A 237639-nucleotide genomic window follows, 5' to 3' on the forward strand; every position below is an offset into this window, starting at 1 on the left:
TCAGCAAACATTTGTCATTTGTCATCTGTAGATATGATACACTACCAAGCAATAAACCCACCAAGTTAAGTGAAAATCCATCGATGTGTTGTTGAGTTCCTTTGGAAACACACACACACACACACTCTGCAGGGTAATACGACAAATTTTTTGTTCCTCAGACTGTGCGACTTTCACATTGAATTTGAAATAAAACAATTGATTCTTCATTAAAATGCCAGGTCTCATATAGTTCAGAAGTAATTTGAAAGTACACAGACACACATGCATGTGTTACAACATTGACTACAACACAATTGTTTCTATAAACCTGATCAAGTTAGAATTGGATCATAAATGTAATTTCCATCACAAATTGAATGCACTGGAGCACAGACCCTGAGGAAGAACGTGCGACCGTCCGGAGCACTTACAGTGTCGACTCTATGATGTTGTCATAGCAACATGAATCATTTCACAGGTAAAAGAATAAATAAATAATTAAAGAGAGAAATACTTGTTACCTGCAGTCTTAAAAAAAGCCTCTCACCATCATCGGGATCAAAGATTTCACAGTTGACATTTGAAGAAATTACATTCAAACACAAATGTCCCATTACGAACACAGAGGGAAACATGTCTTAAGATCATCTGAAGTTGGCAGACGCAAAACCGACAGAGACAAGAAGAGTCGGCTCAATAATTCATGTTCATATTAAAAACAGGAAAAACTTTACTGGACCCAAACTGGAAATTAAAAATCTAGACCGCTCTTGTCCACTCAGTGTCTCTCACAGTCTCAAAATAAACATGACAGGACAAAAAAGCACCATAAAGCGCTGAGCCATCAGTGCGCCGTCATTAAAGAAAGCTCCAGGCTCAAAGATCCGTCCGGGAGAAAGGACCCGTCCACCGCAGTAAAAATATAACATCAGGCCATTAGGCTTTACTTAAGACCTTTGTTATTCTACGGATTGAGGTTGTTAATATTTATGGGGCTGTCGATGGAGAGGCCCGAGACGAAGGATATGGAGGAAGGAGAAGTGAAAGGTTGTGTGTGTGTGTGTGTGTGTGTGTGTGTGTGTGTGTGTGTGTGTGTGTGTGTGTGTGTGTGTTGAAGTTTGGGGTTAGAGGTGAATGGCGCTCTGGAGGTCACGAGGAGGCTGCAAATGTGCTGCGACGCCTCTGATTGATAAGCAAAATGAGGCTTAGGACAGATGGAGAAGTGGAGGACGAGGAAGTGTGAGTGTGTGTGTGTGTGTGTGTGTCTCGTTAGTCTTTAATGGCTGCGAGCTGAGGTGCTCTTTAAGAGGAGGCCTTTCATGAATAATGCATTCTAATTCAGTCGTACTCAGACGCAGCCCGGCGCTCAGTGGGAACGCCGAGGCCCCGGATCACTGATCAGCACATTCATTCCGTGTGTGTGTGTGTGTGTGTGTGTGTGTGTCAGTCACTTCCACCTCTTCCTCCTGGATCAGCTGTTAAACAGACCCGAGAGTGCTTCCCATCAGCCCACGCTTGTCTCTTTACCATCATGACTTATGTAAAAGTACAGGGAGACCATTGTCGTATTAAAAATCCAATAGAAGGAATAAAAACTCCATATTTGTGACTTCCCCCTCCTGGCTACAGCTTCAAGCACCAATCAGCTTCATTCTCACTGAAGATATAAAGCTTTAAATATGGATTATCACTTAAACAGTGGCGACCGGTGCAGGGCGCAGTCTGCCTCTGCTGGGACTGGCCTCCTGCGACCCTCAGAGGAACAGGGAGGAGAGTAATGGATGGATGTTTACTTAAATATTTCAAAAAGACTAAGTAATCTAGTAAAAAAAACCAGGCACTTTAGTTTCTGGAGTGAATATTGCATTTACTGAGTCTATTTCCAGCTGCAGATTAATACGCATTAAAAAAAAGTTGCTTTATGTGGTGAGTATTTCCAGCAAAAGAACGGTGTAAATGGGATTAGAGTCCGTATTCTTCACGAAGAAACATGTTCTCCAGAACAATGAGGCTCATTGGTGAGTTTCTAGAAGCTTTTTAGAGCAAAAGAGGTAAAAGAAGAAAGAAAAAAGAGGATGTATGAAGAAACATCAACACAAAATATATGCAATATCTGTTAAAGTGTGAATTAATCCAGTTCCCAAGATTGACCACAAGATAAATGTAGAATATCGTGAATCGCGAGACGTATCCTGAAATGAAATGATCTTGATACAGTTGTTCTACAGCTCTAAACTAATTAAGTTTAAGACTTTTTAAGACCCACAACCTTTTGGAACCAGCACTCAGTAGAGAGGGTACCTCTGCCAAGGCCCAGCAGTGCCTGAATGAAACCACCTACTTTTTATTTGGCTCTGCACCAAATTTCACACACTCCTAAATGGCAGCCCCCCCCCAATCAAGATCCGTGAATTTGTTTTCTGAGAAATCAGTGAAATTATAAAAACACCTCACAATGTTTAAGGGAGTGAAACAAATTCCTGTACCTGCACCAAATTTAACAGGTTCTTCTTCCCTGACTCAAACCACATCCTTCCACCAAGTTCCGTGATAATCCATTGAGTAGTTTTTGTGTAGTACTGCTAACTAACAGACAAACAAACAGAAGAACAAACGCACAACATCACCTCCTCGGTGGAAGTAATGAAATTTAAGACCAAACCTGCGATGGGAAATACAAAAAGTGAAAATCTACTTGTTCCAAACACATTTGTGTCTGTTTGACTTCACCAACTTGATCCCCACTGTCCCCAGTTTGAAAGACTTAAACAGAAACAGATCAACTCCTCGGCTCATACATCAAACGTTCTGTCAGAGTAGAGACATTTTCACTGTGACCTTTTTCAGTGACGTGCCCAAAAAATAAATTAGGACCCATCCAACATGAATTAAAGACTGTTTAAGAATTGTGTCATGTGCAAACTGTGAACCCAATAGAAAAGATATGAGAGGACACATTACTGCATAGTCTTTATTTTGAATAGATCTGAAAGAGAGAAGCAAGCAGGTGAACATGCACATTTATCTTGGACATTAGTATCACAGACAGTCACCACTGATGAACCACTGCTGCAGCGATCATCTATCAGAAGAGGAGAGATGATCTGTGAACAGCAGGTTAACAGTAACAAGGTGGATTCAAGACATTAAACTGTACTTATCAATTAATCAATAATATTAGTCTCTTACGTAGAGAAAATCTGAACTGGAATGAAAACAAAAAAACTATTCCACCACTATCACCTCTTAAAGTAACCACCTCTTCCACCATAACCATCATAGACAAATCATAAAAGTCCCCATTTAAACACAAAGTCTAAAGTTATATGTTTCACCTTAAATCTTCATATCAACCAACATCTGTCTGATTCTGTTTTATTTTAATCACTATAGAGATTATATGTGTGTGAATGTATGAACAGTGGAGTCACTGTACTGTAGTGTGTCACACATCGATGGTGATTCTGTTATATAATGATAATACAGCTCTTAAACAACTATTTCTTTAATGATTATATTCCCTATTTATTCTAAATTCCAGTATAACTCAGAAATCAACCCATCAAGGCCCCAGTACTGCGCGGCCCCTTTGGTAATTAAATCTTAACTTCATTAAACTTCTGCAACGACAGCACATTAACGACTAGTGATTGGCTTTCAGCATCATGTCGATCTAAGATGCTTCAGTTACAGTTTTCTAATAAGTCAACCAATCAAAGGTCAAGAAGCTGGAAATGAAAAAGAAAAATCTCTGTTGGAATCAATCAACCCTTTGATGAACAGTTTACAGCCCTCAGCTGCCCCCTGGTGGAGATGTGAGCTTCAGTTTCCATCATTAAGTAAACTGCTGCTGAATGTTGGAGCAGCCTCATCTCACAGGGACGAGAAGACGTCACCGTGGCTCCGCTTACAGGTTCTGGTCGTTCTCGTGGAAACGGTGGATGTGGTCAGCGTACCTTGGAGAACACAGAAAATTAGGAATGTTATTCCACTTGTAAGGATTTAAACGACACATTGAGTTCACACATGATATAAAACCCGGACGATTCCAGGGTCATTTCCAGCTGCCGGGTGCACACTCACTTTTTGGCGCAGAAAGCGGAGCAGTCTCTGCCGATGCTCTCGCTCCAGGCGGTCTTGTACAGAACCTGAAGGATCACAGGGGACGATTCAGTTCAGTTTCTCTAAAGCTGAACACACAGAATGATTCGTGGTGTTTAAAGAAGCTCCTCGTATTTAGAGATTAGAGACTCACCAAGAAGACCAAGCAGTGCAGGAACAGGGTGTAGAAGAAAGCAATGGTCCGGGCCACTTTGTTGGAGAGAATCATTCGTCCCTAAAGAGACAAAAATAAACGATCAGATAAGGAGTGTGGACAACAAACCAGATTTCAGACAAATTTTTGAAAATTATATTTGGGTCGGGTTCAGTCAAGTTTCTATCCTGCATGTGTCTGAGTCAGGTCGGGTTCGGACACAAAAAACAATATTCCTGTTGGTTTCGGTTAATTTTCACAGGCTCAGTCCAGCTCGAACAGAAAAGTGCAGCCCGAGATGCACTCTAGTACGTGTTTGAGTGTGTGTGTGTGTGTGTGTGTGTGTGTGTGTGTGTGTGTGTGTGAGTGTGTGTGTGTGTGTGCGTGTGTGCGTGTGTGAGTGAGTGTTACCAGGCTCAGAGTTGCCTTATCCCAGGGGCTGAGGCTCAGGTATCGGCGCTGACGCTCCTGAAAACACACAGAAGTTAACCTCCACTAAAGTTCATCATCTTTGGAAATTGTGAACAACACATTTAACATTATGTAAAAATAGTCAAATAAATAAACACATTTAGATGATTTTACATTTCCCAGAACTACTTTCAGTAAAGCACAAAACTCCTCCTCAACCAGCATAAACTACGTATCTGGATAAATGCTTCACGTCAGAACAAAATGTTTTTATTATGTTGATCTGACACTTAGTAGGAAATATCCCGTCATTCAGAATATGAGTAAAGATTTGGCGGTAAACTACAAAATAAAGCAGGAAATTGGCAGGTTGATGAATCGTGTGTTGTCTTGCACCTTCTTGCTGAAGGAGGCAAATGGATCCAGTCTCTCCTCGTACTGGGAGGAGTAACGCATGACGGTGTCGTCACTGCCTCCAGCCTGCGACACACAGAAAACACACAGAGCTAAATATCACTCCCAAGTATTTCAGGGTGGTAGATTCCATACGATCATGATATTTAAACCATGAATGTCACACATGTAGATTTCAGTCACACAAACACTCACGATACGCACCTTGCTGGGGTAGCTCTGCAGGAACTTGATTTTCTCATAGAGTTTGATGTTGTCGGCTCTCAGGCTGTCCAGTTCGTTCTGCAGGGCCTGCATGGTCTGCTGCAGGGAGCGGTTCTCCTGCAGGGGACACAGGAAGCACATGGAGGAGAAATGAGCTCTCCCAGAATACAACAGTGTGTGTATGTGTGTGTGTGCATGTGTGTGTGTGTGTGTGTGAGAGGGATCGTGACTCACAACTTCCAGCTCCTGGTTGCGGGAACGGAACCTCTCCCTCTGGCTGGAGATGATGGAGAGCAGCGAGTCCATCTGGCCCTGAGGAAGCTCGGGATGTGGGCTCACACCTGAGCCTGGAGCAGGAAAAGAACAGATAACACAACACTTAGAGCCAATAAATCACTTTCCTCTATTTATATGCAGATATAGTCACAGTATGATCAATGATGTCTGGAAAATGGGTCAATTGTTGTTAATCTGTTTCACTATCAGACAGATGGTGAGAGTCTAACTAATGAAAACTGGACACACTCCCTCTAATCTGACGGCTGACATATGTTAACTCCCTCAAATACAGAGTCTGAATCAGAAGGTTACCTCATTACATCAAACTTCAGTATTTTCATTTTTATGCTCATGAGGACTGAAACGGCATCAATGAGCTTTAATCTCTTTTGGCATTAACACTGTTCAATGTGGAAATTTACCAAAGCTGGAATATTTATTAAAACAGTTTGTCTTAACCCTTTTAATTTACAGACAAGTAAAGAAATGTGACAGTTATGATGCATCAAAAGTTTATTCTGAATATTTAACTTTGAGATTCAGATCATCTTTTTTGGTCTTCCCATGATATTTTGTATTTAGCCAAACAGGAAAATAATTCTAATGAGCAGACAATTAAAACACCCCTGATGATTTTCACCTGAACAGTACATTTACTGATAAAGGCTCCGAAAGCTATTTTCTCCTTTAGCTTCTCACTATGATTAATGGTGTTTTACATGAACATGGTGCATTCTAACAAAAAATACGTAGATTTCTCTGCTGTGAAAACATGTAACTGGTTTTTACAAACGTGTACGAGGGATGACGAACGACTGAAGACAGGGAAAGAATCAGTGGAGACCATTATAGAAAGCCAGATGGATCCTCATCCGCCAAGGAGGTTGTGTTTTCATCAGCGTTTGTTTGTTTGCAGGATTGAGCAAAAAAACTTCTCAAATGATTTCCGTGTAATTTTGTGGAGGGGTGGGCCATTCACCCAAGAAAGAACCAATTAAATTCTCCCGAGATCAGAGGAATAATCAGAAAATAATTCATGTGTTTGCGATTTTGGCGCAGATCTAAATAAAAATGTGGATCTAGTGAAGTTAAATGTGGTTTCATGAGAGGACTGTCCAGCCGTGGCAGAGGAATGAGCTCTCCAGGTGCCATTCTAACATTTTAATCCTTCTAACAAAGCCAACTTGAGGTTTCTGTCACTGAACATTTCAAATTTCCTCCTTGTACTTAAACTTTTCTTTAACTCTGCGTACCAGAAAACATGGCGCTGGCCTCTTTGATCGGATCAGGAATGTCCCCCATGTTGGTGACCTCCGACCCGTCGGCGTCGGGGCGTGGCAGGGAGGACATGGCCTGGATGGTGCTCAGGTCGTGCTCCAGCTTCAGAATCAGCTCCTTCTGCTCGGCGCTGGTACGCACAGCAGAGGAGAACTCCACCTGCAGCTCTGCATAGCGGCCTGTAGAGGGCGGAGAAAAGATGAAGAGAGTTTAAAATTTATATTTTTTCATTAGATGATTTGTTTTTATTTTTATTTTATTTTAAGTTTCCAAAACATCTCACCTGTGGCAGCAGCAAAATGCAGAAGAAATCCAATATCATTGAAAACCTATGTAGACCCCACTTTCCTACTCATCTCTTTCTCTGAGAATACTTATTTTACAGAACCATCCACATGTGAGAACAAAAAAAACTACAACAGTACACTTTTAGTATTTGTATAAAAGAGATTTACTTCAATTATCACACCTAGGGTGCATGTGAATAATAATGATGATGAATCAAATGTCAATCATAACAAATACATTGTGAACGTTTCATACAGTGATATTGCTTTTCAATGTTGTAGAAGGGACTGTTTTACAGTGCTGAGAACAGACAACATGATACGTTTAGTAAATAGAAAGATAAAGAAAACGATGATACATGAGGGGGAAACAAAAGGGAGGGAGACCCCGAAGGACAAAAAAAGAAGCATCTCAGGAGTGACAGAAGTGCTCGGGAAACAACATTTAAAATAAAAAAAACAACATCTTTAACCATCCCTTTACAGTCATGCAGCCTTTTGTACTACAACACACACGTACGCGCACACACTCACAAAAATAAGCAGTGGGACAGGTTATTACGAGAATTATTACTTCCACATTGTTGATGATAAGCTGTGAAATATCATCGTCAAACACTCTGAACTTGATAAAGCCTCAACAAGCATCTTAAAGCTTTCCAAACAGGGGGTGTGGGGGGGGGGGTGAAGATCTCCCCGGGTCATTTGGTTGTCAGACTACACTGTGGTTTAAGCTATGGGGTGAACTGAAGCGACGACACTAGGTAGCAGCAAACAGAGAGAAAAACTGTCAGCAACCTTTCGACAGAGGTGGAGAACTATTTCACCATTTGGCTTTTTGCTTCCTCTTTTTTTTTTTCTTCTTTTTTTTAAAGTCTTGTGAGTTTTTCGCTGCAATGTTTTATCGTTCCAGAGTCGAACGTTGTACAGTCGATGGGGGAGAAAAAACCGAGAGGAGATAAAGAGGAAATGGTTTAAGACTTAAAAAAATCAGCCGGAGACAATGTAAGAGGTGAGCGGGGGAAAAAAACAAAAGCACGTGAGTAAAGTGGAGAAGGGGGTTAGAGGATGAGTGTATTGTGCTGTGTTGTGTGTGTATGTATTACTGAGTGTGCTATGCATACAGCACCACTGATTTGGAAAGTGTTTCCTTACAAAACCCACTTCATAAGATATATTCTAAAAGTATTACAAAAAACATCTGAGGTTTTTTTTTCTTTTCTTTCATTTTTTTTTTTCCTGAATATGGTGACCAGTGCTGCTGTTCGGGCTTCCATTACAACTAATATGTCAAATGAATAACCACTACTTCAACAGATCATACAGTAAAGCTTTACGACTTCAGAAAACATGATATGATATACAGCATCTGTTACACCTTTACAATGTTATTCAACAGTGTATAGAATCATCTGATTTAAATTTGTAGAAAAATATCTGTGGATCATGGAAAAGTCCTGAATCGTCCCTTCTCTCCTCCTGCCTTCGAACAAAAAGCATACTGTGACAATAGTGAATCAATAGCTACTTGATCGACCGTATTTACACGTCTCTTTTCCAAATAACCATTAGAATTGGCACACGTCATTATCAATACCTGTAGTGCCGTTATTAATGTCACAGCAAACCTGACACAAACAGAAAAATACAAAATGCCCTATGAAATAAATTCAGTGTTATTACAGTGTACGCTGTTTCTGCATGCTTCCTCCTTCATTCGATGCTCTGGCCTTTTCTCGCCGCTAGTTAGGTTATGTACAACGTAAGAAATGCATTGTGGGAAAACAACTGTCTGAAATAAGACCCGGACCGGAACGCGTCTGCAGGTCAGTCATAAGAATACACGAGCTTGTTTTTTCTCTTTTTTTTTTTATCGGTTTCACTGCACTCCAGCAATTATATACAACCCTCTGCGGAGGGCTGAGGAAAAGTTGACTTTTAAGTACCACTACGAAGTGTGCGAGAAATGAATTTCGGATCAAGACGAGTTATGAAGAAATCAGGCGAAGTCGTCCACATCTAATGACATCACAAGTTTGGTGCCCTGCTTGGCAGTTAAAGGCACAAATCTGATGATCTCACGTGGTTTAGGTGAGTTGATGGATCTGGCTATAAAATGGCTGATGGGTTAAGTGCTTTTACTTTACAGTAGCTATTCATCACCATAAAACATACTGTGGTTGTCCAGTCCGAGCTCGTCCAACAGAAGGCAGCGAGCTTTCGTTATTCTGCAGGAGACCTGATGTGTTTTACATCCGTCGTCCTCAGGAAGAGCCAATGTTTGAGGAGTTATTAGGAATTATTAGATGCATCACAAAATCCAATTTTAACAAATGCATCTTAATGCAGTGCAATGAGATTATCAGTAACTTTTGAATATATCTGGATATAGATTCAGGGAAAGCGGAGGTTTGAGGATGGACCGAGATAAAAACTCATAATATCTACAAGTGTACAGGACAATGTTTCTGTCTATAGTTTGAAATGAGGGGGCAGCTGTATTCAGTTCATCGTGTAGAAAACAGGGGGACAGCGATCTTATGCTTGAATATTTCTTTTTTTTAGTGTTCGGATGCGGATAAGAGTCTGTGCTTGGTTCACAACCACTTTTTTAAAAAAGGCAAACATTTCCCAGGATCCCGGGACCGCGCTCTGCTGTAGTGTTTACAGACCCTGTCCACGGTTAAGTCTTCAAAAAAGATCCTAATAAGTGCTTTGTTACGGACTGCAATAGAAATTCTGCATAATCATAGGCTGGCTATCTCGCTTCAATCTGGCGTAGCACACCTGCCAGCTGGTACACTTCTCTAATCTCAATTTGGCAGATATGACCTCTTTCAAGTTTAACACGCGTTCTCAAGTTTAGGTTAATTTCATTTGACCTATTGGACAAAGTGTATACACTTGGACCTGTTCGTTACGTCGATGTGATTAACGCGCGGTCGAACTCTTAAAGAAAGCTGCATGCCCTGCCGAGCGTTAGTGTCGGGCTTGCCCAAGAAACAGCCAAATAAAAAGTAAAGAAAACGTGATCGGAGAATAGAAAACAGGAAAAGAGATATGCTATCATATATCCACTGATCTTGATATGTCCTTTGATTCTCTAGCTAGCGATTTAAGAGCATAACTGTCGTGGTAAAAGCTTAATGCTTACGGGAGCATGGACTGTAGCAAACACATTTTTTCAAAGCTATTGAAATGACACTAAACTTTAGGATTCATGAATATACAAACAAATGAGAACTAGTACATCTTTGTAAATATTAACCAATACTGCCGGCAGTCTATACGTCTAATAAAAATGTTACTTGCCCTCAGGAACAGTATAATCCCTTAAAAAATAGACAACTCAAATGATAAGACATTAAATGAAAAATACAGCACCTATAAATAAGCAGAATAAAAACCAAACTATAAATGCAAAATAGCAATAAAACCAAGCTACAGTAAATCATAGTATTACACTACTTTGTGATAAGATTAATGTAATGGTAACGCATCAAACAGCTTAAAGAAGGGTGTCAGTTGTGCACTAGTAGTGTGTGCAAGTAGATACGAAATATGACCCCACTCATTGGAAACACGAGACACTCCGCAGTCGCACACACTTGTGCACACGCGACGAGCATGCGTGTACATGCACCCTCACAGACGCACATTCACACACACACACACACACACACACACACACACACACACACACACACACACACACACACACACACACACACACACACACACACACACACACACACACACACACACACACACACACACACACACACACACAAAGGGGAGGCAGTGGGCTGACAGGCACTGAGGGCTTGTGTGGGGCAGGGAGGAGGTGATATGCCTTAGAATTTGTAGTGTATACAGTAGAATTCAATGCAAAAAGACTTAACATCCCTGGATACAGGATCAGACTGGAGGAGAGTGGAAACTGCTCGCACCAGGATTGTGGTGAATTCACTTTGACGGCGATCGACAGAAACTACAGATTCATCAAGTTCTGTACATTGCAATTCATTTCCATAAAACTGTGTCTGGTCTTTTTTTTTTTTCAGTCATGAATTTCATTATTATTAATCTACTTCTCAAATTTTACTTTGAGTGAATTGACCTCGACCCTGACTTTCATGCAGGCAAATACAAATACTAACACACAGACAGATGCGCACACACTCTTCCTGATTTGGCCTATAAAAAGATGTGTGTTTGTGAACAGAGAAAATTTGTCGGTGGTGCACATACACACATACACATGAACGCTCACACACACACATACACTCTCACACGCACCCAGCAGGTCCAGTGCTGGGCAAAGCTGTGACGTGCACAACCTAAAACAACGAGAGACACGCAAAGTATCACCATGTCAGACAGCTACAGTACTACGTGAAATTCATTGTATCGTATTTCAACAATGCAACATTAATCCATTCTAATTTGTATTTTTTTTCTCTTTTAAAAACAGTAACTTGTTATTCTCTTATTTTCTGTTCTCATTTTGTACTAATTAAAAATGCTTCCTAAAATTCCCTATTTTGTACTCTTTAGAGTCAATAGACTTTGCAATCTCTTATTGGCAACCAAATTGCAATATTTAAAAAAAAAGAGATCATCCTTCATCCTTGAAAGAAGGGTTTGAGGAGGCAAAAAGAGGGTTCCTTCCTTCCTTCTTTCCTTCCGTCCTTCCTCTTCAGATGAGTGCGTGTGTTTGTGAGGAATTATAGATCCTTCTGGCCATCACATGGCTGTCAGCAGGATAGGATATGGGACACAACAGGTCAAAGTTCATCTTTCTTACATCAGTAACCATGGCAGCTCAGCCGGCAGGCCTTCCACTACCCTCTTAAGAGTGTAGGAGTGAGATAAAAAAGAAAACATGCTGCCATTGAGAAGAGACACACACACACACACACACACACACACACACACACCATTTTAGGGTGTGGACACACACAACCCCGCACACACACACAGGTGCACACTGACACAACCCCTAACATACAAACACGCACACACACACGCAGTGAGTGAAAAAGGCAAAGGGTTTGTAACAGTCACTCTACAGTGTGAAAAATGAGGCGTCTCACTGAGTGAGGGGAGGTTTGTGGACACTTGGGAGGTGAGAAGAAGAGCGGAAAAAATCTCCTTTAAGAAAGTGAGAGTTCTTGTAAGAGAGTTCCTGTCTCTATCTATCATCTATCAGTGTCTATCACTGTGACAGCTGCTGTGTCAGGCCTTGCCTGTGTTACTGAGTCCAGGTTTCAACCCCAGCTGTGGGTCAGACCCCAGCTCAGGACTAACCAGTCTGGTGCACCAGTGGCTGGTGATAGGGGGAGGTACAGCAGGGCCGGAGGCCAGCAGGACGGCTAAGTGCTTTTCTCAGTACAAAAACAAAACTCAGTTTAAAAAAAAGGAGAGACACTTAAGTTCTCTTATTTTGTTCTTCTAGGTATTCAGTAAATCTTCTTTTTAAGGGTTTTGCCAACCACTCTTTGTTTCTTTCCTCTTTTGGGAAAGCTTCTATTTAATAAAAATGGCTGCTGAGCTTGACTTTGGCTGTGTCCACTCTCCAACTGGAACAGAGCAGGAGGGGTCCAAGGTTAGAGGTCGTGAGGTTATGAAACAAGAGGGATGAAGGATGGTCAGGGGGAGCTAGAACTCCCACTCTGAGGGATCCTCTTTGCTGGCAGCCTTCTCCAGCCTGTGGATGATGTTATTGAGATTGGCTGCTTTCTTCTTGCGCAGATTGTTGTCCCTGGGGTTTCTGGCAGGGCCAGAGGCTGGGATGTTTGTACTAGAGGCATGGCTACTGGAGGACGCTTCTGTGAGGCTGAAGAGCCCCAGTCCACAGCTGGAGCCCGGCCCGACTAAGCCTGAGGTGGTGCAGTCTAGCTGAGCAGGGGAGTTATTAGAGCCCCCTGCCTCAGACTCAGCCTCCATATCATGGTCTTTGCATGCTCCTCTGTGATCCTCCAGGCCAATCCCCAGTCCCTGGCGTATCTCCACCGTGCCCTCAGATTCTGTCCCATCACAGCTGTCCCCTTCTCCTGATTTGGACCCACGGAGGGAAGGAGATCCCCCCTCGCTGCCAGGCCCTCCTACTACCCCTCCAGCTGCCTGGATCTCCTCTATGAAAAGTTCTCGCCGGATACGTGACCTAGAGAAGACACATGGGTTTAGTCAAGCCGGTTAAAGTATAAAAACCTTTGTCAAACAGAAGACAAACTACACAGAGGGACAGACAAAAACTTGTCTAGAGAATTCATGTACAGGGTATTAACCTCCAAACATATCAGTATTCTCTCAACAACAAAGTACTGTTTTATAACTTTTTTAGAAATAAATCATCTTACTGTTAAATTAAATCAATCTAATTACTATAAAATCCCTTAAAAAACTGTTAATAAATGAAAACCCTGGACAGTTACAGCTCAATGTCAAGGTGCCTCTTTCTTCCACATGCTGACCTGTAATTATGGAACCAGTTGATGACTGTACTGGTCTTCAGGTTGAGCTGGGAGGCCAGCTCCTCAATGGTTTTGGGGGAGGGGTAGGGTTTCTGCTGGTACGCCCTTTTTAGGGCCTCCTTCTCCTCAGGGCCCAACACCACCCTGGCCTTCTTCAAATGCTGATGCCCTGGGCTCTGGGCGCCCTGCAGGTAATCTGTCCCCACCAAGACCCCTTCCACAGAATGGCTGTCACTCAGGGAGCTCAGCCGCCTCTTCATGTAGGCTGAAAAGTCACACAGAGACAGGAGGGGGGAAGTCAGAACAACAGAAATAACACAATTATTTATTGAATTAATGTGCAGACTGTCAATTATAAAATATCTGCCGCAGGTTGGTAGTCAGGTCTAAAATCTCTAATTTAGAGAGAGGTGTCTCTTGAAAAGCAACATTCATGTGAAGTAGAATGAGATTAGTCCAAACAGCTATTATGTATTAGCTTTGGATTTAAGATGAAATAGTTAATTGACTAGTCATTTAGTGGATTTAAAGAAAATCAATATGCACCAATTTTGCAATCAATTCATGATTTGAGCATTTTTTTGGGTGAAAAAATTGCAAATAATAATAATGATGAATTAAAACTGACACCAGCTTCCTCAACATTTACTTGTTGATTTGATCTTCTTGGGGCTTTTGCTTTCAATGTAAAAATAATGAAGTGTATTTTATATTTCTAGTACTTTGCTTTCTGTTTTTAAACGTAACCTGTCTTAAAGCTGTGTTAAAAGCACTATAAAATGTATCAATATCATTATATATGCTTAACTTATTATTGTTATAATGGCTTTAAATTTCTGGTCGGAGAAAAAGTCAGATGTCATCTTGGACTGGATTTTATAGACAAAACTATTTATAATTTAAATGTGACAGTAATGAAATATTTTTCAGGTTGTTTTGGAATATTTGGTATTTTTATGTCCCTGTGGACATTCCATGTTTGACGAATGCATTCAACCCGGAAATATTTTACCTTTTGTGCATTGTTACTACCTAGCTGAACAGTATTCTCATTAGCACCATCAACAGCCACTAGATGGTGCTGTCGCCTAACTCATGAATCCTAACAATGAAATTATCTCTTCCATTTTACAGCAAACAGGCAGCACCATTCCCTCCAGGTAACAGCGGCTGAAAATGAACAGCTCATGGCAGCTTTGCATGAGGTTGACATTTTCTCAACCCCAATAACACGCAGTGAGATATATTAGCATTGCAGGGAAAACCCCTCAGAGCAAGGTTAGAACAACTCTGGAACTTGTGTGCTGCCTCACAGGCTTTTACCACAAGGGTGAGAGGTCAAATACGGTTACTCTAGACTAGGTCCGTGTCTTTCCTCTGGGCTCAGCTGCTAGCCAGGTCTACTTGCCATTGCTATTTGGATGCATTACTTTGGGGTCAATAATCTAAAAAGAAGTTGAATGGACAGTAACCCCCCCCTGCACATGCAGCCCTGAAACACACTGGTGTAAGGTCAGTTTTGTTTTTTGCCCTTGTGTGTAGTAGTTCAAGATATCAGGAGCGTAAGCTGATCCTGGATGCTCGTGCCTACTGGCATGTTCAAATATGCATCTCCACAGAGAGAGAGCTTCAAGTGGACAGTAAGGGGTCACTCCGAGGCAGCAGGCAGGGTGAGGCCTCTTGGCTGAGCTGATTCCTAAACACTTTGTGCAAAGAGAAAGGGAATAAAGAATGATGGAGTGATAGAGCCGGCTGTGGGCTAGCAAATTATAAAAATACAAGAATATAGACACTGATGATTATGATGATGATGACGATGATGAAGAGGAATGCTGATGACTGTGAGTAAGCAGGCCCCCGGCAGTCCCCTAGCTGTCACATCTAATACAGTACGTGATGTCTGCAGTCCTGATTGGTACTGACATCACACCAAGATGACTGTGATCTGCACAACATGCTCTGCTGTCCTGCACAAAGGATATTGTCTGTGCAGATGTGCATGTGTAATTCAAGGGCCGCTGCTTGTGTTTTATTGTTAATGTATTTCTAAAATAAGGGCGTTCTTAAAACAGCTTTTTTGACGCCATGCTATAGAGTGTGCGCTTGTTTCTCCCCAGTGCTCTTCCACAACACACCTTTCTTCTCCAGGCGCTTCATGTCCATGAGTTTCTCCACACTGTGCGGGTCCTGGAGCCAGAGCTGCATGCGGACAAAGGGCTCCCTGCCCTTCAGGCTGAGCTTGTGCCAAGGTTTGGGCCTGGCCAGCAGGTCTGAGACAGAACCCTGAGTCAGACCCAGGATAGTCTCCCCAAACAGACGCTGGCCTGGTTAGGAGAGAGAGGAAATGGAATGGTTATTTCTGAGAACTGCTTCAATGGCTAAATTCATCAATGGGAAGGGAAGGGGAAAGGGAAGGACCAAATAAACTGCACAGACAGCAAAACGACACACAGCATGAAAGAGCAGCTATAACCCCAATGTTTCTTACCAAGGTTATTATCAGTCAACACCTCCTTAACCTTCTTGGTGATGGCGTAAGTATCAAGCTCAGGAGACATTGCCACCATCTCTTGGATGCTGAGACCTGAGTGACCAGGTACAGGCAGTGGGGTGCCGGGCTGAGACTCCCCACCGGAGGGATCCTCAGACAGAGGTTTGAGACTGGAGGACTGTGAAGCGAGTGGATCCCCGGCGAGACCGTTGACAGACTCTTCAGTTGAACTGAGGGGCGACTCTGGAGCGGGGCTGCAGCTCGCTGATGTCTTGGGAGTACCCTCTGCTTGAGCGGAACAGACAGGGCGAGAAATATCACACAGGTTAGCAAGTGTGTTACTGTGTAAGAAAGCAGAGTTTCATCTTCTCCTCCTGCTGGGTTTGGGCGGGACTTCAGTCATACTACATCAACGAATTTAATTCCTGTTAAACAAACAGCAGAGGTGCTTAAGTTTTCATTTTGAAGCTTTTTTGGCTTCCTCCTCCTCTTTCTTCATCTCCCTGCCTCTGTCTGTGTAGTACTGCTGTGCAGCTCAGCAGGCTGGAAGAGAGCAGTCACGAGGAGCTGTCAGTGTACATTAGCTGCTGTTTACACCCCCAGAGAGAAAGAGACACACACACGTACGCACGCACACACACAAACACACAGACACACACACACACACACACAGAGCTGCCATCTGGCGCTGCAATACTAACTTGTCTATGACATGACAAACCAGCAGCTTGCTGGCTGACACTGCCACAGCACTGGGGATGGGGGGGATGGTGGGAGGAGAGAGGACGGGGGGGAGGAGGGAGGGAGATGAGATGGAGGAGGGAGGGAGGTGGGGGGTGGCTGGAGTGAGTGACAGACTGACAGTAACAACTAGCCACTAGCTCTAATCAGGCTTTCAGGGTAATGCTCTAGCCCAAGGAACCTGATTGTTCGAATCCTAATACTCTGTGCTTGTGAGTGTGCATGTGTGTGTGTGTTATTTGTTTACCTTGGTTCTGAGCAGGCTGGATGTGTGTGTTTTGCCCCTGATCTCCATTGAGCCATGGCTGCATGCGGAGGTATGGCTCTCTGCTCCTCTGGTTCAACTTGTTCCAGGGTTTGTGCCGAGACAGGCTGTCACTCAATATTCCCTAAAACACACACCGGGAGAAAGGCTCAGACATGGAACCACTGTAGAGTGAAAACAGAGTCGTAAAAACAGACCACAGGCAGATGAAGCTCACACACAAGCTCTTGCTCTCCTTCCATCTCACCTCTTTGGAGTCCTCCAGGTTGTGGTTCTCCTCTCCTGTCTGGCTCGATATGGTCCTGCGGGGGTCTGTGTGCATGTTGCTCCACCACTGCTCCCTCCAGTAACCCACTCCCCCGGAGCTTCCAGAGCGGGCCGAGCTCTCATTGCTACGACTCAGCCTGAGAGCGCCGTCAGCAGAAAAGTCGAACCCTGAAGAGCCCCTGCCCTCTCTCTTCACGCTGGAGCTGAAGTCGAGGATTGGAGACGGGGATGAGGGCGAGGACAAGAGGGAGCAGGGGGTCTTCTTGAGGGAAAGTGCCAGGGGGTTGTAAGGGGGCAGGGGGGCCGTGAGGTGAGAGTTCAGGAGGTCCCTCTGAGATAGCGATGCTAAGGAGGAGGAAGACGAGGCTTTGAGGAGGGGCTCCAGTGACGCCTGCTGGGCCTCCATCTCTCGGCGAGCTTGCTCTAGGATGGAGCGGATGGCTTCGTCTGAACCGCTTCCCCCTACACTACCTACTCTGCCCCCTCCTTTCAGTCCTGTATATGATGGCGGAACATGGGACAAGTCTGTTGAGGGAGAAGAAGAGGGCCGTCATGAGAGACTCAGACAAATACACACAGTCACAATGTATCATCCTCATCCTCCTTGACTCCTCTGGAGATGAGGCGGGGGGGGGGGACTACGACTCACCAGCTTTCTGCACCTGCAGCTCTCTTTTCGCCTGCTCCAGAATGGACTTGATAGCCTCATCTGAACCTGCCTCTGGGGTGCGGACGCGGGCAGTAATGTTACCTGGAAGGAAAGGAAGAGGGAATGGGAGGACATGAAAAAAGAAACATGAAAAAAGAACAATAACGGGGCCGATAAGGACATCAAATAATTACACCATAGCACAGCACAAAGACCAACATTCCCACCACTTAGCTACAAGGCGACTACACTGGAGGGATTGTCATAATTTCTCTAGTCCCTTTGGAGCTCACGCATGCACACGTGCTGCAGAGTAAACGCTCCCCACAGAATAACAACTACCAATAAAATCCCTAAATACACATGCTGGCTTTTCCTTTGACGCAAGTCACTGGAGCTGTGCGGTTACCTTCAAGGCACATTTGAATCTGTATGCCAGCCCGCAAATTAATAAACGCCAACACACACACACACAAGCACACACACACACACACACACACACACACACACACCATAGATAGAGTTCATCCCAACACAAACATGCCACACAGACAGAACGTGCTAGAATCTCTGCGTGTGAAGGGGACAGACCTGTGTGTGAAGCTGTATTGGAGAGGGCTCTCCGCTTCGGAACATCCTGAAACATTCGGCTAAGCTGGGGCTGGCCTGAGCCCTCTGTTAAGGACAATATACCACACACTATGTTACAGCACTTGTGTGTTTTTCTCTTCTTTTATAGCTAGACTATATGGTGCCCTGTAATGCTCTGCAAACATATGGAACGTGTAGATGCTTCCATCCAATACACATCTTAGTGCCATAAATGCATTGATGTTTACCATCTGTGGCCCCAGTAGGAATCAAACCTACCTCTGACAGGAATATTAAACTACTACGAAGACAGACTAGTGAGGGATAAATTATTTAACAGTACGTCTTAAACAGGGACACAGTAACTCCAGCCTTATTTTTAACTTGGACTGTGCCTTGGTGGTAGACTCTGCTGTATTTCTTTGTACCACTGAGACCACCTTCGATCACAAATGTCCTGATGCGTTAACAAAAGCAGGCCCAGGCTAATCGAATCTACCTGTAGTTAACAGTACCCCTGCCTTCCTCCTTGTTCCCACCGATCAATACTATTGATGTGTGAAAGGTTTCTGTATTGACCGCAATAGCTTGGAGAGGCTCTGGGGATAAGTGCGTGACTAGGAACTCACTCAAAACACACAGGTGTGGCGAAGGATGGGAGTTAGGAAAGAGAAATAAAAAAGCTGGTCCATATTGACAAGCCAATCAATGGCTCTGTGCAGGGCTTCACACACACACACACACACACACAGACATGCAAGACACGCACGCACACACCCACACACAATGGCACACACCCGCGCACACGCACACATACACACTAAAGATACATGGACTCACCTCTCTGCCGTCCCTGGATGCTGCGCAGTGCGAGGATGTTCTGCTCATCGGCGAGGAACTGCCTCATCTTGTGGAATGGCTCCTTCCCCCGGATGGTTAGCTTGTTCCACGGCTTTGGTCTGGCCAGAATCTCACTGACCGAACCCTGGGACAGTCCCAGCACATAGTGGCCAAACACGCGCTGGCCGATGTTGTGCTTGATCAGTTGCTCTTTCACCTGTCGGGCAATCTCTGCCGTGTCCATGTCCTCCCCGTCCAAAACACTCCCCGTGGTAGCGTCTGAGTGGCTGGGTGATGGGGACGGGGCGCTGCCAGCGGTGCTGCTCCCATTAACGGGAGCCATATCTGGGCTGGCTGGAGGTGGCTGGGGGCTGCTGGCTGCCAGAGGGATGGAAGCAGACCCAGAGCCAGGGGTGGAGGTAGGGATGGAGCTGAGGGTTGGTGTAAAGGGGGTGAACAGTAGAGCCCCACTGGGGATTCCAGACGACTCCTGCAAGGCTTTGGAGTAGAAGGTCTGGAGGAGCTGCCGCTGGATCAGGGAGTTCAAAGCCATCTTACCACCCACCAGAGGGAACACAGGGGAGTAGAAGTCCTGTCCAATGCCCGTAGGAGTGAAAGGGTGTGTTTCGCCACTGCTGGTGGTGGTGGCAGTGTTGAGGGGGTCCGTGTGAGTGCGAGACAGTGGGAGCTGGGAGGAGGAAGGAAGAGAGGGAGGGGGCGAGGAAGAGGGATCGCTGGGCATGGTCTCCTCCTTCGTTGAGGACTCTTCTGTCCTTTTTCGCCCGGCTGACCCTACAAGAAAGGTCAAACACACCATGCATTATGGGGGAGTCAACAAAAAAGGGGTTCCAAAAGAAAGAGAAAAAAAAATAACAAAAGTTGAATGTTATCTTAATCCAAGTCTTTTACAAATGAGTGAACTTTGTTTTCCTTTTTTGCCAACCCCCCCAGACAAAGTGCCCATGCATTTGTGATTTCAACCTTTCTTGTAAGCCACAGCCTGGAAGAAAAAAAGGACAAACAAAACAATTGACACTGTGCCACTTAGGCAGATTAGCTTGGCCCAGGGCTCAGTCTCTCTCTCTCTCGTTCGCAGGCAAAGTGGAAGTAATTGGACAGAGTAAAATTATGTCCTTAGATAGCCGATACACCATGTGAGTCCTCTTCCATGCTGCTGAGGTGTGTTCCTAAACACTGAATTATTCCATTGATGTGCAGTATTATAGTCTTCAGTTCATAAAAATACATCCAGGAAAGAAATCAGAGCAATAAAACTATTGAAAAACAATTTCTTATGGCTCAACAGAAAACAGATGCATGCACCAGAGCAGAGACTCTGCTGAGTAAAGATGCAAAAGCCTTATTATACTGAATAGCCAGACTGATTAAATTCATACATTTGCCAAAACAAATATAGACATTAGCTATATTTTCTAAGTTATGTAAATACCAGAACCCATCTTGATGATAAATGCTGGGAGAAATACTATTTTAATGCATAACCATTGAAACTTAACATGATTAAGTTGGACAGTAAGCTCCCCTTACTGTGAATGTTAATCAATTCAAAGCTATTCAACTATTCAAGCCTAAAGCCATGACATTTCAAAACCATAAACACTGCTGCAGAGGGCAAGGTATCCTCATTTTGTGTACTGCAACTTTGTTACTGTTCAGGTTGACCTCCTGCTGTGGTATTCACAGGCACCAGAGATGGACCACAAAGCGACAACGTTTCTATACCACGATTCATTTCTGCATATTGGAGAACCAATAGTGCAAATCATCCCAAAAACATGAATAAATGGTTAAGTATTCTCAGAGAAAAAGAATCTATATGCATACATGTTGTGTGTATGCATACCCTGACGAATCTCTTCCCTGCACGGCCTTACCTGCAGCTCAGGGTTCATCTAAGCTCCCGTAAATGTTGGACTCAGCTTCTGTGAGCTTTCATTTTTGTTGTAATGACTGAAGGTTATGTGAAGATCATGTTCATGAACCCAGGCCTCAAGATTAACTTAGATTTTGGAAGACTTACCGCTGAGCTCAGTGTTTGCAATGCGCAGAGCGGCGCTCTCAGATTGAAGACTACGGTTCCTCTCCAGCAACAGCACCTCCAGAGGTTTGGATGAGTCCTGGAGGAAGAAAATTTGAAATTATATTGTTCAAAATATAATGCGGACTCCACTTTTAAATGGTAATTTTAAAAATGTAGTTGCTACTAGTGCTGCAACAATATGTATTAACTGCTAAATGTCATTCGTGTCTGTACAGATCGTCACTTTTACCTGAACAGAGTCAGATGTTCCAAACTCCATAGACTTGAGGATACTGAAAAGGGAGAAAAATAAAAATTTCATATGAAACAAAGATAAGTGTACACACACACATGAACTGTGTAGCATGCTAGCTTTTCTACTTCTTTCTTTAAGGACACAAAGGATAGTGGAAAGACACAATACAAAGCTACAGACAGACCAGCTTCACCTTCAGAAGGGCGCTCTATTAAGTTACAGATCTTAAATGAAGACGCACATCTTGTTTAATATTATTAAAGACATCAAACGCATGCACTAAAGAGATCTGTGCTGCACGCAGACATACACACAGACACACACACAAAACTGTGTGCTCTCCTTACCTCAGCTCCTTCTTCACCTCTTCATAGTCAGCTTGCTTCAGCAGTTTCTCTTCCAGTTCCTGTAGATTACAAAGAGATGAAATAACATGGAAATTAATGAAAAGAATAATAGTTATAACTAAAATGGCATTCAGTAGACTGCATACTTCCACCAAGACTGAACACTCATTAGTTCTTCTGAAGAAATTCAGAAATGTTGAAAAACGCCCTATCTCAAAATGTTAAAGAAATCCCCCTGTTTGTCCAGATCAGCTCCAAAATTGAATGGGTTCTTTCTTTGCCCATCACTCATCATTCCACAAAGTTTCAATTAAATGAGATCAGTAGTTTTTGCATAATCCTGCTAACAGCCAAACGGCAATGAAAGCAACGCTCTTGGCGGAGGTATTAATTATAACAACACAAACAATGTTGTTTCTGTGACTAAGTCTAGATATCAGAACAGAGATATGTGTTAATATAGTTACAGATGTGATCAGAATATACAACAAAGCAGGAAAAAGACAAATACAGGAATAGTCTTGTTTGAAATTAGAGGCTAAAACTGTATATAATAAATGAATATAAACTGCAGCAGTGCGATCTGTTGGTACCTTGAGAATGGCAGTCTTGCTGTTGAGCTGCTGCTCTAGCTGTGTGATCTGGGAGCTGGTGGTCTCTCGGAGTTTGGTCAGGCTGGCCTGCAGTCTCTGGACGTCCTCCACCAGCTGGGCGGTCTCCCTTTCTTTGGCTCTGAGCTCCGCCTCCAGACTTGAGTGGGATGCCACCTCCGCCACCTGTTCCTGAAGGCCAAACAGAGACAGGTTAAACCGACGAGCAAAAGAAAACTTGACAGCTATAAAATACCCATGAAAAGTTCACTACAAGTAGGATTTCTAAGCCAAGCAGAAGCTGATCAACACACTGGTTATCGTTTCAAAGGACTTGCTCCTTTAGATCGATAGTGAGAAGTAATCCATTCACTATGCACCACTATAGGTTCAGAGAAATTGATACTTTAGCGTAAAGGTCCAATAAAATCAGTTATTCAATACACAATCAACTATTTCCTCCGTGTCAACATTTTCTTGGAAAAACAATAACTAATCAATGTGTTATAGGTGAATCCAACGCCTGATGTCTAAACCCAGTGACTACAATGATCTATAAATTGAAACTTTAATCAGCTATTCACCCCATGCATCGAAAAGGCCAAGCTGATCTTTAGCCTATCAATACCTCTCTGTCGACCATCCAGTGAATCAGTGAGGCAGTGAGATGTGTTACCGTGTCGGGGTCGGCCTTGGCCGGGCTGCCGAGCTGCTGGGATTGGTTACTCAAGGACAACTGCTCTCTGAGTGACTCCGCCTCCCTCTGAGATGCCTCTGCCCGCTGTCAGGAAAAAGGAAAAAACGTTAAAGGAAAATCAGCTTGTGGAGATTCTTATACTGTCAAACATCATCAATCTAATGGACAATTCAGAGCTTCTGTGTAAGGTTTTTTTTCTGGTATACACACATTACTTTAACATGTCTCAATTTTCCGCTTGCCCCAGAGGAAAATTGAAAACGCACGTAATGGATGCAGACGGTGAGAGAGAATACAGAGTAGTGAGACCAAGACAGCAAAACTTCTTCCTGTTTAAGGCCTTGTCTCCACTACTGCAGATGTTTTTTGGAACTAATACTTTCCCCTCCCTTTTACAAAAAAAAAAAATCTACGTCCACACGACCTTCATTTTACAAAATATCTTCGGCCAGACAAGAACACAATAATGACTATAAATGGTCAAACAAGCCCGACCAGTAGCTGGCGATAAAGTCTACATCAACGATCCGTCAAACACGAACGATGTGATCCAACTAATATTGTGCGAAGCGGAAGCCTGTGAAAGTGGTGCAGGGATGCTAAATTTAGCTACTAACCTGTAATGAGACATAGCTATGCTAATCAAACGTCTAGAAACCGGTATATAGCAGCCATTTTTGTTGTTTCTGGTGTGTGCTCAAGCAACTGTGGGCAGGCACAAAGTAAGTCCCTTTTTCCTAACGCTCCGTTGTACACGTACACACAGATTCACAGACACTGGAGTTTTTGAAAATGTGCACTTTAAAAGGCGTTTGTAAAATTCTCAGTTTGAGGAAATTAAAAGGCTGCGTGTGGACAAGAGGCCCAAACACAGGGGAAAACTTTTGTTTTGCATTATACATTATTGTGGCTGGGGTGTAAAGTGCCATCATGTCTCTTATTCTGTCTGGTGGCAGAAAATGAATGGTCTCTGGAGGATGTTATAGAGTTTTTGGTGATGAAACAATAATAATTATCTTTAATTTAAGTATACAGCTGAATTCATTTCACTCTACACGCACTGGGCAAGTGGCATCGCAAAAATGCAATAAAACTGAAGGAATTAGGTTTTCCAGTGCATCATCTTCTACCAGCCAGCTGTGCGTCTGTCTGAAAAGGAAGCTCACCCCCTTCCAGCATAAACAAATATATTATACATGGTGGAAGAGGGCTGGGAGAGTGCAAGAACACAAAGTAAAAGAGTGGGACGATGGCCAAGAGTGGATATTTCCCTAATTGCAGATATTCAATTAGTCCTGAGCATTGAGATGATACCCGCTGCCTTGTGTTTATGACCAAACTGCTACACTTCAGTTGGGATTCATCTGCAGCGCTGGCCAACTTGCCATCATTAAGAGTTACAGGGAGCCGATTCCACAGCATTCCTAATTGCAAACATATTGAGAGCTGTTATTGACTGGGTGGGAGTTGGACGGCTCGTAACAAAAAACAGAAAAATCATGTTTTCCATTTTCTCCTTATAAAAGCGTATAAAAAGTCTGCGACTGAGCTGGAGGCCATGCTGTCATCCTGCGTAAATCTCAAATCAAAAGTGTGAATAGTGTGCGTGAGTGTGCGTGTGTGCGTGTGTGCGTGTGTGCCTGTGTGTGTGTGTGTGTAGCATTATAGTTGGAGTGCTAACCTTTAGGCTAATATTAACATTACATGCCTATGCTACCCCTTTAACCACAAATCATACTCTTGGGCTAATAATGAAAGTTAACAACAATGACATTAACAGATACCACAGGAATATTTACAACACAGGGGCAGAGGGCGCGCCATGGGGCTTATTTCAGCTGGACGGGTTTAGTAGGTGTGTAATAAACATGTAAAACAACCACCGGCCCTCACAGTGAGAATCATTTGTTAATATAAGCCACATTTTACAGATTCTGAACGAATAAATATATTTGTATTTATAAGTATAAAGGTTGGAATCTTTTTTTTTTTCTCATTGTCAAAGTTGAAAGTCTGTCAAAACTTTTCCAGCCTCAATCAATCCTAAGCTTGTTTGTTCCTACTGATGTCAATCATAAAAGAAAGAGGGTCAGAAATATACAGTTTGATTTTTAGAAAAAGATAAATAACATCTGAGCCCTGTCAACACGGATAAATGGTTGATTTGTTGGGGACTATTTTCAGCAGCAGATTCATTTAACACATTTGGTGCTGGTGTGAATATTTACAGCAGCGGGGCTCAGACAGCGGGGCGTGTTCGACCTAATGAAGAAACATGTCAGCGAGTCAAACAACATGACTCATGATGTTGTGATTTTGGACAACAGCTGATCTCTATGACAAGAGAATGACGTATTAGAAGAATAAACTCAGTATTTGTTAGTTTAAGTTCCTTTAAGAATGATATTATTTTAATAGGGTGAAAAAAATGAAAACCACTACACATGATCCTTTACATCAAATTTGCTTCATACACGCACATTTTTAACGCTGTCATGAAGGATTAAGAAAAAACGACTTATCCAATTTCAAAGAGACGATATACTCTGGGTGCAGATCCGGATAAAAAGGCCGATCTATCACTTTCTTTAACATGGAGAGATAGGGTGTTAGCCTTGGCAGAGGGATGCGCTCTTGATGTGATCTTATATTTTTCTGGAGAACACTTTCACCATTTCAAAAAAACGAACGTTTAAAAGAAAATCTATAATAAAACAATAAAGATGGGGGGCTTGGTGTGATGAACGATGCTGTGTTATAATCTACACCGAAAAACGCTAAGCATATTTACCTGATTGGCTCTTTCCAGGTCTGTCATCACCATCTCAATCTCATCGGCCCTGAAAGAGACATTAACTATTACTGTGGAGAAACACACGGCAGAGCATGTGACAGTGCTTAAAAGAGACCCGCTGAAATACAGCTCACAAAGTGAAAGTAAGGAATGGTTGAGTGGAAAGATGATGCACACATCACATGTGTGCGCAATTGTTCTGAGAGCACGTCAATTTAGAGAACGTCAGTGCCGTGTCCATTAAGCTACTGTCTAAATTTCACCTTAATCCATTGATTGTGAACTCCATAACCCAAACAGCTTGTATGTGTGCGTGCATACATGTATATAAGTGTGCGTGTGTGTCTATGTGTGTGGGTGTGCACATGTAAGCCCCTAAACCCAGGCCACACTAAAACAGAGGGATTACATTAATAGAGCTCTAAGTCCTAATACAGCAGACTAATCTGCTATGAAGCTGTGTGATTGTGTCTGACTAATGGTCTGGATGGAGGCCATGGTTCACCTCTCACTTGCTAGAGGTCAGACAGCAGGAATACATCCCCATAATACCACCTCTCATTGGACTTCGGAGAAATAGTTTAATAACCCTGTTTCATGAGGGAGGTGAACACCTATCACTTTCCGGCGGACAAAGTGAGATGTGGAAGAAACTTTGGGGAGAAACCAAACCACACTAAACTCACAATACACATTTATATTTTTGTTATTTTTCAGGTTATAAACCATGAACAATATGATTGTTGCCAGGGTGTGTGTTTGCGTACGCCTTTCAAGATCACTTTTGAATATACGTCTCTGTATGAGGACGTTACAATTAACAAATGCATTGGAAACTTTATGTATATAGTGTTCAGTGCAGTGTAAAAAATGCTGCATGTGTGCGTGCGTGTATATTTAAGACACTACTCACTGATAAGAATACACGGTTGATAGACGTTGAGTGCAAAGACGTGAGCGCATATGTGCGCCACTGCGTCCATTAAGACCTTTTGATTTCACTGCAATCTTTTGATAGTGAACCCAATAACCCACGCAGCTTTTGTGTTTGTGTGTCACAGTATGAGAAACAGTGTTATGTCCCATAGGCTTGAGTACTACTGATTTGAATGTGTTTAACAAAACAGACACAGTTGATATTAGGTCAACGTTGTGCCACAGGCAATGCAGCAAAAAGAGTCAGATGTGGGTGGGAGAGCTTTTCACTCTCCGCTTTTATTCTTTCCCCAACAGTTAAAAGGATCTAGTATGCATTTAAGCAACATAATAGTACGCTACCTCACCAGCTTTTATCCTGTCTTAAGCTATAGTGTGCCGGACCCACGTGCACGCTCAATTGTGCCTCCGCACACACATGCGAGGTCAGAGAGCCAACAAGCCAGAAAAGCTTGTAATGGAGAGTGTTTATGGGTAGTAATGCAACCCAAATACATCACCATTCCTGCCCTAAATGTGATCATTTAATCAAAGTACAGATGCACAAAGTCTTCTTAAATAACCTTTGGATTTGGCTGTATTTGGGAATTATAAAGGCAAAGCTAGAGGCAGAGGGCCAAAGCAGATCACAGGGAAGGGATTTTCTGCATATCCTGATACAGTCAGTCAGTCGCTGGGCAGGGCAGGAACTGTCCACGGCCAGCCAATGCACCCAGTGGAATTACTTCATCAAACACTGAACTGTAAAGGGAGGGTCCTTCATAATGATAAAGCCTGATTTTACACCACCAAAACTTAGCTGCGAAGCTCCATACAGCAGCCACAGGGAGGAGCTATGGAGTAGATGCACAGCTCCACTGGAGAAACGCACACTTGCACACACTCTTTTGTACCATGAAAGCCAATGGGTGCACCCAGTGACATCAGTGAGTACTGTAGGACTTCTGAAACAAGCCCAGAGCCTCTAAGCCCCTACTGTACTTCCTCCATCTCAGACAGGCCCTTTTCATCTCTTATCATCTTCTCTCTCTTGCTCCTCACTCAACTGCTTTTCTCTTCCACCCTCTGCCTGCCTCTATCCTTTCCCCCCCAACCCGTACCCTTCCTATTGCCCTGCACTTTCTCTCCTTTCATCTTTTTTTTCCTCCTTCCACCTCCGTTCTCTCATCTTCTGCCCTCTCTTCCTCGGCCTCTGTCCTCGGTGCCAGCAGGATATTCCCCTGATTTAGATTTTCATTTCCCTCCTCTATCACGCTCTTATCCCCTCTTCCTCGGTGTAGCCTGCAGCCGCTGGCTCACTTTTTGCCCTCTAGCTTTCATCACTCCATTCCTTTTCTTTCCTTGGCTTTCTCCACATTGCGTTTTCACAGCGTGTTACCTTGGGGATTTCAAGGAGGCTTAAAAAGAAGCTAGCTGAGAGAGTGTGTATATCTGTGCATGTATGTGTGTGTGTTGAACCATTTTTGTGTTTGTGTATACTTGAGATGGACAGCAGAGAGAAAAGCCTATTGACTGTTGCCTAATTATCAGCAATTACATTTTTCCCAAAATGGTATCAAGTGTTTATACACAGATAAAGCTGCACACAAACATACAGAGGAGCACACACACACACACACACACACACACACACGTTCACACACAGACAGCATCCTGTGGGGCAAGGGATCAATATATCATTAATCTTTAACAGGGACTAAACGGGTAAAGCGCGGCCAGCTAGACCCTCACAGCGCCAGCACAGAGAGGGGGCTATGCTACATCTGCAAGCCCGCCTCCCGCTGACGCTCACACACTCTGGGCACTGCAACATCGACCAAATTCTCAGGCAGTGTGTGTATGTCCCTGTGTGTGTGTGTGTGTATTTTAAAAGGCAGATTACCCAAATGCAGCAAGAGGATGGGGGATTTGTCACGCAATGTCCTCCTTAGTGGAAAGTTTAGAGCAAGTGAGAGTGTGTGAGAGTGTGTGAGAGTGTGTTCGTGCGTGTGTGTGTGTGTGTGCATGCGTCTGTGTTTGTGTGAAAAAGTGCATGATATGGATGCCGTTTGTGTTTTGAAGAGCCCAAATATATGCAGTCAAAGGGTTAAAAGTTGTGTTCAGCCAAACACTGGCGATTTGCTCAGCCAAGCAGTAAACGGGGGAAGGACTCCAAGGACTGGGAGGGTGCAGGGTTAGAGAGGGTTTGTGTGTGCTTTAAAGCGTTGCATTAAAATTTCAGATCACAGCACGCCACATAGTCAAGGACCCTGACTGCCTCAGGCTCACAAGTGAGCGAATGAGTGTGTGTGTGTGTGTGTGTGAATGTGGGCGGGCATGTGTTTATTAGCTTCTGTAAGCAAATGGGGCCTCCTATATCTTTTCAAAATGTGTTTTCTTCTGACATAAAAGGAAGAGACAAGGATGGAAAAAGGAAGAAAGAAGTGCAAAGAAATGAGAGAAAAGTAGAGGAGCGGGGCAATGGAGTCACAAGGAAGGAAAATAAAGAGTCGTGGGGGGGGCTCTGAAAGACTATGAAACCTATTGATTACAGCCATTACACTGCATGTAATATCTTCCTGTGGCCTATCCTCTTACACACACAAACGCACAATGCAGGAGATAAAGGATAAAGGGTGGGAGTGAGGAAGGTGGAAGAGGGGGGGAAAAGTGTTTTGTGAAGATGAGAGAAAAGGGATCAATCTGTTTTTAACAGCCAATCAATTTAACAACTCTGTTAATGGAGACACAGTGAGTTTGGGGCATGGTAAATGGGGATAGGGGAAAACCTTAAAAGCCAAGTTGATTCTCTGTCGTACTCCGTGTGTGGGGTGCGTCAGGATGCCCTTGACATCCTTGGATTTAAAAAAAAGAGTGATTTTCTCTTGAAGTAGAAACTACCAGTGAAACGACAAGAAAGGCTCCATTTTTCTTCTTAGAATTTGAAACCTTAGCTGCATTCAGACTTGCAACAAACTATTCATAATCTCCTGACATTCTCTGGAGAGGCTGTATGTGAGAGTGCAAATGTCCGAATGAGAGGCTACAGACATTGACCAGAGTTTTTCCTACCAGGCCCCCTAGTAAAAGCTCCGGATAATGAGAAAAGAGCAGGAGATCCTCTGGAGCATTCACCACAAGCGAGTGGGGTGTTGTTGATGTTTCTAACACATGATGCTATCTCAGGTGCCACACACGTAGAAGACACCGACAAACATGTCGAGAGAGATTTTGTGGATTAGGGTCGACGCTCGTGATGATGCGCTGTAAATAAAAACACGTGATTTCTGCAACAGTCTTTATACGTCCTGCCTCCTGTATGTCCTCGCCTGAACGCTCCAGAGAATTCTGTGTTGTTGTGAACACTTCTAACCGGAGAATCTCCTGCTGTGTCGTTCATGTGTGAAAAGCGAAATCCAGAGAAAGTCTAGACCCAACTGTGTGAACATCCTCCAGAATACATGTCGGAAAACGGCTTTAGTGAATGTGGTCCGGATGCTTGAGTGGTTCACGTTACGAACTCTGAGGGAACGACGAGTGTGAATGTCATAAAGTGCCACTTCCCAGTGTGGAGTGGTGACATGGAAAAGCTTCTGTTCTTATCCTCGCCACTGCTATAAGATCAATAATGATAGATGCCCACAGCTCAAGTAATTGAAGCAACCTTATCTCACAGGTCCTGTCAGAAGCCTTTGTGGCTTAAAGTCTGAGATCTCACAGCGACCCTCTGTGGCCTCCCCTTTCTGGCCCGACCCGGATGAATCAGAGACATCACTTTAAAACTACAGCATCAGAATGAAATAAATAAAAAACAAAAATCTCTATTTTGGTGCTTTGCTGTAGCTGCAGAATGCATTACAATCCCTGTCAGTATTTACAGTGCGTGGGTAATGCTGGGATTTGGAGGCTGCTGAGCGTTGTGGGAGATGATCCAGCTGTTGGGGTGAGAAGGGGGGAGTTTCCAGGCAAGGATATTCACTAAACAGGATGATTATGTCAGGAACAGACTATGGAGGAGCCAGAGGGGAAAAGTCACCCGCAAACACACACATAGATCAGCGAGACACGTACTTTGCTGTGGATTCCTCGTCATACTTTGTCTTCAAATCAAAGAGCTCGGCCTGAGTTGTTTCAAGTGCTGTAAGAGACGAGAGAGGAGTTGGTTGTGAATTTCCCCGCCACACGACAGAATTTAGATGAAAAACTTTGACTGCTGTGTAATTTTAACTTTTAACGCTGTCAAAAACATTCTTAAATCAGCTTCTTACTACGAGCTGCACGCCCACACGAAGACATGATTTTCCAAAGTAGTTTTGATTATTTCAAATTAAAGGTTCCTGTTTCTAGTTTCTGAGATGTGCCGCTGTCAATCTGATCAAACCACACCCATGTAATCCAGATGAAGCAGATTAAATTTTCAAATGTAAAATTTAATTAATAATGACTGGGGATTTTTTCCCCCTACTTTAGCAATCAATGAACATTTAATGAGGAATACTTGAGATCTGAAACAGGTTTTCAGAGGCTTTAAAGCCAGTGCGACTTCCTTTTCATTGATTAAAGCTGCCTTTTTATTTGAGCTGGTTAGATCACTACCCAGTTCTGTAAAAAGACTGAGCAAGCTTGGTACCTGTCTGTAGGGACTGGGCCTTGTGTTCAGCCTCTTCCAACCTCGAGGACATGGAGTCCTGGCTCTCCTGGAGTTTCCTACAGAGGCAGACAAGAAGACGAGGAAAAAAAAAGAGAGGGAGCAGAAAGTCACAGTTAAGAGATACTGAGTCAGTAAATCCTGGTTTCACACTTTGTGGCAACTGCAACTATTCTCTGTTTTCCCACCATTTCTGAAGTGTTTTCCCCACTAAAAACCTCCCAACACAACCCACTCCTCATTAAGCAGCCCTATTAGGCAGGAATGTCTGGCCACTGGGGCACAGTGCACCCAGGGGGTGGGGGAGAGGGAGAGAGAGAGAGGGAGAGGGAGAGGAAGAGAGAGCAAGGGTTGAGTATGAGAAGGGGGAGGCAGTGACAGAAACCACAAGGATAAAATAGATTCATTCTTAGCTTATAAAAAGTTGGGCTCTGCTGAGAAATTACCACTGTGTGTAAAAACATCAATAATATAGCACAAAGACGCTCTTTATGGCGCTCTTTGATGCCCCCCTTCCCCACCAATCTGTCTCTCCTGTCATCTCTATTTTTCTGCCCCCTACTTCATCCTTTCATCTCGCTCTCCCTCTCCTTCCCTCGCTCCTTGCGGGATAAACTGCATCAAAGGTGCCATCCATTTACTGCCCCTCTCAGACACAGGAAGTCAGCTCTCTGCAGACAGGAAGGGGCCTATAAAACACTGACGTACAGGAAATACAGTTGGACAATTGATCCTCTGCTGTATGTCTGAAAGGAGCGACAAGCTTTAACGCCGCTCCGCGCAGCGAACGAGATGACTGACATGAAGGAAAACATGAAGACTGTGATGTGCGTTTAATGTACACACACACACACGTCATTTATCAACTTGAAGTGTGTCAGAGACTTTTCAAAATCAAGATCCTCTCAAGTGTCGTAATGACTATTAGCACTTTGTCACTTGTGAAACGCTTTGAAACTTTGAAAATACGCAAAGAGTGTTGAACTCTTTAACGTATCCTGTCTAAACTCGTAAAGTTGCAACAAAGAGATTGAATGCAGCATTAAAAACACTTCACACTGATTAAAAGAGGTTGTGTTTTTGTTTAGTTTGTCTGTTATTTAGCAGGATTACGCAAAAACTACAGGTCGGATTACCACCAAACGTCCTGGAAGGATGCGGTATGGGTCAGGGAAGAAACCATTACATTTTGGTGCAGATCTCAATCAGAAGGCTTCCTGGTTTTCTCAGAGAATAATTCATTGATCTTGATGAAAAGAATTTGGCATGTTCAGGAGAGTGATATTTGTGTGTGTGCTATTTGGTGCAGATTCAAATACAACTGCAGATGTAGTGAATTTAAAAGTGGTTTCATGAGGGGACCTTTGGGCCTGATGTTCTTTTAAATAAACTGGTAAAATAAACGAACTGGTCCAATAGAAACATTTATATTTTCAACTAGTCTTTCTTTTAACATTCTCCCTTTGACAGGACATGAAGCTTGCCACCTTTTCCTGAGAAGTTTCACCAGGATTTAAACTTTAACAGTTTTGAGTTAATATATAATTGTTATATCTGTATGGGGATGAGTGGTGTAACACTGAAGTATGCTCATTAACGTGGCCTTGGACACCCTCTCCAGTATCTATACTGCACCCTATGTATTGAATTTAATCAGCTTCTTCTAAATCTATTGGTTGAAAGGTTTCAGTTGTGTTTCCTCTTCCCGGTAGTTTTTGAGTTATTACATGTCCATCATCACCTTTAACTCCTGCTCACCTGCAGTAAAAAAAAATAGTCTGGCCCTAAGGCTGCAGCAGCTAATCATATGAGTTCTCACCATTTTGACTCTGTTTATTTATCCCTTTAAATCCAAAAGGGAGCAGGTAGTTATCCACGATGATTACATTTAAGACTGACAGGTTGATTCTCCAGCTGCACTTCACAAATTTAACTGATTGTGGCTTCACATGATAATTTAACAAGGTCAACTTCATTTTAGTCAGGATGAACTGAACAACGTAGGAAAGTCTGTTGTAAAGCGAAACAACGTTATGGCTGCCTGCATCTTAGGCAATTAGTTTAATCGTTTCTATGTTGAATGGGTTTCTTCCTTGGAACGGACAGCATCAGAGTGACTCTGCAGGAATTCTAGCCTTCGCAAGAGTTAATTCGTTAGAATAGATTTTATCATGTTCCTGAAATATCTAGCAACAATTATAAGCTTATTTATAACTGGCAGAGGCTTCCTGTGTATTTGAAAATCACACACTTCAAAATACCTAAGAGAGAGGGTTGAAAGGGAAGTAACGTACTAAATCAAAGTGAATTTCTTTCATTGCATAAAAATAAAAAGACACCTACGCATGATTTTTATCATTATATTCAGTCGGTGGGTTTTGTTCTGTTATGTGCTGCTACAGCAGCAATTATTCTGAACAAAATGGCTGAAATATACTGTGGCACAGACAGAAACTAAAAGCCTGTTGATTCCCATCAAAGAACGAATTGCAAGCACCCACATGAGAAAGAAAATGCTGGCATTGTCTTATATGTTATTTTTCATTCATGCATTCATCTGCAAAAGCAAAGCAATGTCAGAGAATGGGCTTCAATTATCTGATTTAACAGATAACTATGAGAAACAGTCAAACGATTATTATCTAAGAAGAAATGAAGTTGTAAATAGCTCCTGCTAAATAAAGTCTGAAAATCTTAAACTTGTGGTTCAAAGATTAAAATCAAAGCAGCACAATGACCCAAAGCTTTAAAATGGCAAAATAATGCAGAGGTTATTAGTTGAAACACAGCAACAGTAGTTCTGACACAAACACACAGGGGGCGGACAGTTATACCTCTCCTTCTCTGCATAGTCGTTGTGTAGCTGGAGCTGCTTTTCTTGGGCCAGGTCCTCGGCTTGATTCTTCAGAGACTGCTCGTACTCTCGGATCTTCTCCTTCAGGGCCTTGATGGTGACCTCTGGAGGAGCGGTACGGGTATTGAGAGAGAAGGAAGGAAGAGTCAAAATACAGCCAATATGACAAATACAGAAAGAACGGATATATAGGGGTTTCATATGTGTGATAAATGGCAGTGATGACGGTGATGCTTTTAACCTTTGCTTTTAGGAAAAGGGTTTCATATCCCACATTCTTCCTCTGTCAGCACAGACGAAGGCCTCAGCCTGTATGGCTCCTGCCTAATCTGTACATCTACAGGCCGGTGTAGAATATTCAACGTTGACCAACTTTAGATTATGCTGTATTCATTAGGACTGCATTAGTGCTGAAACCCCATAACCTGCTGACGGCTGAGCTCTGTATGGGGCAGCCTGAAATAAATCTAACACATAACTGGGGTAATAAATAGACCCGTGTGTACGTGCGTGCGTGTGTGTGTGTTTGTATGTGTCTCAGAGAAAGATATAAGTGAGTGAGACAATGATGAAGAGCATTGCTGCTCGCTGCCTTTGACTGAGGGCTCTTAGCACTTTGTGTGTGTGTGTGTGAGCGTGTGTGTGTGTGATTTAAACTCCAGTCTCACTGCTCTGACACATAATCAATAGAGGAGAGTCCCCTCAGAGCCCTCTTACCCCTTAACTGCTTAACTGAACTTTAAACATTTAGGTTGCGGGGATCAATGGCCCCTGCACTCTTTGTATGTGTGTGTGCAAGTGTGCGGGCGGATCGGTGTGTGTGTGTGTTTAACAGGAGTGGGAGTTCCACGGTGTGTTTTGGGGTTTAAATATCCCCCATCTATTGAGGCTGGAAGGAGGGATAAAGGATGAGGGAACAGGAAAATCAATGGCAGAATGGAACCCTGCCGCTATCGAGCTGTTCCAATTAACTCTCACTGAGGAAAGGGGGGATTCCAAAACATTCCCCACTCGCTCACTCACTCCTCCTTTTCGACTGAAATTACACCACTTTTATTACCGCTTCTCACTCGTCTCTCTGCCTTTGTCAGTTTTTCCATCTTTCTTTACCCTGAGGTAGCCTGTCGTTTTTTATTCATGAAACTGTGCTCCGTGTTTTTTTTTCCCTGAAAACCTATTTGAAAATGTAAAACCGTGTACATTTTTTTGTGTTTTTGAAAAATTTATAAGGCATTAAAATATGTTCAAATATGGGCTCTTTCTTTGAAAAAGACTTAAGATGTGTTTCTTTGACCTTATTACATATTTGCACTGAGAAGTTGTCTGTACACCATGAGCATAAAGATCAAATGGTGAAATGAATCTTGAAGTACAGAAGCAAAGATGTGTCTCAGTTTTACATCAAGAGATTTTGCTGCCATTTTTCTGATGAATGTTTTAAGTGAAGTCGTGTTACCGTCCGCCCATAACTACCTCGGGTGTAGCTACGACACAAACTGGAAATATGTTTCGAATCTTTTTAAGTTTTGTTCATGTGAGTAACTGGTCTTAATGGTAAGAGAGAGGCCATTTACGAGACTGAAATATTGTGTGATTATCTGTGACTAACTAAGCGGCCTACATCCATGCCTTTGTCAAAGTCCCACAGTATAAACCCCAAAATGTCTGTGTGTGTGTGTGTCTGCACGTGTCCCCTCTCTAACCTTGGTTTTTGACCTCTGCAAACTCTTTGTTGTAGTCCTCCAGTGTCTCTCGAAGTTTGGTGTTCTCAGTCTCAATGTCGTGCATCCTCTGGAGCTTCAGCTGCAGCTGCTGAGCCAGCTCCAGCACAGGTACAGGATCTGGCAGAGACAGCACACACTACGTTAGCACACTGTAGCAGATTACACAAACAAGGGCTGCGAGGTGGCGTGGTGAGCTCGGAATAACTACATTCCAAGGCCCTGCGAGAGCGAGCGTTTGCCCTGGTAAAGTGTCCTTGAGCAAGGCAATGAATCTCTAACCGCTCCAGGAGAAGTGTTCTGGAGCTCACCCTGACCTCTGACCTCCCTTTGGAGGAATACTGGTTAGTGCGAGGAACAAAAAAAATATATATCACAGTTTCTAGCACTGTTGTGATAAGGTGAGTTATATACAGAGCTGAGGCAGAGAACATGATACAGAGCTAATAACATCTGACAGTGTCAGACACAGATTAATGAACTATCAAAGGGTTCTGTGGGTAGTTTAACATATGTGCAAAAGGAAACAGCTGTGCAGTAAATTCAGCCATAAACATTTCAAGATACATCTTCTCAAATATTTTACAAATTTAAAAAAAAGTTCAGCGTAGTGTTTGTTGTATGTGTGTCTTTATCCATCGCTTATGTGTATGTTTTTTACAGTTAGGTCTACAGTTTAAAAATGGCTGCAATCTTGTATTAGTGTCATCATTGTTTGTGACGTTTTTCATTTAACAAGAAAACATGGACATGTCTTTATCACAAGCCAAATTAATAAAGGTCAATATGTTCTTACTGGTTTTTTTAAATTGTTTTCAAAGAATGAACAGTATCGGTCAGGCTCTACTGATACTCTACTGATACTACTGCAAAAACTTCCCAGATTAGAAAGAGAAGAACAGAACAGAGATTTGATTTGCCCCAACAGTTTAAAACACACATCTGTGAAAGGTCATAGTTTGCTTTCACATTCTGTATCAACTTCACTGTATCCATAAAGGCAACTGAATGACACACTATCAGCCTTTGTATCAACAAAGACTATTGTTGGTTTACCAGATAAACTTTGGTTTTGTAGAGGGGGAAAATGAATGTGTCACATGCTGAGAATTGGATAAACGATAGCAAGAGAGTAGTGAGTAACATAGATGAGACACATTAACAACAGAGATTACTGGGCTATGATCAGTTTAAGTGTTTTCTATGATTCCGCTTAAAAGCGAGAAAAAAGGGAAAGATGGGAGCAGACAGATGGACAAAGTGGAGCCGTAAAAACAGGCAAGGCAAGAGGTAAATAAGAGATTAAAGAAACAGAGGGAGAAGGAAGAAAGACAAGTTTCTGGAGGCATTTTACCAACATCTCTGTGAACACACAGCAGGGTTAACTGTCAGTGTGATGAAGAGAGCCCTGTCAGTCAGGCCAATCACATCTGATTGGTGCTCATGGGTGGCAGACTGGTGACAGGCAGCCAAGAGACGCAGGCGATGCTCATCAGCATGCCAGCTAAAAGAGCAGTTTTTGTGTGTGTGTGTGTGTGTGTTTGTCTGTGTGTGTGCGTTGTACAGATAAGAGGAACTGACAGCTTACAGCTGGGGGTAAGGGCTGCGTGTGTGTGAATGTGTGTGCTTGTGCACGCATGTGTGTCTCATGTCTGACGCAGTTAGATATCTTAACTATGCTAATGAGAGATCAGCAGAGAACGATTGGGGAATTTCATGCTGATTTTGTGCTGTCAAGGTGACACACCATGCAGGGCTAAGCTCTGACACACACACACACACACACACACACACACACACACACACACACAGAGAGACACACAAACACCTTGTCACAAACACAAGGGCGCCCTCGCATAGATTCTCATATAAATACACACAAGTACAAACAAACACTAAGGAACAATACGCGTATACTCTGAATTTGGACTCCTATCTGCCTCTGTGCCCTTGAAAATCACATTTCTCTCCGTCTTATCAAAGCTTTGCCCTTCACATAGGCCCCTCTCCGAATCAACTGTACAGCTTGTTAAAAGCAGTTTGACTTGTGGGCAACTGGTGCTGAACGCTCTTGCCAGACACCTTTAATCTAAAGCAGAGCACACACTGGGCTGACTAACCAGGCCTTCAGCTGATAGAAAACAGAACAAAACACACTGTTTCCTCTTTCAAGACTGCTGCATTAGTCAGGCTGGTCTGTGTCTGTGTGCGTGTGTGCATCAGGCATTACATCATTGTCTCGCTGCAAGTTAAGAATAGCCCCGTCAGAGCTGGCGCTGACTTATTGGGAGCAGTACAATCCAAAGATATTACTGTAGGTCTATCCATGTGGGACTATGATGACCTCCTTACGCTATAGATGAACTCAACTCCTCTCCTGTTCCTACACGGCCCCTCCACGGCTCCCATACAGCCGAAAAAACCTCCAACTAGTAGCACTGTGACTGTGTGTGTTCTGTAACACCCTGTGCTGCGTGTCCCTCCTCGGCCTCAGTGTGCTGAACGTGACTGCTCATGTGTGCACTTTGCAGCAGCCAATCGTGGGCGGACTTGTCATCCATATCAGGATGCACCTTCTGTTAAGACGCTCTAAAGGCTACACCAGTGGGGATGATCTCTTGGGGAACACATTAAGGCGTTGAACATGCCTGGATGCACAGTGAAGGAGCACCAGAGGGACAGTGTCATGCTTATTCTCTTCCCTTTTGGTGCTGTCTGCATGGATAAAGGGGCCTCTTGATCACGTTTTCGGACTCGGGAGGTGTGTCGAGACAAACACATGGGCAAACAGAACTTTTATAGAACACAGACTTACCTGGGACATCGATTATTTTCTTGTAGACGTTCAAGAAGGCGGCCTCTGCTTCTTTACTTCTCTTACTCAAGGCATCGATCTGGGTAGCGGGGGGCAAAAAAAGTAATGGTTAATTGTCATGCGCACCAACCTCAGATCAGTGTCACATCCATAGATTCCAAAGGCAGACGCATTAATTTTACAGCAAGGGTAGTCTACATATCTGTCTATCCTCACTATGCATCGGTATGTTGCATGCGATCATGCCTGTCTTGACAGTGGCTGCGTTGGTGTTTCCTTCCCGTGAAGTCAGTTCAGCTGTTCAGCCGATGACGGATGCGTTTCGTTTGCTGCATGCCCGAGTCTGTCTGTCCTCGAGTGAGTGTTCCTTAGTCTGTTGGTCTGTGTGTGATTGTGTGTGTGATTGTGTGCGCGCCTGTGTGCGAATGCGTGTTCGTTTCCCCTCCAGCACGCTGACATCATTAAACAGCTGGCTCAGTCTTTCCAGCCACAGCAGGGGTAGATTATTCAGTCAGCTCTTAGCAGCAATACAGTGTGGATCCATTACTGATGCAGCCATTAACACAAGAGGGCACGGCATGCATTCCATCACCGATATTATTGAAATGGACAGCATTAGAACTGATCCATAAGAGATTAATTCTAAAATGGTACTGGAAGAACTTTTACACTGTTTTCAGTGCTGCAGCATGAGGCAGCGCACTCGGCTGCAGTCCCTGTGTCACACTTCAATATGAGAAGCAGACAGAGTAGGCGAAACGCATCTGAAATCACATCTAAATCGAAGGAAGCAGATGCCAAATAAAGACATTCAGATGGTGCTACTGTACTGGGCAGAGCTACAGCTGACTACTCTGGCTCACGCACTCAGACTAAACAGCCTTGTGTTTCTCTTCCAACTCCTCCAGCACATTCGCTGAGAGAAAAGGAATAAAGACAAAAGCCTATATAAGTCCAAATATAAAGTCTTCACATTCCCAGCCAAGCCAGTAGTGTAGTTGATGGGTGGTTTAGGGGTTCTTGCCACTGTAAACAGAGCGGGCTACATGTAATACTGCCTGGGCTCCTATGGGAACCTAATAAATCTCTTCACATGGCTTTGATTCATCTCTAGTTTTTTAGCCGCAAAACATCTGGCCCCGAGTAGGCTGGTGCCAGCAACCCCCCCTCCCCTCTTTGCTCCTTCTGTTGCTCTACGTCTTTCTCCTATTCTCTCTCTCTCTCTCTCTCTCTCTCGAATTCTGCTTCTTGTCACTTTCATGTTCTCTGACTCATATTTTTTTTTCTTTCCCTCAATCATTTTCAGTGTCAGTCTTTCTCACATGTTTCTCTGCCATACACTCTCTGGCATGCTTAGGGCTCCCGTCTTGCTCTTCCTCTCCCTCTCACACACATACACAGGCTCGCGCACACAAACGCACACGACCACATCTCTTTCTCACATCATGCTGCATCATGTACCTTATCCTTTTCATGTGCTGTGTGACATTGAGTGATCGGATCCTCAAATGCAACGCCACTAATGGGAGATTACTGATGCTGAGTACTAATACCTCTCACACACCAACACCGAACCTGTTCATCTGTGTCCAAATGTGAATGTGTGCGCGCACATGTATATATCAGCATATGTGAATTTTGTAGTACCACAGCATTATAAAGAATAAAGGATAAAACACAAATGCACTCACAAACTGACGCAAAAAATGATGGGTCGATGGCAGCGAAGGAAGCCAGCTGCGTGACTGTACAATGACTGGGCCAAGGTCAGTGGTACAGCAGCTTTATATAGCCCAACATGGGAGGCAGGAAATAGACATTTAATGTAGGACACACCCTACAGTTAGAGGCAGGTTAACTGCAGGACCAGAGCCATTAGAAGACCACCCAGGATTTGCAAATACAACCCTGCTGTTCCAAACTTCAGCTCTTTCAACCAGTCCCAATGACATCTGCTATTACATGCTCCCCTGCCCCCATCCCACACACACCCAAACAAATGAAGGGACACAAATGATACCTCACCAGTATCAGTAGGTTACCGATGAGAAGTGCTTGCAATTGCAAAAGGTATCCCTGATACATCCACACACACAAACACATATGTACATACGTCAGCACCCTGTGCCACCATCACTCAGCACTGCCTCGCTCCCCTATCTAACCCATAGTGTGTGAAGGGCATCAGGCTGACCTGCGTGTGTGCATGTGCGTATGAGAGTGTGTGTGTGTGTGTGTGTGTGGCCCCAGTGGAGTCTGATAAGGCGAGGCTATGGGAAGCAGAGACTGAAGCCTTGGATAATGGAAAAGCTTATCAGATCGATGGACCAACAAGGAACACTGCATACATGCAATACACACACACACACACACACACACACATACACAGACACACAAATAACCGGTTTACCAAACTGAGGCCTCGTGGAAACAGTACTGTTATTGGTAATAATTATGACCCGAGGGCATCCACCTTTCAATTCCCAAGATTAAACAGAGTATAAAGACCTTCAAGTTCCTAGGCTAAAACTTTATTGTTCTTTCTAGGTTTCGCATTCACTCAGTAAAGATTCAAGCTCCTGGCTAAAACGTTTATGGATGAATTACTGTGGGACCTCAACAGGAAGACCCTCTGATTTCTGGTGCTGTCTTGTCCTTGATCAAAGCATCGAGGGGTAAGCAAACAAAGCCAGGCTAAAATTACACATTCTCAGAGCTACTCATGTTGTGGCATGCAAGCGTGCAGAATAGTCGACTGATTGATGGGCTGCTCTGAGACTGGCGCGGGTGTACAGTATTATCTCAATAATCATAAGATAATGTCTTTCTCAGTTCCGCGACCACCCACCAAGCGCCTCAGCGTGTTCTGGTGTGCACGCCGTCGAGGTGTGTCAACACAAGGATGGTGGAAACAGCTGACAAAGCCCCAATTATACTGCTGCCGTTTCTATTCTCTAAATAGACTGTGGATCATCAGCAGAACATGGTGGAACCACTATAAATTACAGCATTTTTACATAACCACTGGCTGTGGTTGCTGCTCTAACACAAGAATATGGAAACTAACCCAGTGTTAAACTGTAATAGTCTATGGCCAGTAGCAAAGCAGCCCTGTCACTATCTATTGAGATGATTTTGTTTGTGCACATTTGTGTGCTTCCATGTGTGTGTGTTAGGGAAAGGATATTATGAGGCTGAATGTCCACCCACTCCCAACCCCAAATAATGCCCCCGTCTAAACCGGTCGCCTCCACTCCTACCCTCTGACTTTCACATATGGGAGTGAACTGGAAATGCATGGCTGCCAGTAAGGAGGAGTCATGATGGAAATAGGCCAAAATGATGGAGGAGGAGATAGAGAGGAACAGTGGGAGTATGATATAGCACACACACACGAAAGTCACCTCTTATAAGTTAAGGTACATAAAAACTTAGGGTGTGACATTAAAGTGAAAGTGAATAAATGTGCCACATTGAACAAAAATGGCTCATGATTCACGAAAAAACAAAACTAACCCTACCGAATCATGCAGACAAAGTCTGAGGAAATAGCATTTGGTGAGTTGTGACTGGCTAGAGCCGGGGTTTTGTGGTGCCTTTTTTTGCAGGATGCAATTTAAACACACCCTCGGGCTGCAAGACTTCATGAATAGGACAGAAAATCAAGAGCAGAGCCGAGCGAAGAAAAGATGGAGAGGAAAGAGGGGAAATGAGATAGTGGCGAGAGAACAGGGGATGGCGAAGAAAACAGAGGAGGGAGAGAGAGAGAGAGAGAGAGAGAGAGAGAGAGAAGATGACAATTCAAGAGGAAAGATGAAAGTGTAAAAAGGAGAGAAGGGCACTGAGCGAGGCAGCACAGTGAGTCAATGAATGTCAAATGGGCTTTACAAAATGCATTGTCTCAATGCTGGGCTGGGGCATGTATAGTATGTTGATCACTATTTCAATAGAAATTCATCATAACACACTCACCTCTCCTTGGAAGCTCTTGAGCAAGGGGGCGACCTGTTTCCGTAAATCCTACAAAATAAAGAGAAGAACAGGTTAGTCAGTCTCGTGAGATAATCAACTAATCAATTCTAATCCCATTTCAATCCTAACTAGACAGGAACATGTGGAAGTGATGTTTACTAGCATTGACAACTTAATGAGTTTTATGCGAGTAGACAAATACTGTAAGAGACTCATTATTTTCTACTAGAGACCATTCTTGCCAGTGCCAATGAATTAAGAGTAGTGCGTGAGTGAGTGATGAACACGAGGGTACGGAGGAGGCCAGGTTTGTACCCTGAGGTTCTCAGGCGGACTGCGTTTCTCATTAGAACAGGTGCAGCACCACCTGGGCCACCCAGAGGCACCATTAGTGCGTGTGAGACAGAGAGTAGATGAGCCAAAGCGTCGGCCTACGGTTGATGCAAATTGTCCTGTCGCACTTTTTTTTTTACTGTAAAACAAATGCTTTTCATCCTGCAAGTCCCATTGCATGACTTTCCAGTACGAGTCAACGGATTCCGATTAGATAGCCAGTTGACTATGTATCAAGGGAACATGCAAATCACCGTGCTGTTAGCCGAGCCTACATCCTGACAAACTGAACTGGAGCGTACGGTGAAAAGCACAGCAGAATAGGACATTCTGTACAGGAACATCTGATTTGCACAGTTTGTGGACACACACATATACTCACAAAACTGCCTAATGAAGATGTGAAGTGGGGCAAGTACAGATGTGTGCTTGGGAGACTCTGCGCCTTTTTAGAAATCTGTCTAAAAGCATAAGTGATGCAGGAGGGAGTGTGCGTCCCAAGCTGATCTGGGACCAGTGTCTGGGCTTGGCCTAATCCCAGGTTGGTCCAGACAGGCCGCTTGTCTGGGGCTGGGGACAGGTCATGACCTCGGTGACCCTGCTCCATTGTTACCTCATCAGGGGTCGTTGTGGCTGTTTGTCTGGGCCAATTCAATATTCCCCTGCCACGGATAATGACCTCCACCCTGCCCCCTCCCCTTTCTCTCTCTCTCTCTTTCTCTCACTCAATGTGTTGTGTTGTGTTGCATTGGGTTTAGATTATATCCTTATTTACCATTTAAATTTTCAGTTTCTTTTCGGTTAGATCACCTGCATTACTTCCTGTTCTGATGAATAAAAGTATTTTCAGCTTGTACTTTCATATTATTTCGCTTCAGTTCAGGTTCCATTGTCTTGTCCGAACCAAGCAAAACGGTGCTCACACACACGCATTAGTCCACATTAACGTACACGACCACTTTCATTTCACTCTTTCCTACCTAGTGTGTTATTATCACTGTGGCTTTAAATTCGTGTAAATATTTATGTATATACTGTGACCAGAAAAAAAGGAGAAACCTCTGTATAATGTAATGCAGTCTAGTCTAGAAGTGCTCCAATAATTACAACCTTTGTTCACATCATAATCCTCTACTTTTGTTGAAGCTGTGTCTGCACGAGGAGCCAACTCAACACTACCATCGGTTTGAAGTTGCTGTATTAATCTTGTTGAATCTCTTTAGCTGAGTTAATTTAATTCCTGCCGTTATTTGAGATTAGATGTTGATCTGTGCAACTTACATTGTTGTGCTAAGTTTTGGCAGTAACTAAACAAGAACACACACCGGACACACAAAAACAATCACATTCAAATAACATGTAGAGGAAAGCTACTGCTTTTGCTGAATACCCAAGCACTGAACCCCTTTGGTCCACTTTCCAGTGCTCCACCCCTTTACCCCCTCCACTTCCAAAGATTTATGACCATATAACATAACAATGCACACAGACACCATGGTCAGTGTGTGTGTGTGTGCGTGTGCGTGTGTGTGTGTGTGTGTGTGTGTGTGTGTGTGTGTGTGTGTGTGTGTGTGTGTGTGCAGTTGGGGGAGCGGAGGGGCCAGGCAGCAGGAGATGGATGGCTGGTGTGTGAGCTGCCGGCAGACAGCAGACAGGCCAGCCTAAGGAATCCTCCGGGGAGTATGGAACTCACATTTGCTGTCTGTCTACCCTGCAGCTAAACACAAACGTGTGTATGTGCATGCGTGTGCACACACACATGAGCACACACACAAAGTTGTTTTACTACCACTGCCGCTGGCTAGCAATCTTTGGGACATTTTACCACCATTCCCACCCATGCCTTTATAACATTGTAGTAGAGGAGTCTTGACTAACTAAAAGGAAATTAAGAAGTGGATGAATAATTGAGGCAGCTTAGGAGGCATAGTGAGAGGTAGTCTTGAAAAAAAATCAACAGTGTGTCAGTACTAATGAATTATGAAAACTTTGTTTTCACGCTGCATTTCTTTGCACTACTTTCAAAATGCTACAAAAGCCTCTGTGTGTGTGTGTGTGTGTGTGTGCGCGTGCATGTGTGTTATTATGCAGACCATGAGTGCAGTTCACGCCGAGTACAGCTCAGCAGACTAGACACAGTCAACGTGGGCTGGTCTCCTGGTTGTTGAATAATGGATCAGAGACGGACTCCCGCTCAGCCTAATGCAGTCTGATCTGATGTGACTGTGATCTCCGCTGACTGGTGCGGACCACAGAGAACTGACAGCCCGCTGTATAGGCTGGTCAACCACACACACGCAGCCACGCACGACATGGCAAACGTCGCTCCGCAAATGCACAAGAGACGATCGGGGCATTATTAATCAAGCGCGGAACATCACACGTTATGAATCAGTCTATTTGGTAGGCAGCCTTGATGCGCATCCACTTCCAAAACGCAAGAGTTTTTAGTGCCGATTCCTATTGAGCCTGTTACAGCCCTGTAATGAATCCTGTCGCTCATCTGGCCTGGCTCGGATTCCTCCTCCACATACCAGGGAGATGCCAGGGGCCACACAGACGCCAGAGGAGCCTTCCTAAATCACAGCCTTGTTACACTGATGAATGTGTGTGTCCCGTTCTGTGATCTAGGCTATCTGCCTCTGTGTGTTTGTGTGTGCGCCTCTGCGTCTGCATGTTTTCTTTGTGTGCATGTTCCCTCTCCTTCTCTCTGCCTCTGTGTGCTTCCCCACCTCAGTGTCTGTCTTGCCTCCCCGTGTGTGTTGCTAGTTATGTGGTTACACTTGAAAATGAGATTACAGATGAATGCGCAGGGTAAAGTGAAATTAGCGTCTTTTGTATGCAGGTACAGTTTCCTCGGGTGTATATTCCTCTGCACCGGGTGGGCTACATGATGGAGTCAATAGTCACAATGCTCGTCCTGTGGTAACTATAATAGGCCTACTGTCAACTCCACAGAGAGATGACAATTTTCTATCCACTGTCTACTACACTCATACATAATTCATACTACCATCAATAATTCACCATGGTGACATTACCAATAATAACACAACAATACTTTGTTTTCACTGTGTGGTTTGAAACACGTTGCCTTGGTAACAGAGATGAAACAAATATTCCCAGGAGGAGTGATGGGAACACAGGAAGAGGACAGAATTCCCTCCTGATCCCTCTTAGTAGTGTTGTCACACTCTCTCTCCCTCCTTTTCTCTCTCTCTCTCGCTCATACTCGCATACAAACTCACGGACCACACTTTCTGCACGCATAAAAAACTAGGTCAGATAATACAAACTCCTGAGGGGTTTTCTGTTTTGTCTCTTTAGGATTTCAGGGAAACTAATGGAGAGACTATTTTTGGGAGCCAAGCCCGCATCTCTGCGCAGTGTACTCCTCCCCTGCTTTCTCAGTAAATAATCATGGCTGCAGTTATAAGGAGGAGAACAGACACAAGAGAAACACTGAGGCAAATGTGATTATCAAAAGAACTGCAGGATATATATGCGTGTTTGTGTGTCGGTGCGCGTCTGTGAACATCAGATTTTCTCACCTCTGGTGTGTTCTTCTTGAACTCGCGGCTCAGGTCGATCAGCTTCTTCCTGGACTGTTCGCTCTCGTCCTGTCTGTTGGCAAGCTGTGTGGCAGTGGCGTCTAGTTCTTTCTGCAACACAAACGCAACTTTCTTTTAGTTTGCTAAGAAGAGAACTGCTCATTTTTATCATTGCTGTCATTATAATCAGCATTACTGTCATCACTTAGCATAAAAAATAAAGACAGCAGACTCCTTGACCCATCTGGCGTGCTGCAGACTACCCAGCTTGCCTCAGCTGAACTCGGCCAGTATGTTGCAGCAGCAGAGGCAGAGAACAGAACCACAACACGAATATCCCGCCAAGGAAAACCTGTCTACACCAGTAGTTGGATCTGCTACCAGCGCAGGCAATATGTGAGCGATTCAGCCTGTCAGTCAATCAGTTGCCACAGTATCGGACATGACAACGTCTGTAGCAATAGACGGTTACACGCACAGCTCACAACAATTATTGACTGTCTGAACCCGATGACCCGACATAGCAACAACAGCGCAATTATCAAAAACAGCAAGGTTGTCAAGGTTGACGGAGGGCCCGCCTTAATCCACATCCATTTTGCATTGTTATTAACAGCTATTTATGAGACTAGTTCCAGATGATGAGCCAAGTGCTGACATTAACAAGATATTTAGGCCATGTAAAGATGGTATCTCGTTCTGCTGAGTGTGTGAACACTGCTGGATTATGTTTATGTTGGATTCTTCTCCTCTGTCACTACTGCTGGCTCCAGTTCCAGTTTTGCCGCTGTAGTCCCATGCAGGAGCTTTAACCAGTTTGATTTTATGCAAACCAGGCAAAAGTAGCATACATCAGCAACCTGTGCCGATAGCATCACAATGTTAAATTCAACTTGGCATCAGTGATAAGTTATATGACAATGTGATTAACATAATATGTTTGTTTATAAAACAGAGAAATGGAGCCAAGTGCTTGTGTCGCTGCACTAATTTAATGCTGAGTCGAGGTCAGCCAGATGAAGGAGATCAGATTTCATGGTAAGGGTTTGGGAAAATGCAAACTGCTCATATTGTGTCCGTTCATTAGAAAGTGTGTGTGTTTTGGGGGTGACGATGAGAGGACACATGGCAGAGTTCATCTCAACTTAAGCAACTTAAACAGTGCCAATATGTAAAGTATTTTATCTTACTGTTGCTGCTTACTCTCTGCTGCACCTTCTTATTACCTTCGCTAAGGAGGTTATGTCTTTGAGTTAGCAGGATTATGCAAAAAAACTACAGGGCAGATTACCAGGAAACTTGGTAGAAATATGTGGTATGCGTCATAGAAGTACCCATTCATATGTTTCTGTGGATACAGATTAGGGGGAGGATGCAGGTTTTTTTTCTCCATTTTCTATAAAATTGCAATATAGGGCATTTAAAAAATATATATAATTCATGAATCTTGATAAAAAAGATGTTATAGGGACTAATGAATTATTACTGCCACCTTTCGGACTGTATTCAACAAGTTTTAATTCATGGGCTCATGAAAGATGTCATTATATACCTCTTGGAGGTGTCAACTGAGTCAACACCTAGTGGTAAATTTCAGTATACCCTTATGTTCCAGTGTAGGTTTGGAGTATTTTTATTTTTTTTAAAACCGGCCAAACCCAATCTGCCACGCTTACTTCTTTTTCTATACTCTCCACAGATCAGCCACTCACTTACTCAGCCAGCGTTTTCTTCTCCTCCAGTTAAAATCGCTCTCTTCTCCCTTTACTCCACCTCCCCCTCTTCCTCTTCCTCTCCTCCCTCCCATCCACCTCCTGTGAGGCCGCCCACCCCTGAGAGTGATTAAACGCTGCTGAAGGGCCGTTATGCTAACTAACACACTAATCATTTAATACACACATTACCACAGGGGCCCTTGTGGCTCAGTCTGCTGACAAGGTCCCAAAACACACGCACGCACACATGCCCCCCTCCCCCTTTAACTCCCCCCACACCCCTCAACACACACAAGAAAATACAACCCTCTAAAGAAATAGTGTGATCAAGAACTAATTAGGAGATTTCTCCCCCCCATCAGCATTAAGTTGAATTCCCTGACCAGCCGTGATCTCGTTTTATCCACAAACCATAAAAAAATATAACAAATGGACTTGGTCGACTGTCCTCTGCAATAGATTTTATGCAGCAGTACAGGATGTTTGAAAAAAAAAAATAAAAATAGAGGCTCACTTGCTTACATGCCATCTTGCTCTCGCTGCCCACAGAGCAGTTGATGTAGCAGCCTGTCTGCCCATGGCCATGGAGCAGCTGCACTATCTGTTAGTGAATTCGAGCGTGCGCAGAAGCTTGTGCAGCGCTTGATGAAAGGAGGGACCTAATAAATTTTAATCATGTTAAATTAATTGTCAAAAGAATGAATGCTCTAGTTCATGAATAGAGGTGTAATTATTATATTGGTAAAGATTAGCTACAGAACAAGACGCAGTTGGTTCCAAATATTAACATCAAATTGGCAGCTATTCACAATATGATGCATTGGGCCTTGAGCCTTTGGAACGCTTCAGTTAAATGCATGATCTGAATTCAGATGCATCAACAGCAAACCAGGGTTAATTTCGGTATATCCCAAAAGTAAAGAGATGATGTCGTTAATCATTCGAGCTGGGCCATTAAACACGGGGAATAAAATCTGAAAATACAGAAACTCCTTTCCTCTGAGAGAACATGATCTAATTCACTATAAAAGTAAAATACCACGGATGACCCATACAGTGCATGTTTTTGATTACGAAATGCATATGTTACACACCTCAGGACACAATTAAGTGCATTAACTTCAAGAAGAAATGTTTGAGCAAGTACATTAATAATAAATACACCGAAATTAAGCATGGTTTGCATTACTGTGCCTGCACCATCTTAAGCCACCAGAGCCACTAAAACACTGTAATTTCTAGAATTATATTTTTTACGATTTTCTCAGCTGTGGATTTTATAGAAAATACTACATCAGAGCACTATTACATTACACACACCTTCATGTTCTTGTGTTTTTTTATGATAGTAGTAAATGTAAAGCTAATAGTACTGCTTATTAAATTGAAATAAATTGACTTGGAAAACGTTCTATCTTTATTAAATTTACTGGAATATAGAAATTAGCCCATGCAAACTTCAGGTAAACAGTCAACTTTATTGATAAAAATTATCAATAAGACATTTTTTGAGCAAAACTGAGCTCACAACAGCCTCCAGCTAGGGTTGTGCATTAGGAGGTCATGTGCCAATCCCTGACGCCCTTGATTCTATCCAATCCCTTTCCAATACCCTGCTCATATCCCAATGTGTTACCAAATCCCCATTCTGGAAAAAAAATAAAAAATCTGCTAAGCTAAATAAACACATCACACATGAAAGAGGATTTATTCAATGCCAAGTGGGCAAGTAATTATGGGCATGGTCTCAGTAAAAAAATAAAAAAATTAAAAAAAAAAGGACCCTCAGACCCAGTCAGGTTTTGACTATGCAGCAAACTCTCTTCCCACATCAGCAGACACAGGCAGACTTTACACTCATCTTGCTGATGGAGCGTAACATCCCAAAGTGCACAAGCCCTGCCGCCTGCCCTTTGTTCACACACACATCAAATCTAACTGACCATTCAGAGACAACTGCTATTCTGATTTAACCACAATATATTATAACACATGATTAAGTTGTCATATTTTAGCGGCGTGAGTAGAATACTGAACAAATAAAAAAAATAGACGTTTGGGTGTTTGCTCTGCTGAATGCCGTTTTTGTAGATTGTGGGTTTTTAGCTAAATAAAAAACTGCGGTGAGCTAACATGGCTACGAAGTTGCCGTCAGCTAAAAAACACACTGAAGGTGTCCTTTTTCTCCCTGTGCTTTCGTTCTTTGTTTCCACAAACTAAAACACACTGATGCAGAAAATGTGTTTGTTTAATGACAAATTAAAGTTTTTTTCTACAGTTGAGGTTTTTTTCCAGCTTATAAAAACAAAGTTGGGCTGAAAGGGTTTTTCACACAGGCTATTTTCTACGCAACCATTTTTTCAATACAGTGGACAAAATGTCCACTGTATTGTGTGGCATTTCACTTCTTTGATTCTAAATGATCATTTGTTGTCCTTGATTTTGATTGTGATTTTTGGGGGGGTTTTCTTAATATATCCTCCTTTGTAATGACCAATATTAAAAGGGGGAATGGATATAATCAGCATTCACTCCCGGGTCAAATGACTACGCAATGGAATGGGTTTTTATCAGCTCCAATCTGCAGTGATGGCAACATCACACCCAAGTGAACGCACTAATTTCTTCTTCTTTATTTAGGCAGTCTAGATGCTGACACTGCACCTTTCCTGGTGCAACGTTATGATGTGCATTGAACTTCTGGAAAATGGCGGATAAATAGCTACGAGTGTTAGTTTTTTTTTCATCTTGGGGGAAAACATCCAACAGCAATTTTTTCTCTGTATCTTGCAAAATACAACAATGGCAATACAGGGGAGTTTTCTGATGCGTTGGTTTTAGGTGCATTTGTGATGTCGAAACGTCGACTCAGCGGAGGGGGAAAAAAACAGAAAGGCAAACTCGTCTACTGGCAAGGGGAACGGAGTCAAGCACCTTTGTTTATCAAGTTTACCCATGTATAACCACTAATTTTGTAGTAAAGGAGGCAGAACATTGCCCTTTTCCTCCCAAGTTGATATTCTCAAATTCATTATACTTAAAACAAGTTGATTATTACTCTAATATGAGACTCTACGACCTCAATATTAATTTCTAAACTCTGATAAGGATAACCATTGGAACTGATCGAATTTGCAATGCGGACTGTCGGAGCCCTAGCACCACCATACCGCTGATATTTCTGTGGTGACTAAATATTGCAGGTAGCTAGAGTAATAGACGGCAATGGTAACATCTTTCACTATCCATCTAAGTCATGACAGGGAAGACAAACGGCAAGACGATGTGTGGATTGGGCAGCTAAAAGGATTGGTCAAGTCAGCATTGCAAATATGGCTACAGAATACTAGATTAGATGATAGAACTGAATTTCTTATTGGGAGTGACTTATCCCAGTGCCTCTTTGGATATTAGCAAAAAAATAAATAAATAAGCACCCACTAGAAGCTTGTCAGTTTTACTCTTTTGTTGGCTTCATCAATCTCCAAGCTTTTGGAGTTGAACACTGTTAACATTAGACAAAAGTGCTCCACAGCGGTTGAAGCCATCTGGCATACCGCTGGGATTTTCTTTCTATCATGTCCCATCATTAATGATTGACATCATGCTAGTCTGATAAATCATACAAATTAACATGTTTGACAAGCAGCCAAAACAAGTGAGAAACTCTAATTAAAAAACATACACATGCTGCTAGAGGGAGTCTATGTTTTACACTGTATGACTAATGTAATGACAAGAAACTTGTGTCCACTGTGTTTGGGCCTTAGGGCACACTCTGTGAGGTGGACACACACCGACTCTCGTTGGCCAGATTTTGAGATGTTTTACTCTTCTGATCTGAAAGCTGTTTAATTTACTGGCAAATTAATCAATTTAATCGCTTACATTAACTCCAGCACTATTTTTACATCTGTCTAGGGCTGGTTATGACTGCACTGTCTAGTTAAACAGAGGATGGAATATGGTGTGTGCAGGGGAGCATTAAGTGGGCTGTAATGTCTGTGTGATTGCTGTAACAGCTCTGCTTAGCTTGGCTGGACTGGCCCACAGCAGCAGTCCCTGTCCTGGTTCATTTGGTCGTCTGGTCAGCTGTAAAGACGATTGGAACAGATTGCCAACAGTCCCTAGAGAGACTTCAACACCGACTTGGCCAAGAAGCCTCCCGCACACTGCTCCACACGCGTGTGCTCTCACATGAATGCACTCACAGGCCGCGGCAGTAACTGGGGGAGCCCAGTCTTTCCACATTCTTTTGAACTCAGTTTCAAAAGAGGAAGTCTGCTAACATGTTCGCCCAGTGAAATTTGGCATGGGGAGCGATGTTTGCAGCTACGAGGGGAGGCCGGGCCAAGCGGAGACGAGTATCTCTCCGTCCCGACACTGTGGTAATAATACTAATCACCGATAACAGTCACGGGTAAACAAATCTTATTACCACTGGCCGTCAGACCCAAGGTGTACGGCGCGTTGGTGTGTGTTCGTCTCTCCTAATGAAATTCCTTCCACTCGTCTGCCGGCGGAGAGAGGGGCCTTCTATCTGACTAATTCTCTCTAATTACTCTAATGAGCCACAGGTGATGATACAGTGAGACTGATTAATTAAATGGGAGGCACCAATCAGGCATGTCTGATTATGCCAATCATATCGACTACAGACTAAATGAGATAACAGGAGACAGACGCACGTTAATTGAGGTATCAAAACTTCATGGAATTCTTTATGCCCTCACGCTCCGCCGATGCCGAGACAGATAGGCTGGTGGAATGACAACAAAGTTATTGTTATGTACACAGTATGATGTCAATCTGCAGCTGCCGTCTGCACTGCCACGGTGACCAGGAGTGCACACCGAGCACAGAACACCACACAAGGGATTCGCTTCAGATCTCATTCCCCGCAGAATAATTGGGACTGTAACTGCTAGAAACACTTTGTTTACTCCTAGTCTGCAGGCACACATGCCAAGTAGTCTGCCACTACTCCTTCAGTCCAAACACAGCCCAGGTTAACTGCTCTGCATTTGGTCTATGTTTTACACATTAATCTAATGGGAGTACCGCTCCTGAGCACAGGCCAGGCATAGAAAGAGAAGTACAAAAATACATTCACTGCTTCTCTGTAACACTAACCGTGTGTTAGTCACACTACGGAAGAGGCTAATATTTTAAAACAAAACTTCTCTGTGTTCATTACAAGGTGAGAATCCGTTTACAGACAGTGTATCTGGCAGAGATGTGTAAGAAATGAGGATTTATGTCCTGCCAGTGCAGTCGGTAATCTTTTCTTTTATCTCTGACATGTCTGAGGCTGTTATGTGGTTACGATAGTAAACAGTAAAGGCGTCTGGAAAGATGTCTTATCTGAAATCTACGAGTTCTATCTTTCAAACTCCCCCTCCATATTCCCTCGCAGCGTTCCAACCCCCTATGTGGTCGACTCTTCTGTACGCCAAACCAACTGTGTGGAGGTGGAGTCATGGTGTGGCGGCTCAGTCAGGAGCAACAGCTACGCTTGCTACAGCGACACGGTACATGATCACAGATCACAGGCACGCCCCCTCAAAACACAGCACAACAGCAGCACAGATAAGAGACTACAATTCAAGCTGCTTGTCTGCCTTCCTACCTCCGACAAAGCGGGGTGCAGAACTTTTACATGTGCCAGCAAACAAGCTTTTACAAACCACACAGGGTTTGAAGAAGCAAGTCACATCCTCCTGAATCTCCACTTTTACTTTTCCTCTCACCCACTGGAGTCGAAGCCACAAAGTTTTCTTTACCACAAGCTAACACAATAGGTTCACTGTGACAACTGAGGTTTGAGCACTTTTTTGTGTGCACACCATTTGTGCAACTGTGTGTGCATCTGTGTTTGTGTGCAGAGCAGTTGGGGGCGGGGGTCAGCCTACCACTCTCCACAGTCTAACAAGATGCTTGTGGTCCCTGAGCGTTTTGCTCCTTTTTTTTTAACACAGATCCATATCTACCAACAGCACAGGAGCTGTCAGGACTCACCTCACTGACGCTGACGCAAGCCTGGATCAAAAACAGCCTTTTTACACCACAGCCTCGTTCGTATTGATCCATGTTTCTCTGCCGAGAGACTGGTTGTTGTTTTATCTCCCCAACATCCAAGCCTTAACTCTCCTGAAGCTTACTGAGAGCTAGTCATTATTTTGCCTGACCTATTGTCTGACAAAGGGTTTCAGAGGCCTGGCCTGAGCCTAAATACAAATATAATGAGACTAAGACTGTTGCAGCATTGAGGAAGTGCAGCTCACTTGGTCTCATTTTGTTGAGTTTGAATTTAGCTAGAGGCCTGTGTCACAAAGGGTGAGTGGTGTGGAGTGTGCAATGGGAGGAGAGGGGTATAGCGATATGCTAGGGTGTAATGCATTGGTGAAAGGGCAAGATTTTTCATCCCTGCGTTTACAGGGTGGAACGGCTAGGATATTGAGATCTGAGATAGGATCAGAGGGTAGTGAGCTGTTTCAGCTACGATAAAGGCCACGCATTACAAACAGAGCACAGATACAGAGAGAGGGAGACAGAGAGAGAGACCCAGAGATACAGGGAGAGAGAGCGAGAGAGAGAGGGGAGAGACTATCACACCTCTCATCCCTGAATTAATGCCTCCATTCTGCCAGGAAGCTATTCTGTGCCAGTGAGAGGAGATTGGGGAGGGGATGAGTGCACAGATACGGACTAAAAAATGGAAACTGCGATCATGGAGAGGGGCGATAGGGATTAATCAAGTCTGGAAGACGAGTGAGACTCTCCAGGCCCAAAGCGCATACACAAGGCTGTGGCCCAAGGACTCCTACAAGCAATTGTACAATGCAACATTGCCACTATTAAGTTTATGACATCAGATGCACATATAAGTAACCATAGGTGGATAATGGCAGGGTCACAGACAGGCTGGCAATTTTGTAATGTTGAAGACAACACACTCACATTAAGCTTTCCAATGTACGACCTCTTTGACCCCTTAATAGAGCAAGTTGTACTGAGATTTGATCGGCTCTCAATTTGTTGCCCTATTTGATTTGCTGTTCTTTACGCAGACATGCATTTAAGCTGCATGCTCTTGGCACAGTGACAGGACACACAAAAAAGTGTGCATCACTCTCATGTGCCTCTGGTACATTAAATCCCAGCTCTGCATGATGCCCCTTTTTCCACATTTTAATTTAGCTCTGTCTATCTGTTTTGTTCCAGTAATTTTCTAGACGCCTGATGATGACACATCAGCATGAGTCGTGCCATAGCCTATAAAAGCAGCGAACTGACATCCCCACATAAATTAACAACGTAAATCAAAATGCCCCATTAGGTTAGATATATCCAGACTATTTAATGTGTCCAGGACATGCTGTCACTATTTTCTAGCATGGCCTTGCCTTCTGACTGAGTTTGACACCCACGGTCTATATGATCAACGTCAACAGTGCATGGCCCGGGGCTAAGTCTTACTCAGCCTTTATGAGTAAGACTTTTCTGCTCTGCTTGCACGATTTCTGAGAGGAAAGGCAGAGAAACACAGTGAGAAGGGGAGAATGAGCATAGCTAATCCTTACAGTAATGACAGAATAATTAGCTTGCGTTAGGCTAAGTAATGGGTTGTAATTATATCATTTATTCTGTGTTGAGAGAATGTGATATAAAGCCTGCACAATGAAGGAAGAGGAATTGAGCTTGGTGGGAAGTAGGATGGCGCATGTGTAAGAGCTCAGGCTCTTTCTATTGATTGATCCAAACATCAAACGAACCACTAGAGTAATGGGGGGAGTGAAGGACAGCTAAAAGCTATTTGGAGCCTTCAATGCATAAAAGACTTGACCTGTTCCACACAGCCTACATATCAAAACCATCAAACAGCAATCAATAGACCAAAGCGGTCAACTCAACAAACCGTCACCCTACTAAAACATCAAACCCCCTGCCCAAGCGTCAGATGATAGGCTACACTCAGCTTATCCATTACCATCAGATAAAGAGGAGATAAAACACAGAGCCTAATCCTTTCATGTGTCGTGACAGCCACAGCAGCCTCCAAGGCATTCCTTCAGTCTGGCTCTCAAATAGTTTTATGGCGGAAGGCAGCCATTCAGTCAGCCAGCCAGCCAGCCAGTCAGGGCTGTTCTGGTCTGTTTGTCTTATTTCACAGTTTACACGCTGTTTTATAGGTAGTTATTATGGTCACCATGGTGATGCCATACGTTTTTATGGTCTTTTGGTCTAAGGGCAGAGTGTAATAAACGAAAAAAACATACACACATGAAAACAAAGACTCACTAAACACACTCCTGCTGTGGAAAGGTCTCCTCTCCCTCCCTTCCTCCCTCCCTCACACTTTATCAGTCTCGCCAAATGCCTATCTCCCCACTTTCTGCTTCATGTGAAACATGGACAGGCTAATGTAGAATTGTCCTTTCTCATTCCACATCTGGAGCTGATCAGAGGGCCTCCTGGAAGTTGAGGCCTCTGGGCCTATTAATAACCATACCGCTGAACTCAGGGTCAGACAGCAGTCAGCGGATGAGCCTGTGTCTACTAAACACACAGTCCCCTCCCCCTTTCTCAAGAGGACAACTCTCACTTTTAAAAACGGAGAGGGCAAGTAACAGACCATAGCAAGGTACATCCAGTTTATTCTTTTAAACTGGGCCAAACAAAAAGTCGGCAGGAGCTCACAATAAGTAAACATACACTTTTAAGTTTGAAACTTTTTAATTCACATTTGGTCATCCTTTAAAAATAAAACAAATACATAACCAGAGATAAACTCCCTCGTCTAATTGTGAGAGAATTTGCTTTCTTAAGTTGTTGTTTTTCCCTTCTTTCCAAAACAAGTTCAAGTTCAAGGAGGCTAGACCTGTTAAAGGCAAGACAGATGGTGAAGTCATCATCTGTTAGCTCTAAAGGTTAGACCAGTCAGACAGCCCGGGTCATACAGGGGTCTGCAGTGTCAGACCACCTCTGAACCCTGGCTCCAGTCAGACAGCTGCTCAGGTCAAAGATCAGGGAGAGGTTAAGATGCCGTCTGAGGACGCTCAATGAATTTAACAGATACAGGTCTGCGTCATTTGTATACAATGTCCTGTGTTTCTCAGGACAAAGCCATGGAGCTGCGATTAGTATTTCACTTTTACATTAGGCAAAGCTTGTGCAGCTATTACAGCAGGACACTCATAGTCAAAACCATTTAATCTGATTTCCAGTAGAATTTAAATGAGTGTGGTAAGTGCTGCAGAGACTTTGGCTTCAAGTTTGACTGACTGAGCAAAGTTTTACCAACCTATGACATAAAGCTAAATCAGTGAATACCGTACTGAAGGGAGAACAATTTGTTAAGCATAACCCACCCCCATCTAACACGCACATGCACGCACCTGTGAATACAGGGTAGTTGAATCATCATAATCGGCGGTAGTTTTCTGCTGAGCCCAGCCGGCAGTCTGTGTTATTTTTAGAGGGCTGACACAGAAGCAGGCCGTCCATTTACTCTGTGAGCTGGCAGCAGGACCATCACAGCTCTGGTTGCTTTTAAACTACCAAAATGGGAACGAGCTCAACATAAACACTATGAAGGTGTGGGCACTTATAGAAATGAAGTTAGCTGCTATTCAGAGCCATTACAATTCCATTACTTTAACATTAGGCTCCTTATAACACAAGGCGGTGTATTAAAATGCCAAATCCACGAGAGTTACTGACTGGCCAATGAACAAAGGCTAGAAAATCAATAAAATTCTTTGGCTAATCTAACATCTGTAAACCGGTGGTGGCTTATTATTAAAACATCCAGCATTTATTGCTCTTATAGCTGCGAGGGTACATGCAAGTATTTAGGAGAAGAGAAAAATACCAGCTACTACCTTAATACAATGAGTCAATAGAACTAGTGCAAGAGAGTGATTTTAATCAAAGTACTGACTTACAAGGTAAAAGTTAATTCTATTCCTTATTTTAAAAAGCTGAATGAGAGGAGATTCAAGGTGATGTAAAGCTATAGATAATTATCCTTGCATTCCTTTAGCCCAGGCCTTATTTTTTAAATAATAAAATACATACAAAAGAAAAATCTCAAACTCCTGGACAGACTCAATACAACACAAAAGCAGGTGAAATGGGAGAGAGCAACAACTGAAATTAGAGTGAGAAGTAAGGCTAAAGGTTGAAGGCTATTCCCATCTTTGTGACTGATGTGTTGAGCCTGAAGGCCGACGATGGATCTAGCAACTGAACCCATGATTGACATTGAAAATTACACAGAGTGAGCTATTAGCAGATAGCAAGCCATATCATAATTCAGTCCCTACACTATCAAAGTGCACCAATATCATAATTCAATACCAAGAACCATTAGCTTGCAGCACACCAATATCATAATTCAATCCTGAGGCCATCAGCCTTTGCCAATATCATAATTCAATACATGGGCCATTAGGACACACCAATAGGCCTATTAGAATTCAATACCTATGGTCAATGATCTAACAGGACACTGATACTGGAGTCATGAGTTGAGGTGGGGTAGGGCCTGCACAGAAGCATCCTCAGGCCTTATTTAGCCCAGACTCCTTGATAACAGTGAGATAAACAACACTAAAATAGGTAGGGCAAGTGGCTCACCAAAAGCTTGTCTACACCAGACGCTGGAGGGCGTGGAGTATTTGCTGCTGAAACAAATTTCAGCGGGCAGAGGGTGGCGTTTGTGGAACAAAATGAAGCATGGCATTAGCTCCAAGCTCAGCGGTGCACTCGAGCCAAACTTGTCAAAAAAAGTTTCGAACACTGGCCCCCAGTGTGTGACCGTCTGGTCTGCAGTGGGTCTAAATTATCACATATATGTGGTACCTTGTGGAAATGGGACTCCGTTTCATTTTCTGGTCCATTGCCTTTGTTTATATTTCCATGTTAACGTCTTGTTTAACTCTTCAAAATACTGGAAGTCTCATCCAGGCTGTGCTTGTTGGTTCATCACAAATCTGCAGCTTAACAGGCAATCAAACGGTTTCTAACAGCTCAGATTTCCCCGGCTGCTTTACGCCAGTTTTTAACCCAAGTTGTCATTACTCAAAGTTTCACCACATATTTCTTAGGTTTCCCCCACTTCTCTCCAATCCTCATGTACTGCGTGTTTAAAAAGACTCTGGAGAGTGGAAAATATGGTTAAGAATGATGGATTATATTATTATCTGAAATATAAAATAAATTACTCAAATGACCAACAATCAGCAACAATTTTGACATGTAATTAAACGTTTTAATAATTACTTCATGTAAAACTGCCAAACAGTCGTTGGTTCCAGCTTCTCAACCAAAGCTTTTCTGCTTTTCTGCAGAATTGTGAACTGAAGATGTTTCTTAGATTTGAGGCCATGGGTTTGAAGATTTTTACAATTTTTTGACATTTATAGATACAAATTATTGATAAATTGATTGAGAAAATAAATGCTAGTTATCAAAAACCATCTGCAGTCATGAAAACATGTTGGGTCTGAAGTAATATCTCTGAAAATAGCAAATTTAACAGAGAGTTGTAATGTTAAATAAACCTTGACAAAAGGTAAGATGGATAAAGTCATGAAAGTGGAAAGGTAAAAAAAGGAAGCACTGGTGTGTGTGATTTGATTGTTCTGATGAATATATGAGGATGTTCTGCACCTCACAGTGTGTGTGCATTCTTACATTAACAGTCATCTCTGAACAGGAACAGACATCTATGTTCCCTTGGGAATGCAAGATTTTTGTTTACTGAAAACCCGGGGCTTAATATCACAATACAAGATTACATCGGCCTTTGAGGCACTGTTTCAAGTGTACGCTTGATTTTCAAATAAAGTGGGCAGCCTCCTGAAACTTACAAGTGGAAACAGCCTGTATATTCCCAGAGGAGCCTAAAGAGAAGTGTCCAGTCACTGAAGCCCATGCTCTCTCTGCTGGAATACAGAGCAGCGGAATAATGGATGCTTCTGTCATGAGATACGGTGAAACTCTATGATGCTGTAGGTGAGAGACTCCAAGTGGGTCTGTAAATAATGCCTGCCACTTGAAAATAGGTCTCTGGAAACTGCCCCCTGTGTTCTTGCTTCTGGTCGTAGGGTGGGGGTTCTGTCTGTGTAGTAACATTGTAGTGTTTTACTATTCAGCGGTGGGGAGCATGAAGACAATACATCAAGATTTGGGGGTGATTATGAGGCACATTAAATATTTATTTCTATTACATTTTGATGCACAATAAAAAAGGGGGGTGAGTTACCGATTTCCAGCTGTAAAAATGCAGTTCACCCTGCAGCCTGCAGAGAGATCGAACAGCACAGATGGCCCAAATTAATAAAATGTTATTTAGGTATTGACTCTGTAAGCCAAGACATAAAATACCTAAAAATATTGGCTAAAGACATTTTTATTTGTATGATTTATTTAAAGCGATAAACTTGTGTAGTTGGAAAGGTTCACGGTGTGAGCAAAACGCACGTATTTTGGAAATTTGACTTTAATGGAAATAAATGTCCTAATAACACAAAATATATATATTTTTGGGGGGCGTCATACAAACCAAAATGAGTCAATTGTTTATAAAACAATATCACAAGTTCGATATCCTACACGCTGTATATAAACTAAGACTATAAATTCTTCCATGGCTGTTTTTGCCCAAAGCTCTAACTTCTGCAAGTGAAAAATGAGGAGAGAGTGTACAGGCTAAAACTGATGCTTTTGTGGCAAAATTCATAGCTTTGGGAATAGATCTTAATAGAAATAGAAGCAATAATGATACTTATAAAAGCCTCTTTACATTACAGCCTGCTTGCTCTCCACCCTGAAAATGCAACCTCTCGGTCTCAGTATGTTTCAGGAATATTAAAAAGTCAAAAAGTTATTAAATTAAGTGAAAGCAGTAAATACGCTTTGACAGAAGCCAGTTACAGACTTTTTCACATAGGCAGTAGGCCGCTCTGTTATGCTGTGGTGTACACAACTGGCCTGTGGAGGAATACTGTAAATTAAATTTTTAACTCCTCATAATAACTCTTGTTGTAGTTGTGACAATACATTTTAAAGTGGTGGATGACACGACAGTCACTGTACTGGTTGTCTTTGTGGTGTAATTTTACCAGAAATGTCTCAATAACCTGCAACAAAATATTATCAACTTTATAAAAGGAAATAAAAACACATTGTGATCAGGAAAATTATCAAAGAGTTATATCATTTCATATTAGAATATTCCCAGTGTTTATTCTAACCTGGAGCATCTTGAGGCCGAGCAGTTGTGAAATATGCTGAAACCTGTCTCGTGTTTTATTCTTATTTAAACTAATAGTACAAACTGGAAGGAAGCCTGTCACACACTTCTGAATAAAGCCTGAATTAAGAGCCACTGTCTCCATCTGTTTGGGTAACACTATTTTTAGACATCTCTTAAGTGCTTTTTTATCTTTTGTTCAAACATCAAATGACATTGGTCAAAATTTCTTTTAAACACACAAATAAAAAATAAAAAAGTTCTATTAAGTATTCAGAATCTGTCTGTTGTGAAATGTATTTACTTATTGTATCAAATCAGATAAACTGGTGTAGACACTCAGACACTCAAAGCAGAGGGAGGGTTAAGACTGAGCTGAGAGTGACGTGCACTAAACCGCTGAGGAGTTGGGGGAGTATGGGCCTCTGCTGAGAATTAGTCACTGATAAGGTATATGAAAACTTTTTTTCGGTTTTATGAATGCCGCACATTCTTCTCAGGGGTACGGAGGTTATCCTTCGTAAGGATACACTGTAACCTCTTACAAAGTAGGATGACAAGAGTCCCGACCAAGGAAGACCGAGGGCAGACCAAAAGACCTGACATGCACTCATCCCTCTTTCTGACTCACGCTTAGCCGCTCACCACCCACCGACACACAGTGAAACCTTAGTCCCAATGCCAGGTTTTGTCACTGGGCAGAGAACTGGTTGGCTACAGTAAAAGCATGACGTGATGCCCCTTCCTCCATGCTCCCCCCAGCCTGTGCAGCAACAGAGGGGTAAAAATATCCCACCACTGAGTTCAGACAACCAGCTCATAAATTAACACTAAAACTCCTGCAGACAACAGCGGGCCAGTCGCTGAGAGATTTAAACCACTCAGGTTGCCACTGACCACAGCTCTGGGATCAGCTTACAAAAGCCTTTTCCTAAATTTACCCATTAGGAGGTGGTGAACAAGAACAAGATCTAGATCCGCTTTCCTCCAAGTCACTATTTAGCTGTCCACTAGTGAACTATTTTTCAAAATGGCTCTGGGGTGCTTTCTTCCAAGAAATGTTATGAGGTGAGATGCAGGCTATTAGGGCCTAAATTGGAAATTGTGTAGAGCAGCGAGGTCTGGTCTTAATTTCCCAAGCTTACATAAAAAGTATAGGTTTAGGCTCAGCTACACACTCATATCTTGTTATGGCTCTCCCGTAATGAAGCGCAATTTCTCATCGCTCTCAAGTAGAAACACGATGTTCCAGAAAACTGCTCGACTGGGTCAAAAAAAGAAAAAAGAGAAAAAAAACGAGAGAGAGAGAAAAAACAACAGGAGAGAAGAGTGATGATCCCCTCTAAAGAAACTCAACTCTGTAATGGACGAACAGGGATTACAGACGTTAAAACCTCCTCCATCTGTAATTCACTGTCACCCTGCCATCATCTCTGAATCACTGATCCATTTTGCAAGTGTACGAGACCTTGCTAAAAGCATCACTGTTGCACCCATTTGTGTTTGTAGTGGTGGGGAGAGAGGAGGAAAGAAGAAAAAAAAAAATCACGCAGAGAAGACAAGTTAACAGCTCACTGTGCTGTTTCAAAGCACTCTCTGTCCTGTAACAACCACCTAGCTAGTTTCTCACACAGGGAATAGGACACACTGATCAAATAAGATTTTAATGAACATCAGCAGTTGGAGCCTGAGGAATAGACGTTACGATGGCTTAAAGCTACTGACAACTAGGTTGGGTTGGATTTTCATCATCAAAAGAAACAAAAAAAAAAAGAACCCATTCCTTTGCTGGTGCCTCTCGCGTACACAAAACAGACTGTGATTTTTAAGTGCACGCTGTCCGTTCGATCGCAAAGGAAGACGGAAATTAGAACACAATTGGCTGACAGGGCCACGGGCAGACGGTGATCATATCATGCTAACCTCACATTATCCTCAAAAAACGGATTAAAAAAAAGGTTCTCCTCTGAAGGCTTTCCTCTAGGAGCCTCTCAGTGGGAGGGAGAGTAAATAAGATGTCATCAATAATAGACAGTGAATGTTCTGAGCAGTTCCGCACACACACACGCACGCACACACACACACACACACACACCACACACCAGCTCCGACTGATTCCTATCCTGCAGACAGGCCTGCCAACCGCCAGCCTTTTTGCACACGCTCAGATTCACTGTCCTGACTAATCGCTTGTGATAGGGGCCTTTGCCATAATTACCCAGGGCCTTATCACAAACTTATGCGATGCATTTTTCATGTCCTGGCTGCTGGCAGTGCCTTCACTGTCCGAGCTGGCAGTCAATCTACGAACACACACACACACACACACACACAAAAAAGGGACTGATCTCAGACAAATTCACACACTCACTCGCACCAGTTCAAACAGGGCGAAATGGGTGAAAGCAGGGTGAAGGGCCAGAGAGGAGGAAGAAAAAAATGAAAAAGGATGGGAGGGGGGGGAGAGCAAGATTGGGGAGGGGGTGGAGGTGGTGGTGGTGGTGGTGGTGGCAGGAAGGGGGTGGGAGATAGATAGTGCAGGAAAAGAAAAAGAGAAAGCAGTCTGAAATGTTTTACATAATGCATGAACAAGGGGGCACGAGTAGGAGGACCAAACAGGATCAAATAAATAGGAGAAGTGGAGCCTTGGTGATGTGGCATAAGTGCAACACAAAGCACGCCGGGAAGACTTGCTCACTGTCCTTTTGTCTCCACAGTCATAGGGGCATCATGACCTAAATAAAAGTTTAAATCCCAAGCCCCCCGTGCGAGCCACAAAATAATGTATGAACAATTGTGGGTAGGGGTAGGGGTAGGGGTAAGGGGGGGGGGGGAGGGGGGGGTCCAGCCTGCATAATGCAATCTTATGTTAATGACGACGGATGCTAATATTCATAAATTGTGATTTGAAATTCAGCAATGCACGTTAAATGCCACGGCAGAGGGGGGGGAAAAAAACACAACAACACAACAGTGCCATTGTCTGCGCGTCTTGTGATGGGTCATACAGGCTCTATAATGTACACGGGCTATATTCACACAGGCCCCAATATTTCCCCCACTCGTGTCCCTTCGCCGTGCCGTGGATCTTCCTGCCGTGCACGCCGAGATTAGTGGCGTGCGTGCGGCTGGGGACGTTGCCGGAGTTCATCATAAAAACCAACAAGGTCACGATCGCTCGCGTTTCTACTATTTATATTCATGTGATTGCATCAACAAACACTGTCCCGTCCACTTCCACAGACGTGGCAATGTCTGTACCAAAAAAAAAACCTGTGTGTGTATAATTGCCGTCAGACGAGAGGAAACCGACAAAAAAAAAAAACCGGCCGAGTTGATGAACCACGATCACGGACACCACTTCAATATAACTGCTCCGAAAAAGCCGCTAGCCGATAAGGTTGCTAATGTTTTCATTGTCGCCGGAGTAAACTTCACATTTGTGTGTCGGAATAAAAGCCGAAAACAAGCTGTCGTGTGTCTGCGCTGGTGTCTGGTGTCACCACAGCGCCACCGTATAATGAGTCGCACTTCTTTTTTTCCTCTCCCCTAAATGATCCAACCTCACAGCGGCTACAGCGTCGGGCTAACTACGGCTACTCGCTCCGGTAAAAGTTGAAGAACACGCAATAAAAGGCAGCGAGACGAGCAGCTCCGCGGCTACAAATACTAAATTAAAAAAAAGAAGCGCCGCCGTTTTGTTTTTATCGCGGCGCATCCCCGCGGCGTCGCCCCGGCGTTGCCCAGTCGCAGTGTCCGATCGATGTTGAATTGAACAAAGAGGATCAATTTCTGATCAGCGAGAGAGCCACTTTCATCAATGCGAGGAAGAGGTCTTGGGTTCTCCTTCCGAAACACGGAACGAGGCGGCCGCCGGAGAAAAAGGCACCGCGAAACGCGGCCGGAGAGGCGGACGAGGAGAGCGAGGCGAGCGGGAGGGAGACGGTGTAAAGAGAGGCGGAACTGACCTGTAGTTGTTGTAAGTCAAAGCGCTTCCAATATTGAAACATCGATCCTGCATTGGCCGCCATCTTGAGACATATTGAGACAGGAATGAGATGCTGATAGAGAGCGCGGGGGTTGGAGTTCAGTGGAGAGGACCGGGCGGCCGGAACACCCGGGCCGGACCACTCCCACCGCTCACCCCGGCAACAGCTGGCGTGCGGAACGGAGTCGACGCGCGAGAGTGTTACCTTAATAACGCCATTATAATTGCTTAAATAGCATTTTATCAACACTGTGATATTACAGGTAAATAACCGAGCTGGTTTTTAAATAACTCTAGATTTTATCACGTTGGAATACTCGAGTTCCCGAGCGCCACGTTTTCTGTGTCTCAGCTCGGTTTGTCATGTGTTGTGCAGGAGAGCAAAGATCACACAGAATTAATGCCAGCAGGCTACTTGGAAGCCCTATGTAAAAAAATTAAAAAAAATCCCACCAAGGAAGCATTGAATTCAGGACCAGTTTCCTATGACGTGTGTGCAAGAACAGGATTTAATATCTAATGATTTGTTTCTATCAATATTCAATGTTCGTTCAAATTAAACAAACGTCAGAAGTAGAAATAAGAATGGACTTGTTTTTCTTTTCAGGTTAACCACATGGATTTTTGTCAAAACATCAAACTAACGCTGACTGTTATGTTACGCTCCAACAAAAAACAACACATGAATCTATGAAAATCACATCCCTGGAGTTTGTTTTTCGTTTTTCTGTATTTTTACAAGTAAAGTTCAGACCAGAGTAAAGACCTTTAGAAGAATATGAGGGACAATTTCCCAAAATAAAATATAATATAATATAAATTAGACAAATTGATATTAGATAGATAGATAGATACTTTATTGATCAGAAGGGAAATTGCATCATTTGGAATAAATTATCCAAACTAGAAATATAACAAACCAATAAGACAAAATATTCAACACAAATTATTGATAAAAAATACATCTGTTATTTGCATATGCAACAAAGCTTTGCTGGAGAGGACCTGCTGAACTTGGCCATCTAAAGAATTGGTAAAAGCTGGAGTGGACTTCAATTTGACACAGGGTATTTTCCCCGGTTCATGATTTTCTCATTCTACAATTATTAGATTAAGGGAGTATAAGCCTGATATTGTCAGTTACGGCTTCCTATTGCAACACAGTTATTAAACAGATTAGTTAATCAAATCAGATTGCTGTGTTGTTAATCGAGTCAAGTCATTAATGCAGCAGGGGCAACCCGGTGGTTACAGTGTCAGTGTGCATACGTATCTTTTCCTGAAGTGACCTTGAGCGACGCACTGAACCCTGGCTGCTCCCGAGGCGTCCCTCCTGCTGGCCATGTCCTCTGACCCCCTCAGTGTGTGGATGTGCCTCAGAGGGATATGCAAAGAATTTCTAATTTCACTGTATACAGGGAGTACTCTAAAACCCAGTGTCAAGCTGTATACGACCTCGTGCACCTTAAAACTCATCCCACCTTAGCTTCGGCCTCCACGCCAGAGCCCGGCTGCACAGGTCTATCAGGCTAACACATCTGCTGTGCACATTGTTTTCATTTTTAGCACTTTGTGGCTTCCTAAATTTGACTCGTCGAGCACGTTGCGAGGCCTGGATGTGTGGAAAATCCACGCCTGAAGTCACACTGTGGAGCTCTGGACCCTACACCCTTTGTATCAGCTCCAACTTTGCCAAAAATATTCCATAGCTTTTATTTTCCTTTCCCCCCCAATCATTTTCATTTCTTTACAGCCACTGCACTTGAATTACGTTCACTTAAAATAACATGAAAATTTGCCATAGATAATGAGGCCTCGCTGGTTGGGCTACAAAGGTGGCCATTTTAGTGCTTTGAATCAGCTCAACTTGCAGGTCATTACTTGATTTGATTTTGCGTCTCCCTCCTCCCTCAGTATGAATGGCGCTCAGTGCTCTGCTGACATGCAGCCTAAGTGGGTTTGCCTTATTTTATACTTCATTTATAGACATAATGCAGTGAATTTAAGTCTTTAAACCTCCCTTCACACCCAGTCCCAAGCTTTTAATAAAATGTACCGACTCACTTTGCATTCAATCACTCAAACTGGGGGAGCGGCTTCGAAAAATCATTAGGAAAAAAGGCATACTAGCGGCATGATTCATATTTGTTTTGGCGTGAGTTGTTGCCATTGTAACCATGTTGTGTTTTTCTTTAAGAAGACTGTTAAAGGAGCGATCGATCTGCACTAAGATACCGTGTGTGATAAATACTCTGCTGAACAGACGTGTTAATGAACTGATGGATCTGTGTGTTTAATCCCCTCAGCTCTATTCCGGTTTCCACCATGTTGATCAGTGTTTCCATGGTTTGGCCTGCTTGTCTTGTGAAGCTACCTGTCATTAAGCCCAACTAGAAATACAGGTCTCTGATAATCCACACCAGTTGAGCAGCTCTTCAGTGTGTCTATCATGCGTTGTTGTAGTTATATCTGACATTCACACACATGAAACCCACAACTAAAACAAACATGATGTATTTTTGTAACCGCAAGGTTGTTATGACTTATAAAAACTGAAAGTACTCGACACTATTTTATCAATCAGTGATAACATCTGAAAGTAGCTCTAAGATTTATGGCATTTGTATCAAGAAATATTTTTATAAGATTATTCAACCCAGGGCATTGTAACCTCCTTAGTAATATAAACCGGCCTGTACACGTAATCATTCTGTCACTCTGAATGAAAAATATTGACGGGATAATGTGGTTGCTTTTCTCGGTTCAATTTAATTTGCAGCAGGAACAAAGACAACACCTTTTTCACCCAAATTTATTGGAGCTACTTTGGCTACTAGCTAGTTGACATTATCTGACAAGTGTGATGTATAAATAGTGATTATTCAATATGGTTCACTTTTTAATTTGGATATTAAATATCATAATATTAATTTTCTATATAAGTATTCACCAGAAGATCATATTTTCTAACTAGAACAGCACTCAGTAAAGTGCATACCTCCGCCAAGGCCCAACAGTCCCCTTATAGTCTTCACCAAATTACACACACTCATCGATATCAATTCCCTAAATGTGTCAGATTTTTCCATCAAGATCTATGAATTATTCCATGGGAAATCAGTGAAAATCTCAACAACAAGAAAACATGGGGTATCTTGCAATGTTAAAGAAAGCGATATAAAACAATTCCTGGATCTGCCCCCTGATCCAGAGCCACACCAACATTTAATAGGTTCTTCTATGACCCATACCACACCAGTTTTGTGGTAATCCATCCACGTGTTTTTGTGTAATTTGCTCACAAACAAACAAATCGGACAGAGGTAAAAACATAAACTCCTTAGCAGGGTAAAATGTAGAGCCCATAATTCATCAGGACGGCCGATACAACATGAACTGAATTTGAACATGATCCAAATCACGCAACAAACAGAAGAAATCTTTCAACAAAAAAATTTGATTCGATTTGATTCAGTAAAATAACAATTTAATTTGGTAAAATATTTGAATGCAGTCTTTGTTGAGAACATTTAGAATAATTTGATTTTAAACTGTCAGACCTGCATTTCAACACACAGCTCTGGTTTACTTTGAAGCAGCGGGAGGTCTGCAGTATAAGTCGGAACAGGTAAGAGACCAAGCTATCAATCCACCTACAAATTATCATGTTCCTGCTATAGAAGCTCGTGCACGTCTGGCATGAATGACTTGTGTGGCTTTCCCCCCCTGCACTTTTCTTTTTATTACACTATATTGTAAAATTAAAGAGCAGAACAAATGGCCTGAATTTCTCATGACAAGGACAGCAGAAGGAACGTGAGGCTCTCAAATTTAAATTTAGCCTCATCCGATCAGTATATTTAGTTGAAGTTTTAATACAGTAATATCAACCCATGTTCTTTGTGTCAGTGCTGCTATAAAAAAAAAAAGATCTTATACCCTGACTGAGCTACAGGGTAAAAAAAAGAATAAAACAGCCTTTCTGTCCTTTAGCTTTCCCTCTTTTCTCTGTTTGTGTCCCTCCTCCTCACTGACTCTGCCTGTAAGGTGCTTTTAGTGGGCCTTGTGTGGCCAGGTTAGAGATGGATGTGTGGCCCCTGGGAGCTGCGGGCGGAGAGCAACACTGATCATGTCAGACAGGCTGGGGAGGCGGTATAAGATCATCATCACCCAGCAGTGGAGTGAATCGCCGCAGTGGCACTTTCACACAACCTCTGACCTCTGGGGTAACCTCTGAGGTCATGATCAAGGTCAGGGGTCAGAGAGGGCCTCAGTGATCGGGGCGCCCGCAGGCCCCTCCTGCCTCTTCCTCCTCTACGTTCTCTCTCCCTTCATTTGTGTGGTTTTTTTCCCTCTCTCTCTCTCTCTCTCTTTTTTTTCTTTCCCTCGTCTTCTATCGGTTTCTCTATCGCTCACGCTCTCCTTTACAGGCCGGGACCAATTGAGACATCCCGTCCCCTGGGAGTGCAAAAAGGAAGGCAAGAGAAAATCAATAGGGAAGATGAGTGAAGACCTGGGGGTCCCATCAAAAACTGAATGCTCCTCTCTGTGCTGGTATGATTCACACACCCAGAAAAACACTGATGCGCAGTGATACACGCTGTCATCACCTTTCAGAGGCAGCAGGGTAGAAGTAAACACAAATCTGGAAAATGGGGAAAAGATACACAACATATACAGTTTGTGTGTGTCATCATTCTTAAGTGCAGTATTATTTTATTATTATTCTAAAGTCCCTTCAGTATACATATAGAAATCGACACAAAACACAACAAAATGAATAGTTGTATGAATGTTGAATCAAAGTCAAAATGAACACATTGCACACAGGATATTGTGCAGTGTTTTAGCTGCACAATATCCTGTGTGCAACTAATATAGATTAAAAAACAAATAACAAAATAATACAAATGTAAAACATATTGAAACAATAATAAAAACAAAAAGTAAAATGAAGTGAGACTATCTATCTATCTATTTATCATCCAAAGATGGCTTCCAAGACCATTATGAAATCTAAAGGGAATGTTTTCTCTCTTTCTCCCTCTCTCTCTCTCTCTCTCTCAATCAATCTATCATTAAAAGATTGCTCCCAAGGCTGTTATGAAATATAGCAAGACTGTTTTCTTTTTTCCTTCTTTCTTTCTTCCTGTCTTTCTTTCAATCCTTCTTTCTGCGGCAGCAAATGGCAAAGCTTGACAACAAAAAAGTTATTTTCTTGCACGAGGGACAGGAAGAAAAGATGAAGCAAACATAAATGCCAAGCATTGTGCGTCTCCATGGCTGTAATTTGAGCCGAACAAAATGTCACCATATCACCAATCAGCCCAGCTTTAATTATAGCACACTTTCCAGCAGCATTTGCATGTTTTAGTGCTGCGTAGGATTAAAAACAATTAAAAAGCTGAACTGGAAGAAGATAAACAAGACTCCTTCTTCGTTGTGTCATTTCCTGACCTCAGTCACCTCTGAGGAAAGACGTGTGTGTGTGTGTGTGTGTGTGTGTGTGTGTGTGTGTGTGTGTGTGTGTGTGTGTATATAATGTGGATCCTCAGCATGTATCCATAACTTATGAGTTGCTGTGTTTCTTCCCAACACAAGATAACCCCGGGCAGGACATTAAATGATCGGCTGAAAATAGAACTGTTCAGATGAAAGGGAGGATAAATAATGCAGAAAGAATACAAAACCTCTTATGGGGATAACTAGTCACACGCACACCAGCATACACAAAGAAATGCTTTTCTTTTTCTTTTTTCTTTTTTGCTCCACCACGGTGCAGAAAAGTGAATGGATGTAACAGGAAGGAGGAGGACCCAGTGGAGAAGAAGACACACATGCTTCTTGCTTCATCTCCTCCCACTCCTCCTTGTCTGCCATTTTTTCCCCCCTTCTTCTTCTTCTTCCCTCAGACTTCATGACATACTCGTGTGTCTGTGGGGGGAAATAATGTTGTCCCAGTCACGGCGTGTTTTTCCTGCCCACCAGAGCTCACACTCCACACACAGTTGCAGCATCTCCAGCCCTGTCATCTCATCATTTTTTCATGAGTCTTTTGATCAGAATTCATCCACACGCAGGCAAACAACCTGGGCAGCTGATCCATTTTTACACAGGTACTGCCACTATCGCAGGGCTTATCCCCCCCCCCATCTTATTTGTTTAGGTTGGAGCACCAAATTAAAACTGAATCATTTATTAACATTAACAATTTTTGGTTAGAGGGAGCTGCGGTGCTGGGTCATAGCTGATAAATAAAACATCAGAGACAAACCTTTTCAAAGCCTCGCTGCTGCATGACTAATATCCGGCTGAAATGTTTATTCATTGGACAAATTAAACATGTATGTTTGGAGATGATGAGTCCTAATGTCACTGCACTCCACAGGCTGCTTTGTGCTTGTGTATGGAGACACCTGGTGGTGAGGGGCCTGTGTAGCGTGTGTATGAGGATCAGAGGGGGGGCCTTGTGTGTTTTAATACCTGAAGTTTTCAACACTCAACCAAAAAGATCTGATGGATTATTTCATTCAGTGTGAGTTTATTGGCCATAACTTGAGATTTGACCCTTGGCCTCCATCATAAAGTGCTTTTTATTCTAAAATAGTCCAATTCAGGAGCTGAATGAAAACACGTCTTGTTTAAAAAGTAAGGAGAGGACTAGTCTTGCCTATTTCCTCAGCAGGGACTCCTCCCAGCAGCGAATGTGTTTGCTCAACCAAATAGAGCCTGGGAGGCAGCAGGCCTTACAAAGGCCCCATTCTCCAGTAACAGGAACTCCAGACCAACAGTGCCACGTCAAAATGTTTGAGCACACATACAGCACAGGGGCTAAATGGGTTTCACTCTGTTTTGACCAAGAAGGCGACTTGAAATCAACCACCAACGCTGTTCAGTGCAGGACAGTTAGGAGACAACAATGCTGGGAGACACTTGGTGCAGTGGACCGTTGAAGGTTACCGTTATAATTAACCCAACATTGAGCTTATCTGCTCAGGTAATAACTTTAAAAGTAGGGCACTTGGGTGCGGCGGGAAGCAATAGACTCTGGCACTGATGTTTGCCTTTAAACGTCTTGGTGGACACAGGACAAAGGTCGACTCTAAGAAGTGTTTTAACTTTGCAGGGTGCAGGGCGTCCATAAGAGAGCAGCAGCCGCAGCGCACGGAGCGGACACGCGCTCCGGGTCGGGTGGTCCCGGTGGGAGAGATGTGGTGCAGCTTACTTTACAGAAGAACCCACTCTGTGTGCGTGGCCGCCGCTGTTTTTTTGTTATTCATGGGAATCTGCCTGCTTTACCTACCGGACCCGTTCGCGCTGGAACCGGTCGTGTCTGAGCAGAACCGCGCTGTGACGCTCCTGATCTGGACTCATCCGTTCGGCCGACGCCGAAAACTTCCGGACTGTTCCGCGCTCTTTCAGATCCCCGGGTGCACGCTCACCGACGACCGGAGCGCGTACCCGCAGGCGGACGCTGTGATCGTCCACCACCGGGAGGTCGCCATCGGCTCTGCTGAGCTGCCACCGGAACCGCGTCCGAGCGCGCAAAAGTGGATATGGATGAACTACGAGTCCCCGGCACACACACCCGCACTGTGGCGCTTTGAGGGACTTTTCAATCTCACGATGAGCTACCGGGCAGATTCGGATATTTTCCTGCCGTACGGGTATCTCATCCCCCGTGTGCCTAAAACCAAGATGATCCAGAACCGCTTTACGCACCCGCTCAACAAACCCTCGAACGCACACCTCCGCCGGCCCCGCCTCTTGGCCTGGGTCATCAGCAACTGGTCGGAAGCGCAAGCACGCGTGGCCTTTTACTACAAGCTCCGCCGGTACATCCACGTGGATGTGTACGGACACGCGGGGCGGCCGGTACCAAACGACGGTGGCGTGGGAAGCTTGGCGCATCTGGTCGGGCACTACCAGTTCTACCTGGCGCTGGAGAACTCGCAGCACACCGACTACATCACGGAGAAGTTGTGGAACGCGGTGCTGGCCGGCGCAGTCCCGGTGGTCCTGGGTCCGCCCAGGAAGAACTACGAGCGCTTCCTGCCCCCAGAGGCCTTCATCCACGTGGACGACTTCCCCACGGTGCGGGGCCTGGCACGGTACCTGCTGATGCTGAGGCTCAACCCGGGCCGCCTCAGGCGCCACCTGGACTGGAGGGGGAGCTACAGCCTGCACCGGCCCCCCCTATGGGCTGAACACTACTGCACCGCCTGCAGGGCGACGAGGACGTGCAGCGGCAAGACTAATGTGGTCGAAGACCTGACAAACTGGTTCTACTCATGAAGACATCACCTGCATCAGGAACCTGAACTGAGAGATCATTTCCCCCTGTGACAATTAGAGTCTGCTGCTTTTAACGTTCACAAAAGAAATCTATCTATATAAATATATTGATATTAAATTATTTTCTGCTTAATTACCTTGTGTTCTATCGAGAATATATTATTTGAGATCGACTTGTCATGTTTTTCTAAGTACTTTGAATCCCACAAAGTGAAGTTTACATCACCTACATTTCCCTACTTCTGGACAAACAGACACTTCCAGGAGTTTCAAACAGAGGAAGCAAAACATTGTTTAATTATGGAAGTAAAGTCAAAGTCAAATTCTTTGCAAACTATCAGTAATCGATGATAATACACTTAAGTGAAAAACCAGAACCAAACATATTGTGCATATGTATGTTTCTCTGGAGGCGTGCAAATAGTCAACATTAATTCGTATCTATCAAAAATGCTAAAACTTAAATGAGGAAAAATGTAACTTGAAAACGAAACCAAACATATCGTGCATATAGGTAAAGGTTTGTTTTTAAGGAGTCAGTGCATGTAGTAAAATACGTGAATGCATGTTGTATCCAGATATAACCAGTTTACCACATAGAACATAAACTTTCAAGTCAATTTTACTGACCCCATTAACTCAAAAATTAACTCATAGCTCACAGCTTCAAAATCCTTGTTTGCAACTTTAGGCCTACATGGTGTGAAAATGCAACTTATAAAGAATTTAAGGATATAAAATGATATATCAGCAGGTTTGACAGCTTTGCGATGCAACAGTTAGACATCAGGGCCTGAAATGTACATTAAAACACCACTTAGTAATATAAAGTTAATATGGATTTGAATAGAACGCTTAAACATGCTAAAAAGATGTTTCATTCCATTAGTCGAGAGTAGGTAATTAATGTATTCAGAGATAGTGTGTGAATGTGTAACTGTTGTGTATGTTTGAGAGACATAATGTAGAGACTTCCTCAAATACCTGTTTACACATGTCTAACCTGAGGGGTTTGCAATAAATCCTGTTAGTCATAGTGTCCCTGGATCCGATCTATTGGCTTAATGCCATTCTGTACATGGTTGATGGTCATGTGGTCCATGTGTGCCTTTAAGTCTTCTCACAGCTGGTTCATTGCAACACTCTTCACACTCAGCTTTCTAACAGAATAACCTCGAATATGTTGTTAGACCCCAAAACTTGTGTTGTTAGTGCAGTTTTCTCATCTGGCACAATGTGTTACAGAGCAGGACAGCTGCACTAACACACATCCTCCAAGTCTTTCATTTAGCGTTGCTATGTTTACACATGGTCATTTTCTGTGGCTTTTATTATTCTCCATTCTGTTGATGTCAGAGCTTAGACTGCAGCAACAAGGCAGAGAGAAAAAAAGCGTGAGAAGAGTCACTTGAATGACATCTGAAGCTGTGATGTGGATCATTTGAATTTACACCTCTGTTAGTGCCCAGACACAGAATTAGCACTTAACGCCCGTCAAATGAAACATTTCCTGCAGGCACAGCGGCAGCGAGTCATATTGCGCCCAGTGATGAGCTGCGGCCCCAACAGCTGCTGAAACCGCTGACGTCTATCAGCAATAATGCTTTCAGACGGCCCCCAGTGTCATAATCCCATTCATGTAAGATAAGGATTTATTAGCATATCTGGTTATCACATCCACTCTTCAGAGCCACTTAATGCTCGGCCTGCATCTCCTTGGAGCTCCTCGCTGAGTGTCCTTCAAATGGGCCCGGTCGTGCCTCTCTGCTGTGGGAAGCATGGCCTCTATTGTCTGCACGGAACAGGTGCTGGACAGCTGACCCAGCTGTATATAAAGGAGGGACACTCCTCTTACTGTCTTGCCTTTAGAGCTCCTCTGATCAAAAATAAAAGACTGTGGAAGATTCACACAATGCCAAGAGGCGGTGCAGTATTTATGTCCAGATGCACCAGATGCACTGCATTTAGTATTTCTAGCCAAACTCTTTTAATGTTTTTACAATCATGGACCAGAATGGAGTTTTGTCATGTATTGATAAGAGCAATCTGAGGGACACCTTTGCTGCTGTTGGGTTTATTAGCCATTTTAGTCATAAAGGCACAGCCAAGCAAAGCAATCATAATGTGTTTCCTTTTGTGCATTAGTTGAACATGTCTTTCTCTTTTTACTTATCTATCTTCAGTTTCACACACGCTTTCCTCACATGGATCATACATGTTTAGTTTGTTTAAGTGTGACATGTGAATCCTGTGTTTGATGACAGGTCGACTTCATGTTGGCTGAACCTGAACTTCACTTTGCCTCTCAAAATGTTTGAAGAAAAACTTTGAGCTCAGTCTGTGGTAAGGTTATAGTGATTGTACATTTTACTTTTGTTTACTTCAGTCATAACTTTGGTGAATATTCACACATTTTATTTTAGTTTCCCAGGTGTTCAAGGTTTTAATTTAATATCAGTTTTATCAATTAGATTTTCTTGCATCAAGGAGTCATATGTATACAAAATGGACAATATAGTATTTAATGTCAGCAGCAGGGCTTTGACAGGAAACCCTGCCATATTATAATTAAAATTAAAAAATATATAATTCGTTTTTATAAGTATGGTTTGTTGTATTGTTTTAAATGAACCGAATAATATATTTCTGCTTAGTTTCAGTCAAAGCTCTGTTATTGTCTGTCATTTTTGGAGGGACATTTTTTGCATAAAACCAGACCAGTCTATTCTTGGCCTGTGCAAAATCTTTGACTTTTTACTCATGTGCAGTATCATCATCTGCAACTGAGCCAGTGCAGTGCAGCTGTATGTTTCTCTTCCAGGAACAGTCCTTACAGGCAGCTTTACCTGTGTTCTGTCAGGAAATGACCCAAAGAGAGGATTCTCAGCATCTTCAAGGTCGTTGACCCAGAAGGAACAGGCGTCCTCTGGGGGAGGAGGAGTGAGTGTGTGATTTTCTTCACAGGCTGCACATGCACAGCAGAGATTACTCTGAGGCCTGTGACGCCTCTCCCAAGAATTCATCAGTCAGATAATGATGTATTAATGTCGTTCAATACAAAAACGTAAATCAAGTACCAAGTCCCTGGTTGCAGATAATGCATATCTCGGTCAGTGAAATACAAGTGTTTATCTTAAAGTCATGCATGGAAACAGTAATTCTTCTTCTCTGTTTCTCTCCTCCAGGATGAAATATCACCTTGTGTCACCGGCCGACAAGTTTACAGAGGCTGAGGTGAGTTGTTGCTTGGCAACACTGTGAAATATTGGATATATCAATATGAGATAGCGATTCAAAGGTACCGGTGGTGGTGATACCGTCAAACAAGTTGAAGGTGAGCGTTGATGAATACCGAGGATCTGAGGCAATTTAATTTGATTTAAACCCCTTAACTACCAGCTACAGCTTATTACAAAGATCCTTCTCAGCTCTCTTTCAGGCCCCCCTCTTCAGCAACAGCACCATTCATAACCTACAAGGCCCCTGGCTAGAGACACAGTAATCTCATTTGTACAGCAACAGATGTTTCTCTTAAAAACATCCGTTGACTGGGGAGTGAAAAGTCTGTCTCTCATTCTCTCAAGGGATCAAAGAGACCGGTCTAATCGCTATGAAATCTGTCACATTTGTACTGGTTTGAGGAGACATATTGACTTACAGTAGGCTCACTTTGTTGTGAGACGTAAACGCTCTCCTTCCGTGCCCCTCTCGCGCGGCCTACACGTGTTTGACGAAGACTCTTTCATGTTCTGTGCATCAAAAGGCCAACATGACGGGAAGGAGGATGCATATGAAACAAAAAAACACAAAAAAAAACAAGACAAATAAACAGCAGAGCGTTCCCATGGCAGCGCAGTGCAGTAATCTGACGGCTGGTTTCCCATGGCTGTGTCTCCCTGCCCCATAGACCTCCACTCTGTCTCACTGATGGCTCCTGTGATTGCAATCATCCATCTTACTGTCAAAGGCAAAAGAGGGCAAGAAAGGGGAAATCAGACACACCATCTCTCTCGCTCGCTCCCTTGTGTCCAGCAAACAAGCCACCCCACTGTGAGCGCAGCCAACACACGGATAACAGTCCCCCTACACTGGGTGTGTGTGCCTTTTTGAATGTGTGTGCCCATGCTTGTATGATCTATAGAGTGAACATGTGTGGGTGTGCATCTTTTGGTTGTCTGTGCCTGTCCATTATGCTGCATGATCAGGCACCGGAGTGTACACGAGGGAGCCGAGGACATGTCTGATCTTGCAGCTGATCAAAAAACTCCAGAGACTTGTTCCCTTGTGGCTGTGCAAAGCGGGCCTCATATCAACATGTCTCTGTTCAGTAGACAGGAAAAACAAGAGGAGAGAGACAGACAGGGGAGGAGGGGAGGGGGGGGGAGGGGGAGGAGGGGAAAAGACAGAAACAGGCAGGCATAGCGCAGATGAAAGGATGCATAAAGAGGCCAGAGTGAAATATATGACATTGATACATAACCGCACTTATCTCCCGGTTCTGATGAGATAATTGAATGGCAAAAGCCAGCTCTGTTTTTGTGTGTAGATGTGGGAGCGTGCATGACCCCCTCTGCAAGCCTGACAGCTCCCCTCGTCAGAAAAGCTGTGGATTTCTTTTTTTCTATTTTCAAGAAAGGTGCAATCAATCCTCTACCTGTTTGCCTGCAGGTAAATCAGATGTTTACTAACGGCTCCCCCTCCCAGTATCCTCGACTACACGGACCTGTGTTATGTGATCACCCACAGAGAGGACAAAAGAGAACAGAAGAACAAGAGACGGATGAAAGAGAGTAGAAGGAGGAAGACGAAGAGGAGGAGGAGCAGCAGTGAAGCTTCTGCCTGTAAATAGTCTCTCCACGCTGTGAAGGTGTCCTGTACAGGATGTGTGAATGTAATTATAATGTAATTATATACAATTAAGCTGTGACGATGAAATGAAATCCCTTTGTTGTTGAGGCTTTAATCTTTCTTTGGCTATCAACACAGATGAATATCTGCTGAGTACATTGCTTTACAAATTTAACAACATCACACCGGAACACTGTCAAGGAAATGAAACGTGCACAAAACACAACAAACACATTTAATAGGAAGGCCTTCATTAGACTTGTTATTAAGTGGGATAACCCCAGAAACTGAACAACAGAAATAGGTTTGTTCACTTTTTGACTATGACTGTGGGGAAACACCAAGCCTGGCTCTGTCCAAAAGTAATAAAATCCCCCTACTATCACCTTTTTTGCTTAGCTGTGCTTGTCGGAGGTATAGCTTAGCTTAGCGTAAAGACTGGAAATGGGGAAACGGCTAGCCTAGCTGGCGCAGCCCAAATAAGCAGAACAATCCACCTACTTCCACCTCTAAAGATCACTCATTATAATGTTATATTAATTCGGACAAACACCATTGTGTAAAAAGCACATGTTGTGGTTTCACAGGTGGTCATGTGCCGCAATCTGTCATGTGCTGCAGTTTCTCTTGTGTACAGTGATTTTGTGGCATTAGCGTTCAACAGAAAAGGATCTCATCTTAGAGTATAACTAACTAACACTAGCAAAACACCAGATAAATATCCTGTATTAGCTAATTTAGCTGTTGAGTTTGGTATTGTTTGTAGCAGGATTAGTTTAGTTAAGCTTATAGACTGTGACAATGTTTACTGGCGTCATAAAGTAAGAGATAAGTATGGTCATTTTCAGGTAGACTTCTTTTTGCGAGAAGTGGAGTTGCCCCCTGCTGGCTATTTGAGAGAGTACAGGTTTCAGGCCTTACCGCATTGGCTTCACTTTCAGGACCTGGAGTCTCTGTCCATTTCTATACACAGTCTATGCTTCCAACAGAGGCAGGCTGGCTGTTTCTCCTTATTTTCAGTCTTTAGGCTAAGCTAAGTTTGCAAGCTCCAGGCTGTAGCTCCATATGAACGGAAATACGAGTGGTAACATTCTTCCCATGATACACCCTTGAAAGAAAGGGAGAAAGCGTAATAATGCTAAACAATACGTATTAACATATGAACCTTGTAATGGAGAAAACAAACATTGTGCCAATCATTTATTATTCAGAGACCGACAGGCTCGGCCTCCCAGAGACTTATTATACAACAATCTCAACAGTTTGGAAAACACATCTCAGCGGCAGTTTATGAAGAAGTCAATGGGATCCTGTCAGGTTTAGTGCTCTGTCAGCCAGTTCACAAGAAGGTGCGCTGCAGCTGAGCAGGGTTTGAGGTTTCCAGGCCAAAGCGTAACTGTTTCAGCATCCCTTCCTTTTGCTTTCCAGATGTGCGCCCTCCAGATGCGATTCATTTCACCGAACGTTATGTTAAGCAGATCTTCTTGGCAGCTTGTCATGTCTTACCTCAGCTTTAACAAGGCAGAGCGCAGCAAGAGAGACGGACGGAGAAGAGGAAGAAGTATGTTTGACAAGCTAACGCAGGACTAACCCCGAGGTTGTTCCAAGAATGTGTTCGACACTTAACAGTACTACAGTTTGGATCCAGCGCTCGGGGAACAGGCATTTATCAGAGGAAAGAATGACGCCAAAACGCTCATAACACTTTATGAGATTATATTTCATAGTAAAACACCGTGTAAGTGCGGCTGCTAAGGTTGTGTAGACTAAGATCCAGCAGTAACTGAACGAAAAAGGCTCAAAGAAGCCTTTCCTGTGTTTGAAATGCTCAACATCTCATAGAACTTCATTTTCACAACAGTACTAAGACAATTAGACAAAAATAAATTCCAAAATGTTAAGTCACAAGGGAAAATTACATGAACAAAACTTTCAGCAAAATTTGCAACATCTCTCACACGCAAGACCACATGTACAGAATTAGACAATGGACTCTTAAAGGGGGGATCGTCTTTGTCTCCCCACCAGCGCTGGAGATTGAGGGGTGGTTTGAACGGGCTGAAGACGTTTGGTCTTTATGGAAGAGAAAGAGAGTGGGTCCAAAATGTTTCCAAATCCAGATCCTTCAGAGATGTCTGTTTAAAGACAAGAAAGACATAACAAAGGAGAAGAGTGAGTGGAGACAGTACTCTTCTTCAAAAGGGAAATACGCTTGTTTGTTTCCTGGTGGCGAGTAAGATGAGAGGGTTGATATCACATTTGTTTGAATGGAGCTGCAGAGCCAAGGGGTGGTTAGTTTAGTGTAATGACTGTAAACAAGAGGCCTGGCTCAGTCTGAAGGAAACAAACTGCACCAACCAGCACCTTTACAGCTCACTAATAAACATGTTGTAGCTTCATCCATACAACAATTATTTTTTTGATTAATCAATTAATTGTTTGGTCTTTTGAACGTCAGCCAAAAGTAGAAAGAGCCCAGATGCTATAGGGACTTTTTATTGGATTTCAAATTACAGTTTTAAGATCATAGAAGAGTAAACAAACAAGAAAATATTCACATTAATTTATAATCAACTGGCTGCTAATTAAAAGACTGTCCCTCTTAGTTCTAAATTAGATATAGTCTATTACCTGGTGAGCTTTAAATACACCTTTCTAAGCTAATTGGCTGCTGGATGTAGCTTTTCATGTGACAGAGTTGTAAACGCCAAGCTTTTGCCAGATAATCAGATGATTCCTTCATCATCTATAGAGGATAATAACAACACATTCCTCCATTTTTGTTTTTCTCCTCACCGTGAATGCCGATCATGTGCTCCAGGATCAAGACCCGCTCGGCCAGGATCTTCAGGGCCTCTCTGAGCTGCTGCATGGCCTCTCCCTGATCAACACCATCATGTTTATTTAGGATCATTTTTCAAATGAGCTCAGCAGGAAACAAGAAAAAAAAACCCATCGTCTCTTACCTCATTCAAGCCTGCTCCTGGCTCTCCTTTTGGCCCCGGTGCTCCCTGTGAAACAGAGTACAATAATGTTGTCATTACCGCTTTGTGTGTGTGTGTGTGTGTGTGTGTGTGTGTGTGTGTGTGTGTGTGTGTGTGTGTGTGTGTGTGTGTGTGTGTGTGTGTGTGTGTGTGTGTGTGTGTGTGTGTGTATGTGCATGTTTTATGAAACACCATAACCTTATACTCACAGGTAGACCATACTCGCCTGCTACACCTGGAATCCCCTGGTAGAGGAAGGACATAAAAATAATTTAGACCCCTGCTCACATACACACTTTACCGTCTCGCATTCTTTATCCCCCGTGCTAATCTGCCTCTTCACCAGACCTCCAATCTTAAATCATGCTAGTCGAGGAAGGGGATCAGGTTTAAAGACGGAGGCCCACGAGAGAGCCAACTACAGAGGGGACCCGGCATGGCTACCCTGATTAGTGAGGCCTGGCCTTGGACGAGAGAGACAGAGGGGGATTAGTCACAGCTCGGAGTGAGTCTTTGAAGAGTAGCTCGCTCACCTTTAATGTGTTTAGGATTGCATGACAGCAAAGGCAATTTACAAAACGTAGAACAAAAAGCATCTGAAAGTTCAGTAGAATCAAATATGTTCAGCCGGCCTGCTAATCCAACAATGAGGAAGGTTTTCTAAAGCGACCTCACCCTTTGTCCTGGATCTCCTCTAGGCCCCAGATCTCCAAGCTTGCCTCGGAGGCCTTCCTTGCCCTTATGTCAGATAAACAGAAGCGCATGTGTAAATGATGTTGCATTTGCATTCATGTTTTTATTGATCAGCAATCAGCCCGCAGTGACAGCTACTCACGTCTTGTCCAGGCAGGCCCGGTAACCCTGCAGGTCCTCTTGGTCCTGATGTCATTCACAAAAAACATCAAGTTCAGTTCAGTCAATTTAACCCAGCTTTATTAATACCTCTGCAAAGACAGTTATGTTTTCATCTGTTTGTCTGATAGGATTAAGTGAAAACTACAGGACAGATTATCAGGAAACTTGGTGGAAGGATGTGGTAAGGGTCCGGAAAGAACCCACTCAATTTTAGTATGGATCTGGTTCAGGGGGCGGATCCAGGAATATTTTTTCACTTTCTATAACATTGTGTAATATGGAGTTTTTCAACATCTTCCTTGATTTCTCAGAAAATGGGTGAATGAAGTTATTGCTGCATAATAATAATACAAACATTTTTTTTATCTCCTCTGCTTTCACTTGCTCCTTTAAATTACCACGTCTCTCTTGGTTTTGAGTATTAAAGCAATGCTTGACTTTCCAAAGGAGGTTGAAAAGGTCGAAACCCTGAAGTTATGTTTCACAAACTGTGTTAGACTGAGAACATGGTGCGATTTACGGGGCGTGTTCTCCTAACATGGGGATTAGAAACATCTTATATCCATACCTGAGGGGCCGGAGGAACCCGTTGGACCGGGTGGCCCGACTATGATCTGAGGAGCAGGGGGAGGTGTGTGGATCTCCTCTGGAAAAATCAAAAACAGAAGTTTAAACTGAAAGTTTATTGAAACATTTGCACAAAAGATAATGTGGACTGGGAAGCCAAATATGAAAAACATTAAATACAATATCCAACTGAGGGTAACTGAGGAGATGGTAAACACACATGGATAGATGATGTAAAATACAAGAAACAAGCTCTGTATCCATGTTGGAGATACAGACTGTTTTTGTGACTGTACATCCTTGGCACATCATTCCATGTTGTTTCCTTTATCCATACACCTACATACTGTTAGCTGAACTCTTTTCTGAGGCCGACAGAAGAGTGAAGACATTAAGGGTCAACAGTCTGAGTTTCATCAGCAGTCGACAGGAGAATTCAATCTGCAGTGACAGTGATGGACAGGAACAGCTGCTCCATCTGAAGGAGGTCCCAGTTAATGGAGCAGTAAATGCTCGGACACGATAAGAAAACATGAACAAAGTGGAAGTTATGCTTTGTTCTCAGCATGTAGGATATTTTTAAATATGCTTGTAAGAATAAATTCTGTTTGAAACCCCGCCACACTTCCACTTCCTCTCCACTTTACCATATGCTCTGGGTCAGTCTTCCCCCTGTGCAGAGATGAGCCTGTTACAGTCCACAGACTGGGTCTAGAAGGAACACATTTCTATCTGGAACTAATTTTCTAATGTTACAGTCTCCTCGAGTCTGGCTCCCTCCCCAAGAAACTCCACATGAGTGGCAGACTATCTACTCCCTCATTCATAGCCAGCCCGGCGTTTTGGCTGCGGGCCACGGCCTGTTCCCCAAAACGCAGACTGTTGTGCTGACAGCTAACAAATTAGGTCTGATTTACAGCCAGTTGGCCCCCCTCAGCTTACACGGTCCCACAGACCCAAATCTACATAGTTCCAGACCCGCAGACACAGTCCCGGGCTCAGAAAGGCAGAGCCAGCCAAAAGCTTAATCAGAGCCAGAAGTCTTCTGTGAGGTAATGATTACAGCACAGACTTCTACTGCCTCCATGTGGTAAAACCACGGCGCTCAACTCATTTTAGAACATGGGTTTGTTCTTATATCTTCTCAATGTGGTGGTGGCATAGGTGTCGACTCTGTGGGTGCTCGAGCCGCGGAGCACCCACAGAGAATCCCAAGCATCCACGTGTGCCAGGATACAGTCTGGCTAAAATTTACATAGACTTGATATCAAACTTCACTGTCGGTACTAGATTGGATCAAATGGAGGGACTTCCGTCTGTAATTGGGTTTTTCGCTGTCAGTCACCTGCTCCAAACCCTCATCACCAATCAGAGCATCACTACCAATAATCCAATCCATAAAGATGTAATGACAATGGTGAGTGAAAACAAGTTTGGCCTTTAGGTTCAGGTTGGGGTTAATGTTCACTGTAAACACCTACTGTAGCAGGAGTAAACATAAAGGCAGGTTTGAGCAGGAGTCTATACGTTTGTTTGTCCGTGGACAGACTCTGTCAACACAGCTCAAGAAGAAGTCACAACATGTTACAGATATAATTAATATCGAAATGAAGCTGGAGTTTGAAGATGGGTCCAACCGATAAGCACTGAGTACTCATGTAATTATGTTGACTACTGAGTATCATGGGTTGAAATGTCAACATTTCCAGATGATCTTTACAAACATTAAGAAATCTATGATCATTAAAGCTGTTTTCAGACATGAACTCCGGAAAAATTGGGTCTGTACATTTTGTTTAGAACTAAACCTTGTATCGCCCGTATTGCCAAAAGCTCTAAAACTCATTGTCTTTAGTTGAAATCTTTGTCTGTGTCTTCTATGTGTATTGCACCTTTTTCCAGTTTTGCATCTGCCATGTGTTAGAAACATCATCAATACGTCCACTCACTCGTTGTGAATTTTCTGGACATTATCCAGCTGTATTCTCCATCGGCTCACTCGAACAAATCTCTCGCATGCAGCCCCTCCGCAAAATTGCAAGAAGATGTTGAGAACAACTGACGCTGGGCATTTGCGTTCTCATATACAGCCCATCCAGAAAAGTTCAGGAAAATGTCTGGAGTTCAGTGCATGTCTGAAAACAGCTTTAAACTCCCTGCATGAGTTTCATCCTTGTGTTCAGTGCTCTCTGCAGGACTGGAGTAGAGAAGGAAGCAAGTTATATTAAACTGGATATGATGGATGAGAAAATGCCTTAACATATTTTTCCTGACTTATTCAGCTCCTGGGTTAATCTTCTGATTTATATGCTTGGATCTGGCTCTGTTGTAGGTGGTGGTGTTAAGTGAGGTTGCAGTAAACAGTGGCACAGCCGCAGCCGAACACACGGAAACTATTAAACTAAATCTAAGCCAGCCTTCCTTGGGAAAAGAAACAATACTCTCTCCATTACGGACTGAAGTCAGTTACTAAAAGCTGGAGAGACCCATATGCGCACTTAAACACTTGATAACAGCTAAAGTCTGCTTCTTTCTCTGTGCTTCCACCTGTGCCCCCCCCCCAAGTTATTTTCCATGCATAGACAGCAGTTTGGCCAATGTTCGTGTTCTGCCTGTCAAAACGTTTGCAAGGAATGAACAGGACGGACATATGCATGAGATATGTGAGGGTTTGAAACTGATGAAACACATGATTCATTGTAGGAGGAGCTGTGAAAATAGACCTGAGGTTCTGGCATCAATTTAAGCCATTCAGAGTCTGAATGCTTTTGTTTTTGGGCCAGAAATTAACCATGTGGCTAAGATCTGTTTCTGTTAAAATATCATTTAAATTCACCTGGGATTTGATTTGAGAGATTACATTTGTATTGGAACAGTCTGCTCACCTTGGTCATCGACCTGAAAGACATCCCCTCTCACTCGGACGGGAGTGGAGCTTGGCCCCGGAGGACCCGGTGGACCAGGAGGGCCCGTTAGACCTCCATCCCCAGGTAGACCTCTGTCCCCTTTCGGTCCTGAGCAGCAACAAAAACAAAAAAACATAATTAATTTGTAATGTTTAAGTCCCAACTGTCACAAGTATCCATCTTTAAAACTGCAGATGAGACTTAAAGTTCTGATGATGGTTTACCGCTGGGTCCAGGAAGGCCTGGGCTTCCAGCCAAACCCTGAGGTCCAGCAGAACCAGGAAGTCCTGGGGGTCCAATGGGCCCTTGAGGCCCAATGCTTCCTGGTACTCCAAAGAAAAGAGAAGACAGTCAGAGTCAAGTGTATAATTCTAATAATCATTCAGTTTAAATTTATATCAAGGAGCAGTCCATCAAAAAAGCAAGAAAGTATAGCAAAAATAAAAAAGACAATGTTATAAATATTTTTGACAAACAGGAGGCGTTGGAAAGGGGTGGGGAGGGTTTAATTAAAGACACTTGATTGTTTTGAATTACATGGAAATGTGGAAGGCTGGAAGTTAAACTCATACTACGGATTATAAATCGTTATCTCAACCTCTGTAGCTTTAATTTTTTCGAATTCGTGCATTTACTGTTCATTCATTCGCACATGTAATTCAAAATAAATGTTTCGGAATGTGTTGGCACCTGGTGGCAGGTGTGACGGGGGTCCAATAGGAGTTGGTTGAGGTGTGTCCACCTCATTGTTCGTTGAGCCCTCTGCTAAACTGTTGGCTGTCGGCAGTGAAGGACGTCCCTCTTCTAACAGCCTGATCTGGAACAACAGCAGATTCCAGACACATCGGACCTCAGTTAAATATCTTAAAAATCCTCTGTGTAAAAATGGTTGTACTGGGGATCTTCTTTACCTTGGATTCAACTGCATGAAGTCGGCTGTTCATGTCAGTGAAGCTGGTACAGTTCATACACTCTGTAAGAAAGAACCACAGACAACAACATGTTTAGTCTCCACATTACAGGAGGCATACAGGCTGCCACTTTTTACTTCTGTCTGTCTTTTCCTCTGCCTCCGTCTCTTTCATTTCTGTTTCCTCTCTTTCATTCCTGGCACCATCACTGGTATCTCACGCTGAGCAGGTCGAGCTAACATAAACAGGAACAATACCCATCAAACCAGCCCCAAGAATTTATTAGGAATTCCATCTTACAGTAAATCACGTCACTCACACACACAGAATAAATATTATTAGACCTCTCATTGAAGTTTATCTCTTGCTGACACATGCTCTCTGTCTCTCTCTCTCTCTCTCTCTCTCTGTCCCTCTCTCACACACACACAAACACACACACACAGTCGATGCACACCTGCTTGTCTCCTAACCTCCTGACTCAGCAGGTTTTCTATCGGTGCGCCCACTCACAGCGATGGCCTATATGCCCACGCTCACATCCACCTCCAGGTACCAAAGCCAAACACATTAACTGTGTAAAGCTCATGGAAACACAAAAAAACACACTCACATACACTCATATTCCTACAAAATGAGATTTAATTGCACCATTTATAATTTATGTATCTACTTTAAAGTTTAAAGTTTGTTATTACAGCACTAAATCACCCCTTACAGACTGGTAATATATTCTGTGTTTATTCTGTGTATTCTTGTCCAATGAAAACCAACCACAGAACCAAACCAAGTGACAATCAAAGACAAGTGTTGTGTGTGTATCCAAACTTTGACATTATTCCTCTCTGCTAAAGACCTCCAACAAACAAAAACAACCAGTGATGTGTTTCCTAAAAAGATTTATGATGCTATGAATACTCAGCAGTGCACCACACGTGTGTTGCTCCACTGATGAAAATGGTCCGGGACAAAGTCACTATTTACTCCTCTTTGAATAATCTTCAGTGTCAAGTCTAATAATTACTTTGCCTTTCTTGAAATTTAAACTCTATATGTTTGCTTGGATTATTAAAGCTTTAAAGGTTTGTTTTCAGTATAAATCCATGGGTTTGGGAACAAGTGCCGCAACTGAAGGTATTGAGATGTTGGTTTGGGACAATTTTTATTATTTCACATTTCTTCCTTTTTGCCATTAGTACCCTCTAAAACAATATGTCCCTTTTTGAAATTCCTGTTTGCCAGTTACATTCTGTTATTTAAGTCTGTTTTGAAAACTTTGGTCATCTCTCTCCCAAATTATACCATTCTAGCAACCACTAAACCACATATACCCGAAGACACGCTGTGCAGCAATTGTGGTTCGTTTACGTGAGCTGTAACCCAGAATCCAAAATACAGAATAACAATACAGAATGAAAAACCCTGTATTTGTTCTAAATCTGAGTTTTTCCTCTGGTCCATGGCTCATAGGAACTGTGGAATGTCAGCTGTCCGTCCCAATGATGGGACCCACCCACATTGCGGTCATAGCAGGGAAACAGAATGAGGAACAACTGGTGCTCATAAATAACTAACTAACAACAAAATGACCCAAATGGCTGGGGCCTGCCAAAATCATCGTCTCCAACCGCGACGCACAGGGCACTAACGGCAGCCTCTGAGGTTTCTGCCTCACTGAAATAGGCCGGCGTGAATGTCTGTACCATGTCTGTGTGTCTATAATCATCTACATCCAGTCCAGCGGTCTATCAGACTGTGTGGGTGAGGTTTCTGAATGCCTTGTTTCATCAACATCTTGAACATCTCGTCCTGGAGTGCAGCCATGGACAGAAACAACAATCAACAGCTCAACCCCAAACGCACATTCCTCGGGTTTCATCAGCCCAAATGCTGAGGGCTGTTCAACCGCCGGGACCAAAATGACCCCACATGAGCTGCTTTGTTGTGACTGACTGCACCGAGGTTTCCCCAGCGACTCCAGCAAGGACGTCGAAGCCACACACAGCACCACAGCAGGTCTGTGGGCAATCTCCGGCTCCGCTATGTGAGAGGCCTGATGAGCTGATGGGCCTTCATGTTATTCATCATGGATCCAGAGGAAGCCTCCACCCTCTGACACATGTACACTACATCAATCTGCGATGAGTTCCAAGTGTGATCTTGTGATGATGTGTTTAGCTTTAGTTTGAGCTAAATTAGTGGTGTGACTCAGTGGATCGCAATGCCAGTTTATATGTGGGTTGGTCGGTCCACCACTTTGGTGCAGATTGAAATATTTAATAACTAGGCCTGGGTGGGTTGTCGTAAAATTTGGTCCTTTGGTATTTTTCCCAGGATGCAACGACTTTGAAGATCCTTCATCAAACACCATCGTGTGAAAAATTCACTTGGTTCAAAACAAGCAAAATAATATAATCAACCTCAGCTGTAGTTGGTGATTAGAATGCTAACAGGCGTGTTTCGTGAGCTGAACTGAGGCTATGATGGTTAGCATGGTCATTTTCTGGAGGTTTTGTATGTGAGAACACAAATGTCCAAGTCATTTTGCTCTGGACATTTTCCAGAACTTTTCCGGAGTAAAATGTCGTCAGACTATCACAGTGAGGCCACGTGAGAACACAGCACCAAGTTCAGAGAATTCAAAGCTATTGAGTTGACACGTTGGCAAAGTTTTTGATTCGCGGGGGACACAAAACTGGAGGAAGCAAATATCTCAGGATGAAAAATAGATCCGATACATGCGGAAGACGCAGACAATGATGTCAACTTGGAAAGACAAGATAATTCGAGAGCTTTTGACGATAAGGGACAACCCCAGTGCCGATGTGCTTTAAACACTGTGCCTTCTGCAAAAGGATTTATACATCATGTCCTGCCTCCTGCGCGTTCTGTCCAGGTACCACCACTCACCTGAATGTGGTTATGAACACGCCACCCTGGAAAATGTCTGTACCCAATTATTTGGAGTTCGTGTCTGAAATATCAATTTACTGCACCATTGTGTAAACTTGTAAACTTATTTTACAGGGAGTAGAGAATGAATGAATGAATGAATGAAGTTGTTTTAGAGACAGTCAAGGTATTTTTTGGTTTACACCCACTTTCACTCACCATTTCAACAAGCCTCAGAGAACTGGCTGTGAAGTACTTCTACTTTTAAAATGCCTTGTAGCTGCTTTGCTGTGAGTCAGTTGACAGGGAAATCTCACATCTCTTCCTCATCTGTGATGGATTCTGCTCCTCAGGCCTAAAAAGGAAACTTCTATAGCTCCGTTACTCACTCCTAACAAGATAACTTGTTCCATCTCCATCGCTGGTCCAGAGAGATCCAGAAATAATCCAGTCATATCTTATTATGTCATAAACACACACCACAGAACAGAACACCAGAGTTAAGTCTATCCACCATAAATGTGAACCAGAGCAAAACAACTGCATTTCATTTTCTATATGTGGCGGGAGGGATTTCTGTTCCTGCAGTTGGAATTTAATTATGTTGGTTTAGAAAACCAAACTTCCGCTGTGCTTGAGCCGATGTTTAGAACGGGACCGCGGTTATAGAGTCTGTTTGGATCCATAATTACACCATGGCAACATAAGACCGGGTTATTTTTCTTGGACTGCTCTCAGCTCATGGGAAAGAATCAGAATCATGTTGTCTTTAGTGGGAAGCAAAATAAACAGAGAGAATATCGAACGGTTTCTGCCCCAAAGGGAAGGACACATGTGTTTGAGAAGTTATGTGAAATATTCAGATGCTAAAACTGATCTTCATGAAAAGTTGCTTGAAAATGATGCCAGGACAAGTATTACATCTGTTCAGGTTTTTTCCATTTACACGACAGAATCTCATAAAATGCAGTTAAATGCCATAAAAATATCAGTTTGCTGGATAATGCACCGCGTAAATGGATTACACGACCATAAATAACAAGGTACAGAAACAAAGCTGATGTTAATCATATGCTCGGCTGTCGAGGGTTGAGAGAAAACTTGGAACGGCTCAGATCAAACTCCCTCCAGGCAAAGCACACGGTGTCAATAAGATAAGAAGCTCTGTGTAGATAAATCTTCATTAGAACATCGCATGAGCCAAAACAATGAGCATGTGTCAGCGCAGGAAACTATGAAAGCACCGACCTGTTTGACGAGTCATCATTAGTGATCGTGGTACAAGACAGAACAGGGATAACTTGGCAAGAGTGTGAGTCAGACTGCAGGCATCGTCTGTTGAGACAGCTACATTTCCTACAATAGAGCTGGATGTGGATCAAAGAAATCACCTGCTCACACACACACACACTCCCACAACCTTGTATATCTATCTTAGAGAGGACAATCATTGGTGTAATGCATTCCCTTGCCCCTTACCCTAAAATTAAACTAACCTTAACATTAAACATAAAGCATCTCTTTACTTTAAAATGTAATGTTTTACGCTATGGGGACTTACCCATAAGTCCCCATAGCGTATGGGGACACACAGTCCTTTTAATTGTTGTTAAAAACTTGCTTGGGAGGAGAGAAAAAAATGATAAATTGAAACATCTTCTTGGACATTCTTATGAGACACTGTTACATCTCCAAGATACACACAGAGTGTGTGTGTGTGTGTGTGTGTTTTTGTGCATTCAGACCACAGACACCCTCTGACAGCTGGCTGCATCCCAGGACCCTGTTGTGTGTCGGCCCCAGCCAGCAAGTGGTCAGTTCTTGCTGGCATGAAAAACAGCTGGCACAGAATACACACCCACACACCCACACAAACATATGCACAGGCAGACTCACATACAATGTCACAAACTCTCTCCCTCACTAAATCACACACCCACTTTGACTGCGGTGGCTGGTGGAGGAGGGTGAACGAAACCCTGTTTGAAAACCAAGATGTCTACTTGTCCACAGAGGGACCATTAAGTATTTCTCGCCATGATGCCAGTTGACAGGCCACACACTATTTATATAAACTCAACACTTTGCAAGTAAGAAATGCAAAGAATTAGCAGGTTAAAGAATTTTCCTTTATATTTGATACATGAGCCATTTTTAGGCACGAACTGGTGAAAATGTCAGAAAAATTGGGTCCCGACATTTTCTGTAGTTTGCCTTTCATAGAAGGAGGAGATTGTGTGGGTCAGACGTGTTCACAACAGGACAATGTCGGGAGGCAGGACACAACCCATGAATTCAATGGCGGAAATTTAGTGTTTTTGAATACAGCACATCAAGACAGACGTTATTATTATCATTATCGCCAAAACCTTCACCCTGAGATATTTGTATTCTTCCAGTTCTTCGTCTGTCATCAACACGTCAACTCGCTCACTGTGAATTTTCCTGGAGAATTTCCTGCTGTACTTTCACATGGACTCGCATTTGGCATTTTCTGCACATTGCACAAGGGGGCTGGCAGGAAATGTTCTGAAAAATGTCTCTGACTAGAAAATTTGCATTTTCACATACAAGCCCCTCTGGAAAATTTCTGAGAAATGTCTGGACTCCTCTCCATGTCTGAAAGCAGCTTTAATGTCATTATTTGGTAGAAAATGAAATACTGGCTTAGTAAGGGCCACCCCTCAACAGACGTGGTCATGCTACAGGGACAAACATTTTTATCTGAGAGTTCTGTCCTTCCCTAATATCTCAGGAAATGCATCCACTCATGAGATCACCCTGCACCTTCCGGCCTCTCAGTCAAGACAGCACTCTGCTACTGCTCTGAAGCTGCAATGTTCTCAACACATCAGTCACAGTGAGAGATGGACGGCCCTGCTGTTGCACAGACGTGGAGTCATCGTCATGCTATGAGATGATGCTCCGTAAATCTGGTGAGGAGAGACGACGCCACTGTGATCGGCCGAAACGAGGGCGATGCGTTTGAGGTGCCAGTCGTTCCGCAGCCGTGTCTAATGAAATGGTGAGAATGAAAAGGGTGGAGACACAGAGAGGAAAAAAGGAGCAGCAGAATATCCCTGCTCACAAGTCATATATCAGAAACATTGACACGTGAATGCCACGACAAAACTGGAAATATGGAGGTCTCCTTGAGCCCCCAGTATATTCAGCAAAACATAGACAGTGGAATGATTCACCCCCACCACATCCATCCATCCATCATCTATATATTATCCTTTGAGGGTCACAGGCAGCTGGAGCCTTGATACAGAGACAAACAACCAGTCATGCTCCCATTGACACCTACAGACAATTCAGAGTTTTTAATAAACCTAAATCTGCATGTCTTTAGACTGTGTGTTTGTGTGCGTGTGCGTGCGTGTGCGTGTGCGTGTGCGTGTGCGTGTGCGTGTGCTTGCGTCCTCATATTTAATCAATGTCACCTTTTCATTCCATCTTCCAGTGTATCCAACATGCAGTACCAGCCAGTTCCGTTTGAGCATAAACTGACCTGAAGTCTTATAATGGACCATGAAGCCACAACTGCAAAGATGGTCTTTAACTAAATAAATCACCAAACTTGTCATGCAACCTCGACGTTCACACACAGGGATTTCCCAGCAGCACCAAGAGTACAAACAACACAAACCTGCAGATCACACTGACCGATGTGGAAACTTCTGTCTCTCTTTGACCTCAGGAACTTTATCTGCTTAACTTTGAATAAACAGATGTGTGGAGTTGCAGACAGAAAGACATGGGGGACAAATGGGAAGATGTCATTGAGAGACGGGAAGACTCCACGATAAGGTGGTGACAGAAAAGAAAAACCCCCACAGAAGGAGAATGAACAGAGAGCGTCATCCATCAGGCAGATCAGACCAGGACCAGGAACAGCCACTACAGCTCCCAGTAGGTCAAAGGTTAATGTCTGACCTATATTTGAGCACAAGCAGGGACGTAACAGAGACATCAGTCATATCCTCATGCTGTAAAGCTTGTGGACTAGAAGAGCACATGTGGGATATGGTTCTGTTTTATCGCTTTACTCCGAGGAAAAGCGAGAGGGAAATCGAAGGGGCAGAGGAAGTAGAAAGCAGTAAAAAACACAGAAGATAAAGAGGCCAGTGGTGGCAAGAGTAAGCAAAAGAGCAAAGGTCCGCGTCGGGGTGAGAGAGGATTTGATCAAGTGGAAAAACAGAAGTATTTCTGGATGATATATAATATAGCTGGTTTTCAAGATAATCCCTCCAACGGTGGGGTTTTAGCAAACTTCCCTCACTTCCTTCTCATCCAGCTGCAGAGGAGAAACAGTGACGTCCACAGCTGTAGCATTAACAAATTAACATATGACACTCAAAGTTTTCAGCCACCTTTTCACTTTTTTAATGAAATCCATAATTAACTCCACCTAAAAAAACATCCTGCCCTGGCACACCCTGCGTTTAACTCTGCTAAACTCCTTTTCCTGAGCTTCAAAGCTTACCCCTCTCATTGGAGGAGGTTCTGGCACTAATTCTTCTAAGATTACACCCCCCCTCCCCAATGCACAGGCATAGCCCACAATGCCTCTTGTTAATGGGATCATGTGTGCAGATAGATGCTGGGGTGCTGCTGTGATGGAGCGGCGAGGAGGAGGAGGGCGGCGGGGGTGCAAGGGCCAACATCGGGGGAAATTACGAACACATTTCTCTCCAAATGTGTTCCATGCCGTCATGCGTTAGCACAACTCTGCTGAAAGTGAAAATGTAAATGTCGAGATGCACTGTACGCAGAGCAGCACACACCAGACTGTCAAAATTATTGACGGGTCAGGGTGTCAACGAAAATGCGTTGAAGAAAACTCCTACTTTCCATTTAGCAAACGCAGAAACATTCAGGCTTTGTGACCGGCTCGGCCCTGCATGGAGTCTAGCCACAGCCTTGAGTGTTAGAGGGTTAAACCGTAAAAGGACAGAATAAAAAGCCGCTTCTGAGTGGGTCAAGAGTCACACACAAACACAGGGAACACTAGAGGGCTTGTAAAAGCCAAAACCAACTGAGAAAACACTGCCACTGTAGAATTAATGAGGGATTCATTGAACATTTCAAAATACAGCATTACCTCTGTAGATTTCTGCAGCTTCAAGAGCTCAGTGTCATATGTTTGGTGTATGTTGGAGACGGCTGTAGCTCAGGAGAGGTCATCCACTAACCAGAGGGTCAGTGCTTCTCCATTCCACATGCCGAAGTGTCCTTGGGCAAGACACTGAACCCCAACTTGTGTGATAAATGCTTGTAAGAGAAAGTCCTGCACTTAGTATGTATGAATGGGTGTATGAATGGGTGAATGGCCAAACTGTACTGTGAAGGGCCTTGAGTGGTCAAGACTGAAAAGCTCTATATGAATAGTGAGTGAGAACAGTGGCAGATGTCCGTTGCAATTTCATAAAGCCAGATGTGATGCATTCAAATTCCTTGTTTTGTGTGATTAATAGTCCAACATGTGAATATGTTCAGCTTAGATTCACTAAGATTACGAGAAACAGCAATCCTCCCAATTCAGAGGCTGGGAGGAGACAGCGTTTAGCATTGTCGGCAAGGAGGTTACGTTTTCATCTTTGTTTGATTATTAGCAGGATTCCGTAAAAAACACTCATCCAATTTTCATGAAATTTTATGGAGGCGTGACCCAAGGGAAGAACCCATTAAAAGTTTGGTGCGGATCCGTATCAGGCTGAAGATCCAGGAATTTTTTTCTTTTTCTTTAACATTGTGAGACGAGGGCGTTTCTAAAAAATGTTGTCGACTTCTCAGAGAAAAATTTATGGATCATGTTTAGGGGAGTGATATTTATGAGAGTGTGAATTTGATACAGATCCAAATAATTATCTTGATAAAATAAACTGTTGCAGACTTGGTGGGTGTTCATAGTGCCATTCTAGTTTGCTTTTAAAACTAAGCTAATAATTCAGTTGGCGGAATAGTTTTTTTGTCGATAAACTGATTAGCTGTAAACATTTTGATAGCGCTGTGAAGCATCTGTTGCATTAATGTTGAATTCTAAAACCTTTACAACTACAAGTTTAGCTCCTTTATTGTGTAGTGAGCCTTCTCTAAAAAACAGAATCAAGGGAAACACTATTCAATGTATTAATTCAGAATGATTAAATGGTAACAAAAGAATAAGGCATCAGTGTCATGCAGAAAATGATTCAGAGCTTGGAAAATGGAAACGAGAGTGCGTGCAGAGGTGGGAGGAACTCCTCAGCTTACACAGACTTAAAATCTGACTCGAGCTTTCTTTATGTGCCCTGTCTCTACATCTCCGAGGGCCTCAGGGGCCTCTGAAGTGGAGCCAGAATCTCATCAAACTAAAACCAGAGGTGATGTCATCTTCATTGGTTAAGGCTGTCCTCGCTCGCTCTGATAAAACATCTGGCCCCGAGCCACGCGGCAACAGTTTTCTGCTACTCAAGCTTCATGTTCGGCGTTGGCCTCGTGACAGAGAATTCTGTTACTGACCGAAATGATCCACACTTACAGGAAACGTTTGACTTGTTGGGGAAAATACTTATTTGTTTTGTTGCCGTGAGTATTTGATACCACTTTCCTGCCTGTTTATTATAATGTACAAGACATTAGAGCCAGAAGATGGTTAGCTTAGCTTAGCATAAAGTATGGAAACATGGAAACACTGAGCCTGGTTCTGACCAAAGGTTTAAAAAACAACATTTGCCCATCAGCCACTTTTATTTTATATAAATGACATCCTGTTTGTTTAATTCAAAACAAAAATGTATAAAAGTCATGATGGTTTGTGTGCAGAACCATTTCTAAGCTAAGCTAACCAAATAATGCAGATGCAAATGCAACTGAAACACCGCTGATTCACTTTAAAATGGGGAGACACCATTTGCTGTCGAACTGCATTGTGGCTCTGTTTCGTTGTGTTGTTTGTGCGGCGTATATCAGAAGCTAACACAAACGCAAATGTAGCAGTGGCGTACCTTCGCCTCCCATTCACACCCAATCTGTGCCAGTGAATAAGACATTCAATTCCTGTGGTGAATCCGCAGCGTGGCTTCGTGTGGACTCAGCTGACTAATCTGGTGTGTGTTCACCTGGTTGTGGATATTTTCCCCCGTAAATCTCTTTAGTAATGTATACAATAGTTAGCATTGTGTTGTCACCAAGCATCTGTCACCATCTTCATCAAATGTTAACGCAACGTATATCTAAGTCCAGTGTAATGACCATACAGTTTTATATTTAACAGACACATGTGAAAGTGGCATTGAAATGCTCCAAAATACCAAATTACTCTTTTATATAAACTTGACGATTGATGATTTAACAGATGTGATTAAAATGTGAGGACTTTAAAGAACTCAAAGCAAAAGATTCTCTTAAGAATCACAGGAAAAAGTTTGTGGTATAACTTCTCTGATGTTTTTATTGTAGGATTGACCTTTATTTCCAAGGTATTCCTGATATGATGCTGTGCCTGACCTCTTTGTGTTGTACACAGATGAATGTACATGAGGAGAACCAGTTTTTGTTTCATGGCTGTTGTGATCTCAGCACGGTCACGTATGTTACAAAGACCCGGTGGAGGAGCGTCATGGTCATTAATCTCTGTGGGGCCACTTTCCCACAGAACCGGCTCTCTGCTCCGCTGCCGTCTGGGCAGCTTGTAGCAGCTGGAGTCCTGTGGGACAAACACACTCCTCATTACACTTCACTTTTCTCTTTGCATTTCTCCTCTTAGCATGTTGCTGCACAGCTGTCTGAGCCTCGCCAACTCTAACACCTTGTTGTTTCTGTGCACGAGTCCTAACTTTCTCCCCTCCGTGCGTCCTCTCGTTGTCTAACTCCGACACACTGACCCCTGCCAGCGCTCCCTCTCCTCCTCAGTGTGAGGCCGAGCATCTCTGACATCAGCCTTTGTCTTGAGGGTCTCCTCGCTGAGTGGAACCTGGCCCTCTGTCTCCCCATATGGAGGCGATTTCCCCCCTGCTCCATAGCCATTAGAACGTGCAAAAAACATCTCAGCAAATGTTAAATAAACAGCCAGATTACCTCTTCACACTCCTGCAACCACTTTGGTCTCAAGTGAACCGTAATCGCTTGCATTACAGACTCAGCGGATATGGCTGTGTGTTAATCTTTGTGAGGAATAATATCCAGCATCAGGCAAATAATGGTTTCCAAAGGCTTTGTAATAATGTCTATGTTTATTCCTTTAATATTAAGGAGTGTTTTCTGAACTCATGGTAGATCCTGCCCATCCAAGTGCAACAACCAATAATTCAGCAAAATGGAACAAGGTGTGGTAATTATTAGCAATAGGCACAACTCGCTCATTGAGGTAACTGTTAATCTTGGACGACGGTGAACGAGGCCGTGCCAGAATTTTTCAATTACCTCCAAAAACGGCTGTATTTCCCAACACGAAAAAAAAACTACCAAGTTGGTGGGTGTACTAAAGAATTTTAAAATAACAATTTTTGCATTTTAAATGACAGCATGTGAGTATGGTTCTGAGCAATAAAGCCTATTTTTATAAAGAATTCAGACTCCTTCACTGATTTCACATTTTGTTGTGTGGTAACTTTACGGTAAAATAAAAATAAAAACGATTCTCCCTCATCAATCTAAACTCAATACCCATAACCGAATTTGAGAAATGTTTCCAATTCTATTAAAAAAATCACACTGACATAACTATTCAGACCTTCTCTCTGGGGGTTTCTCTCACATTCACACAGGATTTCTGGAGCTCATCCAGAGTGACCTTTGGGTTCTTGGTCACCTCTCTTGCCAGGGTTCCTCTCTCCAGGCAGTTAACTCCTACGTGTTTCAATTTTCTTCCATTTAAGGATTACTGGAGGTCATTGTGGCTCTTGGGAAGTTTCAGGATTTTTTGCAGCTTTTGCCAGATCTGTGCCTCGAAACAATCCTGTCTTTGATATCTGCAGGAAGTTCCTTCGACCTCATGGCTTGGGTTTTGCTCTGATGTGCATTGTCAGGTGTAAGACCTTAGACAGAGATGTGTCTTTCCAAATAATGCTCAGTCAATTGAATTACCCACGGAAGTAATTCTGTAAAGATTCCAAGATTAACTAGACCCAAAGTGCAGACAAGGCAGGTGGTTGCAAACAGGATATTTGGTGGCAGGTACTAAGATCTCAGGTATCCAAAGACAAAAAACCTCAGGAAACAGAAACCTTAGCAAAAAACTCAGGAACAAGACCTGGAAACACCGGGGAACCAAGTAGGAGTTAACAGGAACTTAACGGACTCACCGAACAGAGGAACTGACAAGGAGGACTGGGAGCACAAAGACTAAATAACACATCAGGGTGGGGCAGATAATCACAGGAGCGGGAAACAGGATAAATTGGACATCTAAGTAAATCCCGTGAGAGATACACACGGAAGATTCTTTCCGAATCTTCAAAGTAAAAGTGGAAATAATAAAATCAAGGTCCAAACAACTGAAAACTAAGTTTAAAGTCCTTTAAAGTGAAATACAAATACAAACCAGTAACAAGTCTCAAAAGTCCTTAACAGGGGCAGATCATGACAGACTCCAATCCAGGTCATTATGGTGAAGTGAGTGCAGATTGATGATGGTAAATAAAGACGTATTTAAGGCTGCAACAAAACATGAGGTGAAGAGGTGAAGGCGTGAATACTTTCCGAATGCACGGTGTATAAACAGCAGAGTGAAGGCAGCCCTACATTAGACCTCCATCCACCTCCCACTCTGTGGCTTCATGTTGACTGTGGTGGCTGAAAATGTTGCTCTTCACTGGGCTCAGAGTCTGCGGTCGGTTCTGTCCAGGAGCTGAGCTGCCCACCACCTAAACACAGACTATACCTCCCACTTTACAATCCACAGCTGGATGTTGCTCACAAGTTCCTTTTCCATTCATTCTTATGTTTTCACCCCTTTGTTACACAAAAACAACTTATTGGACTTAATGGATTTCCATGAAACTTAATGGAAGGATGCTGAATGGGTCAGGAAAGAATTCATTAGGATCCGGATCAGGGGACAGATAATTTAGTTTTTCACTTTCTTTAACATCGTAAGATAGGGCGTTTTTCACCATTTTCCCAGGGTCGGGCATTTTTAGGGAACTGATGAGAAATTTGGTGCAGCTTGGTTGAATTTAAGGGGACTGCTGGGCCTTGGTGGAGGTACCGAGGCTACTGAGCCCCTTTATAGTTTTGACTGTGATAGCTATGATGATAAAATAAAAGAGACAGCATGAGACAGAAGGAGAACAATTTTGATTTTAATCCTCCTCCTTCCAGGCACAGATGGAAAAAGGTAAACAGGATCCCTTTCAACTGTTGTTTTATTGCAATCCAAGTTCTCTTTAGTAATCCAAAGCAGACTTTAAGCCTGAATTCAAAACAACGTCACAATCACATCAAGAGGCCGACAGCTGCACAGAAGCACGATTAGCAAACTACCCGACTACACACCACCAAACATAAAAAAACGCTCTGATGTGGGAAAAGCTGCCTGGTGCTACTAAAAAGACACAGATGGGTCCGAGCAAAACACATGGCCTCTATTTCAGTGCTACAGAGAATGATTCTCACAGTCTGGTCCTCTGTTTCAGAAAGTTGCATCATGTGAAAGAAGAAGAAGAGAAAACAGAGATGAGAAACTTACCTTCACGACACTCTTCTCCCAGGAAGCCTGGACAGCATCTCCACTCCAGTGTGGTGACTTGTTTGTAGGTGACCTTGAAGGACGGTCTGATGAGGGTCCTGTAGCTGGAAAGAAAACAAATGGAAACTGACTTCAGGGAAATGTAAAATGCAGAAACACAAACACACAGGAAGAGACGCCACTTCACCTCTTCACCTCTACCTGTCTATGTCCTGTCCCCGTATTTCCCTCTAGTAAACCCTTTGTGTACTCAGGCTATTGTTACCTGTCAGACAGTCGATGCTACCTCTGTGTATATTACCATTTGTTTGATTCCCTGGGATTGTTGCTTGCTCATTGCCTGTTTATACCTGTCTTGTTTGGACTCTTTCTTTGTGTATGACAGTATGACAACAGTCTTTTTAACCCACATCTGTGCACCACAGTTTTTCTCTGCTTCTGAGTCTCTACCTGCCAGTGTTACACAGAGACTTTAGATGAGAGAGACAAACCAGTTAAATAGTCCTGATTGGGGAGTTCCAGAATGCAGAAGATGTTTTTTGAATGATAAATATCCCACCCTTCCCCCCCAATTAGGCAGTCGGCTGATTTATAACAACCAGATGGGAAACATATCAAAATCAGATTGCTGCATTGTTTCAATTTGGTTAATTTTATTTGTATGATGCCAAATCCCAACATACTTCATCTCAAGGCTTTTATCGTAGTAAAGTTTAGATCATACAATATTAGAAACCCAGCAGTTCCCACGAAGAGCAAACACTTGGTGACACAGGAGAGAAAAAAAACTCACTTGACACAAGCAAAACTTGGTGCCTCTATAATAGAAGTATAACATGTTGTAAAAAATACATTTAACACAGTTTTTTGGGAGCAAAGTCACCAAATGATCGAATCATTAGATTTGACTGATAATTGTGTGCAGTTATTTCTTGGTGGTCAATGAAAGTGCAGGTATGGCTCTCTCCTCATTCATTTTGATAAGAGCCTGGTTCGCTGGACATAACTTTTCCCAGGTGGCTTTATTGGATTAAAGACTTTGGTGGGCCCCCAAAACACTAAATCCGCCCCTGGCATCATGAATGATAAACAGTGAATAACACAAACAAAAGAAGGAGCTGATAGGATTTGGCTGGAGAAGGGGGATCAGTACCTGACGACTTTGGAACAGGGTCCGGGCCACCGGCAGCCCTGATACACTCTCTGCACTGTGGTTTCAGAGCCATTGTGCACCTGACAGGACACTGTTTTGGAGACAGTGTACTGACACCAGTTCCTAAAACACACATAAGAGAGTTTCCATTCTTAATATTAACACTACAAGAAAGGAATTGAACATAATCGTTGACAGTATTGAGGAGGTTAAACACTAAGTCGTGATAAGAAAATTAATAAATCAATTAATATCAGTGATTAATAATACATTTAATAGCTCTGTAGCATTTCAGTTCACATCAGTGCACATCAGTGAAAAAGCTTCCTATCAGCTGTTCTCACCTGAGTTGGGTACGGGTCCCGGTACCTGGGGGTCCACTGCTGCCGCTCTGTTCCGATTTGATGCGCTGCCGCTGCACTGTGATGCCTGGAAAGCGGTAAACAAACCCTGTTCCCACCGAAGGGGAGACAAAAGTCATCCATATACAGAGCGCGTAGAGGAAAGACAACCCCATCCCCTCTGTTTTAAATTAATCAAATATAGAAATATCCGAAAATACCGACGAAGTTCAAGTTAATCCAGAAGTTCTACAGTGAGCCCTGTTCAGATCTACAGTAACTGGGATGAGAAGTGGAGAGCAAGTCTAAAAAACTCCACTGTGACCGTTAATGAGTTGGTCATGTCGCCCTCCCGACTAGAAACAGACTGGTCCTCTCATGAGCTCAGAATGAATGACACACACAACCTCTTCCTATAGAATCATTTGGGTTTCTGACGTTTGACATCGTGCCAAGAACCGAGGAGTCAAATATCCAGCGTGCGTAAAAAGGCGTGCTGGGTGTGAGTGCTGGAGTGGGTGCGCAAAAGGCGCGCTGTGTGAGATCTAGAGAGTGAATGGGTAAAATGCACGTGTGGTCCCGAACAGTCACTCTAGCGCTCTAATGTAACATTGTGTTTATTAAACTGATTGGTGCTTTGATTGCACGACCCCACAAGGACTTAGTATAGTATATGTGCACAGTATGAAGATACAAAGCAGGGATAACAATGAACATGACATGTTAAAACAAACATAATCTGGTGTCTGTTCATTTTCACCGAAAGACTTCCTCATCATTTTCATCAGAAGAAAATCATCAGGTCACTTCTGTCCAGCAGCTGTAGTGTTTATCAAGTTTGAATGTGCGTTCTTTTGTTTACTTTCAGTTTCAATGTCTGAAGTTTTTACCAAGTAAATGTTGGATACGGAAGCCCATTGTCACCAAAAAAGTAGAAACAAATAGATGAAAAGTATGAAATGACAAAAACACTACATATTATTTTGTTGAAAACTGTAATTTGACCTGACTTGATATTTCAAAACAGATGAACTACAAAAAGCTTTGGCGACCAATGTCTGAAATATTTTTTTTTTGCATATAGCAATATGAAATATTGAAACCCATTTCTACCTAAATAAATATTAAAAATGGATGGAAAGGAATAATTGGACTTGACTTTGGACTTGACTTTGTATTTGAACTACAATACATTTTGGCTACCATTGTCTGAATCTATTTTCCAAATAGTTAAATGTCATATATATGGAAGCCAAGTGGCAACAAAAAAGTAGAAAATACGATGAATGTATTTAGAACTATAATTTGACTTGATATTTCACTACTTTCTTAGTAATAGTAGTACGTTTTTGTTGTTCCCCTGTCAATAGTTTTTTTGGGGTAGTTTTTCCTTACTCTAGTTGAGGGTTAAGAACAGAGGATGTCGCACCTTGTTAAGTCCTGTGAGACAAGTTGTGATTTGTGAATATGGGCTATACAAAAAAAATTGGATTGATTGTTTTTTCCCTCATTCTTTAGATTTTATGAACCAGATTTTAGATTTATTACATCAAACTTAGCAAGTCCAGCAACTGTCCAGCTCATAAACTTAGAATGAGAACAAAATCTGAGAATCAAATTATATGAATGTATTTTTTCCTGGTTTTGTTTTGACCGTTTCCAAAACTCAACCACAAACAGTGGGAATAAACTGGACATGTGCTGATCGGCAGCGCCCCCTGTTGACTCCACAGCCTCTGTGCAGCCGTCAGACACAAGGAGACGTGTCCCACTCTCGTAGCAGGGCAGCGATTAGCTTTACTCGGGCATATGGGGGCAGACAGCACCGGGGGAAACATGGGAGAGACGGCAGAGGTGGAAATGGAAATGGCAGACAACCCGTTTGAACCCTACATGGAGTCTCTCCGGCAGCAGCTGGAGGAGCAGGACCCGGTGTTCCTCATCGCGCTGATCGTCACCCTGGCGGTTGTTGTCATCACCTGTGGTAAGTTAGCATGCTAATGTTAGCTTACCGCGCCAGGCCCACAGCGTTAGCCTGCCCTCGGCTACAAAGTGTTGCTGCAGAGCGGTGCTGTTGTTGTGTAACCGGGAGGTTCAGCTTTGTTATTGTGCAATGGTTTTTGTTTTATAAGGGAATTAGCGCCTCAAAACCTTTGAGTGAGCTAGCAAGCGAGGAAGCTAACTGCTAGCTTAACTGTCAGCAGCACAGCTTTCTCTGCGGAAGTCATTCAAACTGAAGCTTTTTGCTAACTTACATCAGTGGTTTAGGATTAATGTGAAAACGAGTCAGTGACTAAACTCTGTGTTTTCTCTCGTCAGTGTTTCTGAAGTACTTCCTGAGCAGTAAGACTGTGCGCAGCTCTGTGCTGCTGGTCGGACTGTGTGACTCCGGGAAAACGCTGCTCTTCAGCCGGGTGAGTCCCTGCAGCTAACCCGCCACGTTGTGTGTGTGACGGGGCGACCTGCTGGTGCCAGACTGTGTGAGACTGTGAGACTGATGCTTCTGTGCTTTTCGTGTGTCCGCAGCTGCTGTCAGGGAACTTCAAGCGGACACAGACCTCCATCACTGACAGCAGTGCTCCGTACAAAGCTAAAAACGACAGGGTGAGTCCTCCATTGTTATTCATCCCTTTCTTTCACGGTGAAGCCTGGTTGACAGTTGTCCCCTGTCTCCCTCCCATATGTCCAGGCCTGCACCTGGACTCTCATAGACCTGCCGGGACATGACAGTCTTCGCCCTCAGTACCTGGAGAAGTTCAAGTCTGCAGCCAGGTGAGAACAGGACAACCAGAAATAACAATTACAAACAAATATCCACTAATGTGTTGACTTCTTATGATTTATAGTCAATTAAAACCTCAGAAAGCAGTGACAATGTATAACCACACTCTCAGTGTCCGAGTAATGGTCCTTACATTTGAAGATGTGGAATCATCAAACATTCAGCGCGTCTGCAGAGTTCACTACTTTGACTTTTAGGCCTGAAAAAGTTTTAAATATGTAAAAATAAATACACACTAGCACTTGAATATGTTTGAGTAGGTCTTAATTATGTTAACGTTCATTTAAATCTAGTTTGGTTTGCTACTGTCCAGCTTTAAAATACTTTTTTTTTTTATGAGAATTTTTCTGGCAGCAGTCTATGGTGTCTCTTTTGTTGTAGTTCTTTCGCAACGATATTAGATATTAGATAGACGTAATAAAACAACAAACCACATGGAACTGATAATTGTCTACGAAAGTCTACAAACACCCCGGTCATAATTTATCTCGGTGTACTGACGTAGGGAAACATTATGGATATCCACTGTCTCTGTAACTTGAGATAATGTTGCACCTCGAGGGTTATTCTCTATTAGACTTCTTCACCTAATCTTCAATTATAGGGAAGTGTACGTTTTCTGGGACTCTGATATTCCTTCATATAAAAGTCTTAACTTTAAGTTGTTGAAACTATCTGAAACCCTGTAAATTGGTCCTACTTGCCTTAAAAATAGTATAAAATTATAATAGTAGCTGCTGCTTAAGTTTCTTGCTCAGTTTTACTGCTCTAGTATATCTAAATATTTTCTTGTCATCTATCTCTTCAGAGCAATCGTGTTTGTAGTGGACAGCGCCATCTTCCAGAAGGAGGTGAGGGATGTGGCAGAGTTCCTGTACGTCCTGTTGACAGATGCTGTGATCTCCAGAAATGTTCCAGCCATCCTGGTGGCGTGCAACAAACAAGGTGAAGAAGCTCTTTCTCGAACAAAATAACGTTTCACCCTGCACCTGAAACTACTTGTTCATTCACTGATGTCTTTGTTCTGTAGATATCACCATGGCAAAATCAGCTAAACTGATTCAGCAGCAGCTGGAAAAGGAACTGTGAGTTCAATTCACTGTTATTGTTTATCTGTTTTATAGGATGTATCTGGTTAACCTGGTTCCTTGTTTCAAAAACCACACCTCCAGCTTGTAACAGGCTGCTGGTGAAGACTTGATAAAGCTCCTGCAAAGCCATTAAATACATATTAAAACAGCTGTCATAGAATGAGTAATATCCCGTGACAAATATGTTAAATCCCGTAGTTACCAGTCACCTTGTAGGTTTATAATCCATCCAGACGCTCATCACTGTCTCATCTTCCCACAGGAACACCTTGCGGGTGACTCGCTCCGCAGCCCTCAGCTCTCAGGATGGCTCCATTGGTGGCAGCATGTATCTGGGAAAGAAGGGCAAGGACTTCGAGTTCAGCCAGTTGCCCGTGAAGGTGGAGTTCCTGGAGTGCAGCGCCCGCGGTAGCAAGGGTGAAGAGGGGGAGGCGGACATCCAGACCTTGGAGAAAAGCCTGGCTAAGCTGTAAAACGAGTAACTCAACATCCTCCGAGGCACAGACCTAAGATCTGATCACCCCCGTGTCCACTGTCTCCTCAATAATCAAGAGGGACAAATCGATCTCGGTGGAGGTCTGACAGGAGTCAAACATGGTCCTATCCTTACATGACATTAAAGTTAGAACATTTGAGACATATTCAGTGAGAAAACACCAAAAAAGACTGAAAGCTCGGAGCTGTGTGTCAGGTTGCTCTGCAGTGCTGAGAAATGACCGTGTGCTTCTTCAATACATATCTTACTGTGAACAATTATATTTAAAACGCTTTATCTGAATTGGCTTTAAAGGATTTTGAGAAAATACATTTGTGGTTTGCAGTTCAAAGAAAGTATCAGTTTATTTAGCATTTTCTAGATGTCTTTGCTCATCTGACCTGTGAAAACAGGTGTGAATTGCATTTATTCATCAATTTGAACAGTCAGAGTTGTGCCTTTTTTCTAGTGTTCTTAAAGAGAAGTGTTTGGCTTGTTTGCAGAAGAATGATGGTTTACTTGTGTGGAAGAATTTGCAATGAATGTATTCATTTGCAATGAATGTATGAATCTGTCAAGTCATAAAAGAATGAAATGTCTGTAGTTGTTGAGCGTGTTTTAAAAAACAGACAGTATAGTTTTGATGCTTGATGGCGACCAGCGGGTAACAGACGAAAAAGGTTCCAGTGTCAGTTAAGCCAAATCCATGGTGCTGTAGTGTTATACGGTACAAATACAGTCAGACTTGTTTAACTGTATAACAGTAAACGGATTCAGCCTGTAAAGATTCTTAGGCAGCAAAGACAATTTACTCATGTACAGAAAAAGATTTCATGGCTCTATAGCATAATTACATGAGGGATTTGTGGGCTGTCAGTTCACAAGATGCTACATCACATTCATTTCAAAAACTGCACCAATGTTCCTCAGAGCAATTAAAAAGTGTTTCTGTGTTTTCAGACGTCTTTCACTTCACTCTGCTTTATTTTCTGCATGGCACCCGGTTAGGATTGGGACACGTCCTCTTTTAATTCTATAAAACACATCAGACTTGGTAAAACATGAAAAGCAGATTTCTTTTCATCTAATGTGGTATTTTCACAGACCACCAACATTAAAGAAAATATAAAGAATCCAGTTTCACACAACAAAGTACATTTCAAACACTTTTATGGGACCACACACACTGAATCCCCTCTGCGCCAAATCAAACAAGTGGAGATAGCATTAAAACTATTACAGATTAAATTAAATAGTGTGTTTGTGGGGTTTGATCTCTGCTGTAAATATCTACTTACAATACTGGTGCTTCACCGTTTAATTCATAGACTGTATATAAAGATTAACCACATGTCGGCTACCCAACAGTGAGGCCAAAGCATCTTGATCACTCACTGGTGGCTGGCTATCGTATTGGTCACAAACCCTGTCTCATCCATATTAGTGGATGGGACATGTAGTAAACAAAAAAATCAAAATACAGGTAAAAATGTTTTTTCTCAAAGATGGTTTGATAAATGATAGTTTGCTTTTAATTAGTTATTTAATGCTATGAAAATAGGGTGAAACGACTTGTGATTGGTCGAGTCTGTATCGATGGGACCTCACTACAGCAGCTTTATCTTCTATCCACTACTTTACAGTTTATGTCCAGGATATTTTGCCAAGACAACCTGTCATATCTGGTTTTTGCCCTCAGTTCAGACTAAAAGGAGAGAAAGAACCTGACATCACAATTAGAAGCCACAGATCATTTAGACCAGACAAATCTTATCCTACCATTAGGTGTCTTCCTAAATTCTGACACGGCTTAGAACTCATTGTCACAGTTGTGACGAGTTGTATAAACCATCATCCTTTGTGTTACTAGATTGTTTTATTTTGAGTGGGATAATTGGCTCTTTAATAACTTTACTCATCAAAATAAACTTTTATAGCTTAATTAACATCTTGTTTTACCAATACTCCAATATAACAAGGCTCATTACGTGCAGCAGCTGAGTGAGTGGTCCTAACAGCAACACACATAATCTGAGAAATAAACTAAAAATAAAGCAAAGCCATGACCAAAACAAGAGCTTTAAGAACATGGTGTAAAGTGCACGACTCTAAAGATGAGACAGAGGGTAGACAGTCAGACTGCAGCTCTGATCAGCTACAACCACACAATGTTCTCCTTTCAGCACCGCAGGGCACAGCCAGTTCACCTTGTCCCCGTGACTGATGCTCAGTTTGGGCCCAGACTTGTCGTAGGTCACATCCTCTGCAGCTTCTTCCTCCACTTCAGCTTCTTCCTTCTCTGCTTCAGCCTTCAGTGGCGTCTCTGCTTTGTCCTGCGACGGTTCTTTCCTCTTTGTCTTGTTCTTACCCTTCCTGCGTTGGGCCACTCTAGGTGGGGCTTTTCCCTCTGGAGCCACGACTGGGTGCTTACTGAGATCCCACAGGGCGACTTGGCCGTCATTCCCCCCGGTGACGAGCCAGTACGGGTGGGAGGGTAAATGAACAAAGTGGGCTTGTGAGGCTCCCTGACTGTGGGCTTTCACTGCGCCCTGCTGCTCCAATTTAGAGCCGCTGCCGATCCGCATCAGGTGCACCCGACCGTCCTCTGCTGCACAACCCACAATGTTCCCACAGCTCGCCACTGAGACGCAGTGAGCCAGTGGTGGGTTAAAAAGCTGACCAGGACGCTGCTGGTGATCGTCTTCATCCTCTGCTATGTCCTGGAGGTTGAGTGTCCAAAGAGGGCGAGTCTTCTGCAGACCCCACAGCATCACCTGAAGCAACAGAAGTTAAAAGTATTAAGGAGAGAAATGGAACAGAAGTTGATGACATGAATTCTTTACAAACTCTCGTCTCCCTCACCTGCATGTCCAGTCCAGCAGACAGCAGGTTGTTGGGTCTGTGAGGCCTGAAAGCCACAGACGAGCAGATGTTAGTGTGTCTGCGAAGAGTCCTGGACACTTTTCCCCCAGGAAGCTCCAGCACCCGCACTGCCCCAGAGTCATCGGCCACCGCCAGGGCTGAGCCTGTGTCATTTAAAGCTAAAGCATTGATCTCCTCTTCCCCCGCGCCCTGAAACTCCTCCACGGGGCCCCTCAGGTTCCTGGGGTCGAGGACGCTCACAGCATCTCCGTGAGACACGTACAGCTGACACGGAGCCGCAGGTGAGAACACGACACTCGTGCTGTCCTCTTCACCAGGGAGGGTGAGCCTGCCGATGATGGTCCCTTCCTGGCTCCACACGGTCACCTCTCCGCCCTCGGAGCCTGAAGCGAGGAGGCCCTCAGGACCCGGAGAAGCTCCAACGCACAGGATGGGGGTGGAGTGGCCCTCAGACCACTGCCTGGCCATGGTGACCCCTTCAAATATAAGTTAACAAGAAGAAGATCAACATGGCTGAACGTAAAAAAATATTACTACAGAGAAAATAAGCATTATGGTGTAAAAAGGAATATTGACAAGTTAAAACGCACTTTCTATGTCTTTAAATAGGAATAAACTCAAATACAAAGCTTTACATTAGTTTACATATTAATGACCAAGTATCCAGCGTAAGTGCTGAAGAAGCAGAGGAAGAAAACAAACGTGAAACCAGATTAAACACAGTTAGCTCTTAGGCTAGCTCGTTAGCCTAAGAGCTGACATGCAGCTTCACGTTTAGCTGTAGCTCAGCCTGCGGTGACCAACATGTTGATGGACAGATAATCAATCATCTATATCGGTCCTGTGACATTATCGATAATGTAACAACCAAAGAATGAATTTACCTTAGCGAGAGCAGCATCAACTTCAGCAGGAAGACATGTGGAGCTGAGGCGCTGGGTGATTACGTCACAATTATATATAGACATTTCCCAGAGTGGAGTCTGACAGGCAATTTTTTTCAGGCAGCATTAAAAATCTATTTTTTCCAACAAAGAATAGCTGATTTTTTTTTACCATTTACCTCAACTACAATCTGATAATATAACCTGAAGTATTCAACTGATAATTGTTGCCTAATTGAAGGGAATCATAGCCCAGTGTTGCCTGACAGTCACAGTGTTGGACATTAGTCTCCTCAGCACAGTAGCATCTAAATGAGTTTACTAATAAAAACATGTGTAAGAATAAAATTAAAACCGCTTGATTAGGCTCCAATTAGAAAATCCCATCTGAACACCTCTGGAAATTGGCTGCAGGACATCTGGACCAAAATCATTTCATACTTACCAGTAAACATTTACAAATGTAGATCTATAACCATGTTATAACTCGTATATAGATGGTTGATCTCCATGCAATATTTAAAACAATTCCCTACCAATGTATAGAGAAAATAAAATGTAAAAGAGCCACCTTTAGTTGCTCAATATCTAATGAGCCATTGGCAAAAGTCAGTCACTCATAACAAGTCTAAATAGTTTTTAATTATTATTACAAAGGAATAGTTCATTGTTTTAGCCTCAACATTTTTCTGTGATCCCATAAAACATAATGTATGTACACCCCATGAGTATAATGTATTATTTGGGCCCATTTAAATAATCTATGGACAAATGTGAAATACAAGCTGCAGCAGTATTGCAATGACAATAACTGAGCATTATTTCATGCACATTCTCTGGAACACGAAAAAGAAAATCACAGAGGACACATCATTGAGTCATTGTTCAGTGTGTGTCCCCGTCCGGCCTTCACCTCCACAATGGCTGCTCTCATCTGATTCATCCAAAGCTGTAGATGTGATGAGTGTGGTCCATTTCTGGGTCATTGAGCAGTGTGCCATACTGCTGCAGTGAATAGAGGATGGAGAGAAGAGAGAGGCCATAGCTTTCACACCGCTCACCCCCAAAACACCCAAACACACACACACACACATCACACTGTCAACCCAAAATTCAAGTGCTGACACATACACTATGTCCTCACAAAGCAGCAGCAGTTCTCACAGAGCGTTGTCGGTGTAAGTACCCTGCAGCCATTTGCCTTTTTCTGCTCATAACCTGAGCATTATATCCTCCATATGTAATGTTATCTAGGGAGAACTTCTTATGAAGCATATGAATACACACTGATGAGCTGTGAGTGTAGATTTGTCAGCTTTTTATTTCACAGTTTGTGGTCGATTCAAAGTCAACACTTTTTGTCAGTTCCACAGCTCCTCCTCCCACATGCGTTTTCTTCATACTCACATGTAATGTCCGACGTTTGAGGTATGTGGCATCTTTTTTGGAGCTGTATTCATATTTAGGGAATTGTGATTAAATTAAATTGAAGGTCTAAGCAGACTGAAAATGTAAAACAGGCAGATAAACTGTGTGAACGCTGCTGTAACGGTTGAGATGACAAACAGAATCCACATTAGTCACAGATGAATTAGCTTCTTCAGAAACTGGACTTTTTCCAGATTTTGTTTAGTGCCATTAAAAAACGACAGATCAGAACCAGATTCTGTTGCAGTGTCTCCTAAATTAAAGTTTAATTAGACATGTATAATAACCATGTAACACCCTCTAACGCCTACAGCATTTGGACGAATCATATAGACATTCATGTACAGTTAACAAACCGCTCATGTACAATACAATACAGGGCAAATGTTTTACTTCAGCTTGTTGCACAGATACTTACTGTTTACATTTGTATAGAGATTTAATCATATTGTGATTCATGGTATAATCTTGTTATCTATAACCCTGATGTAATCTTTTTTATTCCCATGCATAACTTACTACATTACCCTTACTAACACTTTATACCTATTTATTTCAGCACATATTGCCCTCCCTATAATGCTGTTTTTACATTTTCCAGTAAAACCTTCACACATATGGAGATACTATGTGTTAATGTCAACTTTCTTATTTATTTAAAGTGAATAAATCATTTTCACCGACTTAACATGTTCTTGGTGCCTCTTTCTGTATTTGTCCTCTGTAGTGTTATAAGTAAAATTCCTTTTATAGGGTCACAGTTTCTCAAGTCGTCAGGTGAATCCATTTGAACACAGAGACAGACATTGCTTTGTGTTATCATTACTCCTGTTCATATTCTGCGTTATGCAGAGTGTCTCTTCCATAGTTAAGGTATTTTTAGCCTGAAATGTCCTCTCTTGTGTTCTCCCCAGACAGTGTTGACTTGCTGAGCTGCAGTGACACTGAACATGTTAGAAAATGACCTCTTACTGGCCTGAATGAAGATTTCTGAGTGTATCTGACTATTATTATTATTCTAAGACAGGTTTGAAACAATTGTGAACCTATGATCGTTTTCAATGAAGGTCTTCTGCTTCTGCTTCCTCTCTCCAGACGAGTGGGAGCTATAACGTCCACACATCAGGGAGCATGAAGTCGCCCTATTTCCCAGCGAGGTCTGTGCTTTTCCACAAGGAGCCAAACGGGGTGACGTACAGAGTGCCGGCGCTGCTCTACCTGTCCCACTCCAGGTCCTTCCTGGCCTTTTGTGAGGAGAGACTCAGCCCGTCAGACGCCCAGGCTCATCTGCTCGTCATGAGGAAAGGCACTTTCTACAGAAATTATGTGGAGGTTGGTGGCGCTTACTTGAAGATCAGATCGATCTGCTGCAGCTTAACTCAGTCAAAAGCAAAAGCACCTTTTTGTGTTCATTGCAAATTATATTTAAATATATTAGTGAGCTGATGTAAATTCTTTAAACTTATGATTGGAATGAAGTGTCTGATTAAAATATTTTGGGTTTAGTATTTGATCTATTATCAATTGTGGGGGAGACTGGGTCTCATTTTTGTAACAAACAGGAAATGATTGGGAGACAGTCTTTGACATTATGTTAGATTATATTGTGTTAGTTTGTTTAAATTTAAAATAAATGAAGGAAACAGAATCAGAGACTGAAGAGTTGGGATTGGAAATTGAATGTGTGTTTTGTAAAACCTGTTGCTCGGTAGTTTTGCCTTTTTTTATTGTCTTGTTCATGTCCCACCTTATTTATTAATCATCTCTCTGTATCTCCTCCACTACATCTTCCTTTCCCTGCTGCAGTGGGAGGACATGCGCGTCCTGGGCTCTGCTTACCTGGCGGGCCACCGGTCCATGAACCCGTGCCCGGTGTACGATGAGTTCACAGGTACCCTCTACTTGTTCTTCATCGCCGTCCTGGGCCACACCTCGGAGGCTTATCAGCTGGTGACCGGCAAGAACGTGACCCGGCTCTGCTACATCTCCAGCAATGACGACGGAGACACCTGGACGACCGTCACCGACCTGACCAAGAGAGTCATAGGAGACACTATCAAAGGTCAGAGAGGAAGACATTCAACCTTAAACAGACGTCCACTGGGTTATTCTGATCAATTCTGAGAATTACACACAAAATTGCAATTTTAAGATGTAAATATCAAAATGTAAAATCATGACACTTTTTGTTAAAGATGTTACATCCAGATACAATTTGAGTGAGGTTGCAGATGGGAACCAAGTGAATACCCCTCCCCACACCCCCACCTTTCTATGTGTGTATAAGAACTATGGTGGCCTTCAGGTAACATGACTGTGCAACATGGCCGACTCCATAGGAGAGAATCTGCTCTTAGTGAAGATATAAAGGGCACATTCTAAAATAACAACAACACACAATGATTCTTAGTTTCAGCTGATTGTATAAAAATGAAAACAACACTATGAATATTATGTTTAATTTTTACCAATGGACCTTTAATATAATATTATAACTAAATCTGTTAAGGTTTAAGCTTTTTCATTTTAGATCATCAGTAACATTCACAAAGATTTGACCCAAAACCTGCTTCTTCGCCCTTTTCCTTCCTTCCTTCCTTCCTCTCTTGCAGAATGGGCGACCTTCGCTCTTGGCCCGGGCCACGGTATCCAGCTGAAGTCAGGCCGCCTCCTCGTTCCCGCCTACGCTTACCACATCGAGTGCAAAGAGTGTTTCGGACAACTCTGCCAGACCACTCCCCACGCCTTCTGCTTCCACAGTGACACCCATGGGAGAACCTGGCGATTTGGCGAGGCGGTGCCCGGCCCGGAGAGCGTGGAGTGTCAGATGGTGTCTGTGGACGAGGAGGATGGGACCAACGTGTTGTACTGTAACGCTCGCAGCCCTCTCGGCTACAGGGTGCAGGCCCTCAGTCTGGATGATGGGGCTGTGTTTCAGGAGGGGCAGCTGGTGCAGCGGCTGGTGGAGCCTCGAAATGGTTGTCATGGCAGCATTGTTGGGTTTCCTGCCCCGTTACATGTGTGCCAGGGTCTTAACCAACACTCACACCAACATACACACCGCTCCAGACACTGGACATCCTGCACGACCAGCCCCAATCAAACCATCCCCTCCACTCCTGACATCACTTCTGTCTCCACCAGCACTTTGTCACCTTATCACGTCACTCCCCCAGATTTCCTCACCCCCACCTGGGTAGTATACTCCCACCCAACATGGACCACTGCACGCAAGGATCTGGGCGTGTTCCTCAGCCTGTTTCCCCGTGACCCGGACAGCTGGCGGGGTCCCTGGGTGATCTACGAGGGCCCCAGCGCCTACTCCGACCTGGCCTATCTGGAGCTGCCCCCCTCACCTGGAGCACCGCCCGCTGTGGCCTTCGCCTGCCTGTTTGAGTGTGGAGCCAAAACGGCCTACGACGAAATCTGCTTCAGCATCTTCACCCTGTACGAGCTTATTGATAACCTGCCGAGAGATGGGCAGCAGCAGGATGACAGTGACGGATGTAAAAAACAGCAGAATCAGGAGTGTGAGAGCGGTCGGAGTCGTGATGCTAAACCTGAAACAGTTTTCCAGCCAGTGCCTCATGTGAAGAAGAGGAGAAAGAAGTTGACTGAGATGTGCTGTTTGTCTTAAAGGTGTCTTCAAATAACTGCTTTCTACAAACAGTACATCATGTGTTACAGAATATTGTAAACAGTAGAATGATTGAAGTGTTACCCTGTTTTTCAGTGAATTGTGATTTTATAACAAGTTAAGTGTCAATAAAGTTCACCCAACTTACTTTTTCTCCATTTATTAGGAGAATTACGTAATTAAGGTGGAAATCCTTAGACAATTTATCAATTATCTGATCAACGGACTAGAAAGGCTACATACAATGTATTTACAGACTTACGAGGCCAACATTACCTTTGAACTTTAATCAGTTAATTCGTTAGTCTCAGTGAACATTTCTGCCAAATTTGAAATATTCCCTCAAGACATTCTTGAAATATCGTGTTCAAAAGCATGGGACAGGCAGAATGACAGACGGACAAACCGAAAACGTCTCCACGCTTTCGAGAGACAGGGGCTGAAAAATAAATAAAGTGTCGCCACTATGAGGATCTGTTGTAAACCGAACATCTTTGGGTTTTGGACTTTGCTGAGACAAAACCTGACGTTTATACATTTCACTTTAGACCATAAGAAACAGCGACTGTGAAAATAATTTCCACATTAATCAACAATGAAATAATCCTTAATTTCAGCCTTAATAATGATTCAGAATGGAGGTAAAGTTATTTAACAGGAAAACTAGAGCAGAATAGACTGTCAGTCACCGCTGTGCAAAACAACATCCACCATATCTGTGAAAGTGTTATCCACCTCATCAGCAGTTTGAAGAGTCCCAGGGCACTTGTCTCTCTCTCTGCAGTTTCCTCTTCCTCTCATCACTTATCAACTGAACTCAGACAAACGTCTCTGAGCTAAACAGGGGGGGGGGGGCGCAATAGTCGACAAAACAATGACACTGCAAGATCCAGCTGTTCTTATTTGACCCTGTGGAGGGATTTTTTTGTGAAGCACTAAGATAAATGGTGTTTCCACTGGTAATATTCTTGGTTCATCAAAAAGAAAAACACAAAACATTGTTCACAAACTTTATAAAACAGGATGAAAATAAACATGATCTTGGTTTTTACAAAGTAGACGTAGATTTGAGAACATGGCAAATTCTGTGGGGGAATCTTCTGTCGTCTATGTCTTATGTCACGCTTACTTTGTTTTAGCTGTCGTCTTGATGTTGCTTAGCTCAACTGGACAGAATTATTATGTCCATCAAGGACAACGTTTTTGACACTGGCCGTTGGTTTGTTTGTTTTTCGGATCCCATGGGGTCTGGAGAGAACCCACTACATATTCGTGTGGATGCAGAATAAGGGGCCCAGACTTTCTTTAACTACTTTTTTTAAATGGCAAATAAATATTTCTTTTGTTATCAGATAACTTTCTTTTCCTTATATAAATGCATTCTAAGTCAGGAACCTGACAGTCATGTGTAAGCTGGTTCAGCCATGGCGCTCTTCTGAGTCCTGTTCTTCTTTTAGGTCTTGACTTTTGAAGAATTTGTGCTTTAACTAACTCAAATTCCCAGGAAGTGTTCATTAGGCTTCAGAAACACAATGTGGAGCCAGAACGAGGCTGCAGCTCATCAGCACATTAACTCGACCTGCGTCATGAGCAGCAGCTGTAATGAGATAACTGTTCCTTTACTTGGAGGCTGACAGCTTGAGTGAGACGCATTGTTTTGCTAAGACATAAATAAAAAAAAGATAAACAGATTGTGGCAGGAAAACAGCAACAGGATCTTTCCTCACTGCTGCCCCTCCTCCTCCTCCTCCTCTTTATATAACGCCACGCTGACAGGAGGACATTTCCTCGCTCGGATTCTCTCACAGAAGAGGGCATTTCCTTTCCTCGAGCGTTTGTTTTACAGCGTACTATGATGGGTTTGACGATCATTGTATTTCTGGCTTTGTTAACGGGGGTAACCGGGAGCCCTAATGTGACGATCAGACCTGAAGCTGCCTCAGCGGACGACGTGTTGGCTCATTCCAACAGTGTCCCAGAGACTTCAGAGGAAACAGAGATTGTTGGACAGGTGAGAAGGAAGTGACGCACTGATACCTGACTGGTCTTAGTGAGTAGCTGTGTTTCTTTTTGCAGGTTTTGGTTTCTAATGTTTTTCGGAGCTTATCACTTGCATTGCACATGTGAGGAATCTGCAGTTAAACTCAGGATGTTGCTTAATTAATGTTTTCCACTAACTGATAATCTGCACAGAAAACAAAACTACACTTTAAAAGAAGGATATTTATCTTTATCTGCACGTATTACTACATCGCAACCATTCTGTACATTGTACAAAAGCCATTACAAGCTCAAGTCGACACTGAGCTTTCCTCACCAATCACCACCTTAACAATGGACTGCAGAGACGAGAGGTCAAACTGTGCTAAATTACAAGTAATAAATACATTATGTGTTTCACAGGGGTCAATTATCAGGAGGGATTTTGTCTTTAACTGCAAAACAAACAGAAAAATGTCACAGTTTTGTTTGGCTCCACTGATTAAAGCCATATTGTCAGGTCTCGCTTGATGCTGGGCAGATAATGTGTCAAAAGACGGGATGGGTGTCAAAAGTCCAACTGAACGAACAGAGAGTCTTCAGTTCTTCCACTTGTTCTTCTTGGCAGGCAGCTGTCCTGTGGCCTCTAAGTATTTGTGGATGAGCTCTTCTTGTGTGGCCGGCAGGCAGGGCTGGTATCTGCTGAAGTCCATGGTGTACTCGCCTTTCCCCTGGATAAACAATGATAGAAGATGACGTCAGACTTCTCAATACAAACTCTGTGTCCTCACACAGCTGCTTAAATCCAGCTGAGGGGAGCAGATCAACATAATGACTCACTAATCTGAGTCTCCTCCTGTCTGGTTCTTTTAAAGCTTGATAACCGATACAATAACAAAACTGTAAGATAAGTATTTTCTGACTTTGTTTTTGAAAAAGCTTGAACACACAGTTCTCATTATCCTCTTCACTAAACCAAACCTAAAGTCGCCGATATCAGATGCACGTCAGTCTACCAACCAATGTCAAGTAAAGGTAAACGCAGCACACGCAGGTGATGACACAGGACACACAAACATATTTCATGCGCTCCATAAATTACGATGTGAAACTAACTGGATCAAAGACATGAAAGTTGGTTCAGTCTTTCAGGTGTGAAAACTTGCGTTTAGTTTGAACTTACTTCAGTGCTGGAGCGTAGTTCTGTCGCGTAGCCAAACATGTCGTTCAGTGGAATCTGTTGAGAGAACCAGGCCAAAGGTAATCAGGTACAAACGGTGATGAAGGATGATAAAGACTGAGGATAGTTGGTGCATGTGAACTGGACAAACTGGACAAACTGGACTCACATCAGCGTACAGAGTGAAGTATCCCTCCGCCCCGTCCTGTCCTGTGATGACACCATGACGACGGTTTACACCAGAAATCACTACTCCCTGAAACTCCTGAGGTGCTACTACTTCCACAGACATGATTGGCTCCAGGATGGTCGTTTTGGCCTTTTCCATCGCTGTGGAGACGAGATTGAACGAAACATTAGAATACACCGACGACAATACAGATGAAGAAAACCCAGAATTAAAAGGCTCAGTGTATAGGATTTGGTGACATCTAGTGGTGAAGTTGCATGTTGCAGCTGAGTATCCCTCACCCTCCCCTTCCAAACATGGAAGAACCTGTGGTCATCTTACGTTGTCATAAACTCAAAAGGTGTTTAGTTTGTCCAGTTTGGGCTAATGTAAAAAACATGGCAGCCTTCGCAGAGAGGACGCGCTCCCGATGTAAATATAAAGTATTTAAATATAAAGGGCCCATTCTAGGGTAAAGAAAAAAACTATTCCTACAATTTAGATGAAAAACACTAGTGAAAACATCACTAGAATTATTTAAAATTGCATTTCTGCCAAAAAGATCCCTTTTACCTAAATCTTACACACTGGACCTTTTTTAAATAAAATGACAAGAGGTCTCATCTCAAGAAACTGAAGGCGCACCTTGCTTTACAGCGCCCTCTCCTGCACGGATGAAGGAGATCTCATTGGAGTCGACCATGTGATGAGCTCCGTCCTCCAGGAGGAATCGGACTCCTGAGATCTTGTGCCCACTCAGGGGTCCCTTCTCACAGGCCTCCCGGAAGCCCTGAGGCATGATGGGAAAAAATTAGGCAACAATGACAAGAGAAGATGAAAACAAAATTTTGAAAATACAGCTTTGGTTACATAACTTAGTCATTTCACAACTACATAGGTGACTGTGACCACATTAAAGTGAGTAAAATTAGCACACACCTTTTCGACGGCAGGCACAAGCTGCTTCGGGACGTTCGTGCCGACGGTCTGGTCGTCAAATTCCAGCTTGGTGAAATGTTCTGGCTCCAGAGGCTCCAGGACCCCGATAACTTTACCGTACTGTCCAGAGCCACCACTCTGCTTCTTATGGGTGAAGTCAAACCTACAGGAAAGGAGATCAAATATCCATTAATTGAAGCAGGGTGACAATGTGTCACGTTTGAACCTATTTATTTGTGTTTGTTAAGATAAAAAAGGAATACAGGTATTAATCAGTTATTGTTTGATTACCCTCTGCCAAGGAGGTCATGTTTGGTTGGAAGCAAGATAACACAAAAAAACTACTGGACAGATAACCACAAATTATGCAGAGACGTTGATCGGAGAAATCAAGCATATTTAAAAGGACTGAAGGATATCTCAATGGAATCTCCTTCCAATGAGATTTAAAGCGGATTCCTCAATTGGTTTTATTCAGCCAATTGAGAAATCAGCTTTTTTTTGGTCATTTTATTTTGAAATGTGGCACTTAATGCATTTGTCTATATAACAACAAAACACATTAGAAATGAACTATACTAGAACATCATTTTGTTTTTGTAAAGTTAAATGAACAGTGTCTGAAATCAAATGCATTAAACTCTTGACAAGGAATTTTATTTTTATAATTTAATTGCAAAACATTCAAAATTGTTGCTGCAAATCCGACTTATCAATCCATTCGGCTCAAAACATTTTCAGAGGTGTATTCTCTTACATTGCTGCAGATTCTGTAAAGCAGGTAATATAAAAGAAAAGAGCTCTGTCTCTTTAAACAGGGGCCGTCCCCACAGAGCTCTGGTGTCAGAGGAAGTAGGAAGTAATCTTTCATGTTGCAGGAGGAAGAGCAGCTGACTCAGAACAAGGAACACATCAAACTTTCCACCTGACAAATAACTCAGGGAGCCTCAGCTTTTCTGTTACAGGCAAGATCAGACTCTCTGTTATTTACTATTCACATTTCTGAGCTGCTCAACTCTTCGCCATCTACGTTAGCTTCCTTTTCCACTTTGATGGATGTTCTCCTTCTGTCTGAGGCGTTTCTTATGTAAACACAAGTCTACAGCTCCACCCTGCTGAGGGCCAAAGTCTGTCCCTGCTCGTCACCAGCTTCTCTTCTCTTCATTATTTCTTCTCTCATTGTCCACGACAGCAAAACGTGTCGGAGCCGGAGGAGACTTTGGAGGATGTGATGGCGACTGGCGAGCTGAATGCCAATCACTACCCTGCTCAGCGGGCAGCCAAGGTGGTCCAACACTACCTCAACACCCTATACGGCTCGCCATACAGGGTGATCGGCCTGAACAGGGTCCACAGCGGATACGCAGAGGTCAGATGAACTTTACAACGAAAATATGAACACAACTTTATTCTAATCAGCATGTAAACTGATCTAAATACAAAATAAAGCTGAATCCCAAGTTCTGATTGAGGTTTACTTCTCTTTCAGGATGTGGCAGACTCTGGAAGAAAGTATAATCTGGAGATCTCAGTGCAGGACTTCATCAGCAATGTAAGTTTGACTTATTTAACTTTTAATCACATTTTAAAACAGCGATCATCATGATTTTAGATAAAGCCCAGAGTTAATAGTTAGTGTTAAGTAATATGAATCTGTCCTAAGAAATCTTAGGAATACATTTATTTAAAATTTGATCATCTTGGTTTTATCAAATATTAGGTTTTGCACTACACACGACCAGTCCCAGCTGGGGAGACATTAATATACCTATTTTTACACAACTGTTTATATTTTTTGTGCCTTTTTTCCCCAAGTTGTGTTGCATTTTATCTGGACCCCAGGTCTTAATAATTAATGTCATCTTCAAGTAGATTTCATAAATAAGCCTTTATTTTTTATGATTTCAGAGTGACGCTGCTCCTTGATCATGAGCCACGCTCATTGCTGAGGTCTAAATATGAATTGTCTGGATCAGATCATTAAAAACATTTGACCACCCAGTGTGAGCTTTACTTTAGTGCTTATTTGGGTTTGTGTGTCTGTTTTTAATTGAAACTGATTTCTCAAATAAGGTTAGACATTAAATCTATGTTTAGCTGCCTGCATTTACCCTCAGCATTCTAAGAGTTAATATTCCTGCATTCACATTGTGCTAATGGAAATTAACTGTATTTTGTAAGGTTGAGTTAAAGTTTTGAGGTCACAGTTGTGTAATATGTGGTTTTGGAGTTTTGACTATTTATCAAACTGACAAAAAGGAGGCCAACATTCAATGGTATGAGGATCAGTGTGGTGCAATGCTGACTCACTGGTTGCCATGGTAACATCTGGACCACACCTTTTCCTCTGTACACTCTTCACTGCTTCCTTCTTATCAAACCTGATTTTTTTTTTTTAACTAATCCAGAAAACAGAGAAATGCACTGCAGAGGTTTTGTTTCCGATGGGAGAGCAGCAGCGCCCCCCGCAGGTCCAGGCCTCATTGGAGGAGCTCCCTAAAACCAACACTAAAGCGGAAGAGGAGGCCTTGTTCAAAAAATACAAGACGAACCAAAGTCTGCTGTTGGCAAATTTACCCGGTGAGGACAATAAAACTAACTCTGCATAATGATGCGACTGTTCAACACACAAACACAGTGACTGCACATCAACTGTCTGAAACTGCAGCTTTTGGGGCATTTTAACACTGTTTGAAATTGTGGTTTAAACTCAGTGTTCCTGTTTAACAATTTTAACCCAACGCCTGTTGTAGACAACTACGGTCACATCGACCCGGACATGGAGCCTTTCTGGCACCTCGGCACCGTGGCCTCCAGCTTCATCATGCTGAATGAATCCACTGAAAACACACTGTACAACATGGCTCAGGTGGCCAACATCACACAGCTGGTAGGTTGAACGCTCCATCGGTAAAGAGGGTTAATTGTTGTTTTTTGATCAAAGCATTTTACAATATTAATGGAAACAGGATTTTTCACAATGTTTATCTGAAAACCACCTGATTTCACATATTAACTAAAATTACCCCTAACTCCTTCAATTGTGCAGCTCTGCCAACCAATGCAGTTTCAGTCTACACACATTGTTTTCCCCAACTCGTTTCATAACATATGCAACTTCAGTATTTTTTTTGGGGTGAATTGTGAATTATCAATATATTGACGACTGGTGTTCAACCACCAAAATCCGATCAGTTTCTTTAAGTCCCAGTGCACAATGCAAATTTAAGGAAACTCAATCAAGGCATTGACATTTAATATTCACAATGGGACAGACGTCTATAAACGTATGTACGGATAGACAGCACAAAAAAATGCCATTGGCTGTCCCTGAGGCGTAAGAAAAAACGGTCTGACTATTTAAATCAATTTCTACACATGTATAAATTGTCTAATTCTCCTTTTTTAAAGGGCAAAATCTACAATGAATGTAAAGTGCACTGTTCATATTCAGCTGTAGAGCACAGAAAGAGCTTCTCCACAATCTGTTCAATACATTTGGTCATCAGGTGCATTTCACCTGTAATGTCTGTTTTTTGACTCAGTTTCTAATATTTTTCCTCGTCTGCTGCAGAAAACTGAGAACGACCAGCTGAAGTTTGACTACCACGTTCTGCTGCATGAGATGATCTCCCAGGTATCTTACAACTATTCTCATCATGAGCAAATATTTAAATCTATTAATGTATCTACATACAGACAACTATATATCTAAGCAAATAATTCGTGGTACAAGATGGAACAGAAAAAACATTGATACATAACTAAACTGATAATTTGCTTCTAAGAATAATCTTAATGAAGCCGCAAATTCCAGCATTAAAGGCATCTTGCATGAATTTCATCTTCAACACTGAGTCTCGTGTTAAACTGCTATGATGTGAAAATCAGTCTCATTATCTGGTGTCTGTTATTTGTAGGAGAGCATTCACTGGAAGCTGCTGTTCACCTGGTCTCCTCCAGAGGGAGTTAAAGTGCTGCAGATGGAGCAGCTTCCTAACAGTCATCACTATGAAACCCCCCAGAACAAAAACTAACCTGCCGACAGTCGTCACACTACCACCAAGGAAAAGTTCAGTTTATTTCAGGGGTCACAAATGATGACATGATATCTTTCCATTGTTCTGTACTTTTGGTTGGTTCTATTTTGTCTAAAATAAACAGTTTATAAATGATATTGCTGAGTTTCCAACTGTGTACAAAGTCATATTCAATCTCTAAAGACTCGTTCATATTTAAAATATACAGACCAGAAGCACATCACAGACAAGAGTGGTTTACCTCAATCCAGCAGAGGGCGCTCACTATCAGCTTGACCTGTAGCCTGCTTTCTTGCCCCCTAGAATTTCCGGACTGCGGTTGTATGCCTCCGCCAACCAGTGCAGTTTCTGTGCACATATTTCTACATACTTTTATTCCAGATTCGTATAAAGGTCACTGTAACATTTACCTTTGACAACTGAAACATAAACACTATCTTTGAGTGCAAGTGACAACTGATCAAAAGTTGAACAAAGTCACTCAAGCAGTCTTGAAACATCACAGTCAAGAGGCTAAAGAGGCTTTTTTGAAGCCACCTTGACCTTTGACCACTGAACTCGAATCAATTTATCAGTGAGTCAAAGTGAATTGTGCCAGATGTGCCAGAAGTCCTAATATGCCACATTCACAGCAACATGAGGTCACTGTGACCTTGAAATTCAACCTCCAGGCACCAAAATCGAATCAGTTCATCTTTGAGTCCAAGTCAAATTTGAAGAAATTCCCTCACACTGATCTTAAGATATCACGTTCAAGAAAATCATCAAATGTCAAAGGATTCCTTCACAGGACCATATATGTGCTATGTGAGGTCACTGGGACCATTGACGACCAGCGTTTCCAAGTGAATATTTGTACCAAATTTGAGGACATTCCCTCAGGCTTTCTGAGTTTCTGAAAACAAGTGCATTAAACTCTTGACAAGGATTTTTTTTTTTAGAATTTAATTGCAAAACATGTCAAATTTTTCCTGCAAATCCGACTGATCAACCATTCGGCTCAAAACATTTTCAGAGGTGTATTCTCCTGCATTGCTACGTGTTCTGTAAAGCAGATATTATAAAAGAAAAGCGCTCTGTCTCTTTAAACAGGGGCCATCCCCATAGAGCTCTCGTGTTCCGTGGAAGTAGGAAGTCATCTTTCGTGTTGCAGGAGGAGCAGCTGACTCAGAACAAGGAACACATCAAACTTTCCACCTGACAAATAACTGTCAGGGAGCCTCAGCCTGTCTGTTACAGGCAAGATCAGACTCTCTGTTATTTACTATTCACATTTCTGCTTTTCTGAGCTGCTCAACTCTTCACCATCTACGTTAGTTTCCTTTTCCACTTTGATGGATGTTCCCCTTCTGTCTGAGGTGTTTCTCATCTAAACACAAGTCTACAGCCCCACCCCTGCTGAGGATCAAAGACTGTCCCTGCTCGACACCAGCTTCTCTCATTGTCCACGACAGCAAGACATGTCAGTGCCGGAGGAGACTTTGGAGGATGTGAAGGCGACTGGCGAGCTGAATGCCAATCACTACCCTGCTCAGCGGGCAGTCAAGGTGGTCCAACACTACCTCAACACCCTATACGGCTCCCCATACAGGGTGATCGGCCTGAACAGGGTCCACAGCGGATACGCAGAGGTCAGATGAACTTTACAACGAAAATATGAACATAACTTTATTCTAAATCAGCATGTAAACTGATCTAAATACAAAATAAAGCTGAATCCCAAGTTCTGATTGTGGTTTACTTCTCTTTCAGGATGTGGCATACTCTGGAAGAAAGTATAATCTGGAGATCTCAGTGCAGGACTTCATCAGCAATGTAAGTTTGACTTATTTTACTTTTAATCACATTTTAAAACAGCGATCATCATGATTTTAGATAAAGCCCAGAGTTAATAGTTAGTGTTAAGTAATATGAATCTGTCCTAATAAATCTTAGGAATACATTTATTTAAAATTTGATCATCTTGGTTTTATCAAATATTAGGTTTTGCACTACACACGACCAGTCCCAGCTGGGAGACATTAATATACCTATTTTTACATAACTGTTTATATTTTTTGTGCCTTTTTTCCCCAAGTTTTGTTGCATTTTATCTGGACCCCAGGTCTTAATAATTAATGTCATCTTCAAGTAGATTTCATAAATAAGCCTTTATTTTTTATGATTTCAGAGTGACGCTGCTCCTTGATCATGAGCCACGCTCATTGCTGAGGTCTAAATATGAATTGTCTGGATCAGATCATTAAAACATTTGACCACCCAGTGTGAGCTTTACTTTAGTGCTTATTTGGGTTTGTGTGTCTGTTTTTGCATTCAAACTGATTTCTCAAATAAGGTTAGACAGTAAATCTATGTTTAGCTGCCTGCATTTACCCTCAGCATTCTAAGAGTTAATAGTCCTGCATTCACATTGTGCTATGGAAATTAACTGTATTTTGTAAGGTGGAGTTAAAGTTTTGAGGTCACAGTTGTGTAATATGTGGTTTTGGAGTGATCAGGTACGACCAGTTTTGACAATATTTATCAAACTGACAAAAAGGGGGCCAACATTCAGTGGTTTGAGGATCAATGTGATGCAACGCTGACTCACTGGTTGCCATGGTAACATCTGGATCACACTTTTTTTTTTTTCTCTGAACACTCTTCACTGCTTCCTTCTTATCAAACCTGATTTTTAAAAAAATTTTTTTAACTAATCCAGAAAACAGAGAAATGCACTGCAGAGGTTTTGTTTCTGAGGGGAGAGCAGCAGCGCCCCCCGCAGGTCCAGGCCTCATTGAAGAAGCTCCCTAAAACCAACACTAAAGTGGAAGAGGAGGCCTTGTTCAAAAAATACAAGACGAACCAAAGTCTGCTGTCGGCAAATTTACCCGGTGAGGACATAAAACTAACTCTGCGTAATGATGCGACTGTTCAACACACAAACACAGTGACTGCACATCAACTGTCTGAAACTGCAGCTTTTGGGGCATTTTAACACTGTTTGAAATTGTGGTTTAAACTCAGTGTTCCTGTTTAACAATTTTAACTCAACGCCTGTTGTAGACAGCTACGGTCACATCGACCCGGACATGGAGCCTTTCTGGCACCTCGGCACCGTGGCCTCCAGCTTCATCATGCTGAATGAATCCACTGAAAACACACTGTACAACATGGCTCAGGTGGCCAACATCACACAGCTGGTAGGTTGAACGCTCCATCGGTAAAGAGGGTTAATTGTTGTTTTTTGATCAAAGCATTTTACAACAGTAATGGAAACAGGATTGGCCATTGGCTGTCTCTGAGGCATTAAACAACAGTCTGACTATTTAAATCAATTTCTACACATGTATAAATTGTCTAATTCTCCTTCCTTTAAAGGGCAAAATCTATAATGAATGTAAAGTGCACTGTCCATATTCAGCTGTAGAGCACAGAAAGAGCTTCTCCACAATCTGTTCAATACATTTGGTCATCAGGTGCATTTCACCTGTAATGTTTGTTTTTTGACTCAGTTTCTAATATTTTAACTTGTCTGCTGCAGAAAACTGAGAACGACCAGCTGAAGTTTGACTACCACGTTCTGCTGCATGAGATGATCTCCCAGGTATCTTACAACTATTCTCATCATCAGCAAATATTTAAATCTATCAATTTATCTACATTCAGACAACTATATATTTAAGCAAATAATCAAAAACATTGATACATAACTAAATTGATCATTTGTTTCTAAGAATAATCTCTTAATGAAGCAGCAAATTTCAGCATTAAAGGCATCTTGCATGAATTTCATCTTCAACATCAATGACTTCAGAAGAAGATCATCACTGAGTCTCGTGTTAAACTGCTATGATGTGAAAATCAGTCTCATTATCTGGTGTCTGTTATTTGTAGGAGATCGTTCACTGGCAGCTGCTGTTCACCTGGTCTCCTCCAGAGGGAGTTAAAGTGTTGCAGATGGAGAAGCTTCTTCCAAGTCATCACCATGAAACCAACCAGAACAAAAACTAACCTGCCAACAGTCGTCACACTACCACCAAGGAAAAATTCAGTTTATGTCACAAATGATGACATGATATCTTTCCACTGTACTTTTGGTTGGTTCTATATTGTCTAAAATAAACGGTTTATAAATGATATTGCTGAGTTTTCAGCTGTGTACAAAGTCATATTCAATCTCTAAAGACTCATTCAAATTTAAAATATACAGACCAGAAGCACATCACAGACAAGAGTAGTTTACCTCAATCCAGCAGAGGGCGCTCACTATCAGCTTGACCTGTAGCCTGCTTTCTTGCCCCCTAGAATTTCCGGACTGCGGTTGTATGCCTCCGCCAACCAGTGCAGTTTCTGTGCACATATTTCTACATACTTTTATTCCAGATTCGTATAAAGGTCACTGTAACATTTACCTTTGACAACTGAAACATAAACACTATCTTTGAGTCCAAGTGACAACTGATCAAAAGTTGAAGAAATTCACTCAAGCAGTCTTGAAACATCACAGTCAAGAGGCTAAAGAGGCTTTTTTGAAGCCACCTTGACCTTTGACCACTGAACTCAAATCAATTTAACAGTGAGTCAAAGTGAATTGTGCCAGATGTGCCAGAAGTCCTAATATGTCACATTCACAGTAACTAGAGGACCACCCGGAAACAAATGTGTGTGTATTAGGAGATCAGGACTTACGGTACAGCACCGGTGATTGTCTCTCTGAAAGCCACTTTGGGTTTCCCCATCACACAGAGACAGTTGTATTCCCTCTCCATCCTCTGAAACAACAAACCAAGACAAAGCCACACAGAAAACGCAGGTTAGATATATTAGATTTACAGAAAAACATTTTATTCAAGCATAAGAAAAAACAACTGTTTAAATGTTTGTCTGATTTCTCTGAGGTTTGTTTATTGTAGCTCAGTAGCACTTGATTTGAGGTGCAAGAGTCTTGTTAGTCACAATAATTCAGACTTGACATTTATTTTATGGGATGGAGACAGACAATGGAAAAGACTTCTCATAGGAAGGTTTATAACCAGCGGAGTTGAGTTGTTCTAACTTTTCACAGACTAAATACCTCCAGTGTCTGTAGTAAAATGAAAAACACTGGATGACCTGCACCCTCAGAGCACGACTGAGTTACCCTGACATTATTAAACAGTGCATCATTAAGCTCAACACTGTCTGACCCGGTACCTGCGAGTAGATTTCCAGATGCAGCTCGCCCATTCCTGAGATGATGGTTTCTTTGCTCTCGGTGTCGTAATGAACTCTGAAGGTCGGATCCTCTCTGGTGAAACGGTTGATGCCTTTGGAGAATTTGTCCAGGTCGTTCTGTACAGATACAAGAGAGAAAAGAGTTGTTGATGCTACTTTGACTCTAGTGTTAGATTTTTGCAGATCATATGGATGAAATGAAGGACTTTTTTTACCTTGACTGCTGGCTTCATTGACATGGAAATGACAGGCTCTGGGATGTGAATGGACTCCTGTGGCACAAAGTGGTTTAACAATGATCACAAGATCCTGTTTATATCACTGAGTAAAGACAGAATATCCAAACCCAAGCTTTTTACTCTTTGACCCATCTTTTGTTCAGTGAACACATTAAAGCTCCTCACCATTGAGAGGTTAGCGCTGGTCCTGGATGTGAAAGTGTCTCCACTGGCACAGTCGATCCCAAAAAGGGCACAAATATCTCCTGCATACACTTCATCCACATCCTTAAACAGCCGGGATGGAAAGAGAAGAAGGGAAATAAAAAAGGACAAGAGTTTAATTTCAGGACTGATGCCTTCATGTGATGTCGTAATAATCTGAGAAATTAGTTCACGCCTGAGAAAATTCACTAAACAAGACCTAAAGTCAGAGCAACTCAGGAAGTTAGCAAACATTTTGGTTCAAAATTTGCTGACATCACTTATTACCCAATAAACATAACTAACTGGGACCAATTTTTTACGGTTTACGTATGTTTATATGATTAGCAAGCATATATTTTAATAATAATAATAAACTTTATTGTATAGCATCTTTCATCCAAGAAATGCTGCTCAAAGTGCTTTACATACAATATAGATAAAAACATGTTGATAAAAACATGTTAAAATGTAATTCCTACAAGAGAACAGATTTTAAGAAACATAACAGGAAAGAAAATGACATACAATTAAATTTAAAAATGCATAAAAACTGAAAAGAAAGAAAGTGATACAAATTATAAAAGCACAGGAGTGTGGCCAAGTGCAAGATCTATAACGGCTGAAGCCAAGATGTTGTACGTTTTCTTTTAAAGACGTTTACTGGAATAGCTTATCTATAGATATCTAGTGGCAGTCTGTTCCACAACTTTGGAGCGTAGTTTACAAAAGCTGCATCTTCGATTTTCTTTCTGCTGTTGTTGGGAACCTCTAATAGACTTGCTGCAGATGATCTCAGTTAACTAGAGAGTAAGTTTTAAGTTATTTATACATCAGCTTCCATACGTTAACTTCAAAGCACACCAAAGTTGGATAAACGACTTCACAACTCAGGCAATGGGAGCTTTCGAGGAGCTTGTGAATGCAAATATATAAACATTTAAAATATCTTGTTGATATTTCATGTCTTGATGCATGATGGAAATGTGGTCGTTATCTTCACACTTGACAGGAACCAAAAAGAGGAACCTGACTGTTTTGACGTATCATGTTTTGATGCTATTTCACTTTTAAAAAACCACAGATGGAAAACTGTGTCCGCTGACGCCCACCGGTTTATTCTCACCTCCATCTGGTCGGCGTGGAGACGCACGAGCCTCTGAACTCTGACCCTTTTGCTGGTGCGTGTGTTGTAGATGTATTCTCCTTTCTTCAGACAGCCCTGGTACACCCGCACATATGTCAGCTGACCGAACCTTCCAGCCTGTTGTTGAGAGAAACCAGAGGAAACAACAAAGCATGAGAGAACGCGACGTTCCTGTTGAGAAAAAAAACTGCAGAAATGAAGAAGTTATTAAGAGGACGTGAGACAAAACTCATCTCTCACCTCCAGTTTGAAGGCCAGACCAACGTAAGGTTTTACATCGTCTCTTGCCGGGTCCATTTGAAGCTTCGTTGCTTCATTAGTATCTCTAACATGATGAAAAACACACTGGTCAAAATAAATCAGATGTAATTTCATCCACTATTACTATTTAAACAGACACTTTAAACAAATGGACACCCCCACTCACTCGTCATTGAGGATAGCATAGTTTTTGACCTCAGTGGGGTTGGGTAGGTAATCCAGCACAGCGTCCAGCAGAGGCTGAACCCCCTTGTTTTTCAGCGCCGTGCCCACCAACACTGGGCTGAAGAGACGCTGCACCGTGGCTCTGCGGATTGCAGCCTGCGGGACAACACAGGGACAAAACACTGAGGGACAGTTGTATGCTTTAAATGTTTAATTTTTATTCTTCAGTCAAACACAGAGAGTTCTTGTCCCAGTTTGTAATTGATGGTATTATGAATGATTTTCGAAGCCTTTGTTTGTCCATTTTTGCAATCTCTTGTTTTGAACGCAAATTGATCAAAGTTGGATGTCAAAGATGTCTCATTGTATTATTATATTTTATTAGCCACACGAGCAGCATGACTTGGTCCACCACTCTGATGCAGACTGAAATAACACAGAGTGACTTTCCTCTAGCGGCACTTGCAGATTGACATTTGTGGTTTAAAGTGAAAAGGTCTCCACAGTGTTTTTACATTTGTGCAATAGGTTATAAATTTCATGCTGCTTTGGTTTTCTGTCCTCACATCTGTCTGATATTATTCTTCCATTCAGCGTGAACGCAATGCATTATGGTAGATATTTCGAGGTTATAGACCATCGGTTGTTTTAGGATTCCATACGTCCAATAAGTAGTGTGTAGCAATTCTCACTAAACATTCGCACAGCACCACAAAATGGCCAACTCACTTTACAGACTACTGACCATATAATGAGAAGCGATTGATTTCAGACCCAGACACTGAGTCTGGTTTGCTTGTAAAGTCAGGACATAACAATTATTCAAACTAAGATGAATCAACCATACGTCAAAGGTTTCAAATGCTCTTGAAAGACACAAACCTTCAAGTCTTCATTGGTGGGAATTTTTTCCTCCAAAAACATCTCTCCCAAGACTTCGTCCGAGTTGGCCACACACTCCACCAGTTCCTGCCTCCGGTCTGTGGCCTCGGCACGAAATTCAGCAGGGATCTCATCATAGCGGATATTTTGACTGCAGGGAGGAAGACAGAGTTTGAGCTGGTTTCATATTGCTCAAGAACAAGAGTAAGTCTGTCTTCTAACACTCTCATTCACGGTAATAAACTATTCTAGCTGTTAAAAAACAGAAAAATCAAATGATAGTGAGATAGAAACAGATTTCTTCATGGAAAAGGAACCGGTGGAGAATCTCTTACCCAAATGGTCCTTCAAAGTACATGCTCCGCTCCTGTACCAGGTCAATGATGCCGCGAATGTTTCCCTCCAGGCCAATGGGGATGCTCACAAAGGCTGCGTTGTGGTTCAGTTTAGTTCTGGGGGAAAGATACAAAAATGTGAAAACCACAGTTGCTTGTATCGATGTCAGGTTTATTTATGGTATTTTGGAGAAAACACGTAGATTTTCAGTCTGATCTGGGATCTTTGCTGCAATATCATGATATGGGATATTTGGGGATTTTTCCAAACATATTCACGTGGCTCATGATTAAAGCCATGTTACTTACTTAATGTTAATACTGTTACACTATCGCCCTGATCTGTGTAAAACTGATGTGTAACAGGCGTGTTTCTGTATCCAAGCATCCAGCTCAGTCTCATGTTCTACCTCAGCTGCTGCAGGGCTCGGACGGGGTTGGCACCAGATCGGTCCAGCTTGTTGATGAAGGTGAGGAAGGGCACGTTGTAGCGTTTCATCTGTCTGTTCACGGTCAGGGTCTGGCACTGGACCCCTCCCACGGCGCACAGAACCAGCACGGCCCCGTCCAGCACGCGCAGCGCTCGCTCCACTTCAATGGTAAAGTCCACGTGACCTGGGCGGCACAAAGCGCACGTTGACATTTAGACATCCAGGAAAGTAAACACGACTGAGTGAGACCTTTGAGTTGTGTACTAAAGTCTATTTGTCTCTTCGACAACATACTTTGATCACAAGCATGGAAGTGACTTATATTTCCTTCCGTTATTACATTACAGTAACTTCTTCTGTTCTTTTTTTACATTCTGTAGCATTTTGAAGCATCTTTGAGGAACTCTTTGTCACCACTAAACATTAAAAAGACAAATAACAAGAAGAGAAATGGGGGCAGTCTCTGCAGCACGTTTATACTCAGCATTTAACTGCGTAATAAGTGTATTTAACAGCAACTGCACATTCATTATAATGTAGAAATGGTTTTCCCTCACAACATGGTTGACTGTGAGGGCACTGACCTTCCAGAAAAGACATGAGAATCAACCTTTACCTTGTTTTGCACAACATTTTCTAGCTTCCTCTTTATGATCTAAAACAATTCAGTGGAAAATCTGACGTCTTAGTCACATAATACCCATTTATAACTATTCTCTTTTTGAGTACTTTTTAAAGTCAATATTTTAAACAATATTTAAATAAAAGGTCTTTTCACTGGTACTGTACTATTAACATTTGTGAATAGTTTAAGTTTGTGAAATTAACCATAGTGATGTCATCATCATGGTTATCTTACGTTGGGCTTGGAGGCTTTGAATTGAGAGGCTGCATCACAAACTGAGGGCATTTGGATTTACAGACATTTACCAGGCAGAGGGAGTCTTATGAAAATATATTGTCAAATTGCATTGTGGGAAATGCAGTATCCAGTTGTCTGGAGCTTGTACCTTACAAAGGAACAAACGTTATGATATCACTGCCTCTGTTGTGTCATGTTTGTTCATTCAGGGTTTATGTTTCATCAGCGTTTGTTTGTCTGTTATTTGGCAGAATTACACAAAAACTAATGGACGGATTTGAATGAAAACTTGGTGGAAGGATGTGTTATGGGTCAGGGACGAACACATTTAATCTTAGTGTGGATCTGGAATCAGGGGGAAGATTCAGGAGTTTTTCCCCCACTTTCTTTAACACTGTGAGACAGGGCCTTGACATTTTCCTTGATTTCTCAGAGTATAAATCTTGGATCTTGATGGGAAAAAAAATCTGACATGTTTAGGGGACTGATATTTACTATTGTGAGAAGTTTGATGCAGATCCAAATAAAAACACAGATCTAGTGAATTTACATACTGTTTCATGAAGGGGACTGTTTGGCTTTGGTGGAGGTATACGCTCAACTGAGTCTTATTCTGGTTGTATGTAAAACCTTAACTAATAACTGATATCTACAGCATTTCCTCCTGGAATGTAGTAGAATAGAAGAATAAAGATGGTAATATAAAATACTCATGTTAGGTTTAGATATCTCAAAATTACAGTAATTGAGTAAATGTACTTAATTACATTCAACCGCTGATCAACAGGGATACAAAGCACATTCCTGTCCCATTAGGCCTCAGGTGGGGGTCGAACTCTGAGTACCTGGTGTGTCAATGATGTTGATGTTGTGGTTCTTCCACATGGTGAATGTAGCAGCTGACTGGATGGTGATGCCTCTCTGTCTCTCCAGCTCCATGGAGTCCATGGTGGCTCCAACACCGTCCTTCCCCTTCACCTGCAGAGAGGACAGACGACAGGTCGGTACTGCACATTGTGACCCGTTAACCTGGATACATGATGCCTACACCGGACATGCAGGGACCCCGGCGCTCACCTCGTGAATCTCTGCTATCCTGCCCGTGTAGAAGAGCACTCGCTCGGTCAGGGTGGTCTTCCCCGAGTCGATGTGAGCGGAGATCCCGATGTTGCGGATCATCTCGTTGGGGACGACCCCGGAGGAGCATGTCCGACAGCTGTTGATGAGCACCTGGAGAGAAACCACACACACACACACAGAGAGAGAGAGAGAGAGAGAGAGAGAGTCAATACTCGACCCACTCCACAGATCTGGACTCAGCTCGGTACAAATTCAGTTCTACCTTCTTAACAGTGACGCCTCTTGGTGCCAAAAGATGCGTTTTGGCCAAACACAGACCCGCTTTTAAAACTCTCATTGTGACAACAGCTCGGCCGGACCAAGGGTGGTCTTATTCCTCCTTTAGCACGACCCCAAGATCCCACAGCTCCTACAAGCCGGTGAATGTCACGCCGAAGCCCTGATGGCCGCTTGTGCGACACTACTTCCGCGTCTACGGCAACTCCGATGTGCAAAAAAGTATAAATGTGCGCGTGATTTTAATAAAGAACAGCGCCACCTTGCAAAAAAAAAAAATAGGAACATGCTGCTTTCGAATGCTGTCGGTCATCAGGACTTTAAAATACATTTCAATTGTTCTAAGATTTAAATAAAAGTCATGTGTCCCCGACAAGACAAGTTTAAAAACACTTCAATGGTGCAACTCGATGTAACACATCACTGGGAGACCTGATGATAGCTGGTGGTTTTTAGTCAAAGTGTGAAACTAGTTAAACATCTTCAATTTCACATTTTGTTTGATTGTCAGTTGGGATGGTCACTTCGATTATCATGTTAATCATCAGTCAGTTCAGCTTAAGGTGAGTTAAAATGACTGTGACTGCCGTGCACTGTTAGACAAGCGTTATTTCCTCTTACACGTCAACCACGCTTATACAACACAACTGCACACACCCACACACAAGCACACACACTACACACACACTAGCCACACGCACATCCCCCTCACAGCCTGACAGTTAAAAACCCTCCACATCCCTGTCAGCCTCTAACAGCTGCTTCACATGCACCAGAGCAGCAGCTCAGCTTCTGTCTGGTAAGTTACTCACTAAATTATTCCTTTTCTGTTAATTAATTGATCATAACCTGAAATTAGAGCCAAGTAATATTTGATCAACCCTATGAATAAGTTAAGTAAAAGTACCAATACAAATACTCCATGGACCAAATGTTAAGGATTGTATTGGGGTTGACATTTTTGTTGATGAAGGATCATTTACGGGGATACTCACTAGACAGAGAAGGGTTAGGGTTAGGGTTAGGGTTATTACGATTATATATGATGTATATTTTATGTGTATTTATGTTTGACACTTTTTTATTTAAGTTTGTCAGATGTGGAGGTTCTGAGGTTGAGCTTGTTTGTTGGGTGTATGGAGTAAAGTCCTAAATTAGTTGTTGTTCAATAGGGTTGTGGGTTTATTTTTTTATGTGGGTAGTACATATTGAGGAATCTAAATACAATACTATACTACATACATACTCCATCACAAGTTAAAGTCCTGCTTTCATAATAAGTAAAAGAAGGAGTATTAGCACCAGAATGTATCAAAAGTACTCATTAGTGACATAATGAAAATGCATTTACTGTTAATAATACCATTTTTATGTTTTGTAAAGTTTTGGCTGATTGAGGTGGATAAAGTTTGAACTGTAAATATACTGTTGAGTAGATTAATGTAACAACGATTCATATATTTGTACCTGCTCTTATGTTTTGGATAAAAAATCGCAAACTTCAAACATCTGTCAGATAAATGAACTGAAGTAAAAAGTTCAATTCCTCTATCACAAATGTGTGTGAGTGGAGTGATACAAAGTAACCAAAAGGGAGGTCAGACATTGAGTCAGTATGTGTGATTATTTCTGTGTGTGGCACATGATGAGCTGTTCTTTTCCATTGTTATCCTTCCTGTCTCATTTCCTTTTTGTGAGCGTTCCGTCCTCACAGCAGGGTGACTGCAGCCCTGTCACAGTAAAATTCTCTGAATAACACACAGCGACCCACTGTGTCTAATGTAGAATACTTTGAATACATAGAATTTTTCTAGGATACCGTACTGCGTTTCTGAAATGTGTCTTTAATGGGAGCTGTTATTTCGCAGCATATATTTCACTATTAATTAGGATCAAACATAGATGTTGAATCCTACATACTGTTTATATTGGCTGTGTTTTCACAAGAATTTAATCTAACGACTATTTTCAATTAACCGCTTTAGCGCCGAGTAGTTTAGCACAATCATAATTTTCTTCAGCCCTTGAAATGTCTTTCTTTTGTTTGATCAACAGTCTAAAAGGCCCAAAATATTTAAATTAGTCACATAAAATGAAGAAAAAGCAGTGTAATCTCACAAGAGATCATTCAAACATATGACACAGTAAACACATGTGTCACTTATGACAGTAATTTATTAATATGATTGATATATGTTTATATCCCTTAGTGTTCAAGTGGTGGCTGTGGAAAATGCATTGAGAAGTTGGAACTATATCGTTGCTTGAAAAATGACTTAAAACAATTTACAAAAAGTAGTTGACATTTAAATTACAATTGATCCAGTAGTCTAGTGATCAGGCGATTAAAGTATTTTTCCACCCACAAAAAACATTACTTCTAATACTAAAGGGCAATGTAATACTAAATTATTATTATTATTGTTATTATATTGGGTTTTAAGACTGTATTTCCAATAAAACAAGCAACCTGAAGTCACCACTTTGAAATCGGAGGACTTTTACTTCCCCCCTATTCTCTGTCATCTTCTTGACCCAAATATGTATCATTTAACTGAAAAAATAAGTTGTAAAAGATAAACTAATAATGAAAATAATCCTGTTAAAATTGGCTGAAAATGGGCTTGAGTCAACAATTCTTCTACAGTTCCAGAACAACATGCAGATGCTTAATTTCAAACAGAAACATGCTTTGTGTTTACCGTATTTAATTATATTATTTGTATGAAACCAAACAACAGTTCACATACTGTATATCTACACTGTACATCTACATGGAAATACTATAGTGATAGAAGAGGCTTGGCTTGGACATGGGTGCAGTGTCCACACACAGGGGGCAGTATCTCACCGACTAACACCAATGACACTGAGGCTTATTTCCATGAAACTTTGAATTTCCTATTTCCCTGTAATCTTTGAATCACTCCTCGCGTCATGCTCCCCTTTGAATATACTTTCAGGGTCAGTTCAGATGACTTGATCCTCACATGACTTCAGAGCTGATAAATCACAAATTAATTTAAACTGTGGCGACATAAACACAATGAAGACAGTCAGCGTGAATAATGGAGTTTACGGTAAAGGAGTGGTCTGATTGCATTGTTATAACAGGGAGTTAATGTGTTTACTAAATGATTCATGCTTTTCTCACAGATATGAACTGCTCTTACGTGGGGAGGACGGATCATGTTGAGAGTCCACAGAGGAAAATGGATTACATGACTAATGGCTGACTGCTCCGTACGAGACTGTTTGGTTTCAAACCTTCTCAACATCCACTGGTGAAGGTGTGTCTGGCTGCGCTGTTACTACTACGGCATGCGGGATGGGCCAAACGCGCTCGGATCTATCGCGCAGCAGCAGCAGCAGCGGCGCCACCTCCGGAGCCAAGCGGGAAGCGGGCGAGACGACCCAGCGACTCCGCGTCCGCACATCCAGGAGCGGCGAGAAGCGACGCGGGCACCGGTCAAACAGGAATCCGATGAAAAATAAAGTGCTGTCGTGTCTGGGAAGGAGAAAGCGAGACCAGGCGGAGGCGGCGTTCGGTTGCGGAAACGGAGCCGAGGCAGCGACGCGCCGCGATCACAGGGTGGGAAAGTTGCCGAGGGACGAGGTCGTGTCGGCGGCCGGGGAGCACCGAGCGGCCCCGGGTTGTTTCGAGGCACCGCCCGGCCTTGATGAGAAAGCCCGGCGCGTCGTGAGCGGAGAGCGGGCAGCGGCGGGCTCGTCCGATGCGTCAGACCTGGAGAGGCGGCCCGGTGAAGTCAGCAGCGCGGGCGGAGAGGTTCAGAAATCCGTGCGGGAGGACAATGCCTCGGATCCCCCGGCGAGGGCCATGGAAGATCAGCCACTGGGGGGGAACCACCACGGCCGTTTGGGGTCTGGGGTTCGGGTACTGACGGAGACGAGTGGGACCGCAGCCCCGCCGCTCACCTCTGACCTGGACACTCTGTTTAGATTTCTCCCGGATCCACCTTTGGATCTTGGACTTTCGCTCACGGAGGCTAAAATGACTAAAACCGACCGTAGCACCGTGTCGTGTCCGCCCACAGCGGCCGGCGACCAGAACAACTGCTGTGTGGTTGAATGTGAGACCCCCACGGACTCGGATCAGGGCCCCTTCACCCCCCCAGGAGGCCCCAGTTTCCAGGGAACCATACCGACACTCATCATAACCAGGGACCCCAGTCCGGCCCGCTCTCAGGGGAGTCCCCCGGCCCTGCTGAGCTTCTCCACGGAGCTCAGCTCGAGTCTCGATCCTCACGCCGAGGTCGAGTCCCCCTGCTCGGACAGCGGCTGCGGGGGGTCCCCGGCCCTGATGCGCTCCCCGAGGAAGCTGTCCAACTCGTCCTCCGTGTGCCTGTCCTCCGCGTCTTCCTTCGAGGAGTCAGAGGACGACTTCACCGGCAGCGACATCGAGTCCAGCCTGTCTCCGGCCCGGTCTATGTGCAGCCCGGACGATGGGACAGGGGTGAGTGTCTCCTCCACATGTCTTTATCACAACACTTCATCATTAACAGTCACAAGCAGCCTCACAAAAAAGTCATAAACTGATCTCACTGCCTTGAATAGTAAATGCAAATATTATAGTTCAGTGATCATCATTCCTCACCTGAAGTTTACTTCACTATCCTCGCATCTTGTTGGCTTTGATGTGTCTTCATATCCATAGACAGATATAGAGTTTTAGGGACTTGGGTAGAAACCAATATTAAGTAGGCATATATCAAAATATCCATGATTCCTAAGATGTTGTTATCAAACAAACGAATGCAACAATCAAATAGTCGGGTACCCTGTGGAGAACCAACCTTCTCTCCTCCCCCACTTCTCAGAGGACACATGCAGGTCAAAACTTACATCCTGTCACAGCTTTAGCCCCAGGTACAGGTCACCAGACAGTTCAGAGGAGCATTAAGACGCACACGTGCATTTCCAGATTTACTTCAGACAAAAAGATGTTGCACCACAAGTACACAGACGTCATGTCATTGGTCAAGTCACCCGGATGAAGTGCAGTCAGTATAGTAGTGATATTTTCAGATTCCCAAAATATTAAAAAATATAGGACAAGATGGTGAATATCCCCTGTACGTCTTAAAGTCTTTAAGCACAATTTAAGTTACCAACTAACAGTAGATGTTAGCGAGTGAAATAGGGAAATATCTTCAGTTGTGTGCCTTAGCGTCATTAGGTGTATCGGCCTTTTAATCACAAGACACCCTCTTTTAGTGCAGGCCCACCACAGGTTGATCAGACCTGGGTGCATGTATCTCACATATTGGGGCCCAGTTGGGATCTTTCCTCCTGATCCAGAGCCAATGGCTGCAGCGTTATGCAGTGTGTGTGTGATGTTTCTTTTAACGTCTGGTTCAGGGCTTTTCCGTTGATGCCCAGATCTTTGAGCAACCTGATGGTGGATGTTGCAATGAAACCCCTGCAGCTGACCTCCACAGGGCAAACTATTGATTTCCAGCCACGTTGCTCGGCCTCAAATGCCGTGTCTGCATACCGCAGCCTGTTCCTCTCATTCGCTTCATCAACATCGTACTGTGAATTATAGACTGGTCTCAGGGTGGTGGTGACAATATGTGATAGGACTGTAAGCCGCTGGCCCACGTCCCTGATGATGTCCGAAATAAACTAGAATGGCAGTCAGTGAAGTGCAAACTCATAAATATCAGTCCCCCATAGAGATCCACTAATTATTCTCCAAGAAAGCAATGAAAACGTTTAATAGACAGTTAATCTCGCAATGTTAAAGAAAGTAAAGGATCCAGATCCACACCAAAATGTAATAAGTTCTTCTCTGATCCAAGTCGCATCTCTCCACCAACTTCCGTGCTTATCGCTCCTGTAGTTTTTGCGTAATCAAACAAACAAAAAAACCGCTGAAGATAACATAACCTCCTTGGTGGAAGTAATCCGGTTTACCACTCAGCTTGTGTCTCATGTGGTTTTGGTGGACATCTGTTTATTTTAAATTACATTTTAAGCAAATCCGAACAATGAGTTTTGAAATAATTTGTCAAAGAAGTTGTTCAAAGCCTTAACTCACACCGCCCTGATAAGCGGAGCATGACTATCACAGATTGAAACCAAACTGGAGGAAACTGGCTCAGCTCTGTGTCACTCAGCTCCCATGGCTCACCATCACAAGGATCTAATAAGCTCAGCTGTCTGTCGGACTGTTTAACCACCTCTCTAAATGCATGTCTGTGTGATTTGTCATCCCATGACATGGTTGCTACCTCAGCACTGTACAGCTAATTCACAATTAGACCGTACACATGCTATCAGCCCAGCCATAGGTTGAAGGTTTTCTTCTCCTCCGGGCACGAGGCGCAGTTTAAAGTTTCCATGTAGGAAGTCGTCGATGACTCAGAAAGCTTTGATGCACTGTGACTAGAAATGCTTGGAATGAGACGAGGCCTTAAAGCAGAGTCTGTCCTCTAGAGACCGTCCCCACCTCTCTTCTCCACAGGGTGGGAATCCTGAAAGTCCAGGTTCTGTTTGGGCCTGAAGATCTTCAGCTTGATATTCACACTGTGCTGCACTAAACCTATAATCTGGGCAGGGACTGTACTCACGCAAATCGTTTAATGATCTAGCCCCAGTCATTTTTCCACAGGAGACGTTCCACCCTCGTCTGGTGATTTATGTATTTTTCTCCAGAGGAAAAGACAAAAGACGTGACACAGAGAAACACACTTAACTCTCTGACAGCTGCCCCGAACTCTGCCGTCTCTATGATCACGTCGAGGTGGGGAGAGGCCACTGAGCCACGGCTGATATCTGATATGTTGCTGTTTGTCGTCTTTTAAAGCGAGTGTATCAAAGTGAAACATCCAACGTCAACGTTTCAGTTTCTCAGACGTATCGCATATCTACAAGATCAGGCTGACACAATCCTAACTGCCACAACACACACCACAAGAAACCACAAAAGAGAGAGAAACACACACTTTACTTCACCATCTGCATATCGTGTTGTAAGTGTCTATAAAACATAAACGATCGTAACAAATGCACAGTTAGAGCCGAAATGTGTCCGTACAACAGTTTAAAACAAAAATATATTCAGTGAACATTAATATGCAATAGAGGAGCAGCGGATCCTTACTTTGGAGAAGCTGGAACCAGAGCATATTTGGAGTTTTAGCTTCAAAAAGCGATAAAAAATGACTAATAAATTAATCAAAAACGCTGCTTAATATTTTCCTTTCAGTTTAATCAGATAACACAAGCACTGCACAGCTTGTGATAGGTCATTGATATGAATTAGGTGTGGGTGTTCGTCTCCCTATTTGAGTAATATCATTTCCTTTTTCCACTTCTGTAATGTTGGATCTTTTTTTTATTGCAGCTGTTGAAACTTCATTATGAAGCTTTGGGAATACTTATGTCATGTACTAATTTTTCCACATGGCAGACTCAATTGATTCGGCTCCCAGTGTCGGTAATGCTAATCTGAATCAGCAGGTCCTGGGACAGTGTAATTTCCTGGCCGTTACAGCGACGGCCAGGAAATGAGCAACCTGAGGAGTTGCACTCGAGCTGTTGTAACTGACATGATGACGGTCAACTGCGGTTTCTGATAAGAGCCGCTTTTTTAATGGGCACGTCGTGTCCGTTTCAGAGTTGTGTAAGAGCTCTGTTGTCAGTTTTACAGTAATTAATCGAAGGTGTGTGTGTGTGTGTGTGTGTGTGTGTGTGTGTGTGTGTGTGTGTGTGTGTGTGTGTGTGTGTGTGTGTGTGTGTGTGTGTGTGTGTGTGTGTGTGTGTGTGTGTGTGTGTGTGTGTGTGTGTGTGTTTTGTTGTTGGCTTTAGAAGGCTGGGGCCATGCTGTCAGCTCCCAACCAAACCAGTTACATTATGTACGCTCGGTGACGTGAGCAGATACTTGCTCACACATGCATGCTCAGACACACAAACGCAGCGATGCCTTTTTGCATTCAGAGTTGAGTGTGTGTCATGGAAAATTGGGGCTGAAAGTAGAACCGGTTGCTAGGTGACGTCTTTGCCATATATGGTACTTTTTTCTCTCTCTCTCCTCGTCTTGTTCTCTCATTCTCACACACAGTATCTACTCTGTCCCTGACATTTGACTGTTATTAGATGCAAATTCCTACGGACGTCTACCCGGCCAAACAATGCACATATTATTTTAGATTACTTCACTCAAACTTTCTCCCCCCCGACACTCAGCCTTGTACAAAAGATTAATATTTTCCCCTGAGACATCATGAGACATGCGGCGGAACAGAAAACAAGAGGAAAATCAAGGTGAGCTGGCAGTTGAAGTGGAATGAATGGAAGACAGGCAGACGAAAACACACTGAGTTTGAACACGCAGCCTACACGTGAAGATTGTTATTTATACACGCTTATGCAAATGAGCCACAATTGCAGACTTGTTTTCCATTGTACTCATTGTTCAAAGTCCCACACATCACACCCACAGCACCTATACACAAAATCCATGATATAAAGTTAATTAGGAAAACAAATACACTCTATTTACTTTTGAATCCATTTCTATTTTATAATGTTCTAATATTTACAATCTACGGTCTTTCTGCAATAAAAATCAATATCACCCAAACACAAGTAACAAACACTAGGACGAAGCCAAGAGGACGCCGTGCAGCATAGAGGAAATATTCAAATGCTTTAAAGTAACGGCACATGTAAAAAATACTCCATTACAAACAGGAACAATTTATTCAGATCATCACTTAACTCAACATACGGAAGAATCATTATTACTCACCCGTGCATCAATGTGTAAGTAGCAAACAAAGCTAAAAACAAGGGTGATTTAGTGAAGTCTGACCGATTTATTGATCAGCTGATACATCAGCCGAAAGCCTGTCACATATGTTGGTATTGGCATTTCTGTTTGCTGGCTGATAAATCAATATCAGAAAGGTTTTACCCCCTAATATCGGTATCGACATGGCCCTGAAAAATCCATAATCAACCATTTGTTTCAGCACTAAAATATAGAACATACACATTCAAGTACCACTAGAACCAGTAGTATAGTAATACCATTAAAAATGACTAAAGGTGTCTTCTATATGAATCTGGTTGTTGAAGGTGCCACCTTGTGAATGTTCAGTGGACCACCACAGCTGATCTGCTTGAGCACTGAAGACTGAATTCAGAGGAAAGGGATGTGGTTTAATATCAACTGCTTTTGAGGAAAGAGCTCTGACACTACCTGAAAACACCCTCCGTGTATATGTAGTCACTCCTGTAGCAGATGATAGTCGTCTGACAGGTTCTGCTTACACACACACACACACACACACACACACACACACACACACTTATGCTTGTAGGTTACATACTACTGAGGAATTCGTCATGCAGGCAGAAGGAGATCTGGCACTGGGAGCGTATATGGGAAGGCCTGTTGTCCCAACCCTACCCCCATGCTGCCAGTCGCTCATGATGAATCTCAGCTCAGTGTGGGGATCAGGACAGACCCCGTGGGGATTAGGGTAGAAGAGACAGGAAGGCGAGAACAAAGGTTGGACAGAGGCGAAAAGGAAGACGCCTCCTGTGCCCCTGGGGTGAAAAGGTGAATGGTTTAAGGGAGGAAGTAAAAGGAAAGTGGAATAGTTGAAGCAGGCAGATGTTGAAAGAGAGAGGGAGAGATGACAGCTTCAGGTCTGTAGGTACATAGATATGCTTGATTGAGAAAGTGTTACGAGAGGAAGGGAGGAAGGACAGGGTGTCGAAACAGGACACAAATTGAATTGACAAAAAGAGGTTGCAGAGATGGAGATGGGTTCAGTGTGAGAGAGGAGGATTACTAACCAGGCAACACAGGCCTTAGTTTACACCAGGGCTTTACAGACCGACTGGCTGACGCTGAATAACAGGAATAAGGCAGCACATTAGCCAGGAGCTCAGTTAAATAGATGAGGATGAAGGATCTGAGGCCGTCAGGGAGGCACACGTCCTTGGGGGTGCTCGTCTTGGGAGACCCCGCGCTGATGATGCAGAGTGTTTTGTTCTGGCTGCGTTCTGGCTGCGTCTCCAGGGCTGTGAGCGCCGGTGTCAGCGCCTACCTCCTCACACACTGTTACTCTGTCTGCCAGGTAAGAAACAGAATTAAATTCAGCTTAAACCCCAGAGAGTCCATTGTAGCTGCTAACACGTGACCTGAAGGTAGATTATGTCAGATACAGTTGACAGATTTGATTATTGTGTGTGTGTGTGTGTGTGTGTGTGTGTGTGTGTGTGTGTGTGTGTGTGTGTGTGTGTGTGTGTGTGTGTGTGTGTGTGTGTGTGTGTGTGTGTGTGTGTGTGTGTGTGTGTGTGTGTGTGTGTGTGTGTGTGTGTGTGTGTGTGTGTGTGTGTGTGTGTGTGTGTCTTGATGATGAGTATGGGAAACATTCCAGGCATTCCAACCTCAACATCAAGGAAAGGTCTGAAAGTAACAGGGAGGATGGGAGTGTGATGACAGGAAAGAGAAAAGGAATGAAAGCTGTTGCTTGGACAAGAAGTCGACGTTTGATTGAGAGAAAGTGGTGATGAACAAAGAGTCGAGTGAGTCCCATTTGAATGACGGCAGGTCGAAAATAAAAGCAACAGTAGAAAGGAAATAACTTTAGGATGGCATTTATCAATGTCAGGTTTAGGAAACAAAGAGTGATGGAACCAAGCTCTGTGCTATGTGGTGGACACGGTGAAGGTTGGACTGTGTGGGACGGAGACACAGGACGAGACAGTTCCTTCTGTTTAAACTGAAAGAACAATTACATTACATTAGTAGCATTAACGGCATTAGCTCTGGCCGTGACAGGTAACATTAGACATTTGACCCCACAGCAGCAACACATCAACCTGTCAGCTTGAAGCAATTAGAGAGAAAGCCTGATGGCTAGTAGATAAAAGAAGAGAAAGAAAGAAGAGAGGCTGCAGATTTGGGTGACTGCTGCACCTCCCTCTCCCATCCCCCGGGCTTTCATCTGTCACTGAGGGCTTCTTTGGACGAGGACAGGTGCTGCTAACATTAGTTAGATTAAAAGATATTAATGTTATTATGGTCTAATGGGTAAACAGGGTTTATATATGTTATTTCAAATGATCGTAATTAGTACAGCCCAAAGTGCTGATTTTACTTTGGGGCTGGCAGGAAAACTGGAGAATGTCCAGAGCAACTGACTTGGACATCTGACTGAAAGCTGCTTCAAACTGAATAAAAACAAACAGATACTCAGGTTACTATTGTTGATGATAGCAGCAGATTGGCTCACTGGAAAACTGAAATGTTTTAGCTAAAAAAATCAAATAGTTGTTGATTATTTCTGATGATAGACGTATCGATTCAGGTCTAAAAACTTGAGGTTAAACATTTCCTCACAGTCAGGAACAATGTTATTCTTTTGAAAGGACCAAATGTTTACATGTACGTACCAGTGCCCCCTCATTCTCTCTTAAACACTCCTGTGTTATGAACCTTACATAACAGGTTCATAAATATCCCTGACAGCAGCACTTTGGAGGCTGTCGACAGTTTTACTGTACTAACCGGGTGGAGCGTCTGCAGCTTGTTGTGTTTTACAGGGGTTAAGATTGGAGGGGGGGTTTGTTAAAGAGGATAAGTGGAGCAATGGGATTTTTGCTTCGGCTTACAGAATATTTCAGCATCCCAAGAGTTTAACCAACCACTTTACTACCCAACCTACCTACCTGCCTCCCTCCCTCCCTCACCTGCCTCACCTCCCTACCTAACCCCCTTAACCTCCCTGGTTGAAGTAATTAGACCAAATAAATGAACATACAGAAGCAGCACATCATGGTTTTGACCCTGAGCTGGTCACTGAAGCAGAAAAAAGATTTGCGGAAAATGAACTACAGAATTTCCAGCAAGATTTCCAGCGTTACGTTTACCAAAGTAACTGTTGCTCACAACTCGTGGACACGTTTGTGCTGCTGGTATGTGGGTCAAAATGTGAATCTGCTTCGATTAGTCAAACATGTCGAAATGAGCGAGAGGAATTTTCGTCATGTTGCAAATTGCGCGCTTCCCTTTGGAGAAATGCAGTCGCTGTACACAGGTTTCATCAGCGTTCTTTGACCTGAGGTGGTGGAGGGTGTGTCGGGGTCATGTGAACGGTTTAAAACTTTCCAGAAGTGACTTTCATTACACTTTTGTACACACCTTAATTTTCCACAAGTTTCCAAGTTTTCTGGACATTTTTCTACGTTTATATCTGCAAACAGCTTAAAACTTAGATAAGAAGATTATTGAAAAAGGAGCTTTCAGAACCTTGTTAAATCTTAGGGTTTCAAAACCTCTCCCCATAAACTCTTTCTTCCTCTGTGGTAAACACACACTCACAGTTTTTGTTGTGTGTATAATTCCTGCAGTGAGACTGTTTTATTGTGACAGAGTTTGAACGGAGCAGCTGTGGAAAGAATGCGAGTGAGGAGAGCAGAGATAGGCCGATATGTAAACATGGCAGAGATAGGCTACTAACAGACGCTATTTAGTAATAAAAAGATTAATTTATGATTATAGCTTCTTGTCTCTGCATTATATTACTCATGTTAACCTGTTCTCTCTCTGTCACACACATACATCCTGTTTTTTAATCATGTATCTCTGTTATTAAAATTTATTTTATATGGTACAAACATTGTAGGAAGTTTTAAAAGAGAGGTTGGAAATTGGAGAAGCCAAGAGGAAATATTGAGTGGTATTGTTTGACTGTTGGTAATGTCCATTACAATGCAACACATTCATATCTTAAACTGGCTGTCCCGTTTGTTGTGATTTCCCCCACACACACACACACACACACTTTAATCAATCGATGTTATGTTCCTCTCAGATTGCTTACGTCAAAGCCGCTGTTGCACACTGTCCTTGCTCTGGTGTTTCCCAACACAGATAAACGTTACGCACGCACACACGCAGCACGCACGCACGCACACACACACACACACACACACACACACACACACACACACACACACACACACACACACAGAGTTTCAGACAGTACTGGTCTGTTTTTACGACACCACAGAAATGTCTTTGGTAAATGTTTTATGAATGGGCTTTGTGCACCTGGGTGCATAACCTTGGGTGCAGGGGAGGATCTGTCCAATGTCTACTGACGTGTGTGTGTGTGTTTCGGATGGGGGGTGTATGTGTATACTACAGGGTGTGGTTCCCTTTAATGAATAATCACTATTGGCCTGTATATAGCTCTGTGCCCTCTTTCACAGGAACATAAACCCCCACGTCGGTCAGTCAGTGCTTCTGATTCTTTGTTTATGTGACCAACTGCAACTTTTCAACGGGAGGATGACGTTCTTTGTGGTTTTTGTGTTTTCCAGAATAGGTCCTGGCAGAAGCTGAAGACGATGGTTCACTGGTCCCCCTTCGTCGTGTCTTTCAAGAAGCGTTACCCGTGGGTGCAGCTCGCCGGCCATGCAGGTATAAATAAATACAGAGTGTATATATCTCAGAAAAATACGTATACATGTTTATTCTTCAGCCTCATTATTCAAAGAAATGTTTTTTTGTGGAAAAATGAGAAGATCAATGCAACTCACATGTTTTTGTTAAATAGAAGGTTAAATCTAACAGCCATGTAGCTTAGCATAGCATAAAGAATGGAAACGGGGAAACAGATGCAAAGTTAACGAACCCCGTCAACACTATCGGCACATATGAAGCTCAGTAATTATCACATTATACCTTGTTTGTTTAATCTGTGTAATGTACAATGACAAGTTGTGGTTTCTGAGATCTGGAGCTGAACCAAAATGTAATGGCTTTTTCTTTGGGTCATGCCCCACCCCTCCACAAACGTTCATGGAAATCAGTGGAGCAGTTTTCGCATGATCCCGCTAACTAACAAAAAAAACCCCGGAGACATAACATAAACATGAGAAAAGTATCAATCTCCTCATCTAATTCCAACGAGTGTATTTCCCAGAATGTCAACCAACTTTTTTTTAACGCTCATTCTGTCTCTTCTCAAGGTAACTTCCAGGCGGGGGAGTACGGGCGCTTGTTGAAGCGATACTGTGAGTGTGAGCAGCAGTGTCTACAGCAGCTGATGAAGGACACTCTGCGGCCATATGTGCCCGGTTACTACGGCGTTGTGCAGCGAGATGAGCAGGACTATAACCTGATGGATGACCTGCTGGCTGACTTTGACTCACCCTCCATCATGGACTGTAAAATGGGCAGCAGGTAAGAACATGTTATGCTATAAGAAACTGTAGAAGAGAGTTTATCAGAGCTTATCTTATGTTTTTGGAGGTAAAGTGATCCTTAAAAATGAACCTTTACACACATAAGGGCCTTAACACGGGTTACTCCCACCAGCTTTCTGCCTCGCCATCGTACCTTGCAATAAAAGTAGCTGTATTCGTCATCAGCAAAGTGGTTTACAGGAATAAAAGTGCACTTTAAGGATATAAAATCATGCAGAAAAAAAAGTAAATTAGATGAAATAAAATGTAAAATACATTCTAAGTGATTCAATTGAGAAATTAAATATCAACCCTTAACTTTTTAGGACGTACTTGGAGGAGGAGCTGCTAAAAGCCAGAGAGCGTCCACGTATGCGGAAGGACATGTACGAGAAGATGGTCGCGGTGGACCCCGGGGCCCCCACCGAGCAGGAGAAGGCCCAGCAGGGCGTCATCAAGCCCAGATACATGCAGTGGAGGGAGACGCTCAGCTCGACGGCCACTATGGGATTCCGCATCGAAGGCATTAAGGTCAGAGGTCACACCGGAACACACACGGCACTGTGAACATGCAAGTCAGTGTTACCAAAGAGAAAAAATAGTTTCCACCAGAAGTAAACCAATCAATGGGAGTAAATATTTATCAGTTTGTTCACTGGATAGACCACACACACACACACACACACACACACACACACACACACACACACACACACACACACACACACACACACACACACACACACACACACACTGAAGTGAAAATGCAATCAACTGTAGATCTGCTGTTACTAAAACATGAATAAAGTATATGATCTTCTGTTTGTCCAGTTGAAGTATCCACAGCAGCTGTAACTGTAGTTACATTTTTTCAAAACCACAACTCCAGAACATGCATGTGTTTGTGTTTGAGGAAGATGTTGCAGGTCATAAAAAAAACCAATAAAGTGCAGAGAGGAATGAGAATAACAGTCTGACGTGTTTTGTCTTTTTCTACAGAGAGCTGATGGGACATGTAACACCAACTTTAAGAAGACGAAGCACAGAGAGCAGGTGATGCAGGCCCTGAAAGACTTTGTCGACGGCAACACTCAGATTCTGGTGAGTCACAAGTTCACTGGCAGTTTTTGTAAATGCAAAATATTTATAAAGTTTAGAATAAAGATTTAAAAACAAATCACGATGAATACAGATATTGTGAGCTGTGTGATTTTAGTCCCTTTTTTTTTTTATTTGTAGTGTACAAATATTTAAATAATGTTAAAGAGTATCCCTGAAATGGTTCCACTGAATATTCTAAAGTTCATATAATCAAAAATGGGAATAATTGTACAGTTTTGATGTGTTTATTTGAGCGAATTTCCAAATCCTCTAGTTTTTTTACATAGATAAATTTTTTATTTCTGTGTCATACCAATGATGCATTGACCTTTTCCCTTCCTCGGATTTCATGACACCCCTAATTTACAAATACATACATCTGCTTCCGGTATAAACAAACAAATGATTAAATAAATGCAGAAATAAATAGATAGGGGAAAGGAGAAGATTTGTACACCAATAAGGAAAAAAAGGAAACTCAAAGAAGTCTTTCTGTTCTCACTGTCTCATACCCTACATCTCTTTATTCTCCTTTTCCTTAGAAACTCTACCTGCAGCGGCTGGAGGACCTCCGCTCAGTCCTCGAGAAGTCGCTCTTCTTCAGGACTCACGAGGTGAGACAAACTGACACACAACTCGGTTTCCATGGTTCCTGAACAAACCTGTTGGCCGACTTTCAAGATCTGTGATATCTTGCTGTCATTACCTCCTGTGTGTAATTGCTCAGACGCCTCAAGCGTCACCAGTCTCACCGGTTTCTCTCCGTCGCAGGTTGTGGGCAGCTCCCTGCTGTTTGTGCACGATGCCTCTGGGAAGGCCCGGGTGTGGATGATCGACTTCGGGAAGACGGTCCCCCTGCCCGACCCTCAGACCCTCGACCACAGGACCCCCTGGGTGGAGGGCAACAGGGAGGACGGCTACCTGTGGGGACTGGACAACCTCATTGACATTTTCAGCAGCATGCTCCCTCAGATGCCTTGAGAGGGAGAAGCAAGAGACTTGAATGAAAGATTGATCCGAATCCAAAAGGTGGAAGATTATGCACGATCAGGGGAATCTGAAAACTGACAGAGGAAAGAGTAGAAGAGTATTTCAAGACCCCCTATATGATCCAACTGTCTCTATCCACATGGACCTGTTAAAGAAGAGGAGGGCAAACAAGAACAGGATTTCTATTGCAGAGTGGTACATGCTAAAAGCCAATGTCATGCAACAAGCTCCATCTGTGGAGGAGGAGGGGGGGGGAGGAGAATTGACACTTCCTGCAAAGACACACTCAACATTACTCATCTCCCTCCTCACCAGCTCCCCCTGCTGGTTGGAGTTGCACAGAGCGCTCAGTATGATCCTTTTGTTTAAAAACGCAGCTTTGGAGGAGTTTGGTAACGGGGAGCTTTATTAATGTCATGGACCACTTTTGATGTGTAAACACTAAAACACTGGTCAGACCACGTGTTAACTAACTCGGTGTGTAAATACGACTTTATTTAAACCTTTTTTTTGGCCTTGGTATAACCTCTTTACCTTGTACGATTTCTGTGCCTGGCATTTCGTGAAGTACGAGCTGTTTGATCATTCCAGTGCAGTGGACTCCTGCTGTTTCTCTTCCAAAGAGTTCACCCCAAGTATAAACTGATTTACATCTAATCCCAACGTTTAACTTCTAGTAGAAACTCATATTTTCTTATTTGGATTTTTGTGTGATTATGCAGTGAAAGATGTTTTTTTTTTTAACAATAATCAGCTTGGCAGCCACGTTTGTTGCACTATGGATCCTCACAAAGCCATTGAACAAATCGAGCAGTGCCTCTGTGCGTCTTAAAGCGGGAAGCAGCAGTCAAGTACTGGGTTTACAGCAGTTTAATGTGGATTTAATCTCTCACCCCTTGATTCTCTCTGATCAGTGTCGCAGTTGATTTTTTTTTTTTTACAGAAAAGTCAAGTGATGGCGTTGAGGGTGAAATGAAACTGGCATTACCTGATTAAACTGATCAGACTTTTCATGAGATTTCACTTATGCGGCGCCTTCCCACGCGGTCATGAAACTGGGAAATTTGAAAGTGTCTTATGATACAAAGGACAATGTATTATTGAGTATCAGTTTAAAACACGAGGATGTTGTAAACCTCATTTTGCTAAACTCAACAGGAGGTTTGTGGGTTTGGATTTGTGTACGCAAAATCAAGAGTTTACGACATTTGTTATGGTTGGATATTAAGGCAGTGCTTATGATCATATGATTCCTTCACTGGAATGCAGCAGGTTGGTGAACATAGCTGTCTTCAGTCTTCCAGAAAGATTTCGTCTGTGTCACTCCGCACTGCGAGTGTGTGTGTGTGTGTGTGTGTGTGTGTGTGTGTGTGTGTGTGTGAGTGAGAGAGCTTGAAAGCGAGTGCGTGTGTTTCTCCACATAGGCGGTTGACTTGGCACACAAATTGTCTACGAGTGCTGCAAATGTTTTGACTTCATGAAATTGGAATTTAAATTCAGAGTTTTTCCATCTCTGTTAAACAAACGTACAGGGAGAGAGGAGGAATAATGTTTACAAAGTGTTTATATTTCTTTACCCACAAATCCTCTATATTTGTAAAAAATGGCAAACTGTCAGCTTTTCAAACTGGGTGCTGCTTTATCGGAAAGAAAACTGGATTCATAGCCACATTTTGTATCTTTTGAAGACGGCGCGTTTTAAAAGTTGTCTGTCCCTGCTTTGTCCAGAAGGTTGTGGATTGCAATAAACTGGAAATTAGTTTTGAACGTTTGTTTTTGTTTTCACTGTCGCACATAACACAACTCACATCACATGGTTCTTTAAATATCAATCCTACATGGATTTCAGTGTATAAATATAATTTCCAAAACATGTACAGGTAAGTGGTGAATTGAGATGAAAAAATATGAAAGCAAAATGTCACTGAGTAGAGCGCATACCTCTGCCAAGGCCCCACTGTCTCCTCATGAAACCACGTTTAAATTTACTAGATCCACATTTTTATTTGGATCTGAACCAAATTTCACATTTATTTATAGTCCCATTAACATGTCTGACTTTTTTTCCATCAATGAATTATTCTCTGACAAATCAAGGGAAATATTGAGAACCTCCAATCGCACAATGTTAAAGAAGGTAGAAAAAATTCTTGGATCTGAACCCTAATCCAGACCTTCATTCAAATGTTATGGGTTCTTCCCTGGGTCCCTGATATACAGTCTATGGTCATGCCCCATCACTTCACAACATTTCAATGGAAATCAGTTCTGGAGTTTGTGTGTAATCTTGCTAACAAACAAACGCAGATGAAAACATAACCTCCTAGTTAAAACCATTTATTGTATAAATATCACATTCACTCTGTGATGATTTCATCATGTTGTAAACCTGCAACACAAACATGTAATTCTCCATAAAAACAGCAGCAGTTTCTTAGTTAAAATTCAGTTGTTCTGGTCTATGGGTGTGTAACAAGTCTTTTCACATTATATGTAATTTATAATTGTGATTAAAATACTCATATTTTGTCCATTTGCATTGTCATAATTTCACATTTTAATTTGGGAGGTCTACTTGAACAGCTTTACATGCTGTCATGTTCAAAACACACATTATTTATCTCATATCGGTCAGCTACATTCTTTTGTAACTAGTGAACCACTTAGAGCATGTGTCAGACACGGCTTCTGCATAGGATCAAAGCAGAGCCTGCACCACTGTGAGCTTTGCATTGTGTAATTAATATATAATGTCATGTGCTATTCAGGTCAATAAATAACAGACACCTCATGTTTACACCACAGGCACTTCATACGGAGATCATGATCAGATTTTTTGCTGAACATTAATGAGGTAACACAGAGTTAATGTGTTCTTTAGGACAAACAGCATTTCGAGAGCCTCTCATTCATCTTTATATTACTTATAATTTACCCACATTTTCCACTGAGGCCTTATACGAAGAGAAATCTCCCTGAGTTTTTTTTAAAATAGTATTTTACTCTAAATGTTCTCATAGCACCCATCACTAGTAGACGCAACAACCATGCTGCATCAGTATTGTGCCAAATACAGTATATTTACAGTGTGAAACTCAGCTTTAAAGAATTTTTCACAGCCCTGTAAATTTACTGTAGGTTCAGTCATATTGCATCATAAGAACCCACTGTGATGCCCCTCAGCTTCTCATTATTACTTTGAATTGTTCCCTGCACGTTCTCAATTGCAGCAAACACTTATTACTGCCCCTGTGTCCTCGTGTGCAGCAGCACCGCCTGTCCAGCCAGCCCAGCCTCCACGTCTCCGCTGGGAACCACATACCGGATCCCGTCACTGGCTCTGTGAGGGTCCATCGTCCTCAGCTGCTCGTTGCTCTGAGCTACGCTGTCCAGGCTCCACAGCTGGTAGCGCAGGCTTTTACCCTGCTTAGCCAGGACGTAAACCTCTCTGAGCCCCATGCTGCGGACGGGACAAGGGGAACTGGTGTCGCTGGGCATGTGAAGCCAGGGAAGACTGGGATCAGGCTGGGCGCCACTACTGCTCACACTCCCCTGATCCAACCCGAGGAGAACTCCTGGAAAGAAAAGATTCAGTAACTGTCTGCGACATAGAGCCCTGAGGTGAAGATTAACAGTTAATCCAGGTTTACATCTGTAAATCTGACATTCTCAGGATATTCAGTCTCATTAATGTGTTTAAAATAAATCTGACCTAAGTCACCATGGAAACGTATCCCTCCAGAGGCGGTCACAATCAATCTGCCTGACAGTTTCCAGTAGATGTGCAGTAAAATTAATTTCACATAATGACATATGATGAATCTAATTAAATTGGTTAAAAATCCAAGGTCACATCTTTTTCCATTAAAGTATCTGCACAGTATTTCAGTCAGTGTATGTTCTTTTAAATATATAAATAAATTACAATTTCTATTCTCTGTCACCAAATACCTATTAAAATATACCAATTATCTTGTCTTCCTATGAAACAAATTACTTGGATCCAATTTAATACATCTGAGTTGTTCAAATATATGTTGCATCTTATACAGTGTCACCTATGAGTTAATTTTCAGCAGCAATAATAACACAAATATACTTCAAATCACTCAAAGTGGAATTTGAACCTACAATGTCATAAATTACAAATAGTGCGCAGGAACTTGGATCAGCTCCAAACCAGCTTCATCATACAATAGTAAGCCTTGTTTTTCTGAACCACCTTTACAAAGCGCCCCTCTGGTGAGTGAGCGATATCCAGTCTTACCTGAGGCGACGGCCCAGTGCGCCCTGTGGCCACTGCGCTGGCACGGCTCGTGGTTGTAGTCCTCATCGTATCTGTACTTACTGTCAAAGAATTTGACAGTGTAATCGGTTCTCATATAACTGACAGCACAGCCTGGTTGATACTAGCTTTTTGAAGCCGATACACATCAGTATTTGGGAGAGCACAAGAGACTTCTTGCTCTGCACGCTGCACTTTTTCTCACTGTCTTGCTAATCCATAACCTTGTAGAAAAATGCTGAGGCCGACACTTAGCAGCCAATTTGAGTCAATTGTTTGTGCATCAGCAGTAAAAAGACTTTTGGTTTCTCTTGGGTTCAGGATACGGGAGGAGAACGGGCTGTCTCCCCCACAGATGTGTGATGACAGCTGCAGCATTGTCACCACTCAAACCTCCAGACAGCAGCTCGGCCTTACAGCTGCAAACCTCTTCTGCCAGGAGGGCCATGTTGTTGGCTGCCAAAACAAAAACCTTAATGAGAACATTAAAAAAAACAAACAGCTGAAAACTCAACACAGAGTGACAGTTAAATATGTGAATCAGTGAATCACCAAGAAAACAACCCTAACCCTTCACATTCTAAATAACATCCTGCATCATGCCCTTTCAGCTAAATGCCATATTTGCTCTTCTAGTGACACCTAGTGACGCCTAGTGATGTATTTAGCCTTTGATTCAGGGCTTTGTCAAGCGATCCATGATGACAGGAACACACCCCTCTTTACTCTTGTTTCACACTCTCATTTTGTTTAAACAAACTGTACCAAAAAAACACTTTACACATTTTCTTGTTACCTGAAAACATTTCACCCTGCGCTGTGTATCCTCTGCTCAGTGCCGTCTGAACCACGGCCTCCATGTCGACACTCAGTCGCGGCTGCCGGAGGTGAGCAGCCATCCACAAAGCCACCAGACCACACCTGAAAGGTAAATGGTTGAAGTCACACCTGGTTTAATATGTCACTATAATATATACACACCAAAGCATTCAGGTCAAACTAAGAACATAATGGTCTGATTGTACTCTGACTCACTGAGGACCATCCTGGATGAGAGAAGGCACGTATGTGTTCACCAGGATCCACTGCAGGTCCTTCCTAAAACTGAAGCCAAGATCATCATGTAACATAAACAAACACTTTTCCATTAAAACGACTGTGTCGTCATACTTTCCAAAGTCAAACAGCTTATTTAGAACAAATGTTCAGTCTGTTAGAGTCTAGTTCAACAGCACAAATATAAATATTTTTTGTGTAGTTCATGTTTACTTTATGGTGGCTGCGTGTTTCGACACATCTACTAGTCTTATGTAAGAAAGTGGGATGGACAAAATATTAGGAAACACTTTTCAATTTGTTTTCATCAGCATCTGTCTGTTATTTGGCAGGCTAATGCAAAAACCAATCACCGTGACACTTGGTAGAAGGATGTGATATGAGTCAATGAGATGGATCCAGGAATTTTCTCCTTAACATTGCGAGAGAGGGCCTTTTTCGACACTTTGGTTTATTTCTCACAGAATGTATAGAAAAGAAGATAACTTATTATAAATTAAGGAGTAAAATGCTGGAAGGGTGAATCAAGTCCAGGGCCGGTTACTGGACTCAGGGAGGAAAGTGTTATTCATTCGTCTTTGCTCAGATAAACTTGTATCAGTTTATGTGATGTTGAACCAGATTCCAGACAATGAGACCAGAGTTATCAGAGGTTCAGGTTAAATGTGATATTTGCAGTGTTTCCTCCCAGTGACTCTCACCTGCTGTCCCTCTGGCTGAGCAGTGAGCAGGCCTCGGTGTGGTCTCCCTCCACTGGTCTCCTGCTGCTGGCTATGGTCTGATACAGCTTCTTCTTACTATCTGCTGGGGCTGGAGGAGGAGGAGGAGGAGCAGGTGGAGGTGGTGGAGGAGGTGACAGGGAGCACTCCACTGACATGTCCGTACTGGTGCTTCCAAATGAAGCCACGTATGAAGGAGGGAATAACTTTGCAAGAAGCAGGAAGTGGCAGCAGCTGTTAAAAACCCTCCATACAGACTCAAGCTAACTCTGACAGGTCAGCTAACAGCTCTGTTGCTAACAACAAACTGCTGAAGTTCTTCCTAAACAAATAAAACGTCTCCTGTAAAACTGATCGATCAGTGATTAACTTTTAATATTCACCTATTTCTGCTCATCAAACCACCGCAGTTACTCAGGGAACAGCCCCGGTGTTTAGTCTCTTTGTGTCTGAGCAGCTTCTACCTCCTGGTTCTGTCCATGTTAGTCCCACTTCTTCGTCTTCATTACCGGAGGAAAACACGCTCATACCGCCCCCTAGTGTATCTTCTGATTTTAGACCACAAAGAAGTGTCTTGTTTGGCTTTCCCACATTGTACCATTCCATTTATATTTGTAAAGAATGTTCTATATATGTTCAATATTTTAATAATAATCCAATAAAACACCCCAACTCCCCCTAGTGTATCTTCTGATTTTAGACCATAAAGAAGTGTCTTGTTTGGCTTTCCCACATTGTACCATTCCATTTATATTCATGTATATTTATATATAGGAATGTTCTATATATGTTCAATGTTTCAACGATAATCCAATAAAACACCAAGACGCCCCCAGTACATTTTCTCTTCCTCCCATTTTCCACCACTCAAACCCTCCAGCACAAGAGTAAATATTTCTCACAAGCAATAAAGCTTCTGATCAGCATTACACTGCCCCCTCACCCACCTTCAGCCTGCCGTCATGAACAAACACCACGAGAACTCAGTGTTATTTATTCAGTCATTTGTTTATTTTTTTTAATAAGATGATAACAACTGACTCCCCCCGGCTCAGGTGACCTCTGCTTGGTACCGGTGTCCCTGTGCTACAATTTCTATCAACATATTCCAGGTGAGATGAACCTGTGATGTCCTTTAGCATTGCATGCTTCCTTTGTATGTGTACTGACAGATTTTTTTTGTAAAGAACAATGGAGCAGTGAGGACACTTCACTGATTTCAAATTTGCCACACGAAAACATGTCAGCTCTGTTGTTTCAGAGCGTGCAGCAGTAGCAGCAGTAGCAGCAGCACTGACTTCGTCCCTGGGTGATAAATCCAACTCAGAGGCCTTTAGGGGTGAGGCTGAGGGTGGTGGAGAAGACTGTGGTGAAACAGAAGGGGACAGGAGCGAAGCTTTGGGAGAAAGTGTGTAACAGTGGTCTTCATTTGTGATTGAATCCTCTGGAGCAGATAGGGGAGAGTTAGGCTCCGAGTCAGGTTTTGAAGATGTGCATCCTGGAGAGTTTGCGGACTTCTCTTGGGAAGCACAGGGAGTGAAGACCAATGATGATGAAGGTGCAGATTGGCTGACGTCAGCTGACTGAGAGGAGATTGTTTCACATGGCGGTGGCACTTTATCACATGGTCTCTGACATCCAGTCACGTGTGACGTGATATCTCTTTTGCGCACGATTGTTTTTGCGCAGTTTGGACAGTGGTAATGACCCGTGTCTCTGCACGACAAGTTGCATCTGCAAATGATAGTGTCTGCAGAGAAAGAGTATTCCAACATAAATGTGTGACTTTACACCTCAAAAAACACAAACATATACTTTTTAGAGCGAACATACACAATACAAATATGAATTTTCTCAACTCCAACAATGGTTACCAGTTTACCAAGTAAAATTAAAGTTTCAGGGTGTAGAATTTGGTGCTGATGACCCGCTCCTGATGTAAATATATACAATATATACACAATTATTGAAAAAAAACATTAGTGAAAACCTCACTAGGAATATTTTATATTCAATTTCTGCCAATTGATCCCTTTCACCTAAATCTTACACACTGGACCTTTAAATTACAAAAAAGCCTCGCTCCTGAAAAAAAACTTGCCAAAGGGAATCTACTGACCCCATATTTCAGATTGTTGCCCTACAATCCAGAGTAAATGCAAACGGACAGAGTAGTGCTACTCAACATAACACATGTGCAAGTGTCATTTTACAGCAGACGCTTCTCATCAACCCACCTTGGAGATGCACTGCATTCTGTACGTGGGCCCCCAGGTGTCTCCGTAATGTCTCTCCCTGTGTGGTGCTGAACTTGGGGCACAGAGGACAACCAAACTGTGCCCAGCTGTGGGGGGAGGTGCTCTGCAACTGTCCTCCACCCTTGATTATAGACGGGTGCATCTGGAAAACCGTTCAAGTCATTGTAGATTATTTTAAACTGAAATTTAAACAGTAACACACACGTTCTACATCATGAGCTGGTTCTCCTGACAGGAACTGAGTCAGGTCCTACAATGGTTAGTGGTGGTGGAGATCAGGATAAACCACAGGGGGCTGCTGGGCGAAGGCCATGTTGTCATCCTCTGCTGCCACAGCGAGCTCATGTAACGGAATTTAAACATTTTGTTGTCAACATTAAACTGGTTTAACTAGATATTTTTAAGAAGTGATTACAGATACATGCCTGTAACTAGGACACTGACATGGTAACATCAGCGGACTGGTTGGACTCACTGGGCAATTTTAGTGTGTCCATATCACACCCTAAGTTAGATATATATAACATATAATCAAAGCCAAACAAAGTTCCTAAGACTTTATTAAATATTCTTCAGACTCTGTATCTCACCGCTTGTGTTCTCTTGTGTTTTTCCGCCTTTCTTCCTCTGTCCCGATGTCCGCAAGTCCAACCTGCAGACAAGATGGCGGACCTCCGTCCTCCACCAGCACATGCGCAGTAGATATCAGTGAACTCGCGCAAAAGACATGTCCGCGCTTGACAGGAAATAACACGATCCTATCAGAAGTTGGTCTTTTATATATATATATATTTTTAAATTGAAAATACTTGTTACAAATACAAACCTTTAACCAAATATGACGTATTAAAGTTGACATCAGTGTTGATACAGTAGTGAAACACAATGAGCATAAACAAGTCCAGTAAAGAAAGAAGTACATTGAGGAAATTCAGCAAATATCTTTAGTTCATTCTTCCATCCGTTGGTATTGGGCTTGAATTTTAAATATTTACATCTGTGAATAAAGTGCTTACATAATACAGTCAGCTTATTTATTAAAACATACCCTCTGCAATTTACATTATGTTTTCTCTCATTTATAGTTTATTTTTAATGAGCCAACATAAAGTAGATTATTTTATGTACTATTGAAATCAAATTTAGTTATAAACAATATATCTTAAACAACACTATATAACTATATAAAAACATAGGGGTATTACATGAAAATACACAGAAATATAAGTACACAGTCATTTCTAAATCGTTTGGCATTAATAACAAAAGAAGAAAATGACCTACTTTTCTGTCCCGCCAGATTCAAAGACAGGAAACGGAAGCTGGTATCTAAAACTATTCTGATTGGTCCTCACACAGGAAGGGCCCGCGGTTTCTCGCTGCTGATTGGCCAAAGCAGCGTGCGAACCTCCACCGTCACCGCTGTCGTTTTCCGTACAAAAGCGACGTTAGCGGGAGTTTCAGGAGCAGTTCGCAGGTTCCACACAGAGTCTGAGTGGACGTCACCTCCAGCCGAGCACCGTGACACCGACCACAGGCTGAACGCGCTGCCGGAGAAGCTGCAGTTTTCCCAGGGGAGACGAGTAGAGACCACGCCGTATCAAGATGCACGTCATTAAGCGAGGTGAGTCGCTGAGGGTGGATGTTATGGAGCCGGAGGGAAACAGGCCTCTGTTAGCTCCACTGCTAACTGTGTGTTCAATGTGACGTACAGAGATCAGATCAGGTTTTACATCAAACTGCACAAACTGAGAGTCTGTGTGGGAGTCAGCTGACCCGCGTACACGTTGACATGAACACAGTACGATGTGATATCTCAGTCCACCTGCTCCAGTTTATTTAAATGATTGTTTAGGGACTCAGCCATGTTTAGCCTTTGTCACGGTTGGCGCCAAAAACTTAAGTTATAAGCTTCAGTGTCTCTGTGGATCGCAGTGAGGTGATGGCGGAATAACATTAGTTCCTCTAACGATCCGACGCTTTATTTACCTCCTGATTGTAAAATAACAGCACGTTTATAAAGGCAGGCCTGTAAATGAGGTGGGTCTTTATTTCTCATCCCCTCCTATTTATTTAATCAGTGTAATTGATCGTATTCTACTTATTATGCCTCAGGTGGATCCTCTCCTGATTGTCCCGTTGAAGTCACTGCATCGCGGTGTTAATGCAAATTCAACTCTCCCTGTGACAGTTTCATATCTTAAACCGTGAAGTGTTCAAATAGTCGTAAATCGTTCATTTCATAAAATGGCTTTTATTGTGAAACATTTGCATTTGTACCAAATGCACCATTAAATTAATCACATTTGCAATCACGTGATAAATGTGGTCCATCCTGTTTGACAGAATCACTGTGGATTTGATTATGAGTCATAGAAGTTTGTCAGACAGTTTTATTGTTACTGGAGATGATCCAATATTTTTGTTTTCCTCTTCCAGTATAATTCTCATACCTGTATTTTGCATGTCTGATACCAGTGCATTTAATAAACAAGGAAAACAATTTGATAAAGTGTATTAACAGCTGTACATAGATAAATTGCTGACATTTGAGTTCTGGCTAACGCTACACAACCGGAAATAATTTTTTGTAACTGTACTTGCAAGTTTTGGAGCTGCAAAGATTATTTTTTTTTCTTTCCGGTTTTATCTTATTCCGATCAGTACGTAGATTTGTTTACTCATTGATGCCAAACCTGGCATTTCCTGATATTGAACATCTCTAAAAACATCAGTCGGGATTTTTATGGTTGTTTTGGTTTGTTTTTCAGATGGACGCCAAGAGCGCATCATGTTCGATAAAATCACCTCTCGTATCCAGAAGCTCTGCTACGGACTGAACTCTGAGTTCGTGGACCCGACTCAGATCACGATGAAGGTGATCCAGGGTCTGTACAGTGGCGTCACCACCGTGGAGCTCGACACTCTGGCTGCGGAGATCGCCGCCACACTCACAACCAAACACCCAGACTACGCCATCCTTGCCGCACGGATCGCCGTCTCTAACCTGCACAAGGAGACGAAGAAAGTGTTCAGTGAGGTGATGGAGGACCTGTACAGCTACGTCAACCCTCTGAATAGACTCCACTCCCCTATGATCTCCAAGGAGACCCTCGACATCGTTCTCGACAACAAAGACCGCCTCAACTCGGCCATCATTTTCGACAGAGATTTCTCCTACAACTTCTTTGGCTTCAAGACTCTGGAGCGCTCCTACCTGCTGAAGATCAACGGCAAAGTGTCCGAGCGGCCGCAGCACATGCTCATGAGAGTGTCTGTTGGCATCCACAAAACAGATATCGACGCCGCCATCGAGACCTACAACCTGCTCTCAGAGAAGTGGTTCACCCACGCGTCTCCTACGCTGTTCAACGCAGGAACCAACAGGCCTCAGCTGTCCAGCTGCTTCCTGCTCACCATGAAGGACGACAGCATCGAGGGCATCTATGACACGCTGAAGCAGTGTGCCCTCATCTCCAAGTCAGCGGGAGGAATCGGCGTGGCAGTCAGCTGCATCAGATCAACGGGGAGCTACATCGCTGGCACCAACGGCAACTCAAACGGGCTGGTCCCCATGCTGAGAGTCTACAACAACACAGCACGTTATGTCGACCAGGGCGGCAACAAGCGACCCGGTGCCTTCGCCATGTACCTGGAGCCTTGGCACTTTGACGTGTTTGACTTCCTAGAGCTGAAGAAGAACACGGGGAAGGAGGAGCAAAGAGCCAGAGATCTTTTCTACGGCTTGTGGATCCCCGACTTGTTCATGAAGAGAGTGGAGAGCAACCAGGACTGGTCTCTGATGTGTCCCAGCGAGTCCCCCGGGCTGGACGAGTGCTGGGGGGAGGAGTTTGAGAAGCTCTACACCCAATATGAGAAGGAGGGTCGGGTCAAGCGTGTTGTGAAGGCTCAGCAGGTGTGGCACGCCATCATCGAGTCCCAGACGGAGTCGGGTACACCGTACATGCTGTACAAAGACGCCTGCAACAAGAAGAGCAACCAGCAGAATCTGGGCACCATCAAATGCAGCAACCTCTGCACCGAAATCGTCGAATACTCCAGTGGCGATGAGGTCGCTGTCTGTAATCTGGCCTCCATCGCTCTCAACATGTACGTCACCCCCGAGCGGACTTTTGACTTCAAGAAACTGGAGTCTGTGACCAAAGTTATCGTGAAGAACCTGAACAAGATCATAGAGATTAACTTCTACCCAGTGCCTGAGGCTGATCAGTCCAACAAGCGCCACAGGCCGATCGGAATCGGCGTCCAGGGCTTGGCCGACGCCTTCATCCTGATGCGTTACCCCTTTGAAAGCCCAGAGGCTCAGCTGCTGAACATCCAGATCTTTGAGACCATCTACTACGCCGCCCTGGAGGCGAGCTGCGAGCTGGCTGCCGAGTTGGGCCCCTACGACACGTACGAAGGCTCCCCTGTCAGCAAGGGCATCCTCCAGTACGACATGTGGGAGAAGACGCCCACCGACCTGTGTGACTGGAAGCTGCTGAAGGAGAAGATCGCCAAGCACGGCGTGAGGAACAGCCTGCTGCTGGCCCCGATGCCCACGGCCTCCACCGCCCAGATCCTGGGCAACAACGAGTCCATCGAGGCCTACACCAGCAACATCTACACCCGCAGGGTCCTGTCCGGAGAGTTTCAGATCGTCAACCCTCATCTGCTCAAAGACCTGACGGAGAGAGGGCTGTGGAGCGAGGAGATGAAAAACCAGCTGATCGGTCACAACGGATCCATTCAGGTAATAAATCAAAGTCGGCTCTTCAAGATGCTGAGTTAATCTTTTTGTTATGGCTACATTTGTCAGATTCATACTAAAGTAAACACCACAAAATAAACATTGGTAGATTAATCTATTAAGAAGATGAGCATCATGATTACTTTTTTTTACTGACCAATGATGTGACTGAACACTAAAATCTGATGTTTTTTTTTGTCAACAGGAAATTAATGAGATTCCAGATGATCTGAAGCAGCTTTATAAAACCGTGTGGGAGATCTCCCAGAAGACGGTACTGAAGATGGCTGCCGACCGCGGCGCCTACATCGACCAGAGCCAGTCCATGAACATCCACATCGCTGAGCCAAACTACGGCAAACTGACCAGCATGCACTTCTTCGGCTGGAAACAAGTGAGTGACATCTGCAGGACAAATCAGAAAAGGGGGACAAAAGAGCAACAACCCTTCAGACTTTAGTTTGTCGTGGAAATATAATAAATTGTTGAAAAACCAAGGTGCAGCACGTTAACCTGTGTCCTCCCTCTCTCCACAGGGTCTGAAGACAGGGATGTACTACCTGAGGACGAAGCCCGCCGCCAACCCCATCCAGTTCACCCTGAACAAGGAGAAGCTGAACGAGGCTCAGCCGGCCAAAGTCTCGGAGAAGGAGCTCAAAGAGCGAAACACGGCAGCCATGGTTTGTTCTCTGGAGAACAAAGACGATTGCCTCATGTGTGGATCCTAAACGTTTCCTCTCTCCACTCGTTTCTCTCCGTATCTGCTGAAACTCCCTGTGTTTGCCTGCTCTGACTTGATGCTGAATCTTTTGGGTGATGAACGGGATGTTTGTTTCGGTGCTTCACTCACAAAGATTCACAAATAAACAAAGCATTTTTTAATGAATCCTTCTCTGGTTCACTGTGGGAGCTTGTTTAAATGTATAGAATGAATTTAATGACGTGTCTCGTTTACTCACGGATGTCAATGGAAAACTACAAGTACTTAACGCAAACTTTATTTTATGTTGGAAATCAAATAACTTTGTAATAAAAATTTTAAGCTTCATATGTAAGATGTTTCATTGTTTGTGTGCACTAGGGAAACTAAACTTTATTCAAAATGCAGGTTCTCAGGCTGATCTTAATTTCACCCACCAATTGTTTGTGCTTTCACATGAACTAAAAGTAAGAGTCTGTCACAACACTCAATGGAGATGTGAACAGTCTGAAACTGCTGTAATCAAGACCAAGTGGCAAATATCTTAGGTTTTATTCTGCTAGAAAAGATTTTACCAATTCTATAAGAGGCGTTTAGTCATGTGCTCTTGGTTTGATATTAAAAAAATTCTTCCAGTGCAAAATTCAGTAAACTCTTTAGTTTGACATTTACAGTTTATTCTTGAAATGCAATTCTCTAATTTTAAATCCGCTGATAAACTAAATCAGTTAAGACATGTAACACACTGGTTTCAACTTCAAAATTTGAAGATTTGCTGTTTTGTTCTAAAACAGAATAAACTTGTTTTGAACTTTTGGTCAGAAATTAAGACGTTTCTACATTGAGCTCTGTAGTGCATTTATACAAAAAATTTAAAACACTGAATTGCAGCCATAGTTTACGACTTATTGAACTTAAGAGGAAAAAATACTTTTACATTTCAAAGAACGAACCAACAAATGATCTGATCGTTGTTTTTAATATATTTTTTATAAAATAATGAAAACATAATTTACACTTTTAAATGTACAAGTCATTATTACAACCCAAAGAAAACAAAGGTTTTGTCTGTGCGTCGCGTGCTGCCGCCACACGAGAGACGCACAAAGAAAAGATGACGTCAGAAAAAAACCCCGGAAGAATCATACAAATCAACTTTGTACAGGAATCAGAAGTAAAACGTCAAAATAAAACACACACACAGTACCCTCTCGTGTTCACTATCGTCTGACAGTGGCCAACGTGTTAAAAAATAAATTATCAAAATATTTAACATCTAAAAACAAACGTAGTTATACAATATTAACCATTAACCTTAATAATGCATTATTGATTTGTTCAACAGGGTGTGTTGTGTATGCTATAAATAGCTTAAAATTATACAGAACATGAACAAAATGTATATATATATATGTATAAAAAAGAAACCTTGCCCCTTTTACATAAGCAAAGTAAAGATTAAGACTAAAATCACAGCGACACCTGCGAAGCTGCGTGAGAGAAGGAGGAGGAGTGTGTCACTGAATTGAACCTCAGCAACAACGTCAAACCTGGAACTAGTTTTCCGAGGAGCCACATGAGAGACTGAGATTGTTAATGGCAGACTGGTAAAGGAGGTTCATGTATAAATGTTACTGGTCTCAAAGTTACTCAGATGAAAACCTCTCGACTTGAAGCTGGTCGCAGCAGGATGACAAGCTGGTGACACTGAAGCAGTATCTTGTTTTTTCGTTTGTAACCTGTTTGCAGGATTATGCAAAAACTACTGAACTGATCCTATTGAAACTTGGTGGGAGTTGGGCCAAAGAAAAATCCATTAACCTGTTGGAGAGGATTTGATAGAGGCTGGTGGATCCAGGAGTGAATAGGGATTTATTTCACTATTGTTTTTGATATTTTCGTGAATTTCTGAACAATCTGGTATTTTCATGGGACTCTACGAGTGTTTGGAATTTGATGCAGGTTGATTGAACTCAAAGAGACAGTCGGCCTTTGCAGAGGTCGGCTTTTGTTAGTTTTAAGAGCTGAAGAGAGGCAGGAGAAAACCAGAACGAGCCTCCATAGAGCTCACACCTCGTGTCCCCTCAAATGCAAACAAGCCTTAAAGCTGAAGCCACATTAGATTCCTCAGCTACACTTTGGTGACAGTTACAGGTTTTAAGTCCTATTTGTTAATATACAGCAACTGGAAAAGGCTCCACGCCCTATGAAACCGTTTAAATCCACTTGATCCAAATTTGTATGTGGATCTCACAAACACTGATCGATGTCTATCCCCTAAATAAGTCTGAATCGTTTTCATCAATATTCGCAAATGATTCTCGGAGAAATCAACGGCAATGTTGAAAAAGGCCCCGTCTCACAATGTCAAAGAAAGTGGATACTGCCCCCTGATCTGGACCCATGCCACATTGTTCCACCAAGTTTCATGGTTATCCACACAGTAGTTTTTGTTTTATGCTGCTAACCAACAGACAAACAAACATATGAAAACATAACCTCTCTTACAGTCAACTGCCTCTCTTTTGTGTCAGTGAAAGAAAAGTATTTTGAGAGAGAGTGGGGGGGTAAACAGATATAAATCCTTTATCACTGCATATGCCATTTTTTGATATTGACATAATAAACATGTTGTGAAATCTGTTGAGAAACTGTTTTATCTGTTTTAAACGAATCCAGCAAATGAATTACAACCTCGATTTACCTACAATGAACCAATACACCCAGAAATATTAAAGGGAAAATCTCTGATAGTCTCACAGTACATCACCCGCCCCTCACTGATGGTGTAGCGTCATTGTTAACAGCATATTGAGAAACCTGAGCGAGTTGGAAAGTTCAAAACAAACAGATCCAGTCAGACCAGGGAGGAAAAAATGTTACTGCTCATCTGGGCTGAGAGTTCAGAACAGTTTCATCAGTCAATTAATGAAGTGAGACGGGAAGAATCTTCCTCTGCAGGGATGTGTCGTCCATTCAGTACCAGCATCCACTCACACACACACAGTTCTGTATGAAAAATAGATATAGTAGACAATATCCTTAAGCCAGCTCGCTGTATAAATAAGTGTCTTGTGTTCAGAACACGTGGACGAATCCTCTCACTCACACACACACAGGTTCTGATATGAAGGAGCGTCAGTGTTGTCCAGTGAACTTTCATGTACAGTAAATGTTTTTCTATCAACACACATGACTGGTAACGTCGCTTCATTCTGATGAGCACACACACACACACACACACACACACACACACACACACACACACACACACACACACACACACACACACACACACACACACACACACACACACACACACACACACAGAGACGCAGTTACAGGAAGAGTTTAGACGTTATGAGAAATACACTTATTCGTTTTCTTAAGTTTCACGATTGATGCCACTCATGTTTGTCCACTACCTTGTTTGGTTATTAAGTTTTGCCCCTTTTTGTCAACACAATTAGTTTGTTATAACTCAGTCAAATTTCAACATGCAGACACGATACACATGTTTTCAACGGGACTTTCCGAGGATACTGAGGGTAAACATCCAATAACCTTCTTAGAAAATACAGCAAAGAGTCGAGAGCTTCATCACGTTTTTGAGTTTTCTACATCAAAGTAATGTATTTGTTTTGTTCACAGCATGAACAGGAACTAACAACAGCAAAGTCCAAAATGTAAACAAATACAGGCTATAAGATGGGGCTCAATTTGTATCCCACAGCATAACTTAATGAAAAGAATGATTGTTTTTGTTTGCGAACACATTTAACATTTCTATAATTTATTATACTGATATTTAAGCATTATAAGATTGAACAAAATCCACCAATAAGCATTTCTAAAGCTCGCCAATTAACATCTTGTTTGTTTTTATAAATACAGTGAGGATGCCATGATTGGTCACAGCTATTTAAAACCAAGTATACAATAAAATATTACGTTAAAAAAGTTGCTTAAATCACATAATTCTGTGTAACACCAGTTGCCAGGCAACCAGGCCTGACTAAAGTGATAGTGGCATCAATCTTTTTTTATCTGCAAGACAGAAAATAAGTGTATTGTTTTAAACAAGAGAAAAAAGTCTTAAAGTCTCAGCTAAAGGTTCTGGGGTTAAAAGAATCATCCAGTACGTTGAGATCTGAGATGATACGGCACTACTGGAGATTCTGAACAACGCACTTCATCAGAGATATGGTGTGGGTGTCACTGAGTTTCTGACATCGACCAATCACACTCACTCGACTCTCTGACGGCTTGTTTCACATGTGTGGGCCACGGTTCGTCCACGTAAACGGAGGAAAGAAGAATTCTGTGGCCCACAAGTTTCATTTTACAGTAAACTTGTTTGTTCATTAATCAGTTGTTCTTTAACAGACCATCACACACACACACACACACACACACACACACACTGAAGGGTAATAAAACAAATCAAGACTTCAGCACAAACATTGATGTGCAGTAATGCTTCAGAATATTCACTGTACCATCAGTTGCTCTCTCTCTCTCTCTCTCTCACGCACACACATACACACACACCTCTTTAGTACAACCGTTATGCAATATCAGTAAAATATAGATAATATTGATACAAGAGAATTGTACCACACAGGCATCTATCTACAGTACCATGTCTGTAGAGCTTCCATTACTACTAGTGCATTCTGGGAGATGCAGTCTGTAATGAGTCTTTTTTTTTTTTTGGCGGATTTCGCTGCAGGAACAGTATTAGGCCTCTCCAGGTGATGTAGTGTTCTCAAAAACAGTTAGGTTCTCCTCTCCTCATCACTCCTCCGGCATAGTAGCAGACTCAGTATATTTATACATATATAGAAAGTATATAAGACTTTGACTTCAGTTTATAAAAATAAACAGGCTCAGAGAAAAGGGAGGGAGGGTCTCTGCTCGGCGAGACTTTCCGGGAGTGTAGCGTTTCAAAAATAGTCTTTTTCGGACTCTCTCTGGTTTAAGGCAGTCCAGTGGAAGCTGAGTGAGGTAACTGACCTCCGCCTCCTGAAAGAATACTCCTCTCACACTTGCCCTCCCTCAGGCCTGAATCACACTCTTCTTCTTCTTCTTCTTCTTCTTCTTCTTCTTCTTCTTCTTCTTCTTCTTCTTCTTCTTCTTCTGCAGCTGTTGATCACTCCCTCTTTGAGTCAGCGTCGTGCGTTAAGGAGTGAGCCTCGTGGTCACTTCCTGTGCTGTTGGGGTTGGTGAAAATCTTGTTGAACTTGCGCAGCTGCTCGCTGGCTGTCACACTCTCCTCCTGCAAACGCTGGTTGTTCTCTCTCAGGTTGGCCATCTCTGCCATCAGGACGACTTTATCCTTCTTCTCCTGGTGGTGGACAAGAGGAAAACGAATGAGGAGCGGAGAAAAGAAATGACGATTGCTCAGTTCAGTGCGACTGGAATGTTTTATCACTGTTATTGAAGGAGTAGTTTGACAGTTGGGGAAATATTTACTTATGACGATTGTATGCTAAATACTAAATTACTAAACATTAAGTTATTAAGGGGATTGTATATAGATGGATTATGCGTCTCTAATTCCTCCTGTTAAAGCTAATATATCCTATCCTAAGGGTACCAGCATTTTATGCTTGTGATTGTGCTGTGGAGCTGCAGCATCAAGGTTCTGCTGATACATGCATTTGACCAGTGACAATTCAGTTTCAGCTGTCAATCATGATGTTTCATCCTGTTTTTATAGCATCAAATAACTAATTCAAACCAAAGAATCAGAACATCAGTATGATAAGAAATACCTAAAATCATATTTGACTTGTATTTTGGTCCAAGTCCCATGGTGGAGATTAAGAGGACTTCATCTTGAGTGGTTTGAACACACTCGTCAAAAGAAGATTATTTAATACGGTGTGACATAGTTAATGAAGTTTAATGTGTGTGCATGTAACATTAATATCAAGTCCTGGGTAAAAATCCTCCTGAATAAAAAAGAATAAGGTTCTCACTCTCTCCAGGTCGTTATTCAGCTGTTTCAACATGACCTCCAGGTTGTAGAGCCGACCAGACAACTCAGCGGGGGCCTCGTCACTGTGAAAACACACACACACACACACACACAGATGTAGGTGATACAGGAAGGTAGGGTTTGCACAGGAAGGTAGGGTTTGCTGATTTTGGGGGTGTGTGTGTGTGGATTTATCATAGTGTATAATTGTTAAATAAACAAAATATAAAAGGTTCTTCCTCTTGCTGCTCCCTGATGGAATAAACTCCCTCTCTGTAAACACTCAAACTCAAACTCTGTGAGAATACACAGGGGAGTATATGCTGCTACCTCAGCAACCTACCACAGGGTGGCAGTAGTGACTAAGTAAACAATCGGCTGGAGATAAAACAAAGCCATGAGTATTATGTGGGGTTGAATTTCTCAAGTTGTGTAGCTGCACTTACTAAGAGAAAGTAGAGCTCGTTTGATGTTTGTCACGTACCTGCTGAAGGTCGGTGTGGTCCGTGGCGTCTGAGGAGTTTGGAACTGAACAGGACTTATGACTGGTCTCATGTCAGGACTTCCGACCTGCGGCTCAGTCAGTGAGAAGAGGGAAACCGCTTTTTGTGCTGCAATAGAGACACATGATCCTACTTTAAATAAGCTGCATTAATGAGTCTTTTTACCAAAGTGTCCCTGGAGATACGAGACACAGTTGCACCTGAACACAGCAGCGGGACGGGTGGTGGATTAAAGTGTTTGTCTCTGTGGAAGCAGAGGACACAAGGGACAGCGTTCTTTCTTTCCCAGGAGTGTCGTGTGACAGAGACACAGTGAAACCAGTTGACCCCAAACATCCAGACAATACATCTCATAACCACCAGGAGGTTTAGGATTTAATACTTTTTAAATCTTGCAAATTCATCACTACAACAAAGTGGTTATACTTTTGTGTAATTTAGATTTCTCTAGCATTTAACTGACTAGTGGTTTATATGCATACTTTAATATGATGGCTGTTGTGATGTGTGTAAATATAAAGACTTTCAGCTAATTTAATCACATCCAAACCTGCACAGCACCGTCCCCTGCATTCCTTTCATGATTGGTTCTTATCTATCACGACACGACTACCAGCGGTGAATGCAGAAAGAGTTCCACCTCATCATCGCTCCGACAAAATTAATTTTCACCATCGTTTGTAGATTTTCTGTAACCAAGCAACCAGCTGCAGTGTAGACAATCTGCTTCCTGTTTATACCGGCAAGCACATTCCCAATGAACATGAATGGTCACATGATGTGAGTTTTCAGGTGTGTTAGTATGGAGTATTACTGATATGGAGCTGAAACAATTGTGTGGACGGATATTGTTTTAGTTGTAAAATGCCATTTTAATATGAAAATGTATTAGTATGGATGTAGCCTGAGTCTTAAGTTGAACAACTGTAATCCTGAAGTGTCTCCTTCCTCACCTTCGAAGGCTTTTGCAGCAATGACCAGGCTGGACCACTCAAGTCCACAGGCAGTGTCAGGGAGAGGCATCAGCCCAGGATCGAGCCTCCTCAGGGGGGGAACTTTGTCCCTGACCTCAGTGAGAGACAGTTCAGACGCAGACAGAGGCACTGGGGACAGATGAGGAAAAGAGCTGCAGTTAGTAAACAAACCTCCGCAGGAAACAAGAGCATCTACAAGGCTTAAAAGGGAAACGAATACCTTGTACATCACAATCATAACCAGACTGCTTTTAAACTACCATTAGGCAGCTGGTGAACTCAACATAGCTGTGGTGGCGGGGAAGTTTTTACCACCAGCCTAAAACCAACCTGACAACAGCCATTATAAACTGACCCTTCTTGCTCTGCAGGTGGTTGGAGGTGACGACGTGCCTGCGTGTTGGCAGAGTGCAGGTGAACAGCACGTCAGTCGGAGTCGTCTGGTTCTCAGAGTTGGCAAAGCTGGCATCTCTGCGGCCGCTGCACAGTGACTCGTCTGAAAACGTGCGCTGCAAAGTTCGTCTGGGAGACTGGGGAGAAAAACCACAGAGATCAGAGCTGTGCACGTTCATGAAGTTACAACTGAAGTCTGAAGTGCACAAGCGTCAGGGTCTTCCTCACTGGATCTCTCTGGGGCATCTCTCCCGGGTTGTCCATGATGATCAGTTTCTTGAGGTCGTCCTCGATGGTGCTCTTGTACGTCCGCCGTGGAGAGCGCAGGTCCCTCAGGGATGCTCGGAGTCGAGGTTGTCCAAACACGTTCTTTGAATTTGTGTCCACCTGCCTGGAGCCACAAAACATGAGCATGAATATCACAAATTATAGTATGTATGTTCTTTGTCTTGTTGTTTTTGTGCGTCTCCTCATATCGACAGAATCGATTTACATCTCCAGCCCTTTTACAGCTGAGGACAATCATGTTTACTTATTTATCTGAACCTGCATTGAACTGAGCGCCATTTTGTTTGACAATGGTTTCAATCCTCTGGTCATGACTCCCCCAACAGATCACATATATACATATGGATTTTCACAACTTGTCAAACTGTCAGCCTGTTCTTCCAACTTAAGATGGCTGAGACAGTTTAAAGTCGATGTCAGCTCGGTTAACCCAGGTACTCAAAAACCAAACCCCACTAAGTGGATGGAGATAGTGTTTCTGTGCAGAGAGTGCAGCACTATATCAGAGCTGGTGTTAAACTCTCCATCTCTCTTACTTCTTGCTGTTGCTGCTGTCGGAGCTGGACGCCGCAGTCGTGTTTGCGGGCGATGGGCTGCTGTCTTCGTTCTGCCAGGCGTTTGGTCGGCTCTTCCCGTATAAGGCTTTGGGGGCAGAGCTGGACAGAGGGATGGAGCTCAGCTGAGCGGAGGTGGGTGTCGTGGTAGCGGCTCGGACATGCCGCGCCTTTTCCGCTGTCGGAGTCTTGTAGCCCTGCGGCGTGTAGGCCCTGAGAGGATGGACACACAGACGCATGTATGTGATAAATGCATCAAAATGATCAACAGCATAGTCAAACAGGAAGCTAACTGTTTCACCTGCTAACAGTAGGTTTGGTTTCAGAGGTGAAAGAGACAAATGAAGGAGAAAAGAAAAGCCTACTAAAAATGAATAAATAAATTCTAATAATGGTGCCCACAGTAAGTTTTACAACAAAATATATATATTGTAACATCACTTTAGTTTCCTTTACTGGCTATTTTCTGGTTATATCTGAGTGCAATGAGTTTCCATATTTGTCATTGGATCTGCTTGTCCAACCCTGTTTACATGAGAAAAATAATATTTGTCTTAACAGCCTGTCACAGATGGCGCACGATGCACCATGATGCAAGGTGCATTAACTTAATTGAAAATAGATTTAGATCACAGGAATAACAAACCAACATTATGGTCATTTTTTCCCTCAAATAAAAATTTTACTTTTTACCCTTTTGCAGGATCAAGTCACAAAAACCTGTCTGTTAAGTTACAGCCTTCATATCTGCATCATGTTGTACACTGATGGTCCGACACATCCCAGACAAAGACTGCAGCATCAGAGTCAGTGGCACTCTGGGTTTAGAAAAACTGCATTAATCCAACACAGAGAGGTGGAAGGAAGCCTGAGTGTGAGTGTGAGTGTGAGTGCGTGTGCGTGTGCGTGTGTGTGTGTGTGTGTGTGTGTGTGTGTGATGAATGACTCTGTATGCGTTTATGATGTGTGTTGGCAGTGACAAGTCCACAAGCAGAGGCGATCACATGATGACCTGTATGTTTCATGAGGATTAGGCTGCTGTAATCCTCCATGTTCCTTTAAGATGCATTTTCATGCATCATAGTTTTACCATGGTGATCTGCTGCTGATACATAGCTGCTGCTTGGTGGCTCATTCGCTTAAAGCCTCAAAAAACTTGTCACCACCAAGAACAACCCTTCTCCATTAAGCTAAACTGCATTAAAGTGAAAGATTAAAAAAGCATCACATATCTGGGATCAATCTGCCGTCTCTTTTATGGAGGTGGATGTCGCTTCATAAAAAATGCCATCAAAGATGCATCTCATCAGTAAGTTGGTCTCTTACCTGGGTTTGAAAGCATCCATCTTCTCAGCACTGGAGCCAGGAGGTGGGAATGTCCTCGTCCGGTACCCTTTATTGGCTTCAGCCGCGCTGATGGGTGAAGACTCTCGTCTCCTTGCTTCTCCCCCGCCGCTGCTCCTTCCCACAGAGAGCTCCTGGATGCCGCCGTAAGCCGTGGAGCAGTGCATGGGCTTGAGGAGCTGGTTGTTGGGCACGTTTCCGTGGCGGTTGTTGCCGTAGTGGGTCGAGGCGTCGATCCCGCTGTCGTTGGACCCTCCCTTGTTGAGAAGGTCAGGGTCGGGGTCTGCCAGGTCGCCAAGGCATCCCCCGCCTCCTCCTCGCTCGCCTCCAGGTCCTCCGTCGAACCAGCGCTCGTCGCTGTGGCTGCTGGAGGCGTTACTGGACAGAGTGTTGCTGCTGGAGTGACTGGAGTATTGAGTCTCGCCCTGCAGAGGATACGAGGACCAAAGTCAGACGGGGAAATAACGAGGCAGAGAAGGTGACAGATGAACAAAGGAGACAAGGTGAAGACAAGTCTCACCTTCGAGTGTCTGTTTGGAGAGTCTTTCCCTGGGATGTCCTGTCTGGTGATTCTCCTCTGCCCGGCTCCACCACCTGGTCCCCGAGACACTGACACCGGAACATGCCAGAGGGGTTCTAGGCAGAAAACCCACCCAGACACAGGATTAAAGCAAATAACATTGAACCCCCATGGTTGGCAAAGAGGATTAAATACTTATATCACATTTAAACACTGACCTCCCCCCACACACCAACACACTCAATCACATTGAGTCATCTTTGCTCTACTGTCTGATACACACAAGAAACCAGTGTGTAGTTAGAGACAAAAGTCTCGTTAATATAAAATTTAGTCAGACTTGTCACATATTAACGTAGCATCATTCAAACTTATTTGAGATCATGTTTCTGTCCCTCTTAAAGGAGTTTGACATTTAAAACAATGTGGGTCGCTCTTAGAGATGAACCTACACCGAATTATCACCTGAATTTGTAGCTGTTTGGCTTTACAGAGGCTTTATGGTGAGTTTCAGCTCATTGGTTAACTATCTGGACCCCAGCTTTACTGTTATGTTTACTCTCACTGTCTCATTGTGTTTGTTTTTGTTTGCAGCTGTTTACGACAAAGCTCTAAAATCCACTGTACACAACCTGCTCAGCATTAAATATCAAACAGACGCAGCAATGAGATGGTGAACACATACATTTCCCTCAGGAGCTGGTAGAGACCAAAAACAGAGGAAAAAGGTGAATATTGGACTAACATTCATAGTAAGACAATTGTGTGTTTATGTTATGTTTCTGTATAACTGATGAATTTGTTAACAACAATTTTTGCTCTTCACCAACTCCTGAGGGAAACATCTGGCGCTGAAGCTTATAAACGACACTATGTGTGGGAATCACAACGGTCTAGTGGCCAAAACCATGAACTGAAAAACACTTAGAGAAATTTGATTGTAGAGATAATTCCTCTTGTTAATATACAAAATATTGATTATAGCTGTTTTAAAGTAATGTAGCAAATACAGAACTCGTTTCAAATTAAATATAATAACATGGGGCCTGTAGTTAAAAAAAAAAAGGGTGATGAAACCTGTTTTGCAGCGCTCCATGGTGCTCTCCTGACTGGTGAAGCCTGAGGAAGACTCCCCACTGGAGTTGATGTCCACGATGAGGTGGGGCTCATAGGGCAGCAGGGGGCGCTGTCCTGCTCCATATCTATGTTGACATGTCACATAAAGAGGGAGGTTATGTGGTTAATGAACACATTCATACTAATATCGTTGTTCATACCATAGATTATCCAAAAGCACATCACACAAACATATAATCAAACTTGAAAATCTACAGTTTGAGTGGGGGTTGTATAAAACATGTTCCTCTGGTTAGACGAGATGTTATCAGCCTCCACACTGTGAGGAAGAGCCGCCCACACAACAGATCCATCCTCATGGAGACAGTGAGTTCTTACACATCTAACTGCAGACCTGAATATGCAACATTTTTCAGCCACTCTTCTGAACCAATGCAATCCGCCTCGAGCACAGTAAACAGTTGTTATGAGTAACACCGCTCATGTTCAATCAGGATCAGAAGGAGTGATGGAGCAGAGCTCAGAGGACAAAACACCACGCAAACACACCTGTCGGGTGAATGTTTGTAGCGCACGAATGGGCCTGGTGTGATTCCAGGTGGCCCCATTGTGGAGAGGCCGATCAGGCCTGAGGAGGGCGAGGAGAAGCTGGCGGAGGGGTTTCTGTAGGTCAGGACTCTGTCGCCTCCTGCAGGGGACAGAGTGTAGTGGTTCTCTGGGTAGCTCACTGGCCTGGAGGACACAGAGGGTGGCGGTTAACCAGGAGAAAAACAAACACCACAGAAGAAGGGCATGAGGAGTGAGGCTGTCACTGAATCACTAGAAACCGTTTATCCAAATTTAGCATATAGCATTTATCATGTTAGAACGTGTCAGGATCTGATTGTGGGTATTAACTTTGGGAGTGGGCACTGTGACACCAGTGTTGGTAGCAACTGAGAATCACAAGGGTAAAAACACCGCGAGCTACAGGACATTTGTGTGAATATATGAAGATGGATCACATACTGAAGATTACACCCTGTCAAATTATTGATAAATCAAATTATCATCATTACATAGCAGTATCATGTTCTTTTGTTTATGTATGATGCACTTTAAAACTTATCCTTATCTTTACTAATACTAATTCTCACCTCTTGGAGTTGAGGTGCTGCGGCTCTCTGTAAGGAACAGGCATCAGGGTCTTGTGTGTGCGGGGCAGTGGAGGCGGTGGGTGGCCCATGGGGGCCCAGCGCTGCGGGTTCGAGGTACTGTGGAGCCCCGAAGGGATAGGTGGGCTGTCCCATCGCCACGTCGGACGAGGGGAGGGTCGGTATCCTGCAGCCAGAGGCTCAGGTTCTGACTTCTGCTCCATGGTCTTCATCTCGTACTCCTCTGTGCAGCCCCTGAAGAGACACAGAGCAAAACAGACATTCAGCACAACAAGAGAATCCAAAGCATGACTCCCAAACTGCCATTTTGTCTTTATCCATATTGTCTGATCCTGGGCTGTGGGTCAGTGAAAAGCAATGATGAGAAGCAGCCGCTGCTCAACCAGAACTGTGGCTTCAGTGGGTAAAAGCTGCTCAATACATTTCCTCAGAAAGACTCCACATGATCATCCTCTCATAACACACTGAGTGGATGCTCAGACACACAGCAGACAGGTAACAGAGCCCACTAATGAGCTCCCTTGACACTGACAGTGGGAGAGAGGGGGAAGAGGAAACTGATTATTGGCACGTCAGGACTCCATCTTCCCTGCTGTGAGACCGAGGTCAAGTGTGTGTGTGTGTATGCACACGCAACGTGATAGCTAATCTCTTCAAAGAGATTCTCACTCAAGGTCTGAGTATAAGCAGAAGATTCATAAAACCCTGCACAAGGTCACAGTCACTGCAATTAAAACTCAAGCTCCGATCAAGTGTTTTTTCTCCAAAAATCGAAAACCAGTATTAAACAAAAGTTGTTAATTCAAAATAAAACGGACTCGTAGCATTTAAGCTTTCTGTCAGAGTTAAAAAATAAATAATTATTAGTGGAAAACAGCCCTCGGATGAAGATAAGCTGCCATTTATTCTCATCAATTATGAAATTACTGCCAGAGCTCCCAGCTGGAGGGGTGGTCATCTTTATTTACCAGCTCAGGACACAAACACAACCATCAGCTGAAGATGTTCTCCATCTCGTAGTATCCTCGCTCCACCAGATCTTCTACAGATCATCATTATTTTATTCACACAGCCTGGTACAGCAGAGCAGGAGGCATTAAATATGCACAGCTGATGTATTTAAGATGAGATAAAAGCCGAGATGGAGAGGGAGGAAGAGGTGAGGGCAGAAAAATGGTGTCAAAGACAAATTTACAGAGAGGTGAGACAAGGTAGGGATAAGGGATAAAAAAAAATTGCTTAAAGAGAAACAAACACTATATATCCTGAAATATTATGTAGATTATAATCTAATTCTGACACCTCAACAAATTTCGCTGAGCTGACGAGGATGTCTTCAAACCTAACTAAAAGTATTTTTTTTAAAAATTCAGTTTGCAATTATGTGTGATACTATAAATGACAAAGAAAAGAAGAAATGCAAATATTTAGCATTTATTCAATAATTTTTGCTTGATGACGGAAACGATTAATCGATTTTATAGTTGCAGATTATTTTTCTGTCGATTGTTTAATCATTTAATCAATTCAGCTCTTAGCAACACTTGAGGGATGTAAACAAAACAAGGATACACCCCCACCACATACCACACCCCGACCCCCACACACATTTACCCAGCTGATTACAAATAACAGTGTGTGTGACAGTCACACTCTCTTTAGAAATATTAATTAATGCACAGGAACACAACACATGTTCAGGACATTGTAATCAATCAGGAAATACTACACACTCAATAAATATCCACCCTGTTACATAATAGTAGTACACGCTCTGACCGCACACACACACACACACACACACACACACACACACACACACACACACACACACACACACACACACACACACACACACACACACACACACACACACACAGAGAACAAACCTTAGAGTGAGCAGAGTCTACATCTGATGACTTGCAGTGTTTCGTCCATCACACTTGCTGAGGTCACACAGCTGGGGCTCCCCAACACACACACACTCTTACACACACTCACATGGTCATCATCATCACATCTTCTTCACTGTATCCTTCTATCTTGCATTGCACAGCCGAGCGAGAACGGCAAGGAAGGATACTTACAACTCCCCTTTCTCTCTCTCTCTCTCTCTCTCTCTCCCCCACCCACTTCTCTTACTCTGTAGTGTTGAGACACGTCGTCCTCACAGTGCGCTCAACTCAATACACTCAACCCTGCCGTTCTCTCTCTCTCTCTCTCTCTCTCTCTCTCTCTCTCTCTCTCTCTCTCTCTCTCTCTAACCCTCCCTCTCTTCTGCTCTTTTCATTCGCATAGGGCATGCATTTTTAATTAATCACTTCCACTCATTTATTTATTTATTTATTTTTTGTGGTCTCTCTCTCTCTCTCTCGCTCTCTCTTTTTCCCTTCTGCAGATTCCAGGCCTTAATCTCATGCAATCTGCTTGCCTGGCACATAGAGAGAAGGGGGGGTGAAATGCAAGACTCTAATTATCAGCTGCTCCAATGCCACGGCAGTGTGTGTGTGTGTGTTTGTGTGTCAGAGGGATTTAACTGAGTGCAATTAAGCTGCCTCCGACATTAAAGGAATCGAACCACTATGCGATCACACAGCCACGATCACTGTATTTAGGAGCCCCGGTTCTCCGTCACACACACACACACACACACACACACACACACACACACACACACACACACACACACACACACACACACACACACACACACACACACACACACACACACACACACACACACACACACACACACTGGTTATTTCTTCACCTCTGTGACTGTTCTCCAACACCACATCAGAGTCTCATAAGGCCTCGTTATTCTTTCTATGTTGAGGCCTTATGAGCAGATGAAAGGTTGGAAAAACTGTGACAGCAAGGGAAAGAAATAGACTGTGGGAGGAGAGGAAACAAGACGACATGACGAGAAATCTAGACGAAAAATCGACTAAAGTACGGCACATTTTGTCAACTCCCATTGAACAAATGCTTCATTCTTTTTAGTCTCTGCGCTTCGTTTTGCCGATATCCTCTTGAACCACACTTCTCGTTCTTTCTCTCCATTTGCTCGCTTCCTCTTTTCACACACTCCCACACAAAATCCTCTCAGAACATTGGAGTCTGGCCACTATCTCACCCGTGCTTTTGTGTGTTTGAGTGAAGAGCGTCCTGTTCTCACTCTTGCTCGCTCTTGTCCTTGCACTACTGCTCGCTAACGCTCAGCACCCTACCTCTGCTGTCAGCCACTTTCCCAACATTCGACTGGCATCAGTTTAGGTTAGAGGAAATATAAAGGTGCTTTCAGATGTGCATTGAACTCCGGACATTTTCCTGAGAATTTCCAGAGGGGTTGTATGTGAGTGGGTGTGTTGATGACGTTTCCAACACGACAAACCAAAACAGAAGGAATACAAATAGCTCAGGATGAAGGTGCCACACATGTGGCAGACATCCACGAAGATGTCAACTTGGAAATACAACAAGATTAAAGAGCTATTGGTGATAATGGCTGATGCCGGTCGCAATTAGATGGAAACAAAAACATGTGATTTCAGCAGCAAACCAGGCACCACCCATCGCCTGATGTTCCTGTTGTTAGGAACGTGTGTGTGACCCGCACAATGTCCTGCTGTGTTCTTTATAAGTGAAAGACAAACTCTGGAAAATGTCCCAACCCAATTGTCTGGACATTTTCTGGAGTTCATGTCTCAAATTCAGACGTGAACGCACCTGCGAGGTCCCCCCTCTTCGTACGGCGGGATGATAACCACTTTGACGGTGACCGATGTCCTGAGCAGGTCGATCATCTGTTCGTGAGTCAGCGTCACTGCGGCCACCTTGCAGATCTCCACCAACCGACTGCCCTGCCTCAGTCCCGCCTGCCAGGCAAAGCCGTATTCCTCCACCTGCAGGAACAAAACCACAAACAAAGTCTTCAAACACGCAAGTCATGTCCGGCCAAGATTCCTCACAAACAAGTATTTCAGAATGAGATCTGGTGTGACAGATGGTCGTCTGAAGGTACCTCCGCCACAGTGCCGTCCAAGCGAACATGGAAGCCCAGTTGTCCCAGTCCGTTTCTTCTCAGAGTCATATCCACCGTTTCACATCCAACTGTCAACGACTGGACAAAAAGAGGAAAAATGTTATACATTTACAGTATGAATCTAGTTATCATATTATATTTGTGATAAAAATAGTCTATAGGTATCTTAAAAACAAAAGCTACATGATAGCACTGTCTGAAAGCAGCAACATCACCTGAAACTATATCAACCAGCTCTTTGTGTTTATCGGTCTGTATGTATTTGACATTTTCAGGGAGATTAAATACCTTTTTAATATTTTGTTTTCTGTTGGATTAACTCAAAGCTCACTGGAGTCCAGGAAATCTCCTTTTCCCAGCATTAAATTCAACACAATTTTCAGGGACTGTCACAATATGAAATGATGTTCATCAGCAGGCGAATGAACAGCTTCATTGTGAAAGTGAGTTACATGGTTGCAGAGAGTACCTGTTTATTATATGATGCTTATTTAATATAACTGAAATATAGTTTTTAAGATTAGTAGCTAAAAACATTGTTCTCAAAAGGAACCACATTCTTCATGTAATTGTCGTCACTGCGGCGTTGATGTTGTTTTCCCCCAGTCTTTGAGTTTACAGTCTTAGAAAAGCTCTCAGGGAATGAAAAACAATACCGACAGTGGAAATCCCCCGAGCTCAGGACTTCAAAGCAGATAAAACAGAGCTCAGATTTTACACAGCCTTGAAATGAAAACAATTCCAACGAGTTTCAAGATAAAGCTGAAATAATCACATACTATTAATCACAGTGACCTGACAACGTGTCATTAAGGCCTTAAAGTGAACTGAAGACAAACGTTTGCTCTGTGGGACTAGAATATGGGTCTTGATCTCCGACTTCTAAAGGATCTCTGTAGAGGTTTTGATCACTGTAGCTCTATAGGGCAATGATTACACAAGTGGCTGCCCACTTTGTTTGCACTGTACACAATCATAAACAGGTATATGCATGTGTGTGAGCAAAGCTGCAAATCCACTGCCAGTTAGCGGCAGTAGCCTCCAAAATCGAATCAGTTCATCTGCGAGTCCAAAAGAAATTCCCTCAACATGCTCTTGAGATACTGTTTTCACAGGAATGGGATGGACAGACAATACAAAAACATAATGCCTGCTATTGGCCGTCACAGGCACTGAGGCATAAAACTGCATAAATGCGACCATAATGTAAACCTAACTTTGTTTTTCATAAGAAAACTATACAGAGCACTTTTAAGCTCCAACTTTATGTGCCCACATACAACACAAGCTTTGCGCCTCAAACCCACAGAGATCCTCATCTCTGGTCTGACAGTCGCCATCTTCTAAACTTGAACTGGGAACAAGCTCTGAACGCTCACCTTTAACCTCTGCACCATTTCCCTGATGTCCTGCGCACAGCCCTCTGGTACCTGCACAGCGATGTGGTCTCCTCTGCCATAGAAGATCTTTAGTGACAGACGCTCCGGCGTCCAGCCGATCACGTCCGCACAGAAACAGTTAAACACCACCTCTTTGGTGGAACAGTCTGTCAGGAGGACGTATTCAGCCGACAAACCCATGGCACAGGGCAGCTCCGTCGCACCTCCGCTAAAGTCCTGGGCCTGGGCCCTCCAGGCCACGGCCCCTGCGGCTCCCAGCTCGGCTCCTTCTCTCGGCTTCGACCGCTCACGTTTTTTAGATGCAAGTGAGATAAGGTTGTTAAGTTTCCCAGCTGAGTCGAGCGGTGTGCTGCTGACATAGTTCTCAGCCAGGTCACGCAGGTACTCCTGCCGCGTTCTTGTCGCCATGGTGTGGAACTTCTCCGACTTGTGTGCTGCATTCTCTGCATTGATAACTTTAGCTAGAAGGAAGTTACGGAAGGTTTCTGGGTCACGGAAGGTGACACTGTTGGGAATGGATGGGCCAAACGGGGGCACATCCTTCATCCTAGTCACAGCAACACTGAAAGACAAGTGAAGAGAGAGACGATTCACAGTGTGACACAACATTTTCTTTTATCATATGGACATGCGCTTGTTCTGTTCGATCTTTGTAGATATCTCTGTATCATTTACCTGTAACAGGTGTTTTCAGAGCAGGGGTTGTGCACACGCACAATAACGAAGACGTGCTGGAAGTGTGAACGGATATTCTGAGGCGTAAATGGTAACGCTCCTGGCTCCTGAAAGATTATGGTGACGATGTCGTTCCCTATGTGCCTCTTTCTTAGGAGCTGAGGAGTAGAGGAGAGGGAGAGGAGGGGAGGGGAGAGGAGGGCAAGGACAAAATTAATAAAATTATCAAACATAATTGGCACTGACTCTAATGACTCATTAAATGATAAAAAGTCTGACAACCGAAACACGGGATTGAGAGGCTCACTACACTAGACACCAAACAGCAGCTCCTTATGTAATTTGTTTTTTGGATTGTGTGTGGGCTATTTGTGTCTGTGCGTGTGCTGGTTTGTCCGTCTCTCTGTTCATGTAGGAAACATGGCTCACAGTCCAGCCTGTGTTTGTGCCGCAGCGCTTGCCAATCCTCTCTTCATCTGCAGAGGGAAGTGTGAAAGTACCAATTATGTAATCCAGCCCACTGTTTGGCCACAGATACACAGATTCTCCAGCATGGAGCCACAGGAGCATCCTTCACACGTACTCAGGCTGCAGATCGGAAAAGTCTGATAACTGTGCCTGAGGGAGTTGTACGCATACATGAGCTATGATTGTTAGAATTAACCATTTGAGGCCAAGACGTTTGGTTTAATTTATAATTTGGAACTTTTATCAACACCGTGACTATTTTGTATTTTAGTAATATACTAAATACACCAAAATAGTAATTTACTGTAAATTTCATCATTGCTCATACAATCTATATTTCTACTTTGCCACAGATGCTCTGTTCCTGCACTGTAGCTTGGGTTTAATGTCAGATGCTGCCACCTAGAGGTTCATCTGAGCAAGTGACCGTCTTTGCTGCTGCAGTTAATGCGCCATTTATAAAATTATACAAAATTATATAAAAGTTGATTCTGATGATAAATGTCCAAATGCACTTTTCTCGATTCTTTTGTTTACTCTCTTTTACCAAGACATTTACCAAGATGTAATGAAAATAGCAGTTTTTCACTAACAAGCAATACACTGCTGTGTGTATTGTAGTATGAAAGTAAAGTTTTCCAGTTGATAAGATTAATTCAGGATATTTTGAATTGTTTGAGGAAGAAAAAATTACTTCTCCTGTTTTACAGTGATGAGCAGACACGTTGTGCGAACACACTAAACCTAAGCACCCACAGCTCTGGCTCGTGTCTGAGCACATGTGTATCATCCAAGTGAGCCTCTCACGCAAAACACGTATGCAAACTATTAAAAATACCTACACGCAAAATCTTACACACAGGTCACTTGCACACAGCCCACACTGCAAACACACAACACCCAGGAGAGTGTGGAGGAAGGCAGGAAAAAAAAAGAAGAGGGAGAACATAAAGGAACGACTCACTACAGAACCCCACCCAGCTCTGATCCCGTTAAAGAATGAGAGGGCAAAAGAAAGTGCCAGTGAGTAGGAGAGGACACAGGAGCCAAGGCACAGAGGATAAAGACTATAAAAAGAGAAAAGAGACAACCAAACGAAGAAGACGACAAAGGTCACGAGTTACCACTTCACAAATCCTTGCTGGGGAAGAGGCTTTAACTAACAACCACATACAGAGTTTGAAAGGCTTTGGGAGACAAAGGGTCGTCGTGGGTTTCCTTTTTTAGCGGTACACGCCCGTGTTTGACCTGCAGCGCAGCACGCAGCACGCAGCCCCAGGTGACGCTGCTGTATCTAGGTCAGGGTGCTCATAAGCTCTTACCTGCTGTGGGTTGTTGGGCATATACGGCAGCATGGTGGACACGTGGAACATGACCTCATAGCCCTGGTAGGTGGTGTACAGGGAGTGGGTGCCCGTGGAGTCCGCTGGAAGGAGGAGGAGAGATATTTTAATTTCACGCCAGAAGTTTGCAAGTACAGATTCACAGTGTGATGTGTGAAATCACATTCACAGGGATCATGAGGGCTCACAGACTGTCACTCTGCTTCTCCTGGGGTTGTGATACTTGGCCCGTCCTGTTCCTCACAGCTTTATTCAGACATGACAGGAGCATTACTGAAACGTCTCACTGCTGGAGAAGAGCTGGGAGCATTTTCTCTTCTCTCAAAGGCTGCATCAATAAAGGATATAAAAATGTGTTCTGGCGTTTAAGACTTGATTTACTACTTCTCCTGCTTCGCTCCAGTGAATATCTTCATAGTTTTCTTTTACGTTTCTTTGATTTACATAAGGAGGTAGTCACTATTGTCACAGTAGGAGCTGTTTGGTTTGTTTTTTTATTTCTCTTATGCTCTGCACTGCGAGGGAAAATAAATCATTTTCATAGACTGATCTGGTGTGAGAGGAATCTCCTACACAACATAAAATTGCTAATTCACAGTGTTTCATAGTTTATTCAACTGGTCCATTTATCACCTCCACCGAGGGGGTTATGCTTTCACCCCTGTCTGTTTATTAGTTGTTATTTGTTTGCCAGCAAGATTACACAAAAACTACTAGATGGATTACTACTAAACTACAGTTTAAAGAATCCATTAAACTTTGGAGCAGATCCGGATCAGGAGAAGATCCAGGATTTTTTTTAACTTTCAACATTTTAATTTTTTTTTACATTTTCACCACATTTAGGGGACTGGTATCTATTAGTATGTGCAATTTGATGCCGCTTGATTGAATATAATGGGACATGGCTCTGATGAGTGCCAATCTAGTATAGTGTTATTAATAATAACAAAAAAGATGTGCATACTTGACTTTGTGCTGCTCTGGCCGGACATAATGTGTTGTTCACGGTGTCAGTAAAATTAACCAGTTCTGTTGCCAGGAATTTACCAAGATATAAAACTGTCATCACATATTAGTGTTGATATCCAGCCCAAGCAGGTCCCGACAGATGCAGACAAAGACTTTGAAATGATATTCGTGTTCGGGTCGGGTTCGGACACAAAAAAACAGAATGCCTGTCAGGTTCGGTTAATGCTCGGTGAGTTTTCCCTCAGGCTCAGTTGGGTTCCCCGGGCCCTGACTCTACATCACATGTACAAAAAGAGGTGCATGTCTGAAAGCACTTACTCTTTGTGTCGAGCTGGGCGGCGTATTTGGTGAACCCTTTTAAAAGCACCTGCTCCCCCAGCAGCTCCAGGAAGGTAGAGAAGGCAGGTGACGCCTCCTCGTTGTTGTACATCTCTTCCTCGGTGCTCTGGCCTGCGCGGCACAGCAGAACTCCCACCTTGTGCTTCTGACTTAACTACAAGGCAGAGGAGAGATAACGCTAACGTTACAAACACGCTCACACAACCCTGACACAAACAGATGGAAAAGATAAACTGTTAGAGGAAAAAATATATAACCCTAACGTACTGTTTACACACACGCATGCACGCGCACACACACACACAAACAGATGACAGTTTCATTGTTGTATAAACCACTTGCACATACAACAAAAAGCCTGCTGCTGGCAAAACACCTCCACCTTACACGTCACCCTCTGTAAAGTAAAAGGTGAGATAACATTGCTAAACATTTAAGTTTTTATAGTACACTCAAACACACCACGCCCTGCTTCACACAGCTTTCACTGCCCTTAGCCCAAATTTTATACTTTGCTCCCACACAAAATTAGTCATTCGGGTTTCTTTGCTTTGCAGTCGTTTCAGTCTGTCTGTCTGTTACTGACTGAATAGGTAAACTTCCTGTATTTGGCCCGAGGACAATTTGAACGGGGGTATTGTTCCTGCTGGGATCAACCGTCCAACTTCTGGTTTTATTGCACAAGACTGAAAATAAAATGTCAATACAGTCACAGACAGTTAACTCACCCCCTGTTCATCCAGCTTTAGGAGCTGCTCTGTGACTTTGGGTGTGCTGAGAGCCAGTCTCAAACAGGACACGCTGAGCTCGGGAACCACCTGCTCCAGGACCTCTTTGAGCGGCAGACCCCGCACCGTGCCGTGTCTCCCCGTAGACGCCACTGCATCCTCTAAAATGGAGCCTCGCAGGGTCACCAACTGTAAAGAGGGAAAGAACAAGAACTGTAAACGGAAAGCACAGTGACGTTTTTAAAACTATAAATGTTTCAAATCAGCCTGAAAATTTCAAGAGATTAATGTATTTTCTGCAAACTCCATTATGTTGATTTGAACCCTGAGTACGACACAATAACAAACACCTAAAATGCTTTTAGGTTGAATCTTTCACACGATCACAACATGTTTAACATCTACATGTATATAGCTGTCTATGTCTGAGTATTACTGGTGTTACGATAGTTGTATTGGTCCTGGTTTTCCTTCACAGAAAAGTCTACGGTCAGACTGAGCTACTGTACAGGACCACAGGTAATATAAAGGAGAAACATTAGACAGTCTCACAGCTCATAACAGTAACACACTGCCCTGAAGCCGCAGAGTCCACACACACACACAGAAGGTTGTGTGTGTGTGTGTTTTAAGTCTGGCAGTATTGTGTGTTAATATTCTGCTCAGCATTGTGCTGCCACAGTGTGCTGCTCCCTGGTGAGGGAAATTGACCTGCTTCAAAACAGTAAGACTATAATAACCTCAGATAACACACACACACACACACACACACACACACACACACACACACACACACACACACACACACACACACACACACACACACACACACACACACACACACACACACACACACACACACACACACACACACACACACACACACACACAGAGGTTCATTAAAGATGCATGGCAGACTCTGGAGCTGGCAGGGGCCGTAGAGGCAGTTGAACCTCAGAGAATCGGGGTCTGCCAGAGAGAAATGAATCCTGATTGACACAGCAGAAGTTATGGAGCTATCGTTTCTACTCGTCAGCGGAGTGGGCAACGCAGTGTGAGCGTAATGTTTGACGGAGGGGGAGAGAATGGGGGGCTTCGCTCCACCTTGCTGTGTCAGCACCGCTGCACAGAATTAGAAGACTTGAGGGGGTGGATATTTGAGAGAGGCTGTGGCTTGAGGGGCTAAAGAATAGTCTGCAATCAATCTCTCTTTTTCTGTGTGGGAACAGTAGGCCTGGGTGAACTGCTGGTGTCTGTTAACCGAGCTCTGTATACTTAGAAGGCAGAGGGGCTCCATTGTTGTACCATGGCTAAGTGATGTGGCCAGGCAGCCATGTAATCCAGCTAAAAACAACACCTCAACAGAAACACAGAGGAACACGCTCAGACAAAGACGGCGAGAACACAATGAACGCAGGCAAACTCCTCTGTTTGTCTCAGTGACCTTGATAATGCCCGACAGGTGTTTATATAATACATATTGAGCAGATTAAACCAACAGAGAGGTGAGACCTCTGTGACCCAGCTTACGAAGTCTTCACTATAAACGTCCAACAACAAAAAAAGACTAAAAAACATTTAGTCGATTGTTGGAAAATTAGTCTGCGAATATTTTAAGATAAAAACCAAAGGTTCCATCTTCTCAAAGATGAATATTTGCCCATTTTCCTGCTTTTCTAGGAAAGAAAACTGAGATTGTTTGGCAAAACAAAAGTATCAATTTTAAGACACTGGGAAACTGGAACATTTTTAAGCATATAAAATTATCAACTACCCCACACGTCCTCTGTGAACACTTAAAGCTAATGGAATGTATTTTAAATTGCCTGCATGTAAAACAAACAGTAGGAAGATTGGTTTTGTTCCAAAAACCATTACACACTTGTGAACAGCAAGAGTACACAGTGATAAAAGCACTTACTTTTAACATCTGCTCTTGTTGAAACATTATATGTGCCTTTGTGGTGCTGGACTTTGTTGCCACCTATGGACTTATACCATTTCTTGTGTATTTTGAAGTTTGATTCTGTTTTTGGATTATTATTATTTGTTTAGGCAAGTTATCTATGTGTTATCTAGGTGCTGTGTGTCTCGGCCTCAAAATGCAACTTGAGGCACAAATAAAGTATCTTGAATTTAATTTCTTTCTTTTTCTTTTTTCTGAAACTTTACAGACTAAACAATTAATCAAGAACAAATCTGTAAAATCAATAATAGAATGGGCATTTGTTTTTACCTGCTTTTAATAAAATAATACTAAAAGAAAAGATAATTATGCTGGGTTCTCTGGAAGCTGAGTCAGCCAGAATCTTGATAACTAATCATCAGCCTATCATTTGATGATGATTATTTGTTTCATCAAAGTGGAAAGTGGTTGGGTGCACTCCCTCTGAGAGCAAGGCCAAACACTTTGGGCAGAGCAGCCAGTGTTTGGTTTGGCTTTAACGCAGCGAGTCTGGGCAGGTGGAATTTTCCACTGAGGAAGTGAGAGGGGGGGAGAGGGGGGAGGTTCTAATCAGAGCAGAGAGGGTGAGAAGAGTCGCAGGTGGAGAGGCTCGTTAAAATGAAAGTAGGTAAGGAAGTGAGTTGAGCGTTTACTCTCTGACTCATTACTGAGACATCAGTCACAAACGACAGACCTCGCTTGTCCTGACGATGAGGCGGTACAGGTACTGGTCTTTCAGGTCTTTGGTGTCTTCCAGTTTCTCCCTGCGGACGCTCACAGTCACTGGTCCCAGCTTTTCGTCTGTCCCGAAGTAGTTAGAGTGGTCTGGTGAAGGACAGATGTAGAGAACAAGGTTAGAGTTTGTGGTGAGGACACAAGGTTAATTCATTCATTTATGTTTAAACATGGGCTTGTGTTATATCTCTGGAAGGATACATAATATATGACGGGATGGATTTTATAAACAGACGAATAAGTAAACAAGACTCCAAATCTATCAAATCATTCAAACTAGTTTTTGATACTCGGTGATACAGATGCATTGGTGTCAGTTACAAAAATGTACTGAGGTTCAGAACCTAACTCTAATAAATGGATTAAAAACTACATAAAAGTACAACTACATGTGTTGTAAGATTGACAGCGGAGGGGCATTAAGTCAAGGACAAGACTAAGATAATGATATGTTATCTACGAATCAATACTCAGGTAATTAGAAAATCGATTCAGCTGACACAAGAATAACCCGGAGAAAATGATAATCAAGGTGCGGCTCACACACAAGAGACATTTCACTGATGTTGGAGATTTGTAAAAAAAATAAATAATGATAATTTTGACTTAATGGTTGACAATAGTCTGGAGAAAACTATGAAGGGAAAAATATGTCCTCAGTCTTACTCCATAGCAATTCAGGAAATGAACAAAATGTGGTGTTAACATTTTGTGACTGATTAGCAGTGATGGCATAACACAACATGTTCATCCATTAAGAGGCTGAGACGCTATCAACACACTTCACAAGCGTCTTGCACTTCCTCTTCTAAAGCTCTTAAGCTAAGCCGTGCTAATGCCAGCACCATCGGCATTGAGAGAGTCGAAACACAAATTGTACAGACACTCAAGGAGGAAAGTAGCTTGATAAGTAACTCCTCCTCTTCCTCACCACGCTAACTTGAATGAACCAGGATGACGTACATGCTAAGAGTCAGGGCTGCCTCTCCTCCACGCCATGTCCCGTGGTGAAAATGTCAAGTCTTCTGATGAAGCTTTTCTGACATGCACACAGGGCACAACACACACACACTGGCGTTCAGCTGGAAGCAAGCCAGCAGATGTACATATTTTTGGAACGATAACCTTTATCTGTTTGGCTGCAGGCCCGATCCTCACACACACACACACATCATCTGTCACTAATTAGGGTGAAGCCAGATGATGCTTGTCATTGGGAAGTTTCATCTACAGTATCTGAAGAGGTGATGTTGACAGGAAATGTCCACATGCACATGTACGGACAAGCAAACATTGGACACACACACTTCTTCCCGGTTGGTTGTGACACTGGAAACCAGCTGCACTGACTGACCACTGTGAAGTGCTACTTGTGATCATGCAGGAAGGCAGGTGGTGAATCATTCGCTCAGAGTCCAGTCCAACGGCAGGTACATGTGGAATAAGATCTCTGGGAGCGCTGCCAGTTTGGCTGCTCTGCTCAGCAGCTGGATATTAACACACCCATGATGATGTGAAGAGTGACTCTGGAGAGACACTGGCGCACAAACGACATCTACACTATCTAATTCACACACAGACTAGAATGGCGCTCACTGGAGTGCAGACATCTGCCAAGGCCCAACAGTCCCCTTATGAAAACAAATTTTAATTCACTAGATCTAGTGAACAAACCACAGACAAAAAACATAAAGGGTCCTAAATCAGAGTTCAAAAGTGGATCAGTATTGTAGAGAAGTTATGAGAAAGGGGAGAATATTTTGTATAATGTAAAAAAATACGGATAAACTGATAAATCACTAAATGTAATTTAAGAACCATCATAATTTCCTGAAGCCAAAAGTGACATCTTCAGCACAATCAGCATAAAACTAAAAAATATATATTTACTTTACAATGGTATGAATCAACGCACCAAAATATAAATTAATGTTTGAATAGTTAAACAGGTGAATCAAAAATAACTCACAAACTATTTTTTATTATTTTCATATACAAGATACATAGTAAAGGAAACTAATAATATTAAGTGTGCTGCTTTTTGCCATGAATATTGATGTGGTTATGTGTGGTTACTTGACCTCTATCAATTGTAAAGTAAAATGATTATCGTAATTATAGATAAATAAATCATTGCTGCTCAAAAGTACAGATAATGAAAGTAATCTTTGGTTGCCAAGATTCTAAAAGTTGTTTGACTGATTAATCATTGTGTCCAGTGTTCTCAGTAATTTATGTCTTTGTGTGTGAGACAGTTTTACCTTTGCCATGGAAGTAGTCTCTGTAGTACCTGGCCCCCAGGTCTACATGTTCTATGCTGTACAGTTTCAGTCTGTCCAGTCTTGTAACCTGCTGTTCAATAGGCACCTCCAGCACTGAGACGCTGGCATTACTCCTCCTCAGCCACCCTCTTCCTCCCTCTCCTCCTCCATCTCCTCCTCGCTCTGCTGACGAGCTGAGGAAGCTGATGTTGCGCTCCCCGTGGCCCCCGATCTCATTGAGGAAGTGTGGGCAGCAGAGGAGCAATTGGCTGGAGCTGGGGGCTCCAAGTGGGCCATCCAGAGGGTCCATGCTCAGGGAGGGTGTTGTGGCAGGTTCGAGGCTCATAGTCAGGTCTTCAATGCTGGAGTAAACTGGCTCGTTCGCACTAGGAGCAGAGGACCTGGAGATGGACAGGGACACTGAGGCAGCTGATGCCCCAGTGGCAGTGTTCCTCCTCTGGGTGGCATAGCCCCGCTGAGCCGCCGCTTCGTGGAGGTCAAACAGGATGCTCTGGGCGTCAAAGTGGACAAAGCTCTTTGGGCACACCCACTGTTTGTAGGAGCCATCTGTTGAACCGTCATTAGTCTCTCCTTTTCCTCCGTCCAGCTCCCCTCTGCTCGAGCTGCGAAGTTTCCTGAACAAAGACGAGGTGCCCAGTGACGACTCCGTGCCTCCACTTTTCTTCCTCACCCTCTCAGCTCCGTCCTTCTTTCCTGTCCCTCTGTCGTCTCCACCTGTGGGACCAGGTGATGGAGCAGAGGGAAGCGGTGCACTTGGTGGCGAGTCTGGAGCACGCAGCAGCTCCCCGAGGCGTACGGGTGCTGAGCTGCGCTGGTCAGGCCTCTCCTGGTGGAACTGGTTGAGCATGTCGAAGAAGCTCTGCTCAGAGATGCCCTGGATGTCGATGGAGGAGGTGCTGCCGTACTCTCTGAACAGGATCCCCATCCCACCACCTCCACGAGTCTCCACCTTGGATCAGAAAGGAGAGTGAATTTTCCGTCTCTGATGACATATATACAGTTAGTTCTCAAAAAACCTGTTAGGTTAATTCCAAACAAACTCTGTGTTTGTACATTTGGCTCTACTTGTTTGGACTGATTAATTAATTATAAAAATGTATTGTCGGACAGGGAAGAGTGATAGAAACAATCTATACTGTAAATATTTTAACAAAATCATCTGGTAGCAGGCATGTGCATCACCACATGCACATCTTTTTCATAATGTGTTAAAACAGAGGTAAGATGTGCACTTTTGGCAATTGTAGTAAGTCAATAAGAACACAAATCAAAGAAAACTAAAAGTCATGTTTCATATTTTTTGGTAGTTTGGAGCAGATGAACCAAACTACCGGTGTTTAAGACTCACCTCATTCTCATCCTGCTCGCTGAGCGTCACTTCACTGTTGGAGCGCTGTCGTAACGGTGGGAAAACTCTCAGACTCAAAGGTGAACCTCTTTCTCCTCCAAAGCCCCCGACCCTGAACTCATCCCTTGACCGTCGTCGTGGCAACCTTGCGACTCCTCCCCGCACCAACCCGACATCAGATGACAAGAGAGATGATGAAAGTGAGGTGGAGCAGTCGTCTCCATAGTGATTGCTGCCAATTTGCCCATTCTCAATGAGCGACTCTCGGGACTGTGCACGACGCGGAGGCCACTCCGCGATCCGCGCTCGAACGCCCATCTTGGGCACGGACATGCGTGGCAGGATGGCAAGGTCTGTGAGGAATGGGTGGCCATTGGGGGTGTGACGAAATGGAGTGTGCTGGGGCAACACCCCTCCTCCTCCTCCTCCTCCATCCAGAAGGTCCGAGGAGGTGCAAGTGACCCCTCTGTCTCTGTAGTTGTTCATGGCTCCCCAGGAGAGCTCAGGGCTGTGGGGCAGGGGGCTGGCATCCCATGTCTGGAGGGGTGCTGGGGAGGAGGGAGAGAAGGGGCCCCACACAGACTCTGCTGACAGTGCTTCGGCCTCTAGCTCCCAAAAACATTGCCTTCAACCTGCAGGGTGTGAAAGACTTCACTGGTCCATGATGGACCAGAATCAGTGAGGACCAGTTCTCCTCTTATTCTTCTTCGCTGAATATTTGCTGAATATTTTCACCCTGAGAAAAAAAAAAAAGGAATAAACAATCATTCCAACAAATCAGTTTCGCACATTTGGCACAAAAAAATCTAAAACCAAAACAAATTAGAATTCAAATACTGGAACATTTTTAACAAACAAAAACTGAGCACTGAAACCAGAAAAGACTCAAGAGTCAACTCAACTGTAAACCAGCGTGAGGCTGATAAGCCAGAGAGAGAGAGAGAGAGAAAATGAGGTGAAGGATGTGACGCAGGATTTCTCCCATTGAGGCTAATCTTCAGGAGGCTGACAAGGGACATTATTATCACACACACACACACTGTGCTCTCAAGCGCATGTGCGTGCTCACAAAATCACCCATATACCCACAGGACATGAAGGCTGCGGTGACGATGCAGTGTAGCTCGTGACTGATTTTGTCATCATGCTGACACTGATCTCCACGCGGTTGAGACACAGAAACATGTTTTCTCTCCATTTATAAATAACAAAATTCATGTTTTTTGTATAATGCAAAAAAAGTTTTTTCTTAAACCTATACACAGACTCCAATATATCTGTGATAGGCTGAGGTAAGATGAGCTCTATGGCAGAGCTCCAGAAATACTGTCAGATTGGTTTTAATCCTCACACTCTACTTGTCCATCATAGGACAAAGAGCTTCTACTTCAGCTGCTGTAGTGAACAGTAGAGACAGTGCTTAACAGGTCTGATGGTGCTGAATGAAGAAAAAGAAACAAAGTCTTATACAACACAATTCTCTCTCAAATAATGCAGCTGGACACAAAAACCAGTGTAAGAGCATATGGCAGGCTATATCAAAGAATTTTTAATAAATCACATAACTCAAAACGCAATAGGGCCAACGTGATGATAACAGTTTGTGGGGTGGTTTAGATATTCTGAATGAGAGCTTCAGCAAAATGCCATCTCTGCTCTAGTGCTGCTACTTTCCCCTTTCTGTCTAATCTCATTCTCTATTTTAGGTCTCTGTTCTGGGATTAAAGTTCCTTATCTACACAAGTCTCTGCTCAAAGCGACAAAGTTATTCACATATCTACACTAAGTGTTTTCAGAGAGCAAACATACACCGTCTGAAAAATGCCTCTGTTGTGTGTATATGTGGAGGGATTAAGCACATTTATATGCAACATGCACACACGCACTCACACACCTTGCTCTTGTTGGAATCCAGCCTTCCTATACCATGCTATTAACACAACTCTCATGAAAACCCAATGATTCTGGGTCTGTTTGCATTAAATCCTGTATTATAGAATTGAACCACAAATAACATTTCATTAAACGCTAGTTACTGAAGCATTTTCCTCATCAGCTTTTATTCAGATTGACCTTTTAAAATTTCACAACTTCAAAGCTCTTTTCCACGATGAATCAGACAGGAGCGGATTATGATTCAGCCACCGCCCACCCGCTCTCACATGCACGCACACAATGTTTCACTGTATAATCAGTTGGACTAAAGTTTAACCACATTCAAATTTAGGCACTTTCACAGATACTGCTGTTAAAACACTGGTTCAAGCCCTAAGCTTCACTTTCGTGGAGAGAGGAGCTAAATACTTGATTCTTTCCAGTAAGTCTAACAGCCGACACAGTTCATACAATAGGAACAACTTTGCTGTGAAAACAAATCTGTGCTTGTTTCTCTCCAGCTGCCTCAGAATCTCACAAATGTCGACTTCTGGGCCGTGATCTTGTTATGAAGTCCAATTTGCATAAAGTTGAGCTTTTCCGTTGATTCGAGGCAGCTCAGAGTGGTTTGTGTGTTTCCTGGTACACAACGTCTTCTTTTATGATACACAATGTCTTTGCTGAACTCATTTCTGGCCCCAAGACTGTATTACTCAGTCACTCATACACGCAGCATCAACAAAACTCATTCACAGCAAATAAAATCCCCAATTCGTCATCGGGCCACACTAATGTATCGTGTCTTTGTTTATGGCGGACCAAAGGCACTTCATGTCCAAAGGCTCCCACTCTGATCATGCTTTCTGACAGAGTCTTTCCTCATCAGGAGAGCTGTCCTGTGATCCACTATCAGGCCCAATCCTCCATTGTCCAGCCCCAGCTGCAGGAGCTGCGTGCAGAATGGCTTTATTATGTGGCTGAGGTGCCTGATGAGAGAGGTGGTGGAGAGAATGGGGTTTGCTCTTTATTGGTGACTTCTGTCAGCACAGAGCCCATCAGTGAGAAACACACACACAGACACAGTGACAGATAGAGACTGGAAGACTTTTTCCCCCCTGTGAGACAGTTGATATGTGAGATGTTTCTCACAACATCAATACAACAAGACTGTCGACAGCCATGCTAGAGGCTCTGTGAGGTTTAACTAATGCACAGTGGAGCTTTGAGCTAAATATTTGCGTCAACATGCTAATACACCCACAATGACAATAGAAATGCTAAAGCAAGGATCTGCAATACACACACTTAATTCGGATGGGAATGACATTAGTTTAACATGTATTTGGTCACACACAAAAGTATTGAATATTTGATCTGAAGATGGCACTAGTTGATAATAAGCATTATCAGATTTTTTTGCCCACTTAGGGGCAGCATAGACAAGCTGGGAACACAACACTGACATATCACATTTTGGTGAAAATGTTCCTTTTAGCCTTTTTTGGCCTCTATCAAATATAAATATGTGACTGATATCTTATCTTAGCTGCTAAATCCTCCACTAAATACAAAGTCATGTATTTTGATGCTGAGCAGGGGGTGTACGTGGTTTTTTGGAGCTTTGGAGCTGAAAACGTTCTCTAGCAGCCAAAAAGTATGACATAAGAGAAGTTTCACATCAGACAGATAATGAGCTGAAACTCGCCCCAGAGCTCTGTTAAGACAAGCAAAGCCACAGTTTGTTTCTCTGTTGGTTCATCACTACTAGTAACCCATTTCACATTGTCTCTTGATGTACTGTTATTATAAACAATATAAATCACCACTGCTTAAGGGCTCATTAAAGTTATTAGAATTTACCCTGAGGGTTCCATGAATGTCTGAACCAAATACCACAGCAATCCTTTCAATAGTTGTAGAGACATTTCACTCAAAGCCACAAATAAATCTCATGGTGGCGCAAGATGAAAGTCAGATACCAAAGTCCTTCAGGTTCATCCTCTGAGAAGCATGAACGTCTGTATAAAAATGTTGCTGTTGAGACATCTGGACTGACCGACCATTGTAAATCAATAGAGCCACATTTCTATCTGTAAGCTTACCGGTCAGTCAACTTGTTACAGATGTGCCTCAAGCCTGGTGTAGTAATACTATACTTTTACCACATCTAAAAAGCTTATCCTTTTTCTTTTTGTCTGTGTATAAGCTGTCTTTTAACCAGTGACCAGGTAATAAACTAAGTAAATTACTTTAATTTGCGGCAATTATGGTTGATGGACTGTTATCTTAATAGTACCTGATAATACAAAAGGACAGATAGTCCCAAAAGACTATCAGGAAACCAAACATTCAGACTTTGACTAGAAGTTTCACGTTTTTGTGGGGTGGGGCAGATGGCAAGCAGCTTGGGTGTGTTCAAAGTAAGGCACTTCTTTTTAAGCCAATCAACAACATTATGAAATATGACTGATGACTACATACAAAAAAAATCCAAACAAAAAAACAGAAGAAGAACGATTCTCCGTCGGCTTCAGTGAGAACTGGGAAGACAACCAGCTTTAGTGCAGACTTCAGTGGATAAAAGTGCAGACATTTAATGCCTTTTAATTACTACATATAGTAGTGAGTTAGCTCTGGGATGTACCCAGTCATGCTCATTCCCTCTCCCTCCACACCCACACTGACTTGCCTTGCATGGTGCATGCTTGGCCCGTGCACCACAAACACACACGGAGGCTGGTAATTACCCTGGTTAGATGGTTGTAATGACAGAGTTAGCACAGGATCGCAGCTTCCAGAGGAATGAGTGTAATCGACATGGAGGAGGTGCCGCTGTTGCTGCTGCTCTGCCACAGTAATGTGGACAGACCTGAGATCAGTACGGAGTGTTACTGGGCTTGTCACAAACGGAAAAGGAACAGGGATGAGGAAGGATAGACCAGCGTTTCTGTCAGAGCCAAACAGCACATAGTCTAATTATATCTGCAGCAGGGATGTTGGCACCATGCACTTGAAAAAAATATACTTCAGTACATAGATCAAAAGAATCAACAACCATCTAAACAATAATTAAATGCAAACATAAACTAGCGTAACAATTAAAACAAACTCCCCAGACTTAAACAGTTAGTGTTAAACGTTTAGATCAAGCGAGTGATGACAAAGTGCGAGCTACATTCATTATGAGTTGGTTTGAAGAACAGATGGTGGTACATATGACTGGCAGACGGCAGACAGGAGCTGAGCAGAGCACGACACTGTAATACAACACAATACAGTACTGGCAGGGACACAAGGGGGGGACTCTCTTTCACGTCATCGTGACTTCTGAAGGACAGGACAGAGCGGGAGACCAGTGCCATCACAGGTCAGCCGCATCAAGTTAGAGCCAGATGATGTAATGAATTAAAAAATTCAAGACAGTTTTATTCAGGATATAACCTGAGGTCATATAAAACAGTTTGTAAGGTGTGTACTATTAACAACACAGAACCTTGTTTCTGTTAAATCCTCCAAACAAAATAAAAAGCAGAGCTGCAGACTTGAGATTCTGGCTGCGTTCGGAAAGTCCAAATAATCTACTTTCCTAACCACTATTCCTTGATGCCGATAGAATACGTCACAAGGTCAAGGAAGGATGTGAAAGCGAAGCCGTAAGGAGAGAGGAAAGGAGAACCATGGTGCGGAGAAAATTAGACTACTCTCATATAACAGAAGCTAAGCACAAAATGTACAGTACTATGTGCTGTAGGCCGCGCGCTGACAGTTATAATAAGGTTTCCTGTCCTAAATAAAATGACACATCTTGGGATAAAATGTTTTCAGTCTATACAGAGTCTTATCATCACTTACTCACAGGAAATAACAACAAAACACATTTCATTGAAAAGGAAAATAAAACAAACAGGACTGAAATGTGGAAATTATATAATGTGAGTGATATATACGTGGAGAGAATAATTTTGTGTGTGCATTCCATGATCGTGGGATCGAAATTACTTATTCGATCCCACGATTAATTAATTATGATGTTGTGAACTATAAGTACAAGAGCTATAAGGATTTTGTCCTTAGAATAAATAAGCAGTTTTTTTACATTTAAGTGGGTGTGTCCAGGTGCAACTATATAAGGTTGCGTCGCTTTAAATGTTGCGGCCGCAAAGAATTGTGGGGTGGCTTTTTCTCCTTTCCTTTCATAAAGGATGGTCTGAAGTTTTCCTTAAATATTAGTATTCAGATCTGAAAGGGTTGCAGCCTATAAGGAAGACTTGCAACTAAAATGTTTGAGAATAAAAAAACAGCACCTTAAAGAATTAGTAGAGCAAGAGTCTAAAATTAATAGCAATCAGTAAATTGCCAAAAGGGTCAGTCTTTAAAAGGGAGCGGTGGACGGGACGATGAGTTCAATGTTTCATTATTTCCTGTAGTAGAGCAGTCGGACTCATGATGAGAGGTTACAGAGTCTGTCTACGTTTTCCTAATGTCACTGAAGAGACGCACTGTTTTCCCATTACTAAAACAGATTCAACAAAAAACTGATTGTGGTCTGTAGGCGTACGTGACAAACAGCCGCAAGGCCCACAAAAGTCATGATTTTGCCTTAATGCTCCATCATTAGCGCAATTGGCCAAGCCTCATGATAGACTGCAAAATCAGTCGTAACAATGCATGGTTCAGGAAGCATTTTCAAACTTTTGAAGAAATTTAAACTCCGAGAAGGATGACATTTTAACCTGTTTAATGGTCATACCGACCACACAATGAAAGGACAGTGTGACTGGTACGGCCTGGAAATATCAAAACAATATTTTTATGGCATCTATATCACATTTATTGTCACAACTTCCCAGTCATATACAACAATGATTCCTAAAATATTGTTAATTGGTCATCAAACATGACCTAGATGAGCAGTAGACAGTGGAGGGTTGAATATATTAAAAAGGTCCACATATGAATTTTACCTCACGTCTGGAACAATGGAGATTGTTCTGCCAGCTTTTGCTACAGTAAAATACAAGTATAAGTAACATATGGCTTGGGAGAAAAAATATTCAAGACTCAGAGAGAAAAATTGAGTCCCATATACAGGCTGACCTGTGTCCGCTCCATCAACAACTAAACCTCTACAGGAAACTCTGAAAACAACATTGACATGTCAGAACGCTGGACTGGAAGGAAACACACAGCCAAAGCCTCGGACTCTGGTCTATATTGGGCTTGTAAGTGTGTTTGTCTTATCTGTAGGCGACATCTCTCCCTCTCAGACTGGAGCTGAACTGAGATGCAGCTCTCCCTGTCGCCCTGCTTTCCTCTCCACTCACTTTCCTCCTCCACAGTCTCTCTCGACCTCACTGTCATTGTCTCCATTGATTTCCGTCTACATTGTTTTGCTGAATCCCGCTGATGTCGCTAGTGTCACTTCTAACTGCCTGTTTGTCTGTCAAGCTGCCGTCCCATGACACTGACACAGCTCGGGAGGAGGAGGATGACGAGGAGGAAGACCAGAGGTTGGGGTGAAAAGAGCAAGACTCATTAAGCATGCGCGAACACACACAGTCAGAAACCCGCATTACAAGTACTATGATTTGCATCCAGTTGGAGGATTATAAATTGCAGCCCACATCACAGTTCATTATCATTGTTATTCACTCGTTTATCTGCGAGAGACAAATCAGAAGACTGGCGTCTGAGCTTTAAAGGAAAAACAGAGGGAAGGAGATGAGTATCTAAATGTTCAGATACTGCAGTGCTTCCATAAGATTTCCCTGGTGGTTTTACGTTTCCTGAAATAATCCAGTTCATCGTCCAAGACTTTTACTTTGAATTTCTCACAGGTGGAGGAGGGCAGAAGTCAACGTGCCGGGAGCTCCAGCTCAAGGGCATCTAAAGAGGGTAGAGACTCGCCAGCAGCGGTGTCATAAAGCACACATGTCTAATTGAACGATGGCCTTTCTTACATTAAGCAGATGTACTGAATAATATGAACACATTATCCTTAACGGTGCTTCTACAAGTAGTTTCAGAGATGAAAAATGTATTAATATATATGTTTTCCTAAACTTGGACTGTTGTTTGGAGAAGAAAACAAGAAATTTGATAAAGTCACCATGGGCTCAAAGAAACTGTGGTGGGCTGTTTACATGTTTTTATACCTAATCATTAATTGATTAGTTAAAGGGGACATAGCATGCAAATTCCACTTTGTTAGTGCTTCTACAGGTTAATGTGGGTATCTGGCATGTCTACCAACCCAAAAACTCTGGGGAAAAAACACTCGCGCGTTTTGTTATAGTTCCTCTAAGTCAGAAACGTCATGCTTGAGCGACTCGATTGCGCTTCCTGGGTATTGTGTCGTAACAAGGAACTGGAAGTCTCCCTACATGGTCTTGTTTGTTTGGGCAATTATTTGTTGGATAATACAAACAAAAAATGTCCATCACACATTCTGGAACTGGAATAATAACAACATAATAACTGACGGTAAATTACCCAACACAACCAACACAACCCACAACAAATGTCAGGTTTGAAGTCAGCTAATTGTTAGACTATGATTAATCTATCCCACTAAACTGTACAACTAAAATATACAATGGTCTGATGATGGATTAAATTGCACACCTTCAAAAACACAGACACACAACACAGTAGGTGTAAACATTACCTTGTTCTGCCTTCAGCTGCAGGTGAAACGGGTGTGGTGAGGTCTGACGTCACAATGCAGGAAGAGGAAGCCCCGTATTTTACTCTGTAGAAAAACGGATGTAGAAATGAAGTTTAGTGCTTTTCGGTGCTCTACACAGTTCAGCTCAAACTCTGGAGTTAATTTTCACAGTTATTAAAATAACTTAATGTTTTTTGCTTTGCATGTGTTATGAGTTTCGCTTGATGCATAACAGACACACGACAGACAGACTACATATGTCATATTGACGTTTTTTATGGTATTTCTCATAATCTGTGAGTGGCAGTTATAATTGAGGACATGCTTGTATGTGTGTTGCAGCAGAGCAGCTGTAATCAGTTCCACGCTCGTCAGATCATCGACGCACACACACACACACACACACACACACACACACACACACACACACACACACACACCACACCACACACACACACACACACACACTGTTTAAGAGGAGTCTGTACAAAGATGCCTGGGGTGGTCTATCTGTACTGTAAACACATTTGCATACACACACACACACACACTGGTTTGCACACAAACAGAGCTAAAAGACACCACTGTGGCCTCTGCAAAAACATATGTGGTTTATATCAGCTCAAATACTGAACCAGAAGTAATGTGCATTAAAAAAAAAACAGCTGAACCGCTACAGATGGAACAAATGACTGTGCCCCTGACTGTTTGTCTCCATCGACCTATGTCCCCATCATCATCTCTGTCCACCTTTTAGCTCTTTCTCATACAAAGATAGATGGATAGATGAATGGAAATATAGAAAAAAGAGGCAAAGTGAAGGAGGCTGTGCATTGTGATTAGAGGTCGGGGGCCTGTGAACAGGGGGGAGGGATCCTCAAGTACAAGTAGGACATAAAGAGCGGGTGAAGTGGGGCCAGAGGAGGGGGCTGGTGGGAATCAGCACACATAATGTCCTGAGGGGGAGGCCCATTACTGTCTGAAAAATGCATTTCTAATCAATACCGATCAATCAGGGTCCACTTATCCTGCCACGGCAAGCTTAATAACACTGTCCTTAACAGAGGGGTGGGAGCAGGGGTGGACAAGGGTCAGTGATTGTGTGTGATTGTCTATTTTCTACAGAAAGGCGTCAGCTCTTAACAAAGCTGGCATTATCATCATGGATTTAAGGCTCACGCTTCAATCTACTGCTCTGAAAATGAAATTAAACAGTAAGTGAAAACTTCCCAACAGTGGCATAGTGGAGTTCCCACCACAGACCTGCAGGGCCCCAGACCTTTCTGTCTGTGAGCAGCCACAGTCTGCAGCCATTATCACATACACTCAAGGACACGCATATACAATTGAGATCAAATTCCAAGTTACACCTACAGCTGCATGCATTACTTAAAGCCACATCTATTAGTCTTGTTGTTGACAGAAAGTTCATCTGCAATGATTTTGGTTGTATAATCTGCAGATTAATCAATAATGAAAACAATCATTAGTTATAGCCCTACTCACAAATTGACATTTGGAGTGATTTGAATAAAAACCCTCGTATGGTACTGCTTATGTTGAGATGAATTTAAACTAGCAGCATGTAAATTTTATGTAAATAGAATATTTCATATGTCTCCAAGTTCGGTTCAGTTTCAAGTACATTAAATCTAGTTGTAAGCAGATATAAGGAAATTTAAATGTTTATTAATGTAAAGTATTTGTGGAACAATTATAACTATTCCTATATCTTCCATTTTCTTACCATATAGTGAATCATTATTTGTCGATACATCAGCCTCCACTTATAGGTGCTATATAATACATTTATAAAAATTGCATATGGTTCAGACTGTTATAAACCATTTATTAAATGTCATTGAGCTGCTTATATATCTAAATGCAGGGACTTCAAGTAAAGTGTTACCTTTGTGTTTTTACCTCAAATTGGATCAAACAAAAAATAACTATTTAAGCCGGTGACAAACTTTAATGCACACTGGCTTCATCACATAATGTCATTTCAACTGATGTCCATTGCAGATAATGCACGTGCTATTCAGGAGCCTGATGCATCAGGCTCCAGTCAGTGTGGCATCAACAGATTTCTACATAAGTCAGCCGATACCTGAATCACAAGTCGCAGCCACACATGACATTAGTGATGTGGTCAGATGGTCAACAGCAGCAGTGAAGCGACTCACAGACGGTAAACCGCACACACACAAAACGACAGCCTCACAAACTGCCACCTTGTTGAATCTTCACCTCAGTGACAAAAACTCAGCTTTAAATGTTTAGTGTGAGGATCAGAGCGCTGGTTTCTGTGGTATTGCAGCAATTCCTGAAGTACCTGAGCTGTTTTTTTTGTCTCAACCAGTTTCTTTGGCAACATTGGCAGAAAGGCAGTGGATCTGTAATAGTAGGAACAACCTGTACAGTCCTCTGGGTCTGATAAAGCAAATGTGTCAAAAGACCCTGCAGAGGATGAAGACAAACGGCCTCTGCGGCTCCAGAAACACCACATCCACCACATCAGTGAACCTTCACTCGGACCAGTGAAATGTAGAGATGAGACGTCCACACCTCTGCCTGTTGGAAAGTCGACTTGCGAAGCCACGGATAAGATTGACAGATTGGTCATTGCACGCGCCAACTGTGACATGGACACTACGCCTCTGTCTTTCAGTTTCGTCTCCTCCTAAACAATAGGTGTCGTGAGAAAAATACAACCACAACAGAAGAACGCTTCTGGCACCGGCTTGTTTTCTCCAGGATCACCGCTTGTGGCTTGTGCAAGCTTCTTTGCCTTGACAAACCAGGTGCATTCTTGTCATTATCAGCAGTCTCTGCAATCGCTCTCTATGAGCCATCTGGGAATCTTTATGCCATTGATGACATTAATGGGGGGTCATAACGATGTATGTAGAGAAGAACCTGTTCGCAGACTCTTGCCTCCAGCTCAGTGTTGCGCTAAATGCACTGCATTCACAAAGTTAAAACAGTTGGGAGGTGTGTGACCAGCCCAAACTATGCTGCGCACTAGAAAAATATAACATAACTGTGTAGGGACAGGAAGCTTGAGACTGGGGCTTTGGTGATGTCTGTTGTGGATTTTTAGAAGTAGAGTATTAACTTTCACAGAGCCACGACAGAGTTGGCATATTCCCTCTGTGTGCACATACTGTATACTGTACAGTGGAACCACGAGTTCAGCATAAATAATTCTATAAATAAATATATTAATCTGCTGTCTCATTACAGTAGAAGGCCTCACACCGTTGATGGGATAAAAAGAAAGTCCATGTGTGAGTCTGCAGACGTGTCACGGCCTTCACCATTACTGGTATTATGGTGTGATTAAGATGGGATTACTGTCACAAGTCAGATGCAGGAATATTTCAGAGCATTTACTGTGTCAGAGCTCAGCCTTGAAGTTTCCCTTCACACTGTGAGTTGAAAAGCAGCAGGAGGAGGAAAAGACGATCACGATATCTGTGCAGCCTCAGACTGATGCTCCTCTGCTTTCAGGTCTGGACCTCAAGTGAATGCAGCATGAAGTCAAAGCAACAACCTCACAGAAGCTTCAAATATTTAGCCAGTTATTACAGTTTTGAAAATTAATGAGACTTTCATGAGTTCATCTGTTGGTATTAAAGGACACATATTATGTTAATTACCTTTCTCTCGTTCCTCTAGTGTGTTATATAATTTTTTTGTGTATGTTAAAGTTCTGCAGTGTTAAAAAGCCACAAGTCCACAGCAATGGGAGCTCCTCTCCCCCATAGAAACACTGTTTCTAAAACACACGTCAGTAGTCCAACTGATAGTTCCACGGAATCACGATGTCATGTGACATCACAATGGCAGACAACTTGCATAATGCATGCTTGTCTAACATGCCCCGAACACCAAGCCAAGTAAAGTGAGAGAGGAGGCCGACATTTCCTAAACACGCTGGAAGCGGCTGATGAATCACTAGTGTGGGACACCTGACCAATCAGAGCAGACTGGGCTTTATGAGGAGGGGGGGTCTTAAAGAGACAGAAGCTAAAACCTAGTATTTCCGACAGAAGCTGAAAAGAGGAGCTGCAGCAATGGACAGCATGAGGAAAGTGATGTGTTTTCTGAAAATTAGAGCATGAAAACCTTTTTAAAGTAATAATCTAAATTAAAAATATGAACCTGAATAGACCAGAGTATGATATGTCTCCTTTAAAGCTTCTTAATTTCCCCTTATCATATCAATTAACCTTTAAAGCAATTATATCCCTTTCCAGCACTAGACACACATGGCAGTTTATGGCAGAATAATGAATAATCAAGTTTGCTTAGCCGTTATATACAAAAATATGAACTGTTTACTTTTGACTTGTAATTTTACTTGTCGGAGTGAATATTCGACTAAAACTGCACGGATTGATATAAACCACATCTCACTTCAGTGTCCTTTTTTTCACATTATGCCGTAGTCTGGAGAGCGTAATGAATACACATGCTGCAGGAGAGGGAGGGAACCCCCTGCACTGAGGGGTGGGCAGCCCCATTCCCACTCCAACACACAGGGGTGGGGACTGACACACTTTCATCCCTTTCACATCTCAGTCACTCCTCACGCCCCTCAGTCCCCCCCCTGTGATTCTCGCCGCCTCATCTTATACGAAATGAAACAAAGCAACGATTATGCGCATGGAAAAATAGAAAAGGAAAAAAAGACCCTGGTTTGCTCCATTTGTTCCTCACAAGTGAACGACACGTGGCTCTGTCCAGCTGCGAAGATCTTCATTTAGATGAAATCAGGATGTAGTGGGAGTGTCGCATGAGGGAAAAGCGACAGAGAAGCAGCAGAGTGAAACCAGACAGTGTGCTCTACAAGTAGCACTGTGCGCTGTGAATAAATCAAGCTCTGATCGATAAGCAGCTGATCAATATGAGTGGGATGTTATTCTAAAAATGAGATTGATGATGAGCAGAGTTCAGTGATCCAGTATGAATCTGCAGAGTAAGCACGCACAGTTTGCATTATATGACCAAACACTATATTATTACTGCTGTCCAACAAGTCAACAATAATATCATCAGAACTGTTTCGTGCTGTGATTACAGATTAAAGACTTTTCCACATTCATACTGACCAAATCTTTCAGTTCTTTCCAGCAGTATATAAACATAATGGTATGCTTAATCAATCATTAAACATGACTTAGACCTGGATAAGAATAAAATCGACCAATTCAAAAAATACCTATTAAAAGGTCAACATGAGAAATTTACACAACATCAGAGGTCAGGTACCGACGGTAATGGTACTGGAGAATTTTCGGTTTTCTAGTTTATGCTTGAATTAGATACAAAAACATTTAAGCAACATTACAGGCTAGAAAAAAACCCACAAGGCTTTTGTTAATTAAATTAAAGCCATTTTAATCCCTTTAATTGCTGTTTTAATGGAAACTCAGATCAGTACTTAATGAGGCCTGCAGATACCCTCTTATTTACTCCAATGGTCATTTTTAGAAAGAACCATTTAGTACTTAGATTTATTTTAGATATTGTTATCTTTTTAAAACTAATATTTCTAATTATTTCTGGATAAGAAACAGATGATTGCACTGTGTTAATGATATTCCAACCTGAGCTTCCTTGACACAAACCAAAAACAATTACACTCAAAAATCATATACTTCTTAATTTTATAAGAATTAAAGTCCACTGGCTTTGTTCTTTAACTCTGGGCAACATAAGGGGAAAATACAGTGATGAAGTCATATGCAATACACAGAGCTCCTTCCACCTAAACCACTTGGAAATGCTGCTCTAGCTGTATGATAGCTATGCTGGCGCTGGTTGCCATGGGAACGAGAAGGTGCACCAACAAGAAGATGTATGATGTAGGCGGTGGGCCGCAGGCAATCAGGACACACAACCTGAGAGTGGTGCGGTACATAATATCACACAGCAGCACAGTAAATCCACATTACATGACCAACAGTTGGTCACTCTGCAGCAGCACTGTGATATCACTGCAGCACACAACTCGCACTGCATGTGCTTTACTGCACTGACTGAAACTTCAAGCTCCCTAAAAAGGTGCCGCAGTGGATTATTGTATTTCTTTATTTGACTTTTCTGTCTGTGAAATGTTCTCCGTTCTCCCCCTGTGGTTACATCAGTCTCCCCTCACTCCGTCTCTGCAGGGCTACTCGCGACCACATGCCACGCGAGCATCAAAGCTAAAGTCTGAATGGGCTCTAAACTCCTCACAGACATGAAAAAGCTTAGGACTGTAAAAGTGCTCTCATCAGCAGACTTCCAGCATCTGTTACTTGTTTTTGTTTCCATAGCGTTTACTCCAGTCGCGCAAATTCTTTGCATTTTCTATAGATGGTCATCTCAGACACTATCTGTGCTGAATTAAGCAGCCATATGCCCGGATCCAGGGCAGCTGTAAGAAGAGGCTTTTCAATTATATTCTGCAGAGTTTGAACCGAGTGACAGAGTAAGTACAAAGGATTAGCACAGGAGTTAAAAGGGTGAAGTTTACTGTACAGCTGGAACTTTATTGGCGAGGCCACCACAAATAAAACCTTAGACCTTCCTAAATAACAACTTCACAAGTATCTGAGAAGAGCTGCTCAGTCTGACAGTGTAGATGAACATGTCCTGGTTCATACATTTGGGTTTTTGAAAGTATCTGTTCTAGAATACTAAAGCTGCACCGGGTAGGAAATCAACATAAAATTTGAAATCTGCAATTAATTTTGCAATAATCTTCATAAAAAATGTCATAATTGATGTCTTTTCAAATGTGAGGATCTGGTACTTTTCTTCATCATACATGATAGTAAACTGAAGATTGTAAAATTTTGGGCAGCTGGTCAGATAATAAACACTTAAAGATGCTGCTCTGCGGGAAATTAAAACCGGTATTTCTTTAAATTTTCATTTAATAAACAAAATGTTGTATCAATTAATGACAAAACAAATTAAGTTATTTGCAGCCCTAACAAACACAAAATGTGCCCTAATAAAAAACCTTCAATCTCTAGCTGAGTCATTGACAGCTGCTGTAAAAAAGACAATGAGTTCTTAGAGTCTCCATGTTTACGACATATCACATATGAAAAACTGAATTAGTCACAACAAAGACATTTTCTTCATCTGGCTCATGAAGGCACATCCCCTGGCGTCAGGTGGCTGGAGGCACGTATACGATTACATCTACATTTTGTCAGCTAGCTGCTACCTGTTGCAGCTATACTGGAGAACAGGCCCACATTATGTCGTGCAAACTGCATTCCTGTGCGGTGACATGCAGGTCTGACACAAGAGCAGCTGAAAGGAACACATCGGCTTCACTGATTCTTTAAACCAAACAGAGACCAGAGGGCACATTCGTGACAAGACTAACATGTGTTTCTCTGATGTGAAGGGGACAGCCTGCAGATGAGTGAGGTGGAAAATCAACATTTAAACAATGAGGTTTAAAACCTATAGGAATTCAATGATGAAGATTCACTCAATCCAGAAAGTAAAGAATCTTAAACTACACAAAAATAAAGTTTATGTTACAGATGTTCAGCTGACGGCTCTCAATGCAAAACCATATGGAGCATGAGAACTTAAGGAAACAAAGCTACATGCCCTCAGCCAAGCTATTGGTCTCTTCTCCTATGGGTGTGTATTTGTGTGCTCGCTCAGCAGCAGATCCTCGGGGTGACTTACACCGTCACAGCTGTTGCGGCTCCCACAGAGACATCTCAGGGGAGAGCAGCGGGCTACTGCTGCTCCACACTGATTAATCCAAGGCTGTGCACAGGGACCATTGAGGAAAACATATATACACACACACACACACACACACACACACACACGCACTCGCATTCAGAGCTGCATGTTAACTCCAGCAGTTACGAGATTATGGCATAGTTGAATAGCTTATAGTATAAATAATTCAGTAATGATTATCTTCTATTGTCTCAGGGTTTTGGTGCAACTTTGTGCGTTTTTACTTGTGTTTTCATTTCAGAATCATCTATCATTATATGTTAAACATTTATTAGTTTTCTTTCCTTAAACGGAAACGACTGTGCTACTGCCTGTGTGTTACCTTCATGCTGACTCAAAATAAAAGATTTTAACTCACTGTTGCTCACATCACTGGTGAATCAAATCGAAACCATCCAAATTCTGACTCCTCGTCACTATTCTAGACAAGGAACTAATAATAAACTGGTTTAAGTTTTTCCCTGTAGAAGGATGACCTCTCTACCTGAACACTGCATCCTGGGCATGGGCGGAAAACACAGTCTTGGCTGCGGTGATTAATCACAACATACAGAAATATAAAAAAAGGGAAGAAAAAAACCAACAATCATGCCTTGTACAGAGACGGCTGTGTAAACACGCCTGCCGTTGCACTATATCAGTGACACATGCTTTTATAATTGGGAATAACGTTGGATTCCTGTTTGCTCACCTGTCAAGAAGATGACAGCTCTGTAGGCAGACTGTGAGAGGGAACTCAACTAGTAAATACATCTGTCATATTCAATCTGTCCTACACAATAGTGATTAGCAGGCAGTTCCCCCTTTATGCTCAACAAGTGCAGTCTGGCAGCATGAGAGAGAAACAACAGATTAGCAATTTGTGCTCCTGTTTCCAAACACTCACCACTAAGTAAGAGGACTGAACAGCAGAGACAGATTTTCTCAAATTAGCCTAAAATATTTTGACCGTTTCTGAAGCAGGGGGCTGTAATGCGGTTTCACTCTGAGGTCAGCTACAATGCGCCCAAGAAAAATCCGCCAGCTGACGGTTATTAAGGGGTTAGTAAATCACTGGTCAATTATTATAATCTTTCACAAATCCTATAAATACACACACACAAAAAAAACAATGAAAATCAAGTCACCAAAACAGTGCAGATCATTTTACTGCCTGCGGGTAACAAATCCATTGCAACAAGCATATTTAGTGTTGCGTCTCAATAGTTGTTTTTCCACATTCAAAGCATTGAATGCTAATATAATATTTTAGTTAGTGAGCTTTAGTTGTGCTGTTTGGAAATTTTATTTCATCTTGGGACAGTTCCAGTTTTAGGGTTCACTTCCAGCAAAAAGGTGAATTGACCAAAAATGTAAATGTGTTTTGCTAATTTCAGACTTTATTATTTACAGACAATGATCTTCAGTGGCTTTGTTTCGTAAAGACATTAAACATTAAGATATTTAAGATGTTTTGTTTATTATGTACTGCTTTATTGTAGAGGTTTGTAAATTACTAAAAATAACCCACTTTCTGGAAATTGTCCTGGAAAGAAGTGTGTAAGTTGGCACTTTAGCTAGAGGGGAAATAGAGCCCCCGAACCCAACAGGCATTCTGCTTTTTATGTCCAAACCCGATCCGAAGCCAATGCAGTTTATGTGAGCTTTGTGAGTTTGTGTTTCATATCCTTGACATGTATGGTTGTTGCTTTTTTCACCTTAATACAGACAGTGAAATGTAGTGTAAAAAAGCAAGCCTTACTTACGGGAATGACTTGAACAAGAATATAATTTCAAAATATTTGACCAAACAAGCCAGGCTTGGTTCAGGTCAGGTATCCAGACGCTGCTCTGGTCACTGCACTGAACAGCTTAACATGAAAATTTACATTTTTTAGAAGAATTCATTAAGAAATAACAGACCCATAAATTAAAGCATTACCATTGATTTTGTTACTTATAAATAGGACTAACAAAATGTATATATTCCTCAAAGAAATGGAAAATACATTGTTTCTGTTCTCGGGTATTATTCTACAATATTACCTTCACGTAGAGGAAGCGGGGGCAGGAGTGCGTGGATGTATAGGCTAAGTGTGTTGTGCGAGCTGCTGGTTATTTCAAGGTTCTTCCTGTAACCAAATCAGGGCAGTGACAGACTAATGAGGCTAAATGATGATGAGGCTTCAGGAAGAGACGGCCTCCAGCAGGGAGAAGAGAGGATGTGTCAAACAGCTGGGAGAGAGTCTGGACTTTCTTCCGGAAGCTTTACATTTATAGAAACACATTATCTGGCAGAAAAGAGCTGCTCTCATTATCGACAATGTCCAGCAGGAGCCATGGTTGGAGTTGCAGTGCGATAGAAAATCTCTTAAGTCATGTACTGATGATGATGTGATGATTATTGATCCCCAAAGAGGAAATTCCCTCCTTCATGGGGAGGTCAAAGGACAAGACTAACAGCTTGGTTTCATGTCCTTGAAGTACATCTCTGAGAAATATATACTGAGCTGCTGCCGTCTACTGACATAAACAGATGTAGGCTCTCACCCAACAGCCGCCCCCCTATCCGAGTCCCAGCCAAGCAACAGTCCTGGGAGTCCATCTCGCTACTTCCAGTGACCGGATCAGAAAGGGTCAAACATGGGGTAAGCTTCAATCAAAAAATTCCTAAAGCACATTCCTCCCCGCACCTCACTTAAAACAGATTATTTAATCAGTGAGGGCAAATAAATGAGCCAAAAAGGGTATTTAAGGCTAAGAACGGGATCTGGCAACATTTAGGATTACTGAAGAGGAAAAAACAGATCTCTAAAAGTCAGTGTTTCTTGACTTCACACAAGAAACAACTGATAACTGATCATGCTGTATTGATCTGTCACAATCTAGTCTGGGAAATAGAGTGCGGACATTTTTAGGAGTTTGCCTTTCACACAGCAGGAGATTGTCAGGGTCAGGCACCTTCCCAGCACCAAGAAAATGTCCAGAACATTCAGGTGTGTGGCGGAGCATGCAGGAGGCAGGACATGACGACACTGTGGAAATCAATTTGTTTCAGTTTACAGCACATTGACACGGTTGGCCCTTATTGTCAAAAGCTCTCAAACCTTGCTGTCATTCCAAATTGACATTTTCATCGGGTGCTCCAATAATATATCCCTCGGTCGAATCCAGACAGGGAGCTTTTGTCACAATCTTTTCACTGTGGTCTGTAGGAAATTATAACACACACTTTAACCATTTTTTTTTATTATTTAGAGACAAAACAATGTATCCAAAAATTACAGCTTAACCAATAATTGAAAAAAAAGTAAGTTACTTGAAGCCCTAATCTGATCATTTAAAAAGTTACTTTAACAGTTTTCCAGCATCGTGTTTGATTCTCATGTCAGCGTGACTTAAACCATGCTGTTAAACTTGACTGAGAGCATAATGTCATCCTTGCTCAGCTAAAGCTTTTAAGCACGCTGGCGATGACAGTGCCTTGAGTGACATTCCCATCAGTTAAATTTTTTACACAGCTGACAGTGCTGTCTTTTCTGCAACCTTCTCTCCATGATGCATCAACATGGAGTGAGTGAGTGAGTCTGTGTGCGTGCGTGCGTATGTGTGTGTGTGTGTGAGTGTGTTGTGTAGAGAGTTAAATCAGACAAAGAAGGCCTCTGACACAAATCCATCCCGTCTTTCTATCTCTTTCTCTTTTTTCTCTTTTTCTGACTTCTCTCCTGAATGGTGCCATTGAGAGGCATTGAAAGAAGAGGCAGTTAGGACCTTATTCTATGAGCTCCCAACGGAATAAATGAGCTCTCAGACTCAAACCTGACTGCAGTGGATCATTTTTCCTTCAGTCATTGTCTCTCCAGAGTTAGAGGACTCTTTCAGACCCGGTCAAGGTTTGTACCAGGCTAAAAAAACAAGTCACAACATTTGAAAATCATGATACTAACATTCATGATCTATGACTAGGTCCATTGCTTCAAAAACTACAACTGCAGCTGCCTCCACTTAGCATTTGCTTAGCTGTGCGGCCTAGATAAGCTCAGCTGGCGGAGAGAGTGTGGCAGGGTGGAGAGATAGCGGTCAGAGATAGAGATAATAGTGCCCGGCGGTTCCCTCTGTGAAATGATGGACTCCTTTGGGGTTTTGTGCTCAGACAGTATGTACTCTGACTGGATTTGTACCACAGTCTGTGGTTAGGTCAACACAAAGTGTGGGAAAGGCACGGCATAATGCGAGTGAAATACTGTAAGGTCAAATTAATCTCAGAGCGAGAGAATGGGTTTAACCGCTGGAGAATTTTGGAGATTAGTCAGTGCAGTTTCTCCTCCTGCAACAGCAGGATAGAAAGAAAGGAAGGATAGTTTTCCGGTTTATTTTTTGCATCATATATGCAACACCTGACAACACAGAACCCGACAGCTGAAGAGAAACTAAGTATAGCTGCATTGCACACAGAAAAACCTCCCAAAAAGAATGTAAACCAGTACCTCTGCATAAGCATTCAAATGCAGGACATCAAGTTTTTGCAAAAAATCCCTAATATACCTCTCCATGTTTCCTCCTCTCATCATGATGAGATCATAATGAGATAAGATGCTGCAGCTCATTGCCAAATATCTGGAGTCTGGATCTGACCGAGGTAGTACAGGGGGTGCTGGGTTGTGAAACTTGTATAAACGTGGCACCACTGCTCCTGAGTGCATGTGTTTTTGACTGTCTGCAGGAATGAGTGTTAGCTTGGAGGGATAACTTGGATTTTAGAGATGTTACGTGAAACGTCGCTGTCACTTTGAACATCCTGTCCTACTCTCTTCAAACATCTGACAAAATTCTAAGCTCTGTTCAGCCATAGTGGCCACATTGTAAAAGATGGGGGTCACATTTCCCAGTCCCCCCTTCCTAGCATTAATGTATTAAAATGTTCAGCCAAACATAATATGAGGTCTCAGCAGGCACATTTAGCCAAATGGGGGAAAAAATCCAAATCCATCCCTGACAACAGAGTCTGATTCATTCTAACAGCACATGAACACAGGTGCCATCATGTAAATGTGGGACAACCATAAACGAAAAGCTGAACTGCCAGTGAGCAGAACAACTTGATCTGAACAGCAGAACTCCATCACGTGGTGGAAACACTGACCATAAATAACAGCTGACATTAGGCTTATACACTCTGGTCGTTACAGGCAGTCGCTGTAATGTGGAGAAACTGCCTGATTGTAGAGGAAAGGATTGTAAAAATCTGTACTTAAAAGTGATGCTCTTGAGAAATTGCCTTTATTAAACACCATTCACCTCAGGCTGATGGCACCAAACCGCCCCCAACCCTCCAGCCTAGGTGATCCTGATCCAGACCCCTTCGATCCACAGCAGGGACTCTTTCTTGACAGAGGCAGCTGAGCAGCAGTGGCAGCAGGCTAAGAGCTGCTAGAGGAAATTAAAAACACATCTACCACTCCCTTGTTCCTCCCTTTTCCTCCTTCTCCTCTTGAGCGAGGCCAAATGCTGGTACCTCCTGGTAAAGTCTGTGTACTAAGTTTCAAACCTCTTTCAATATTTATTGCCACAGTGCCCGAGTCCCTGCGAGAAAGAGCTGTGATTGTGCCGTCTCTGTGTCTGACTGATAAGAAACCTACTGTGCACAACTGCTCGACCCCAAACTAGACAAATGAGACTTCAAAAGAGTCAGAAGAACCCAAAACCTATTTATAATGGCCTGAGTCACGTCTCCTCTCTCTGCTCCTGTGGTCAGGTTGGTTAGAAATTTATGGGATCAGTTTGTTTGACATTGAGAAAAGGTGGGGGTGCGGTACACTTAGAAATGTTGAGCACGAAATACAGGCAAGGAACATGGAATATACAAGGAGGAGGAATGCATCGGGGAACCCCACAAATATGATCCCGTGTTTTCACAGCCACTCAAGCAAAGTCTGAGTGAAGTTTGCCGTGGTGGGAAATTTGGTGATTCGAGTGCTTTCAAACTCACACAACACAACTCATGTAGAAATATTTAGTTCAGTTATTATATAGACAAAATGCTGCTGTTCTTTGAAACATGAACTTATTTTTAGACACAAATTTAATTTGTCCCCAGTTACATGTCTGTCATTGTTCTGCGAATAGGCCAATATGTAATGGTGTGGACTGTGGACTTCATCGAGTCTCACATTGTGTCAATGTCATCTTTTCCTAACCGAATCAATCAGTAGTGAGTGAAGTGCTTGTCTTGCCAACATATATTTATCCAATTTATACAAGTATTGTACTTACAGTGTAGTTTTCAAGAATGCAGGATCGGTCATCAAAATATGACACAAAACCTAAATAAAGTAGGTAAAATGTACTACTTCTATACCAACAACAACATGAAAGTACAGCTTAGAAGTTAAGGCATGAACAATAGTGATCCAATGATAAAATAACAGTGACAGAGACCAGCCTGTGTGTGTGTGTGTGTGTGTGTGTGTGTGTGTGTGTGTGTGTGTGTGTGTGTGTGTGTGTGTGTGTGTGTGTGTGTGTGTGTGTGTGTGTGTGTGTGTTTAAAAAAAGGTATATATTGGAAACTCAGCGGTGCATTGGAGCTGACTTGGACTACACATTGAGGCTACTGTGGCTAAGGAGATACCAAACGGAGACCACAAGAACTGAGATTGGTTCTCTTTCTATTTTATTAATAAATAATACATATGTCTTTGTGGTTTCAGTTTCAGAGTGACAAAGTCACGAGAGAGTAACTGATCATGGCATCAACCTCAAAATACTTTAGAAAGCTAATCTCACAGCAGTTTAGTTTTTTTTGCTTGTCCATCCATGCCCCTCACTCTTGAGAAGCAGTTGCATGTAAACACGTTGAAACGGCCCAAACCCACAACCCCCAAACAAAGCCGTCGGTTGCTGGGACTCAACTGGCCAAACAGGAAATACAACTCCATTGCTGCAGCATGCACGACACAGCGAGGATGACTTTGAACAAACCAGGCAATCGAGTTTTCTACAGCATGAGTCACTGCACACCTCCACAGACAAAGAGTAGCAATTCCTTTTTATTTTTCAGCCATAACAACAACATGTTGGCCTAAAAACACACACACAATAACCGTCTGCCTTAAAACAAACAGAAACTGTCGGACAACTTTACTTTTATAAATGTCAAGTCATCTTTTTTCTGCAAGTAAAAACACACTGGGCGAAAAGCTGAAACTCGAGAGATATTTTCACGCTGTAACTTGAGTTGGAACTTGGACGGGGTGGGAAATGTTCAGCGACTGGGGTGGTACTGCTCCCTTCAAAGCCTCTGTGGAAGGTCTTGTTAATGAGACGAGCCTGTCGCTTTATGTGCCACATGTTTTGCAGAAACACACAAACTTTTAGCCTCAGTCCACACCTTTCTGCTCATTAGTTTCTCTACATCTATCTTATCTTCTATGTCTCGCTCCAGTTTTTTTGGCAGGCGCCTCCTCGTCTGCTGTCTATCTATTCCTCACATGATTTATTTTGTGTCATCCTGGCCGCTCTCCCCACCTGTGTATTACTGTTCATTTCTCTCTCTCTCTCTCTCTCTCTCTCTCTCTCTCTCTCTCTCTCTCTCTCTCTCTCTCTCTCTCTCTCTCTCTCTCTCTCTCTCTCTCTCTGCCAGATGGACAGAGCTGAGGGGGTGACAAACAGCAGAGCGTCCAGTTCTCACTGGGAGGCTGGTGTCCAAGCTGTTTGGTGATGGCATATCACAACAGCAGCATACAAACAGGTTTGCACAGCTATCCTATTAAGACTTTGCATTTACTTCAATTCATCGTGGACTGCCTAACAATAAACTTAAACCTAACCATAAACTTAAACCTTGACCAATTCATGCCTAACTATAGCGTTAACCTAACCACAATTCAAATCTTACCCTTAACGAGGATCTCAGACATGAAATATTGCCTCATTAGGCCCGGGCTTTGGTCCCAATGAGGTCAACTGGTCCTAACAAGGTCAGTGTTTATGCTGGAAAAGGTCCTAAAGACGTAATAAAAATGAGTATGCACACTAACAAAGTATGCTCGAGCATCTAATGAAGCTTCTGCAGCAGCCACCCACAAACCACTTAGTTCTGTGGTTTTGCTCTGATGCTTTTTATAAACACAGACCTGGAGAACATGGGGAACAGGTGTCACACACACTCACTGTCAGTTGTTGGAGGTGTAACACTGACTGAAGAGAAACTCTACTCTTCTGTGTCTGTCTGTCTGTCTGTCCAGATCATTCCCTCCAACACATTTGCAAGACCATTGTAGTGTGTTCTCCTGCCAGTGGCTATAGTCACTCACAGAGGCAAATATTGACTGAGGGCTGGCTTAGGTCCTCCTCTTTGCTCAAACACATCACCTTGGACTTGAGCTCAAAATGCAGAGTACACAAAGCCACACAAAGCCACATTGTGAACAATTTTGTTCCTCCTTTCTATTGAAAAATTGCTTATTGTTCCACATTTGAAGAACAGTGATTAAGAGGGTGATTAGTTTGAACAAGTTGTAATTTCTGATAAACTACCGCTGGCTTTTCTCTAAATTGACTCATGCAGTATTGCAATATGGGATCTTTTGATGTGTAAAATGTGACCTTTACCAAGGAAGCTAAACCAAAACTGTTGAGAATTTCATGAAAAGATGAACATGTCATCCATCTTTATATATACACACACTATGGTATGAACGCTCAGTGAACACTCATGCTCTAGTGCAGGGAGGGCTGATGTTAAATCCAGGTCTGTCTGTACTGACAAATGTATGTTTGTCATGGAAATCTGCACAGCTAAAACTGTATCTACCAATATTATGCACGTGCCTGAGGACGGTTAAAACATAATGGAAGTTGTAATGGTCCACAGACCCACCAATGCGGTGAGTCAACATGTTTGTGAGAGAGACAGTGTGAAAGAGACAGAGAGAATGAAAGAGGGGGGGCTGTACACAGTTCTACAGTGAAACTATGGCACAAAACACAAAGGCAGAAATCTTTTATGTTATTATGAGAAGTTATAATAGAACTGTCTAAATAATCAATGGGAAACATTGCAAAAAGCTACTGATTTAACATTTAGGATCTACAGGGCTGCAACTAAAACCTATTTTCAATATCGAGTAATGTGAAGATGGTTTTCTCTCTATTATCTAAATGACTCAATTCATTAATCAATTAATATTTTCAGTTGACTGGTTAAAGGATTAATAATTATAACTAATTATCTGACAGATGATCTTTTTTCAAATTATTGTCATCAAGAAAAACAATCTACTTGGGGATCTGCTCGAGGTATGGATAGAGTTATGAACAGAGGTTTGCACAGAGGTATAGTTAGAGGAATGGACAGAGGTACAGACAGAGGTACAGACAGAGGTATGAACAGAGTGACCGCCACAGTGTGCCCAGATGGTTAAAAGTCTTTCTGCTTGGCCCCTCCCTCCCACTACACTGTCCTCAACTGAGCCATCTGTTAAATCAACTAGACTGTGCCAGGCCAGGCCAGACCAGGCCAGGCCAGGCCCTGCCCTACAGCCACACAGCACAGCCGCTTCTTCTGAGATGCAGAGCGTTAGTTTTGGATGTAATTTACATTCCCTCTTTCAAACTGCCTTCCTTGCATAAACAAGAACCTGGCGTGCATGAACCTACATGATAATGCACTTAACATCCAATTCATGAGATGTGATTAGATGAGAAAAGTTTGTTCATGCAAAGTGCTTAATTCCACTGTGTTTATGGGTGATATAAATACATAAAATAAATAAACTCTGACCTGTAGAAACAGGTCAGAGTTTCTACAAAGTTGTACAAAGGACAATTGTACAACGGATGCTGTGGTAATTCCACAGATAATGTGATCTTGGGGGAACAAAGATCTTTTATAACATGGGACCGAGTCTTCATGGCTGCCCAAACGGATCAGAGCATATGTGCAGTGACACATTACATACCCCTGTACTGTAGGATGCTTTTTAAAGCACACTATACTTCTGTTTTGTTTAGCAGCTTGAACGTGGCCAAAACCTGCATAGAAATGCATGGTCTCTTTTAGATAACTCATTGTATATCATCAGTGTGCTTTCTTTCTCCTTGTTAAGCTTATATCTGATACCCTTATAAAAAGCCCAATTTATTCACCATCCCCACCCAGCACTCCCCTCCACTCGCTCTTCAGACAGCTCTCCCTTTCAGGGCTAGAATCAGCTTTTGTTAATTATAAATCTCACTCTGTCTTCTTCCCCCAACAGACATGAGGGGGTGGGGAGTACTCAAAGCAAAAGCAGTAGATGAGGAAGGATATTTTAAAAACTAAGTGGAGAAAAAAAAAACATTGATTTAAAGGAGGTCTGATAGAGGGATGACAAACATGAGATGGGACACAGAGAGGAGGGAGCTTGTTTTGGGGTAAGAGGGATAAAATAAGAACCGGGTAGCATCTGAGGAAGCGTAGCTGACCCCGATTCTGCCATGACTCTGCTCTGCTTGAAGGAGGGGGGAGTCCTGACGCAAACCTACAGTGACAGCGCTGCTGCTCCAACAACACAACCCCACCACTGAATCAGCCTTCATTTGCTCCTGCTCCACCCTCCTCCTCCTCATTCTGTACTTCCACTTGCACAAAAGAGGGAACTTCCAAATGTTGCGTGGATATCGGCTGAGATGTGAATGCACAGTATTTGCATATAAAACTCAAGAACATACAACCACACTAGAAGCGTTGTGGATAATTCGGCTTCATTAATAGCATGTCTACATTTGTCAGCGTAACCCATCCATGCATGTAAAAAAAAGGGGGCTGCACATAAAGAATGTCAGGAACGTGGCGTTATGAGCCCGTTTTATTAAGAGAGGCAGCCCAGCATTGTGTGGAGAAAAGGCATGTGATCCTGGCAGTAAACTGGGAGAGGATGGACTCGCTGGAACTCAAAGTGGACTGTAGTCAGCCCCCTCGGGCAGAGGCCAACCCGACGCAAACCAGTCTAGAGGGGGGCAAATAAACATGCCTGCCTGCCTGCGAGTGCTGGAAGGGCCAAGAGAGAGGATCACTTCAAACCACAGCAGAGGAACTTCATGGGTGTGTTTATGACCAGGAAACTGCCTGTCAACTCACAAACACAACTCTTACTGACTTCCTGCAAAGATGTGCCAGTCCATGCTCATATGCGTCCACTTATAAGACAAATAAAAACAACATGCTGATATGAAGAATTAAAAATTGTGGAGGGAGGTTGAAAAAAACTCACAGATAACATTTCTAAGCAGTAAGACAAGAGAGCAGCCGCAAGCAACAAACTATCAGCTCACTCTGGGAAGAGGATTAAAAGCACTAAGCTCACCGTTTTGGCAGGAGACCCTGGGATGGTGTTTTAAGTGGGTTAAAGCACACCCCAAGTCTCATAATCGCCCCGGCCTCCTCCTCCTCCTCCCTCCTCCTTCTGTCTGCCAACACCAGCCGAGAGGAGATTTCAGATCCAACAGAATATTTGGAGATGCCGAATTCAAGGGAGTTGGATTAAATGGAAAAGACGTGCACCAAAACATGAACATGCAACTTCGTCTGGACTTGACCATGCATCGAGGTTAATATGGAGGAAACAGCATAAACAGAGTCTTTCTTGCCCTGATGAGGATGGTCATCTTTTACTGGGGTCTGCTACTCTTCCTCTCACACCCGCTGTAATGTGCGTTTCCACCTCCAAACATGACCATTCTCCAAAAGAAAACTTTCCATCTCACTCTTTTTATGAATGTGTGTGAGCTGAACTACAGAATAATACATCTGGAGTCCACACTGAATCACTCGCTGACACTTGCAATCACACATACAAACACATACATGCCCCCCCCCCCTTCTTTTCACACAACCTCACCAGCCAGACACAGTGGTAACATGAGTCTCTGGTAAAACTGTAGAAGTGCAGCACGGCTCCACTACAGCACAGTCCTGGGCCCCAGAGGGACTAGGCTCTGTTTGCCTGCCGGACTTTGACTAGTGAGAGCAAACAGAGTACAGTCAGTCCATTGAGACTGAGCTGAAACACAGAGCTGCAGAGAGCGCTGTACAAACTGATGCTGTGAGAACAGAGAAACACAGAGTGCAGCCAAAGAGCGGGGGAATCAAACCAGAGCAAATAGCACTGGATGTAAGCCTCAAAGGTAACTGTATGTTTGTTAAAATACAGGCATATGTGCTCAGTGTAAAACATTTAACAGTGTCCCTATCCACACATGAGTGCTGAATCAGCATTTGAAGAACTCCCTCAAAAAGGTGTTTGGGATTTGTTTATATTTCTGATCACAATTTTGGGGGCAGTTGCTTAGGAAACTAATCCGCCACATGTAAATTGAATGCACTTTAACAATGTCTCTGATTGCCAGAAGCTTGATCCTTCTAAAGTGGGAAAATTAAGCAACACCCACCATTGCTTATTGGATAAGAGATGTAATGTAGTTTTTTCTTGTTTTAGAAGGTAAGAATCTTCTTCTGCTATTCTCCACGTACAGATAAAAGATGATAAAGTTTGTCATGATGTCATACTACAATAATTTTTCAAATTTTAGAGGGAATTTATTTATCAAAGTATGGTTGTGGAGATGTTCTTCAGTTTCTTATTTTCTGTATTTTGTATTTTCCAAGATATTTTTCGGGGCGTAAAATGGAAAGAGAAAATGGGGGAAGACATGCAGCCAGGTCCAAAGGGCCAGGTCCAAACTGGCGGCTACTGCAGGACTAAAGCCTCCGTATGCAGGGCGCCTGCTAGCTCACCTGTTAGCGTGGGTGCTTTTTAAGACGAAAAGTTAAGTCTGGAAAAAAGAAATGCATGTATATGTTTTTCTCTCTGTCTCTCTCTTACACACAGACACACACACACAATTCTCCAAAATGATGGGGCAGGTGGTAAGCACTGGTGAACGCTATTCAGAAGAAATTATAAAGAAGGACTTGTCTGGACTGAAGAGGATTACAGGAGCAAGGTGTGGTTCCTTTTTACTCACAGTAGCATTGTGGTTGTGTGGAGACAAGTTCTGTGAAGACCCTCCCTTCAGAATCCAGGTCAACCTCAACTTAAAACCGGTTTCCCATATGGTTTTAATGCTTAAGTAGCAGTGATAATTTATGTATGCTTGTTGGTTTTCAGGTTGCAGTATCAATCATAGCGGGGAGGTGAGGGAGAGTTTCACATATAGACAGAGATCTCAGCCCCTGAAAACTATCTCAGGCATCTGGACCGACAGCAGCATCTCTGCAGTGGCATTCTGCCAGTGATGACAGCCGAGTGGAAGGTGTGTCTGCTCCAAACGGCCTCAAATCAAACTCCAACAGAGGGACTGTACCACCAGATCACCATTATCACTTCACTAAAACTTGGCTGAGGGCACAGGAGAAAAGATGGTGTCAAGGCCTGCACGGCTGTCACTTCGCATATCCCTCACCCTACAATCCAGAGTTATCACTGTCCGGGCCTAAAACTAGTGCAGAGCGCTGTCACAACAAGCTAAATCTGTCCAGAAGTCCTCTGCTTTTCTCTCTGTGTTTAATTTAAAGCGTGGCGTGAGTCTAGGGTGTGGTTCGAAAGCCATACATGCACTCGCACACGCATGTGCACCCACACTGAGCGGCACATGTGCTCACAAAAGCACACTGGCTTACTTGTCTTCCAGGTGCAGACAGCTGTGGTGTGGAGTGAAAACATTTGACTAATGATAAGCAGTTTAGAGGGAGGAAATGGGAGAGAAGGGGAGCGAATAAATTAATCATTTGACATTTTAGGGAAATATGCATATTGACTTTTGCTGAGAGTCAGATGAGAAGATCAATATCTCAGTGTGTGTGTGTGTGTGTGTGTGTGTGTGTGTGTGTGTGTGTGTGTGTGTGTGTGTGTGTGTGTGTGTGTGTGTGTGTGTGTGTGTGTGTGTGCATTAGCTATGGAAATAGAGCCAAGAATGGATCAGGTTAGCTTAGCATGAAGCACTGAAAAGGGCTAGCCCTGCTCAAGGAAATTAGTATGCTCAGGAGATGAGATTTAAACATGCTGGTAGGTGGATTTTGTTGCCTTTGGACAAAGCTGTTTCCTCTGCGTTTGTATGCTAAGCTAAAGTATCCACCTGCTGGATCCACATTCATTCACCACTTTGCAAATAACTGTATTTCCCAAAACGTTGAACAATTCCTTTATAAACTGTGAAGGGCGGGGGAAAAAAAATCCCCACAGCCTCCAGGCTCCCCGTGGGGCTGCCAACATTCCTGTCAAAGTCAGACGTGGGAACCACTGGAAAAACAGCCCTCTGTAGACAACTGTTGATGTGAGTGTGTACATGCACGTTGGTAAGGAGAAAAAAAAAAAAAAAAAGAGCGTTTGCAGTAGGTTCAAGGCCGAAATGTGCCTAATGGATGCAGCCGTGTGTGTGTTGAGGTGCTGAGAGCAGTGACAGAGTTCATGTCTGGGAGAGTGAAGGGAGCAGAGAGGTTGCCTAAGTGCATGTCTGAGACAGAGGAAGAGAGAGGAGGGTGTTGTTGGTGTTTGAGTGCCTTTAGGCGACAAAGTGGGTCAAGCGGGTTTCAACCAGAGGCGGGATGATAGCAGTGACCTTCAGCAAAAACACGAGCAGTCACCTGGTAGCTGAAGCGGAGACAAAATGTCCACTGTCCTTCTTCTCTCTTGTTGTAAACATTTTCTTGTTGCACGTCTTATTGCATGGCTCATTTATGCTCAACATCAGAAATACATGGCAGAACTTGCAAGTTGGACCACTATGTTATACAATACACCTCCTTTTACTCAACTCTAGCTTGACAACCATGCCATAGTAAAGGACGCATGGAATTACCTGGGCAGTGATGGTTACATTTTTTGAAACACATCTCTTTTCGTATATGTAAAGGCAACATAAATTAGTCTTTTATCGTACTCATCACAGCTCGAGGAGATCTGCTCCCTGTACACACCCTCTCCAGAGACAACACCACAACAGACTGTGTATTTCCTCCAAAGATTCACACACAATACACCCTCGCTCCCACTCCGAGGCTCTCACCTCTCTGGGGGGATTATATCACATTCACGCACTTTTTTTCGTCACTCGCCTCCTTTGTCTTTCCTTCTTTTGGTTATCCTTATTATTTCTCAGGTAAAGTCATCTGCCACACTAAACCAGCAAGTTAACTAATCAGCGCGCGGCTCAGAGGTCAATGGGGAAAAGAGAAGGCAGAAAAGGGAGGACAAATCAGGGAGGTAAAAGAGAAGGAGGAAGCGCAAGGGCTGGCTTTCATCTACCAACAGACCTCCCTTTTAGTCTCTCCCTGTTTCTAACCTCCTCTCCCTCCTCCCCTGTTAGGCTTTTTCTCTCCATCTGACTTATCAGCCCATCCGTCTCCTCCTCTCCCACGATGATAACAGCCTCTGCTGTTGTGTAGAGCAACACCCAAACTTCTGTCACTTCCTTCTCCCCTCAGCCACTCTCTGGCCCACTCCTATGGGACAGTTAACAATGCTGTTACTGTTGCACACACTGGAGCCACGAAACACACACACGCAGACACACACAAAAGGTGGATTGGGAAACGGCTGTTTTTACAACAAATAATTACACACTGATAACTGACGTGACAGTGGTTAGTTTCACTACAGATTCCTGCTCCTTAAAATTGTGTGCATCAACCGGCAAAATGCTGCATTGGCCATTTGTGCAAACTCAAATATAACTTCAGCTTAATTCCGCCTCATGGAAGCTGCGAAGAGGGATATGATTAAATCACTGATAATTGTTCACAGTTGTCTAATTCTTTCCTTACAGCATTATGGACCACTGTGCATTGTTGATTTATTAAGACTTCCTTCAGACCCATGGATCAATAACTTATAATCAGTAAGTGATCCTTTTCTTTTCAACATTAACTGAAACGACACAGGCCCACCCATTTTATTTGTTTGGTCTCAATGTTGAATCAGAGACGTAAGCTTTGTTATCTGATGCCAATCTCAGCACAGGAAACAATCTATGACACACATACGCATGCACACACGTACAAACACGCTGACAACAAACTATGTTTTGGTTTTAAAACGCATCACTGTTGCTACGTTTATACCTGCTAATGCCGAGTTTTCATGTGGCTAAAACAGAGAACTTTAAAAATGCCGTGGTTCCTATTTTAGTTTGAAAACTCTGAGGCTGTGTTTTAGTCTGAACAGACAGAGACAGAGACATTTGGAAAAGATGACACATTGACCCGCATTCACTTCCTGATTGGTTCTTCTCAGTCAGGACCGGTCATGACTCGACTACTGTGGGGATTGTATTCCTTTAAAAACACTGATTTGAAACTAAAACCTATTCATATAGGAGTAGGAGATGTGGAGATGCATTTTAATGCCAGGTGTGAACTGATGTGCATAAATATGTGATCAGATCAACCAACACATATGTTCATGCCAGGTTTGAGTCTTATGGAGCAGACCTAACATATCATTTGCACTCTCCTGCTTCAGCAACAGCACAAACACATTAGCATACGCCAGAGTCTCTCTTTGCAGACTACACCACATGTGCTTGTGTGGAAACAACCCACTAAATAGCCTCCATCCCAGTATCGAATCTGATTTGGAAATGAGGAGGGGGAAAAAAATGCACGTTTTGATACAGTACCCTAAAAAACTGGGCCGAGAGGCATTCGTGGAATGACCACATGCTAGACTCAATTAGCATTAAAACAATGGCTCCATAGTAAGCAGTCATAGTCCAAGATGTGAGCTGTGAAGAGGCAGAGTTAGGGAGAGACCATATGTACGCATGCTTCTCTACACACATACCACAAAATGATGGGAAAGAAAGAAACACTGACTTTTGATGTAGTTTCATGAAACATTTCACGTCCAGACAAAAGAAAAAAGTAAGCGAAAACATCTTTAAAACTCACCCATTCACCCCCTCACTCGTAACCACACACACAAGGCTGTGTATGTGTGTGCTTAGCTGTCTGACAGTGTTTTAAAAAGGACATGCAGGTCAGTAAAAACAAAACATCTTGGAAGACAGAGGAGGGAGGAATCACGCAAATCCATCAACACCTTTCCTGATGGCGTTTGGTGTTACAGCCTTTCTCACACTTTTTCCCAGAGTGCATTTGGAGGTAGCAGGCAGAGATGAGCTAATCTTTAACTATTCCAACAATGAATGGGAAAAGAAAAGACAAGTGATATCAACTGCATGGCTCGAGCCAAACTGCTACATTTTTCTGAGCTTAGAAGGAATGTTTCAACTCGTGTTCTGTGTGGTCATTCGTCTCCGTGACTGATCTGGGCAGTGCGTAAGGCCACTTTTCTCCCTGATGTCTAATGTCTGATTCATAGCAACACTCATCTCCACCACACACCCGCATCCTACTCAGTACTCACTCACGTCCTGCCCTAGCTTGACCTCCAACGGGCAGCGCAGAGAGAGCCGACAATAGCCTTCAAATAAAACACAGATGGAATTTCACATAGGGTGACGGGGGGTTACAAAGATGCTTTTACTGCTTTACAGAAAGAAACAAGAATGTGGTCGTACACTCGCATGTCTTTTACAACGTAGCACTGACTCACTGCTCAGATGTTGGGAGCCAATTATTCTAACCTTTTGTTGATCTAGTGATTCAGGACTCTTGCTGAGATAAAGGGCTTTTAAACTTGCTCATTCACATTAAATGTTATTGATCACTTATTTAAAACATGCTGACATCCCTCAAACATCCCAAATTATTAATGATGATTGTTTAGTTGATATAAATTAATCTACAACTATTTTCAAATTTGAGTTTAGTCATTAATGAAGGTTATTCTTAAGATTATTCAGTAGTTCCAGTGTTTCTAATGAGAACATTAAGCTGTGTTTCTTTGTTTCATAAGAAACAAACTATAAACAAATGACTAATTAATGAAAAATGCCACAGTCACATTTACGGGATCATTGCGACAAAATAACATACAAATTACAAATGCAGCTAATGATGATCATTACAGATAAATTTGCTTATTACTTTTACAATTAATCTGTCAGTTTTTTAGTCTGTAAAATAAAAAATAAAAAGTGGTGAAAAAATGCCCATTGCAATTTCTCAGGATCCAAGGTCTTGTTTTGTCTGCCGAACACTTCAAACTCTAAAACATTCAAATTACAATCATATAAAAAGACGCCAATCTTTTCACTTGAAAAGAATGGAAACAGAAGGGTTATGGTGCTTTGTAATTATATTCTACGATGCAGCTCAGACCAAATCAGGCATGGCCAGTGAGCTTATGACTTGACAGGTGTGTGATGGTCAAGCTCATGTGCAAGTTGGCGCGTGACGTTAATTCACTCCTCCTCGCTGCATAAAAACAGATGGATACAGAATCAGCTGTTTCTAAATCCCGTCATGCAGGATTTCGTCTTTCCAGAACATTTCTGCCATGACAGAGCTCTTTGTGAAAAAGCGCGCGCGCGCGCACACGCACACGCACACACACACACACACACACAGTCAACCTTGTGTGTTGGGCCTCAGTTAAGGATAGATATGAAGCAGGTGTAACAACAGGCGCTTCCACTTAAAGCATTAGACAAACTCAACTCCCAGGACACAAGAAACAAGAGGGAAGAATGATACAGACATTACAGAGAAAGGTGGCGGCTTCCCCTGTCAGCTCATGACAATTCATGTTAATGGTTGTGTATCTGAATGCTTTGGAAGTCTCTAAAACAAAGCCTTTTCCCAAGAGATCTGGTGCATGATTTGTGCTTCTATCAACAACATCTCTTTTAGCACAGCAATGAAACACCGTTTAACATCATCAGTCCCTTTTGAAAGAGGCATGGGCCAGAGAGAAACATTATAAAAGGAGGGGAAGTAACAGATAAGAGCTCCTAATGTTATGGAGATGAGCACATTCAGTGCTGTTCAGGGACTTAGCAGGACTATAGCCAGTAATCACAGCAGTTTCTTTACCTCTCGTGGCCTTGGATTCCGTGAGAATTCAGAAATAACCCTGTCAGAGCTGGTTTGCCAAAGGCTTGTCTGTGAAACTCTTCAAGTTCTCTTTTTCAGTAAACACAGATCTAGAATGGCACTTAATAGAGCACATACCTCTGGCCAGGCCCAACAGTCACCTCAGAGATATCAGTCATCTAGATAAGCCTGATTTTCCCATCAAGCCCTATGAAATATTCAGGGTTTCTGCAGGTTAAAGTTAAAGTTTAAACTTTTTAAGACCCCAACGAATTAAACTTAAGATCTATGTCAATCACGACAGATATGAAGGTCTATCAGAGTATTAGCATAGTAGAGAATAACCCTCCATATGCTAAGTTATCTTGCCAACTACAGGCAGAGGCCATACGTATCCATAGTCTCTCCACAGCCAAGCGTGCCGCTTTAAATTCTGCCCTGGGTCAGTTATTCCATGTCGGTCATGTTTGTAGTTTTAATACAGCGTGCTAACATTTGTTAACTACAACATTATCCATGCTGCAAAAACATATCTTTTTAAAAGCTAATTATAAAGCATCACATTAAATAGACCCCATTAAATAGAGATTTTTGTGGAAATCTGTGAAAATGTCAAAAACATGCCATCTCACAAATCTTTAGTGGATTTTCCCTTTTGTCTACATCTTCACCAAAATTGAATAAGTTCTTTCTTGGCCAATGTACCATCCTTCAACCAAGTTTTGTGGAAATCCGTTCAGTGGTTATCCTGCTGACAAACAAACCAACGGCCAATAAACCAACGGACAAGGGTGAAAACATAACCTCCTTGGCAGAGGTAAATATTCATTTTTAACTCACCACCTGGTAGGGCTAACCACGTCCATTTGTAAATCTTCAGAGTGGCCTCCAATTTAAATTTCCATATGGACAGCCTTAAACAGGCCTGTATAAATCACTCTTTATGTGCTGCACTTTGTCAGGCTGTCTAAGAGCTTTGTACACAATGTATACATCTCCTGTAACCCTGTCAAGAGCTTAGTGTTAAGTCCAATAACCCTGTTTAAGTGTTTTGTGGATGGATGGTAAAGCTTTTTCCTCTCCCTCTCTCCCTCCGCTACCAAAGCTGACCAGGGGGAGGATGCAGGCGAAACCTGTGGCAAGAAAGACCTCCTCAACATCTGTGTTTATCCTCGAGCTAAAACCAACAGGCTATATTTACTCCAGTCAAACATACCCAGCACAGAGAGGAGGCAAGAGGAAAAAGATGTAGCCTAGATGTAGCCTGGATGTAGCCTTTGCTACGCCCGGGAGTCGCATTCTGTTTTATATCCAAACTAAGAAGATCAATGCAATGAGAATAACATACAGTAGAAAGAGTAGCACTGTTGGCCGCATAGACATTTGCACGCATGCACTGTGATTCTATGATTCATCCTCTTTCGTGATAAGAAAACCCAGATTGGTAAACAACACCTTGAGGGAATTTGACCTCTGGAGGAGTGAGAGGAGGAAAAAAAAACGACAATCTTGATAGATCAACTGCCTACATAGAAAATGTTTTATAGCTGCACAAAAGGCCATAAAGCAGAGACTCGTTTCAGATAACATGGTGAGCTCCTCTTTCTGTAAATCTCTGACCTCTTGACACCGTCATGCACGCTGACTTATGGATAAGACCCTCAAGGGAGGGGAATACATCAAACAGAGGGGGGACAGGGGGTTGTTATACTGTTGGTGGTCTAATGGCGTTTCATCTTAAACTGTACACCTGCACTCTGACTAATGCCCGTGAACGATGCAGGTCTACTGAATGCACATTCAACCTGTGTTTGCCCCATTAAACATTGTCAGACTCACAGGTAAATCTCTGTATGTATTGTATTCACAGTGTTTGGGTCTGCTCAACATTCATCAGGTTCATGAACAAACATCATCATATGACAGAATTACATAAAACTTCATTGCATAAGAAAATACAATTTCATTTTCAGTGCCTTCTGCAGGCACGCAGGTTCTCGCCCACACGTTGCACTCTCGGTTTCTGTTTTCCTCCTCCTCTGTCCACCTCATCAGACAAGTCTGGCTTTGTTTAAACATCAACAACATAGATTTTATGTTACGACGATATTCTGATCTGAATACGATGTCTGTAAATGTAGTCGATAATATTTCATTTAAAATATAATTTAATGCTTAATAAACTGGTATTATTTAAATTGTTGCTGTTTTTAAATATTGTTCAATGACTTTTTTTGTCCAATGTCATTGCCTTATGTAAAGCACTGAACCTATGAAGGTGCTGTTCAAACAAATTGCCTCGCCTTGCTTTGTCTATACACTACATTTTGTTTTCAAATAGATCTGTGTTCATTCTGTATAACATATAATATATAAGTGAGTTTTATTACTTTGCTACTGTCAATGTCCAGGGTGACAGTATATTCTCACGTAACATTGAACTACAATCGTTGAACCACACCTAAAACTAAAAAACGCCCGTTCATTAAAGTGAATGAATAACCCAACTGTAATCAAGCCTGGTTGGGAATAAGGCTGTGATGATCCATTTAGAATACCACTGATATGGGTGAACATGGCACCAGTGTTGGTTTATAAGGAGCATAACCCAAAGGCATGAGGCAACAGTAAACAGAGAGCAGCTCGAAATATTCTTCAATAAGAAATGAATGTCTGGAGAGCCGGCAGACGATGGCTCTTTCACTCAAGTTCAAGAAAATACTAAATGTTCACCCCCCTAAAAAACACACACGGAGCTGTCACTTTGCACCCTGACATAGACCAGATGGCATCCTTAGCCTTAGGTATCATCCTCCCTCTCTGTGGCCTATCAGGATACACCCAATAAGTTTGATGCATGTTGTTTGAACTGCTTGGATGTGTGTGTGTGTTCTTGCACACACAGCGAGAATACACAATTGTTCGTTTATATTAAGCTTTATTTAACTAAGACGCCTCCAAGGATTGAATCGAAACCTGGCATGGGAGACGTTTTGTTCTAAAATTACAAACAGCAGGAGGGCTGCCAAGGTGTCGCGGTTGAGGAAGGAGAACTTTAACCAGAGCTGGAGCCAAATCACCATCTTTGCTGTCATGAAAACAGGGTAAGAGACCTTCTTGGAAAACCCCTTCAGACGAATGAAGAATGAAGGAACAAGGGGGGGGGGGATAAAGAGCTGATGAGTCACCCCCAACATGATATGACACAGTGATTCAACGATATGTTTACAGGTGAAATAACTCAGGTGGCCCATATTCACCTCTCTTTGAAGAGAGGATCCTTTGTTCCCACAGCTGTCTGCACTAAAACTACAGCATGAGTGGTAGAAAATATGAGATGCTCCTCAACATCACAGACTGTGAGCAACTGTCATCTGGTACCCAGAGGAGCCGACTACAAGCTGACTGCCGGAGGGGATTCACAGCGTGTGACAAGGGCTCCAGAGTTATGAAACTGGATTAGATAATCATAAGTAATGTGATATCATAATAAAAAAGATCCAAACAGTCATGCCTATAAAGCGAATTTTCAGAAAATAAAATAATAAGTTAATCATCAAAATAGTTGCAGTGTGATATTTTCATTGCATCACAGTGATATTCATGCTATCTCTGGTAGGTTTGCTTCATCTCTTGGAATTCACAAGCTATTGTTGCTTCCAATAAATCCATCAAAAACAGCTTGCAGGGACGCACCGCTGCATTGACTGGTGTAACATGTCATTCTGAACGACACGTGTATTGCAAATGTTTTTAAACAGCAATCGATTTAAATTTAAAGGGTGGAGGCTTACAAAAGGCAAGAAAAATGTATATACAGTAAGTGTGTTTGTGACTCACGAGCGTAAAGTTTGTGTACAGTAACTTGACCTCAAAGACGGAGAACAGTGTATCTGATCCAAATATAACTGAGCATCTACACACTCAATAATTGGAGCGTGCTTTGGATTCTCCGCTGACAACGCAGTCCATAAACAGCCCATAAATTAGCTACTCTGCTTCATTCTGTTTTTAACGTTTTTAAACATCCATGTTAAGAATGTAAATTTCTTCATTTTCTCCAAACACACAGCGTCATATAACTGACTCTCTCAGGCTACTGCCCGGTTTTTGATAAGATGAAACCACGTCATTACTATTCAGCATGAACTTTACTGGCTGGTCTCAAACCTGATTTGAAACAGAAGATCAAGTGCAGGATTTCCCCGATTGTAAAGCAAACAGTGGGCAGTGCCATGCTCAACAAATACTGTTGGAGGAATTGATAGATCACTGAGTGGGCCTACAGGGCACCGGCTGGGGGGGGACCCTGGACCAGAACCTCAGTATGATGTGACTGTTAATATTTTTTGTTGGAAAGTGAGTCAAATTACTATAGAGACTAAGAAAAGACACACAAAATGACCACAAAGAGACGCAAATGGACCACAGAGAGACACAAGCAGGCAAAAAAAGGTGCGTCACGACAGCAAAGAGATGCAGAATGAGCTAATAGAGACACAACATGAACAAAAGGATATTAAAAAGCAACTACAACAAGATAAAATGACCACAAGGGGATGCAGAATGATCACAACGGGACAAGAAACAACAATTGAGAGACAGGAAATGACCATAAAGAGACAGAAAGCCACAGGGAGACATCAAAAAAGCAAAACAGCCACAAAAGCACATGAAAACTACTAAAACAGCATCTCTTTGATTCTATGGCTCTTGCTCTTATATAGGATGCATCGGGGGGCGATGTCTCACGTTATCCGCCCGTGGTTACAGGCGTGAAAGCGGTGGCATAAACAGGTTAAGACTGTTATATACAGTCTATGGTTGGGACACTTGATCATTCTCAGATTATCCCTGGTGATGATTATTCCATTACTTCCAGACGGGAGCCAACCCAGAGTAAATGATGCCCGGGATATGTGCAGCGCGGCCGTGCTCTGCTGCTCAGGCACGACCGATCCGTCATCCTGATCCTCGACGTGTCATTTCCTGAGGGCTGGGGAACACGGCAGCAACACGGGGGATCTCTGTGGAGGGGAGACGACACACCGAGGCATCATCACCTCCCCATTCAGAGCACGCACGCACACGCACACACACACTCTCTCACACACCTACACTCACCTACCTACTGTGCACTTGCAAATTCTGCGCGCTGTGCACACAGGTCTTTTGACAGCTCAACAGTCTCCATGCCCAAACATGCAGGGACACGACCAATCCTCCTTTTATCACCCGAGATTAAAACACGTTGCACAACCCACCACGTCAAACCGGTGCCATTCACAACTAATGCAAAACTCCCACCAACCAAAGAGACGTGTGCGTAAAACAACCTCTCGTTCGGCTTCATTGTCAAAACAAATGTCCAGCCGAGGCAACTTCCGATTGCAGCACAACTACTCGAAATTCAAAGCTCGTCCAGGCTAACTAGCTGCGCTCCCAAACAAAGCTCCCATTGTCTGGAACTTGTAGTTTTACCGTGTTCTCTTGGCCCTCCCAACTGTGATTAACTCAGGTACGAAAGAACTACAACCCCGAAGTCTGCAGAGCACTGCTGGACATGCGCAGTGGAGCCCTGGCGACGAGGAAGGTTTGTGGAATATTTCGTGGCTAATGCATTTTTGCGGGTAGCGCCGTGTTTGAGGCTGTAAACCCACTCTGTTGAATGGCCGGGGGTCGGAGCGAGGCACGGGGCCGGGGAGAGGGGCTCCAGGTCGGGGAGAGGCGGCCGGCTGAGCCGTAGTAGCGCGGCGGCTCTCCGCAGTGAGTGAAGTTGGTCGGCTCGGCGGCTCCGGGTTCGCTCGCTAACGTTTTAGTTTCGCTCGTCACTTTTCGGCGCTTTTCTGAATCGCCCGCACTGTTCAAAGTAAAAGAGTTGACAGAAAACCCCCAGGAGCACACCCCCCGCTCACCTGACGCCGCTCCGCCGCCTCCGCTCGGCTCCTAATCCGTTAAATGAGTCCTCCAGGCACCAGGAAACACTCGCTGACCGACGGTCGACTGGCCGCTGCTCACCGAGAGAGACGCTGCCGAGAATGTTCAACAGTCAACCGACACCACGGAGGAGCTGCGCCCGCTCGCACTGCGCATGCGCCGCTCCGCTTGGTGCATCCTACTGATAGTAACACACAGGGGGCAGCACAATACTACTACTACTACTACTACTGTGGACATGTATACAGTATATACACATACAGTGTATACACTACATACAGTATATACACTACATACACATACAGCATGTACACTACATACATATGTACCAAAACACAACATACACATATATACTCTGCATACACATACAGTATATACACTAAACATATATACATTATATACACTACATACATATATAATAAATACAGTACATATACATACAGTATTCACTATATACACCACACACACATACAGTACATACACTACATACATAAGTGATGAATGCCCAACATACACATACAGTACAAACACATACAGAATATATACCACATACACATATAGTGTATACACTACATACATATACAGTTTATATAGTAAATACAGTAAACACTCAATGGGAAGTTTATAAACTCATGCAGACCTGCTATAAATCCAACCTGCCTATTATCATGAAAGGTAAAAGTGATTAGGGTTCGTGTTAATGGTCCATCGGAGGCTGTGTATTTTGTTTCGCTGGGAGTTATATTGCGTAAGTGTTTCTATTATTTTGTCCACTGAATCTAAATCCTTGAGGCTAGGCTAAAGAACAGACCCTAGAACCTACAGTCCAACAGCACTTACAACAAAACCAGAGCATTTTAGACCTCATGAAGGAGGACTTTTGCGGGGTCAGGTTGCATTTGTTAAAGCTTGGTGTTGTACTGTGTGTAAAAGGTTTACCTGATTATTTAAATTTTCTGCTGCTTTATACTTTTATTCCACTTTTGATATTTTGAGTTACTTCTCTGTTAATTTAAATTCAGATTAATAATATAAAATGCAATAGACATATTTTATATAAGAAAACGATTCTTGAGTATAAACAGATATGAGATTAGAGAAGCAATATATTTATCACGTTGTCTGATCAAACTTTATACTCCTTACAAATTAGTCAATAGCACAACCTTGTGGTCGGTATACATCATCAGTCCTCTGATGCCACCTAGTATCTCTCAAACTGAAACCATTGTATGTTACACTCAGATGTTTAGTTGATGTCAAAATGCACGATACAAACACATATCTTAAACCACTGTTTTGTTTTATTGTTCATTTTTTAGATTTTTTGTTCAACCATGATTGTGTTACTCAGGATGCAGATACATAGGCAACATATGACATTTAAAACTTTGAAGCAGTCTTATTTTACAAGGAAAAACCTTTACTTAACATTAAATATAATTTTCTGGACAAAAGAGCTAAAAAAGAATTATATAAGATAAAGAGTTGTTTAAACAAAGAAATCAGTAACCTGGTGCAGGAAGAGTTCACAATTATCAAGGGAGTCTTTGCCAGATTATAGCAACATGGGGTCCGCACTAATCCAAATCAATTAAGAAAAGGGAAACCCACCAAGGCAGTGGCTCACTTGCTAGACAGAAAAGTTGCAGCCTTGACCTTCAGCTTAGGCCGCTGCCTTGTAAGAGTGTAATCAGCACAACTAACTGGAGCATTGGAGAGGAGAACAGAAATACAAAATGACTCAAACCAAAATGAGACCATAAAGAAATACGAAACCGCCACAAGGAGAACTGGATTGTTGTAAAATGTTCCATGTGATGGTTTAAAGAAAGTAAGGTGTCCAAACAAAGAAGCAAAAATATCTATGAAAGAAAAAATGGACCAAAGAAGCAAAAAGTATTTCCGACCTTATAGGCCCTGCTCAGATACAGAAAACCTGGAGAACTAAGTATCAAATGATACCAACACTTTAAAAAAATTATAGGCTAATGAACCACATGTGGAAACTCTGTGACTCACCCATTAGACACCAGGGGTCAGTATAGCTTAAAATTTGATGGTAGTGAATACTATACTGTACATTGTCTGAATAACCCAGTGACTCATTCTATTGTAAATTGCAATCAAATCCTGACACTGGCTATTTTTTCCCATAAATGTACATATATAATAAAGTCAAGAAGACTATTATACTGTAACATGCTGCCCAGTTGCTACTCCAAGTTCTCCGTGTATTGTTTTCTTCCACATCAGTGTGTACATGACCATCGACCGTGTCATGTCGTAACAAATTTTTCATGAAATGTTGTCTTGTGCGAAATCAAAGAAATTATATTTCCCCCACTTTATGCTGTCCCTGCATTAAAGA

At 42.8% G+C, this 237639-nt stretch overlaps 14 protein-coding genes across 25 annotated transcripts; 7 read left to right on the top strand and 7 right to left on the bottom strand.

The window, feature by feature from the left end:
• Positions 1-2939: 2939 nt before the first annotated feature.
• On the bottom strand, positions 2940-66230 carry cux1b (cut-like homeobox 1b). Of its 5 annotated transcripts, none has more exons than XM_035154562.2 (23): positions 65909-66230; positions 46965-47075; positions 43081-43128; positions 39109-39187; positions 36276-36413; positions 34553-34676; positions 31701-31777; positions 31142-31208; positions 26153-26201; positions 23341-23445; positions 22668-22856; positions 22075-22133; positions 21722-21764; positions 21472-21568; positions 19431-20222; positions 18591-18674; positions 18000-18101; positions 17331-17875; positions 17066-17207; positions 16075-16365; positions 15722-15910; positions 13587-13851; positions 7251-13276 (listed from the first exon to the last, which is right to left on the bottom strand). In XM_035154562.2, exons 1-23 carry the CDS (start codon positions 65969-65971, stop codon positions 12772-12774), a joined length of 4164 nt encoding a protein of 1387 aa, XP_035010453.1. In that variant the 5' UTR covers positions 65972-66230; the 3' UTR covers positions 7251-12771. The 5 variants fall into 5 exon arrangements, with proteins under 5 accessions (XP_035010458.1, XP_035010453.1, XP_035010454.1 ...); XM_035154563.2 differs by having other exon boundaries at positions 16075-16362; positions 65909-66228; XM_035154567.2 differs by lacking the exons at positions 7251-13276; positions 13587-13851; positions 15722-15910; ... (4 more) ...; positions 18591-18674; positions 19431-20222 and adding exons at positions 2940-3938; positions 4066-4130; positions 4238-4318; ... (3 more) ...; positions 5501-5613; positions 6799-7002 and having other exon boundaries at positions 65909-66162.
• Positions 66231-72165: 5935 nt separating this feature from the next.
• On the top strand, positions 72166-74396 carry LOC118105780 (alpha-(1,3)-fucosyltransferase 4-like). The gene has a single exon (XM_035153612.1). The coding sequence runs from the start codon at positions 72985-72987 to the stop codon at positions 74221-74223; it is 1239 nt and encodes a 412-aa protein (XP_035009503.1). The 5' UTR covers positions 72166-72984; the 3' UTR covers positions 74224-74396.
• A 5860-nt stretch (positions 74397-80256) lies between these two features.
• LOC118105687 (collagen alpha-1(XXVI) chain) lies at positions 80257-102917 on the bottom strand. Of its 3 annotated transcripts, none has more exons than XM_035153464.2 (14): positions 102359-102917; positions 102015-102137; positions 100862-100959; positions 87295-87356; positions 87074-87200; positions 86608-86712; positions 86363-86491; positions 83479-83556; positions 82891-82934; positions 82731-82793; positions 82265-82300; positions 82038-82082; positions 81868-81952; positions 80257-81206 (listed from the first exon to the last, which is right to left on the bottom strand). In XM_035153464.2, exons 1-14 carry the CDS (start codon positions 102529-102531, stop codon positions 81067-81069), a joined length of 1308 nt encoding a protein of 435 aa, XP_035009355.2. In that variant the 5' UTR covers positions 102532-102917; the 3' UTR covers positions 80257-81066. The 3 variants fall into 3 exon arrangements, with proteins under 3 accessions (XP_035009355.2, XP_035009353.2, XP_035009354.2); XM_035153462.2 differs by having other exon boundaries at positions 100862-100965; positions 102359-102916; XM_035153463.2 differs by having other exon boundaries at positions 86608-86706; positions 100862-100965; positions 102359-102914.
• A 1150-nt stretch (positions 102918-104067) lies between these two features.
• srprb (SRP receptor subunit beta) lies at positions 104068-107664 on the top strand. The gene is made up of 7 exons (XM_035154570.2): positions 104068-104339; positions 104675-104769; positions 104882-104959; positions 105045-105127; positions 105946-106082; positions 106168-106222; positions 106491-107664. Exons 1-7 carry the CDS (start codon positions 104165-104167, stop codon positions 106699-106701), a joined length of 834 nt encoding a protein of 277 aa, XP_035010461.1. The 5' UTR covers positions 104068-104164; the 3' UTR covers positions 106702-107664.
• Positions 107665-107668: 4 nt separating this feature from the next.
• On the bottom strand, positions 107669-110551 carry wdr53 (WD repeat domain 53). Its single transcript, XM_035154568.2, has 3 exons — positions 110471-110551; positions 109566-110062; positions 107669-109477 (listed from the first exon to the last, which is right to left on the bottom strand). The coding sequence occupies exons 2-3, from the start codon at positions 110052-110054 to the stop codon at positions 108812-108814; spliced, it is 1155 nt and encodes a 384-aa protein (XP_035010459.1). The 5' UTR covers positions 110055-110062; positions 110471-110551; the 3' UTR covers positions 107669-108811.
• A 533-nt stretch (positions 110552-111084) lies between these two features.
• neu4 (sialidase 4) lies at positions 111085-115535 on the top strand. 2 transcript variants are annotated; one of them, XM_035154716.2, is made up of 4 exons: positions 111085-111898; positions 112994-113230; positions 113705-113960; positions 114511-115535. In XM_035154716.2, the coding sequence occupies exons 2-4, from the start codon at positions 113030-113032 to the stop codon at positions 115533-115535; spliced, it is 1482 nt and encodes a 493-aa protein (XP_035010607.1). In that variant the 5' UTR covers positions 111085-111898; positions 112994-113029. The 2 variants fall into 2 exon arrangements, with proteins under 2 accessions (XP_035010607.1, XP_047195549.1); XM_047339593.1 differs by lacking the exon at positions 111085-111898 and having other exon boundaries at positions 112582-113230.
• A 1852-nt stretch (positions 115536-117387) lies between these two features.
• LOC118106201 (latexin) lies at positions 117388-123978 on the top strand. 2 transcript variants are annotated; one of them, XM_035154558.2, is made up of 7 exons: positions 117388-117546; positions 120996-121172; positions 121293-121355; positions 122212-122383; positions 122557-122693; positions 123378-123440; positions 123724-123978. In XM_035154558.2, the coding sequence occupies exons 1-7, from the start codon at positions 117388-117390 to the stop codon at positions 123838-123840; spliced, it is 888 nt and encodes a 295-aa protein (XP_035010449.2). In that variant the 3' UTR covers positions 123841-123978. The 2 variants fall into 2 exon arrangements, with proteins under 2 accessions (XP_035010449.2, XP_035010451.2); XM_035154560.2 differs by lacking the exon at positions 117388-117546 and adding an exon at positions 120627-120768.
• Positions 117744-135102, bottom strand: gfm1 (G elongation factor, mitochondrial 1). Its single transcript, XM_035154557.2, has 18 exons — positions 134887-135102; positions 134622-134774; positions 134390-134522; positions 132662-132866; positions 132252-132368; positions 131917-132067; positions 131036-131190; positions 130849-130933; positions 130588-130725; positions 129444-129545; positions 129255-129311; positions 129019-129156; positions 128515-128597; positions 119804-119966; positions 119510-119654; positions 118865-119025; positions 118699-118752; positions 117744-118246 (listed from the first exon to the last, which is right to left on the bottom strand). The coding sequence occupies exons 1-18, from the start codon at positions 134959-134961 to the stop codon at positions 118115-118117; spliced, it is 2247 nt and encodes a 748-aa protein (XP_035010448.1). The 5' UTR covers positions 134962-135102; the 3' UTR covers positions 117744-118114.
• On the top strand, positions 124975-127962 carry LOC118106202 (latexin). The gene is made up of 6 exons (XM_035154561.2): positions 124975-125474; positions 125596-125658; positions 126545-126716; positions 126889-127025; positions 127367-127429; positions 127720-127962. The coding sequence occupies exons 1-6, from the start codon at positions 125304-125306 to the stop codon at positions 127834-127836; spliced, it is 723 nt and encodes a 240-aa protein (XP_035010452.1). The 5' UTR covers positions 124975-125303; the 3' UTR covers positions 127837-127962.
• Positions 135103-135596: 494 nt separating the features above from the next.
• Positions 135597-152993, top strand: itpkcb (inositol-trisphosphate 3-kinase Cb). 3 transcript variants are annotated; one of them, XM_035154849.2, is made up of 8 exons: positions 135597-135699; positions 138057-139374; positions 148269-148368; positions 148920-149133; positions 149462-149666; positions 150135-150236; positions 150779-150850; positions 151008-152993. In XM_035154849.2, the coding sequence occupies exons 2-8, from the start codon at positions 138229-138231 to the stop codon at positions 151215-151217; spliced, it is 2049 nt and encodes a 682-aa protein (XP_035010740.1). In that variant the 5' UTR covers positions 135597-135699; positions 138057-138228; the 3' UTR covers positions 151218-152993. The 3 variants fall into 3 exon arrangements, with proteins under 3 accessions (XP_035010740.1, XP_035010741.1, XP_035010742.1); XM_035154850.2 differs by lacking the exon at positions 135597-135699 and adding an exon at positions 137724-137980; XM_035154851.2 differs by lacking the exon at positions 135597-135699 and having other exon boundaries at positions 138051-139374.
• Positions 152994-153547: 554 nt separating this feature from the next.
• Positions 153548-157810, bottom strand: c4h19orf54 (chromosome 4 C19orf54 homolog). The gene is made up of 7 exons (XM_035154854.2): positions 157670-157810; positions 157269-157492; positions 156547-156615; positions 156308-156432; positions 155838-155967; positions 155494-155564; positions 153548-154801 (listed from the first exon to the last, which is right to left on the bottom strand). Exons 2-7 carry the CDS (start codon positions 157442-157444, stop codon positions 154467-154469), a joined length of 906 nt encoding a protein of 301 aa, XP_035010745.2. The 5' UTR covers positions 157445-157492; positions 157670-157810; the 3' UTR covers positions 153548-154466.
• A 465-nt stretch (positions 157811-158275) lies between these two features.
• LOC118106371 lies at positions 158276-160850 on the bottom strand. Its single transcript, XM_035154853.2, has 4 exons — positions 160829-160850; positions 160135-160223; positions 159524-159686; positions 158276-159036 (listed from the first exon to the last, which is right to left on the bottom strand). Exons 3-4 carry the CDS (start codon positions 159684-159686, stop codon positions 158288-158290), a joined length of 912 nt encoding a protein of 303 aa, XP_035010744.2. The 5' UTR covers positions 160135-160223; positions 160829-160850; the 3' UTR covers positions 158276-158287.
• A 111-nt stretch (positions 160851-160961) lies between these two features.
• Positions 160962-165342, top strand: LOC118106369 (ribonucleoside-diphosphate reductase large subunit). The gene is made up of 4 exons (XM_035154848.2): positions 160962-161168; positions 162316-164297; positions 164500-164688; positions 164831-165342. Exons 1-4 carry the CDS (start codon positions 161150-161152, stop codon positions 165020-165022), a joined length of 2382 nt encoding a protein of 793 aa, XP_035010739.1. The 5' UTR covers positions 160962-161149; the 3' UTR covers positions 165023-165342.
• Positions 165343-165954: 612 nt separating this feature from the next.
• sipa1l3 (signal-induced proliferation-associated 1 like 3) lies at positions 165955-235397 on the bottom strand. 2 transcript variants are annotated; one of them, XM_035154842.2, is made up of 24 exons: positions 235247-235397; positions 202607-202690; positions 194065-194800; positions 192696-193665; positions 190394-190524; positions 187755-187943; positions 187006-187180; positions 185695-185798; positions 183905-184062; positions 183209-183791; positions 181809-181907; positions 181514-181689; positions 177767-178018; positions 177180-177362; positions 176631-176755; positions 175554-175669; positions 175016-175458; positions 173672-173902; positions 173076-173238; positions 172810-172984; positions 172434-172583; positions 171462-171588; positions 170979-171060; positions 165955-170341 (listed from the first exon to the last, which is right to left on the bottom strand). In XM_035154842.2, the coding sequence occupies exons 3-24, from the start codon at positions 194548-194550 to the stop codon at positions 170147-170149; spliced, it is 5313 nt and encodes a 1770-aa protein (XP_035010733.2). In that variant the 5' UTR covers positions 194551-194800; positions 202607-202690; positions 235247-235397; the 3' UTR covers positions 165955-170146. The 2 variants fall into 2 exon arrangements, with proteins under 2 accessions (XP_035010733.2, XP_035010734.2); XM_035154843.2 differs by lacking the exons at positions 202607-202690; positions 235247-235397 and adding an exon at positions 194967-194987.
• Positions 235398-237639: the final 2242 nt, after the last annotated feature.

This window comes from Hippoglossus stenolepis, chromosome 4, assembly GCF_022539355.2.
Source record: "Hippoglossus stenolepis isolate QCI-W04-F060 chromosome 4, HSTE1.2, whole genome shotgun sequence".
Lineage (NCBI taxonomy): Eukaryota > Metazoa > Chordata > Actinopteri > Pleuronectiformes > Pleuronectidae > Hippoglossus > Hippoglossus stenolepis.

Coding starts and splice junctions, on each gene's coding strand:
- LOC118105780 (XM_035153612.1), top strand. CDS start 72,985: ATGTTTGCCTTTAAACGTCTTGGTGGACACAGGACAAAGGTCGACTCT.
- LOC118106371 (XM_035154853.2), bottom strand. CDS start 159,686: ATGCACCCGTCTATAATCAAGGGTGGAGGACAGTTGCAGAGCACCTCC. Junction 159,037..159,523: donor GAATGCAGTGCATCTCCAAG/GTGGGTTGATGA, acceptor CTTTCTCTGCAG/ACACTATCATTTGCAGATGC.
- c4h19orf54 (XM_035154854.2), bottom strand. CDS start 157,444: ATGTCAGTGGAGTGCTCCCTGTCACCTCCTCCACCACCTCCACCTGCT. Junction 156,616..157,268: donor CTCAGCCAGAGGGACAGCAG/GTGAGAGTCACT, acceptor TCTTGGCTTCAG/TTTTAGGAAGGACCTGCAGT. Junction 154,802..155,493: donor GCACTGGGCCGTCGCCTCAG/GTAAGACTGGAT, acceptor TTTTCTTTCCAG/GAGTTCTCCTCGGGTTGGAT.
- srprb (XM_035154570.2), top strand. CDS start 104,165: ATGGGGGCAGACAGCACCGGGGGAAACATGGGAGAGACGGCAGAGGTG. Junction 104,340..104,674: donor GGTTGTTGTCATCACCTGTG/GTAAGTTAGCAT, acceptor TTCTCTCGTCAG/TGTTTCTGAAGTACTTCCTG. Junction 106,223..106,490: donor CAGCAGCTGGAAAAGGAACT/GTGAGTTCAATT, acceptor ATCTTCCCACAG/GAACACCTTGCGGGTGACTC.
- LOC118106201 (XM_035154558.2), top strand. CDS start 117,388: ATGATGGGTTTGACGATCATTGTATTTCTGGCTTTGTTAACGGGGGTA. Junction 121,173..121,292: donor TCCACAGCGGATACGCAGAG/GTCAGATGAACT, acceptor CTTCTCTTTCAG/GATGTGGCAGACTCTGGAAG. Junction 123,441..123,723: donor TGCATGAGATGATCTCCCAG/GTATCTTACAAC, acceptor TGTTATTTGTAG/GAGAGCATTCACTGGAAGCT.
- sipa1l3 (XM_035154842.2), bottom strand. CDS start 194,550: ATGAACAACTACAGAGACAGAGGGGTCACTTGCACCTCCTCGGACCTT. Junction 187,181..187,754: donor TAAAGCTGGATGAACAGGGG/GTGAGTTAACTG, acceptor TCTGCCTTGTAG/TTAAGTCAGAAGCACAAGGT. Junction 171,061..171,461: donor ACCACACCGACCTTCAGCAG/GTACGTGACAAA, acceptor GTGTTTTCACAG/TGACGAGGCCCCCGCTGAGT.
- LOC118106202 (XM_035154561.2), top strand. CDS start 125,304: ATGTCAGTGCCGGAGGAGACTTTGGAGGATGTGAAGGCGACTGGCGAG. Junction 125,475..125,595: donor TCCACAGCGGATACGCAGAG/GTCAGATGAACT, acceptor CTTCTCTTTCAG/GATGTGGCATACTCTGGAAG. Junction 126,717..126,888: donor GCTGTCGGCAAATTTACCCG/GTGAGGACATAA, acceptor CGCCTGTTGTAG/ACAGCTACGGTCACATCGAC.
- wdr53 (XM_035154568.2), bottom strand. CDS start 110,054: ATGGCCAGGCAGTGGTCTGAGGGCCACTCCACCCCCATCCTGTGCGTT. Junction 109,478..109,565: donor CTGCTGGACTGGACATGCAG/GTGAGGGAGACG, acceptor CTGTTGCTTCAG/GTGATGCTGTGGGGTCTGCA.
- LOC118105687 (XM_035153462.2), bottom strand. CDS start 102,531: ATGGGGTTGTCTTTCCTCTACGCGCTCTGTATATGGATGACTTTTGTC. Junction 82,794..82,890: donor CGGGCCTGCCTGGACAAGAC/GTGAGTAGCTGT, acceptor ATCTGACATAAG/GGCAAGGAAGGCCTCCGAGG. Junction 82,301..82,730: donor GAGGAGATCCAGGACAAAGG/GTGAGGTCGCTT, acceptor TTCCTCTACCAG/GGGATTCCAGGTGTAGCAGG.
- neu4 (XM_035154716.2), top strand. CDS start 113,030: ATGAAGTCGCCCTATTTCCCAGCGAGGTCTGTGCTTTTCCACAAGGAG. Junction 113,231..113,704: donor TCTACAGAAATTATGTGGAG/GTTGGTGGCGCT, acceptor TCCCTGCTGCAG/TGGGAGGACATGCGCGTCCT. Junction 113,961..114,510: donor CATAGGAGACACTATCAAAG/GTCAGAGAGGAA, acceptor CCTCTCTTGCAG/AATGGGCGACCTTCGCTCTT.
- cux1b (XM_035154562.2), bottom strand. CDS start 65,971: ATGGCGGCCAATGCAGGATCGATGTTTCAATATTGGAAGCGCTTTGAC. Junction 22,857..23,340: donor CCAAGGCCGACCCCGACACG/GTAACACATCTC, acceptor TTTGGCCTTCAG/GAACAGGTGGCGGAGGTGGC. Junction 22,134..22,667: donor GCAAGACTGCCATTCTCAAG/GTACCAACAGAT, acceptor TGTAATCTACAG/GAACTGGAAGAGAAACTGCT.
- gfm1 (XM_035154557.2), bottom strand. CDS start 134,961: ATGAGAGTTTTAAAAGCGGGTCTGTGTTTGGCCAAAACGCATCTTTTG. Junction 130,934..131,035: donor TATGCTATCCTCAATGACGA/GTGAGTGGGGGT, acceptor TCATCATGTTAG/AGATACTAATGAAGCAACGA. Junction 118,247..118,698: donor AACTACGCTCCAGCACTGAA/GTAAGTTCAAAC, acceptor TTGTTTATCCAG/GGGAAAGGCGAGTACACCAT.
- itpkcb (XM_035154849.2), top strand. CDS start 138,229: ATGGGCCAAACGCGCTCGGATCTATCGCGCAGCAGCAGCAGCAGCGGC. Junction 139,375..148,268: donor GCCCGGACGATGGGACAGGG/GTGAGTGTCTCC, acceptor TGTGTTTTCCAG/AATAGGTCCTGGCAGAAGCT. Junction 150,237..150,778: donor ACGGCAACACTCAGATTCTG/GTGAGTCACAAG, acceptor CCTTTTCCTTAG/AAACTCTACCTGCAGCGGCT.
- LOC118106369 (XM_035154848.2), top strand. Junction 164,298..164,499: donor GTCACAACGGATCCATTCAG/GTAATAAATCAA, acceptor TTTTGTCAACAG/GAAATTAATGAGATTCCAGA. Junction 164,689..164,830: donor ACTTCTTCGGCTGGAAACAA/GTGAGTGACATC, acceptor CTCTCTCCACAG/GGTCTGAAGACAGGGATGTA.